This window comes from Bos taurus, chromosome 28 (assembly GCF_002263795.3).
Source record: "Bos taurus isolate L1 Dominette 01449 registration number 42190680 breed Hereford chromosome 28, ARS-UCD2.0, whole genome shotgun sequence".
Taxonomy (NCBI): domain Eukaryota; kingdom Metazoa; phylum Chordata; class Mammalia; order Artiodactyla; family Bovidae; genus Bos; species Bos taurus.
In genome coordinates, this window is record NC_037355.1 from 24,571,665 (window position 1) to 24,850,907 (window position 279,243).

At 39.3% G+C, this 279,243-nt stretch overlaps 6 protein-coding genes and 1 long non-coding RNA gene across 26 annotated transcripts; 2 read left to right on the forward strand and 5 right to left on the reverse strand.

Moving 5' to 3' along the window:
• Positions 1-2,233: 2,233 nt before the first annotated feature.
• On the forward strand, positions 2,234-116,346 carry MYPN (myopalladin). Of its 3 annotated transcripts, XM_002698857.7 has the most exons (20): positions 21,870-22,105; positions 30,736-31,638; positions 50,642-50,817; positions 53,958-54,009; positions 57,704-57,818; positions 59,015-59,086; positions 67,547-67,688; positions 69,532-69,555; positions 72,419-72,535; positions 73,310-73,679; positions 83,726-84,319; positions 85,102-85,240; positions 94,769-94,990; positions 96,136-96,285; positions 97,297-97,379; positions 98,554-98,680; positions 99,860-100,067; positions 101,748-101,913; positions 104,728-104,861; positions 107,778-116,346. In XM_002698857.7, the coding sequence occupies exons 2-20, from the start codon at positions 30,737-30,739 to the stop codon at positions 107,945-107,947; spliced, it is 3,963 nt and encodes a 1,320-aa protein (XP_002698903.1). In that variant the 5' UTR covers positions 21,870-22,105; position 30,736; the 3' UTR covers positions 107,948-116,346. The 3 variants fall into 3 exon arrangements, with proteins under 3 accessions (XP_024842613.1, XP_024842614.1, XP_002698903.1); XM_024986845.2 differs by lacking the exons at positions 21,870-22,105; positions 30,736-31,638 and adding an exon at positions 2,234-2,329; XM_024986846.2 differs by lacking the exons at positions 21,870-22,105; positions 30,736-31,638 and adding an exon at positions 18,784-18,850.
• A 3,097-nt stretch (positions 116,347-119,443) lies between these two features.
• Positions 119,444-121,602, reverse strand: ATOH7 (atonal bHLH transcription factor 7). Its single transcript, XM_010820651.4, has one exon. It carries the CDS (start codon positions 120,956-120,958, stop codon positions 120,500-120,502), a length of 459 nt encoding a protein of 152 aa, XP_010818953.1. The 5' UTR covers positions 120,959-121,602; the 3' UTR covers positions 119,444-120,499.
• Positions 121,603-144,513: 22,911 nt separating this feature from the next.
• On the reverse strand, positions 144,514-167,526 carry PBLD (phenazine biosynthesis like protein domain containing). Of its 2 annotated transcripts, NM_001045886.2 has the most exon segments (9): positions 144,514-145,327; positions 147,030-147,092; positions 148,757-148,935; positions 149,199-149,287; positions 151,608-151,637; positions 151,718-151,827; positions 156,862-156,960; positions 157,604-157,703; positions 167,413-167,526. In NM_001045886.2, coding segments are annotated over 9 exon segments (867 nt in total). In that variant the 5' UTR covers positions 167,497-167,526; the 3' UTR covers positions 144,514-145,214.
• Positions 167,527-173,505: 5,979 nt separating this feature from the next.
• Positions 173,506-179,527, reverse strand: LOC132344137 (uncharacterized). Of its 2 annotated transcripts, none has more exons than XR_009493256.1 (2): positions 179,353-179,527; positions 173,506-176,871 (listed from the first exon to the last, which is right to left on the reverse strand). It is a non-coding gene; the product is annotated as an uncharacterized lncRNA (long non-coding RNA). The 2 variants fall into 2 exon arrangements; XR_009493257.1 differs by having other exon boundaries at positions 178,599-179,527.
• Positions 179,528-179,666: 139 nt separating this feature from the next.
• Positions 179,667-190,620, forward strand: HNRNPH3 (heterogeneous nuclear ribonucleoprotein H3). Of its 9 annotated transcripts, XM_024986730.2 has the most exons (12): positions 179,705-179,850; positions 179,999-180,122; positions 180,374-180,703; positions 184,682-184,816; positions 185,338-185,476; positions 185,989-186,173; positions 186,635-186,721; positions 186,991-187,106; positions 187,847-187,982; positions 188,963-189,058; positions 189,137-189,229; positions 189,407-189,709. In XM_024986730.2, exons 4-12 carry the CDS (start codon positions 184,705-184,707, stop codon positions 189,481-189,483), a joined length of 1,041 nt encoding a protein of 346 aa, XP_024842498.1. In that variant the 5' UTR covers positions 179,705-179,850; positions 179,999-180,122; positions 180,374-180,703; positions 184,682-184,704; the 3' UTR covers positions 189,484-189,709.
• A 235-nt stretch (positions 190,621-190,855) lies between these two features.
• On the reverse strand, positions 190,856-235,718 carry RUFY2 (RUN and FYVE domain containing 2). 6 transcript variants are annotated; one of them, XM_024986722.2, is made up of 18 exons: positions 235,480-235,718; positions 233,428-233,601; positions 230,755-230,872; positions 223,832-223,933; positions 222,648-222,771; positions 222,415-222,476; positions 221,504-221,569; positions 220,954-221,020; positions 218,576-218,677; positions 218,190-218,306; positions 217,250-217,417; positions 215,760-215,857; positions 213,234-213,353; positions 205,199-205,328; positions 204,825-204,919; positions 198,033-198,081; positions 193,444-193,521; positions 190,856-193,352 (listed from the first exon to the last, which is right to left on the reverse strand). In XM_024986722.2, the coding sequence occupies exons 1-18, from the start codon at positions 235,481-235,483 to the stop codon at positions 193,209-193,211; spliced, it is 1,818 nt and encodes a 605-aa protein (XP_024842490.2). In that variant the 5' UTR covers positions 235,484-235,718; the 3' UTR covers positions 190,856-193,208. The 6 variants fall into 6 exon arrangements, with proteins under 6 accessions (XP_024842490.2, XP_059738549.1, XP_024842491.1 ...); XM_059882566.1 differs by having other exon boundaries at positions 220,954-221,023; positions 235,140-235,522; XM_024986723.2 differs by having other exon boundaries at positions 220,954-221,023; positions 235,046-235,522.
• Positions 235,719-239,105: 3,387 nt separating this feature from the next.
• On the reverse strand, positions 239,106-277,845 carry DNA2 (DNA replication helicase/nuclease 2). 3 transcript variants are annotated; one of them, NM_001192802.2, is given in 21 exon segments: positions 240,196-240,264; positions 240,871-241,017; positions 243,043-243,225; positions 243,852-243,941; positions 245,477-245,681; positions 245,764-245,853; positions 245,955-246,148; positions 247,316-247,540; positions 248,519-248,628; positions 248,919-249,028; positions 249,110-249,226; positions 252,546-252,776; positions 254,276-254,470; positions 255,874-256,033; positions 257,269-257,386; positions 260,465-260,684; positions 267,693-267,824; positions 272,771-272,916; positions 274,675-274,858; positions 275,590-275,775; positions 277,362-277,496. In NM_001192802.2, coding segments are annotated over 21 exon segments (3,186 nt in total). In that variant the 5' UTR covers positions 277,436-277,496.
• Between the last annotated feature and the right edge of the window lie 1,398 nt (positions 277,846-279,243).

The window sequence follows — 279,243 nt, forward strand, 5'->3', positions numbered from 1 at the left end:
AGGATGTGGATAAATAGGTACCCTCTTGTACTGTTGTTGAGAATGTCAATTGACACGGTCACTATGGAGAATAGTATGGAGATTTCTTAAAAAACTAGAAATAAATCTACCATATGACCCAGCAGTCCCACTACTGGGCATATACCTTTGAGGAAACCATAACTGAAAAAGACACGTGTACCCCAGTGTTCTTTGTAGCACTATTTAAAATAGCTAGGACATGGAAATAACCTAGATGTTGATCAACAGATAGATAAAGAAGTTGTGGTACATACATACAATGGAGTATTACTCAGCCATAAAAAGGAACACATTTGAGTCAGTTCTAATGAGGTGGATGAATTTAGAGTCTATTATACAGAGTGAAGTAAGTCAGAAAGAGAAAAATAAATATCGTATATTAACACATATATATGGAATGTAGAAAGATGGTACTGATGAATCTATTTGCAGGGAGCAATGGAGATGCAGACACAGAGAACAGACTTGTGGACCAGGGGTTGGGGAAGGAGAGGATGAGATGAATGGAGAGAGTAGCATGGAAACATATACACTACCATATGGAAAATGTATGACTCAGGGAGCTCAAACAGGTCCTCTGTGACAACCTAGAGGGGTGGGATGGGGTAGAAGGTGTGAGGGTGGTTCAAGAGGGAAGGGACATATGTATACCTATGGCTGATTCATGTTGATGTATGGCAGATACCAACACAATACTATAAAGCAATTATCTTTCAATTAAAAATAAAATTTTTTAAATAAGAAAAAATTAAAATAGATTTTAAAATATTAATGATTATTGTTAATAATTTAAACAATTTGGTAAAATATAAAGAAGAAAATATCAGAAATACCACCTCAGGAGATAGACACTGATAATTTTTATTGAACATCACTGTGATATTTTTTCATCCTCTTAAGTATGTTGCACAGACATAGAAGTTGGTATGTAACCCCAGAGGATCTTGGACCTTTGTAAACTATTTTTACCCAACAACGTGCTAAGGACCTCTTTCCAAATATGGGGAGCTTAGTTATGTTCATATAGATAACATGTAAAGACCATGAACTTCTACAGGGCCAATTATCTACATATATAAATAAATGATGGATATGTTCATTCTCATTCTGTTCAAATAGAATAAAATCTTAAGTTGCATGTATTTAGGTGTGTCTTATTATATTGATAAGCATCATCTATGCCTTGATTGCCTAAAATGGTTTCTCCAGGTTCTTCAATCTCTCTGGCTCCGCAAAGTAGCCAGATGCTCAGACTTGACTTGTGACTTGATAGTCACTCAGCAGTGTCCAACTCTTTCCAATCCCATGGGCTATAGTCCACCAGGCTCCTATGTTCATGGAATTCTCCAGGCAAGAATACTGGAGTGGGTTGCCATTCCCTTCTCCAGGGAAACTTTCCAACCCAGGGATTGAACCGAGTTCTCCCACGTTGCAGGCCGATTCTTTACCGTCGGCCACCAGGAAAGTTACTCAGAGGGATATAGAAAATGCTAGTGATATAGAAAGGAGAAACTTGAGATAATGTTTAGCATATCCATTTTGTCCACTGCATTTGTATATTTATTCTTAGTTAATGAACAATTTGTTCGATTATACCTATAATATATATGAAGACATAATTTTTATTCATTATATAAAAACTAAGGAATTTATAAGCCCTCCTCTTTGAATCTGTCTATATATTGAAACATCTTATTAGCTCTTGAGGACAGGGACTCTGCTTTATTAAGTTTTTATTCTCACATCTTAACAGAGATCATGGAATACAGTGGAAGTTTGATAGATCTGTTATCAAAATTACATAAATGAAATACAGACGTGCTTTGCTCATCACTGTATCCCTGTGACTTAATACCTTATTCACAGTAGAAACTTAGTGAATGTTTGTTAGATAAACATGATGTGGAAATCTGGCTACTAGGAAGTACCACTAAAATCTAACATAAGAAGTTTTCCTTAGTCCCTAGAATTCAGGTAAATTCAGATTAGAGTAAGTATAATTCTGGAAGATATTTTACTGACTGCTAAAAAATAGCTCAGTTATACAGAGTTGGGTTGGGGAGGAGAAGAGAGAGAAGTTGTAACAAACAAATGAGACTTGGAGGAGAAAATAGCTCCTCTGAGGGGAGCCACATGCTCTGATACCCAAGGCAGCCGCATGAGGAAGCAGCCTAAAATTAGCAGGATGGGCAAGCCCACGGAGGGAAAGCCACAGCAGATTTCCCTGCACTCAACAAGTGAGGTGAAGGACCAGGAGCCCCAGTGGAACCCTCTTTAGCCTGTAGAGATCCACGACAGTTTGTGCCAGGTAAGGTGCTTCTTCAGAACTCACTTTGGGAGGTAAAGCAAGTGATTTCTTAAGGGAATGGGCAGAAATTGAATGATTTAATATCACCTAGTAAAGAGATACCTCCAGGAATCTAACGATTAAGAGAGCGATAAACCTATTCTTGTATCCATCCTCATCCAAGCTGTTCATCTGAACCACCCCTTTTTACCTTGTTGAATTAGGGCTTTCTGGGGTATGTAGGTGCTGTTTTTTTTCTAACCTTGTTGCTGTTTTTTTTTTTTCTCCTTACCTCCTACCTTGTTGGAATAAAGGGAGGAGCCTGTCCTAGGAAATTTGTAAAACCAGGTGGAAGAACAATAAGGAAAGAGTATTCCCAAGTGACATTTAAAGACTGGATAAGAGCAGAGCCAAAAAGGAAAGATTAGAGATACCAAAATAGGACTCGGTGGGCAACAGTGTTCTTTGATCATAGGTGAAGTACAGAGTTGTTGAACTGGTCAAAGACAGACAACAGAATCCTGGAGGAGGCCAAGATTTTCTGTGTTGTTGTTTCACAGAGAACTAGATCAGTGATTTACTTTATGTCATGTGAATTATTCCCAATTATAGTATTTATCTATCACTCATCATATTTTCTGTAAGTTCCCATTTTCTGTGCTGGAATTCATTTTTACATTATCTATTTTTTTGAAGTTCAGTTCAGTCAGTTCAGTCGCTCAGTCGTGTCTGACTCTTTGCAACCCCATGAACCGCAGCACGCCAGCCCTCCCTGTCCATCACCAACTCCTGGAGTCCACCCAAACCCATGTCCATCGAGTTGGTGATGCCATCCAACGATCTCATCCTCTGTCGTCCCCTTCTCTTCCTTCCCTCAATCTTTCCCAGCATCAGGGTCTTTTCAAATGAGTCAGCTCTTTGCATCAGGTGGCCAAAGTATTGGAGTTTCAGCTTCAACATCAGTCCTTCCAATGAACGACCAGGACTGATCTGCTTTAGAATGGACTGGTTGGATCACCTTGCAGTCCAAGGGACTCTTACTACTCATTAATTGTAAAACCCTCCATTCTCTTAAGAGGGTATCTCAGGATTGATCTGAAGGGACAGCAGAAATGCAGAACTTTAAAAATAATTACAGCTATCTTGAGATATAATTCACATACCATACAATTCATCTATTTAAAGTATACAATTCAGTGGTTTTTACCATATCTACAGACTTGTACAACCATTTCCACAATCAATTTAGGATACTTTATCGTCTTCTCCAACAAAACCCATACTCAACAGCTGTCACCTCCTCTTTTCTTCCAACACTCCCCTTACCCACAACCCTAGGCAACCACAAATTTACTGTTTCTGCAGATTTGCCTATTCTGGATATTTCATATAAATGGGATCAGGCATAGTGGTCTTTTGTGAGCTATTTTGGGGGCAGCTGGGGAGCTCGGTGTATAGCAAGAGAGAAAAGAACCTCTTCTGTTTTAGTTCTCTAGTGATACCCTAAATGAATGTACTTCACTGTATCAGGCCGTATCCAAGATTATTATTAAATAAAAATTGTCATTATTGAAAATAATTTAATCATATAATAAATGAAAATAAGATGTCAGGTGAACGGTGCCTGGCAGATATTAGATTCTTGGTAAACAATCATATTTTTTCCTCTATCCTACTCCCAGTGTTAAACATTTACTCATATTATAAAACATATAGAGCAGATTTGAAGAAAACTTAGCAGACTACTTTGAACATACTAGTTACTCAATAAATACCTTTTAAAATAGGAAAGGCAGGTATAGTCAGGTATGTGTGCATTTTACAGCTGTGATATTATTTCATAAAGGCTATGGAAAATAGCTTTATTTGCTGGACTAGGAGGCACCAATTATAATTTCAAGTCTGAGCTGATATCAACTGCAATCTTAAATAACTGACTTACTTTCTTTGGTCCTCAATTTATCTACAACTCCAGCCCAAGAAAGATAGGCTGGATCATAGCTAAAATGCCGTCCCCATCGTTCATATTGTGGAAATATCTTATGGCAGGATCTCCAAGATACACCTGCCTTTTGTATATTTCATACTGAAGGTCACACATTGGATTATAGGACTCCTTCTTAGGGAGGTTCAGTTGGTTGACTATCATTAGATCTTGCTGCTTGTAATTACCTTGATGAAATCACCAGGTTCCATTGTCTGGTCCTCAGGTATCCAAGATCAGAAACTTAATTTGTTTTTCAGAAATTCTTATAGTGAGCCAGTCCTTTTGCAAGGTTATTTACATTAACCAAACTCCCAAGTAATGCAGCATCCAAAATTCCAATTTGTTAATTTACAGTGAGAAAAATGACTTGAGAGCAAACTAAATGTCATATTTTCCTATTAACTTATTATTTAAAAGAAGTCTATTAAAAAAAAAAAAACGCAATTGAAATTAGAATGCTGTGGCATCCAAAATTCCAATTTGTTAATTTACAATGAGAAGATGACTTCAGAGCAAACTAAATGTCATATTCTTCTATCAACTTATTTAAAAGAAGTCTATTTAAAAAAATTCAATTGAAATTAGAATGCTGTTGCATGAGAATGCTGTTGCACCAAGGTAAGTAATTGATCATGGCACCTGGCAGTATTGTTTTGAGTTGCCAACACCACCATCAGGAGCAGAAAAGGCTCTCTTGGATGAACATTGCTGATTCTTTCCTCTTTGACTTCCCTTTCCTACTTGTCATTCCAATTATCTCTTCAGATATAGATGCAGATATAGATATGTGCTAGTCCTTTCAGCTGTGTCCAACTCTCTGGGATGCTATGGACTGTAGCCCACCAGGCTCCTCTGTCCATGGGATTCTCCAAGCAAGAATATTGGAGTGGGTTGCCTTGCCCTCTTCCAGGGCATCTTCTGAGATATAGATATAAATATTTATATACACACATACATTTGATAGATAGGTAGGTAGGTAGATACTATCAGTTAGGCTACAGTCAAATTATACTTCTTTTTTCTACTGATGGCCTTGATGCTTTTGTGTGTGTGTGTGCCTTGTGGGCAATTTTTACGGTTTTTTTTCTTTTTGTAAATATCATACACCCTTATTAGAAGTTTTTTTTTTTTTAAGTACAGCTAAGAAAAATATGAGAAAAAAATCTTCCACAGTTCTACCACCTAGTTATAACCAATTGACATTTTAGAATACTGTACTCCAGAATAAAAAAAAAAACAAACAGGGTCATATTACAAATACTATTTTGAAGACTATTTTGGGTTTTTTAAATCTTATACAAATGTTATTGCTCTTTAAAAATGAGTATTTTAAAGAGGTATATACAAGTATGGGCTTCAAAGTCTCAGAACTGAACCAATTCTCTCTCATTGAACTAATTTTTTTTAAACTAGTTAAAATTTTACTCTTTAATTAAAAACCTCAAAGGGGAAAAAAGTCACAGTAGGACTTGGAAACCAATGCTTTCATCTTTGCTTGGGTTCACTGTATTTGCTCTTAAGTATTATTTTTGTTGTTCAGTAACTAAGGCATGTGTAACTCTTTGCAACTCCGTGGACTACAGCACGCCAGGCTTCCTGTCCTTCACTATCTCCCACAGTTGGCTCAAACTCATGACCATTAAGTTGGTGATGCTACCCAATCGTCTCATCCTCTGTTGCCCCCTTCTCCTCCTGCCCTCAATCTTTCCCAGCATCTGGGTCTTTTCCAATGAGTCGGCTCTTCACATCAGATGGCCAAAGTATTGGAGTTTCAGCAGTATTATAAAATGACTTAAACATCTTTATAAAACTACGCTATAGAAATATAGCCAGCAGTATTTTATCACAAATAAAATTTCCTTTGTGATATGTAAATTATGCTGCCCTAAAATAATCTTACTAAGTCCTGTTCATTAGAACTTACAAAGAAAACAAATGAAAGAAAAAAAAATAGGTGGTTGTAACTGTGTAAATATGTAAGACATGAGACATGAAACTCAGTACATGCAAATAACTCTTTCTTGCCATAGTGTGCAGAAGTATCTTGGGCACTGGCGTGGTTGGAGAACCAACCATAAGTCAGATTGCAGAATGGAGGCCCCCGCCTCACTTCTGACACACCAGCCATTTCACAACTCTACAAACTCAGAGTACCTAGAACAAGCTTAACATAGACCCTCAAGGCAGGAACCTTCTCAAATCTTACTTCCAAGACTAATCAGAAATGAACAATTTAAGGAATTTCCCACCAAGCTTCCTTTAAGAACACAAAACAAGTTTGAATATTCATAATAGGTTTCCCTATTAAGTAGTTTCCCTATTGAACTGTTAAATAATCAACTTCATAGGGACAGGAAGTAGAATGGTGGTTGCCAGGGTCTGGAGGTAAAGGGGGATGGGGAGTTATTATTTAATTAGTGCAAATTTTCAGTTTTGCAAAATGAAAAAAGTTCTGGAGATGATTCTGGAGATGGTGGTGATGGTTGCACAACATGAATGAACTTAATGCTACAGAACTGTGTCACGTGAGTGTATGTTCCTGGGTTCTTTGTCTCGTCACAACAAAGATTTGGAGCGACGGACATTAAAGCCCTTGGCGCGTCACAGCTCTCGGGTCTTGGACAAACCGTGCTACAGCTCTTAGGCAAATCAGTGTTACAGCTCCATTTTATTTAGAAGATAGCAGGAGAGAGAGAGTGAGAGAGAGAGAGAGAGAAAGAAAAGAGCACACGCACGCGGGAGAGCGAGTCCATGAGATAGCGCTTTGGCTCCTCCTTTTATATGTTTTTTCCTCCACCTGGGCCTGCCCTATGCAAATTGGGCTTAGCCAGGAGTGCTGTTTGTTCTGCCTGAAGTCTTCACTCTGGTCTTCGGACCTTCCTTTGACCTTCCTTGTCTTTTAGCCACTGCCATTTTGGACTCCTTTTCCCTATTCTACCTACCTAACATTCCCCCCTCAAGAGATGGGAGGCCCAATTCTTTGGGAATAGGGGCGTCAAGGTCTTTCTGGCTACTTCCTGCTGAACTGAGACGGCGAGGGGTATTGGGCCTCCCCCTCTTGCTAGTCTCAATCCTCAGAGTCCTTATAGCGGTGTCCATGGGTGTGTGATATTTTCCGTGGTCAGCTGTAGTTTTGTATCTTTGTTGAACTGGCACTGCATGTTGTAGCTGGTTGACCCAGCTCTTCTTTTTCCATCCAAGACAAAGCTGCTTCCATCAGTGTACCAGATTTCCTCAGGATTGGTCAGAAGATCTTCTGACAATCCCTCTTGGGGTTTTGTCCAGTGGTCCAAGATTTCTAGACAAGAGTAAAAGGGGAGAGAGCCCTTGGGGGTAGGGAGGAGGGTGGCTGGGTTAAGAACCTCACAAGGGGATATAGTGAGGCCTGGATTTCCCATCAGCATTACTTGATATCTGAGGATTCTTTGATCAGACATCCATAAATGGTCTCTCCCATTTAGGAGTTGTTTTACTTGGCGGCTGGTAAAAAATAGTTAGTTTGCCCCCAAAGGAGAGTTTTAAAGCATCTTCTATCACGATTGCAATAGCTGCAAGATTTCGAAGGCAGGGGGGCCAACCTCGGGTAGTTGGATCGAGCCTCTTGGATAATTAAGCTACAGGCTGGGGCTCAGATCCCAACCTTTGAGTTAACACTTCCAAGGCTATTCCCTCCCTTTCATGGACATAAAGTTGGAATGCTTTTTCTGGGTCTGGCAACCTCAAGGCAGGTGCCTGAGTTAAGGCCTGTTTTAGTGTAGCCTCTGCCTTCTTTTGAGGAGCTCCCCACATCAGTGGGATTGAATCATTTCGTTCCTTTAAGCTTTCATATAAGGGCTGGGCAATTAGACCGTAGTTGGGTATCCAGATTCTACAATAACCAGTTAGCCCCAGGAAAGCTCACAATTGTTTTCGAGTAGTGGGGGAGGGCAACTGGAGGATTCCTTGTACCCGATCAGAGGACAGCCTCCTGGACCCGTGTGTAATCTGAACTCTCAGGTAAGTGACCTTTGTCTCGACCATCTGTGCCTTAGCACGGGAGACTTTATATCCCCTTTCTGCCAAGAAGTTTAGAACCTGAATTGCATGTTGTTGGGCACTTTTCTCATCTGGAGAGCAGATTAGTAGGTCATCTACATATTGTAATATTTTCCCATTAGGTCCCAGGTCCAGATCTAGGAGGTCCTGGCTAAGGGCCTGTCCAAACAGGTGGGGGCTATCTCTGAACCCCTGAGGTAATACTGTCCAAGTCATCTGTTGGTGTTTTTCTCCTGGGGCTTCCCACTCAAAGGCAAAAAGGTATTGGGATTCTTTAGCCAGTGGTATGCAAAAAAATGCATCTTTGAGATCCAAGACTAAACCGCTTGACATTGGGTGGGATTTCTCCCAAGATTACATAGGGATTGGGTACTGTGGGATGGAGGGGGACTACAGCTTCATTTATGATCTAGAGATGTTGAACCAGTCGCCAGGTTCCGTCTTTTTTCTTTACTGAAAAGATTGGGGTGTTACATGGCGAACTGGTGGGGATCAATAGCCCACAAGCAAGGAATTTATTTATTAAAGGCTGTAGTCCCTCCCGAGCCTCTCTTTTGAGAGGATATTGTTTCCGATTAGGAAACCGAGTGGGATCTTGGAGAACAATGATGACTGGTTCAGCTTGGTGGGCTCGTCCAGGAATCCCCTGGTCCCACACCTCAGGGTTAATTTTGTCTTCCCATAGTTTTTGGTCCCTCTCTATTGAAGGTGTAATGGGTTCTTCAGTAGTAACCAGGAGCTGTAGAGCTCTAGGGGCTGAAAAACTTCCCATCACAAGGGTGGTCCCCAGTTTAGTGAGTATATATCTTCCCAATAAGGGGGTAGGACACTCAGGGACCACCAGAAACTGGTGGGAAAATATTTGTCCATCCCAGCAACAAAGAAGTGCTTGGGTGAATCTTTTAGTAATTGCTTTTCCTGTAGCACCCAAAATGGTACAGGTTTGGGAGGAGAAGACTCCGGAGTAGGAGGTCAAGACAGAGTAGGTAGCCCCTGTGTCAACCAAGAAATTCTCGGACCTACCTGCCACATCCAGTTGCACCCTTGGCTCCAGCCCTGTGGATGGTCATCTGTGACAGGCGGGCTGGCTGGAGCGGGACGCTTCAGTCCTCTTGAACCATCAAGAGGGTAGGCTTGGCGCTTGACCTTGAGGCTCTTGGGTCCCTAGGGCAGAGTGCTGCCCAACGTCCCAGTTGATGGCATTCGTGGCAAGGAATTCTAGGAGACTTGTCACGGTTTGGACACTCTTTGGACCAATGCCCCACCTGTTCCCCGCCTCACTTCTGACACACCAGCCATTTCACAACTCTACAAACTCAGAATACCTAGAACAAGCTTAACATAGACCCTCAAGGCAGGAACCTTCTCAAATCTTACTTCCAAGACTAATCAGAAATGAACAATTTAAGGAATTTCCCGCCAAGCTTCCTTTAAGAACACAAAACAAGTTTGAATGTTCATAATAGGCTTCCCTATTAAATAGTTTCCCTATTGAACTGTTAAATAATCAACTTCATAAGGACAGGAAGTAGAATGGTGGTTGCCAGGGTCTGGAGGTAAAGGGGGATGGGGAGTTATTATTTAATTAGTGCAAAGTTTCAGTTTTGCAAAATGAAAAAAAGTTCTGGAGATGGTTCTGGAGATGGTGGTGATGGTTGCACAACATGAATGAAATTAATGCTACAGAACTGTATGGTCATTGCAATTAAAAATAAATAGTGTTTTTGAAAAAGAATAGGAACCTGGAGATCAAAGTTCAAAATAAATTTTTGATTAAGACCTTTTCTCACAATGTCAAAATAGAATAGAATTATGCTAAGACAGGTCATTTATTGGTATGAAGTTGATCCACAGATGGGTAAAAGATGATATATACAAATCAACTAATATTTCTAATAATTCTTAAATCATATTATCCTATGTATGTGGACACAGTTCACTAAAACTTAAAGATAAATACAATAAATAGTGATCTATTCAAATAAAAACACAATATTCAGGTTGTTTTTTGGTTTGTTTTTTTTTTTTATTTATTGACATGCTATGTAACTCTAGCTAGTTAATTATTCTTTATGTCAGCTTCCTCACATATAAAATGTGAGTATTAAAGCAGATCTACTGACAGGACTCTGATGAGAAATAGCTAATAAAAATAATAAAACACTTTTCAAATGTAGTGTTAGTAGAAAAGATCATTTAAATAAAAGTATTAAAAACATCATTGCTCTTTGTATTTGACATCTACCCCAGTTCATCATCCTTATCATTAGCAGCATTATGGAGAAGGAAATGGCAACCCACTCCAGTGTTCTTGCCTGGGAATCCCAGGGACGGGGGAGCCTGGTGGGCTGCCACCTATGGGATCGCACAGAGTCGGACACGACTGAAGCGACTTAAAAAAAAAAGTCTTCTTTATTTTATTTCATGTGGTGTTTATATACATTCAAAATTAGTCTATTAGACTATTCAGGATCATGGGAATACTAAAATGTCCCTCACTTCCCTAGATTTCTCCTCTCTAAATCACTTGACCTTAACAATAGTTTTGTCAACTTAAAGTTTTATACTAATCTTATGCTAATATCCTTTCCTAGATCTGATAAAAAATAAAATATTTACCAATAAATTCAATTATTTCCTGTCATAAAGCACATACCACAGAGTGGATATACTGCTCTGATATTTGTCACCACTCTACTTATCTGGCTAAAGAAGGCTTGTTTGATACCTGGGTTGTCAGATCAAATTATAATTTAAACCCTTTAGCTATGTTTAGCCCCTTGGCAGTAGCTGAGTTGAGAATTTAGAATTCAGAAGCAAATGGTTCAGGAGCACAGTAACTAGATGGAAAGCATTTACCTCCATGTCATCGGTTTAAACCTGAACTTGGTTGATCACTATTGGTGTCCTATACAAGATGTAAGTGATCTGATTTGAATCTCTAAATGAATAACACCCATGTTTAAAAAAAAGCTCATCACTCTTGGCACTAATTGGCATTCTTGTTGTCAGCGTCAGGACAGAAGCCAAGGACTGAATCAGTCTGGAAACCTGAACTGTGGCTGTGTCTGAGTCATCAGTCTCGGTGGCCCATTCAGCCTTTGGCCTTTCCTTAGAGTTTACAGCTCAGCCCAATTGTGTACACTTCACTCCCTGTGACTTCACAAGCCAGATTAAAAGATGTTTACTTAAAATACATCTTTTTATGATAAGAATGGTAATAATGATAGCTGACATTTACTGGCCACTTGCTAGAAGCCAGGTATTCTTCTAAGAGTCTTTACCTAACTCTCACAGCAATCCCATGAGATTGGTACTATTATTTCCCTCATTTTTAGAGATAAGGAAACTGAGGCACAAAGAACTTAAATAACTTGCCTACGGCTTCTCAGATAATAAGTGGAGGTAGAATCTAGCTCTAAATACAATCTCTCTGCCTAATTATAGCATTTATTTGACTTCTTTTAACATCTTACCATACCACTGATCAAAGTTTAAACATTCTATGTTCAAATCAAACAGGGCACATATCAATGTATCAGTTTAAAAACTGCTCACTTTTCTGTGCTAGTTATTTTTATTCTTTGTTTCTGAAAAGAGGCAATGGATCGCTCTTAAATTTGATTCACATGCATTCCTTATTCTGATTTTAAGATACTTGAAGACCTTGATCTGGACTTTCCTGGCAGTCCAGTAGTTAAGATTCCTCACTTCCAAGGCAGGGGGCACGGATTGGATCCCTGGTTGGGGAATTAATATATCCCACATGTTGTGAGATGCAACCAAGAAAAAAATAAAAAGGACCTTGATTTTACAATGTTTTAATGTTCACCTATTTTTTGTTGTTATTGTTTGAGCGAAACATTACCTGAACTTGGAAGCATCCTCTGACCTTAATGTTTCTAAATTAATAGAGAGAATTAAGTCAAATAAAAGCCTATCTACTACTCCATCCCAATATAAACATAGTGAATGATCACCAAATAGGCAATCCAGCTGCCTCTTTTTGTTAACATAGTAACTGAGTTCTTCCACCTACTCTTCATGCAAAATTAAAAAGCAGATAAGAATTTTTTTTTTTAATCTGAGGCTCCATTTCATGAGACTTCGCATAGTAGCTAGGAAGGAACATTTAAGTATACTGAGATAAATGAACTTAAAAATAAAGTTCATGAGCAATTTGATTATTTTAATGAATAAAAGAAATTAATCTGGTTCTCACAGAAAGTTTTAAGACAGTAAAATATTGTTTGCCATAATCACCAGCTAAAAATAGAAAAGAATCACTTTTTATGCTTCTTTCAGTCACCATCCATACTCAGTTATTACAAGCATGTTCGAAGACTCATTTAACACATATTTATTGCTCTCAGTTTTGCTAAAAGATAAACTTTGGGGTATTTCCCCCCCAAAAGCTCTTGTTAAACTAAATTAATAATGTAAACTTAGCGATCTGGGTTTTACTGCAGATTTACATCTACATGCCCATTCTAATTGGAGAAGGCAATGGCACCACACTCCAGTGTTCTTGCCTGGAGAATCCCAGGGACGGGGGAGCCTGGTGGGCTGCTGTCTATGGGGTCGCACAGAGTCCGGACACGACTGAAGCAACTTAGCAGCAGCAGCAGCAGCAGCCCATTCTAGTGTTTCATTTTCCAATTCTAGTGTTTCATTTTCCAATATACAAAATAATCATAATAAAGACGAACTTCACGAAAAGTGGTGTTGTTTTATGTAGTTATTAGAACATAATAACCAAAGCATGATTGTAAATAACTTCAAAAAGATAAAATGGTAGCTAAACATCTCCTTAAGATACAGTCTCTTGTGCCTAATTTCACTATGTCTAGTAATTTGCAGATAGAGATGTACCAAGAGAATTGTTTATTTATGGTTACTTCGATTTCCTTTCTTTTTGTAAAATTTTTGGTTGCACTGGGTCTTCATTGCTATGTGCAAGCTTTCTCTAGTTGCAGAGAGTAGGGGTTTCTCATTGTGGCGGCTTCTCTTGTTGCGGAGCACAGGCTCTAGGCACTCAGGCTCAGTAGTTGTGGCTCACAGGCACGTGGGATCTTCCTAGACCAGGAATCAAAACCAAGTCATCTGCGTTGGCAGGTGGATTCTTATCCACTGTACCATCAAGGAAGTGCTCAATGTATTTCTCTGACCAGGGTGGCACTAGTGGTAAAGAACCCGCCTGCCAATGCAGGAGACTTAAGAGACACTAGTTCGATCCCTAGTTGGGGAAGATCCCCTGGAGAAGGAAATGGCAACCCACTCCAGTATCCTTGCCTGGAGAATCCCATGGACAGAAGAGCCTGGCAGGCTACAGTCCATAGGGTCACAAAGAGCTGGACATGACTGAAGGACTTAGCACACAGAGACTTAGGTGTGAATCACAGCTCTGAGGGGCCTTGAGCAAATTTTTACTCCGATCTTCAGCTTGCTGCTGCTGCTAAGTCGCTTCAGTCGTGTCCGACTCTGTGCGACCCCATAGACGGCAGCCCACCAGGCTCCCCTGTCCCTGGGATTCTCCAGGCAAGAACACTGGAGTGGGTTGTCATTGCCTTCTCCAATGCATGAAACTGAAAAGGGAAAGTGAAGTCGCTCAGTCGTGTCTGACTCAGCGACCCCATGGACTGCAGCCTACCAGGTTCCTCTGCCCATGGGATTTTCCAGGCAAGAGTACTGGAGTGGGGTGCCATTGCCTTCTCCAGATCTTCGTTTTCCTCCTCTATAAAAAGAGGATGATGATATATAACACCTTGGACAATCTCAAAGTATACCTCTTGAGACTTTTTCAGATCCTTGAATTTGCAAAACCCACAGTAGTGTACAATTTTTTCAGTTTCATTCTCCATAAAATGGAGATAATGATTCATACTTCCTGGGTTGTTGCATTCAGTTCAGTCACTCAGTCGCGTCCAACTCTTTGCGACCCCATAAATTGCAGCACGCCAGGCCTCCCTGTCCATCACCATCTCCCGAAGTTCATTCAAACTCACGTACATCGAGTTGGTGATGCCATCCAGCCATCTCATCCTCTGTCATCCCCTTCTCCTCCTGCCCCCAATCCCTCCCAGCATCAGAGTCTTTTCCAATGAGTCAACTCTCGCATGAGGTGGCCAAAGGACTGGAGTTTCAGCTTTAGCATCATTCCTTCCAAAGAAATCCCAGGGCTGATCTCCTTTAGAATGGGTTGTTGCATTAAATTATGTATTAAATATGAATGATTAAGCTTTTGTGTGGTCACTGGGCTGGGTCAGCTAGAATCACTCAGAAAGCTGAGTAATCCATTCTGGTTTATCTGCATTTTAATAAGTCTAATTTGCAGTCAGTCACAAATAGTTGAAATCTTGATCTATGTTAGAGAATAAATGTGTGTTTTAAATGTGTTGTACTCTATATCACAGGCAACTCAGTCTGTGACTTGAGCTGGAATCTCAAAAAACAGGGCATAAGAATGGACAAAATTGCCTCTTATCTATGAGTAGTAGGGTTTTAAAGTTCAAAACAGAAAGGAGAAGTCTACAGAAGCAGAAAAGAGTTTGATTCTAAAGGACTGGACAGAAAGTAAAGACCTGATGTAAAACAAAGGTTGTTCCAAGGTGGGCAGGAAAAATAGTGGTAAGCCAGTTCAGAAGGATGCAAAAGTATGACAGTGCCTCTTATGGCGCACCTATAGAAGAACTCTAGGGCAAGGTGGGAGTTGTCAACAGCCCCAATCCTTTTCCAAAAGCAAAAGTCGCCGGTATCAATTAGCTCAGGAATGTGAGCATCCACTAAGCCAAATCACATATAGTTCCTTACTCAATGACTGGTACACAAAGAGCATCCAAATATTTTTAGCTCCTTTTCTCATTTGAATTGATGCTTAATAATATTTCTGTGTTAAACTAATGTAATTGTTTTTGACAACCAAATCAGTTAATGTTGCTGAGAGTTTGGTCATTCAATCTTTTCTGGCATACAATAAACATTCATTAAATATTTATTGAATTGTGTAAATAATTTAGGACAACTCAACAATTAATACATTATTTTTATAGCATGCTATAGACAAATATTTTTTAAGTGACTATTTTGTGCCATGCCTTGAGATTGAAATTGTGTGGCCTACATAAAAATTTTTTATGGCTTCAATTCTCAAGGGCTGGTCTAGTTAAATAAATAAAGCATAAATGCATAAATGAAAACTCAGTGTAATTCAGCAATATAAGAAATGTTATAATCACTAGTTGTTTAATTACATAATATTTGGAAAGAAAGATAAGAAAGAAGGAAAGAAGAAAAGATAAAGGCAAGAAGGAAAGATAAACCAAGGAAATATTCCTGAAATTTTTGGAGACAAGGATTTGTGTAGAAGAGTGGCAGATCAGACCAGAAAGACTATTAATATTTTACAGGATCAAGATGATCACATTTCTGATTATACTAAGATATTTCTTATTCCAAGTTGAAATTTACAGAATACTGTCTGGCCAGTGGGCTGACTACAAAAAGATTTACTCCCAGCTCAGTTTACTCTGGGGTAAATTTTTGTGTTTAATTCCCCTTTGACATTATATATTTGTTTATTCCTTTTATTGACATTATCACCCACATTTTTTTTTTTTTTTTTTACTGTACCATGTGGCTTACAGGATCTTAGTTACTTGACCAGGGATCAAATCCAGGCCCATGGCTATGAAAGTGCCAAGTCCTAACCACCAGATCACCAGGGACTTCCCTCACCCATATTTTTAATTAAAGTTTATTGTCTGGGTTAGAAGATGAAAGAAGAGGATTTCAAGGATATTAATGGGAGACCTCTTGATTAGACTAGGTTTTAACTAATCCATTCTCAGCTTGGAATGAAAAACAATTGGGTGAAGAGGCAAAATAAAAAAGGTTTTCCAGGTCTTCCTCTATTAAAGTACACTGCCTTTATTTGATAGGAAGTTTGTTAACACAAGACACACCAAATGAGTAAGTCCATTTATGCAAATAAAAACGTGAACTTGAATAGGGATATAAAATACAAATTCATTTTGATAGACTTCATGTAATCAGATAACTTCTCAGAAATGTGTATTAGTCCTTGCTATTTTAGTCAACCAATTTTATTGAGTCGTCTTTGTGAACAGTCCAAGTCTTAGTCATATGCTATTTTTCTGTTCTCTTCTAGATTCTGTTAAATAAACACCAAGTCCCTAAAATCAAAGTGATAACTTTAATAATCCTTTTCCATCGATACATATGAAAACAATAGCAAGTTTCCTTCTTTGGGTGATTTCTGATTTTTTAACTAGCCTGTATAATTACTCTTCATTAGAAGGCAATGGAGGCCAATGAAAAAAGAATACATTTAAAACTAAGAGGCCTAGGTTTGAGTTCAACCAGCTGTGTAGCTCACCGGTTGGGTAACTTTGGTAAAGCTAAACTCCTTTAAGTATTAGTTTCCTCATGGGTGTCCCTGGTGGCTCAGACAGTAAAGAATCTGCCTGCAATGTGGGAGGATTAGATCCCTGGGTCAGGAAGATCCCCTGGAGAAGGGAATGGCTACACACTCCAGTACTCCTGCCTGGAGAATTCCATGGACAGAGGAGCCCGGCGGACTATAGTCCATGGGGTCACAAAGAGTCAGACACGACTGAGCTTGACTACCGACACACTTCCTTCTTATAACATGCAAATAACAATACCTTTTCAGGGTTGCTGTGAATGTTGAATTAAGAGATAAAGGCTGCTCCTGTCAGAGTACACTAGGATGAAAAGTTCATTCCCATTTCCTTTCCTTCAGGTAACTAGTGTTAGTGCAATTATTCAGGTCATGCATAAGAACAGTGAACTCTGGTTTCAGCTTTCTGAGATGTCCAAACTGCCCAAAAATAGAATCTTGAGTGGAATCCCCCAGAGCCTAGCACACTGGCATTTAAGATATTCTATGATACTGTTACAAAGAGAAAATATTTCAACTGTTATTTTTCTACCCTTAATTTGTAAAAAAAAAATTACTGACCCATGTTGATGTGCTGAGAAACAACACAAAGCATTTAAACTTACCTTCAAAAGAACAAAGCTTTTAAATTGTCTGAGCAAAATGATTATCGTAAATAGAAAAAAATTAGGTCTGTCAAAGCATTCAGACTGACTTCCAATGTCCTATCTTTCAGCATTAATGCCTCATGTTTTGGTCTATGTATCAATTCATGTTCTCAGCTAAAATATTGCAGACAGAATGTTTCTGAAAGCATTTGCTCTTTTTTCTTTCTGTTTTTTTCTCTTTTTGCTTGTTTGTTTAGTCATACAAAAGAATTTAGCATTGGTTTCTGTTAGAAAAATTATAAACAAAACTCTATGTGTTTCCTTAAGGAAGAGTAGGTCTTATGCTCACTTTTACCCTTTAAAAAAATGTTTGCAAGTACCACAGAAATGTGAACTTTTACATATGTGCAGTAGTTAAGAGCACAGTTAGTCTTAGGTTGAATCCTGGCTCAGTCACTCACCCCTTGTGTGACCCTAAGCAAGTTTTTAACTTCTTTCTAAGCCCCAGGTTCTTAAACATAAAATGAGAATTCTAACAGTACCTACTTCAGAGATTGTTGAAGGAATATGTAAAATAAAGCACAATATCCAAAAGCAACTATACTTTAATAAAAATTAATTTTTAAAAAGCACAGTGTCCATAAAGAGCATAGTGCCTAGCAAACAGTTAAGGAATGTTAACTTAATTCTACTGAAATGATAAGCTTCTATGTGCATTGATATAAGCATTACATCAATGTAGGGACCAGTAGGAATCAATTGTAGACCTCAGGATTACATGCCTGATACTAATTGTCTTGGATTTCTTAAATAACTTAATGTTAGTCATAGATCCTCTTTTTAAAATAAAAAAAACCCTAGGAACAGATTTTCTTCATGGAAATAATACTTCCTTAAAAGTATAAATGTTGATAAGTTCTCCATATCAAAAGCATGAGTAAAGGAAGACTTACTGTGCTTTCATGGAAACCATATAGTAAGGCTTTAATCTACCCCCACATTGGGCACACATTTAAGTATTACAACAATTGATTATTTCCCCATATTTACTTTAATTAAACTGTCAACCGTACTTTCAGTTTTGAATCAAGTAAAGATGTTTACACATGTCACATGCATCCTGCTCATGGATATTTTGTGCATTCCTTACATTCTGTTCTTTTAAATGTTATCATTATTATCCTATTCATCTAAGAAGAAATCAAGAAAGTGTATTTCCTTAGTCATCTTAGTCATTATCCACCCCCACCCTCAATCCAGGCTAAGAACACCGTGCAGACTGAGTTATTAAAGTCGATCCGAAAGAGCAATCTGTTCTAAATGACTGTCCCAAGATCTGCCACGGAACCCTGTAAATACTCTTCATTACTCTGGCAGGGCAGTATCACATTTCCTTCATGCTACTTTTCTGGCTGACTCAAGTTAGGCAGTGAGATTTGGGCTTTGGATGATCCTGGTTGGTTGATATAGGAATGGTCCTTCTCCTGGGACAGGTAATCAAATTTACTTTTCAGGATAGTAAGTATTCTGTTTATAGTTTTTTAAAATGCTTTTAGTTTGTAAAACTAGAAAGGTTTTGAACTTACAGCTTTTTAAATTCTTATTTTAGTTTTAGTTTTAAGCAAATGTTTTCAGTACCATTGAGACGAAAAAGACATTTCTTAGGATTTAACTGTAGCTCTCAATTACATTGTATCATGTTTGTATAAGACCCTCTATAATCTACCATACATACATTGTTTTGGATGGTCAAGAACTTATCTCTATTGTGTTTTTCTCATTAGCAAAGATTAGAAAGTAATGTATGTCTCTGTTCTTTAAAAATAAGATATAGACGGTTGTTGTCATTTCATCTGATACACACCTCAATATAAGTCCATGAACTTTAAGCAAAACTCATTGAAAGTTTGGAATATGTGAGAAATTTCTTTTAAAGGATAAAAATCTATAGCAATTTGGAAAAATAGCAAACACAAAAATTTTATATGAATCTGCTAGCACAGATTCTTACACACTTATTCTCCAAGTGAAGACTTCCTCTATCATAGATCTTCCAGATTCTTGGACATTCCTGTGGATCACCCCAATGTGAGTAAATTGTTTCTATAACTGAGTGACTGAATTCAGAAAACAGCTGAAGGCAAGCACAGGATCATGTTCAAACCACAATAAACACATGTGTTAGATGGGCCACTCAACTTTGTGGGTAAGGCTTAAGACATGTAACCTTGTATTTACCTGACACTTATGAATTTTGTTTTTAACTGTATTGGATTTAGATATATTTTTTTAAGCTTTAAGAATTATTCTTTGTCCCAATAAACTCTGTTAAAATCTCAACTAGTAGGTTTGTGGTGTAATGTAAGATGATATGCAAGTTATATTATATTACTTGCGAGCAGAAACCAATTTTTAAAAACTAGAATCTAGAATACAAGGTTCATGTATTGTATGCAAGGTATAATATAAAGTATTTATATGCATCTTTTTCCCCCAAAGAGCTCAAAAAATTTTTACAGTATCTGTATTCGAAATGTTACAGTAAAAATGAGAGGAGAAACATCAGTGTTATTCAGAAATTCTTTGTCTCTTTTTTTTGTAACTTTTTTTAAAAATGGATTTTACTTCTTCCTATTAATTCCTAATTTCACTGCCCAACCAACTCTATTTTATCTTTCAGTATGGGTCTCCTCCCACCTCAGTGTTCCATATACCTGGGTAAAAGGTAGGATATCAGGCTTATAATGGAACAGTTTGCAAGGAAGTCGAAATGTATTCACTTGCAGTGTGTGTGAACATTTCCCTTTGGAAGATCAAACTGTAGCACATCTATGTGCTAAATGAAACAGAGGTTCTAGTTTTCCCTGTCCCTACTCAAGACTTAGTAGTCCTTATACTGATTATGCCTCAAGATCTGAATGGGATAAATGGGGAGAAAATCCTCTTTAAATAAAAAGAAATATTTGGGGCATCTACATAAATAGAAAATGCAGAAATACAATTAAGTAAGTTAATTTCAGAACAGGACTAGGTAAGAGAGCAAACAACCCTGTATATTGACGATTTAGATTAATGCAGTAATGAAAATAATCTATCCACATAACTCAGTTCTTCTTGTGCCTTCTTCCCTCCTCAGTAACTGTTCTTTTGACCTGGATTATTTTAAAGTTTTCCTCAATACTCTTTTTTATTCTGTCCATGTAATTTCAAGGTTCTTTAACAAAAGGTGTAGTGAAGCTTCTGATTTGATCATAGTAAACAAATTTTAAGTCTATTCAATATATTATAGAGTCTCAAGGTGACTGAAAAAGGTAAAAAAAGAAAAACCAAAATCTCTTAGTAAATACCATGAGGTCAAGAATCGGTATATTTTCCATGGACAGAGGAGCCTGGGAGGCTAGAGTCCATGGGGTCGCAAAGAGTCGGACACAACTGAGCACTGCTTTATACCCAGTACCTGGTACCTAGTAGGTAGTAGGTACCAGGTACTAGGTATATCATTAATTAGATAAATATTTGCTGAATGAATGAACAGGAAGAAATTCTGCAAGTAGTTGGTGATTTAAGAAAAGTAGGTTTAAACCAATGTATTTTATGCTACCCAAATCTAAGAATGACCTTTTTAAGAAACAGTTAATTGCATTTATCTGAATTTTCAAGACCCAGGCTTCCACAGAGATTGAAATAATGGGGCTAAATTTTTTTTCCAAATTCATATTCTGAACAAGTACGAAATCCTATCAAAGAGCCTATCCTTGACAAAGTGGGTTTTTCAGCAGATGTTGGTTTGGTTAAGGATTCTTTTTCTCGTTCAGTAATACTTGTGAAAGAAGAAATCGGGCATAGACCTTTTCAAAATAATATACAAAAAAAATGATTCCAGGATAGTAACAAATGAACAGAAGTTGTAATATATTACATTATACAGTAATTTAGACTTTTAAACAGTACCTGATTATCTTTTTTTTCTGAAAAAGTTTGTTCAAACTAATTTGTTACCAGGTTTATTCTCAGACTGATGGCTTTTTCCTCTCCATTTTTTCTGTGATCTCTAGTTACCAACTTTTAATGTTAGTTATCGTCTGCTTTTGCTAAGCTTTTGGACAAACAACAAAAAAAGATCTCTCAGCTTTAAGATGTTAGAGCTCACCTTCATGTTGGCTTTTCACAGCCAAATTTCCTAAAATGGATCAGTGATTAAATGAGAGTAAATTTCCCATGAATTAAGATTAATTCTCATAAAAATTAAGAATTTTGAAATATTTCAAAAATAATGCCGTTTTCTTTGAATGTGCTATCATGAATCCAGTATTAATTCTAAACATAAATCAATAAACAACTTGGGCCTCTAAGCTGTAAGTGAAATTCTATAGGTGGGAAAACTGACTGACCCCCACCGCCCATAGGTGCTGTCCTGCCGTGGAATCCCTTTGCTCAGTGTTCTCCTATCCAATCAGGTGGAATGTTTCACAGGCACATGGTTTATACAGCTCAAAATAACTTGGGACCTGTGAGCTGACAAATGCTCTGGCTCCGGTGGTGACAGGTTGTCCAGCTTCTAACAGCCATCTTCACTGAAACTAAGGTTAACTCCTCACTCTCTATGGACGGCTACTCTCTATTTCCAAGGGCGTGAAGAATTTTCTTTTTCTCCTGGGCTTTCATCTAAGCATTCTCCTTGGATAATTATCATCACAGTGGAGTGCCTGGGTTGGACATCCTCATCTGGGTCAACTGAAAAAAGAAAGGTAATATCCAGATTTAAGTTCTCGAGTGTGTTTTGATAACAAGAAACTGACAATGGGAAAGGGGGGATTTCGGAGACCTAATTTCTGTTGTGTGGAATGAAACCGAGGCTAACTTCCTAATTATGTATGATGGGACACAAAATTACATGAAAAATAAAGTTTTCTACATGGTCAGATTTTACAGGGGGGTTGATGAGACCCTCAGAGATCACAGCCTACTCAGGTCCTAAGGGAAAATATCTCAACAGAGGAAGTCATGACCTGTGTGTATCATTGGCATTTTCCATACATTCTTTTATTAAAATAATGGTGTTTATATGGAGAATATGTGTGCAATGCCTATTTCCTTTTTAATGGAAATCAAACCTAAAATAATATGACTCCATAGTTAAAGACTTTCATTTAACATTTTTTTATCATGTAAAAGGATATGCTTGCTATATTTAGTGCTGGGAGATCTGCTCCCTGGATTAATGTACACAACAGCTGCAGAAAGTCTTGCTCAAAGGACATTGCTCTTTCTTTCTCTCCTTTCTCTCCCTCTCTCTCTCTCCCTCCCTCCCTCCCTTTTCAGCTGCAGCAGAAAGACGCTTGACAGTCAGTGGCAAGTGTTTGGCCTGGTACATTGCACTATTAGCAGTAATTAGATGCACAACTTGAATTATTTTTTTAATGATCATATAAGCAAAGAAAAAGAGAACATGAGTAAATCTGTATTTCCATTTCCCAAAAGTGAACATTACAGTAAGAGTGCTAAGAAATTTTACTATCTTATCAACAGATTTTTTCTTTTTACTCATACTTGTTAAAGATACTAGCATCAATCTATTTGATAGAAATAAAACAGATAACCAGTTTCCTTTCTCAAAAAATTATGATTCAACTACTTTCATACTGGTAATGATAAAATGAATTCTACAAGGTCTAAATTAAAAATATGTTATAACTTTTTAGCCTCTCCTTAATAATAACTCTTAACTTCACATAAAATACATATAATCCTTTTCTACAAAACTAGAATATCCAGACTTAAAGCTATAATAAACATATTTTTAAACAAAAATTAATATAAGCTATCTGATACACAATTTGACAATATGTAAACTATTTCAAATCAAGACCATCTCATGAAATCTGAAATATATGCACACTAACTTTGTCAGGAGACAAAATTATAAACATTACAGAATCTTATAATAATGGACTATGAAACAAACAGTTGGACATTATCCAAATTCTGGAGGTTTGTCTCTATTCCCACTTATAGAATATGGCTAATGCTATTGGAACTTGAGACAATGTATCAAAGCCCTAGTGTTCTATATGTCTATAATTTTGAATAAGACTCTATTCCAGACTCTAATACATCTATTGTATAACAGAATACACTTTCCAGCTCAAGGTGCTTACAAAGGCACATATTCAGCAGAACAGACTCAGAACCACAATTCACAGACACAAGAAATTGAATGAGTTTGTACCCTGACTAGATTTGGGAATTTATAGAGCTGAATTTTCAAATTTACTTTTGAAGAAATGAGACTGCAGGTAAATTGGGTTTCACTGTGAAAGATCTTTAATGGACTAAAGTTAATATATGAAAAGGTGACAGCTAGATTTTTTTAACAGTTAACTCATATACGCAATAGGAGTAATGAACTCAGCTCATTAACCTGAAAATATAAAATGAATGAGACTGCCAACCCCAGAATAATTAGTTTCCTTCATTGACATTGAGATTTGACAAAGGCATTGCTTATTGGATGGTGTTATTGCCTATAACAAGACAAAAAATGAAAAGATTTTTTTTAACTTTTTCCCTCTCTTAAGAGATACAGAAGGATCAAACACCACAGAGATATTTTCTTAAATTTCTATGGTGCTTTACAGCTAACAGAGAGCTTTAGAACTGCTATGGCACTGTGCTTTTGCTTAAAGGGAGCAACCCAGGCACCGACAAAATGGTCTGTTGAGTAATTTAGGAACATGTGTTTAGCAGCTACATTTTTGGTGGGCACAAAAGTTGGTGTGACTGTTTACCTGCAATTACTGAAGAGCTCTTAGAGCTCATGTATAATTAGAGTCACCTTGACAAGCTCTGTACAGACTCTGTGTTACATAGACCTCTACTTAGAGTCACAGTGCACCCCACAGTCTGGGATGGGCCCAGCAGAGCCTTCCCACCAAGGGCTTGAATTCCAACTAGATCTTGAGATCACAAACCTATTTGGGGTACTTGTTCCTTTCCCAATCTAGCGAATATGTCAGTTAAGGAAGTTATCACTTTTCAAATCCTTAACCACCTAAGGGAAATTGACACGAGTATTAGGAGAATGAAGAAAGTTGAAAATGTTTAAATTTTTTTCTTATTTTTCTTACTTAAAATGAATCTTTGAGTTAATGAGAATTGACAAAGTTTTCTTATTTGGGACTTCCTGTATAAGAACTAAGTTCATCATGAATGGTGAATTGAGAGTGAAATAAAACTTCATTTTTGTGAAGGGTTTGGTAGTCACCCTAGAATCCTGAAGGCTTCTTACTTGGCTTCCATTAACCTTTTCATGGGTCATAGACTTTACTTCTACACTGCTTTTTTTCAATATTTCAGATTAAATACTAACTTTGGGCTCTGGTTCCAGCATCCTTTATACTAGTGCAAAGGATTACCTTAATTTTGTATAGTGTTCTACATGTCTAAAGTTCTTTCACAGAGAATTCCCTGGTAGTCCAGTGGTTAAGATTTCACCTTCCAACACAGTGAGTGTGGGTTCAGTTCCTGGTCAGGGAGCTCAGATCCCACATGCCTTGTGGCCAAAAAAACACAAAACATAAAACAGAAGCAATATTGTAACAAAGTCAATACAGACTTTTAAAATAAAAATTAAAAATAACTTAAAAAAAAAATAAAGTTCTTTCACAAACCCTATGAAGTAAGTGGGGTAATTCTGTTCATCCTCCATTTAGAGGTGAGTTATGAGTTACTTAAAGACATCTATCTTTTCCTGTTCTAGGCAAAGTTAACTATTACATATTAGGTTGTCTTTGTGTTGATCTAGAGGGTAAAGCGTCTGCCTGCAATGTGGGAGACCTGGGTTCGATCTATGGGTTGGGAAGATCCCCTGGAGAAGGAAATGGCAACCCACTCCAGTACTCTTGCCTGGAGAATCCCATGGACGGAGGAGCCTGGTAGGCTACAGTCCACGGGGTCGCAAAGAGTCGGACACGACTGAGCGACTTCACTTTCTTTCTTTCTTTTAGCACCAGATTTGCTTTTTCACTTAATACCTAAGAATACTTCATAGCCAGAAAACTTCAGTAATCATGTTTGAATTTAAATTACTTCATATAACATTTTGTAAAACATCCATATTACAACCAAAAGATGAGTTAATAACTCATGATATTTCTAATGATAAGGTAGTCTTAGAACCTACAGAAGAATATTGTTGTGTTAATAAGACTTGAGAAATATGTCCAAAGGTATCAGCATTAAGTTTTGTTTTTATAAACCAGACTCTTAAATTTTAAGCAAGTCCTGAGGTGAGATCTCTTTTTCAGGAAAATTCATAGGGGAAAAAAAATAGAGATATTTAGCAAAATAAAGTGAAGAACATTCAGTAAGCATTCTATGTGGCTAAATTAATTTACATGATTTACTGAAGTTGGTCTTGATGCCACATTAATTGCCTCATTTCAAACCTAAGACCATTTCATCAAAACCATAATCTGTTTCCAAGGATATTTACTGATTCTTATTTTGAAAATGGCAGAATATCTGTTTCAATTTTATAAGCAGCAGAAAGAAGGAAGCAATGTCCAATGTTTAGCACTGTGAACACACCACTTGAAATGTCTAAGAGAACTTTGACATCTGTCAAATGAAATGTCTAAGAGAACACTTCTTAAAACCTGCTTCTGCCTCATCCCAGTAAATAATTCCACCATTCACCTAGTTGTTTAGGTTACAAATACTAGAATCACTCTTGACTCTGCTCTTTCTCTTGTATTCCACTTTCAATCCATCAGCAGATCATACTAGCTCTATTTTCAAAAGATACCTCAAATCTGGCCATTTCTCGCTACCTTCCACTGATACCACTCATTGATCCCAACTAGCATCATTTCTTGCATTCTTTGCATAGCAGCCACAGTTGAACTTTTTCAAAACCATGTTATCTGCTTCAAAAAACTTTAGATGGTTTCCCATTCACATGTTTAATAAAATTCAAAGTCTTTCCTATGGTCTGAAAGCCTTCACATGCCCTAGCCCTCTACTCTTCTTTTTCACTCACCTCCTGGAACACTGGGCTTGACTCAAACACACCAAACATTCACCTTCCCTGGCCTTGACACTTACTGCTTCCTCAGTCAGGAATATTCTTCCTCCCAGATGGTCACATGGCTAACGTCTCCACTGCATGAGAAGCTTTGCCTGATATCCCTAGCCTAAATAGCACGTCTTCTTCTCTACCCCATCATTCTCTATTCCCTTGCCCTACTTTATTTTTCTTCTTAACATTTATATATTCTCCACTAGAATGTCAGCTCCATGAGGGCAAGGACTTTGTCTTTTGTTCACTGATGAATCCTCGGGGCCTAGAACAGTGCCTGGCACATAGTAAATGCTCAATTAATATTTATTGGATGAATAAATGCAAGCGGGGTTATCCATAATAGCTCTTAGTTTTTTAAAAGTATAAATTTTATACAGATAGTTTTTAAATTAATGCTTGAAACAGAAAGTAATATATGTTCATATTTCCTATTTTAGGTAGTATCTATCAGTTTAGCAATTTATATATGCATTTCCACCTAAGAACTAACTGAGATGAAATTGTTATTACCCCATTTGATAGATGAGGATAATTGAGATTCAGATGCATTAAATGACTTGCTCAAGAAGCAAAATTATTTAGTGTTGGACTTGAGATTCAAACCCAGTTTTTTTAATTACAATCAGGTGTTCTTTGATACTTCTGGTATGAAAAAAACACATAATTCTAGTTATTTTATCCACCATAAATACATTTTTATTTGAAAGTTACTTTGAATTTCCTACTACTTTTACCAGTTTATATTTTTTCTTTGTGTCTATAAATTTCCTCTGTAAATATTTCTATGTATCTGTCTTACTTTAGCCTGCAACTTAAAAACAATAGATTTAGTAGGAAGTTCTAATGAACAAAATAATTCAACAGATACTTTTTGATTACCTTCTATATGCTGTGCTTGCACAGAGATGATGGTATACAAAACAAAGTGAGGTAATAGTAAATAGGCAAATACATACTGAAATAAGGGCTGCATTTGAGGGTTAAGACAGTGAATTTGGGGAGCATATTGGACAGGGACCCAATTCAGGAAAAAGAAGAAATTCCAGGGCCAAGTGTCAGCTAAGAGCTAAAGACTGTACAGGACTTGGGCCAATAAGATAGCAAAAATACATGAAGAGAGGGAGCAGCCTGAGCAAAGATATGTACAAAGATCTGCAGGGAGCATAGTTTGTTCACAAGACTATTTCAATGGAGTATAGATATGCTAAAATTAGAGTTCGATTTCTCTTCAAAATGTGTCCTTGCATCAAGTCATGTCACTAGTTCTACTTCCATTTCTTATCATGGTATGTGGCCACAGTTGTTAAATAATAATAAATAATAGTACCTACCCTATATTGACTGTTTACTAAATGCCAAGCACATTTAATAACCCTTCAGCCTATGAGATGGCTACATTATTATCCCTGTTTTACAAACAAGCAAACTGAGGCTTATAGAGGTTAAGTAATTTTCTTAAGTTTATACAGCTAGGAACTGTCAGGATTAGGCTTTGAACCAAAGTGTTAACAAATGCTACATTCAAACATTAAAGAAATCCTTAATTTTGAACACCTGGAATTTTTGTTAAAATAATTTCTCATGACTAAGCATCAGAACAGGTACACATTTATACCTCAATTGGCTCCTTTTCTTTAAAAAAAGAAAAAAAATATTTGTAGAGAGCAGTAATTACTTATATGAGTATTTTATTCTGTATTTGCACCATAAATATAAACTTTCTGGAAGTTCTTCAACACTAACATCACCTTTTACCTAAATATTATCTTTTTACTAACATCAGTTGAGCTCTCACTATAGTGGTTGGCCCTGTTAAGAGATTTGCATTCATAATGTTATTAATCCTCACTCCCCTGGGAAATAGATATTATCCATGTTTCACAGATGAGAAGTTAGGTAATTTTCTCAAAGTCACACAACTCCTAAGAGATGAAGCCAGAATATGAAAACAGATTTATCTGATTCCAAACCCAATGCTCACTCCATGTTGCCCCAAGATAAAAGCCATCTTAAATTAAAGACAAAGTCACATTAAAACACAATACACAAGGTACTCTTTCTGCCCCCTTCTGATGCCTATGTCAGAAGCTTTTTCTATCTCCTTTATACTTTAATAAAACTTTATTACACAAAAAAAATAATAAATAAGTAAAACACAATATACAGTAATGTCCAACTAATAGAGGGGACATCCTGATTTATAAATCACTTAATTTTTCTTCTCACATTTAAATATATACATAAACTCAAACTAGGTTAATGGGACAGTTGATTTACAAATGGAAAGGATTTTCAATCAGTATATTAATCACATTTTTCAAAGAGCATTTTGCACCTTATTTTAATATCTTTAACTGTTCCTCTACAAAGTAAATGTACAAAGTGACAAATTTTCTGCTGGGCTCTCAATTACATTATTATGTACTATTTTGTATATCCTTCAGTGTTCTTCAAAATTTAATACAGTCATATAGTTCTATTTAATGAGTATATCATAATTTAACTAATTTTTATTGGACATGGTTCCACTCTTTTAATATTATCATCCATACTATGATGAATATCTTTGTAGATAAATCTTCACACCCATCCAACCCCTCTGCATTTTCAGTTAATCTTTTTTAAAGTACATATTCATTTATTTGACTGTGCCGGCTCTTGGCTGCAGCATGTGGGATCTAGTTCCTTGACCAGGGATCAAACCCGGGTCCCCTGCATTGGGAGCATGGAATCTTAGCTGCTGGACCACCAGGGAAGTCCCTCAATCAATCTTTTTTTGAGGCACAATAAACTTTACCCAAACAAGTGGCTCCAGTGGTGTCAATCTCAGCCTGTGGTTAGCAGACGGAAAAATATTTTGCTGTAGGTCATCCTTTCAGCCATCTCTAATTGTCCTCTCAAGGTGATTGCCTACCTTGTCAATTTAGAAGTTAGTTTTAAGTAGCATTCTAAAAGTATGAGAAGTAGGGCAGTCCCTAGGAAGCCCTACTTGTGATACATTGTGGTATTACAAATATTTTTACTTATAAGTGAGGCTGTCATACAAAAGAAGGAAGAGAAATTAACTGAAATAAAATTTGTCATAGAATGTTAAAGCCCGAAAATATTCAGGATATTACTTTCCTCTCCACCTTTCCAGCACAAGGCACACAGTAGCCAAGAATGGCAAACAGCCTTCATCTCCATTACCAGCTCTGATTGGCTGGTGGTGGCTGAGGGAATGGAGACTTAAAAAAGTGAAGGTCAGTGGGAAGAATACTGTAATTAGTTGGCTACATCTCTAAAGGGGGAAAGAGAGGAGTAACAGCCTAAGGGTCACAAGCTTGCTAGCCCTCTAGTAAATGTCTGAGTGAATAAAATGGATGTGACAATAATACGACAGTGGTTTGCATTACCCAAACTTCTAGTCCAGGGGACTGAGCTAAAGTTACTATACTGAATGAAAGTTACCATACTATTTTTATAAGACTTTACAAATTATTTATTTTTTGAATAAATATATTCATATAACTTATGTGACTATATAATTGATTATAAGATATTCATATAATTATGATTTAAAAGTGAGAAAATGGTATACAGTAAAAAGTGTCCTGTATTGAACCCCACTTCCCTGTCTTCCATATCTCCTCTTCACCAATGTTAATTTAAGAGATTTTTTTTTTAAACCTAGGTGTACTCACACTTTTATAGAAATTAATTAATTATACCTTATTTGAAAAAGCTAAATCACTACAGTTTTCAAGAGCAGATTGAGCCTACAAACAATATTGAATTTAAACAATTAGTTTCTAGTCATAAAAGCATTATTTATTTTCATGAGCTAGATCAAGTTTTTATTTTTCAGTAACAAGATTATTTTATCAAAATCTCTTAATTTCTGTTATTTTATTACATTCAGGGGGAAGGGGAAAGAATGGAGAGAAAATCTCTGTATATGAGAAACTCCTCTAAAACTAAAAGCCCTTTATAGATATTATCAAAATTGTGCTTAGAAACTATATTTAATGTCTCCATAGTTATAGCATAGCTTTCAACATTGAACTCATATTTAAAGATTAATTTAATAAAGTGATAATCACCCATGCTTTTATTTCCAGTTTCAGGGAAACCTCATTCAGTTCCTCTCCATTTTACAATTTGAGAAGTCTTTAAACTTTGTGAAAGTTATCAAAATTAGGTAACTTTAATTTTAAGGTTTAAGTTCTTAAGTATCTATCATGCTATAATCAACACAGACCTATTATTCTGTAGAAATAATCTAAACATTTTGTCATTATTGCTATTTTGTGACAGCATGCAAGACGACAGCCTAGAAGCTTCTACTTCCATATCTCAACTTCTGAGAGAAAGCTATTTGGCTGAAACTAGGCATCGGGGAAATAATGAGAGGAGTCGAGCAGAGCCTTCCTCCAACCCTTTCCATTTTGGGGGTTCTTCTGGAGCTGCTGAAGGTGGAGGAGGCCAAGATGACCTTCCAGATCTTTCAGCCTTTCTGAGCCAAGAAGAATTAGATGAAAGTGTCAATCTGGCAAGATTGGCAATCAATTATGACCCTCTGGAGAAAGCAGATGAAGCTCAAGCTAGAAAACGTTTTTCTTCTGATCAGACGAAACACTCATCTATATCAAGTTTTGACCCTAACTTCTGCCAGGATAACTCTCAAAGCCCTACCAACTCTAAAGAGAGCCTCCAGGAGACAAAAAGGCCACAGTACAGTTCTGAAGCCCAGTCCAAAAAAGTATTCTTAAATAAGGCTGCCGATTTCATCGAAGAGCTCTCATCCCTTTTCAAAGCCCATAGCTCCAAAAGGATTAGACCTCGTGCCTGCAAAAACCACAAGAGTAAACTGGAATCGCAAAACCAAGTTATGCAGGAAAACAGCTCCAGTTTCCCTGATTTATCAGAAAGAAGAGAAAGATCTTCAGTTCCCATACCTATCCCTGCAGATACCAGGGATAATGAAGTGAACCATGCGCTGGAACAGCAGGAAGCTAAGAGGCGTGAAGCTGAGCAGGCTGCTGGTGAGGCGGCCAGTGGAGACACCACCCCAGGGTCCTCTCCTTCTTCTTTGTACTATGAAGAACCTCTGGGGCAACCTCCCCGGTTCACACAAAAGTTACGGAGCAGAGAAGTTCCAGAAGGAACCAGAGTACAGTTGGATTGCATAGTGGTAGGAATTCCACCACCTCAAGTAAGGTAAAAATGTCCCATTAGTAATGCTTGGTAATTACTTTCCATCTATTGTGATCCTTCTAATTTTATCTTTCAAGTATGTGGTTTCAAAGATTATATGCTCCCTTTGAGAAAAACAGAGTTTAAAGCAAACTGTCCAACGGAAGTATAATATTAGACACATGTGCAATGTAAAATTTTCTAATAGTCACATTTTTAAAAAATAAAATAACGGGGTGAAATTGACTTTTAAAACTATATTATTCAACCAATATATTAAAAAAAACTACCATTTCAACATGTAATCAATATGAAAATTATTAATAAGACATTTTATATTCCTTTTGTCACACTAGGGCTTCAAAATCTAATGTGAATTTTGCACTGACAGCACATCTCAGTATGGATGCTAAATTTTTCTAGGAAATACTTAATGTGCATTTAGAGTTCATAAAATATACAGTTGAAAAACTACACTGTAAGATCCAAGTTGTTCCAAACATATTTGAAAGGTCTATCAGAACTGAATTGAGTATCAGCTTTTACATTTAAATTAATTAAGGTTAAATAAAATTAAGAATTCAGTTCCTCAGTTGCACTGGCCACATTCCAAGTGTCCACATGTGGCTAATGACCATGGTATTAGCACAGGCCTACAGCCTATAGCTTAAAAAAAAGTCTTTATGATCTATACTCAACAAATACCTATGGTAGTTTTTAATTTAAAAAAAAGCCGAATAATAGAAAAAGTGTGATAAGATAAAGATACAATAAAATTGGTAAAGATCAATTTAAAGTTTATTTTACACGTATTTATTATATACTTTTTGATTTATTCTAGGTATGTAAGCAGGGCGTCATCTTTTTTGCAAAATAATATTATAGGGCAGTAATAGCACTTGTATTAATAATAATATTTTAAATTATGTACGCTTATTGATTAAAGGAATTCTAGTCTAAAAGCAAATTTATATATTGAATTCTGCTTTTCAGAGTCAACATAAGGCAATACTCAATACTATTTCTACAATGGCATATACATGTTACTATCTAGTTAAACAACTGAGCTCCTTGAGGAAAGGAGTGTCTCGAGCACCAGGCATAGCTCCTAGCCTATAGTAGTCATGCATAATACATTAGTCGCTAGATTATGAGTATACTAATGGATAAAGAAACAGGAAAACAAGAAACTTAGATTTCAATCAGGAGTGAGACAATTGGCCTAAGACGTGGCAAAGGGTTGGAACAGCATAACAAAGGGAAGTGTCTACCCTTCTCTACGCATACCTGATGACACTCCCTGGGACTCTGGTCAGTGATGCTGGCAAGATGTCATCATAGCACCATGATGGATACTACTCAGTGGCATCTGGTCAGTCTAAGTAAGCTGGTGAGCACTCAAGTTATGGCACAGATACGGCTTACTTAGACTAGTTCTATCCATTCCACTAGTTTCTGGACATAGATTGGACCCTTTCAAAAAAATTAGACCAGGTCACTCAAGACTCATCCTCCCCATTCTTAATCATGACAATCTCAAACACAAAAAAGACTTGGGGCTCTTGTGAGAAAAATCACTCAGGAGAATTACAAAATACTCATTCCCCCCAAAAACAAAGTAATATGGTGGTTACTCAGAAACAACTTAGTCAACTAATTAAATATTTACAAATTTAAGAGTGAAAGAAATATACACAACTACCATGCAGCAATACTCATTTTTACCTGGAAAGAATTTCTTTAGTGATAGCATTCATGCCTATATCCCAGCCACTGGTTTGATGGCAGGAAATTAATATGTATTCACTAAGTATTTTCTGAATTCATCACAGTAATCATATTAATATTAAGAAAAAACTTAGGATTGTCTAAATAGATTGTTTTTGATGTTGTTGTTCAGTCGCTAAGTTGTGTCCAACTCTTTGCAACCCCATGGACTGCAGCATGCCAGGCTTCCCTGTCCTTCACTGTTCAAACTCATGTCCATTGAGTCAGTGATGCTATCTAACCATCTCATCCTCTGCCATCCCCTCCTCATTTTGACTTCAATTTTTCTCAGCATGAAGGTCTTTTCCAATGAGTCAGCTCTTTGCATCAGGTGGCCAAAGTATTGGAGCTTCAGCATCAGTCCTTCCAATGAATATTCAAGGAATATTACTTTGAATATTCAATGAAAATTATTTTCCTACATATAAATGTATATAACTCTAATCAGAAACCAAGTATACATACCTAGCTTTTACTTTAAACTCAGCACTGTGACCAATACAATGACAGAGGCAATATAAACATGTGTCCCTGCTCTCAAGGAACTTGCAACCTCAATTAAAGAAATCATCCTAACTCTACTCAATACTCTGTAACGGCTTATATGGAAAGAGAATCTAAAAAAAAGAGTGGAGATATAGATAGATATAGATATAGATAAACTGATTCACTTTGCTGTACACCTGAAACTAACATTACATGTAAATATACTATATTACAATAAAAATGATAATAAAGAATTCACCCTAATTTTTATAGGACAATGAAGGGCTGGAGGACTAGATAGGTCAAAGAAGACTTCAGAGACATAAGGGAATTTTAGCTGAACCTTGAAGAAAGAAGAGAGTTAAGTAGAAATGTAAATCATTTATTCATTCAACAAATACCTACTGAGTTACTAAAGTGACTCATTGAGAGTACAAAACAATTGGGAGCTACTGGAGGTCAGGGACCTTGTTTTGAAACCAAGGGTAAAACTATTCTAAGAGGGTAGCTCACAGTCTAATAGAGCAGTCAGACAGACATATGATCAAAACATTGCAATACTGTGTAATAAGGGCTGTAACAGAAGTATGCATGGAATGCAATGGCAGCTCAAAGGAAGATTGATATTTGGCCTGAAGGGCAGGATGAAGGAAGTGTTAATGCTGGAGGTGCCACTTCAGTTGAGAAAACTTAAGGTGGAAGAGGAAAGCAGGTGGAAAGGCCCAGAGACAAATGTTTTCAGGGAACTGCAGATACTTGGCTATGTGAGGAACATGGGATAACAGGTGAGGAAAGATAAGAGAAAAGACAGAAGAAGTAGGCAGAGGGACGGGTCCTTTTAGGCCAGGTCAACTCAATATGTTTATATAAAAGTACAGATGCTGGCGGAGTAATATTTTTAGATGACAGTGAAGAGACTGACCTAACTGGACAAGAGTGGAGCCAGATGATTTCGAAAAGCCTTGAAAGCAAAGTAGAAGAGTTCCGACTTGGTTTCAAAATCAAGTGGAAAGCATTTAAGGTTGTGTATAAGGACATACTAAGATAAAAGGGAGAATTTAAGTAGAATAGGTCTGGATGAATGAGTTAGACCCCAAACAAATAGAGCCCCAAGGGCACTTTGGAGGCTGTGAAAGGTATTCCAGGCATCAGACACTCTGATATCAGACTGGGATAGGGGCTGTGGGAAAGCACAGAAAAGCTGTGAGGGAGCAATATTTAGAAGAAATGAAACCAAGCTGAACTTGGTGACTGACTAGATAGGAAGGACATGAGTAAAAGACTGATTCCACAAATTTGAAGCTGGGCACCTCAGAGAACCCTGGGGTCACTGTCAAGGTCTGAGAAACTGGAGGAGGTGGATGATTTGAGTCTGAGGAGATGGAGGGACCATATCAAATAGATAGCCAGAAACGTAGGACTGAAGGGCAAACGAGGGGGTAGTGGAACTGGAGACATTCCAAGGAATGCCCTGGACACTGGGAGATTTGGATGCAGTATCTCTGGCATTACAAAGGGACTATAAATACAGGTAACGTGTGGAACTAACATCCAGTTATGCTAGGCTGGGGCACGGTTTTTTCCAACCTTCTTTTGGCAGTAATTCCTCCTCCCATTTTTCTCCTCACAATGAATATGTTACGTTACCCCAATACATACTTTACACACACACACACACACACACACACACACACACACAGATTTCTTAAAGATGAGATTAGTGTTTCTGGGATTGAAGAGGATTGGGGTGGAGGAAGCATGCAGTCCTGCCTGCTTGCTCACCGCTGAAACTCCTAAAGCATCTCCATAGAACCCAAGAGCACAGATTTTGATTGAAAGAATGCCTTTAAAAATGCATTACAAGAATGAGGTGCTTTGGTTTGCCATAAAGGAAAACAGTACAGCCCAAAGGAAAAGTATCCTTTTTTCTATTTTTGCAAGAAAATATAACGCATATACCTGGCAACTGAGGTCTAACCTTGTATGTATGTGCCTCGGTGTGTTCTCCATATTTTACCCATGTTTCTATAATTCTAGTTTAGCAAACTGAAAAATGCTTTTGGCCTATATTTGTTGATTTCCAAGTTGACTGGGAAGAAATTGTTTTGTAAGGGTAGGATCCTGTATCATTAAAGCTAGCTGTTTTTGATAGCTTGTTAATTTTGGACATAGCTTCATTGGAGGAGCTGAAATACACTCATGCGTTACCCACAGATGAAAGAGTCTGCAGGAATTCACAGCAAATGGCCATGATCCCTTTTTGTATCCTGACTCGAAATTCTTTTCCCAGGAATGTACAGCTGGGTCACACTAAGTATGTTTGCTTGTACATAGCCCTCTGAAGCAGTAAAAACTTACCTTTTATAGATGCTGATGTCTGATTTGGCTGTTAAGTTTTGCTATTGCTACTTCTGGACGTTTGCCTATGAGTGCCATGCTGAGGAATAAAAAGGAAATAAATTAGTTATAAAAACAAAGGATATTTTAAATTATATAAAATAGTATAAATAATTATATATGATATGTAATGTAAAATATTATATAAGTATTTTTAAATGCTACATTATTTAGGGGCTTTTTCTTCTACCTTTTGGGACAATCTAGATACCTTCATTTACTCATTCACGCAACAAATGTGAAGTGTCTGTTATGTGCCATGTACTCCTAGAGCCAATAAGATTATAGCAGTGAACAAGGAAAATCCCTTGCCTTCATGTATCTTGAAAGAAAAGTGAAGTCGCTCAATTGTGTCCAACTCTTTGCGACCCCATGGACTGCAGCCTACCAGGCTCCTCTGTCCTTGGGATTTTCCACGCAATAGTACTGGAGTGGATTGCCATTTCCTTCTCCAGGGGATCTTCCCAACCCAGGGATTGAACCCAGGTCTCCCACATTATAGACAGACGCTTTACCGTCTGAGCCACCAGGGGAGTCCTGTATCTTAGGGTCTAGTAAAGATCACAGGCAAAAATCCCACAGTATTACATTATCATAATTGTGGTAAATATTATAAAGGAGGGCGCATATAGCAAAGGGACTAAACCTTGTGAATGGACTAGGGAAGGTTTTCCTAAAAGTATTAGAGCTGAGACAGAAAAGATGATGAGAGGTTAGCCTAGCAAAGCGGGGTTTACAGAAAACTGTTGCCGGGTGAAGAAATAACGTACATGAGGCAGTGAGACAATGATTGACTTTACGGAACTGAAGGAACTAATGCCACCAGAATATGAAGAGTAAGGAGGAAATGGTTTGGGGTAAGTTCAGAGAACAGGGATAGAGACTAGATTTCAAAAGCCTCCCAGAACAAGCTACTCAAAGTGGGTCCCTGGACCAACAGGTCAGCATCACTTGGAATCTTGGTGGATGTGCAAATTTGCAGCTTCTATGTCAGACCTACTGAATTAAGCTCTCTAAAGGGCAGGCCCGGACATTTGTGTTTTAACCAAACTGCTATTTGTTTCTGTGCTAAGAACTTTTGCAGTCTCTTTGGAGACCTCCTCACCCAGGGGGACCGGCCCTTGATTCTATTCCTTAACCCAGATGTTGCAATCTCTACTTAAGGTTGTAACACCTGATTCTCAGTCCCACTCCTCAGTACACTCCTCACAGCCTCTTTCTGTTGATGTCACCTCACCCGAGCTGGTCATTCTTTGAGGTAGGATCCGTCGTCAGACAGAAAACCAAGCTACCTTGTGTGGTATCCATTTGGCCCCTGGGAAAACCGCACCTCTGCCCTCGCAAACTTCGGCAATGTAGGCTGCTTCCAGGGCAACCCTCTCCTCTTGCTCTTCCCTCTTGTGCTGTGCTTACTTTCTCAGTTGTGTCTGGCTCTTTGTGACCCCATAGACTGTAGCCCGCCAGGTTCCTCTGTCCTTAGGGATTCTCCAGGCAAGAATACTGGAGTGGGTTGCCACGCCTTTCTCCAGGGGATCTTCCTGACCCAGGGATCGAACCCACGTCTCCCACATTGTGGGCAGATTCTTTACTATCTGAGCCACCAGAGAAGCCCTCTTCCCTCTTGGGCAATGCTAAATATCATTTCACTTTGAAAGTTTCCAAGGCAAGAGTTGGGTGAAGCCTCTGTGCTGCCACCAACTCCAGGGGCTACAATAGAAGATCTCCAAGGAATTCCGTAGAAGGCCCTGTCATGTGGCCACTGACCTTCTCTAATCAATCTCCCAACCTCCTCATCTCTACTCCCAAAATGGACAAGGATCACCAGACTGAACTTTCTGAATTGCTTTAGAAGTGCATTTTTAAATAAATACTGAAGGATATCTAGAAGTACAGATACGGTATAAGAGTAATGGCACATCTATCTATATGCCCACATTAGTATTATTTTTAGGTTGAGTGTCTTCCTGATCCTGTCCCTTCCTCCTCCCCTTAGAGGTAACCAATAGCCCAAATCTTGTGTTTTCTCTTTAAATTTTCCTTAACAGTTTTTCTTCAGTTTAACAACATATCCTTATGTTCCTAACCAATACCGGAACAGAAGTATTTACTGGTGGAATGACAGAAAATCCTACATTGTTATTGTTGTTGTTCAGTCACCCAGTCATGTCCAACTCTTTGCAACCCCAAGGACTGCAGCACGCCAGGCCTCCCTGCCTCTCACCATCTCCCAAAGTTTGCCCAAGTTCACATCCATTGCATCAGTGATGCCATCCAGCCATCTCATCTTCTGAGGCCTTTTCTTCTGCCCTCAATCTTTCCCAGCATCAGGGACCGAAAAGCCTATATTTACATTAAAATAAGTCAAGGTGGGACACAGTAGAATATATAAAAAACACATTTGCTATCTGTTGATAATTTGTTGAAGCTAAGTGATATGCACGTAGGGGTTCATTATATAGTCTTTCTACTTTGTGGAAGTTTTTAAGTTCCCATAATAAAGTTTTGGGTTCTACCTGCCAATGCAGGAGAACTAAGAGATGCAAGTTCAATCCCTGGGTTGGGAAGACCCGCTGGAGGAGGGCATGGCAATCCACTCCAGTATTCTTGCCTGGAGAATCCCATGGACAGAGGAGCCTGACAGGGTCCATAGGATCACAGAGTCAGACACAGCTGAAGTGACTTAGCATGCATGCATGCATAATAAAGTTTTTAAAAAATAGTAAATTTTACATGTTGTAACGTGTTTATGTGAGTAGAATCATAATGTATGTATTATTCTGGTACTTGAATTTTTTTCTAAAAAGTATATCCATGATGTTGTGTGTAACTCTAGTTCATTCATTTTCATTACTATACAATATTTTACTGTAAGGCTAGAGAACAGTATTATTAATGTACATTTGGGTGGCTATCAGCTTTTTCCCTAATATGAACAATGTTATTATAAATGGTCTAGTATATTCTCCTGGTGCATGAGTATGTTTAGGTATGGAACTGCTGGCAGAGTGTATACAATTTCACTTTATAATTACACCAAATTATTTTCCAAAGGAATTGTTTCAATTTACATTCCCACCAATGTTATATAAGAGTTCTGGTAGTTCTACATCATTGCCAACATGGATTTATCAGACCTTTTAATTTTGCAGATCTGATGGGTATGGTATCTGATGAGTATGAAGGTTTTTTGTTGTGATTTAAATTTTCATTTCCACAGTTACTAATGAGGTTGAAAATTTCAAAAATATGTTTATTGAACATTTAGGGTTCATTTTCTATGAAGGGCCTGTTTACATCTGTCACTCGCTTTTTCTATCAGTTTGTTATTTTCTTATTGATCTGTAAGAATTTTAAAAATAAGATTAGGAGACTAACTAGATGACATTATGTGTTATGAAAATATTCTCTCTCAGTTTGATTTGTCTTTTTATTTAAGGTATCATTTGATAATTAGATATTTTTAACTTTAGTATCAAAGTCTCCTTCATGGTTTTTAGTTTTTATAGCTTGTGCCTAGTTTACCAAGAATTTTCCACCTCGAGTTCAGTTCAGTTCAGTTCAGTCACTCAGTCATGTCCAGCTCTTTGCGACCCCATGAATCACAGCACGTCAGGCCTCCCTGTCCATCACCAACTCCCGGAGTTCACCCAGACTCACGTCCATCGAGTCAGTGATGCCATCCAGCCATCTCATCCTCTGTCGTCCCCTTCTCTTCCTGCCCCCAATCCCTCCCAGCATCAGAGTCTTTTCCAATGAGTCAACTTTTCGCATGAGGTAGCCAAAGTACTGGAGTTTCAGCTTTAGCATCATTCCTTCCAAAGAAATCCCAGGGCTGATCTCCTTCAGAATGGAATGGTTGGATCTCCTTGCAGTCCAAGGGACTCTCAAGAGTCTTCTCCAACACCACAGTTCAAAAGCATCAATTCTTCGGCGCTCAGCCTTCTTCACAGTCCAACTCTCACATCCATACATGACCACAGGAAAAACCATAGTCTTGACTAGGCGGACCTTTGTTGGCAAAGTAATGTCTCTGCTTTTGAATATGCTATCTAGGTTGGTCATAACTTTCCTTCCAAGGAGTAAGCGTCTTTTAATTTCATGGCTGCAGTCACCATCTGTAGTGATTTTGGAGCCCAGAAAAATAAAGTCTGACACTGTTTCCCCATCTATTTCCCATGAAGTGATGGGACGGATGCCATGATCTTCGTTTTCTGAATGTTGAGCTTTAAGCCAACTTTTTCACTCTCCACTTTCACTTTCATCAAGAAGCTTTTGAGTTCTTCTTCACTTTCTGCCACAAGGGTGGTGTCATCTGCATATCTGAGGTTATTGATATTTCTCCTGGCAATCTGGATTCCAGCTTGTGTTTCTTCCAGTCCAGCGTTTCTCATGATATACTCTGCATATAAGTTAAATAAGCAGGGTGACAATATACAGCCTTGACGTACTCCTTTTCCCATTTGGAACCAGTCTGTTGTTCCATGTCCAGTTCTAACTGTTGCTTCCTGACCTGCATACAAATTTCTCAAGAGGCAGATCAGGTGGTCTGGTATTCCCATCTCTTTCAGAATTTCCCACAGTTTCTTGTGATCCACACAGTCAAAGGCTTTGGCATAGTCAATAAAGCAGAAATAGATGTTCCACCTCGAAGAACTCAATAAATGTTAATAAAATTTAAAGCATAGACATACCCTCCCAACTTGTACCTCCATACTGCCATGTGTGAAACATAGCCAATGGACATGAAGACTTAAGTTTGTTACCTCGGTAGTGGTCAAACAGGACATACAAAACATTTAATTGTTTTACAAAATCTGACATAACTTTGAGTCCTGGTAAAAAGTATCTACTGTTATTTTACTGTCCAATGTACTCCAGTTGCACTTTCTATATGAAGTGATGCATGGAGAGAGTGAAGATGTCATTAAGAATTGGCTTGGCCAAAAAATGGAATCCAGTTTTTCTATAACATCTTATGGAAAAACTTAAATGAACTTTTTGGCCAACCCCAAAAGTAAACTACCATTTAGCTGTTTGAGACCTTACACTCTTTACCCAAGAGATCAGGCATCCTTAGTGAAGACCCGAGCACAGCCATAAATAAGTAGATAAAAATAGATCAGGCATCTAGTCCCCAAGCCTTCTTGAAAAATGAAAATAAAAGAGACTTAAAGCTATAATAATCCTAATTTGAATTCATTCATTTAACATCTATACAACAAACATTTTTGGGAACAGCTCTGATGTGTCATACCCTGGGCAAGGAACCAGATAAACAAGTGGTAAACCAAACATGTGTGATAATCTCTGCCCTGTGGTGTTTATTGTCCAGTAAGGGGGAGAGATATTAAACAAATAAACCAATAAGTAAGCTTATAATTATAAGTGATATGTAGGTTCTGTGAAGTAAACAAACAGGGTATTAGAAGAGGGAGTAAAAAGAGGTATGACAGGGACACTGGAAAGGCTAGGGCAGGGTTAAAGGAAGAGTCTGAGTAATCATTCTTTTAAAGAGCATTATTACTGGTAAGTCAGAAAAACACATTCAAATTATGTTTAGGAGTTGATAATGTGTTAAAACAATGAGTCATGATATTGAGCCACACCATATTTTAGACAAAACAGTACCCTAAGAGCCGAATGGTGATCTGCAGCTTAAAAGGCCAGATAAATCCGAAACATGTGTCTCTTCAGTGTCTTCATTTCCAGGCTTGGTAACTACCCAAATGACCAGGTCTGGCAAGCTGTCCTTAGTGCATTAAAGATGGATCCTTCTTTATCATTTGGATTTGTCCCATTTCCCCAGATCACTGACTCAGTTCCGCTGAGCCATGAATCACGCCTGGCACCCACTGCTACTCTCTAAGTGTCATGAAGATTTGGAGTTCTAAAAACATGCAGCCGGGCAGGGTACTTATATGAAAGCATTCCCTAACATAGATAGACGTTGGAGGAGAGCATGTTTCCTCCTGACCCTCAAACGTCTTCAGCATCGCTGGGTACATTTTAATATGTTTCTCAGAAGGTAGCCTGACCAGTGCATTATTTCTGAGTGGGTCATGGTGTTAAAGTAGGGGTGACGACGGTTACTGGCTGTCCTTTGGGGCTGGCTGAAGCCATCCTGGGCATCTGAGTAAAGACAAAAATGCTTCTGACGGAGAGTTTGGGCATTTGAATCACTCCACTTATCACCTTCAGGCTGTCCAATTGCTCACAGATGTTTCCACTCTCATTTTGGTAAAGAAGAGAAACGTTATCTAAAGAAACAACACAACCTTGTAACGTTTATATAAGGGAAGGTATTTGTATATCTGTTTGAAATAGTTATTCATATTTGCCTTCTCAAATGAATAAAGGTACATTGCTTAAAAAGTCAAATAATATTTTTTTGAAAAAAGACCACTTTCGACTCCTTTGGCAGTTTCCTATTTATTCGTCTATGAATTTCTAAACAATATGCCAGTGGTTCTCAAACTTTTTGTTCTCAGGACCCCTTTACGATCTGAAAGTTATTGAGACCCAAAAGAGGTTTTATCTATGTGAATTATATCCATGATTATCATAAGTTAAAATTGAGAAATATTTTAAACTGTTATTTTGAAATGAATAAGAAAAAACTATGATAAACATGCTCACATAAATAATTTTATGAAAAAATAACCGTATTTCCCCTCAGATTTTGAGTTACAAGAGTGGCATTGTTTTATGTTTTTTGCAAATCTCTTTTAAAGTCAGGCTTAATAGAGAACAATTGGATTCTCGTATTTGCTTCTGCATTTGGTTTGTTGTGATATGTTTGGGTTGAAGTTAATTTTTTAAATATGGCATTGTACACGTATGTAGTTAGAAACAGGAGGGATATTTTAATAGACTTTTCAGATAATGTGGCTATTCTAACTTGATATTACATGAAAATTCAACTAGGAGTAGTTTCTTAAAGGTTAGTTGCAGTATGAAATCTGAAACCATACCAATGAACTTTTGTACCCTGCTATAATAAAACCCTTTGTCTGTCTTGAACTTCGAATGGATAACATCATGCATTGGTCATTTGGAAAACAAAGTCTTCCAAATTTTGACACATTTTATTATATATTTTTAAATCATATTTGTTAATATCATCACTGATTTCACCAAAAATCTCTTTGTGTATTGGGAAGTCCTAAACTCACTGTGGGAGATACAAGCTTTCCAAAACTCTAATTTTTCCTTAAAAGTTCCAGTTTTTTTCCTTGACAACAAATGTTATCAGTTATTTTTGCTTGAAAGAACAGGCTTACCTCCTTCATTTTTTGAGAAAATGTCTGCCAAATACCCAAATCTAAATAACCATAATTTGTCAGCTGTTCTTTCAAGATATCGTTTCATGCATTAGGTGCCTGCTGCTGCTACTGCTAAGTCACTTCAGTCGTGTCCGACCCCATAGAAGGCAGCCCACTAGGCTCCTCTCAGATCAGATCAGTCGCTCAGTCGTGTCCGACTCTTTGTGACCCCATGAATCACAGCACACCAGGCCTCCCTGTCCATCACCAACTCCCGGAGTTCACCCAGACTCACGTCCATCAAGTCAGTGATGCCATCCAGCCATCTCATCCTCTGGCGTCCCCTTCTCCTCCTGCCCCCAATCCCTCCCAGCATCAGAGTCTTTTCCAATGAGTCAACTCTTCGCATGAGGTAGCCAAAGTACTGGAGTTTCAGCTTCAGCATCATTCCTTCCAAAGAAATCCCAGGGCTGATCTCCTTCAGAATGGACTGGTTGGATCTCCTTGCAGTCCAAGGGACTCTCAAGAGTCTTCTCCAACACCACAGTTCAAAAGCATCAATTCTTCGGCGCTCAGCCTTCTTCACAGTCCAACTCTCACATCCATACATGACCATAGGAAAAACCATAGTCTTGACTAGACGAACCTTTGTTGGCAAAGTAATGTCTCTGCTTTTGAATATGCTATCTAGGTTGGTCATAACTTTCCTTCCAAGGAGTAAGCGTCTTTTAATTTCATGGCTGCAGTCACCATCTGTAGTGATTTTGGAGCCCAGAAAAATAAAGTCTGACACTGTTTCCACTGTTTCCCCATCTATTTCCCATGAAGTGATGGGACCGGATGCCATGATCTTCGTTTTCTGAATGTTGAGCTTTAAGCCAACTTTTTCACTCTCCACTTTCACTTTCATCAAGAGGCTTTTGAGTTCTTCTTCACTTTCTGCCACAAGGGTGGTGTCATCTGCATATCTGAGGTTATTGATATTTCTCCCGGCAATCTGGATTCCAGCTTGTGTTTCTTCCAGTCGAGGATTTCTCATGATGTACTCTGCATATAAGTTAAATAAACAGGGTGACAATATACAGCCTTGACATACTCCTTTTCCTATTTGGAACCAGTCTGTTGTTCCATGTCCAGTTCTAACTGTTGCTTCCTGACCTGCATACAAATTTCTCAAGAGGCAGATCAGGTGGTCTGGTATTCCCATCTCTTTCAGAATTTCCCACAGTTTCTTGTGATCCACACAGTCAAAGGCTTTGGCATAGTCAATAAAGCAGAAATAGATGTTTTTCTGGAACTCTCTTGCTTTTTCCATGATCCAGCGGATGTTGGCAATTTGATCTCTGGTTCCTCTGCCTTTTCTAAAACCAGCTTGAACATGAGGAAGCTCACGGTTGCTCTTCCATATTCAGTAGAAATGCTGTGTGATACCTCCCATTTCACCACTCAGAATGCTAAAAAGATGTGGACTCAAGGTTGAGATGACTTTTACTGCTTAATCAATGACATTTTTAAGTGAACCTGGATTTTTTTTTTTAAACTGCAAGTGTGACAATGGAAAACACAGTGACCACTCATCAGCTTTATGCTGCTAAAGCACCAACAATTTTACCCATTGTGGCTTTTGCACCATCAGTGTAAATATCAACACAGTGAAAAGGCAAATAGTATCTTAGTATTATATGAAAATAGTTTTGTCTTCATAGAAAGTGAAAAGAACCACTGTAATATGCTTATAAACCACAATTGCTTGGTATGTTAATGCTATTTTTTCTTGACTTCCTGTTCCAGAAGATGGTGGGTTAGCACCCCTTCACCAAACCAGAACTTCCGTTGTTCCTTCCTTCATTGCCTCATATCACACTGTTGTTTTAAAAATGTTTAATGTATAACTTCTTGTCACTATGAAAGTATCATTTTCTGCCAAATCCAATAGGGAGAAGTGACTGTTTTCTTGCCTGTACAACTTTTTTCACCTGGAGTTGATGACTATTGTTTTTATGTGCTTGGCTCTCTGGTCTTGTCACAATTTGTCTCAGTTTTCCAATACCTTTGTAAAACATGTCCTATTAATAAATAGTCTGTCCCATGCAGTTAAGCCACCAAGCCCATTTGTTTTTTCCCTGGAGAAACTCTGCCTGAAGCCCCTTTTCCTCTTGCTCCAATATGGAGCAGCTGCTCATGCAGCCAACAACTCAGCCTTCATCCTAGGGCATCTCTTAACTGCTCAGAGGAAAGGATGCGGCCTGCTGTGGGAATATAAATACTCATTTTTTCAACCTGAAATCAGTGACCCTATTTTAAGCTCTGTATCTCCTCCCCTATTCTTAGTGTTTCCACCAAACTTGCATCTTCAAATCCTGTAACTTTCTGGGGTTCTACTGCACAAATCGCCTTCTTCTCAGTGACATCCCCAAGCAGGCACCTGGTATTCAGATTTTTCACCTCTCCTGGCTTCTCATTCTGCTTTCCACCTTTCAAAAGTGATTGAGGCCTCAGGTCTGCTCTTGTCTCCCTCCTCATTCTTTTGGTCCTTGTGATTTTTTTAAATCCCTTTAAAAATCTCCTTTATTCTCATGTTAGGGTCATTGTCAGTGGAAATGTTTGTCTGGATGCTCACTATTTGTATTTACAACTACACATACTCTGAGGGTGTGCTCCTACGAGTTCCATGGGGTCTTGCTGAGACTGATGCTCTGGGAGACTTAGGGACCCATTTCAGCAGCTGCATGCACCTCTGCTGCCACAACAGAGCAAACACTGGCATAGGATTTAATGAAAGCAAATAAAGTACTCACAAAATATTAATGATCAATTATTTCCATCATTTGTTCTTTCAACTAATCCAACACGTATTTTCTGCATACCTACTACTATATGCTAAGATGTTGTCATAGGTGTGGGATTATATTCATAAGACTGATAAGATCCTCTAATGGACTTTACAGCTTAGTAGGAGAAGCAAACGATAACAAAATAAGCAAGTATGTAAGATAATTTCAGATGATAATAAGTGCTGTGAGGATAACACAAGAGAATAATGTGATGGTGTCTGAGGATAAAGAAGCTACATTAGGAAGAGAAGATGACATTTGAACTGAGGCCTGACTGATGAGAAGGGCCTGTTTTTATAAAGACTGGGGGATAAGGATTTTAGGAAGTACAAATATCCTAATATGGAGAGTAGTTTAATATGTTCAGAGAATAGGAAAAAGACCAGTGTGGTTGCAACATAGTGAAGGGAGAATGATGGGAGAGGAGATCCAGAAGTAAAAGAAGGCAGGTTTGGATATTATCCCAAGTAGAAGTGTTAATTGAAACTAAGGGATGAGACAATGGCCAAAAGAGAGAATGTATAGAAAACTGTCCGAGCTTGTCAGGTACCATCTCTACACACAAAGGAGCTTAAAATTTAGTGAAACTGGTGAGACAAATTCTCCCAAATCAAGAATAATCAAGATCAGATCAGATCAGATCAGTCGCTCAGTCGTGTCTGACTCTTTGCGACCCCATGAATCACAGCACATCAGGCCTCCCTGTCCATCACCAACTCCCAGAGTTCACCCAGACTCACATCCATCAAGTCAGTGATGCCATCCAGCCATCTCATCCTCTGGCGTCCCCTTCTCCTCCTGCCCCCAATCCCTCCCAGCATCAGAGTCTTTTCCAATGAGTCAACTCTTCACATGAGGTGGCCAAAGTACTGGAGTTTCAGCTTCAGCATCATTCCTTCCAAAGAAATCCCAGGGCTGATCTCCTTCAGAATGGACTGGTTGGATCTCCTTGCAGTCCAAGGGACTCTCAAGAGTCTTCTCCAACACCAAAGTTCAAAAGCATCAATTCTTCGGTGCTCAGCCTTCTTCACAGTCCAACTCTCACATCCATACATGACCACAGGAAAAACCATAGTCTTGACTAGACGAACCTTTGTTGGCAAAGTAATGTCTCTGCTTTTGAATATACTATCTAGGTTGGTCATAACTTTCCTTCCAAGGAGTAAGTGTCTTTTAATTTCATGGCTAAGAATAATCAAAGACAGTGTATAATCAAGACTTGCATGACATAATATAGGTTTTTTAAAAAAGTAAAGTGACAAAAAAAAAAAAAAAAGGTAAGGTAACAATCACTGAGAATTGATGGTAAAAGGTGCTTTGCATAGGAGGTGATATCTGAGCCAAACTAATGGATGAGTTATATTTACAGTAGCTGAAAGGTGAGGAAGAGAATCTCAGAAAGAGACAAACATGAATAGAGGCTTGAATGTAGAGGTGAATATGATGTATTTATTGAACAGCAGAGGAAAGTTTATCTCTTGAGAAGTCATTGAATAGGTGAGTTTTCTTAAACGTGCTTTAGAATCTTGCTTTACAAACAGTGGGAGGGAAAGGTTCAGGCATTGAATGGTTAGATCTGAAATTACAAGAAAGATTAGCAATTGCCAGGACTCCTTCATTCTTGCCATTGAATAATGGTAATGCCTCCTCCCCAATTACTTCTTATGATGATGCTGATTAATAATTATTACTTAAATATGGAAACAATTATAAAAGGGGTACACTGAGACATCTCACATTTGTCTTCATTCATCTTGTTTCCCCTCACCCCAATAGGAAGCCACTTTGATTTTCACTTTATTCTTTTAGTTTTCTTTATGTATATGCAAACAACATGGCTATATCTGATTTTTTGCCCCTGGGTTGACATCCTTGTGCTACTGTAACAGAGCACCACAAACTGGATGGCTTTCACAGCAGAAATGTACTGTCTCACAGTTCTAGAGGCTAGGCGTCTGGAATCAAAACATCAGCAGGGCCGTGCTCCATATGAGATTCCAAGTGGACTCCTTCCTAGTCTTTTCTAGCTTCTGGTGGCGGCGTTCCTTGGCATTCCTTGGCGTTCCTTGGCATTCCTTGACTTGCAGCTGCATCACTCCAGTTTCTACCTGTGTTATCATGTCATTCTCCCTATATGTCACTGTCCTCACTTGAAGTTGTTCTCTTCTTGAAGAACTCCACTCATATTGGATTAGGGCCATGCTAATAACTTCTTCATAACTTGATTTTATCTGCAAAGACCTTATTTCCAAATAAGGCCATATTCCCAAGTACTTAGGACTTCAACATATCTTTCGGTGGGGGAATAATTCAATGCATAACAACCCACAATTCTTATACAAAAGCTAACCCTCTCCATGTACTATTTCATACCTTACTGTTAAATTCTTAACTATGTATCTTCAGGTTCTTTCCATATGAGTACATAGTGATCTTTTCCATTCTCTTTCTAGAGCTGCATAGAGCTCTATTACGAGGCTGTTCCAGAGTTTCATCAGTCCCCTAGTGATAGACACTTGGGTCGTTTCCAACCTTATGCTATTTAAATAAGTAACCTACACATGTGTCATTTTGTATGTATGCAAGTGTATCTGTAGGCTTTTTTGGTGGCTCAGTGGTAAAGAATCGGCCTGCCAATACAGAAGACACAGGTTTGAACCCTGGGTCAGGAAGAGGCCCTGGAGAAGGAAATGGAAACCCACTTCAGTATTCTTGCCCAGGAAATGCCATGGACAGGGGAGCCTGACAGGCTACAGTCCATGGGGTCACAAAAGAGTTGGATACGACTTTGCGAATAAACAACAAGTGTAACTGTATGATAGATTCCACAAGTGGGACTGTTGAGTCAAAGGATAAATGTAATCTGTAAATTTGGTAGACACTGCCATATTTTCATAGGGGTTGTATACAACCCATTTTGCATTCCTACTAGCAGTGTATGGGGAGTGGTTAAACTTTCAGGCTTTTGCCAATCAATATCATGAACAATGATATTTCCATGTAGTTTATTTATTATTTGACTGTGCTGCATCTTCATTGCTATGGAGGCTTTTCTCTAGTTGTGGTGAGTGGAGGCTACTCATTTTGGTGGCTTCTTTTGCTGCAGAGCACAGGCTTTAGAGCATTCAGACTTCAGCAGCTGCGGCATGTGGGCTCAAAATAGTTGGGGCTCCTGGGTTCTAGAACACAGGCTCAGTAGTTGTGGCACCCAGACTTTAATAACCCAATGGCATGTGGGATCTTCCTGGACCAGGGATGGAACCCCTGTCTCCTGCATTGGCTGGTGGGTTCATTATCACTGAGCCACCAGTGAAACCCCTATCTCCATGTGATTTTAATGTCTTTTCCTCTTATTATGTACCTTCACATCTTAAACATTATTTTATGCATTACTTAGCAATGGCACCTCACTCCAGTACTGTTGCCCAGAAAATCCCATGGATGGAGGAGCCTGGTAGGCTGCAGTCCATGGGGTCGCTAAGAGTCGGACACGACTGAGCAACTTCACTTTCATTTTCGACTTTCATGCATTGGAGAAGGAAATGGCAACCCACTCCAGTGTTCTTGCCTGGAGAGTCCCATGGACGGAGAAGCCTGGTGGGCTGCAGTCCATGGGGTCGCACAGAGTCGGACACGACTGACTCGACTTGTAATAGTAGTAGTGCAAACTTCTGGTGAAAAACTTTCATAATAAAAATTTCTAACCTCAAGTATATACATCACAATAAAATACCTTAACATATAGAAATACATTTAACTTAGGTTATTTGCCAGAGTTGGGTCACTCCTAGGAAAATACGAGCCAGCCCCCTTATCTGATGATTCAAGTAACCAATCAAAATAACTTTCATTTAGCTAGGTCTGATGCAATTTTGTAGTAGGGAATGAGTGTTCAACTTTAACTTCACAAACCTTTAATATTCCTTAGATTCCTTCCAAATAAGCTAAAGTAGCACTTACTGAATGCATACTATAGAATGCTGTAGGTGAAGTTCCACATCAAAGACCCTGCTCTCCGTGGTTGGCAGTGTTCGAAATCTCTTCATCTTCTTTTGGTTGTATCATTCTTAATAGGAGCTGCTTTCTAATTTCCTGAATATAATGTCACCGTGACTTGAATCCTGCCAGCTCTTCTCATTGTTACAACCAAATTATACCATAATACTGGGTCGTTTAATGTTTTGACTCCAAGTTTGCCGCAATTTTCTTCTTAGGGAACATCTGGAGCCATTTATGTTATTACTTCTCACATTTCAATCATGCCGATATTCTTCCTTGCAGGTGGTACTGTGAAGGCAAGGAGCTTGAAAATTCCCCAGACATTCACATCATCCAGGCAGGAAATCTGCACTCACTGACCATTGCTGAAGCCTTTGAAGAGGACACTGGACGTTATTCCTGCTTTGCTTCTAACATCTATGGGACAGATTCAACTTCTGCTGAGATTTACATAGAAGGTAAAGCAAAATACTCTTGGAGCATGGTACTTACTAATAAGATATATAGTTATAATAAATAAGTTAAATACATACATAATAAATATTTATTAAGGGCTTTCTCTACCACACACTCTTCAGTGAGGAAAACAGCAGTGAGACAAATAGACAAAAATCCCCAGGTTCATGGACAGATGGCAATAACACTGTCATAGGAGAGAAAATAAATGAGATAAACAAAATATATACTTATGTGAGATACATGAAATAGTTCTAATACAAATTCAATGTGTGTGTGTGTGTGTGTGTGTGTGTGTGTGTGTGTATGATAAGGGAGATGGTTCTCACACCAACAAACAATTTTTCATGGCACCAATTTGGTTTCCTACAATTTAACTCAGTTCTGACCCAGCTACCTGGAGATAGGGTCAGATCCAACAAGTTAAGAGCTCAGTCCCACAGGACTGCTCCTACCCCACTTCAGATGCCAATCACAGGGAGTAGGTGCCCAGGTCACCCACAACATCTGTCTGACTTGGCTACAAATCGGAGGTTCTCACAACCCCCTTTTCAGGTTCAATTAATTTGTTAGAGTTGCTCACAGAAATCAGGGAAACACTTATTTATGTTTGCCAGTTTACTATAGGGTGTGATAAAGGATACACGTGATCAGCCAGGTGAAGTGATACACAGGGAGAGGTGTGGGAGGCTCCTGAGCACAGGGGTTCTGCCACTGGGAAGTCGCCGTGTGCGGTCCTCCTAGTGTGCTTGTGTTCATCAACCTGGAAGTTCTCCAAACCCCACACTACTGGGACTTTAAGGAGGTGTTCTCACACAGGCATGATCAACTCTTAACTCCATTTCTGGCCCTCCTCCCTTCTCTGGAGTACGATGTGGTAGAATTGAAAATTCCAAGCTTCTAATCACCGTAGGGATTTCCAGGTGGTGCCAATGGTAGAGAACCCGTCTGCCAGTGCAGAAGATAAAAGAGACATTGGTTCAATCCCTGGGTTGGAAAGATCTCCTGGAAGAGGGCATGGCAACCCACTCTGGTATTCTTGCCTGGAGAATCCTTTGGACAGACGAACCTGCTGGGTTACAGTCCACAGGATCACAGAGAGGCGGACATAACACAGCTTAGCACACACACATACAATCACAGCTTGGTCTTCTGGGTGACCAGCCCCCATCCAGAAGCCACCCAAAGTCACCTCATTGGAACGAAGATGCTCCCAGTGCTCTCATCACTTAGGAATTTATTAGAGTTTTAGAAGCCCTGAGTCAGAGACAGGGTTAAAGACAAATATTAGAGCAAGAGATGCTCTTAAGTGCTCATCACTTAGGGGATTATACGGGTTTTAGGAGCTCTGTGCCAGGAATCAGGGGCAGAGAGAAAAATTTATGTTTTCTGTTATCTTACAGTATATATGAGCACTATGACAGGAAGTAGAAGGGATAGGAAGTATGTGAATGCACACATGCCTGTCCTGTGTGTGTGTGCGTGTGTGTACAGAGTGCAGTACAAGACCGAACTTACCCTATGACATATAAATGAAGACCTGAAGGAAGTGAGGGAGTGAGTCACAGGGATATTCAAAGGAAGAGTACTCTAGGGAGTGAAATCAGCCAGCGTAGTGGCTCAGAAGAGGGAGTGTGCATGTCTTAGGTACAGAGATGAGCAGGTCAGAAGTTCAGGATGGGGTGGAGGTGGGAGGAGGCAGTGAGAAGATCACGTAGGTCCTCACGGGTCACTGCAAGGACCTGGCTTTTCCTCTGAGATAGGAGGCTCTGAAGGATTCCAGGCAGAGTTGTAACATGATCTGACTTAGTTTTTAACAGGGTCACTCTGGCTCCCAGCTGAAAATATACCAAAAGGAGTCAAACATAGAAGCAGGAAGACCATCTCGGAGCCTTGGAAAGGCATTAATATCAGTACCAAACTTATATGACTAATTTTAGGGAGGAATCAATTTATGTACCTTATATATCAACCTAAGTTTTTGATCCTGTTTCCTCTCATCTTCTGTGTTTTTCCTGGGAGCCACTCTTCAGTACTTTTATCATCTATTATACCTTATGCATGCCTTGCTTTTAGCACTTAAATATTGTATTCTTATGATATTAAGGTTAGAACTGTCTCATTCTTCTTTATATCTCTAATATCTTATGTAGTACCAGGTACATAGTGGTTATTTAATAAACTTTTATTGAATAGATTGGAGAAGGAAATGGCAACCCATTCCAGTATTCTTGCCTGGAAAATCTCATGGATGGAGCCTGGTAGGCTACAGTCCATGGGGTCACAAAGAGTCAGACACGACTGAGCGACTTCACTTCACCTCACTTCACTTATTGAATAGATATATGAATAATGATACTAAAAATGAATAATACATAAATAGATGTTATATTTTTTCATCCTCAAATTTTTGGAGTACATAAATACCTCCAGATTTAGTTTTGTGATATCTTCCTAGAATTCACTATATTAAGAAACAAATCAGGGATCAAAGCTCTGCTAGCAGTGCTGAGATTCGATTGCTGATTTTTAAAAATTTTTGGCAGCAGAGCTTCAAATACTCCCATCTCCCAAGATGAAGAGTGACTTGTTAATATTAGTACTGGACGGAAGGGCATCCACCTACACCTACAATGTTTGGAATCTAATGTAATCCCTTCTTTTATTTAATCTGTGTAGGCCAAGAGCAAGAGGATTTATGGACAATACAGAATGTCTGCAAACACTGCTCTGTTAAGCTAAAGGTGTCAGCAGGTGTTTTATATAAAAGAACCCACAGAATTTGGGCCAGTTAATTTGTTTTTCTTTTATTTTTTGGCCACACCTCATGGCATGTGGGATCTTAGTTCCCTGACCAGGGATTGAACTGGTGCCTAACTGCAATGGAATCACAGCATCTTAACCACTAGATTGCCAGGGAAATCCCTGGACCAGTTAATTTGAATTCTGTCACTAACTAGGCATGTGACCTGAGCAAGCACTTCAACTACTTAGGGTATAGTTTCTTATCTGTAAAATGGGTGTTAGTTCAGGGAATCACTGAGTTTATTTCTAGGTCTAAACTTCCATAAATCTTCAAATGCCTAGAAGCTGGTTTAAGAAATTATCTTTACAATTACATGACTTGTTTTTATTTTTCCAGGGGTTTCTTCTTCAGACTCAGAAGGGGACCCTAACAAGGACGAAATGAATCGGTAATTCCAATTTTCTATCTTATTTAGCATCCTCAGGTCCTGAGAAAACTGCTAATTGTTTAGTAGAACTTGAAGAGTGGGGCTGCAGGGTATGACATCAGAAAAAAAAAATGAGTGACTTTGGGTAAAAAGCTATTTCTTTGCTTGTTGTTGCTTAAAAGATTAGTGTTCCCAATGTTTTAAAAATGAAATATCACCTATAAAACACCATCATACTTATATCTAAAGAATAAGAACAAATAACTCAGTGGTCCAAAAAAAATCATGTTTTCTGACTAAAGAATAGTACTCAAAATAACACACAATCTGGTGAACCAAAAATATATGTATAAGTTATCTGGGCAAGTCATAACCTTTTTGCTAAAGTATTGGGTACTGAACAAAGTTACATTACTTTCCACAACCGTTGGCTAAGCACCTACTCTGTACCTATAGAGGAGCACTGTATCAAGTGCTTCACTAGATACACTGGGTACTAAGAAAAATCAGATGCTTCCTGCCTTCAAGAAGCTCACAGCCTAGTAGAAAGAAATATACATATAGCAAATATAGCAAAAAATGTACACCATGTATATAGACATTAAGAGCAATAAAGTATAATAGACTATGACAGACCCATGTGCAGGGTTTAAGGATTTGACACAAAGGACCCCTTATTGCTTGGGGAGGGAAGGAGATCAGGAAAGGTGTCACAGAGCTGGGGACCCTAAGCTGGCTCTTAAAAGAACAGTAGGTGGAGATTCCCAAACAAGAGAGGAAAGGGTGTTTCAGGCAGAGGAAATTGTGGACAGAAAGCATAGGAACTAGAAACAGCCGTCTCTTGAGACTTTCTGAAACATAGGCAATGTCTGAAAGAGTAAGGAGTTATTAACTGAATTTGCATATTCTATCCTCTTCCACAGAGGGCAAGCTCCTTAAGGGTAGAAATCATGACTTATTCTTCAAACTGGGGAGTGGCGGTGGGGGTAGGGAGTATGCCTATCTTAGGCTTCCCTCGTGACTCAGATGCTAAAGAATCTGCCTGCAAAGTAGGAGATCCAGGTTCAGTCCCTGGGTCGGGAAGATCCTCTGGAGAAGGAAATGGCTATCCACTCCAGTATTCTTGCATGGAGAATCCCGTGGACAGAGGAGCCTGGTGGGCTACCGTCCATGGGGTCACAGAGTCGGACATGACTAAGCAACTAACACACACATGTCTACTTTGGAATGGCAAACTGCTTTTAGCTTTTGTTCACATATGAAAACTTATAACCAGAGTAAATTATTTCTCCCTTTAACCTTCTTCCTTGTCATTCCCATGGCTTCAGTTCAGTTTTTTCTTCATTCCTCTCCCTTTATGCCAATCACCTCTTTATAGGTGCTCCAATCTTTTTCTCTCTTTTATAGTTTCCAAACTACCCAGTTAAAAGATCATTCTGAGCTTATCATTTTCTTGACTTAAAAAAGTATTGTCTATTGGAAAATAAAAATCAAACAAAACAAGCAAAAACATTAAAAAAAAATCTCAACACGGGCATACAAAACTTTATTCACTAGAGTATCAGTCAGGCTTTCCTGCCCCTCCTCAACCATTCTCCCACCTCAGGCTCTCTACACAGCTGCCATTTCATTCTGTTCACTTTGCTAAGATTGCCCTATCACTTCTGCCTGGCAAACTCTTATTTATCCTCCAAAACCCAGTCAAGTCACATAATAAGCTCCTTCTCCACTGCACATCACTCGTTCCTCAAGGCTCTCATAACACGGCTTGCAAGCCTAATGGGTATGAATTTGACATACAAACTTAAATAAGAAATATCTCATTTGTTCATTTTCTTTAAATCTACTTGTGGTAGTTAGGATTTAGCTCCAGTTGGGTATAAATAGAGACCCCAAATAACAGTAACTTAAATAAGACAAATATTTTTCTCCTTTACATAAAAAATATGAATTTGGCTGGTAAAACAGCTCCACCTTGCACTGGACTCCAGTCTGCTTCCAGCTTTCTGCCTCCTTCCAAGATGCAGCCTCATCTTCTCAGTCTAAGATTGAAAGGAATAAAGGACATACCCAACCTCCTTTTTAAGGTCATCTCTCTTAAATTACATATAGCACTATCCTTCATTTCCCATGACCAGAGTGTGGCCACAGTTAGCATCAAGGAGGGTTGGGAAATGCAATCTTTTTTTGGAGTAGCCATGGAAAGAAATCAGGGATTCTGTTATTGTAGAAGAAGAAAATGGATGCTTCAGGAAAACTAATAGCCTCTACACCATAAAATGATTCTGCTTCTGAGACCCCACTCTACCTGGCTCTGGGAAAATATTCAGTCATTATTGGGTGTCCCTTTTGCTGCCAAAGCTTCTCTTGTGGCTCAGCTGGTAAAGAATGCACCTGCAATGCGGGAGACCTGGATTCAATCCCTGGGTTGGGAAGATCCCCTGGAGAAGGGAAAGGCTACCCACTCCAGGATCCTGGCCTGGAGAATTCCATGGACTGTACAGTCTACAGGGTCACAAAGAGTCGGACACGACTTGCAGTTTCACTTTCAGTTTTGCCTCCAACATTGAGCAAAGATTCCTGAGATATAGACAGACACAGACACAGACATAGATACAGATATATAGTGTGGTATTAAACATTGCTCTAAGCATCTTCTCTGGTGACTCAGATGGTAAAGAATCTGCCTGCAATGCAGAAGACCCAGGTTCAATCCCTGGGTCGGGAAGATACCATGGAGAAGGGAACAGCAGCCCACTCTAGTGTTCTTGCCTGGGAAATCCCATAGACAGAGGAGCCTGGCAGGCTATACAGTCCATGGGGTCACAAAGGGTCAGACACAACTGAGCAACTAACACACACACTAAGCATCTTACATGAATTACCTTATTTTACCCTGTGAGGTAAGAATTATTATTTCCTCATTTTATATATGTGGAAGCTAAGGCAAAGAGAGGTAACATACAGACAAAAGAGGAGCCTATCCTGACATCGGTCATCTACCCCCACAGATTAGGGTGAGAAGCCTATGTCCCAGATCTCAAGGTCCCTTCAAGTCCTGACATGCTTAGGGACTGATATGGTTAGCAAGACTGGGAGCCTTTAATCAAAGGATTGCCATTCTGTCTGGACTCAGGTTCTCTCTCTTGTTAGGTTCTCTGGCAAGATACCCAGACCTCTCTCTTTCCCACAACAAAACTGAAATAATCTCCCCTCTGCAGACTTCTCAAGAATACTTTCTGGCTCCCCTGCCCTTCAAACAATCTCTTTAATTTAATTTGTGTAAACATGAAGAGCTCATTGTCTTGGGCGATTTCTGCCGTTTGCCACATCAAAATCCCAGAAGCAAAAATGTACAAAGCCTGGCCTCCTCCTTGGAATGAGAGGGGGAAGACAAACACAGAGAGCAACAACAAAACAAACCTCAAAAAAGTTTTTGCACGTGCACTGTCATAGCCCTTGTCTTGAATCTCAGCAATGAACACGTTTGAGTCCCCAGCTCTGCGAACGGCAGTGAACTCAAGGACAGAACTGGCGTCTTATCATCTTCCTGTTTACATTGCCTAACAGAGTGTACAGCAGAGAAGCCCTCAATAAACGTTTGTGCGATAATGTTGAACAAAAAGTTTTGTAAGCAGTGCTGAAAGCTTTGCTGAAAGAATTTTCACAAGAATGATAGGTCTGTTTTATAATCTGTATTTTAATCGTTTCTCAGAATCCAGAAGCCAAATGAGGTGTCATCGCCTCCCACTACTTCTGCAGGCATTCCTTCAGCAGTACCCCAAACCCAGCATGTGGTGGTCCAGCCCAGGGTGTCAACCATCCAGCAGGTACAAGAGTCTAAGTGAAACACAAGTGCCATGAACTGTGTCAAGCAGGCACTGTGACCATGACCCTCTTGTATGGCACGATCATGTTCTCCTCTGGTGCCACTTCATAATGACCTTGGGTTACACACTTCTATAGTCATGGTAATCACTTTGTACTGCCGGTATATGATATCAGTAGTTCCCTTGGCTTTGGGAACATATTCTGTAACTTCATAGGCAAGTTTCATAGGAAAAGAAACTCTACAAATTAGTCTCTGATATCCCAGCTTTTGAAGGGCATGGATTACATATACAATGAGCTGCCAGCTCTCCCACTGGCCCAGGACTCTCTTGAACCTCAGTTTTTCTAAGATAGAGTAACCATTAAAATAACTTTCAGAAAACTTAAAGTCTCTCATCCTTCAGGTTGATTATGATGATGATGATAGTACATGCTTATTGTAAAAACATTTAAAAAATACAAAAAGCATACTAAGTAAAAACTTAATCAACATTCTACTTCTCTGCTCCCACTCTTCAGAGGTACCTCCTGTTAATACTTTCTATCAGTTTCAGGCATTTTCTTTGCATATCTATATGCATATCTTTGCAAACTCCAGGAGATAGTGAAGGACAGGGAAGCCTGGTGTGCTGCAGTCCATGGAGTCACAAAGAGTCAGACACAACTTAGTGACTGAACAGCAATGCATATACATTAAAATATGAAATCATATTAATATAAAATACTTGTAATGTGTTGTTGTATATTTAAATATAAATAGTGATGTATATAAAGATCTAAAACCTTAAAAAAATTTTTTTAATTTTCTTCAGCATACTTCTCTGACCCAGTTAGTAATGCAGAGGGGTCATATTTTAGTTCTAATCCAGTAGTTTTCAAACTGTGATCTGTGAAGCCTCAAGAGTCTATGGAACCTCTACAAGGAGTTAAGGTTCATTACTTAGCTCTTACGTAAGGGGCTGGTGATGGGTGGCATGTATTTACAGCCACTGTGATGTAGGAAGAAATAGTAATACAACCAGTTCAGCATAAAACTTGGTGTCTGTGAATCATGACATAGAAAATGTCAGTCTTTGGTTTTAGATTAATTTCATACACCAAATTCTTTAGCTTGTTATACGTATCTATCATCTATCTACCCACCTACCTGATAATTCTAGTGACGATGAATCTATTGTTGGTTCCCTTCTAACAGTGTCAGAGCCCTACAAATTATCTGCAAGGATTGGATGGAAAACCTATCATTGCAGCTCCTGTGTTTACAAAGGTAATCAAAATGTTACTTCTTTCTGCCATGGCTTTAAACACAACACAATACCCAAAGCTGCAGGATCCAAGATTCACTGATTTTATCTCAGAATTTTGTTCTCTTATAAATACACTATAGGGTTTGGGTTTTTGTGGTAGTTGTTACCATGCCTCCCGAAGTCGGAGATGTCTAATAACAGTTTGTGTAATAAAGTAGAGGTCATCCCCATCCCCATTCACCACACTGATCTCTATGGCCGTCCTATTGCTTTAAACACGGTAGCCACACCGACGGGTCAGGTGTTAAGGTTTCTAAGCACTCCACAGTTTTCTCTGGATGTCTTTGGTGCTCAAGGAGATGCAGTTACATGCTCTCAGAAGGCTTAATGTAGACTTTGTCACTCAAGGACAAAGAGCATCCTTTTTCTAATCCATAGTGTCAACTATTGTAGCGGCATCAAATTCTGAGTCTCATAATCTTTGTCTTTAGAACTGGAAATTTTACTCAGGAACTTTCTTTACAAATGAAAAAAAAAAAAAAGAAACAAGGGTAGGCAGAGAGATTAAACAATGTATCCAATGTCACAGACCTTGGTAGAATCAGGACTAGAAACAAGTTCTCTCATTTCTGTCTGTTGTTCTTTCTATTATATAACATACTTTGTTTATATGTTGCCCAGGACAGTAAATTCAAAGGTGAAAAACTGAGTCACACTGAATTTGTTTTGGTATCATGAAGACTACATGAATGGAGTTTATAAATTATGGATTTATAATTTGTTCTTTATATGAATACCAAACTTAAACCCAAAGAGATCTTATCCTCTCAGAAGTATGTTTTAGAGCAATGGTTCTCGATCAGAGTTAATTTTGCTCCTCAAAGAACATTTAACAATGTCTGGAGACACTTTTTGATTTTCACAACAGGAGTTGGCATCCAGAGATACTGCTAAACTTTCTGTAATACACAAGATGACAGCCTTCTGCAACAAAGAATTATTCAGTCCAAAATGCCAGTTAATCCTGGGGTTGAAAAATCATGAATTAGAGAAAAATGTAAAAAAAAAAAAGGTGTCTTTTCCAATAAGTACTGATCCTAAAGGAGGAGCTAAATTCACAACTTCCACAGAAACATCAGTTTTAAGAGAAGTTCTACCGTATTAGCTCATCCAAGATGGTTTTCCAAAATTAAGCAGAGTCTGAGTGAGACATGTTTATCCATGACCGTATCAGGTGGGCAAACATTCTTATGTGAAACAAGATGCATCTTGATTTTTCAGATGTTTCCTGTAACCTGCTTTCAGAATTTAAGTTTTGCTATTTTCAAAGACTAGCAGTAGGAAAGCAATGTGTTCTGATTTGGTGACTACCAGACTTTAATGACAGAGAAGGCAATGGCACCCCACTCCAGTACTTTTGCCTGGAGGATCCCATAGATGGAGGAGCCTGATGGGCTGCAGTCCATGGGGTCACTAAGAGTCGGACACAACTGAGCGACTTCACTTTCACTTTTCACTTTCATGCATTAGAGAAGGAAATGGCAACCCACTCCAGTGTTCTTGCCTGGAGAATCCCAGGAACAGGGAAGCCTGGTGGGCTGCCGTCTATGGGGTCGCACAGAGTCGGACACGACTGAAGCGACTTAGCCGCAGCAGCAGCAGACTTTACTGAAGATTTTTAAGTGGACCTGTGTGTGTGTGTGTGTGTGTGTGTGTGTGTGTGTGTGTGTAATACAGCTAACACAGCTACCTCTATTTGTCTTGAAAGTGAAAGTGAAACTGAAGTCGCTCAGTCGTGTCCGACTCTCTGCGACCCCATGGACTGTAGCCTACCAGGCTATTTGTCTTAGTTCACTGCTAAGTCACCTAGCCTTAAAACAGACCTTTAAATGCTGAGAAATCTGAACACTTTGTCGTGCCGATTTGTCATAACACTACCTTTGTCAGGTAGGGCTGATTCTTCAAAGGTAACAAAATCACAGAATAATTTATTCTGTCCCAAACTGAAGTCTCCTCCCACTCTTCTCCTCACCACCATCTGCCCAACCAAACAGCAGAGATGTGTCCTTACCTCCCTCCACACTTTCAGATCCTTTGGGGGTGCTGTCTTCTCTGCATCTATATCATCTGGTACATATCTCTGATATAACATTTAGCACTATAATAAAAAGGTTTACTTTTCTGTCTCTCCCCAAGCACCTAGAAGCTTCTCTCTAATATCTAGATAGGAGTCCACCATGATTATAATAGGTCCAAAACTATCTTTGTTATTCCCAAAAGCCTAATAAGACTTTAAAAACTATTCTTTACATTTAATTTTCATGGACTGGTTAGTCACAAGTTAGCTGTTTTTGTGTGGTGACTGATTACCTCCCTCTAATTATATGCTCTGATTTGCAGATGATATATATGCTTTGATAAATAAAAATGAGAAAGTGAATTAGTCATCAGTGTATGCTGTTTATCAGATAAATCTCCAAAAATGTTAGCTCCATGGTGGAAAAGCAATCTCTAATACAGAGATTCAAACTTTGGTGAGGCTTTATCAGTCCTCGGAAAGTGTGCTTTTGTCTCCATAAATGGGATCAGGGTTGTTCAGATGTAGGGCTCTAGCATAGCCTGTGGCTCAGATTCCAGAGGGACTTATCAGCAACAGTGTGCTTGCGTTAGTTTCCATGAGTGAGGGCAGAACTGAGGTCATTGTCACTGCCAGTGTCATTAGAAAATTTCTGAATCAGAGCCACTGATGATGGTAACCACGTGGCGTGAGCCATGATAACCGATCATTGGCATATGTTTGCTTGGGTTTTTCCTTGTTCTATTTACTTCTTTAGGAACTTCTGGCATTCCAGTCCCTATGATTCACTTCTATACTGCCCAACAAAGCATTTCTCTGCCAATAATGGCAAGAAGCCATTTTTAAAAGGGGCTTCCCTGGTGGCTCAAACAGTAGAGCATCTGCCTGCAATTCAGAAGACTTGGGTTCAATCTCTGGGTTGGGAAGATCCCCTGAAGAAGGGAATGGCAAGCAATTTGAGGGCAAAGTTTTATTTAACCCCTTCTACCTCCTTTGGTGATGGGGAAGTACTGGTATTATCTTCTCTTTAGAGAAGGTTAAAATGAAAAGGAGGATTGCCCAGCAAAACAGTGGTAGAATTTGAAAGAAGTGTGGGGTCCCATATGCTAGTTCATTGCTCTACTTATAGAGGATAACTTTTTTTTTAACCTTTTTATTTTATATTGGAGTATAGCTGAATATAGTATGGGCTTCCCTTGTGGCTCAGTTGGTAAAGAAGCTGCCCGCAATGCAGAAGACCTGGGTTCGATCCCTGGATTGGGAAGACCCTTTGGAGAAGGGAAAGGCTACCCACTCCAGTATTTTGGCCTGGAGTCCATGGACTGTATAGTCTATGGGGTCACAAAGAGTCGGACACAACTGAGCGACTTTCACTTTCACTTTTCATAGCTGATTAGCAATGTTGTGATAGTTTCAGGTGGACAGCAAAGGGACTCAGCCACATATATACATGTATCCATTCTTCCCCAAACTCCCCTCCCATCCAGGCTGTCACATAACACTGAGTAGAGGTCCCTGTGCTGTACAATAGGTCCTTTTTGGTTACCCATTTTAAATACAGCAGCATGTACCTGTCAATCCCAAACTCCTTAACTATCCCTTTCCCTCATTCTTTCCCCCTGGTAACCATAACGTTCTTTCTCCAAGTCTGTGAGTCTGTCTCTGTTTTGTAAATAAGCTCTTATGAAGGATACCTATATTTTTAAATACTTTACGAAATAGACTATCCTCCATCCTCTATATTGTATCAAAAACGCTTTCACTCTGTTTATGGGGGGAAAACAGTGCTCACACTCCTTGAACATGAAGGGAGGTAGATGATCAAATTAGAATCTTACTCCTATCACTGCGCCCACTCCAACAGCAGCTGCTCAGGCGGGCTTTCAAGGCTGCAGCAGCACTGGCTCCAGCTGCTTCAGCAGTAATTTGAAGAGTGCAAGGGGGCAGGGGAAGTGAAAATTTGAAGAACGGCACTTCATTATATAATAGCAGAGGCAGGAAGCCCTGAAATAACTGGGCTGGTGGTTGGCTCTAGACTGCTGAAGACTACATGGGCCCCTCTCCCCAACCTGACAATTCCAGAGACTTCTCTGGCTCAACTGTTGCCCTGGACACTTGTGACTATCTTGGAGCAAAAAGGGTTCTTTATCAGTAAAAACTGCTCTGATCCAACTCCAGCCTAAGGCATGACAGCATTCATTTCCAGCATCTCCCAAAGTGCAAAAGCAGCCACTAGAATTAACAAAGAGAATAAAGTGATGATATGAACCTTGTAGCTGACATCTTTTCAACCAGTAAGGGAGACGCCTTTTCTCAAGGATGTCCTTGCACTATATCTGTGGGATCTACTGAGCAGGAACTGTGTCCTTTCAAGTCACATTTACAGCACCTGCACACAGCACTTGGTACAAAGCAGGCACCCAATAATATTTATTCTGTGGTGAATCACTTCCATTTCAGCTAAGAAGGAGTTGCTGCTTTCCTCACTTTGTGGCTTCGGAGTGTCTTTAGCAGGAACAGAGAAAAAAAAATCCAATAGCAAATGGCTGTGCAAGACATGCTTCTTAGGGTTGTGTTGTCAACTTACCACACAAAGAATGTCTTCCTGGATGATCAGTACGGTGATGACACACAGACAGATGTGCACTTTGGATACTGTTTACCTCAGCAGGTTGTAGACTTTTCATTATAGGGACTTTAATTCAAATCGGTAATTCCTAGTTAAGACTAACTTAATCTTTGCTTGTTGGGAAATGTTTCACGTCTTACTCATCTTCAGTGAAGTCAAGGTAAGTATGATCAAGTCTTATACAATGTGCCGTTAGTAACAGCCTAAGACCTACTGCTGTGTTGAACATGGCCCCATTTACAAAACGTGCAAACGGTGTAACTGATTTGGACAGTGATGTGAACCAATTTCTTGTCATGAGACTTTTGTAGAAAAGCACAGCTTTTAGCAGTAACAACTATCATTGTCCTTCAAATCATGACCTTCAACAACCTTTTCTAAGTGGCTTGTAAGATGACCCATGGCTACTCCTTTACTGAGTATTGATGATGTGTTACATCGGAACAAGCCTCCATCTCATATCACAGACACTTAACAGGCATGTTCTGTAACTGTAGTAATTCAAGTGTCTTGGCTATTGTCTCCAATAGAACACAGGTCTCGGCTTTCAATGTCAAGTGAGTACTTACAACAAGCTAACAGTGGTCTCAACTATGAGTAACATATTCTCTCAAGGAGGTCCTTCTGCAAACAGGACTGGGGCTTCCCAGGTGGCCCTAGTGGTAAAGAACCCTCCTGCCAGTTTAGGAGACGTAAGAAAGAAAGGTTCAATCCCTGGGTCAGGAAGATTCTCTGGAGCAGGAAATGGCAACCCACTTCAGTACTCTTGCCTGGAGAAGCCCAGGGACAGAAGAGCCTGGTGGGCTACAGTCCACAGCATCACAGAGTCTGACACGACTGAACCAACTTAGCACGTACACACAGCGCTGCCAGATTGAGACTTGGTTCGTATATCCGAACTGCAAGTCAGGTCAGAATGAACAGATCGACCTCATTCTGCTTACATTCATTCTTTAAATGTGCCACGCTTTTTTTATTCAATCCCTTCTGCAGCTGCCACTTTTTTTTTTTTTGGTTTGCTTTTTTTTTTTTTTAATTTATTTTGCCTCAAGAAGAAAGAGACTTCATTATGTATGAATCCCAGGGAGATGTCTGATTGCCATTAAAGTTTTCGATAGACTCCCAAACTATCATTTTCGCACAGAATTGGCTCAGATATCAAAGTGAAGGGCATATTCACCAGCCTACCAGGAGCACCCAAAACTCATTGATGTTCCCTACTTATTGAGAACATTCTTGTCACTAGAAGCCACTGTTTGCGAGTAGACAAGGAAAAACCAGGTTTTTAATCAAATGGTTCCTCATTACTTCAGAAACCACTCTGCAAATTCCATCCTGAACTCCTTCAGCAAACAAATTTGGGAATGCAAAAAAAAAAAAAAAAAAACACCACCAAACCCACTAACTTTTGTCTGTGGCGCCCCCTGGCAGTCACAATATCAACTTACACACCCTTCTCAGGTAAAAATCTCCTATGGTAGCTAAAGCCATGTGGTTCTCCTCACCCTGTTATTCCTTAGACAGATGTTGTGAATATGATGGGTCCATGCACAAAATACCATATATTGTTAAGACAAGAGCTGTAAACAATCATAAAATATTTATCAGAGTGAATGACAAAAGCGAAAAAGACTACTGGCCCATCCTTCTCCAAAGTGAAATGTAAGTGAAAGTTGCTCAGTGTAAAGTGAAAGTGTCCAGCCCTTTGCAATCCCAGGTACCGCAGCCCGCCAGGTTTCTCTGTCCATGGAATTCTCCAGGCAAGAATACTGGGGTGGGTTGCCATTTCCTACTCCAGGGGATCTTCCTGACCCAAGGATCAAATCCAAGTCTCCCACCCCCTTCTGAAGCAAGAGCCAATACCTAAATGCAGACCCCAAAATTGTAATAATAGGAAAGCCTGAATTATTTATTGCTAATAGAGCTTGTAGAGGAAGATAATCATAACCTTTCCCATGTTTGTAATCTTTTAGTCTATGGTAAAAATATGCCCACACACATGCCAACAGAGCTTTTCACAATCAAATGAAGTACCAATAACACAAATGAACGAGTGACTTTAAGCTCACAAAGCACGATGAGTGAAAGACAAGTTATGAAAGGAAAATGTGAGTTCTATTCTCCCATAGAGTCTGTTACAGAATAGACTGATATTTTACAGTTGAAAGTGATTTTTGTAAACTTATTTTTTTGTGGAAGTTTGGAAGAGCATTTAACGATGCCTTCACAAAATTATGACATATTTTACCATGACCCAAAACTTCACATGCAATTATGATTATATAGAGATTGCCATTCTATATATCCCTCAACAGACTCTGAGGCTATACTGTAAAGAACACATACAGAAAACAAAATAGCAAAACAAACATCAATTTCCAGGTCTACAGAAAGTTGACAAGCAAGCCAAGAAAATAGTCAGCGTTGAGCCACAAAGATTTCCCACCTCATGGAACATTCTTATGTGGAAAAATACATTACTTTCTTTTTTAAAAAGGTTTTATTTATTTATTTTTTGGCTGCCCTGGGTCTTTATTGCTGTTCAGGCTTTTCTCCAATTATGGCAAGTGACAGCTACTCTCTGGTTGCGGTGCAGGGGCTTCTTTTTGTAGTGGCTTCTCGTGTTTCGGAGCACAGACTCCAGAACACTGGGGCTTCAGTAGTTGTGGCTCCCGGGCTGTAGAGAGCAGGTCCTGCAGTTGTGGCTCCCGGGCTGTAGAGAGCAGGTCCTGCAGTTGTGGCTCCCGGGCTGTAGAGAGCAGGTCCTGCAGTTGTGGCTCCCGGGCTGTAGAGAGCAGGTCCTGCAGTTGTGGCTCCCGGGCTGTAGAGAGCAGGTCCTGCAGTTGTGGCTCCCGGGCTGTAGAGAGCAGGTCCTGCAGTTGTGGCTCCCGGGCTGTAGAGAGCAGGTCCTGCAGTTGTGGCTCCCGGGCTGTAGAGAGCAGGTCCTGCAGTTGTGGCTCCCGGGCTGTAGAGAGCAGGTCCTGCAGTTGTGGCTCCCGGGCTGTAGAGAGCAGGTCCTGCAGTTGTGGCTCCCGGGCTGTAGAGAGCAGGTCCTGCAGTTGTGGCTCCCGGGCTGTAGAGAGCAGGTCCTGCAGTTGTGGCTCCCGGGCTGTAGAGAGCAGGTCCTGCAGTTGTGGCTCCCGGGCTGTAGAGAGCAGGTCCTGCAGTTGTGGCTCCCGGGCTGTAGAGAGCAGGTTCTGCAGTTGTGGCTCCCGGGCTGTGGAGAACAGGCTCAATAGCTGCGGCGCTCGGGCTTAGTTGCTCTGCAGCATGTGGGATCGTCCCAGACCAGGGATTGAACCCAGGCCTTCTGCATTGCCAGGCAGATTCTTCTACCACTGAGCCACCAGGGAAGCCCCCCGAAATACATTACTTTCATGCTGAATACACCTAGTATATACTCACTGCAGATTTTTTAAATTGTTATTATTTCTGAAAACCAAACTCTACTTGGGCATTTTCTCAAAGGAAGCAGAATGACTTTACTGAAAATAGTATTTTTGCAAACCCTCAAAACATTTTGCCTAGTATATGTCTGGCACTACAACAGAGAAGGAAGAAGATAGTGAGGAAAAAGTATCCTATGGGCACAGATGCGTGTATCTTTAAAAATAGATTTGATGTAGATCCACCGAATTGAAGCTGCTGAAAATGTACAAGATTTGAAGAAAACCCAAACCTGGAAGCAATAGTGCCTTTTTGGAAAACTCAGCACTGGAAGTAGATTCCAAAAATAGATACTTTTTGGTTCTAACAATATTCTTCTCATTACAGATGTTACAAAATTTATCAGCCTCTGAGGGTCAGCTAGTTGTCTTTGAATGCAGAGTAAAAGGAGCCCCATCTCCTAAAGTTGAGTGGTATAGAGAAGGGACCTTGATAGAAGATTCTCCAGATTTTAGAATTTTACAGAAAAGTAAGTCAATGCTTTAAAATAATTTTTAAAATAATTTTTATAAATTTATTGTGTACATTATTTTTATAACAACAGCTAATTAAAATGTAATTAAAAAAAGAATAAAATAAAAATCACTTATAATCATAATCCATCAAACTAAGCCATGTTAATATTTTGGTGTACATTCTCCAAAACTTTTTCCATGCATTTTTTTAAATTTACTTATTTTTTAATTGAAGAAAAATTGCTTACAGAATTTTGTTCTTTTCTGTCAGACATCAAAATGAACCAGACATAAGTCCAGATATATGTCCCCTCCCTCTTGAACATGCATGTTTTTTAAGTAAAAATAAATCATTTTTTGTAAATTGATTTTTCATTCAACATTTCATATCTTTCCATATTAATACAGATCTTTTTTACCTTTAAAAATAAATCAATTCAATTTCATATTTACTTAATCACCTGTTGTTGAAAATGTAGAATGTCCAAAAATTTTTACTATCATAAACTATATCTCAAAGCATGTTAACAGAGAATATCTATGAATAAATTTGAGAACTAGAATTTTTACTGTAAATTCACAATTCTTAAGCCTTTAATATAAATTACCAAAGTACCCTCCAAAAAGGTTGAACTGAATTTACAATGATCATATAATTGATCATCTAATTTTGGAGAGTAAAAGAGGGTACTCTTAATCATTATACAGAGATCCCAGAATAAACCAGATAGATATCTGTCCCAGCCAAACTGGGACACATGCTGTTCTAGTTATATTCTACTTCAACCAGAAATACATGGGAAATTCCTTTGTCTTAATACCTTCACTAACAATGGATATTAAATATTTTTTAATCTTCACTAATTTTCTAGGTCCAAAATGAGAACACTTGTTTTGATCTGCACTTCACTAATTACATGTGGGAAGGAACTTCTTTTTCATATTTATTAGGTCTTTAAATTTATTTTTAAAATTACCTATTCATATCATTTGTTCGTTATTTATTTGGGTTTTATTTTTTATTGTAATAAACATATATGTATGTGTGTGTGTGTATCCAAGTGGTTAATTCTTCTTTTCTTGTCATGCAGTGCTTTCAGCTTGACACATTTCAGTCATAAATATGCTGAAATTTGTTCATTTTTTCCTGTCACAAAATAGATTAGATATATGAATCAAATTACTATCAGGTTTAACAGCAGCAGCAGGAACAATAATATTCTGAACACCATTTAAGCTGAGAAAAGAAAGAAAAATCCTCACTAGTTTTATCAGTGGTAAAGACTGTTCTGCATGACTGCAATTCCATAAACATTAGTTGAGCACCTGTTTTAAGTACCAATCAGGCACTTTCAGAAATGCCAAAGAATTTTAAAATAAAAACTGCTCTTGAGGAATCTGTCATCTATCCTGAGGCTCTTAACATTAGAAACCTTAGGGCAGGAGGTATATTCTACATTATATCAAGATGTGATAGCCCAAAGCCAAGAAGGATCTCTCAGTCTTCACAAAATTTTTCAGGTCAGGCTGAATGAAAACAATAAAAATAAATCATCCTGAGTACCAGCTAATTCAGTAACTTTTCCCAACCTAAGGTTTGCATGTCTCAGGTGGAACCCAGGTATGTCCCAAGATGCAGCCACATCATTTAAGCAGTAGTTCTCTCTTGCTGCTCTTCTATGATAAATATCCTATACCCATCAAGGTCATCGGTGCTTAACATTTACAGATTAGCTTTGTCAAATTGCTCATGAGTATGCAGAAAAAAATTGTGAAATTCAGTGGGAAGCTTCTGATGAAAATATCACCTCTCAGTAAAATGAATGCTCAGAATCTTTTAATTTTTTTTCCTTTTAGAACCTCGATCCATGGCAGAGCCAGGTAAAGATCATTTTAACTTTCATTTTTATGTGATCAGTGATTTGAAATATGTAATAAAACATATTGCAGTTATACTGGTGTCAAGAAAAAAAAAGTTTTAGAAAGAAGATCGAAGCCAATTCTAGCTATTACTGTAGGAGAAGGAAATGAGGAGCATGTACAAATTTGAAATATATATTCAATACCTATTGTGAATACAGTTAGTTCTGGGTTGTTGAGGAATGTTTCTTAGGAATATTTTCCCTCTTAGGAATATTCTTAGGAATATTTTCCTACTTATGATTTCCTTCAACTGGGCTGAGCAATTTCCATGATGCTAGAGCAATTCCAATTCTACAGCCTATGTTTCTCAAAAGTTATGCATCATATTTTGAAATTCACAGAATCAATTCAGAATCAATACAATGTTAGTGGTGTTATTAGATGAGGTTGGGAGGATATTAAGATGACATAGAAGCTCTTACCTCTAGAAAATACAAGTCATTCACAAACCACAGCGTAAACATCTGAATGTCCTCTCTGTGATCACCCTGAAACATAAGATTGTATTTGTGTCCATGGGTAAGAATCATGGTTTGGAATTTCATTATAATTCTTTCTCCCAAAAACTGAATGGAAAAGCATTCCCAATACAGACACTGAACAGAAGAGGGTGGCAGAGCATGAGATGGTTAGATAGCATCACCAACTCAATGGACATAAATCTGAGCAAACTCCAGGAGACAGTGAAGGACAGGGGAGCCTGGTGTGCTGCAGTCCACGTGGTCGCAAAGAATCAGACATGACTTAGCAACTGAACAACAATAATCCATGTTGCATAACCTTGGATTATGCAGTAAGTAGGCCCTTGGGGATACAGTAAAGACCACAGTGGTCTTACTCTAGCATTGCTTGCAGTGGAGAAACATTTTTCCCCTTGAATATATTTCAGTCTTTTGATACTTTCAACCAGAACAAGCTTTTTCACTAGGTAGTCTCATACACAAAATAATTTCAGAGTTACCCTAAAGAGGTCCATGCCCAAAACTAAGCTCAAGCTCCACAACCTAAAATTTCATGTCCAGAGAGTTCTTCCTTCCACCTTGTATAATGCAAATACCCTTTGGAGACAGAATATTTTATCAGGCAGGTATAGTGTAGTCTGAATAAATTTATCAGATCATTTTCTGAATGCAGGTTCCTGAAAGCTGAGAGAGCAAATGTTTGGGAAGGGGAACAGAGAGAAGGAAGCATAAGCCTCAGAAAAAGGACAGAGAGGTACCAAAAACCAAACTTCGCCTCTCCATCATTTAAGATTCTTTGGGCAGCAAGCAAAGAAAACCTAACCAAACGTGGCTTAAGCAACAAGAAAAATCTATCTTGTCACATTGTAAAATGCCCTAAGAAATGGCAGTCTTGAGACTGCTTAATTTTGCATCTCAGATCATCAAGGACCAAGCTTTTTTTCCTCCCTCATTCTGTCACCTTCAGAGTATCCTCTTAAGCTGGTTCTACTCATATACCTAAGACAGCAGCCACAGTTCTGGGTATTACATGCAGATGACAACGTCCAGAGGCAAAAATAGGGAATAATGCTCTCTGTTATTCCTTTTAAAGAGCAAAGAAAACTTTCCCAGAAACTCCTCAGGAGACTTCCCCTAATATCTTATTGATCAAAATTGTGTGTCACATGCCACCACCTAAGCAAGAACAGAGTTAGCATGACTGGTTAGCATGACCAATCATGATTCACCAACCAAGGCTGAGAGAGGCCAGTCTGCCTTGAAGCCTATGATCACTTCAAGGAGGGTGGACAAAGCCAGGATTCTATTAATAAGGAGTAAGGAAGATGAAGAGTTAACTGAGCAGGTACTCAACACTGTCTGCCATGGCCTCCTGTCCGGTTTTCCTAGAAGTCATCCAGCTAATTCAATCCAGTTATCATGAAACACTGAGATGCCAAGTTTCTAATACAACTCTGCTTTTGTTAATTTTGTTTTTAATGTCAGTTCCACTAAGTGATAACTGGAGGTTTATGTTACCATCTTATATCTCTCTTCATTAGTTACCAAGGAACATCTAACTATAATAACTTAAGGCTGTAATCATATGATTCTATCTGGGAATCGCTTCAGCAGTTACTCAAAGGGGGTTCATGCTCTGTATTGGAGTAATCTTATAAGAATTACCATAGTATCACAAAAGAAAAGGTGCTTTTCTTTCACCCAGAATTCTAAGTTGCTCTACCAGCTAATTACCAGTAGCTAAGCAAAATATTGCTGTCCAGTTTTAAATTATGGCCTTCATTTAAAATTACCTCATGACAAAAGTTCCCCACAGAATAGGTCACCAAAAAAGAAGAAAATAGTTCTCCATGGAAATAGTGAGATCTGGGCTTAAAAATCGTTTTTTCAGTCCTTTTAGTTCACACAGAACTCCTTTTGCTTTTTAAAAAAATTTATTTAATTTTAATTGAAGGATAATTGCTTTACAATATTGTGTTGGTTTCTGCTATACATCAGCATGAATCAGCCATAGCCTCCTTTTGCTTTAAATCCTTTGTTTTTGTGATTTTAAGCTTATTGTTTCTTGGTTCTACTTTTGTTTTCTGGACTGATGACATAAAAACATATTTATGAATTCATAATCTGATTATATTATTATTAAATTCTCTTGCTGAGTGTCTGCATGGAGTTATTCATTTTACATCCTTTGGCTCATTTGGTCTGCTAACCAGTCAATTCAATCAAATGGACTAATTATTTTCAAACGATATAATTATCTTCTTCTATTGATTTTTATAGAATCACTATCTAATATCAGAAAATTCCATAATTCCATTTCCATAAAAAGTCAGTAACCATCTCTGCTTTATTGACTTTAGAGGAGATCTGTACTTTGGTCATTGCTGAGGTATTTGCAGAAGACTCTGGGTGCTTCACATGTACTGCAAGCAACAAATACGGCACAGTGTCGAGCATTGCACAGCTAGATGTGAGAGGTAAGGATTCTTTCAATGCCATAACCGTCTAGACCAGGGATTCCCTAACCACCAGATCAGTACCAGTCCATGGCCTGTTAGGAACTAGGCCATGCAGCAGGAGGTGAGTGGCAGATGAGCAAGTGAAGCTTCCTCCGTATTTACAGCTGCTCCCCATCTCTCTTTACTGTTTGAGTTCCACCTCCTGTCAGATCAGCAGCGGCATAATAAATGTAATGCACTTGAATGAATCATCCTGAAACCAACCTCCCCAACCCCAGTCCATGGAAAAATTGTCTTCCACAAAACCAGTCGCTGGTGCCAAACAGGTTGGGGACCATTGGTTTAGACTAAGATTTTGAATATGAGTATGAGGAGTATACTTTACCCTTTCTTACTGCTTTTTATATGAAGCTAGTGTAGCTCTCCTAAAATTTTTTTGAATTATTGAGGAAAGTGTTTCTGAACAGAATTCAATTTCTAATTTCTTATCGCATTTATCACCACCATCTCATTTATCCTGCTGTTATTTTTGATATTCCCTAAAAAACATCTCCTTGGTCTTACACAGACTTCTAAAATTCTTTCCAAAATGCTACTTAGATTTTTTTGAGTTTTTCCCCCCCGGTATCCTTACCATTCATTAATGCCTCAGATTGTGTTTTCTGTTTTTGACAAGCATCTCTCATTAGCACATTCGCCTAAGTTGGATTCCGGCCCCAACTCAGGTGTACAGTCCTTTCTCAGTCTTGTTGAGTAAGGCTAATGGCTCACGTCCTGTTATCATCCTTTCAGGAAATGAAGATCTCAGAAACAATGGGTCTCTTCACTCAGCCAACTCCACCACCAACCTGGCTCTTACTGAGCAACAGCCATCCCCACCCAACCCAGAGCCTCCTGTGGAACAACCCCCTAAACCCAAACTGGAAGGGGTGCTGGTGAACCACAATGAGCCCCGGTCCAGCTCGAGGATCGGGCTCCGTGTGCACTTCAACCTGCCTGAAGATGACAAAGGAAGCGAAGAATCCTCCGAGGGTGGCGTGGTGACCACCCACCAGACCAGGCCAGATTCCTTCCAGGAGAGATTCAATGGACAGTCAGCAAAAATCTCTGAGCCTTCCTCACCCGTCAAAGAGCCCCCTCCAGTTCTGGCCAAACCCAAACTGTAAGTAAAAATGAGAATGGATAACCAAGAGTGCCTGTGACCTGCTCTGAGTCTGCCCTTCTTAAAAATGAAGAAGCTGAAAAGGAGGATTATGAAATGAGAGGACACACATTAAGTGCTTTGCAAGTCATATGTCCTCACATCAGTGCAAACGTGCTCTCACTACCACCCCTTACTATTCATATCCTACTTCCAAGAAATGCTGCATCTAAACTGGCTCCAAAAAATGTTTCTTCTATACTAGGCGGCTTCAGGTGAAGCACTTCTGCACTTTTCTGTTTTAATAAATTTTTTTTGACTCAGCTTCTTGAGCCATTTTACTTTTTGGCTGCACTGAGCAGCTTGCACAATCTTAATTCCCCAACCAAAGATCGAACTGTGTCCCCTAAAGTGGAAGCACAGTCTTAACCTCTGTAGTGTCAGGGAAGTCCCTCCACATCCTTCAGTATTTTTTGCACCTGAATTTTTTCCTTTTTTAAAAAAACGAGGATATAGTTGACTTACAATGTTGTGCTAGTTTCTGATGGACAGCAAAGTGATTTAGTTATACATATGTATTCCTTTTCAGATTCTTTTTTCTTGTAAGTTATTACAAAATATTGAATATAGTCCCCTGTACTAAAACTGGCTGGATTTTAAAACCCAAATTTGCCACTTCTGGGATGTTATAAATATCTTTGTGTCTATTGGTCTGTTTTTTCAATTAATTTTTTTTAATTGAAGGATAATTGCTTTATAATTTTTGTGTTGGTTTCTGCCATACATCAACATGAATCAGCCATAGATATACACAGATCCTAGGTGCCGCCCACCTGAACCTTCCTCCCACCTCTATACGCTTCTTACAAAGCCCTTTCTTAGGTCTAATAATCTTTACAGCCTATAATTTCATCTCTCTATTTCCTGTTTCTACTTCAGCTTAAGTTTTCATACTCATTATAGAAAAGATATCAACTGTTTTTCAGATAGTTCCTTGGTATGGCTAGATATGCTGTGGCAATCACAGTAGGCTTCATATAAATGTAATGGGATGAAAGAAGTCATAAAAATTCAGGCACCTCTGGATCTGATGCACTTGTGGCCCAAACCCTCTTCAGAGCTTCCATCAGCGTCCTGTTGCAATATTTAACGTGCATCCACAGTAAAGCAAACATTGAACGTGACAGTACTATTATGTTCTGTTTGATCCACACATCAAAGTCATAAAAGTTACATTGATAAGTACATAGACCTTTAAATATCAACAATGAAATCTACAGTAATAGGACTCCCATCATGTGTTCCTTGGTGCTGACCACAAGGTACTCACTGGAAGCAGCTCATGTTGCTTAGTTTTATATTTTTCTCCCTACCACACAAATTCTGGGCATAAAATTAAATGTTACAAAACATACAAGTCACACCCAGAAATACTTCAGTTTAGTCACTCCGTCTTGTCTGACTCTTTGTGACCCCATGGACTGCAGCACACCAGGCCTCCCTGTCCATCACAAACTCCTAGAATTTACTCAAACTCAAGTCCATTGAGTTGGTGATGCCATCCAACCATCTCATCCTCTATTGTCCCCTTCTCCTCCTGCCTTCAATCTTTCCCAGCATCAGGGTCTTTTCAAATGAGTCCGTTCTTCCCATCAGGTAGCCAAAGTATTGGAGTTTCAGCTTCAGCATCAGTCCCTCCAATGAACATTCAGGATTGATTTCCTTTAGGATGGACTGGTTGGATCTCCTTGCAGTCCAAGAGACCCTCAAGAGTCTTCTCCAACACCACAGTTCAAAAGCATCAATTCTTCGGTGCTCAGCTTTCTTTACAGTTCAACTCTCACATCCATACATGACTACTGGAGAAACCATAGCTTTGACTAGATGGACATTTGTTGGCAAAGTAATATCTCTGCTTTTTAATAGATTGTCTAGGTTGGTCATAGCTTTTCTTCCAAGGAGCAAGTGTCTTTTAATTTTATGGCTGCAGTCACCATCTTCAGTGATTTTGGGGCCCCCCAAAATAAAGTCTGTCACTGTTTCCACTGTTTCCCCATCTATTTGCCATGAAGTGATGGGACTAGATGCCATGATCTTAGTATTCTGAATGTTGAGCTTTAAGCCAACTTTTTGTACTCTCCTCTTTTGCTTTCATCAAGAGGTTCTTTAGTGGTTCTTCACTTTCTGTGTGAAAGGGTGGTGTCATCTGCATATCTGAGGTTATTGATATTTCTCCCTGTAATCTTGATTCCAGCTTGTGCTTCATCCAGCCCAGTGTTTCTCATGATGTACTCTGCATATAAATTAAACTTCTGTCCCCTCAAAGTTCTGCCAGTCACAGGAAAGAGGAATTACTTGAAGTAAAAAGAAGGGAAGAGGTTATTGTAGGGATATAAGGAGGAATGGGAAACAAAACACAGCCAGGCCCTGCACAGAGGAGGAGAGTAGGGAGTCAGTGATAGCTTACGGTGAACAATGTTGGATTTGTGATCTCCGAAGAAGATTTAGCTTTGGGACCAGGGACCAGGCTTGATCACTCAAGAGCTTTCGTGTAGCAGAGTTTTATTAAAGTGAAAAGGGACAGAGAAAGCTTCTGACATAGATATCAGAAGGGGGATGGAGAGTGCCCCCTTCGCTGGTGTTAGCAAGGGAGTTATATACTTTTTCAACTGGTCATTATAGTAAATCAAAAGAATTTCTCAAAGTTGTAAAGATCTTACTAGGCCCACTCCCACAATTTACTTTTGAAGATGACAGGATTAGAACTAACAATAGAAAGATCTTACCAGACCCACTCCCATAATAAACATTCTAAAATAACAGGATTAGTCAGAAGGTTTTCAAAGAGAAACTGTCCTCAAACAGGATACATTGTTGTTATATAATCCTTAGTACAGAGTTTTAACTGAGTTCTTTGTTGTGTAATCATCAATTCAGGGCTTAAAGAAACAAATATTTTATGAGACTAAAACTAAGGAATGTAGAGAAAAAAAAAAGACATTTGTCCTTTTTTCCTCCTTGAGAATTCCAGATATCTATCTCCTCCTCAAGAGCCCCAGATCCCTCTCTCTCTTCCTCAGGGACCCCAGACTTGTTATCAACCTGCCTAGGGACTGACTCTCTCAATAGGAGCTAGGATCACATATATGGTCAGTCCGGCTTCTATCTGCTGTTCATGCTCAGTCCTGAGCACCCCCTTGCTTCCTCTTTGCATATCCTCTCCACTCTTCTGTCTTGGAAGCCTCATCAACTCATATCCGGCCCATAATGACATGTCCTATCACAATTTGTGTCAAGTTCCACTGTTAACTGGGCTTCCCTGTGGCTCAGCTAGTAAAGAATCTGCCTGCAATGCAGGAGACCTGGGTTCGATCCTGGGGCGTTGGGAAGATCCCCTGGAGAACGGAAAGGCTACCCACTCCAGTATTCTGGCCTGGAGAATTCCATGGACTCTATAGTCCATGGGGTCGCAAAGAGTCGGACACCACTGAGGGACTTTCACTTTCACTTTGTTTTCACTGCTAACTACATCGTTCTCAGTAGCTCCATTCCAAATACCAATCAGCCCATCCTTGTCAGGTGCAGAGGATTTAGGTTTACAGGGAAGAAGAGCCAAACGGATCAAATCACAACTGTGTGTGAAGGCAATTCCCAGAGAAGCGAGTTGTGGGAACAGGTAACCCCAGACAATCCATTTGCCATTTTGTAGAGCCTCCACTTACTATTAGATTTACCTTCATGTTGCAGAAAGTCCAAAGTAACAGTGAGTTAAATACATGAGGGTTTATTTTTCTATGAAATAAAGGAATTAGAGGGGCTGCTGGGGCTGTTATCAGGGCTCTATAGTCATTAAGAACCCAGTCTTTTATCTTCTGCTCTGCCATTTTAGCACTGGCTTCTTCTCCAAGTACTCTCATGGTCCAAGAGGGTACTTGACTAGACAGTGGTCTAGTCATCACGTCTGCGTTTCAAGCAGCAGAAAGAACAAATGGGTAGAAGTCGTGATATTACTGTCTTTTAAAGGAGTCTTCTAAGGACTCACTCCAAATCACCTGCTTATATTTCACTGGCCAGAACGTAGTCACATGGCATACTAACAAAGGAAGCTGGGAAGTGTAGTCTTTAGCTGCACAGGTTGGCTCCATGGGTAAAATCAAGTCCCTTTACAAAGGGGAGAATTAAGTAGTCAGCCAGCAGTAGCTACCACATGAAATTTTCAATGAATATACAAATTCTACTAAGTTATGTAGTGACACCTTCTACAAATCCAGTCCTCAGCACTATATAATTCTTTAATATGTCTTGCCTTCCTTAAATTTTGTATTAGAGACAAGAATATGCATGCGGATGCTCCCTGCTTCCTCCGTTTTTCCTTCCTCCCTCTCTCTCTCTCATACACACACATACTCCCTTTGTGAATCCACATGCTTACACACTTTCTTACTGGTTTTAACCTTATTGATGTTAATCTTTTAGGTTTTTACATTAAAACATATTGACTCAGTAATCTTGAGGATACCATTTTCTGCTTGTTCTTCAATTTGCCATTCATATAGAAAATAGAATTCTTATAGATCTTAAAACTGCAAAGGGAAACTGTCATTTTTAAACACTATCATCAAAACCTAGATAATTTAGACTTTGAAATTTTCAACTTGAATATTAAGCTATCTAAAGAAGTGATTCTTCATCCTGGCTACACCCTAGAATAAAATGTAGAGCTTCTGAAAAATATTTATGCCTTGCACCCCAGCTGAATCATAATCTCTCCACAGATTATTCTTAGGTACAGCCAGTTGGAAACTACGAGTGTAAAAGTTGGTGAACCTGACTTACAACCCATTGTCACCCCACCCAGCCCCATACACACATTCCTCCATGGCCAGAAAAACAAGAATAAACATTTAAAGTGGATAAAATGTCAGAGACAAAATGAGAATGTACTGGGAAAACGTATGCTTTGGGGACAAGTGTTTCTCTAGAGCAGCGGTTCTCAGTCTTGGATGCAGGCAAGAATCACCTAGAGGCCTGCTGTTCAAAGCACTGGCATCCCCTTGGGGCCTGATAGAACTAATACAAGCTCTAGTATTCCACTAAGACCTACTGAACCAGAAGCCCTGGGCGTGGGACCCAGAAATCTATCTTTTTAACAAGCCCAACAGAGGATTCTGAAGCTCGCTGAAGTTTAAGAACAATTCACCTACACTTAAAAACTATGCCTGGATCCTTTCCCAGGCCAATTGACTCTCTAGCCAGTGGTGCCTAAATTAGTGAGGTTTCTTTGCCTTTTATGCTCCCTGCACAGCCAGCATGATTACCACTGCTAAAACCACAGCTAAATCTGATTGCAAGGACACATTTACCCAGAATTAGTTATCTTAATCAGTGGTGCACTGGCAAATGTTTTAATTACCAACAGAGGCAGGGAAGCCCTGACTTGCAGTACTTGCCAATTTCCTCCCACCAGGGATGATTTCAAGTTACTAAAGAAAGATCGTTGAACTGGGAATTGGGATGAGGTGTGCACAATCTCCTCTCCAGAGCCAATGAGAGCTGGCTCCAGAGCACACCGCCCCAACTGTTGTCGCCAAAACTGCTTTCAAAGGTACTTGATACAATAGCCCAAGTTTGTTCTACAGTGCTTATCATGAAGCCTTGACATTTTATCTCAACCACTTAAAATCCCTAAGAAATTCTTTCATATTCCAGAACCACAATAAGAAGCAACCTTAACATTTTTGAAACCCATGTTCATTCTTACAAGTCTTAAAATTGGCATCTGTAGTTCAGAAACTGAAAAATATAATAGCCACAATTTGTTGATCACTCAATTGATTTAGGTGATTCATCTACCAATTCTCACAACAATGTGAAGAGAAATTACTTACTCCTATTTTACTTATGAAGAAATCGGGGTCGAAAAAACCTAGAAACCACACCAAACCACACACATAATCAGTGGCAGAGCCAGGATTAGGATTAAATCTTTCTGCTGAGGCCATATTCTTGAGCATTATGCTTTAACTAAGTTGTGACAAGAGAAAAGATATTTTCAGATAACCCGAGAGTGTTGATAATCTACAGAAAGAAAGCTTGGGTATAACCCTGATTTCAGAAATCCTCACAGCAACAAGATGTGAACAGCTGAGCGTACAGCAATTTATGATAGGCTGTTATTTTGAATTAGAAAGGTTTAGGGTTTTGTATGCTTTGTAATTAACTTTTCCTTTCTTCTTTCACTGCAATGTGTATCATTATTAAATAGTAAATTCTATAACTGAATTGAATGACAACAAATATGTCGTATGTAAATAACCACTCGTTATTTGTGTTACATGCATATATAGAAAGATTTTTTTAAGCCCTGAATAGTTCATACTATCTGAGGCATATTTGTATATCCTATAGCACCTAGCAAAGTAAACATACAGAAGATTCAATAAAAGTTTGTTGACTACTAGAATTGACACCTTGCCCTGTTGTAATGAATAAGCAAATTGAAACAGGTGTTTTAAATCCCTTCTGAAACAAGACAGAGCTTAGTAACATTTGGAGAAAAAAAGTCACGTCCAACTCTTTGTGACACCATGGACTGTAGCCCGCCAGGCTCCACTGTCCATGGGATTCTCCAGGCGAAAATACTGGAGTGGGTTGCAATTCCCTTCTCCAGGGGACCTTCCTGACCCAGGGATCAAACCCAGGTCTCCTGCATTGCAGCAGATTCATCATCTGAGCCATCAGGGAAGCCTATCAATCAAAAAGACACATTATTCTCAAATGAATTCTTCCAGAATCTTAGATAATCAAAACAATTTGATGCTGTATCTCATATATCATTATGTTTAAGGTTTGTGACCCTCCAATATACTGCATTAAATTATAAGGGCCAAGATGCTATTTAAAGTCTGACTTAAAGTTAAAAGCTAGTTCTTGGTTTTCATTCAATGGGAACTAAAAGAAAATCAGAATCAATATCAAGTGACTTCCTGGCCCCTTTTTTTCATCCCCAGCTTTCTAAGATCACTTAGTTTTCATATACTACTTTTTCTACTTCCAAACCACAAGAAAATATTTCTGCATCATCATCAGATTAAAATTTACTCAAGAATACAATACAAACCTGTCCTAAAAATCACACAACATTGTCTTTATGCTATAGGATTCACAGAATGGGACCTGCCAAATATGAGATCCATTAACAGTGTAAAGGCCTTATATTTTCATGCCATTGGGAAAGTTAACACCAGCAGAAATGATGTTAATTGTGTACATTTTTCTAAGGAAATCTAAGAAAGATATTTCTACTTCTCTTGATTGCTAAATAAAATGAAAAGGTTTAATTACTTTTACTTTATTCTCTCAGCTTAAATACTAATTTCTAAAAGGGGGGAAGAAAGTTACTCTGCCAAGTGGGGCTAGTACTTCTAAATTCTTAGTTTAATCCAAGATGAGAGTTTTCATAGTTTAACAAAGGATCATACAGTATGTAGCATTTGACAGGAGAAAGTACTTTAATGAAAGCAGAGATTGGTCTCTACTTTGTGAAGTTACTCTTCCATATATTGTGTATCAAAAATGTCAACGAAGGGAAGGAAAACTGCCTTAAACTCCAATGATTTTTTTAAATCAAGGTTTGGAGAGCCTTCTGACTCAATCTTTTTTAAAAAATGTATAGTTTCACTTAGTATTTAGTTTTTATTGTACTGGGTCTTCGCTACTGTGCAGGCTTTTCTCTAGTTGCCCTGCGCAGGCTTCTCATTGCAGGAGCGGTGGGGGGTGGGGCTTTTGTTGTTGTTGCAGAGCACTGGCTCTAGGACACACAGGCTACAGCAGTTGTGGCTCCAGGGTCCAGAGCACAGGCTCAATAGTTGTCGCCCACGAGTGCAGTTGCTCCACAGCATATGGAATCCTCCCAGATCAGAGATCGAATCCATGTGTCCTGCATCAGCAGGATTCTTTATCACTGAGCCTCCCGAGAAGCCCCTGACTTGATATTGTTGGTGTTGACTTTCCCCATGGTATGAAAATGTAGAACCTTTCATTTTTAATAGATCTCATGTTCAGCAGATCATCTTCTATGTTCCAGGTATACTTTCAGAGAACATAAAACCATGGTGGTTGAAGCACTGTGGGCTCACTTGTGGCTCCTCCTATGGTTATTTTCTCAAGAGGAGAGTCTCCTACAGCAAAACTTGACAGCCCTGACAATTTGATGCATATATAGTATTTAGTGGAGAAGGCGATGGCACCCCACTCCAGTGCTCTTGGATGGATGGAAAATCCCATGGATGGAGGAGCCTGGTTGGCTGCAGTCCATGGGGTCGCTAAAAGTCAGACACAACTGAGCGACTTCACTCTCACTTTTCACTTTCCTGCATTGGAGAAGGAAATGGCAACCCACTCCAGTGTTCTTGCCTGGAGAATCCCAGGGACAGAGAAGCCTGGTAGGCTGCAGTCCATGGGGTCGCACAGAGTCGGACACGACTGAAGTGACTTAGCAGCAGCAGCAGCAGCATAGTATTTAGACATTTTCCATTTTATTTATTAAAAAATAATTAACTATTTTAAGAGAAAGTATTAGACTGTGGGACTTAAGGCAAATCATACGATTCTGTGAGTCAGATTTCTTTAAATAGAGAAAGTGCTCCCAGCTTGATCATCTTCCTTTTTTTAGGCACAAGCCAAGTCTAAGGCAACATTTATAATTATGGTGACCATATAATCTAGCATTGAAACCATGACATTTTTGAGAGCAAAAGAGCACCAGCAGTAATTATGGCAGGAAAACAGGCATAAAGGAGGATGGTCTAGAATGCATCAAAACATATGGTTACCTTATCTATAAAGCTTTGTTGTTAGAAGAGGATGAGAAACACCAAGACATATCCAGCTGCTTTGCTAAGGTTTGCTCTAAAATGAGGCAGAGTGATGAATCCAGCACATTTTGTGGGGAACTCAGCCCTCTTTAGTGTTAGTAACTAACATCAGTGTGTAGCTCAACACCTTCTGTCCAGGAGCCCAACCCTAAACCTAACCCTAACCCTAGTTCAGTTCAGTTCAGTCACTGAGTCATGTCTGAGTCTTTGCAACCCCATGGACTGCAGCACACTAGGCCTCCCTATCCATCACCAACTCCCAGAATTTACTCAAACTCATGCATCCATCGACTCAATGATGTCATCCAGCCATCTCATCCTCTGTCATCCCCTTCTCCTCCCGCCTTCAATCTTTCCCAGCATCAGGGTCTTTTCAAATGAGTCAGTTCTTCCCATCAGGTGGCCAAAGTATTGGAGTTTCAGCTTCAGCATCAGTCCCTCCAATGAACATTCAGGACTGATTTCCTTTAGGATGGACTGGTTGGATCTCCTTGCAGTCCAAGAGACTCTCAAGAGTCTTCTCCAGCATCACAGTTCAGAAGCATCAGTTCTTCGGTGCTCAGCTTTCTTTGTAGCCCAACTCTCACATCCATATGTGACTACCAGAAAAACCATAGCTTTGACTAGACGGACCTTTGTTGGTAAAGTAATGTCTCTGCTTTTTTTTTTTTTTTTCTGCTTTTTAATATGCTGTCTAGGTTGGTCATAACTTTCCTTCCAAGGAGTGTCTTTTAATTTCATGACCTACCCCTAACCCAGATACTATCCACTCATCTTGGAACTTTAAGCATTCCCAACAAGAGGGCCATTGTTTCTATTTCTTCTTCCTAATTTATAAACATTCTAAAATGGGGCTGCTGTGTTACCCAACACCAGGGTCACAACACAAAGCACAAAATGTCAATAAATGATGCCTCATGGAGTTGTGCATTGTGGTGGCCTTTCCCTTCTTCCTGGCAATCAAACAGATCTGGAAAGAAGGAGAGAGCTCACAAGAAACTGATTGGCTGATTGCTGGCCACTCTGGATGTGCGTTTTTAGCAGATACTGGGTTGACCAAAAAGTTCATTCTGATTTCTGAAAGAACTTTTTGACCAACCCAACAATAAAGAGCCTGTCTGGACACTTTATGACGGGTGAGGCGATGGTGACAGTTTCTCTTCTCTCCCCCGACTCTTGTTTTGTGTGCAGCGACTCCAGTCAGCTACAACAGCTTCACAACCAAGTTTTACTGGAACAACACCATTTGCAAAACCCATCTCCTTCATCTCCTAAGGAATTTCCTTTCAACATGAGTGTTTTGAACTCCACTACTGTTCCGGCAGTGACGGTGTCCAGCAAGCATGCGAAGGCCCCTCCATCACAGACATTCAGCTTGGCCCGGCCAAAGCACTTCTTCCCCTCTACAAGTACCACTGTGGCCTCCGTGTCCCCTTCCAGCTCTCCAGTGTTCACCCTGAGCAGCACTCCTCAAGCCATGCAGAGGACAATGAGCAAAGAAAGCCTCTTAGTTACTCACCCCTCAGCTCAAACCAAATCTCTAGGAGGGGCCTCCATCCAAAATGAGCCGCTCCCCACTCCAGCTCCAACGGAGCCAGCACAACTGCCACTCACGTTTTCCATCTCCAGCGGAAACCAGTTTCAGCCCCGCTGTGTGTCCCCAGCTCCTGTCTCTCCCACTGGCCGGATTCAGAACCCAGTGGCTTTCCTCAGCTCCGTTCTGCCTTCTCTCCCTGCCATCCCACCCACCAATGCCATGGGGCTGCCTAAAAGCGCACCATCCATGTAAGTATCTCTGAAATTTGAGTCTTTATTAAATTGGTTACAACACTGCTTCTGTTTTATGTTTTGGGTTTTTGGCCAAAAGGCATGTGGGACCTTAGCTCTGTGACCAGGGATTGAACCCCCACCTCCTGAATTGGAAGGTTATGTCTTAACAAGTGGACCACCAGGGAAGTCCCTCATTGAGGTTTCTTGATGTAAAAGATGTCATTTAAGAAGGGGTCTGCATAAGAATAGCTTAGTCTAGGATAGGCCTGTCACTTATCACTATTATTTATCCTATATTATCACTATCATTTATCCTTTATAATCCTATCTCATAGACAAAATGGATATTGAACACCTTAGGACAAAAGTACGTGATTATTTTAAATATGGGCTTCCCTGGTGGCTCAGATGGTAAAGAATCCACGTGAATGCAGGAGATCCAAGTTGGGAAGATCCCCTGGAAGAGGGCATGGCAACCCACTCCAGTATTCCTGCCTGGAGAATCCCATGGACAGAAGAGCCTGGGGGGCTACAGTCTATGGGGTCACAAAGAATCAGACATGAATGAAGTGACTTAGCATGCAGGCATTTTAAATATATTTTTATAATTTAAATACTGAAAACACCTCTATACGCAGATTCTTTGCTCAGCGCTCAACTTTTGCACACAAGATGCCCTACATAAGTGCTTGATGACTCCTGGTGTATGGTTGTCATTCCAATCACTCTGATTCCTAGGCCTTTGTACCCTGACCAGGGCTTTTCATGAGTGACTTAGGGGTGAATTAATTTTACAGGCCATCCCAGGGACTAATGAAGAAAAATACAAAGTCTTCCCACCCAGTGAGTGATGATTACATCCGTGAAACCAAGAATGCGGTGATTCTAGACTTGGGAAAAAAGATGAATTTCAGTGATGTCAGATCAAACCAGCAGGTAAGACTGTTGGGTTCAGATGATTTATTGGAATTTCATTGTAAGGAATGTAAGTTTGCTTAATTCAGTCCTTAGGTCACCTGACCTCAGTGAAACTGACACTGCAGCTTTGGAAGGCAGAGTCCAGACTGACCATGGTTTGTGCAGGAAACTTGTCCACATGGACCCACAGTTCTTGATTAGCCCAATAGCTAATTCAGTTTACTTGTTTACATGCGTTTACCTAGAATAGAGTCGGTTGAGAGGGACTAGATAGTCTGCTTTCCATTCCAGCAATCCTCTGCTCAGTATTGGCAAACACCATCACATCTTTGAGACATTTCAATATCTGAGCCTTGAGGTGATCTGGACTTGAAGGAACTCTGGAGTTCCAAGCTGTCTCTTATCTGATTCCTTCAACCCTAATGTGCCTGGGGATTGCTCACCAGTTCCTCTCAATCTTTACATTAGGTTAAAGTTTGTGTGAAACAGCCATTAGCCAATATCCTGTGGTTCAACCTGTACAACCCCCTGCTTTCTAGTTTACACTGAAGGAGAAAAAGGAAAGTCATATGCAAGCATTATAGGAAAGAAACACTATTTTATTTGAACTAGTTTTTCTTTTTCGTCTGTGCCACATAGCATGCAGGATCTTAGTTCCCTGATCGAGGATCAAACCCATGCCCCCTACAGTGGAAGCATGGAGTTTAAACCACTAGATCACCAGGGAAGTCCTGAGCCATTTACCTTTGCTTTCTGTACGGTGGTTATTTTTTAAATGCAGATATATATTTTAATAATTTAACTCTTGGTTTATTTCCTCAGGTAGGAACTGATTAAAATTGATTTTCAAATAGAACATAAAATTTTAGTGAAAACTGTATGTCAAATATTGTGCAGTCTGTGATATAAGTGACCCTGGAAACAAGATCTGACACTCCCCTGACCATATGCTGCTTTCCTTCATGTTTTTAAATCTTACTTCCAGTGGAGCCACTGATATACAGTATTTTACTAGTGTGTTATATGTTGGGAAATTCTTACTGAGTGGATTCTTTTGAATATAGTGTCTACAGTACTCAAAATTGGAACTTCCCTGGTGGTCCAATGGTTAAGACTTTGCCTTCCAATGCAGGGGGTGTGAGTTCAATCCCTGGTAGGGGAGATTCACATGCCTCAGGGCCAAGAAACCAAAACATGAAACAGGCAATATTGCAACAAATTCAATAAAGACTTTAAAAATGGTTCACATCAAGTAATACCTTTTTTAAAATGCTCAAAATAATGCTTTAAAATGTTTTTTAAAATTGACTTTAAATTATTGACTTGAAGCAATTGGAAATATTGAAGCTTGCCATAATCAAGTACACTTTTCATATATCATTTCATCAAATTCATACATATCTGGGAGGCAAATACCAAGGCAACTATGCTTCTTTTCCATCTTCTAGATAGAGAAACTGAGGCACAGTTGTCAACCTGTCAGGTCAGTGGTAGAACAGGAACCAGAGGCCTGGTTTCCAAGACATTCACACATTTTCCCTGAACCTCTGCAGTCTTCTGCAGTTTACAACAATTACCTCCAAACCCCATAAACGTTGCTCTGTCTAGCACAGATTTGTTTTCCTATAATACTGTCATCACAGTTGTGGTTGTTAATCCTTCTAAGTATCACTGAAATCAGAGCTGTGTTCAGACTGTCTTTTACAACTCAGACAGGGAGCGATTAGAACCCTGTAAAAACGATACTAAGTCAGCACAGGGTCTGTCTGGTTTTACCTTTATGGTTACTCTGTAGGGAGATTCATGCTAATCCATTGCCCAACTAAAGGGAAAGTAGGGTTTTTCTCTAATATGAACTGTGAGTACATGTAAACATGAATTTCCATGAGTAGAGTGCTATAAATCCAGTAGAACTCTATTAAGCCTCCATCATGAATTAAATTCAAGGCTAACAGCAGGAACCTGGAGTCTCAAAAAGTATCTCAAGCCTTCCCATCTGAAAACTGTGACACATGTCAGTGTTCTTCTGACGATTATTATTCTTAGAGTTACTACAGTATGTTAATTACAGAATTGATCTTACACAGCATTCTGTGCCAATGAAATGAAATGAAAGCCAAGCTACATAATGCAGTTCAGGAAACTAAGGAGCTATCTGAGATGGAATGCTTGCATTAGGTTGGTAGATGTTGATCTGAGGAAGTTTTGAGGCCATATTACAATACTGTTTTGTTCACTGCTGTCTTGGGAAACAATAGGGGAAAAGTCATGAAGAACTGTTTAAATGTGCTGTGGCCCACTGATGAAGTTAAGAAGAAAATTTGTTTAGAAAAAGTGGAAAAGAATCATAAAGAAACATGAGTATTGACAGCTGTCTATACCTGCATTCTAGGTACATGAGAATATAGATGATCTATTTTTTTACTCCCACATTAGCTTTAGACATTTAATGTCTTATTTCAACTTTTATCCTTGACCTCATTTCTCTGGAAACCTCCCCATCTCTTTATTCTGATCCTCCCTCCCATTTTTCAAATGAAAACTTTTAAAAGTGTGGCTCCCAGATACTCTCCTGTATGACAAGGAGGAAAAAATATAAGTACCTAATTCTTGCTCTGCCTTTTTTCCCTCTAATCTCCTTCTTCTCTAAGCGCCTTAGTCATTTCTTCTATTTAAATCTTACCTCTTTCATCTCTTACCATGAATTCTTCATGAAAATTCTCCCTTGAGTGCAAATAAATAATCTTGCCATCTATTTCTTTTCTAATAAAAGTACCATGTGTCACTGGCCTTACATTTTTCACCGTGGGCATGGTAGGACCCTGAGTGATGGAACAATGAAGTGTCCCATGTCATCTGCTGTGGGTTCACCCAGGATGTACTAGTCACAAGCTCCCTGAGAGCTGGAGTCAGGGGAGGAGGGTCTTGCTCATTGCTGCACCCCTGCTGTGTCTGGCCCAGAGTAGGTGCCCAGGGAATATCTGTTGAATTAAGTCACAACTCTGGGATTTATATTAGTTTCAGATAGGATAATGAAACTTTTGACCAAGGAGAAAATTTTGGATTTGTTGCATCTCTATAGAAAATATCTCACTTGACTACAGGGATTCTGATTATACCTAATTATAGATACTATCACCATGATAATAATCTATTTTAATCAACTGACTGCTGCTGCTGCTCTAAGTCGCTTCAGTCGTATCCGACTCTGTGTGACCCCATAGACAGCAGCCCACTAGGCTCCCCCATCCCTGGGATTCTCCAGGCAAGAACACTGGAGTGGGTTGCCATTTCCTTCTCCAATGCATGAAAGTGAAAAGTGAAAGTGAAGTCACTCAGTCATGTCTGACTCTTAGCAACACCATGGACTGCAGCCTACCAGGCTCCTCCATCCATGGGATTTTCCAGGCAAGGGTACTGGAGTGGGGTGCCATTGCCTTCTCCAAATCAACTGACTAAAGAGATGAAAACTTTAAAAAATAGCAAAATTAAGCAAAGCTCTGGCATTAACTGAAGCTTTAAAGGTAAATCTGTGAATCATTTAATGATTATTTATTCTTAAAGACAAAATTTGGATTTAAAGTATTTTTAAATACTTTAAAAGGAGGTCTGCCTCCTCCACAGGAGAGTCTGTTTTATAGAATGCTGTACCACCAGTGCCTATTATAGTATTCTAAGAATCTGGCAGTAAGGATAGGGCGGGGGGCTATGAAGCCTGGTTATTTCTACTGAAGGTGGCATGTAGTATTAGATACATGGTAAAAGAAGACATCCTCTGTGTATGTTAAAGTTTATCTAGGAATCTTTGATCTGCTGCCCATACTGTGGGCTGTCCCAGGAACAAAGGAGAATGCCTTCTCTAACGCATACAACTTCCTTTAGCACACACTGTACCCAGAGTTGGTTGGGAGCCCTTTTATTTGCCCCGAAGCCCAGACTCAGAACCCAGCTCAGGGCACTGAGTGTCAGATCATGCCCCATGTTTTGGAAATCCGGAACCTTGGCAATGACATATCTGATTAGAGTATGTCATGACACTGTGGTTCTCAGCAGAAGGAAAGTACTCTCCACCACTCTGACAATTTGAAGGAAATTTCTGCAGATGTGTCCCAGAAACCAAATGCCTCAAGTTGTCAAACTATCAGCCTAAAGAGGATTATCTTTAAAGAAAAAAAAAAAAAGAAAGAACCTATATTTTCAAGTGGCATATTCTTCTGAAGTAATATTTTGGCTTTTCATTTTCTTTCATAGAGCAACTGAAATTCTGTGCAATTCATTTCCACTTAAGGTCTTTAACATAAGCCTGGAAAGGATGGGCCATATGTCATTGACTTGCTGGCCACACAGACCAGATTTACACAGAAAAATATTCTCTCCTTTGAGCACAGACATCACCTACGAGCAGCCTTCACAGAAACTCCTGCTTCTTCTCACAGAGGGGAAAGGGCAAGGGAAAATGGAGACCACAGCACAAATCCAGTCCTGGAAATTCAAAGTGCACAGCCACCCACAGTGCGTCAGTAGCACAACCTTTGTGCAGAACAGTGCAGAAAGCACATTCAAATTTAACTTAAACATATTGCTTATTTGCAAATGTCCTTAGAAAACCTGAATCTCATCGGTCACAATTTGGAATGACAACCTTGATTTATGTATAAGAGGAGTAGTTATTCCTGGGATAACCACCTCTCAGGAGCAAAGCACCCCTCCTCTCCTCAAAAAAAAAAAAAAAAAACACCCTACACCAATTCCTGCTTTGGACATGGTATGCATCTTTGTAAACATCCCAGTTGTAAAGATATGCTGCTGTAGAAACAGGCCACATACTCCTGCCACACAGTTGCATAGTTTTCTTTTCCCTAAGAATCAACTCCCCACATATTTTATGAAATCTTTCATAGAAATGCCTTGACCTACAGTATTCTTATTTGGTTGTGCATCTGTGACTCATACATCATATAACTGGCACCTTAAACAATTGTATCTTAAATGCAATTTTATTTTTTCTCCCTTTCTCCTTTTAAATTTATTCAGTGGGGCTAATCCTTCTCCTGCTCCTGGCCACCTCAAATATGAGGTAATGGCAAAACTATTTTGACCACTTTTAGTTCACATAAGGTTCTATGTTTTCTTTGTTGCAAAATACAATCTTGATCCAGAAACATGCAATGTCCAATTCCTGTAGTAACTAACACCCTAATCCTTATTCAAGAATAAGACCCCACACACAAACACCCCACAGCCAGGGACCCCCTACAAATGGGGACATCTAAAACTAGGAAGGAAGTATGGCCAATTTCTCTCTTTTTTGCTCCCTCCATCCCCCATTTCACTAACTGCTGTTCCTGACTTCTTCCTTTCCCAGCCACAGGGGGACAAAAGCTGAGCCCATGCTGGCTTTCTCTCATAGCGGTCCGCATGTGCATGACAGGAATCATCACAGTCCTCTGACCTGACACCATGCAGGAGTGCGGGCCACTGAAAGCAGCCATCACTTGCCCATCAACAATAACCCACCTTGTTTCTCACCCTAGATTCCTTAGGCAGGAGTCAGATACCACCCACTGGAGGAACAGTAAGTGCTACAGATGGGTCTATTTAATCTCCCTCAATAGCCTGGAGGTGAAACACAGGTACTCTGGGACTGGAGGTATGAGACAAACATTATTAGCTCTCTCCAAAGTCATCTCACTGGATCTTCTCCTTCCTGACTGTTTTGTATTTCTGATGAAGAATCTCAATTATCTAACCTGTCCTTGAACACCTGCTTTGAAACGTCTGTTACCTCAGGAGAAACTTACAGTTAAGATCTGGTTACAACTGTATCCTCAGTACAAAGTAACAAATAGTATATTTAGATAACTCACTGAGTGATCTGTTTTCATTACCTCCCAATTTGTAGCACTGGTAAAATAGTAAATATATAACCAATAAGTGTACTTTTATAGCAAAACAAAATGTGCATATTTTCATTATGTTGTTTCCATGGTTCCTTTGGTTAAATCAATTCAAACATTAAAAATTCCATAAAATCAGGTCCCAACTGGGTAAAATCAAGTTCCTAAAGATTGGAATGCATGGAGACAATGCAGTTTTTATATTCTCAGGCAAGTACTAAAAGCCTTATCTATCACCTATTTGTCCCTGAAGTATACACATAATCAACACTTACCACTATGCACAATAATACTTGTTTGGAAAAATTAGTTCATACTTTCAATATAGAAAGCCAGGAACTGACCAGCCCTCACTCATTATGCAGTAGGAGAAGCTGCAGAGAAGGTTCTTTAGCTTGGATCAAGGACTCCACTAAAATAGTGGCTACAGGTGGTATGGAATGGATTGGGCATCTGGGGACTTAAACAAAACAAGATGAGCTGCCATAGAACCTGAGACCTCTTGCCACCCTCACAAAAAGCCTGGGTTATCCTGAACTCCAGGATCTCATGTGAGGTTTGCAAACTATGAGAATCATTCATCTGACTATTATTTTTAAAATAATAAAGCAACTTAGTACCAACCTCACATAGTAAGGGAATAAAATAACTCACTGGTTTTATTCCTAAGCATCCAAAAAACAAACATATCTGTTAAAAGGAAAAATAATACCTATTTGGGAGCATGAATGCAATTCAACAAAGATGAAAAATGAACTCCTTGTGGGATTTTTAAATTGTGAAGAATAGGAAATATTTCAAATTTGTAAGATTAGTTAAGGTATTTATGGAAAATATGCTCATTGTATAGTATTAGGGAGAATAATTTGAAATTGCTGATATTCTACCACTTTTAATCCTCAAAAAATGGCAATTTCATATGGTTCAAACTAATAGGTAGATAGCTGGAAGTTTTAAGTATTAACTATAAAAGAAACTCCCCAAATGTAGAAAATAGTCATAATACTTTTAAACTAAATTAGGTTTCAAATTAGAAGTGAACAATCTTTTACTTTAATTGGTTTGAGTTATCTGATGAAAAATGAATACACTTAACTGGAGAGTCATAATTTTTTCCTACTCTGAAAGAGCTGCTGTAGATTTATTTTGTTTACCCAGTCTAAGATGAGGCTGAGAAGAAAGATTTAAAATTGGTTCTGAGAAATTAAAACCAAGAAATATTTGGTTTCTGTGTTTCCTAAGTGCCAATTCTACACAAATTCAGGCAGTGATATATATAAAACAATAACTAGAAGACATGAGTGATGTGATTTAATAGCTTGAGATTACATCTCATGAGTCCTGAACTCAATTATTCTGCCTATGAATAGGGGCAGATGCAAATCAGCCTGGTGCTCCCAAATTCACTTCAGGGGCATGCCAGTATCATCCGCAGGGAACCTACCTGAATCATAAAATTATGGTTAACTAGAGTCACAAGTGTAACCAAAGGTCTCACCCTCACCCCAGGCACCTGGCTCTGGATTCCTCAGAGATACAGTGGTGCAGGAACAAATGACAGCCTCCAGGTCACTCATGTATTCTTCCATCCTTTGGGTACTCAAGGAGCACCTGCCATGAGACACGCACTCACTATTATATGTACTGTTGACATTGTGGGAAGCAAGACAAACAAGAATTCTGCTCTTTTGATACTAACATGCTTAGAGAGAGTCAATCATTTAACCAATAAACAAACAAGCAAGAATAATACTGGAGGGACTTCCCTGGCGGTCCAGTGACTAAGACGCTGTGATCCCAATCAGGGGGCCCAGGTTCTGATCCCTGGTCAGGGAACTAGAACCCACGTGCCACAACTAAGACCTGGTACAGCCAAATCAATAAATAAAAATGAATCTTTCAAAAGTTTTTTAAAAAGAATAATACTGGATAGCAAGAAATGCTCTGTAGAGAATTACAATAGGGAGTTACTTTAGATGAAATGCCTGGGAAGGCTGTTTTACAGAGGTGACATTTAAGCTTGATAGAACAGGGCAGGAGAGGGAATGACAAGAATCCAGGATAAGTTCTAGATTTAAGTTAACTTGGTGCACTCAAAGCATGGTCTGAAACCTATGCCAATTTGCAAGCTGTTATCTCTCCACCTTGAGATAACTATGGAAATTGAAAGTAACCAATAAGAAATTTCTATAGCATTTGACAGAGAAATTTTATGTCTATCAAACATAATCTTGCATGCTTTTAATATTTCATTTTTCTAGTAATTCATTTTTATTTTACAAGAAGAACAGGTTGAAAAATACCCATTTTTAAAATTTGGTTTTCACCATAGCTAATGTGAGAAACACCAGTTTAACTACTTAACCAAGTGGATGAATACTGGTGCCGGTTCCTAAAATGGAAACGAGCAGGGTAGGAGTATATTCTCTGGGGAACAGAAACCAAGTGTGTATCGTTTGGACCCGGCTACGTTTCAAGTGTCCATGAGGTACCCAAGCCATGACACAGAATAAGTTGATGGGTTTATGACTTTCACGCTATAGAGTAGATGATTGGGTATATGAGTTCTGGAGAGAAACCAGACTGAGAGACATGGATGTGGAGTCATCAGCACACAGGAGGCAGGTAAAGCTGTGGGACTGGATGAGACAATCCAGGACAGAGAAGGAAGAGCTAGCAGAGGAAACTGATAAGGAACAGCTAGAGAAAGGGAAGGAAAACCAATACAGTGTCATGGAAATCAACAACAACAAAAAAATGTTTTACAAAGGAGAAAGTAAGGACTTCTTTGGTAGTCCAGAGGTTAGGACTTCCTTGGTAGTCCAGAGGTTAGGGGGCCGGGTTCGATCCCTGGTCAAGGAACTAGCTCCCACATACCACAACGAAGATTAAAGATCCTGCCTGCTGCAACTAAGACCTGGCACAGCCAAATAAATAAATTTTTTTTTTTTTTTTTTAATGGAGAAAGTAGTCATCTGTGTTAATGCTGCTCAGAAGTCAGGTAAGGCAAGAACAGATAAGTGACAACTGGATTTGGCAAATAAGAAGACCCTGAGAGCAGCAATGTCAGGAGAACTGTGAGAACACAAACTTAACTGGAGTGTGTTAGTGAAAGAAAAGGTGACAAGGGAATGAGGCTATAAGAGAGAAAATTATCTCAAATAGTTTTGTTGTGAGGGCTGCAGAGATACTGTGAAGGCAAGCATGGGGTCAAAGGAGAGTTATGAAGACAGGTTTTCTGATGGCAAAACCCAGTAGAGACAGGAAGTTGGTGATGCAGGCAAGTACTAGAATGCAGTTCAGAATAATTTTGCCAAAACACCATACAGATAGTTCTGTATATCAAGATGGACACTTTTAGTAGCTATGGAAATTACATTCCATCTTCATTCCATTCCCTACAAGATTCTACTGGGACTCCATGATGAAGGTGAGGAATCAGGACATTTTGGGATTGCAGTAGAGACCCAAATCTCCTTCAGTGCTCCATCGTGAGGAAGTGGAAATGGAACGTGCCTAGTTTATGGAGGTTCCATGATATGAACCTAACATTTGAATCTTAAAAAGTTTCATCCTCAAATTATACTGATGAACACGTTCTTCCTCACCCACAGAAACTGACATTAAAACATGTTTGCCATTTTGACAGGAGTACAAAATCTCAAGCTTTGAGCAGAGGCTGATGAATGAAATAGAGTTTCGCTTGGAACGCACCCCTGTTGATGAATCAGACGATGAAATCCAACATGATGAGATCCCCACGGGCAAGTGTATAGCTCCCATCTTTGACAAAAGACTCAAGCACTTCCGGGTCACCGAAGGCTCTCCGGTGACATTCACCTGCAAAATTGTTGGGATACCTGTCCCAAAGGTAGGGGAAGATGAACAGCCAGTCAACCAACAGTACAAATCTGTAGACTCAGTGCCCTCAAGAAAGCCTTATCTGACTCTAGTGAAATATCCATACAGAGAATACAAACCAATACCAGAAAATTAACAAAGGCCAGATAATCTGACTAAAAAGATACAGTCAGGAATAGAATCATTAAGTAGGCAGAAAACAAATCAGATTACTTATGGGCATGTTAAAATTTTTGCAAAAGTTAAAAATAAATTTTCTTAGTCACAATCCTCTCTTTGGGGTTATTGATCCTCTCAACCATCAAATTCACCAATCTGATACTTTTTTTTTCTATTTATTATCTACTGAATATCCACAGCCAACCTGTTAAACAAAGCGAGCTATATTTGTATCATTACTATTAGGTTGGTAAATGCAGAAAATGTCATATCGTTATCACTGGCTGGTGAAAAATCTTATGAGTCACCAGATTTTCTGGCAGTCAGCTGAGAGAGGATTTACACCCGGAATGTCTACAGCAGGGAATCTCTTCACTCTGCTTTCACAAACATTAACATGGCATTAGCGTGTATGGTTTGGTAACCAGGAAATGCAGAGAAGGTCAACTGCTACCGTACTTTAACTCACCTGTCTTTCAGAGATTCCCCTTGATACATGCAGAACTTAACATGAAAACCATGTAGACTTAAATTTTAGTCAGATGAGGAATTCAGCAAGTGAATCCTGGCCTCATTCCACTTGGTATAACACACCATACTATCCTTTCAAGTAAGGTCAGCTATTCTAGGCCCTGAGATCTGGGACTTCTAGCAGGAAAAGTTTCGAGCTATTCCAGTTTTCATTATTTTGCCTCTGAAGACCTGCCTGGCCCTTAGGGTGGCTTTTTAATTATACAGTACAATAAAAATAATCAAAAGCTTTCTCTCCATCCTAAATTATTTGTAGTTTTTTACTTAAATATTCTATATGTACAAGTGGAGGAGCATATTATACTGTCATTGTAATACATCTGATAATTTTTCTCTGTTTTGTAAAGGATGGGTTACTAGTTGTAGAGATGGCAATCCATCCAGGCCTTATCCTACTCCTTATATCAGGATCCTCTAAAGATGTACAGAAGTGTGCATAGTCTCCTTGTCTACTGTTCATTTCAGGTTTACTGGTTCAAAGACGGGAAGCAGATTTCAAAGAGAAATGAGCACTTCAAAATGAAGCGAGAAGGAGATGGGACATGCTCTCTGCACATTAACTCCACCTCCAGTGACGACGACGGCAACTATACCATCATGGCAGCCAACCCCCAGGTGGAGACTCAGGGTTCCACGCTGTGCTGCATTCTGAGGAAGGAGCAGTTGATATCATTGTGAATAAACCTTGAGAAGTGCAAGTTACTAAGGATTGCTGAGGAAAATGAATGAGGAGCGCTGAGACTGTGTGTAACTGGAGCACAGGATCACAATTTACACGACTAGTCAGCCATTGATGGGTCATTCCACTCTTCAGCCTTTGAAGAGGACATTAGTACCATCTATTCACTAACTATATGCCTCAGCCTCTAGAGTACATCTTGTGTTTATCAACTCATTGACTCTCTTGAAGAGTCAATAAATCAATCTATCAAAGAATGATTTGCTATTTTTAGTTCTTTAGAGAATAAGCAAATTACTTGTGAATAGCCCTCACTCATAAAATTTTTTCTTCTTTTTTTGGTAAAAGTTGGAAAGTCATAATATTTCACTTTCCTTTTCTGAAGAGATCAGGACTTAAAATCCCCCTTAGCAGAATATGTATACATATAGCTGATTCACATTGTTGTATAGCAGAAACTAATACAACATTGTAAAGTGATTATACTCCAATAAATAAATAAATAAGTATAAAACTGAAAAAAAATATGGCAGAATAAATATTTCCAACTACTATGAGACTAGGAGGTACAGAACTATGATTTCTATTCTCACCAACTCCTATTAAAATGTTAGTTTTGAAGATAATCTCTATTGAGGAAAGCATAAAAACACTTGGCCATGATCTCTGCATGTGCCTGCAAATAATATTAAGTGCATAAGAACTCAATTTTTTTACATTTGTGTCTGTTCATTTTCAGCTTAAAAATGAAAGGCATCACAATATGCTTAAAAATCCTTTCCCCTGAAATGTTAACAGCAATTTAAAGAGTTCTATTGTTTTTATCCCCCCTCCAAAAAACTCGTAATAGCCAAAAGCTAATAAAATTTTGGTCCAGAGAAACGTATGTATATTGAAAAAGTAGGGAGTTCTTTTTATTTTAATCTCCTTCATGTTCTGTTTCTCAGGGGAGAATCAGTTGTTCTGGCCACTTGATGGTACAAGGTTTGCCCATCCGAAGTCGACTAACAGCTGCTGGTCAGTCTCACAGGTAAAGACAGTGAGAACCTCACTTCTCCAGCCCCTCCCAAGCATGTACCTGCTGCAATGAGCACTGAAGTATGGGGCCTATAAACTGAAATATTGGCATCACTTGGGAGCTTGTTGCAAGTGCATAATTCCAAGCCCCACCCAGACCTACTGATCAGAATGTACATTTTACTAAGATCCCCAGGTGATTCACAAGTGTATTAAATTGGAGAAGTATTGGTTCACAGCACATTTTTAATGTTCAAAATTTGTAACCATCCCTAGCACCTGTGCATATAATATATAAATCAGACTGAACTAAGTTACCTTTTCCTTAAAAAACAGAAACTGTTAATGAGTATATATATACTAATAAAAGATTTTTGTTGTTGTCATTATCTCCAACATAACAATTGTCTCCAACATAGCAACTAACTTTCCTCCTCTCTGACTTTATTAATGTTAAGAAGAGAGAGCCTGGCTTTCTCTTGAGTCGTATGGTGCCACAAAGTCTTAGCAAAGCATTTCATAGTTGCTGACATGGATGAATTAAATTAGACTTACAAAGAAACAAAAATAGTGACCTACGTTTCAGATGCAGTATTTCACTACCGTTACAACTATACCTTCTTCTTCAGTTTTTTTTTCCCTTCTTCAAGAACAGCTGTTACTGTTGGTCAGTCTTAATCAATTTAGGTTCATGATCATCTTTAATGGTCTGGCAGAATTTATAAGCCAGGTTACATTTTATTACTCAGAGACACAGGGACCGCAGCTGCCTTGCTCTGAGTAATAAAACAGGACTTCTCTTTTGGCTCTCATTTGAGGTTCAGATTGAATACTGATTTATTTGTTTATTTTGAAACTTTTGAACAACTGGCCAAACCCAAGGCAAGGGGAGCTGAGTCACTTAACCCAGAAACCCAGAATGACTTCACAGAGAAAAAAGCTAAAGCCTGCTTATTTAATTACAGATCTCACAAGATAATCCTACAGTGGTGAGATACTTAATACTTTCTTTTTTCACATCAGCTCCACGCTATTACTTATTATTTCTTTATGGTTCAGCAACCCTTACCCCCACCCCCCAAAGAAATCTTTCTCCAAGCCCTATAGCCATGTCTAAATACCTATACGTTATATGTTTATGAATTGGTTTCTACTGTTTAAATGCCTGAACGTGCTTGCTGTTTTAGAGGAAGGTCCCGAGTGCAAGAAAGAGACAAAGAGCCCCTACAGGAACGCTTCTTCCGACCACATTTCCTGCAGGCTCCTGGGGATATGGTGGCTCACGAGGGGCGCCTCTGCCGCCTGGACTGTAAGGTAGCCTCTAGCACCATCTTTGGCGCCAGACCTGTTCATATTTTGTATTTATTTGTTTGTATGCACCTATTTTCGTTTGTATTTGTTTTATAGTTGGTTTGGGGGGCTTTTTTTTTTTTTGGTGAAAGGGGACTGAGGAACACAGAGAGAAAGAGACCACTTTTTTCCACTCATAAGGTTCTTTTGGAGCATTTAATACCAGATGAAAGTATCGTATCAAGTTAACTCTATGTTTGTAAAAGACAACCAAAGAGGTGATGTAGTTCAGACATCTTCTGTATGGTACCTGAAAAGTCTTTATTACCATAAAGACATAAGGATGATTTTTACATCCTTGAAATGAACTGCTATGAGGTACAGCCTTTGAAAAAATTCTAGTCACTGGCTCCAAAGCAGTTTATGAAAACAGAAGCTGGTTTCTAATACTAGCTAACATCCATCACCTTTAACTAGTCTATAATATATTCTAACTTTTCCACTTGAAAATAGGTTCAGTTGAACAGCATGGATAGTTCTCAGTATGAACAGAAACTTAAGTTCTCCTTCTGCCCTGACGCTGCAGAATGCTATGGAGATTAAGATGCAAATTAGTAAAGGTTTAAGGTTAAATATTTATAGAATCCACTCCTCTAGGTGGATCTTGCCCTCAAATTAGTTACCTAAATAATATTTGGGATGGACTGTTAATTTCTTCCACCCTAAATCCTAAAAGAAACCCATCCTGGGTCCACTCCCTAAAGATTCTGATTTAATATAGTAAATGGGCATCAGGATTTTCAAATATTCCCATGTGATGATGACACACAGCCAGCTTTGAGAACACTGGTTTAATGTCTGCCCCTTTCTTGGCTACCTCTTGGTCGTTAGGTATGTAAGCAATATATTATCTCTGAAACTGACACTACAGGCCTATTTTATCTATTTAGCTTTTTAATTCTTATTCATTTTAATCTAGTATATAATCATTACCCGAACTGGGGTCCAAATACTATACAGTTTAAATTCACACGCCCATCCATCCAGATCCCTCTTGTCCTGATGACGTTATGGAGAGGTTTCTCACCACTGACATTCCCTCGCTATCTATGTGGTGCCAGATCAGGATGAAGAAGTCAGCCACCAAATAAATCTGCCTGTCATCAGTCTGTCATTTGCCTCAGCTGTCCTTTTGTTTATTAGGTGAGTGGCTTACCGCCCCCGGAGCTGACGTGGCTGCTCAATGGCCAGCCTGTCCTCCCCGACACCTCCCACAAGATGCTGGTCAGGGAGACCGGAGTCCACTCTCTGCTCATTGACCCGCTCACTCAACGCGACGCGGGGACCTACACCTGCATTGCTACCAACAAAACTGGGCAGAATTCCTTTAGCTTGGAGCTCACTGTAGTAGGTAAGGCTTGCTGCTGGAACCCCTAAACATGACTCCCTCCAAAGCTACTGCCCAAATATGCAGAGCCTCTGACGTAATTCCTTTGTCCTTTGCCACACCGAGCCTCATCTCAGTTTCCCCTTCTTTGTAGTAAGGGCCATGTTCCATACATTGCTCTTGAAAACATATCAGTAAGCCAAAAACAAAATGCGGTACCTTGTGTATATCATGCTTGCAATAAATGATAGTCATTGTAATAATTAATCAATCAATTAATTACTAATTATTTGACTATCACTCCAGGAGTTGGTGATGGACAGGGAGGCCTGGCGTGCTGCAATTCATGGGGTCGCAAAGAATAGGACACGACCGAGTGACTGAACTGAACTGAACTGAAATTCAGGTCACTTGCCCTACAGTTCATCACTCCAGGGTCTCCCCCTACCCCAAGCTTCTATGCCTTTGCATTAATGGTCCCTTTACATGGAATGCCCTTCTTTGCCTAGCAACCTCCTACTCATTCTCTAAGACTTATTTCATATGCTACCACAAAGGCACAGCAGACCCACCAGGCACATCCTCCTCTATGTCCACAGCACTCAGGAAAGGAGACACTCTTACAGCACTCATGGCTTCTGTATAACTATTTTCTCTTTGCCTCCCTGAAGAGACTATGAGCCTCTGAGGCCACAGAAGCTTGTTCTTCTGTGCATTTCTGATGTCTGACTCAGTGCCTGGAACACGGAAGGCATTCAATCAATAACTAAACAAATGAATCCTTACAAGATGATGTCAGCAAACACTAATGCCTACAGTCATCATCCCCTGGGAGGTGTCAGCCCCTTGGGGTGTTAGTCCAGCTAGAATTAGCTTTCAGAATGAATGAATTCTTCCATTGAACTTTCTCCTGCTACCTCCCTTGCATGGCCCCTGAAATAAATCAGGACAGCATCAGAATGTTAACCTTCTCTCTAGGCTAGTAGCTGTTTCCTCTGTATTATCTTCTTTTTTTCCACTCTCAATCCCCTCTCCCAACAGAGTAGGAAAAGCTCATTCTGCAAGGATACACTGGTTGCAGCTTTTACTTTTTTTCCCACTGTTTTGCTAAAGTATGGCCTCTGGAACCCTGAGATAGGAGGTGTTTTTGTCTTAACTGATTCTGCTGGGGAAAATAAAAATGCCTCCTTATGAAACATAATTTTTTTTTTAAATAGTATACTTCTTTCAATTTTTATGGAGCAATAAAATTTCTCAAGGTAAAATATTGAGGGAAAATCAATATACCTTCTACAAAATAACCTCCTCTAAAAAAGAAAACAAAATATATTTAGTACATAAAATATATCATTTCTCAGCGTTTACTGCTGAGCAATAAAAGAAACTCCCTTAATTCCACACCTACCATTTGCATCCCACGTGTGTTACCCAAATCCTTGAGCGTTCTCTCTCAAAAGATAGGCAGAAAAAATAAAATTTAAAAAAATTTTTTTAAGATAAGCAGAGGCAATTTTCTTATTTCTTTTTAAAATCATTTTTGGAGCTTTTATCAAGGCAGTGATCTTCACTAAGAAGCTTGAAAAGTGTTCTAAAGAAGAGAAAAGGTGGGTGGGTGCTCCCTCAGATTCCAGAACTGTCCTGAATTTGAGGCATGGAGCCCAAGGCACTTACTATTCAAACTAGCATGGCTCTTCTCTCATTCAGCCAAAGAAGTAAAGAAGGCACCTGTAATCCTGGAGAAACTGCAGAACAGCGGTGTTCCAGAAGGCCACCCCGTGAGACTGGAGTGCCGGGTGATAGGCATGCCTCCGCCCGTGTTCTACTGGAAGAAAGACAACGAGACCATCCCTTTCACCAGAGAGAGGATCAGGTACAGCCTCCACACTTGGTCAAGTTCAGCAAAGCTCATCAGGCCGCCCAAATAAGTCTTCAGCCTTTTGAATCTGGCTCCTTCCACTTGCATAATGCATTTGCTTTATCCATGTAACTGTGCTTATCAAGAATTTATTCCTTTTTATTGCTGAGGGTTCGTCCATTGTACAATGTCCCACCATTTTAAAACCTTATTATTATTATTATTATTATTATTATTGCACTGCATGGCATGCAGGATCTTAGTTCTCTGACCAGGGATTAAACCCACACCCCCTGCAGTCAACATGCAGAGTTTTAATCACTGGACCACCAGGAAAGTCTCTAAAACCTTAATTTTTAAGCTTGAAAAGGTTTGAGGGATTTATAAAGATCTTGCATGTTTTGGTCATTTGTCTTTTTGTCATGTGTCATGTCATGAGTCATATTAGTACCCAGACAAAAACTTTTGACTGTAAAAAGTGAAAATAAAATAAGGCAAAAAAAAAAAAAGGCAAAACAAAACATTATGGCAATACTCCTTTTCCATCTGTCACTACATGCCTATGCATGTTGAGAACTACAGATATAGAGAAAACAGAAGGAAAGGACATGCAGATTTCCTCCTGAACTGAACTAAGTCAAATGCTGCCATGCCTAGTTGGTTATATTAAGAAACACTCCCTCCACCCTAAGGACTACACAGAAAACTATTAGAACTAATGAATCATATATTTTAAATGTATAACCAACAAGGTCCTACTATATAGCACAAGAAACTCTGCTCAGTGTTACGTGGCAGCTTGGACAGGAGGCAAGTTTGGAGGGGCTGAGTCCCTTTGTTGTTCACCTGAAATTATCACAGTGTTGTCTGTTAACTGGCTCTGGTGGTGATTTAGTCACTAAGTCGTGTCTGACTCTTGCAACCCCACAGACTGTAGCCTGCCAGGCTCCTCTGTCCATGGGATTTTCCAGGCAAGAATACTGGAGTGGGTTGCCATTTTCTTCTCCAGGGGATCTTCCCAACTCAGGTATCAAGCCTGAGCCAACTGAGCCACCAGGGAAGCCCCAATACAAAATATAAACCTTAAAAAAAAAATCCTCCCCCTGCAAAAGAACTGATGAATAAATTCAGCAAAGCAGCAAGATACAAAACTAACACACAGAAATATGTTGCATTTCTTTACACTAACAAAGAAATATCAGAAAGTTTTTAAAAATCCCTTTTAAAATCACATCAAAATAAAATACTGAGGAATAAACCTGACCAAGGAAGTCAAGGACTTATATGCTCAGAACATTGATAAAGGAAGATGCTTCAAAGAAATAGAAAGATATCCCATGCTTTTGGATATCCTTGAGTGGTTCTGGCACAAAAACAGACAGACGTGGATCAATGGAACAGAATAGAGAACCCAGAAACCCACACACCTAGAGTAAATTAATCTTTGATCAAGGAGGCAAGAATATACAGTGCAGAAAAGACAGTCTCTTCAGCAAGTGTTGGGAAAGCTGGACAGCTGCATGTAAACCAATGAAGTTAGAACACTCCCTCACACCATACACAAAAATCAATTTAAAATGAATTAAAGACTTAAATATAAAACAGGACACCATAAAACTCCCATAAGAGAACATAGGCTAAGCATTCCCTGACATAAATCATAGCAATGTTTTCTTAGGTCAGTCTCCCAAGGCAACAAATAAAAGCAAATATAAACAAATAGGACCTAATCAAACTTATAAGCTTTTGCACAGCAAAGAAAGCTACCACAAAACGAAAAGACAATCCACAGAATGAGAGAAAATATTTGCAAACAACATAACCAATAAAGGCCTAATTTCCAAAATATGCAAGCAGCTCATACAGCTCAATATCAAAACAAACAAACAACTGAACCAAAACCCAGGCAGAAGACCTACATGAACATTTCTCCAAAAAACATATCCAAATAGCCATCAGTCACACGAAAAGATGTTCAACATTGCTAAGTATGAAAGAAATGCAGATCAAAACTACAATGAGGTACTTATACCTATCATCTCTCACCAGTCAGAATGGCCATCATCAAAAAGTCTACAAATAATAGGGACTTTCTGGTGGTCTAGTGGTTAAGACTTTGTGTTTCCACTGCACGGAGCACACATTTGATTCCAGGTCAGGGAAGTCCTGCATGCCACAAGGTACCCAGCCAAAAAGAGTCTACAAATTATAAATGCTAGAGAGGATGTGGAGAAAAGGGAACCCTCCTACACTGTTGGTGGCGATGTAAATTGGTGCAACCACCATGGAGGAACCACTAGGGAGAACAGCAGGGAGGTGCCTTTAAACATCAAAAGCAGAGTTACCATATGATCCAGAAATCCCACTCCTGGGCATATATCCAGAAAAGATGAAAACTCATTTGAAACACTGCAGCACTACCTACAAAAGCCAAGATGTGGCAGCAACCTAAGTGTCCATATATAGATATAGATACATACATACATCTACATACAGTGGGATATTACTCAGACATAAAAAGAATGAAATAATGCCATCTGTAGTAACATGGATGGGCCTAGAGATTACCATACTAGATGAAGTAAGTCAAACAAAGAAATGTTATATGATATTATTTACATGTGGAATCTAAAAAAAATTATATGTGAACTTATGTACAAAATAGAAAAAGATCCACAGACATAGGAAAAACTTATGGTTACTGAAGGGAAAAGGGTAAGGGGAGGGATAAACTAGGATCTTAGGATTAACTACTATATATAAAAATGAGTTTCTGGGAACCCTAAACTCTCTCCAGATACAATGCAATATACTCTTTCTTTTCTCCAGCATGCACCAGGACACAACTGGGTATGTCTGCCTCCTCATTCAGCCAGCCAAGAAATCAGATGCTGGATGGTACACACTGTCAGCCAAGAACGAAGCGGGCATCGTGTCCTGCACTGCCAGGCTGGATATATACGGTAGGTATAAGGCATCGGTTGACCTATGTGATAGGCAGCTTAAAAATCTTTTTTTTTTTCTTTTAGGATCAGTGTAATATGTTTTCATAAATGAATTAATTGGTTTTTATTTTAGTGCTTAAGATATGGATTTTTTTTAAGTCATTTTATTCTACTCACCTCAGGGCTTTTGTACACTTTTCCATTTCACTATAAGGTTAACCTTCTTCCAGACGAAGTTTTTTTCTGTACTTCTAATACAGCTACTTCAGAGCATACATGGGCTTGTACTTATGATCACCCAGCATCTTCATGCCATCCCCTTGCTGCCATGGGCACCCACAGGAAGCCCTCCCCATGCCTGTAATTCCCCAGTCATAACTCCACATGGCAGAATTTTCCAGACCCTATTCATTTGTTAATTCTTCCACAAATATTTATTAACTCTCATCTCACAACCAGATTAATAACAGAGAGCTGTCCTGAAAGTGATAATCGCTCAACAGGTCCAAGTCTTTGCAAGCCCGTGGACTATACAGCCCATGGAATTCTCCAGGCCAGAATACTGGAGTGGGTAGCCTTTCCCTTCTCCAGGGTATCTTCCCAATCCAGGGATGGAACCCAGGTCTCCCACATTGCAGGTAGATTCCTTACCAGCTGAGCCACAAGGGAAACTTTCACCCTTGCTAAGTCGCTTCAGTCGTGTCCGACTCTGTGCGACCCCAGAGACGGCAGCCCACCAGGCTCCCCCGTCCCTGGGATTCTCCAGGCAAGAACACTGGAGTGGGTTGCCATTTCCTTCTCCAATGCATGAAAGTGAAAAGTGAAGGGGAAGTCGCTCAGTCATGTCCGACTCTTAGCAACCCCATGGACTGCAGCCTACCAGGCTCCTCCATCCATGGGATTTTCCAGGCAAGAGTACTGGAGTGGGGTGCCACTGCCTTCTCCGACTTTCACCCTTAGATAGTCCCAAACCCATGAGATTACTGTAATTGTTGTTACCCTCCTTTAAATGCCAAAGAAACACAGAGACTCAGAGAGGTTAAGTGACCACAGCTGGAAAGTAAATTCAGATTTTTTACATCATTCCTTCGAGTCATGTTTCTAAATATTTAACAAATTAATCTTTACTAATGTATTTGTGTACTCTACTATTCTCCTCTATAATTTTGACATTAACTGGCATTTTAAAGAAATATTTCTTAATCCAAAAGAGTAATCCTTTTTTTTAAAAAAAAAAACTAATTGGTTGGGTTAATATTCCTTACTGATTTAACATGATGAACCAGAATAAGAAAGAAGAAAAAGTAACTATGCATAGAACCTGAGGCCCCTGCTACTTACAGGTACACACCAGATGCATTCCCCTTTTTTTGACAGCACATAGGAGTCCTGGCCTGCCATTTTCCCTCAATCTAATATTTAGAGAAAATACATAGCTTTCTGGTTATTCTCTCTAATCTGTCGACTTGAAATTCAATTGTGAAGGAAGTTGACTCTAATGTACTTTCCCCTGGAAGGGTCCGGAGAAAGAGAAGCCACTGATATGTTTCTTAATCTAAGCTAATGCCTTAACCATTTTACCTACTTCACCATGTCGGAAGGAAACAAGTCTCCAACCAAGAAACTGCTACCAATAAGCCCTGAAACTGATGACACTTGTCCGGATCCTGCTCTTCCGTGGCGGAGCCCCCACTCCAGTTCATCCCGGCTCACATCTCCCAGACTCTGGTCCTGATTCCACAGCTCTGGGAGTGGGCGAAGGGATAGAAGACTAAGGCTGAGATCAATCCACTTCGCCCCCCACAACCACTTCCTACCTGCCCGAGGAACCGGGACAGTAGGCATCCCTCCTCTCCCACAAAGGAGGGCTTCTAAGAGTAGCTCCTGTCAGGTTAAGATGCCGAGAGAGCTGAGGAAAAGCTAAGAGGCAGAGGGGCCGCGGCGAGGGACTTGACTAGTTCACAGTTGCTTCACTTACCTGCTCTCTTGTGGAATCGCTATTAAGTTTTGTCCTGTTTTGTAGCTTTCCAAATTTGATTTTAATCAGTTCACTTAGAGGCATTTAGACCCTGAAAAACTAATTGGAAATAATGAAATCAACAAAGAGCCCATTTATAACTGGGAATGCTACACGCATCCATGATTCCCCAGGACCCGGAGCATCAATGTTTCCCACCTAGTGCTCCTTGTTCGCCACCACCAGGTTCTTGGAAACCTGATGAGAGGGCTGCTTGGTAATTTCTCAGTCAGAGGCAACGCCCAGGACTAAGCAACCAGGATCCCCCTTGGACAGTGTTTAGTGAACATGGAAATTCTAACACATTCTCTTTCGTCCCCCAACCCTGGTTGATTGCATATGTTACTCTTCAGTCTTCTGGCTATAACTAACTAGAACATGATTAGGGCAGTAGGTAGGTAACTAAGGGTGATTAGGATTAGCAGTAAGTACTCGTCAGAGGTCTGGATTCATCTTTTGTCTTCCGTTTCCACAGATATCTCATCTCCTCCTTCTGAGGAGCCCTCCCTTGAGAGCCTACAACTCTCTCTACACCCACACCAGACCCCAGCCCCTCTAGACTCCATGCTAGGTCAGTGATGTTAGGTCAGGAGATAATTTTGAGATATCACACTCATCACCCACTCTTCCTTCTTATAGTCCCAGATTTTGCTGGATTAGAATCATGGGGGTTGGTATTACAGAATCAAAAGATCACGAGCCCAATTTCCCTATTCCTAGCAGGACAGGAGAGATTTTATTGATTTTTTTTTTCCTTTTTTTACAAATGAGGCATTTCAGACCCCGCTATTCATATATTTCAATGATTTACCAAGATCCCACACAAAGTGTTGGCATGAGGACAGAGCGCACCCCTGCTGTGTACCTGCTAGACTGTATTCTTTTGATTGTAACACATGATTTGGTCCATTTTCCAGCTCAGTGGCATCACCAGATCCCACCACCCATGACCGTCCGGCCCAGTGGCAGTCGCTATGGATCCCTCACCAGTAAAGGACTTGACATTTTCTCTGCTTTCTCCTCCATGGAAAGCACGATGGTGTATTCCTGCTCTTCTCGGAGTGTAGTGGAGAGTGATGAACTTTAAGAATGTCTGGGTGCCTGCTGTGTAAGGGGGCAGACTGTGGAGGGGGAAGGAGGACAAACCAGATAAGGTGGTTTCCAATCAACTGGATTTGAGTAAGTTTCCATGCTGCCGGACCTGTGGCAAGGAGAGCTTTGAGTAAGTCAGCTGGGGACTCCTGCATCTCTCCTGGGAGAGATGGAGGGCTGTACCTTTTAAGATTCCAACAAAATGAGAAGATAATATGGATGAACCAAAGATATAACGCGGATGCTGTCCACTGCTTTGGGAAAAAGTTAGCATGCTCCTCTGCCCTCTGCTGTGTTAGGGGTGTTCAGGCCCTCCTAAGAGCAATGAGGGGCCAGATGCTTGGGCTGAAAGGAGTTAGACAGTAGTGACCTTAGGTATCCTAACTCACCAAACAATGCAAAGGGAAAAGGCAAGGGGGTCGGGGGGAGGTGGTGTCCATCACCTTTCACTGATTGCATTCATAGCAGAAGTTTTGGATTCATTAAATCAGCTTCTACGTAGCACTAGGAGACTGTGCTATACAACTCACATACGTAGAGAAGCACTTTTGATGTGCTTATCCTGGGTATATTGAGCCACATGATAAAGTGCCAAAATGTGCCTGAGATACCAAAAAAAAAAAAAATCACTGAATGCTCAATATTGCACAGTGCACTTATTCTATAGCCAAAATAGGGACCCACCAGCCTGCCTGCACCATTTTCTTTTGAATATGATGGTGAGTGGTTTTTCTCTCTGAATATATACATAGATTCTATAACTAAAGTGTTGTTAATAAACCAACCAGAAGGAAATCTTCTGCAGGGTCACTTTTAAAACTACTAGCTTCAGTTGCCACTTGCAAAACTATACAGGCATCACCATCATCTGCCCATAGAATAATGACTCTCCTGTTTCTCCCCTCGCCCCCCAAAGTCTGCACATCTATGAAGCAATGAGAAAAGAAAAAATGCAAACAAGGAGAGGAGGTGATGAGAGAATGGTTTTTGTTGTTTCATTTCCCCGAGCAAAGCAGTGGTTGTGGAAGGAGAGGTCTTTAATAGTTGTGAACTGCTTTGAAATCATTAGTCAAATTGCATTTTCTATTCAGAAAATACTATGCTAACTGAAGAAGTGGGAAGGAAAAGGAATGTGCCTCTTTATTCTAACTCACCAATTCAGAATTTGCCTCTCCACTTAAGGAATATTTAGACTTACATTCACTGTGATAGCCCAGTGCCTAGAAGATTGCTTAGCACAAAATAGATCTTTGATAAATATTCATTGAATGAATGAATTTTACATTAGAGAAATCTACAATGCATGAACCAGTCAAAACATTGCCCTAGGGATGGTCGTCATGGCACAGTCTGCTCCAGATTCACTAGGGAAATGAATTGGAGTATCTGTTACCAACTCCCTGTGCCCAAGTCTTTGGTGTTCTCTGAGCCAGACACCCTCAGCTGGCATCTTACTCAAGTGAACAAATAGTAATTGCTTAGAAAGGCTTGAAATTTCCTTCACTTTAAGGCAAAGATTTCCAGTATAAAAATAAATTCATTCACTCAAAAAATATTTTGTGTGTCTACTCTGTATAAAATGCTATGCTAGAGATTGTGGGCCATACACAAATATGATAAGACACAGTACCTGCCTGCAGAAAGCTTAGAATCTAGCGGGAAAGGTAAGATAAAAGGCATGTCAAGTTCTGCTCTTTGAAGCAAAAATCCTTTTGTCAAACGGAATTTTCTAGTGCTCTTCATCCTACATTTTTCATGACTCTAAAAATCATCTAATTATTTTCAATCTTAATTTCTAAATAAATACCATAAGTTAATTCTTAAGAAATAAATATTTCAGCCAGTTATTTAGCAGAATTATTAGATTTTTCTTCCTTTCTTATGTATGTGGGAACAATAGTAAAGGTATAGGCAACTGCAATGATATAGAATGCATTTCATACAGAATGCATCTTAGAATACATTGTTTCCATATTGGCTTCTATTATCAAATTTCTTTATGACCAAAGAGAACTTTATAAGTTCAGGATTGCTTCTCCACAATTGGACACCCAACCTCCTCATCACGTCTATTAATGTAAACTCTAGACAGTTCTCCCATAAGAGGATATATTCTTCATTTCTGGGTATATGTCTTAGCTTTTTCAAGATTTTAGGATAAATATTCTATTTAACCACTAGATGGCACTGTTGAGCCTAAACTATAACAAGCTTTAAAATTCCTCGAATTTTAACTTTTGGATTATGTTACAGCAAAGTTTCTCAACCTCGACACTGTTGACACTTGGGGCCAGATAATTAGTTGTTGTTGGGGAATCCTCTGCTCACTGTAGGATGTTTAGCAGCATCCGTGGCCTCTACCCACTGGATGTCAGTAGTAGAGCAGCCACTCCCCAAGTTGTGGCCACCTAAAATGTCCTCAGATATTGCCTTGTTATCTAGGAGGCAGGATCCCCTTTGTTAAGAACTACTGTGTTGAACAAATCCAAATTCTACTGGAATTCAGTTACAATAAGGAATACTTATATAAGAAATTTCAGTTCTGCTGAGTAAATTTGGACTCAACATATCCAAAATCAGATTCATGGTCTTCCCTTTTATAAACCATTCATCATCCTAGTTTAATTATTTCCATTAGGGGCACCATCACAGTCCTAGTAATCCAAATGGAGTATTTAAATCATTTTTTGTTTCTTCTATCTGATCAATTGACAAATCATATTAACTCTAACTCTTATTTCTTTTATATTCAGGCCTTCCTTTCATCCCCCTTGTGGTTCCCAGCTCAGGCTTTCATTACTTTCTTAATTTCCCTCAATACTTCTGACTTTAACCATAATAAGAGACTTCTAACTGGTCTTCCTGCCTCTAGTCCTGCTTTTTATCCCCACTCAAGTCTAGCCCTGATCTCAGCATCAGACCATTCTTCCTGAAGTACTGTTTTATCTGGGCTTCCCAGGTGGCTCAGCGGTAAAGAATCTAACAGCCAATGCAGGAGACACAGGTTCGATCCCTGAGTCAGGAAGATCCCCTGGAGAAGGGAATGGCAACCCCTGCCAGTATTCTTGCCTGGGAAATCCCATGGACAGAGGAGTCTGGTAGGCCGCATCCCATGGGGTCACAAGAGTTGGACACAACTTAGCATGCACTGCTTCATTCATAACATTCCTCTAATTTTTGGACCCCAAGAGATTCCCTGGAGCCAACCCAGGCCAGCTGTTCTGCCCATGCAATTCAAGCCTTGCTCCAATATGATCCCAAAGCTTTTCATCCATTACTCAGAAAACACACCCAGTGCACCAGTAAAATTAACACAGGCCCCTGCTTTCCACCCATATGGCTCTTTTCTGCCTCCACCTGGAACGCTTTCTCCCCAATCCCGATGAAAATCTTACCTATTGCTTAAAGGCCATCTCAAAGGCTACTTTACTGCCTCTATGAAATATTTTCCTGGTGTCCCCCCAACCACCCCAGAAAAATACAGTTGACTTTATTTGAAATCTTATAGCAAATTTCTTGAGTCTGGAAAAAGAGATTAGTTTGTATAGAACTTTGTGTAAAACACAGCTTCTATATACCTGCCTGTCAGTCTTGCCTGCACTAGATTTTAGCTACTTGTTGGTATGGACTGTGTCAAAAGTTTGCCATGGCAAAATGTTGCCTTATACAGAGTAGGCACTTAATAAATATTTATTGATCTAAATTGAACTTTAAATTTCTATGCAAGTCAGTATGTTTCTATATAAAATGAAGTCAGTCTACAGCAGTGGTTCTTAACTTTGACTGCATATTAGAATCTCCTGGGGAGCTTTTAAAAATCCCAAAATGTCCTTCCCTGGAGATCCAGTGGCTAAGACTCCAAGCTCCCAATGCAAGCAGCAGGGGTTTGATCCCTGGTCAGGGAACTAGATCCCACAAGCCTCAACTAATACCCAGTGCAGTCAAATAAATAAATATTTGAAAAAATAAATCCCAATATCTAAGCCACAACCCCAATCAGTAAGTCATAAGTTCTGGGGTTCTGGCATAGGAATCAGTATGTTTAAAGCTTCCCAGGTGATTCCAGTGAGCAAGTCAGATTGAGAAGAGTCATTTTATTATCATGGCTTGATCACAGAACTTACCCTAGAAGGTCGGAAGGGATGCAAATAGCATAGGCTATGGTGTTGGTGTCAGTGAAGAATGCACTTCCTCCCTTTTGCACGTGCAATGCCTGCCTGGAAAGCAGAAATAAACATGCACTTTGGCCTCATTAGACCCTACTGTCTTGCACTACACTCGTTGGACATGTAGCATTCATGAAGCCCTAAATCTGCAAAAATGGACCAGGGAAAGAGGGAAAGTTGGGACAATTCTTCTGGCCCTTTCTTCAAAAAGCTATGCAGATCCCATAAGCTCCCTTCTAACCAAACAAGTGAAGGACTTTTCCTAACTTGGTGAGTCATGGAAATGGGGATGAGAAGGATAATGGAGAAGAAAACACACCATTAAACCTGAACTGCCAAGCAACTAACAAAAAAAGATGACTTCCTCCTCCATTTTTGTGTTCATGATACGTCCAAGCTACACTGTCTATGGTCCCTTCTACATCTATCCCCCATTCTGTGTTTTTCTCCAAGACGCCCTGTGTCCCCTGTTCTGTAATACCCTAGGCTGTAACCCACCCCTCCTTTCCCCTTTCCCAGCATGCTTCGTGCTCCGCAATGACCTAATTGCTGCCCCCTTGTATCTTGGCTTGGTGTTCAAAAGAAACCAGTCCAAACTGAACAAATCTTGAATGCCTGAGGGCCTTTTAAATTCATGGCGGTGCTGCACCTTTAAAAGCAGTTGCTTTCTTACTCCCATCAACTTCTGATATTAATAGAAATGCAGGCAAAAGGGAAAAAATCAGGTTGGGAGGGGAGGTCTTAAAAACTGAATCCGACACCCAAATTATTCTGGTTGATCAGACTCCTCCTGTCCTCTTCCTCCCCACAAAACTCCCAAAAAACCTTTGAAACTGAGATCCTGGCCTGAGTCTGTGAGTATGTGGGCTATGTATAATTTGGTGGTAAACTCAAAGGCAAATTTACTCATAATGACCTTTATTCAAGGTCTCTTCCCAGGTAACCTGGACTCAAAGCATTTCCAATGATGGTCGAGTTGAAAATCACTGTGCCTCACGAGGAAGATGAACAGTTACTTAGATTGCAATAGAGCTTGTCGAAGTCCTTTTCACCACTAATTGCCTTGCCTTGTTTTAAGTGGATCAATATTTCAGAAAGTTAATTACTGAAGCATTGCTGGAAGAATGCCTAGCATCTTCTAAACTTTGACAATGCAGTGGTCATCAGTATGCTAAAAAAAAAAAAGTTGCTACTACCATGTTTTTAAAAAATCTGTGCGATGCAAAAAAAATGCATATTTGTTAAAAATATGTTTGCCTCTTTTTTCTGTCTAATTATATTAGTTAGCATACTTGGTGTTGTAAAACCATAAACATGATGTTTTTTTGTTAATATGTAAATAATGGCCACTTCAAACACAATAGCCTTGAAATTGCAAGAAATAGAGAAAGAACTCACTTTTCAATCCTCTGAGAATTGTGCCATAAATGCTGAGAGTAAGCATAAAGAAAATGGCTGTACTGTAGAGGCATATTCGCTAATTTGCTAGAAGATTTAACATACAAGTGAGTAGAAAATGTTCCCCTACTAATAAAAATTAAAATATTTCAACATTATTTGACAATATGTATTTGAAGGTTGAAATACATAAACATTTTTCTTTAAAATGCAGAAAACAGTGCTAGTTTCCAGGTTTATCAATTGTTTTTTAATGATTAAGCTGATTTTTTAATATACAAATATTCAATACTTAAAAGTGATTTTTAAAAGTTATTCAATTGTATAAATTATTCAAATTCTTTGCGACCCCATGGACTATAGCCTATCAGGATCCTCTGTCCATGGGATTTTCCAGGCAAGAGTGCTGGAGTGGATTGCCATTTCCTTCTCCAGGGGATCTTCTCAACCCAGGAATTGAACACCAGTCTCCCACATTGCAGGCAGATGCTTTACTGTCTGAGCCACCAGGGAAGTCATAAATTATTCAAATTGAAAAAATTACCACATATGCTATAACCTGGTCAGATATCCCTAGAGGAACAGAAAGGTAACTGGGTTTTAATCTTCCTAAAACATCCAGCAAACCCAATAAATCTCTCATAGAATGTTTTTTACTTTCTAAGATAAAAATTCATTCTACCTCCTAACTGAAAATAGAGACACATTAAAATGAGACTTAAAGATGTGAAAGATGGGGTGGGGCGGGGGGTTGACCAGTTTCAACTGGAAATTAATGGAGTTATAAGTATAGTTTTCTTACAATAAGAAGTACTTTAGTACCCACTAAGAAACATGAATGATTTTCACATAGTATTGTAAGAAAGAATTGTTTGATGTTCCAAAATTCCAAAGAACTTGGTATTTCTACACAGATTCATTGAGTTACCTGCAAACTGGAGGCTGATTCTTGTAATTTCTCCACCATTAGTGGTGCAAGAATCCAGTGAAATATGTTCTAGTACTGCCCATAGCAGTCACTACCAAAAGATTACTAAATGTATGTACACACAGTATAAACGATTTTACTGTGTATTTTAAGGAGAGTTAAAGTCCTGAAATAATTCCAATGAAATAATTTGAGTGCAACTGTGTTTTTTTTTTAATGCAGACTGGTAAATTAACTTTTACTTAGTATTGTTTTTAGAGATACTGTATCTTTTCTGATTAAATTTCACTTATTTTTTCCAAGCTTTAGCATTTTTCATGACCTACTCTTCTCTCTCATTACCTTCTTGTCAAGATAAAAATCTGTAAAATATTTAATAGCATCCAGAGAGCTCCTTATTTCTAGGAATTCTCAGGGGAATTCCAAGGGCTTTTTAAGCATTCAGGTAAATTTCAGACATGTTTTCTAACTTTTCTATAACTCTGGATTTTGTTTCTTTATTTGTAAAATAAAACATTTGAGGCTTTCCCAGGATGAAGGGTAGGATAAATAAATAAATATTTATGAAGAGTTTACTGCACAGACCCTTTTAAAAAGTGATAGCAGGGGTTTCTTCATTCCAAATAAAATGGTAAGAATATTTTTCTCCAAAGTAAGTAGTTGATTTGTTTTAAAAGTTCACATTTCTTCCCTATCCCACCATGTCGTTTCCTTAGAAGGGTACTACATACACTATGGGGGAATTTCCTCTTCCAAGATTCTATGCAGTTGAAAAAAAATCTGGAGAAAAATCAAATAAATTCAAGAAATATCCTAGCTGCTTTCTATAGGCAGATTCAAGGGAAATTAATTTCAACACAACCTAAGGAACTCTGACTCCTGCATCTATGACTGAAGCTAGTGGAAATAATGGCTCCGCAGTGCACGGAGAAATAGCAAGCGAGTTCCTGTATTCCTTTCTGGTTCAAGTAGTTCAGGAAAACTCTGTTATACTGTTCTAGGCTCTAATGAAGAAACGTTCCATACTGGCACGTCATTGGCCTTATGTTAAATGAATCAACCTGAGGATAACAGATAGACAAGGACCCTCAAAAATGAGCATAACCTTTGGTCTCTGTTTTCAAATTCTTAGCTCCATCAAGCCCCAAACAACCCTCATGAGTCATTGTAACCATGAGGACTGACAAAGGATGTACTCTATGGGAGTGTGCGTGCGTACTCACACACACACACACACGCACACACACAGCTAACAATTCAATCCTGGTCAAGTGACACACATCTTATCTTTTCCTTTCTCTTCCTGTATGATGACTTCTTCTAACCTAAAAATACACCAGGCCCCAGAAGGCTCACAAACATGCTATGCTTCCATCTCAGGAAGCTTGAGTCAACTTAATTTCTAAAGTACTTTTTTGGTTATTGAAATCCTAATGGAAAAACTATTATAGTAAACATTTTGAAACGTGTGAACTATATAAACTGTATATTTTGCCTCTATCACTAGAAAGCAATGAATGGATCTTGGCTTTTATTCCTTTCCTCTGCATCATGCATGTTGGGTATTCTTTGGAACTGAAAACCAGTGTTCACTTAAGCCAAAATGTTTGTGAGCATTCACTGTCTTTGTCCAGAAGTATACGGTACTCTATCTGGGTAGGCCACATCGTCTCCATGCCACCCATTGCTGTTTTCTAGTTGTGCTTTCTTGAAGATTTGAGGGGATTGTGTTTTGCTTGGAAACTTTGCAATTAGAAAACAAAGAAAAATTAAAAACCAGTATTTCATTCAACCTGGATGGTACCAGTATTTAATTCAAACTGGATGTTTTAAAAACCAATTTAGAGAATGTGATGGACTGTTTCTTTATTCATTAAATAAAATTTTATTTATTCTCAGTTAGTTACGGGGTTTGTTTTGGGTTGTGTTTTGGTTCCAGTCTTCGTATGTGAGATGGGTAAGTTCTTCCTCTCAGTAGTTTTTTTTCAGCTTGGGTATTTTGGGGGACTCGCTGCCAGTTTGAAATAGCAATCCAAAAGTCCTGTGTTCATTCAATAAAACACTCATTAAGCCTGCACCATCTAGTATATTCATGACCAGAGAAGGGAATGGGTATACATGTGAAAAGGTTGGTCACGTAATTATGTGCTTTGAAATTTCTTTTATCCACAGGTAGCAAAAAGGGATATCTTTAGTGAAACCTAACCAGAGAGCAGAGCCAAAATGAGTCCAAAACAACACTTTGCTTTTACTATAAGACCAAAATTAAGTGAGCTGAGCTTTAACTGTTGAATCCTGCAGCCACAACCCAAATACATCCCATCTGGCTCATATCCAGCGGAAATTTTAGACCTTCATTAATATAAAGGTCACCTCATTAGGAAATTGGCTGTAGCTAGATGTTAAGAAAGCCTAATCCTTCTTAAGATCTATAAATACAAAGAATGCTACATCAATATAATCAGTTTTGAGTAATGAGTTTAATGGTGTCATAGTACATATTGTTTAATTAAGCAATTCTCAACCCCATTAGCCAGTTAGACTCACTGGGAGAATACTGAAAAAAAATATCTAGGCCTCACCTCAGAACAGTTAAATCAGTTCTTGAACTGGGGGCCCGAGAATTGGTATATTTTTCAAGATTCCCCACGTGTTTCTAATGAGCAGGCTGGGATGAGAACCACTAGCTTGGATGGCCCTCCCCATCTTGAGAGCCCTGTTCATTTGTATATGGTTCTTCAAGACTTCTGACCCTGGTGTCTGGCCTCAACTTGTAGCTAGCTCCTAGGGAAAGCCCACATAAAATAACTAATGGAACTCAAACGATGCCTGGGAGTGGGTCTTCTTTTATTATTTAATGTCTCTCTTAGGAGCTCTTATGGCACATATCATTGATACTTCATATCATTGAAGCATTCAGCTAAACCCTGTTTAGGGCTACTTACTGATTAGTACATGTATGTTCTTGACTGCCTACTCAAGGACAAAGATGATGCTCGGTAAGCCAGGGTATAAATAGATGCTTGATAATGTATGGTGATTTATTGAGGAAAGGGGTCATGGATTAAAGAATATTTTTAAATTTCAATATGTTCTGTTATCAAACTACAAAGAACATAGATTTTCAAAGGTGAGACAATATAGTATATTGCAGCAACTAGGACATCCCTGGTGGCTCAGTGGTAAAGAATCCGCCTGTCAGTTCTGCTGCTGCTGCTGCTAAGTCACTTCAGTCGTGTCCGACTCTGTGCGACCCCATGGCAGCCCACCAGGCTCCTCTGTCCATGGGGTTTTCCAGGCAAGAGTACTGGAGTGGGGTGCCATCGCCTTCTCTGGCCTGTCAGTTCAGGAGACATAGATTCAGTCCCTGGGTTGAGAAGATCCCCTGGAAGAGGAAATGGCAACCCACTCCAGAATTCTTGCCTGGGAAATTCCATGGACAGAGGAGCCTGGTGGGCTACAGTCCATGAGATCACAAAAAAGTCAGACACAACTTAGCGACTAAACAACAAAAGCAACTTTTAGGTTGCTTGGTAATTTAAATTCTATTATGTATAATAATATATGAACTTTAAGTTCAAAAATATTTTAATTTGTTTTATTCAAGCTCCTAATCCATAAGCCACAACAGCTTCCTCAACATACAGTTTGAAGAGTTTTACCAAAGATTGCATTTGATCACTGAGACCCATTTACTCTTCCTTCAACTGTCTTTTCAGGAAAAAAAAAAAAAGTACATCAAGTACTAGGAAATCTTAGGAATTTGCTAAGATCTAAGTTGCTTCCAGAGATTTCCAACAGAAATGAGCCACTAAAGCATAATAGTTAACAGATTCCTACTCTTTTCGGGGAATGGGGATGGGGAAAAGAGGCATAGGATTAAAATCACATTTTAATTAAATCATTTGATTTCATTTCCTGTTAACAACCAAAAAAGAAATACTTATTGCATGTTTATCTCTGTGCTAGAAGCCACGGAGATAAAATGAAAAGTACAGTTCTCTTTTGCAAGGTATTTATAGTCCAGAGAGAGGAACGTGCACCCTACTTAACAAAAGGACTAACAATCTTAATACATCTGTGAGACTTTCTCTGATTAACCTATTTTATTTTAGCGCTGATTTTATTCATTCTACAAACTCCACAAACTCCCTGGGGCTCCTAATGAAGCAATGTAAGTCTAAATAAGTAGACTACTGTGCTCAAATAGGATGGGAGATGCTCTGAATCTTGCCAGAGCCCAAGTACTCACTGCAGAGCGGAGTATGACCAGAAAGAGGTCTGAACATAATCCCTTCTAGATCTGTTGTCTTCTGGGACTACTGTGTCTTCTAAGAGCTGTTGAAGTCAAGAGGTTAAACATTTTATTCTCTAATTTGCACTGAGGAAGCAAAATCCTGAGCACTCCTTAGTTTCTTATTTACAGGTATCAGAAGGTAGGGGAAAAACTTCTCTGGTGTCCAGTGGCTTAGACTCTCAGCTTCCACTGCAGGGGGCACAGGGTCCATCCCTGTTCAGGGGATTAAAGTCCCACAAGGAAGCACACAGCCAAAAAAAAATTAGATAAGAAGGAAAGGGAAATGCAGCATTAGACTGTCAGAATTTCTAGCAATACACTTGTGATTTTGTCAATTTTAGATGATGGCCTGGGAAAGATACTGCCACTCATTATAAACCAAAAGGAATCTGATACTCAGGGATAACTAACAAAATTTTAAAGAAGACTCTATAAAAATTGCAAATGGTGGCTATGCCTGATATTAGGTGTTGGAATCCATAATATTATAAAAAGGGTTTGGGAAATGTCATTGTTTTGTTAACTTGCGACAAGTTCCAAAGGCACAGATGGCTTAAGAGTCTTGCTTTTTCCAATATTAGTAAGACAGTCACCGAAAAACATGCGATCTGTTGACCAAGTCATTCTTTACATTAAAGGCTTGGCTTATTCATCCAATGCTTAAGCAAACTTATAAAAGTAATTCAAACCAATACCACTGCTTTTTATTACATTACTGTATTATTATTACTGCTTTTTTGATTAGCCTTGGTGGTAGTGAAGCCCTTATTGCCCAACTGGTACTGATTAAAAGCAAATCACTTCCAAAAGCCAAATATACATATATTCAATACATATATGAGCAAATATATATATTTGAGTACTTGTAAGGAATTAGTAGTTAGCAACTGGCTTAATAAGGAAAACAAAAGATTAAGGAACTGTGTAGCTGTTTAAAAGTTGAATATTATTTCAATTAATTCAATCGTTTTAAAAACCATGAAAAATATATTTCCAAATTGATAGAGAAAACTTTCAAATTAATTACTTGCACACTCATCAGCTTGTCTTTTTTTTGATGATTACAAATCAGCACTTTGCCAATTGCTGGGGTTAGATTTAAATACATCTTTACTCAGATAAGCACTCAATGTCACCACCCCCCAAACAAATAGGCCTTTAGCACCATCAGAAAACTAGCAGGGCACCTGGCATGAAAAGCAAACCCAAGTTTTTAATTCTATTTTACAAAATGTATATTACAATAATGTATACACAATTTTTAAAAATACAGAGCACTCACACCCATGTATTCTACCAAAGAAAAAAAGAAAGTCTACTTCATGCATGCACACAGTACACTAAGCATAAACGCATTTACAAGACAGGAAGGCAGCTCTGTATTAAGCATACACAGGTAAGAGATACTGTAACTTCATCCTAACAGGACAGACTTACTAAGGTTAAGGAAGTGAGGACTAAACCTAAAGTATAACCCAATTCTATTTTTTCTTACATTGTTTTCCCTCAAAGTCGCCCAGAAAGGGGGGAATCAATCAAAACTATTCCAAGATGCATTAATGAAATCTACAACATAATAGGGAGGAAAAAAGTAAAGCAATAAAAGCATTGCGTCCCTAGGACTAGAGATGCGAAAAGTAACCTGGAAATTTCCTAATTTTATTCTAAGAATGTGTCCATCCTATGCCGCCGAGTGGGGAAGGCTACGGCTCCACAGCGCAGATCACTGGGCGTCTCATTCCGACCGGGCCGCGCGACCTAACTGGCCATCTGGAAGGGCTCAGGCTGGAAGCCGAAGAGCCTTTGGCCGTAGGGCTCGGTCTCTGCCGGCAGCTTCGCGCCCGCAAACGGAAGGTAGTGGTCTCGGCCGAAGTGCTCACAGTGGAGATTGACCCAGTCCCGCTCCGAGCCGAATCGTTCAGCCTCGGCCAGGATGCGGGTCAGAGCCATGATGTAGCTTAGCGCCATCTGCAGGGTCTCGTACTTGGACAACTTTTTATCCTGGCCCCACTGGGGCACCACCCTGCGCAAGCGGTCGAAGGCCGTGTTGAGCCCCTGCATGCGGCGGCGCTCGCGCGCGTTTGCCGCTAGGCGCCTGCGCGCCGCGCTCTCCAGTCGCCCGGCCCCGGCGCACGTGCCCGCGCACTCGGCTCCACCCGCGCAAGGGGGCGCGGCACGCGCTCCCGCCGCCGTGTTGCAGGGCTTGCAGGACTTCATTCCCCGCCGGCAGGAGGGAGGCGCCGAGCTCTCGGGTCCTTTCAAGAGTTGTGCGTGGCTGCTGTATGAACCCGCTCTGCAATTTGGCTCTTCCTAGCAAATAAGTCATACACAAAGCAACTACGTGGAATGGAAGTTTGCAGTGGGGAGTGCGGGGTTCCGCCTTGTGTCCTATTGGATAACCAGATAGATGTCTCTTCACTTGCCAAAATTTAGAGGAAATTGAGAGGTAAAAGAGAAAGTCATTTTCCCAGTGTTAAGTTGCAAAAGAGAAGGGAACTTTCCTGCAGCAGAATTGGTGTGGCTGGTTCGAGAAAGGTCTCTGGGAAAACCGGAGACTTCTGGAAGACAAAATCTTTTCCGAAGCTCAGATAGGAAAGGAGCGCTTCTTCCGCAGTAGCTGTGGGAGAGTGCTGGATCAATCTTTGAAGGAGGAGAATTTATAGCAGAAGGCTGAAGGAGGGAACAGGTGGTGGCAGGTGGGCGGGCGTCCCTCGGCTTCCATCTCAGCACCTTCCTACCCTGGGAACCGCAGGGGGGAAGGGGGACGACGCACAGCAAAATCCTGACATCACCGGCTTCGTCTGTTGGAAGTTTCTCCAAAGCTATGTCCAGCATTAACTAACACACCATCTGGAGTGGCCGGTCTGTGCCCAAAAGAATAACAGGGTGGGGGTGGGGGAGAATTTGGTTCATCTTTTTCCATATCAGTGTGCAGCTTACAGATCAAAAATTGAACCATAGTTTTTAAATGATTAGAAATCACTTTGGTGATTATGTTGGTTTTGTGTGAATATGTTGGTCTTGGAATTGTAAGATATATAGACGTTCAGTGATAGAAATATTTGCTTTGTCAAGATGTGTGGCAATTTCTCACAATGCTGACTGAATATATTCTCATTTTATTTTAGTTATTAACTAAGTTGGGACAGACAGCAGGTCATAACATTATTTCAGACATGGAATTTTACTGTGCAAATAATTTGGCTGTTTTCTGAAGAATAATTTAGTATAGCATATCAAAAGATATTGGTGTGCTCACAGACACAGAAAACAAACTTGTGGTTACCAAAGGGGATGTGGAGGGTGATAAATTAGGAGTTTGGAATTAACATATACACACTATTATATATAAAACAGACAAATAACAAGGACCTACTGTATAGCACAGGGAACTTAGAATAATCTAAGTGGAAAAGAATCTGAAAAAGAATGTATATATACAAATATATATGAACTGAATTACTTTGCAGCACACGTAAAATTAACACATTATAAATTAACTATACTTCAATCAAAAATGGTTTAAAAAACAGATTAACATATATGTAAAAATGTATATTATTTTACTATATAATTGGATTGCATGAGTTTGGATACTTAGGCAAATTCAGAATTTATAGCACATTCCCCCAACACAGGTTTATAAACATTTGGGGGATGTATATTGAGATGATAATTATTTCATTTGACTTTTAAATCTAATAAAACTAATCATGATGCACATATATATGCAAAATGAAAACATCTAAGTAGTTTGTGAAGTGTTTTTTGTTTTTTTTTTGCCCATGCCGTGTGGCATGTGGGATCTTAGTTCCCCAACCAGGGATGGACCAGGGATCAAACCCATGCCCCCTGCAGTGGAAGCGCAGAGTCTTAACCGTTGGAACACCAGGGAATCTGATTTGTGAAGTTTTAAAAAATAATTCCTAATGGAAGACTTTTTCCCCCACCTCAAAAGTTGTAAGTATCTCATACTACTTCCCTGTTTCAGTTGTATCAATTGTCCTCAGAAACAATAATGAAACATGATTTCCACTCTTGCTAATGAGGAGCTGATTTGTAGAGAAATTGCTAACTTGATTCTCTTATCTCAGCTTCTTTCTAGCTCTTAAGGAAGAGTCAAGTGGCAAATAAACCAGTTTCAAATAGATTCAAGCCAGAATCATTTCTGAATTCTTTAGGAAGACCAAGTATGTTCTTTCTCCTTTTGAGATATGGATTATGTTGGCATTATTCTCATTTATTTTTGTTTAATCAAATTATTAACAAGTTCCCACAAATCAGGAGTCTTTTAACTGTGTCTTCTCTTACCATTGCTTGAGACTAAAACCCCTTTGTGACTGCCCTGACTCCAAGTCCTGTCTTCCCATAAATAGTTGATTAATCCCCAGCTGAAGCAATGACAATGAAATGAAGCTGAGTAACATGAAGACAATAGAATTCAATTGAACATTAATGATCTGCAACATGACAGATGTTGAACACAGACTTTTGCATGGAGCCACTCAGCTCTATTACTCTGATTCTTAACAGTCTTGGTCAGGAATAGCACTCCTATGACAGGAAAGACTGTGTTTAGTCATCAAAATGTCGAATACAATAATTGGAGTTTTCATGGAAATCAGCCCGACTAATGCTATTATTTCTCATGTTCATTTATCTCATCCTTCCCCCAAGGAGCCTCCTCTATGCTACTCTTAGGAACTTTTCCCTTAAAAAACACTGTTTTGGACACTACTGACCAAAATGTTAATGAGATGTATGATTTTGCAGGCCATGTATTCAGGGTTGGTGATATAATTGCCTGTGCACCAAGAGAATTGTAAACACAGTTTGAAGAGAAAAAGGAAGTCTGGCAGCATGCACACAGCTCAGCTATGCTGGAATATAAACTAACAGATACGTGACGTGAAATTGATCCAATAACAGCATTGCTGCAACAAAGGGCAGTAGGAAGTATACAGTCATTTATTTCTCAAATGTATTTTGAAGGACAATTTATTAGTACTACAAAGATGCTTCTGGGGAAAAAATTCTGCTGTCAGTAAATTTGGGAAACACATTTGCCATAACCTACTTAGAGAGTCATAAAGCAAAATTGCTATACTAAAATTTCTGAGCAGCGCTGGAGCAAAGAAACTTTCTGACTCCAGAGTTTCCTAAACCTTCTTGAACACAGAACTCTTTTTTCTACAAAGTTCTGTTAACAAAGTTCCTCGGAATACACGTTTTCAAACCTCCTCTAATACCTTCCATTTATTTTATAGAGGACTGAAATCCAGAGACTAAACAATAGGTGCAAAGATGCTGAGCAACTTAACGACTGAATTAAAACAAGAAGTCACATCTCCTGTAGCCACTGATTTCAGAGGTTTTAAAACTAGAATCACTTAGTACAAGCTCCTCAGCTTATATTGGGGCAGTTGAAATCCACTAATGCTTTCCCAAAGTCAGCAGTCACTAGTAAAAGTTTCAGGAATAGAATTAGAAATTTTGTGCTTAAAGGATGGTGTCATTTATTTCATAACACTGGTATCTAGCACAGTGCCTAGAAAATAGCAAGTAATAAGCAACCCAGGCTGAGTGGCTGAACAAAAGTTACTTAAATGATAGTTAGATAGATGCTAATCAGAATGAGTGCATTCCTGGTGAAAATGACTCTGACAAATAATTTACATTTCCTTACTTTGTAAAGATCACACACTAGATCCACATTTTAAATCCACAATTGATTCTTTCTTATCAAAAAACACATCTTAGCCATTTAAGCCAAAAGAACATGCCTGTCAGACTAATATCTATTGTGTTTCTATACTGAGGGCATGATCTTACCAAGTGAATTGGCAGTTACTATATGTCTAGAGTTGGCCAGAAATCAAAACTGGCAGATGGAGATGAGACAGAGGGGATGATAGGAAGAGCTTATACCAGTAGGAGTAGAAAGCTAGGAGAAACATTGTTTTAAAAGTAAAAGATCAATGATTAGAAATTATTGTATAAAATGGATAGAATAGGTTAAAGGATAAACATTCTTTTATTACCCAAAATTATGTGTTAATTTTTTAAATAAACACTCTCCAAAGAGACATGCAATTAAAAGGAAGAGAGAAGAACACTTTTTCATTCTGAATTTGCAAACAAAATAAGGAAAATGAGGAATAGGGCTTCCTTCTGGAGAGAGTAGCAACTGGGGGACTTTGAGGCCCTGAAAAACTTCAGAGATGAGCCAGCAAAGGCTTAAACGGATGGTGAAGTTGAGGTCCACTTATATTTCAAAAAAAGATCAGAAGTGCAAGGTCTTCAAAATTCTTGTTATTTTATAAAGTGCTATGTAATTACCAAGGGCGGGGTGGGGGAAGCCTGCAAAAGGATTTATATGTTTAGAGAAAGGAAAGGAGAGGCAACGATTTACATCTCTGTCCTTTGTCTCTGAAAGATCCAGGGATGAGAAAACCCAGGTTTCTCATGGAGGGCAGAAACTAAGAAGGGGCAGAGACAAATCATGCGGCCAAAAGAGAGATTGAAAAAAAAAAAAAAATGGGATGCTCTGTCCTAGACTCCAGAAATGATCATTTACCTTCAGAAAATACAGGTTCACTAAATCACCAGCTGATTCTCCAACCCTCAGTTACTTTACACACTGTTTGAGAATTCTGGCTTGGGACCCTGACTTAGTTTCTAGTCGCCAGGAGCTGAATGACTTCTAGGGTTTGGACTCTGAATGATGGATCTTAGCCTCCTCTTAGCTTCTTTGAAGTCAATTTAGAATCCTGGATCTCCTTTCAACTATGTGCTCTCACACAAATCACTTCTCTGATTTCTCCAAGTACAAAGTAGAATCATAATACGTACCTTACAGGGCAGCAGTGAGTATTAAATCAAGTTTTATGAAATAAAGAACTCTGCCTGGTCCCTAAGAAAGTCACTCTTTTGGGAGGCAGAGTGGGAGGGAGACTCAAGAGGGAGAGGATATGTGTATACACATAGCTGATTCACATTGTGTACAGCAGAAACTAACACAACACTGTAAAGCAATTATGCTCCAATAAGTAAATTTTTTATTTTAAAAAGGTCACTCTTTAAATGACAGCTAATACTACATATTCTGGATAGTTTTTACAAGTGATAACAAAAATGAACTAATCACTTTCTACAGCTTTTGATTTCAGTGAATAATTTTTTAACCCTTTACACATAAAGCTACAATTAAGCATGACGTGAATTCCAACTGTGTGATCTTGAACAATTTACCTAACCTCTCTAAGCCTTTTACCTTATCTGTGTTGTTGCTGTTGTTTAGTCACTAAATTGTGTCTGACTCTTTTGTGGCCCCATGGATTGTAGCCCACCAGGCTTCAACAACAACCTTGTCTGTAAGGAAGGTTAATAATAGAAAGATCTTACAGAATTGATATGACAATTGATTTAGTTACCCTTTGTAATGCGCTTAGACCTATGCCTGGCATACAATTTAATGCGATATAGATGCTTGTTTAGATAAATAAAATCACTTCTTGCAGTTATCCAGGATGCAGACCAGCTACCTCTCCTTCTCTCATCTTTGCTTTATTTCCCTGATCTTCAGTGCTTGACCCACAGAGTGATCAGGGACAAGGAGAAGAAGGTAAATTCAAAGGAGTTCCTTCTGCCTTTCACATTGGAGCCAGCTAAGTTTGAATATCACAGACAGAAGCCAAAAAAATGCTCCCCAGGCCTTACTAGGTAGCAGATTTTGTGGTTTCATTGTAGTTTGAGGCTCAGTCTCTCACTGACAGACACATATTTTAAAGTGTTAACTTTCAGGAGATGCTCCACCTTTCCAGTGACTGAAATATTTGCATTCAGCCTTCCCAGGTGGCGGCACAGTGATAAAGAATCCACCACCTGCCAATGTAGGAGATGCAGGAGATTCAGATTCCATTGCTGGGTTGGGAAGATGCCCTGGAGAAGGAAATGGCAACGCAGTATTCTTGCCCGAGAAATTCCATGGACGGAGGAACCTGGCAGGCTACAGTCCATGTGGTCACAAAGAGTCCGATACGACTGATATGACAAACACAAAATATTTGCATTCACTTCCCCAGGTCCTTCCCTTCCTCGCACTGAGGTATTTGAGAAGACAAATCAATAATCATGATGCTTCTTTTCATGGATGCAGATGCAGAACCCAGAGAATCAGTTTCAGGGATGTGCTGGACTGTTCTGTGTTAAACTTGGCCAGGAAGCTATGTTTCTCATAATGCCTTTCCCTGTGTGATTCTGGGTTTGAGTTAGGCAAAAGTGAATCTGTATGAGCTTTGGGAGGCAGAAGTGAAGCCACCATGCTCTGAAGATCACTGTAGGTCAAAGGCTGTGAGAGATAGACACAAAGGTACCGGTAGATTCCAGCACCTCGCTCTTGTCTTTGCTCTTCCTCATTGTGTATCAAGTGCTCCCTCCTGATCGCCAGCAAGATCTCCTGATCTGCTGACCAAGAGCAGCCTCAGGCCTACAATCAGATGCTTCACGTGAACTCAGAGACGGTGGCCACAGAGAAGCTGACTTCTGCATCAGTGCTCCCACCTGGTCTTACTCCAGCAGCTAGAGGCACTTGGCTTCCAGACTCCCTTGCAAGCTCTGACTCATTCAGCCCAGCCAGGCTGCTTAACGACTGTTCTCTCATCCTCCAACAATCCTTTTTGGACTTTTACATCCCTAGCTCCTTCCCCAGTTGTGTAAGGCCTCATCCTTACAATAAATTTCTTCTTCCCTAATACAGTGGCTCTACTTTCCTAGGTGAATCTTGACTAATACAAGAAATCTTTCCTCTGACCACAGAGAGGCCATGGGACCTATCCCTCCTTCCCGTTGGAGACCCTCCAGGCCGGTGCCCCACTGTGTGTCCACCAGAATTAGAGCTTTTGACTCTTGGACAGTAATTACTATTTTCATCTGTTCAGCCCTGTACCACGCAACATTAAGAAAAAGGAATGTACATCTACTTGTGGAGATCCAATGCACATCAAGAAACTATCCTGAGGGACTTCTCTGTTAAGTGGTTAAGAATTCATCTTGCAGAGCAGGGGACACAAGTTCCGTCCCTGGTCGGGGAATTAAGATCCCATATGCTAAGGGGCAGCTAAGCCTGCCAGCTGCAACTGTTAAGCCTGCGGCTCAAGAGCCTTCGAGCCATAACTAGAGAGAAGCCTGCTCGCCACAAGCAAGAACCTGTGCAGCACAACTAAGACCTGTTGCAGCCAAATAAACAAACAAATATTAAAAAGAAATGAAAAGAGGGACTTCCCTGGTGGTTCAGTTGTTAAGACTCTGTGCTTCCACTGCAGGGGGCACAGGTTTGATCCCTGGTCTGGGAACTAAAATCCCACATTGCTGTGTGGTGCAACCTAAATAAATAAAAATATTTAAAAAAAAAAAAGAAAGAAATGAAACTACACTGAGTAGTAAACCAGAGTCCTGCTCCCCAAGAAGGGCACAGGATAGTCCATTAGAGTTAGAGGAAATGATTAGAAATTTTGTTGACCCTCATTTTATGTCATTCTTTTCATTTCTATCTCCAGGTATGTTTTATAGAGTACAAAATATAAATACATATATTTATACATGAGTATGTACCGATTTTTTTAATTACTTTATTTATTTTTAGCTGTGCTGGGTCTTCACTGCTGCTCAGGCTCTTCTCTAGTTGTGGCAGGCAGGGGTCACTCTCCAGTTGCTGTGCACAGGCTTCTCACGTTGCAGAGCATGGGCTCTAGAGCACAGGCTCAGTAGTTGTGGGACACAGGCTTAGTTGCTCAGAGGCAGGCAGGATCTTTCCAGATCAGGGATCAAACCCTTCTCTCCTGCATTGTCGGGCAGATTCTTTACCACTGAGCCACCAGGGAAGCCCGTGTGTATGTGCATGCTCAGTCACTCAGTCATGTCTGACTCTGCAACCCCGTGGACTGTAGCCCACCAGGCTCCTCTGTCCATGGAATTTTCCAGGCAAGAATACTGGAGTGGGTTGCCATTTCCAGGGGCTCTTCCTGACCCAGAAATTGAACCTTTGTCTCCTGCATTGGCAGACGGATTCTTTACCACTGAGTCACTTGGAAAGACCACACCAATGGTTTTATTTTTACTGATAGGAACATGAGAGTGGGAAAATTGGGCTCATCCTTTTAGGCATGGGGTAGTACACAATTAGTACCATTAGGAGCTCAGAGCAGGGAGATGCCACTGTGCTCTGGAGATAAGGATTTCAGCTGGTGGCCACACCTCTCTGACATCACTGACATCACTGCTGCCCCTCAAAAGGCTGCTCCTCCTCCACTGCCCACTCACCCACACCTTGGGGCTTCTTCACGGGTTGCTCCCGCATTCACAAATGCCACTGCCCCAGACCTTCCCTGGCTGGCTCCATTGGATCATCCAGCTCCTGTTCTATCCATGTTGTATGTCCTTAGTTGTTTGTTTGGAAATTCCTGGAATTCAGGGGCTTCCTCTCTTCTGTTCCTAGTTGTATCTCAGTATTTAATGAATTGTGTCTAGCATATTATAGATGCTCAATAAATACTGGTTGAAGGAAACAAGGAGAAAAAGGGAGGAGGAAAAGGTGTATGGAAGGACCCCACACACAAAGGGAGAATAGACACTTTCCCCCTCGCATCACAGCCCTTTTTCCTCCTGCTAATAGGACTCTTTTGGGGGAAACTGTGCCGTCCAATCCCATGGACGGAGGAGCCTGGTGGGCTGCTGTCTATGGGGTCGCTAGGAGTCGGACACGACTGAAGCGACTTAGCAGCAGCAGCAGCAGTGCCGTCCAAAGGCAGGGACCACAGGCCTGCTGCTTTTGTTTCTGCTCTGAAATCGTGGTATCTGCTGTTTCACAGTGAGCAGGTGGCTTACTCCCCCAAAGGGTGGCTCTCACTGCAACCCAGGTTTCAGGCAGTACCTGAGTCAGCACAGAGTTAGAGCTCAGAAGCCCTTCTGGCCCAGACCAGCCGCTGATGCTGGCTCCCTGCCCCAGGGGGAAGCGAATTTCTGTTGATTCCAGTTGGTGCCGATTTTTTGTTTCCTTGTGCAATTTCAGGACCTTGGCTGCACAAGTTATTCTAAATGTTCAGACCCCTGGGTCCTTGAATTTTGGCAGTATTTTCCTGTCTCTCCTCACCATCATGTTCGAGTCCTGCTTCCCTGCCTGCTTCTGACATCCCAAGTCGGGAGCAAAATGATATCATGCCTCGCTGACCAGACATCTGTACCCTAGATCCCTAGGCTTTAAGTGGAGTCCAACATTGGTAGCCATAATGATACATACTTTTTTCTATTCATTTGGCAACCATATACCAACTTATTCCATCGTTTCAAACTAATTTTCATTCATTTATTCAACATGTATTTATTGTACTTACTATGTGCAAGGTACTGTTGTAGGCCCTAGAAAGAACTGACGACATTAAAAAAATCTCTACATTCATGAATATTTAAAACTGGTTTTATTGCTATCTTTTTATAAAAAGAAAAAAGAGAAAGAAGTGGGGACATAATTCATAACAGTAGCAGTGTGTGTCTTCAGATGATCGTGGGTAGCATCACTGCTCTGGAGTCAAGGAGGTGACCCAGTTCAATCAAACTACCATGTCTGCTGCTGAGTTCCCATAAGCTAATTCCATCCTTTTCTGGTTTTATCCAAGACCTGCCTAGAGACAGACCTAGCTGCTTCCCCATGGTCTGATCCCAGGCCCTTTATCTACTGTGTGGGGAGGAGAGGAAGAGTGGGAGACAGACAAATGCAAGGCATTGGAGTCCTCAACCAGGAAGCTCCATGAGAGAAGGCTGTGAGTGCTAACTTATGACAAGGAAACATGAAAACTGCAAAAAGTTGGTGGAGGTTTTGGTAAATTATGTGACGTCTAATAAGCTAAAGTAAGACCACTGATGATCTGAGAGGCTCCTGCAGAAGTGAGGATGGGTTGTGCCAAGGGAAGCTCTTTGGGAGGAGGCTGGTCATGCACTCTATGGCCAGAAAAGAAGAGAAATTGAACTGGTCCTAACAAGGTCTCATATCTTTAGCTCTGTTACAAAATTACCCACCCCTTGGTGACATCCTATGGAAACCTCCCTATTTGAGGAGGCTAGAAAAGGGGCTCTGATCTCATGCTCAGGGATTTTGGCCAGCTTCAAAGTTGTCACTGATAAATGGACCCAAACTGACATGTGGATCCTCAGAGGAAGCCTTTTTCAGAAGATGAGACCAGAGCCTTCCTAGTCTGAGTGTATGTGTGTGTATGTGTGTGTGTGTGTGTGTGTGTGTGTGCTCAGTTGTGTCCAACTCTTTGCCACCCCATGGACTATAGCTTGCTAAGCTCCTCTGTCCATGGGATTTTCCACACAAGAATACTGGAGTGGGTTGCTATTTTCTACTCCAGGGGATCTTCCTGACACAGGGATTGAACGCATGTCCCTTGTGTCTCCTGCATTGGCAGGCCTGTTCTTTACCAACTGTGCCGCCTGGAAAGCCCCTCCTAGTTTGAATTAGTGTCCAAATGTGGATCAGAGGCATGCAACCCATGGAAGAAGCCATTTCTAGTAATAACTGTAAGAAACCCATGGCTTGCTTCACTAGATGAATCACACAGCTGAGGTTATTTCAATTAATCATTGAAGGTAATGTTATAGTTCATTTTTTTTTAATGTACTTAGCACAAATGTACAAGTTTGTGCAGCTTAGATGAGCCAGGGACCTTTTTTCAGAGACATTTTAGCACTTGAAAAATTAACACTCCAGTGTCACCTATTCTTAAGAAAGTGCACTTAGTCATTTTGTGTAGGCACAAATTTAAATCCCAAGTTACTAGACGTAGATGTAAATCACTTAGCCAAAGAGTAGGTCCAGCTGGCTGCCCACCTGGCATGCACATCTTCATGCAACCTTATAGCTCTTGTGGCTGAAAATGCCTTTCATGGGGGATATTTTATGTTATGATGATATTCTCAAGGTTGAAGAACCCAAAGATTTTGGATTAAACCATTTGCAAACATCACAGCCTTACTGTACAAAACTCATCCCTCTCTCTTTTTTTTTTTTTTTCAAGTTTTCAGTAGGAAAGACCACTTGAGGTTCTTGCAGCAGAAAAAAAAAAAATGGAACCAGTCTTTAAGCAAAAAGGATGTATGAGCTGATATGAGGAGCAGCTCACTAAATCAAACGAAGCAGGACTTCTCTGGCCATCCAGTGGTTAAGATTCTGAGCTTCCACTGCCGGCTCAGGTTTGATCCCAGGTCGGGGACCTAAGATTCCACATGCCCACGAGGCACAGCCAAAACAAAACAAAAAGCCTGCTTAAATCAAAGAAAGCTTAGACAACCCTTTCTCTGGCAGGATGCAAATGAAAGTGACCTGGGACCTTAGCTGCCGCTGCTTTTGGCCCTGGAGCATTATCATGAGATGACTCTGCTCCAACTCACTTGTCCATTACAGTCAAGTTTTCAAATACCCGGGAGAGAGAATTGAACTGACCAACTCGTCTGGCATGTCTAGCTATGGTTAGGAAAACAGTGACATGGTCCCTTGGAGACTGGTTGTGAGCTAGAAGCCACTGCAGTTTGTGTCTGTTAGATAAACAGCGACCCTTTCATCCTGCCCCCAATAATGCAGACCCAGAGGAAACTGTAGATGAAGGAAAAAAGGAATCAGGCGTCTCATGGAAATTTTGATTCTGGCCGTTACACGGTTCTCTGCCAACCACTGCTCTCTATTCATCAGGGAGAACTGGCTCTTCCTCCCCTGTTCTCCTCACCCAGCCTCACTCAGAAGCAGGGCTTCTCGCCCTTGTGCCCTTTTTGTCTATTGTAATAAAACTGGCTCTGATGCGGGAGAGCAGAGCTTAGGGTTCATATGGCCAGGCAGGCTCTTACACCACCAGAGTGTCCAGCCCTGAAGAAAGTAACTGCATCCTCAGCTACACAAACGTTTTTCTCCCACATGAGTCAGCATCTGATCTTGATTATCCAAATCTCTCCTGAGGATGATCCACATGAGAAACACAACAGAAGTCGTCGCCATGGCTGTTGCTGGGTTCCCTGGAGTGCTGGTTCTAGCAGGAGTGAGGATTGGCATAAAATGTTTCTAAAGCAACAACCCATACATTTCAGGGTGAACCAAAATATAGCATTGTGCTTGGATCTTTATCTCTCTTTTTGAAAAAATAAGGACTAATGAGTCAGAACAAGAGAGAAATGAGCAAGTTAAAGAATTTACATATAACTTTAAGACGGTGGAGTTCAATGGTAAAATGTTAAAATTCAAGATTTTAAAACCAGCACTGCTCACTCAAGTCTTCTGTTCCTGACTATTTTAACATGTCTATTTTGTTTATGGGCTTCCCGGGTGGCACTAGTGGTAAAGAATCTGTGTGTAACACCGGAGACTCGGGTTTGATCCCTGGGTTGGGAAGATCTCGAGGAGGACATGGCAACCCACTCTAGTATTCTTGTCTGGAGAATCCCACGGACAGAGGAGCTTGGTGAGCTACAGCCCTCAGGGTCATAAAGAGTCAGACACTACTGAAGTGACTTAGCATGCACACATGCATGCTGTTCATATCTGGCCAGAATTGTCATTATTATCCTTATTGTCATTTTTAATACCCAAGATGGAGTAAAATTACATCCATGTGCCAGACACTATACTAAAAACTTTTAACATACTATCTGTTTCCTTAATAATTATTTATTTTTGGCTGTGCTGGGTCTTCATTGAGCACATGGGCTTTCTCAAATTGCAGTGAAACCAAGCACCTTGGCCCAGCCCACTTGCCTGAGTTGTGTCCTAACAGGAGGTCCCAATAAGGAACGTGGTGCTGCTTAGCAAACTAACCAGGAGAATTTAGGAGGGACGAAAAGACAGAGGAGACGATCAACCTCCCAGAGTCTTTCTCACTGGAATCGATCTTGGCTGAGAGATGCACGTGCAAGAAGGAAGGATCCCGAGTCAGACTATGGGCCAAGAAAGAGGATTGGCCAAAGACAACTTGTAAGCTAATCGAATTCCCATAAAACCTGAGACTGTGAGCCACATACTGAATTAGTTCTCCTGTATTCCCTTAACCTGCTGCTCTCTGCCCAGTGCCCTTTCCAATAAAGTCTCTTGCTTTGTCAGCACATGTATCTCCTCTGACAATTCATTTCAGAGTGTTAGACAAGAGCCCACTCTTGAGTCCTGAAAGGGGTCCATCCCCCTTCCTGTCACAGGAACCTCCAGGCCTTGGAATAAATAGTGGCCTGATAGCCAGGCTCCAAACTAGCCTCTAGTAAACAGACTTTAATTTAGCTTATCGATGGGCAGTGAAGACATCAGACTCCATCGGAACAACCCTGGGAGGATACTCTGAGCTCTGCCCTACCTATTAGGAGCTGTAAGTTTGTGCAAACAGCCATAAAATTAAACCCGCCCAGGGAGGGACATTGATTTCCAATTGGCACAGTTTGCCAGATGCTGTTTGGTCTAAGAATTGCTTGAACTCTACTAGTGACGCCACCTGCCCTTGGCTTTGCAGGGTGTGTTCCCAGCAGGGAAGGCCCCCCTACTCCTACTTGCTGCTGGAACTTGGGCTGAAGGCATGGTGGGCTCCCCATATGTTGCAGGGGAGAGGCCAGCCACGCCCTGGGATGGATTCACCCTCTTATCCAACTCTGGGGCTAAAGCTGCCCCCAAGAGATTACAGACGCTCCCACCCCCAACTAATTAAATAGGTGGCCTCCTGCTGCTAAAAGAGAATGAGGGCGGAAAAATAGCCAGGACCTAGAAACCACTGATGCGTGCCTAAGCAGTCTCTAATGGGTCAGGGTGGTTCTATGCCTGAGACCTGGCATTCTGTAGTCTCCGCTGACTTTGTAGTTTTCAAATTTTATAGCTCATAAGGTGTATCATAGAAGCTTTATACAGTATTTAAAATAATATTGCCTATTAATAAGCACATCTTGCAATCATTATTATTATATACCAACCCTTGTGTTAAAACATTGGAATAAAAGTAACTATTCAAACATAATATTTTTTCTCATGGGACAACCTGAAGAAGATTCTACCACCTTACACACACACACACACACACAAGGTCTGCCTAAATTACCTAAATCTAAATGTTTATGCAATTATAAGTTTAGATGAAAACTAAAATCATGGTTTGGATTAAGGAAAGAAACCATTTAGAGTTTTTCAGGAGTTCAGCCCTCAAGCAAGTTATTATTAGTTGTTCTGTTTTCCATTCTGTTTTTGCCAAAAATCGTTTAGAAGGAAAGAGGACCTGAGATGCAAAGAGGAAGACAGTTGTAATCATAGGAAATTGGACTAAATTAAAATGATACTAAGTCACAGCACAACTTGGCCTCTTTGCCACCAACTTTTGACATTCTAATTAGGGTAAATGGTTATGCAAATCTAGTCAGTTACTCATTTCTCCCCCAGCCTGAGTGCCTTGTGATTGTTTAAGTGAGGACTGTTGATGGCATAATTAAAGCTCTCCTAAAAATTAATTGGGAATTGGCGAACAGCCTCCAAAGATGCCCTAATTTGTGGGCAGCCCAGCACAGCTGTCCTTTTGTCCAGCCCACCACCAGGACGCCTCGAATTTCCCCATCATGTATAATAGAATGTGACACTTGAGATGTTCTCAAGCCTCAGTCCACAGGACAGAGTGGAAGATGCAGACTGGCAGGAGTCTGCCACATCCAGGGTTGCCTCCTAGGCATGTTCAGCTGAGGAAACACGGTTTCAGGTGACCCCAAATATGGAGCACAGAACTCCTGGGTTTGGGGAACATTTATGAAACAGAATTGGTCGTGATAAACGTTGAAGCTGCATAGTGGGTGCAAAGGGTGGGGAGCAGCAGGGAAGAAGGCCAAGGCAGTAACTATTGTCTGTGCTTTTGTGCATGCTTGAAATTGTCTATAATAATAAAAAAATTAATGTCTATATTACTGTTAAATTAATTAAAGATTAATTAATTAATTATTTTATTAATTATTTAATTAATTAATAAAAGCCCTTAGACTCAGGTGGTTTTCATGTCTTAGCTACATAAGCAAACCAAAAGCTAAGTCCATGGACGCTGCCAGGGTAGGAAATCAAAACCTAAGGACAACCAATCCCAAACAGCCAACTAGACTTTCCCATACAATGCCTGAGCTGTAGCCAATTAAATAATTTCCTTGCTCTGCTTTAGCGTCTTCTTGACAATAAAGCCTTGGCCCTAGTCCCTGTCAGGGAAATGCTCCTAACCTCTTCTGGTTTGGCACTGTCAGATTGGAAGAGATTTTTGCTCAAATGGGACTTCCCTGGTGGTTCAGATAGTAAAGAATCTGCCTGCAATGCAGGAGACCCTGGTTTGAGCCCTGGGTCAAGAAAATTCCTTGGGGAAGGGAATGGCTACCCACTCTAGTATTCTTGCCTGGGGAATGCCATGGACAGAGGAGCCTGATGGGCTATAGTCCATGGAGTCAGAAAGAGTCGGACACAACTGAGTAACTGATACTTTCACTTTCTTTCACTTTGCTCAGATAAACTCTTAAATTTTAAAGATACGCCCCAGTGTATCTTTTAATGCTACGAAGAAATAACATCTATCATGAGGAGGAAGTTCTTAGTAGCAAAAGTCAACTTATGGTTATTCTCTGAAAGGAGAACAGTCATAGAGTACCTAATCCTTTAACACGACTCTTAACATTACTTCTTCTCACATTAAACACGTTGCCACAACCCACTTTTACCCTCCCCAGTTAGGCATTCATGGGCTTAGGTTTTGGTTTCCGTATGTAGCTAAGTTATGGAAGGATGAACAAAGACTGAGAAGAGACCAGGAGAGAAATAGATCCAATTGAGAGACAGAAGAGGGGAAACTGGCTGAGAGGGTGAGAAGAGTGAGACCTCCAGATGTCCATCTAGATGATAACTGAGAGTTGATTATGAATTAATTCTACATCATTGTTGGGCTGCACCCTGCAGGCTTGCAAGCCCTGTACTGGCCCAGCTTCAAGAAAGCCTGGAGTCAGCAGCAGAGACATCAATGGTTTGGTAGATGGGGGGATCTTACATGTCTGAATTAAGGTCCTGGAGTGAAACCCCACTCTGTGCGACTGGTGTTGGACAAGATGGCAGCAGTCTTGGCTCCTGGGGAGAGGGCCAGGGAATTGAGGTCAGGTTGGTTCATTGGTTACTGGGGAAACTAGCAGAAGAGCACAGCCCTCATGGCCCTCTTGAGAAGCTAGCAGGTGGAAAAGTTCTGATCTAAAGGTTAGAACAATCACTAGCTGGGATCTGGGTCAAGTATGTAGGAAGGTCAATCATGAGAGCAGATGCAGGTGAAGGGGGCGCTGGTCGAGCAGGGGGTGTACAGAGAGCAAGAGATGAGCCATCATAAGTGGTCTGGGTGACCTGACTATACCCTCATAAAAGAAAAAAAATACAATCGCATTGACTTTAAAATAACTCAAGTAAATACTCTTAAATTTAAAGAATAAAAAGTGCCTGATAGTCAAGGGACAAATTCTCTCATGTTTGACAAACTCCCCGGGTCAGCAATGGGATGGACCTATGGTTAAGAATTCACCCACTGATGCAGGGGACACGGGTTCGACGCTTGGTCCAGGAAGATTCCACATGCCACCACAGAGCAACTAAGCTTGTGCACCATGACTATTGAAGCCCAAGTGCCCTAGAGCCCATGCTCTGCAACAAGAGAAGCCACTGCAGTGAGAAGCCCATGCCCTGCAACTAGAGAATAGCCCCCACTTGCCGCAATTAGAGAAAGCCTGCACACAGCAACGAAGACCCAGTGCAGCCGTAAATAAATAATAAATATTTTTTTAAAAAATTCGATGGGAGCAGCAGTTTGTAGTTTCATTTCTACGCGTGGAGGTTTTTTAAAAAAGGGAGCCCCTTGGAAACCGGAATCACAATGCAAGATATTAATAGCTGCAGGCCTAGGAAATCACCAGTCTTCTTCCCCAGGGCAAAATGATGCTTTTTTCTTTTAGGAATATCCATGTCTAGAGTGACAATAATTAATGAGCAATTAAAAAGCCTCCCCAGCCAGGCTGTGTCAGGATTTCCTAGTTTTGTTAGGAAAACTAGAGAGAACCAGTGTGGCCTAATTAATTGGTCTTCAGGTAGTAACTACAGCAAAGGTGTCTTGGGTACCCTGGGAAACCAGAGTCTCCTCTTTCTTGAGAATCAATCAGCTCAAGATTGATGAAGGGCTGCTAAGGTCAGGCTTAGAAACACAAAACCATCTGCCAACTCTCTAGGGCTAGTACCTGCAATAGAGCAATTTTAGAAGAACAGGTGTTCACTTTTAACTTACCTCTTCTTTTCTTTTTTGCTGAAATTGTGGTTTTAGCTAGGAAGAGCCTCCAGTTGGTTGATGAACTTCACATACTGTCTATTGTAACTTAAAATAACCTGGCTCAAAGGTATTGTGATCACCTCGACTGGCTCTTGCACAAAGTCATAAACCACTCATCCCTAACAATACCCACTCTGGCCTTTCCAGAAGCATTGGGCAGCATCAGGGAAGAGTAACTACAAGGCTTTGACCCAAAAGGGCTGCCACAGACTGAAAGTGTGTCCCAAAATTCATATGTTGAAACTGAGTCCCCTGTGTGATGGTACTTAGAGGTGGGGCCTTTAGTCAGTGTTTAGGTCATGAGGGTGGAGCCCTCACTAATGAGATTAGGGTCCTTATTAAGAGACCCCCAGAGAGATCCCTTGCCCCTTCCACCATGTGAGGACACAAGAAGAAGAATGCCATCTATGAACCAGGAAGCAGGCTCTCACCAGACATCAAATCTGCCAGCATCTTGATCATGGACTCCCACCTTCCAGAACTATAAGAAATAAATGTTTGTTGTTTATAAGCCACCTGCTGCTGCTGCTGCTAAGTCGCTTCAGTCGTGTTCGACTCTGTGCGACCCCATAGACGGCAGCCCACCAGGCTTCCCTGTCCCTAGGATTCTCCAAGCAAATACACTGAAGTGGGTTACCATTTCCTTCTCCAATGCATGAAAGTAAAAAGTGAAAGTGAAGTCGCTCAGTCGTGTCCGACTCAGCGACCCCATGGACTGCAGCAGCAGTCACCTAGTCTATGGTATTTTTGTTATAGCAGCTCAGACAGCTGAAGATAAAGAACTAAGCCAAAGAACACTGTTTCACTCTTAAGTGTGGAGCAGATCCAGTCCGGTCCATGTCCTTTTCAGAGCAGGCTTGGGAGCCTAGAAAGTCCTTAAAAGCTGATGCTCAAATGTTTCTGGTTCCTTGAAAATATCTTCTGCTTCAGTAAGCTAAGAACATTTTCGAAAGTCTTTGATGATGATCTATAAACACAACACATCCATATATTTGTCGATGATGGTTCAATGACTGTAGTTGTTGTTCCTCTATTTATGAAGGTATTTCTTATTCCTGCTGCTGCTGCTAAGTCGCTTCAGTTGTGTCCGACTCTGTGCAACCCCATAGACAGCAGCCCACCAGGCTCCCCCGTCCCTGGGATCCTCCAGGCAAGAACACTGGAGTGGGTTGCCATTTCCTTCTCCAATGCATGAAAGTGAAAAGTGAAAATCAAGTCGCTCAGTCGTGTCCAACTCTTAGTGACCCCATGGACTACAGCCCACCAGGCTCCTCCATCCATGGGATTTTCCAGGCAAGAGTACTGGAGTGGGGTGCCATTGCCTTCTTATTCCTGCTAACCCTTTTTGTTCCCAGTTTCCCAAGGATGTGGGAAATTCCTCAAAACACTCTTGCGATAGATATTTTTCTAAAGACAACTATAGTCAAATATATCCCTTCTCATGTGCTCTTATTTCAATGTGGCATGAATAATCTTCCATCAAGAGATAGGATTTGTGTTCCTGCCCTGTGAGCCTGGACAGACCTTTGTAAATGCCTCAACCAATAGAACGTGGCAAAAGTAAATCCATGTGACTTCCTGGTAGAGTCACAATAGGTGACACAGCTTCCCCGGGCTCTCTCTGGGCCTTGGGAGCCAAGCCTATACAGAGCAAGTCCAGCTACCCTAAACTTGCCATGCCGGAAACATCATGTGGAGAGACTATATATAGATTAAGGTGTTCAAGACTTCCCTGGTGGTCCAGTGGTTAAGACTCTGCGCTTGCAATGCAGGAGGTGCAGGTTCAATCTGCTGTTGGGGAACTAAGATCCCACGTGCCATGTGGCCAATAAAATAAAAAATAAATTTTAAAAAAGTAGTTAATTTTGAGGGACTTCCCTGGCAGTCCAGTGATTAGAATTCCATGCTTACACTGCAAGGAGCCCAGGTTCAGTTTCTGGTCATGGAATTGAAATCCTGGAAGCAGCGTGGCCAAAAAAAAAAAAAAAAAGTGTTTAAGGAAGCCTAACTGTTCCAGTTCTCAGTTGTTTTGGCGTTCCCAACTAAAGCTCCCAATGTATGTAAACAAACCTCCGCTGATCTCAGCCCTGCCTCTGAACCACTCTGACAGCACGTGGAGTAGAAACAAAGCTTCCTCATGATGTCCTGTGCAAATTCCTGACAGAATCTCTAAGCATAACCAGTGACTGTTCCATACCTCTAAATTTGGGGGTAACTTATTCTACAGGATAGTAACCAGAGGAACCCTCTAGGATATTCTTTGAAGTACAGTGAGGGCACTTGGTTTGTAATCACATCCTGGTTTTAAATCCAGATCTAATCATTATACTAGCTGAGTACACTTAAGCAAGTCAGTTTCTTTTCTGAGCATTTATTTTCTCATCTACAAAATATGGAAAATAATGACTGCCTTAATATATATCAAAACATCAGGGAAAATATTTCCATACCTGTGACAGATCATAATGAAGAAAGTGTTTTTGCAAACTGGTAACAAAATGCAATTGAAAGTGGGAAAAATATATGAATAGAGAATTCAGAGGAGAGAAAATACAAATGGCAAGTTAATGTCAAAAAGTAAATGCAAATTAAGTAATAATAAGCTATCACTTACCCGGTTAGCAAAATTCTGCTAGTGGGTTGCAGTGAAAAGGACACAGTGCCCTGGCAACATGAACAGCTACAGACTCTTTTGGAAAGCTATCTGACAATAGCTACTGAAATAAAAAATACACATATTTTTTAAATCAGAAATCCCTCTCTCTCAAACCTATTGTAAAGAAATAAAAGTACCAGGACACAGAAAATTAAATAAAGCTGCTCTCTGCAGGACAGCTTCTAATGGTAAAAAATCTGGAAATAAAGGTCTTCAGCAGGAGACTGAGGGGACTGAGTAAACGGTAAAACAGCTACACTTTGGAATAATGTTAGAAAGAATAAGCTAGAGGGGCTCCCTGGGGTCCAGTGGCTAAGACTCTGCATTCCCAATGCAGGGGGCCCAGGTTCAATCCCTGGTCAGGGAACTAAGATCCACAGGCCGCAACCAAGACCCACCACTGAAAAAAAAAAAAGGTAAGAAAAGAAAAGAAAGAACTTGCTTGAGAATGAGCTATAGTGTGGACCTTTATGGTATAGGCCTCTAGCCACTGCCTCTACAGTACTGCTTCCCTTGTTCAGGATCCAAACTCCCAGGAGATAGTTTCTGATTTGACTGAGCCCCAGTAGCATGCCTGCCCTCTGTGTACAGGGAGAGGTCACACCTGACCTCTTTGGCTTCCTTGGAGGAAGTTGGCCACCACCTCCTTGGCTACTCACAATGAGAATTTTCCAACTATGGCGCTAAGACAACGTTGAAGGTTGGTGTTTGGATGCTACATGGCAGTAGCAGTGTGTGCTCAGTCATGTCTGACTCTTTACATCCCTATAGAATGTAGCCTGCCAGGCTCCTCTGTCCATGAAATTCTCCAGGCAAGAATACTAGAGTGGGGTTGCCATTTCCTACTCCAGTGGATCTTCCTGACCTAGTGATTGAACCCACATCTCTTGCATCCTCCTCCACTGGCAGGCAGGTCCTTTACCAACTGTGCCACCTGGGAAGTCCTGGATGCTGCATAACTCCAATTAATCATAATAAAAAAAAGTCAGGAAGTGGCTTTCATTCATCTTGAGCCAAAAATTGAAAATGCTTTTCCCATTATTCATCTACCCTTCAGTTTACCTTGTGGATCAGCTGGTAAAGAATCCACCTGCAATGTGGGAGACCTGGGTTTGATCCCTGGGTTGGGAAGATCCCCTGGAGAAGGGAAAGGCTAGCCACTCCAGTATTCTGGCCTAGAGAATTCCATGGACTGTATAGTCCACGGGGTCACAAAGAATCGAACAGGACTGAGGGACTTTCACTTTCAGTTTACCACATGCCCTTTCAACTGGACAGTCTCATTCCTTTCTCTGCTCCAATAGTACAAGGCTGTGAATCCTCTTATTGTGATTGAATACACAGGTGTTCTTGATCTCCAAGAGGTCACAGTCTTGAACTCACCTGATGCTCTCTGATACAAAGGGCTGGTTTGTGGTTTTGACTTTCTCTGCTGTGAGTCACAGCCCATCAATCAAAGGCTTCTATTCAGCAAAGACCATCCTGCATATGTATAAAACAGAATATAGGGGCTTCCCTGGTGGCCCAGGGGTTAAGAATATGCCCTGCAATGCAGGGGACATCAGTTCGACCTCTGGTCCAGGGAGATCTCACACGCTGCAGAGCAACTAAGCCCAAGCACTTCAACTACTGAACCTGTGTGCCTAGAGCCTGTGCTCCACAAGAGAAGCCACCACAGTAAGAACCCCACACACTGCAATGAAATGTAGCCCCCACTCACCGCAACTAGAGAAAGCCAACAAAGATCCACCACAGTCAAAAAATAAAACAAATAAATAAAAAGAATATAGGATTGAACAACCTTTCCCTTTATTAGAATCTCACTAGAGTGCTATATGAGAAGGGCATGACAAGCCATTCCAGTATTCTTGCTTGGAGAATCCCACGGACAGAGGAGTCTAGCAGGCTATAGTCCATAGGATCAGACACAGCTGAAGTGACTTAGCACACATGCATGCAGAGTGCTTTATATTTTTTGATATAAGGATCAATTCCTGCTGAGAAAAATTACAATATTAATTTGCAGTGAATGATTAACATTGCCAAGCCAAATCCCTAATATTGCATAAAATAAAATTTGTTTTGTCTCCCCTAAAAGTCAGGGTTTCTTATTATTGCAGGTCTCAGCAGCTCAACTTGTTCTGCACATGGTTGCATGTTTAATTAGTGATACTTCTGTAAGTGTCTGCAATTAGCACCATGATGATTAATAAAATAACTCTTTTAAAGCTCCATTTAGCTAGCAGAACTGCATAATCAGGTATAATTAATTCATCATTAATAAATCATGGCTGATTAACTAATCTCTATATTACCAACACATTACTGAACAGCTCCCACCTGAGCACAGCTAATTTTTCTAGCTGAACAGAACTGGAAGCTATGAGGGAAAAAAACAACAACAACAACAGCCCCTCCAAAACTACACTAAGCAGCAAGTATATTGGTGTGGTCAGGGAGATTTTGAGATAATGCACATTTAGAAGTTATTGGGACTTTTCTGGCAGCCCAGTGGTTAGGATTCTGCACTTTTCACTGCCAAAGGCCTGGGTTAAATCCCTGGCTGGGGAGCTAAGACCCCAGTAAGCCACTAGGTGCAGCCAAAAAAAAAAAAAAAAAACCAATAGAGAATAAAAGTTATTGAGCTACAGAGGCAATTGTCACTTGAGAGGGAAGAAGACAATGGCTGAATACTAGGATATTGCAGAATACATGGGAGCAACAGCAAGGGGAATTCCCACCCCAAAAAGAACTTGGAAAGAGGCAGGATATTACCTTACTTTCTGTGTTTAATTTTATTACCACTCTATCACTCATTACCATGAATATTAGAGGTTCTCAAATGTAAATGTACACCTGGATTGCCCGGAGAGCTTGTTAAAAAATAGATTTCTGGTCTCCATCTCCAGAGCTTCTGATTCAGTGGGTCTGAGATAGGGCCTGAGAATTTGCTTTTCTAACAAGCTCCCAAGTAATGCAAATGCTACTTGTCTGGGAAACCATACCTGAAGAACCATAGTTCTCCCTTTCTCATACACTGGGGATGACTCACAATTGCTGTGATTCCTGTCTTTTCTATAGAAAAAGAAAAAAAAATTAAGACTAGTTTTCAAAAAAGAAAAAGAATAGTTTTCAATATTATTTATCTGTCCTTGTGTTTCTCTGTCCTTATGTCTTGTCTCTTCAACTAGATTGTTAGTTTAATAACTACTTTCCTTTGTATCTCCGCACCTATAGAATGTAACTACTTTCAAGATATAGAAACTCTAGACAAAACCTAGAGGCCATGTACATTCATTCATCTCTGAAGCTTTGCTCATGCCCATCTTTCAAAACCCTGTTTTTTAACACTCCCCTGACTACGCCATAGCACTCAGGGTCTGCATATGGCAGACCCTAATCACAGACCAGTACAAGTGCTCATTATCTTTTCATGAAAGGATGAGCCTGGTCTCCCCAGTTAGAGTCGCTTGAGAGTCCTACAAGCTCCCCGTCTAATCTCCTTTGCATCCTGTCCCCCAGCTCTCTACCCTGCCAATTTCTAGTCCAGTGTCTTACACACAGGAGACAGCAAATTGTTTTTTACCAACCACATCAGATTGCTAAGCAGCAAATCTGACCCACAGGGTGAGAATTCAGATACCAGCTGGGCACCTAATTTGCAGAATACATGGGAGTGACAGTAAGGGGGATTCCCACCCTGAAAAGAACTTGGAAAGAGGCAGGATATCACATTACTTTCCATGTTTAATTTTATTATCACTCTATCACTCATTATCACTCATTTAAAAAATTTCTGGGCGTTTTAGTTATTTAGCTACACGTCCTGATTTTTAGGTATTAAACGTAAGCATGTTCCAATAAAGGAAATAATTTTTTAGGTACATTAAAATTACTCCACCCTTAACATTCACACATAAACTGTTTTTACTTTTCTATCTTCATGATCCATTCTTGTCCATATAAATTCCTACTCTCCACAGACATAGCATAACATTGCTAACATTTAATAGTCCACTATAATTTTCTTTCTTAGTATTATACTATGAACTATTTTTCTATATTTCCACATAGCTATTGGGTCTTTTCGATGGCTGCAAAACAATCTATCAGGTATTCACATCTGAGTTTAAATGATTTAATCTTACTCTTCATAAATGTGTTCCTCATTCTGTGATTGGTGGTCATAATTAAAGGTGACAACATTATTCTTTGATATGGGTTACTTCGAATATGTTCACAGGTAGAACCAAAACTCCTTTAGTTAATTCATCAGGAAGCATTATTAAATCCCTTAATTTGTCTTCCTTGTTCTATTTCTCAGGTGAGGATTAAGTGGACTACAATGCAATCTTATTCAAAGCAGTCTCTTACATTTCTTTTTATGCAGAAAATACTCAGTAATTCAAGATTGCATCACTGCAGTGCAAGCAGTCTAGGCTGTCAGCGTGCCCTCTAAAACAAGAGCCGCGCCTCCCTTGATGTCAACTCGTCCATCAGAACGCAGGGAAATTGTCAGTTCTCCTCCCCGGTTGGAACACTGAAAGGCTGAAGAAAACATAAAACAAGTCACAAATCAAGATAATTTTCACCCCTTTAATTAATAAGACATAGTGAAAGACTGATTATTATAAGCTCTAGAATCCTCCCAGGTCAGTTTAAAGAATACATTCTTTCAAACAAATGAAAACAAAATAAATGAACAAACCAAACACATAGACACAGAGAACAGAGAGTGGTTACCAGAAGGGGAGGGGCAGGCTGATATGTGCGGGATCAAAACGCCTAAAGGAGATCAACTGCATGATGAAGGATGCTGCTGCTGCTGCTGCTAAGTCGCTTCAGTAGTGTCCAACTCTGTGCGACCCCATAGACGGCAGCCCACCAGGCTCCACCGCCCCTGGGATTCTCCAGGCAAGAACACTGGAGTGGGTTGCCATTTCCTTCTCCAATGCATGAAAGTGAAAAGTGAACGGGAAGTCGCTCAGTCGTGTCTGACTCTTAGTGACCCCATGGACTGAAGCCTACCAGGCTCCTCCATCCATGGGATTTTCCAGGCAAGAGTACTGGAGTGGGGTGCCATTGCCTTCTCCGTGGTAAAGGATAGAAAATAAAATTTTGATAGTGAGCACACTGTAGGATGTATAGAAGCAGAAATACAATATACATGAGAAACTTATTTAATGTAATAAATCAACACTGTCAATAAAAACCTATTAACTAATTTTTTAAACAATGTGTTCCTTCATCTGTTCATAATATTGCCTAGCCCACACCGTTCTCCTGAGGACTGAGGCCACAAACGCAATTTGATACACAAAGCACACAGCTCTACATCTTCCCTTCCTGAGCCACTTCCTCTATTACTTCCTGTAACGCCCCAGACACACCCTAACCGTAGCTTCCTCCCTGGCTCCATCTAGGTCTAGGAGTAAGCAAGCACAAGTGAAAAGATAGAGCCTAGGACTAAAAGGCTAAAAAGATAAAGAGGGGGTGCTCTTGGGCCCTTTAGAGAAGGCCCCGTCTTTCTCGAGGTCTGAAAAGGACAAAAGGAGTTCCCTACTCATTGTGGATAGCAATCAACCACACTTGTCAAGCAAACGTGAGGTACAGCCTCAGGCTTCTTGAGCTTAGGGAAGTAATTAGGCTCACAATGGAAAGAGAACAGCCACCCTGCTATCCCCAAATCAGGGTCACAGATGCTTAACCATCCCACTAAGTAAGAACTTCTGTCCACTAAGGTCAAAATTCTACTTCGATTGTGTAGCCTGTTCTGCATGTGGTACTAGCTGTGTAACCTCCACTGGCTACCATCTATTTTCTCTGTCCTGAGCAATGTATTAATCACTAGGAGACTTGGTTCCAAAGCAATTTGTTTTATTTAATCCCATAATGGGACCCTGGTAATCATCCAGTCTCAACTCATCACATTATAAAGAACCTTTCTGGGCCAAAATTACACACCTAGTTAACTTTATTCAGCAAATACTTACTTGGCACTTAACTGTATTAGAAGTGTGTCTATGCTTTGGGAGAAACAGAGGTGGAAAATGTTTGGGGTGGCGGATATTGAGCAGAAGATTCAGGGTGAAGGAATTCAAAACCTTTAGTTTTCATGTGGGTAATAGTTAACATTTTTGTTTGATAGTTAACAGTTTTATTACATCTTCAAGTGGATAGCATATATGAAAAGGAATACTAGCTTAAAGTTTAGCAATTTTTTTTAAAATTTGAAAAAGAACTGTCCTACCGTGCAAGTCTTTCTTCCCCAGTTGCTCAGACCAGTAGCTACTGAGCACAGTATGTGCAGACCCTTAAAAGAAGTGAAAAGTTATGTTACAACAATCCCAAAGAAAACAGGAGCAACTCTGCTACATTCATAAAGGATCAACTATCCAGTTCGAACCTTAGACAACTTACTCATTATGTTGGCCATGACTTCTGCAAAGTGGAATTATGAATGGGAATAGAAAGGAAGACATAGAATTTATGGATAAGCTCCTTCAAAAGACATATCTGCTGCATCTTACACTTTCTGAAGGCTGAATTAAACTGCAGGCTTTAATTCTTGTCTATCAATTCCTTGTCAGTCCCTGGTAGGAGAATTAAGGCTTTCACGTACATCTGTCTACATCTATCAAGGAAAAACATATCCTTCCTCCTAAGACGCACACGCAAAGAAGGGTGAGAACTCTGACAAAAGACCAAAATTTCCATGAAGACAACATTCCCAGTTTTTGGTGCCAAAAGAGCTTTGTTTTAGTGAGATATTTTTTCACAGGATTGTGCCCTAGGTGTAGATCAGAGAATAAATACTAAAATGAAGGAACAAACTGCTAAGTAATAACTGACAGGCAAGTATTTGGGAGAGGAAAGGATGGTTTGAAAAAGGTTTCTCCTTCAGAAAAATGTACTAAATACTATGGGACAGGGTGCCCAGGCATCCCAGTATGCCTGAGGCTGCCCTGGTTTCATCACTGAAGATCCCTACTCTGAGAAGTCCTTCAGTCTCAAGCAAACCAAGACTGTTGGCCATCACTGTCCAAAAATCTTTCCCACTCTAGAAAAGCATAATTCCAGGGGGGAAAAACATTCCCTCTGTGATAATTAAAATCTTTGGGAAGCAGCCATGCATGTGTAAATCCACTCATAACTTCTTATCCATCAGCTTCCTCCAAAAAGCATTCCCCGCCTTTTGCTGCTCAGCCCACTTTTATCAAGAAGGATGAAAGTAGGAAGCATCACATTCTTGCCAACTTTTTATTTCAACTCTCTGCTTCTGGCTTGTGGAAGATCCTGAATTCCTATGTTGCTGAACCCATTCCACTCACTTAGTGAGCAGGTGCGGCAAAGGAGGAGGGGAGGAAGAAAAACGCTATTCCTGTCCCTGTTTCCCACCTGCAGTCCAGGACTTGGTCCTTCAAAGACCAAATCTTGGTCAATGATCACACAGGCTGGCCACTGAAAAGCACAAAGGACTTTGGGAATATAGTGGACATTGGCCACTGGATTTTGCAACAGGTAGCTCTAGAAGTGTTGGCTCAAGGAGCCAGTTTTATCGTTAGTTGTTAAAATACCCAACAGCTATTGGCCACTTACCATGTGCCAGGCACTGTGCTCATTATGTTTTGTGTTTAACATGCATTGTGTTTACATAACCTATGAGGTATTATCCATATTTCATAGACAGGGAACAAAAGCTGTGAAAAGTTAAATCATTTACCCAAGGTCAACAGCTAGGAAGCTAGGACGCAAACCCAGCCTGTCTGATGCTAAAATTTAACCTTGCTATATATTGCCTCATTAACACTGTGTTTTTCACAAGAGACTTCAGTGAAGGGATGGGGAGGGGAGATAGGGAAACAAAGGCAGCTCAAAACCCAAACAACCCGAAAGCTCACTGTGGAGGGCACTTAAACAGCGGTTCTCCTCCTCCTCCACTGTTTAGCTTTCCTCAGGATTCAAGGCAAAAAGTACCTGTTACGGGGTCTTCAGCCACACCGTACCACGGAGCAAAATATCTGGAGTAAAAGTCAAATGCTTGAGTCTGCCCACCAGGCTCCCCCTTGAGGGTGAGAATGAGTCCTTTCACCTTCCCTGTGGTTTCCACTTGCAGCAAATTCTCTGTATTCACTGTCAGGCTCTCCAGAAATGACCTTGTTCATAAACAGGATGGATTAGGACAAACCCATTCCACAGACTACCCATTCCCCAGACTCCATAAAGCAGGCCAGGCTGCAGCTTGTCCAGTGGCTCAGCAGTAAGCGAGGAAGAGCAACTACAACCTTCCTGCCCAGGAACAGAACACTCTGGCAGTGTAGATCATGGTTCGACTGAACATGGCACAGCCAGATCAAGCCAGAGCTATGAATCTGGTGCCCTCCCCCACAGTACTGACAAAGTCAAAAACCTCATTTACCTGTTGTAAGTATCACTGAGCCGGACCAGGAGCTTTTTGGTATCTGGGGAATAGCGAACATCTTGAACCAATGTGTCACCAATGGCAGTCTATGGAGACAGACCAAAACTTCCTCAGAAGTGTGTCTTGGGTCAAGTCCTTGGAGAACAATCTCTCACAAACATCTGCTTTGTGCCAGGCACACCCAACATCTCCAGTCTCAAGAGTTTCAGGTCAGTTTTAGGATTCAAGGTATTTCTCAAAGAAGGCCAATTTCATGGTGTTCAGGAGCACTTGGACCTTAATAGGGGTTAAGTTTAGCCTCTGAGAGCCAAAGACAGGCCTTGTTCATATATGTTACTATGAGACTCGACACACAACTCCTTCAATTGGGTATTTTCCCCACAGATAAAAAGATTCAGGGAGGCCCAGAATCTCTCTCTCACATACACACACTTTGACCCAGGACTGAGGAGCCCTGGAGTCAAAGCTCTGAATCACTACTGTCTACTATCTGTAGAGGTGGGGCTTTATGCCTGCTTCTTAGAGGAATGGGATTCCCTGGTGGCTCAGACAGTAAAAGCATCTGCCTGTAACGCGGGAGACCCAGGTTCGATCCCCGGGTTGAGAAGATCCCTTGGAGAAGGAAATGGCAACCCACTCCAGTACTCTTGCCTGGAGAATCCCATGGATGGAGGAGCCTGGTGGGCTACAGTCCATGCGGTCGCTAAGAGTCAGACACGACTGAACGACCTCACTTTCACTTTTCACTTCCATGCATTGGAGAAGGAAATGGCAACCCACTCCAGTGTTCTTGCCTGGAGAATCCCAGGGACAGGGGAGCCTGGTGGGCTGCCGTCTATGGGGTCGCACAGAGTTGAACATGACTGAAGTGACTTAGCAGCAGCAGCAGCAGCAATCTTCTTTAGGGGCTTAGAAGCTCTAGGTTCCATGGCCAAGACTACTGAGGATAGTGCCTGGAAGGTCTGCCTCTGTGACCACTGCTGACCAATGTCCCCCCTCTAGATATGGTGACTCCTACAACCCAATCCCATCTGCTCTCCAGGCCTCCAAATCTCTCTGAAGGGTCATCCAACCCTTCTCTGCATGGATTCTTATGTCAATTTGAAAGTTTAATTCTCAACTGAGAATCTTATTGACAGTTTCTAGGAACAAAAATGACAATGCATGCCTGCTCAGTTGTATCCAACTCTGCGACCCCAAAGAATGTAGCCCGTCAGGCTCCTCTGTCCAGGGATTTCCCAGTCAAGAATATTGGAGTGGGTTGCCATTTCCTACTCCAGGGGGATCTTCCCAGCCCAGGAATTGAACCCTTATCTTCTGTGTCTCCTGCATTGGCAGGCAGATTCTTTACCACTGAGTCGCCTGGGAAGCCCAAAATGACAATACTCACGATAAATACTTTTCATCATTCCCATTTTACAAATGCTGACCCTGAGGCTTAGAGAGAGCAGGTTAAGTTCTTTCTATCATGAACAAGGTCTACCACTGTAAAGATTTTCTGTTTTTTTGCCAATATGCTTAAAGCAATTCATTTATGAATTTGGCTTGTCTCCCAAAACCGAAGCCATAGGTGAAGCTGAGTGTAAAAGTAGAATCCATGATACTTGCTTATATTCTTTGAAAACTTAAAGCAAAACACTAAAGAGATAACAAATGCTGTATTTGAAAATTCACTAAGAAATACCCATTACTACCTGTAACGGGCCATTTCCCAGAATAATTTTTTCTCATGGCACCCTTGGCCTGGTCCTGACCTGGGCCCTTCCTGCTCTAAAACCTAAGCACCTGGCTATCCAGGGCTGCTCTGGCCTTCTAGAATCTCCACAAGACAACTGTAGTGCCTACTGCCCTGGGTGACAGAATTAAATGAAATAATGCATTAAAATGCATGGTACTGCACAGAACAGACTCTCAAAAATATTCTTTATCATCATCATCATCCTTATCATAAAGCCCCATCCCCACACAGACCCTTTGAGGAGGCTGCTATATATATCTTGTCTTCTCTATTGCAGTACCCTTGCTTTTCTGCTCTCTTGCATCAAAGCACAGCCCCGTCATCTCAGCCTTATTCTCCACTGAAGAGATCAGGACACAGACTGCTGCCAGGCTGTTTCCATTCTTTTCTTTCACTCTCAGCCTGCCACATGGCACTCTCCCCTCCCCCATCTTTCCATGGGGGCTAATCAGATAATGAAGAGTTAGGGAAAACTGGTCAATCTTTTCACCAAATAGATTCAATATTAAAATTCAAACCTAAAAGGCACCATGCAGTATTCACCCAAGCTTAAACTAGAACACTTACATTGGTAGAAGGTCTATATTTGAGATCAAATACAACAAATCTTTGTTCAAACAATTACAGATGATCAAATCCCACGGCTCAAGTTTGACTCTTTCACGAACCTTTATCAGGTCCTCCACTTCGTGCAATTTCTAGATCAGGAAAAAAGACAAAATCATTGTAAAACAGGCACATTGTATACAGTGTGTGGCAATAATTTTAAAAAGCTGACCTGGGGATGGGCTGGATAAAGAGGCAGGTCCAGGACGATACCATCCTCTTCTTTTCTGGCCTTCAGTTCCCCACTCATAGTGACAAAGGTTAGAGTGCTATGCACATTTTCTGGCCGAAAAAAGAATTTTATTTTGTTAAATGTTTGAAAGGAATCAAGAAATAGAAAAATAAACTCTGTTATATGGTTGCATGTCTCTTTTGATCACTTTTAAAAGATTCTCAGGCAGTGTCATTCATTCCAGTAAAGCGGTCCCAGGTTTGGGTTACTGGGGTCTTAGTGGAGAAAACTCTCACTGGATTCTAACTTGAGAACCAAGAACATAACTGATTGGTCTTGACATCATGCTGTGCTCTTGAAAAAATTATTTAATCTCCTTAAACCTCAATTTCCTCATCAATAAAACAGGGTAGTAACTAAACTTATACTAATTTCATTTTACCAATAAAATGGTAAATAATTAAACACAGCTTATAGGGTTGCTATAATGTTTTTTAATGTAGATTTTTATATTTTATATACTCCTACAATAGAGTTTATAGAGTTATAAACTACTAGTTTAACTTATGCCAAAGGGATGACAAATAGAACATACAGGTTTTATACAACAGTCTGATATGAACAAATCAATTTTACCATAAACAAGCCAAACTATATATAAAATATTGATTTAAAGATTAGATCACAAACCCTGATACAATATCCCTTCATATTACTGATACAACTTGGGCCACTTATCTCAGAGGGGATAACATTTTTAGTGAAAACAAAGATTTATGACTTAACTCTTTTCCCTAGTATTTCTGTGAACATATCTCAAAGGTGAGGAAATGTCACATTGCTGATTAGCTTTCACAGAATAAAATTTATATTCTGAAATTCAAAGTTTTAGTCTTCTCATTACAACTGGTGTAAGACATAATTATTTACAAAGCATTTTCTCATCTAACCTCAGGCCTACCCTGTGCAAGACTATCAGGACTTTCTTTGTTGCTACTACTCTGCGGTTCAACTTCACATGGTGTTCAGTTCTGCTTTCTTGGACTTCCCTGGTGGTCCAGAGGTTAAGAGTCTGCCTGCCAGTGCAGGTGACGTGGGTTCAACCCCTGGTCCAGGAAGAACCCACATGTCACTGTAGGGCAACTAAGCCTGAGAGCGGCAACTACTGAAGCCCATGTGCTCTAGAGCCCGTGCTCCACAACAAGAAAAGCCCCCAAATGAGAAGCCTGTGCACTGCAACTAGAGAGGAGGTCCCGCTTACCACAGCTAGAGAAAGCCCACACACAGCAACGAAGACCCAGCACAGTCAAAAATAAGCTAAGTCATTCAAAAAAATTTTTAATTCTAAAAAATAATTAATTAATTAATTTAAAAAATTAAAAACTTAAAAAAAAATTTTTAATTCTGCTTTCTGGTACAAGGGACATGGTGGGTTGGGGAGCAGAAAAAATTCTTCTTTCTTTACTCCACTAACAATGCTAATCCTAAGAATACTGCCCCTAGTCCTCCCAGCATGCCAATGAGACTGCTTCCAGGGCAAACGTGGCCTATAAGACCTTCACTTATTACCCCCATCTAAGTAACTCCCAGTTACAGGAAACTAATCAAACTAATCACATGGACCACAGCCCTGTCTAACTCAATGAAATTATGAGCCATACCATGTAGGACCACCCAAGACAGATGGGTCACGGTGGAGAGTTCTGACAAAACATGGTCCTAGAGAAGGCAAAGGCAAACCACTTCAGTATTCTTGCCTTGAGAACCCCATGAACAGTATGAAAAGCCAAAAAGATAGGACACTGAAAGATGAACTCTCCAGGTTGGTAGGTGCCCAATATGCTACTGGAGAAGAGTGGAGAAATAACTCCAGAAAGAATGAAGAGACAGAGTCAAAGCGAAAACAATGACCAGTTGTGGATGTGACTGGTGATGGAAGTAAAGTCCAATGCTGCAAAGAACAAATACTGCATAGGAACCTGGAATGTTAGGTCCATGAATCAAGGTAAATTGGAAGTGGTCAAATAGGAGACAGCAAGCGTGAACATCAACATTTTAGGAATCGGTGAACTAAAAGGGACTGGATGAGGGAATTTAATTCAGATGACCATTATATCTACTACTGTGGACAAGAATCCCTTAGAAGAAAAGGAGTAGTCCTCACAGTCAACAAAAGAGTCTGAAATGCAGTACTTGGGTGCAATCTCAAAAATGACAGAATGATCTCTGTTCATTTCCAATGCAAACCATTCAATATCACAGTAATCCAAGTCTATGCTCCGACCAGTAATGCTAAAGAAGCTGAAGCTGAACAGTTCTATGAAGACCAACAAGACCTCCAGAACTAACACCCAAAAAAGATGTCCTTTTCATCATAGGGAACTGGAATGCAAAAGTAGGAAGTCAAGAGATACCTGGAGTAATAGGCAAATTTGGCTTTGGAGTACAAAATGAAACAGGGCAAAGACTAACAGAGCTTTGCCGAGAACACACTAGTCATAGCAAGCACCTCTTCAACAACACAAGAGAAGACTCTACATATGAAAGAAAGAAGTCGCTCAGTCGTGTCCAACTCTTTGTGACCCCATGGACTGTAGCCTATCAGGCTCCTCCGTTCATGGGATTTTCCAAGCAAGGGTGCTGGAGTGGGTTGCCATTTCCTTCTCCAGGGGATCTTCCTGACTGGGGGATCAAACCCGGGTCTCCGCATTGCAGGCAGACAATTTACCGTCTGAGCCACCAGGGAAGGCTTCCAAATCCTAAAAGATGATGCTGTGGAAGTGCTGCACTCAATATGCCAACAAATTTGGAAAACTCAGTGGTAGCCACAGGACTGGAAAAGGTCAGTTTTCATTCCAATCCCAAAGGATGGCAATGCCAAACAATGTTCAAATGACCACACAACTGCACACATCTCACACGCTAGCAAAGTAATGCTCAAACTTCTTCAAGCCAGGCTTCACCAGTACATGAACCATGAACTTCCAGATGTTTAAGCTGGATTTAGAAAAGTCAGAGGAACCAGAGATCAAATTGCCAACATCCACTGGATCATCAAAAAAGCAAGAGAGTTCCAGAAAAACATGTGCTTCTGCTTTATTGACTATGCCAAAGCTTTTGACTGTGTGGATCACAACAAAATGTGGAAAATTCTTTAAGAGATGGGAATACCAGACCACCTGACCTGCCTCCTGAGAAATCTGTATGCAGGTCAAGAAGCATCAGTTAGAACCAAACAAGGAACAACAGACTGGTTCCAAATTGGGAAGTCAAGGCTGTATATTGTCACCCTGCTTATTGAACTTATATGCAGAGTATATCAGGAGAAATGCCAGGCTGGATGAAGCACAAGCTGGAATCAAGATTGCTGGGAGAAATATCAATAACCTCAGATACACATATGACACCACTCTTATGGCAGAAAGCGAAGAAGGACTAAAGAGCTTCTTGATGAAAGTGAAAGAGGAGAGTGAAAAATTTGGCTTAAAACTCAACATTCAGAAAACGAAGATCATGGCATCCGGTCCCATCACTTCATTTCAAATAGATGGGGAAACAGTAGAAACAGTGACAAACTTTATTTTTTTTGGACTCCCAAATCACTGCAGATGGTGACTGCAGCTATGAAATTAAAAGACACTTGCTCCTTGGAAGAAAAGCTATGACCAACCTAGACAGCCTATTGAAAAGCAGAGAGATTACTTTGGCGACAAAGTCCATCTAGTCAAGGCTATGGTTTTTCCAGTAGTCATGTATGGCTGTGAGAGTAGGACTACAAAGAAAGCTGAGCACCGAAGAATTGATGCTTTTGAACTATGATGTTGGGGAAGACTCTTGAGAGTCCCTTGGGCAGCAAGGAGATCCAACCAGTCCATCCTAAAGGAAGTCAGTCCTGATTATTCATTGGAAGGACTGATGCTGAAGCCAAAGCTCCATTACTTTGGCCACCTGATGCAAAGAACTGACTCACTGGAAAAGACCCTGATGCTGGAAAAGATTGCAGGCGGGAGGAGAAGGGGACGACAGAGGATAAGATGGTTGGATGGCATCACCAACTCAATGGACTTGAGTTTGAGTATGCTCCAGGAGTTGGTGATGGACAGGGAAGCCTGGTGTGCTGCAGTCCATGGGGTCACAAATAGTCGGACACGACTAAGCGACTGAACTGAACTGAAGTAACTCCAAAAAGAACTTCTTTTTCAAATCCCCCACTCCCCCAGTTACCCCTCTGTCATATCATCCTGGTTACTTCCTTGTTTGACTTTCTGTTGTCTACACTTTTTCATGGCTGCTTCTGTCTCTACTTTGAGGACATTTCCAGGCATCTCCCCTCTGCCCTGTTCCCACAAAGCCCTGATCTTTATTACACCAAGTGTAGATGAGATGGGAACTGGTAGGATTAAAGTACTGCATCCTTTCTTCACAGGGTAAATGTATATAGTTTACCTCATGAATATTTAAAATTCAGGATAAAGAAGCTTCTATTGTGAAATGAATTTCAGTGTGCATGGGGACACATTTGGGGAAAAGTATGTCTTTTAGTTCCCCAGTATTATGTCATGTTAAATACCTATTCTGCCTTACAAGCCGTCCTCCTGTGTTGGTCACAGAGACCAGAGAGCTCCTATTTAAAAGAAAATGGTAGGACTTCCCTAGTGATACAGTGGATAAAAATCCACTTGCCAATGCAGGGGACATGCGTCCAATCCTTGGTCTGGGAGGGAGGATGTCATAGAGGAATTAAGACCGCATCCCACAACTGCTGGAGCCTGTGCTCCGAAACAAGAGAAGCTGCCACCAGGAGAAGCCCATGCACCACAACCAGAGTAGCCCCCGCGGGCCGCAACTAGAGAAAGCCCATGCACAGCAACAGAGACCCAGCGCAACCAAAAGTAAATAAATAAAATAAACTATAAACAAAAGAAAATGGCATTTCAGAGAACAGCAACTATGGCTATTCAACATGCCTGAAAAATCAAAGTGTTCTTGAAGGTTGCTGTTTTTGTTTCTACATAATAAATCACGTGAAATAAACTTTGAAGTCTTTATACCAGTCACTTTGGTTCACAGGAAAAAATGTACGAGAGTTTTTAAAAATATTTCTATTTACTAACTGATAAGTTCATAAAAGAAAATCATATTACTTATTTTGTGAAACAGCACAGCTGCAGAAGCCAGGGTAGCGTGGCCACAGAGAGGAACCTCATTCTGTGGTGTAAACCATCTTAATCCAAAGCAGGAACCTTCAGAGGGGAAAAACCAAAGAGAGACAAGATCATTTCCATACAAGGGGGTTGAAAGTTTTCATTTTCTAAACATTGCATTAGCGTAATTAATCACTGAAACGTGTTGTGAAAAGGAGGAGCAAAGTCTAGGCAAGACCTCTGTTGCTGCTGCTGCTGCTGCTAAGTCGTTTCAGTCGTGTCCGACTCTGTGTGACCCCATAGACGGCAGCCCACCAGGCTCCCCCATCCCTGGGATTCTCCAGGCAAGAACACTGGAGTGGGTTGTCATTTCCTTCTCCAATGCGTGAAAGTGAAGTCGTTCAGTCATGTCTGACTCTTAGCGACCGCATGGACTGCAGCCCACCAGGCTCCTCCATCCATGGGATTTTCCAGGCAAGAGTACTGGAGTGGGGTGCCATTGCCTTCTCCGAAGCAAGACTTCTAGGGCTCTGCAATGCTAGATCTGGATCTGAAACATTCAAATTCATCAGCATCTGCTCCCTTAGATGAACTGAAAATCAAATTAGAAGCTCCCCCACCTTCCTTATCTGCATGCAAAGAATAAATGGACATTTTTCTTAAATATTATTCCCCCACTGGAAAACCAGTTTCTGGTACCATTCAGGAATTGTTTTAAAAGAAAAGAAAAAAGTGTATTTACTTTGTGTAAAGTTGTCATTTGGGTGTAGCTTTCGGATAAAAGCCGTTTCAGAGAGGTTCATCTCCTTTGCAATTTTTTGATGCAAGTCTTCATCCAGTTTCTAAATTAGAAGCAAAAGGTTAGTGAGATTCCAGAAACACAAATCAGACTTCCTTGAACAGCAACTACCACTAGTAAGAAAAAAAAGTTTATTAATATCAAAAGTTATATACTTTAAAATTTTTTAATGTAAAAAAGAATTTTAAAAAGTCATATACTTTTATTTATTTATTTTTAAAGTCATATACTTTTAAAGTAAATAATCACGAAGAAATTTAAGGCACTTTTATAAAGATTGTTTTTCAGAAATCCATGCATGTAGCACCATGTGAAGAGCTGTGGAAGCTAGAGCAGATTCTGAAAAACCTACCGGCCTGGGCTATCCTTTGTCAGATTACTATCTAGTCTATCAGAGAGATCGTGCTCTCTTCTAAAAACAATTGTTACAAACAGAAACTCCACAGTCTGTCATTCTGTTGGATGAAGAGATGTTAGGTGCCCACTCTGAGCAGACTGGACCACCCTGACCTCATTTATGCATGTTACACTCCCTTTAATGAGTCAGGCTCAAGTCAGAGATCACCTCCTCCAGGAAGCCTTCCAGACTGCTGTCTCCTTCCCAGTCCTTACACCACCTGAAATTATCTACTATGCCCCTTTACTGGCTGTACCCCCAACCTCTGACTCAGAGTTCTATGAGAGCACCACTGTGCTACTTTGCTTTGTCCTGGTTTAGAGCAATGCTTGTATTTATCCTGGTATGGTAGGAGCTCAATAAACATTTGCTGAGAGAATTCAGTATTCATTTAATTTGCATTTTTAAAACACTCAACATAGATACTTTTATCCACTTACAGATAAAAAAAATTAAACACAAAAAGTTTGTGTAATATCCTAACAAATATACATGCATATACACATACACACATTCCTCTTAACTCAAGGAAAAAAATGGGTTGAAGCATATATTTTCTTTTTGAGAATGAAAATCAATTTTTTTAATCAACAAGATGCTCACTACTTATATTCTGAATTCTAAAGAAATCTCAAGATATTAATTATATTCCAATGAAAACTAATTATAAAAAGAGAAATCTCAAGATAAGATAAATGCATTTTTGCCTTTGCCAAACTTATTGTTCTTGAGCTTCTGAAACCCAGAAATAAGAATTGAAACTTTATTCTAATAAGTTCAGAATTTACTTATCTGAGTTACGTCAAGTTAAACATCCTTGTCTTTTAGTTGACTCGAACTCTTTTTCCGTGTACTCATACAACATTACAAAGATGTTTACCTATTGAAGTTTGTGTATTGAGAAAAGGCATATAAGACACAAAACAGCAGTTACGAAAAATTAGTCATAACTTCTTAACTATCAGCTGATGTAAAAATCCTCACAGGAGACTTACTAAGCTTTTCTTCTTCTTCTTCTTTTTTTAATCATAATACAGCCTTTTGCTTTTATTTTGTATATTTACACAGTATGTTCCATCTCTACAGTGTCAGTTCAGTTCATTCACTCATTTGTGTCCGACTCTTTGCAACCCCATGGACTGCAGCACGACAGGCTTCCCTGTGCATCACCAACTCCCAGAACATACTGAAACTCATGTCCATTATGTCAGTGATGCCTTCCAACCATCTCATCCTCTGTCTTCCCCTTCTTCTCCTGCCTTCAATCTTTCCCAGAAGCAGGGTCTTTTCCAAAGAGTCAGTTCTTTGCATCAGGTGGCCAAAGTATTGGAGTTTCAGCTTCAACATCGGTCCTTGCAATGAATATTCAGGACTGATTTCCTTTATGATTGACTGGTTGGTCTTCTTGTTGTCCAAGGGACTCTCAAGAGTCTTTTCCAACACCAAAGCTCAAAACATCAATTGTTCGGCGACCATCTTTCTTTATAGTCCAACTTTCACATCTATACATGACTACTGGGAAAACCATAGCTTTGACTAGATGGACCTTTGTTGGCAAAGTAATGTCTCTGCTTTTTAATATGCTATCTAGGTTGGTCATAGCTTTTATTCCAGGGCTGCTGCTGCTGCTGCTAAGTTGCTTCAGTCGTGTCCGACTCCGTGCGACCCCATAGACGGAAGCCTACCAGGCTTCTCCATCCATGGGATTCTCCAGGCAAGAACACTGGAGTGGGTTGCCATTTCCTTCTCCATAAGCTTTTCTTAAAAGAGCACTGTATTCAGAATCTGTAGAAACTCTGTAGCTCTACAGAAAGAGAAATCACTTAAGAAATTGATACTTATTTTCTGAAAACCCAAACAGAACACAATGAGTTTTTGTTTGTTTTTTACTTACCATTTTTCTTTCAAAAGATTTAATCCAATAATGCATATAAAGCACTCATCAGAGTGCCCAACACATAATTAAGTACTTGAAAATGTTACCTTTTTACTTTGAGTGGCTCAAAGTCAGTGCTTTAACTTGACATACTGTACTACCTCCCCATAACAAAGAAACTATTATTATCCCTTCAACATGCTACAGGCAGAAAAACCAATTTCTATCAGATAAAATGGACTCCTGCAACATTTCTGAGGAAAAGGAGCCATCAATCAATTACCCATGCTGCGCTGAGCCAGCAGCATCAGCACCACTTTCAAGGGAATTTGTCAGAAATGTAGAGTCTCAAGCCCCACCCCAGACCTTCTGAATCAGAATCTCCACCTTAAACAGAAACCAGATGATCTGTGTGCACATTAACGATTGGGGAGCCCTGATGTATAAGAGCTGGCCCTGGGTTCAAGAGCCTTAACCTGTCAGCTGAGGAGTCAAGACAGATACAGAAAGCAGCAGTAGGCCACACCAAAGAGTATGTAACTGAGATATATGGATTTTAACATTAAGTTCCCTAGGACTTTAAAGGTGAGGACTTGAGCCGGACCTAGCAAAAGGTAGGATTTGGGTGAGCTGGACAGGAAAAACTGGGCAAAAGTTTTGAATTAGAGATGCTTCTTGGGCAAGTCACTTGACTGCACTTTGCTCTCCTCCCGTTATATCTTTGATTCTCTAGGATTCTGCAAGTTGAAGTAAGGAGAATTAGGATGGTAGGAATGAAGTGGAATGAGCACATGTCACACCTGTGGACACCTGTGGGGCTAGGGAGTGAGAAGTCCTACCTGAGTAGAGGAGATTGAGTGCTGCTGGGGCCAACAAGACAATGTTCAGAAGTGAGCTCAAGTTGCTTTTCCATGGTTTGTAGAATGTTCTCCATGGAAACTGGCCTACCTGCCCATGCATATAACACCTTAATGAAACTGGGAGCCATTTAATTTCCTAGGGCTGAGTCTGCAATCATCAGCTTCAAAGGTAACTGAAGGGCTGATGAAGAAAAACATGGATTTGTCTCCTTGACTGCAGGAACCTGAGTGCTTGCCAGTCCTTCCTCTATCTGATTTGGCCAAACTTCCTATCCTTGTCCTTCCTTTCTTTGCCTATTGCTTCCCTCGACCTTTAGGACCAGAGTTTCTAAAAGTATTAAAGAGTTTCACCTTTTAGCTAAGATTACCATCTTTTGGTAGTAGATTCCTTTGCAAATGGGCTTTTTTGCACACCAGTTAAAACACACACTCCACTGACCATCAGCTCTCTAATCCTCTCTGGTTTGGTATATTTCACCAGCTACAATTTGAATTTCTGTCCCAGGACACTGAAAATACATCTGCTATTTGCCAGAGGTGCCAGAGACAATAAAAAGTTTGATAGTCGCAGCCCTCAGTATGCACCACCAAGTGGCTGAATTTCTACACTGGAACCAAAGAGCAAAATAATGGTGAATCATGAGAAGATTAACATTGCTTCAACTTAGAGAGCTTTAGGGGAAAAAAAAAGAATGAGACTACATTCATTAACAATACTGAAGTTTTGTATTGGAACCAAAAATATAAAATGTTTCCATTTTACACTATAAGCTTATTTTCAAATGTAACACACAATAGTTACAAGCTGAACCAATAACTGTTAATTCTCTTGCTTTAATATCCATTTCTCTTTGCCAATCTCACAAGAGTCAAGTTTCCAGCAGTAAAAAGAGAGCCATGTTTGTTTTTCTGAGTTGCAATGCACTGTGTTGGGACACTGATGTTCTATCAACCATACAGCTCGCAAAAGATTAATAATTAGAAAATCACAGTAAAGTTTTAAAATACTCCCACCTTGTGGCAGTTTAGAAATATGACAGCCTAAACAGGACAGTCTCGCTCTCTGTCTGTTCATTTGTCCCTCTGCTTTCTTTCTAGCAAAGGAAAAGCACTTGGATGTAGAAAGTTCTAAATCATTCAGGAAGAAACAGGAGATTCCTTCTGAGACACTGGGTTTCTGATTGCAAAGTTATATCCACACAATGCAGCACTCAAGCTGCAAGTCATCTTCAGTTGTTCCTAAATACTTTGGTCACCTGATGTGAAGAGCTAGACTTGTTGGAAAAGACCCTGACGCTGGGAAAGACTGAGGGCAGGAGGAGAAGGAGATGACAGAGGACGAGATGGTTAGATAGCATCATCGACTCAATGGAGATGAGTTTGAGCAAGCTCTGGGAGAGACTGAAGGACAGAGAAGCCTGGCATGCTGCAGTTCATGGGGATGCAGAGTCAGATATAACTTAGCGACTGAACAACAATGGATCTTATATGCCTTGTCTCTCCAGCTCCATCATAGAACCTAAAGCACATACTTGCATTGCATGCCCTGCCCATTCCACACCATGAGTGAAAACAAAAGATCCATGATCGTTGGCCAAGACTTCCCCAGTGGCGCAGTGGACAAGAATTCACCTGCCAATGCCCGGAACACAGGTTCGATCTCTGGTCCAGAAAGATTCTACACGCCACAGAGCAAGTAAACGACAACAACTGAAGCCCTTGTACCTAGAGCCTGTGCTCTGCAACAAGAGAAGCCACCTCAATGAAAAGCCCAGGTTCCATAACTAGAGAGTAGCCAGCCCCAGCTCGCTACGACTAGAGAAAGTCTGCTTACAGCAATAAAGGCACAAATAATAAAATAAACTAAGAAAATCAATAAATAAATACCTGTTGGCTTCTTCTACTAGAACCCCTAGAAGAAGATTCTGCATAATACAATTGATTATACTATCTCCACTTTCACTCAACAGATATTTAGTGTCTCCCGTGTGCCAGGCCCTGGATGTTGGAACAAGTCAGAATAGATTAAGATCTCATAGAATGTCCGGAAGTGAGGAAGACAGGCGTTGAGTGAATTATAAGGCTGATGCATGTTACCAACTGGGAAGGGGCACTGTGGGAGAGTATCTAGTAGTGAATATTCCAGTAGTGAGTGCGTGTGCAAGCTCAGTCGTGTCTCACTCTTTGTGACCCCATGGACTGTAGCCTGCCAGGTTCTTCTGACCATAGAATTTTCCAGGCGAGAACACTAGAGTGGGTTGCCATTTCCTCCTCCAGAAGATCTTCCTGACCCAGGGATCAAACCTGCGTCTCTTGCGTCTTCTGCATTGGCAGGCAGATTCTTTACCACTGTGCCACCTGGGAAGCACCAGTAGTGAATATAGTGGGTTAAAGGCATGGACCCTGCAGTCAGGCAGACGTGGGGTGGGATTCTGAAGTCAGCCACTTAGATAAACTGCTTAACCTTTCTCTGCCTCTGTCTTCTCATCTGTAAAACGGGGATTAATAATAAAACCTACTCATAAAGTGGTTGTGAGGGTGAAATGAAATATGAAAACCAATATGAAAACCAATTAACACAGTATGTGTCTGGCTGAACGTGCCTGAAATCACTGCCCCCAGCTAAGAGTTTTGTTCCAAAAGTCAGTTAGGGTACTTGGGAAGCAGAGATTACCACACTAGCATTTCCTCTTCCTTTGCATTGCTCTCTTCCTTCAAATATTTGGCAAAGAAAAATGCTTCAGTGTCCTGGAAGAATCTTCTCTGCACTCTGCATCCTTCTTCTGAGCAAGGTTGCAACTCTCTAGAAACCCCAGGAGTCTCTGACCTAGACTGGTCACACTGAGTCAGTAATCCTCTCTAAGAAAGGATGCCAAGTGTGGAAATGGCCACTGCATGTGAGTTAAAGCATGGATTGAACTCAGGATTGCTTACACCTTTTTTCATTTAAATACATAACCTACCAAGCTATAAAAGTGGCTTTTGGTTATACCTAACTTTACCCAGGAAAACCAGAAAAGCAAGTAATTTAGGAACTAAAACTAAGCTTTCCTACTTAAAAGTGTGAAGCCAATCCTCCTTGCTGTCATTGGAAATGATTATTAGTGTTTAAAAGAATAAAAATGCACACATCTATGAGCATCCCATTTGATCCTAGCAGTGTCCCTCTCATGGTAGATAGCCAGGAAATGCCAGCTGAAATGGAATAAATGTATACACTGGGCCTTGAAGTTGTTTTTATGGATAATTTAAACAGGAAAACTCCAGAATAAACCTTCTTTAGACAAGGTATCTTTTGAAACAATGGTTCTCAACTGGGGGCAATTTTTGATTGTCATGGCTCAGGGAGTAGGGGAAGACTACTGTCATTTAGTGGGTCAAAGCCCAGGACCTGAAAAACATTTTATAACAGGCATGACACCTCACACAATAAAGAACTTCCCAGTCCAAAAGGTTAATTACACATTTGAGAAGCTCTGCCCTAACAGCGCACACACACACACACACACACACACACACACACACACACAATCTTAAGGTTTTGTTAGAATATGAGGGAGAATAAATATGGGCTCCTTACTTTTGTTGGTATGTTATTTTCACTAACTAGTAAAGCAGGTTTACAGGACAATAAACCACCTCTTATCACTACCACAGCCCGATAACCTATTCGAATAGCTGATCAGGAATTCCTATAGCTTTTAACACAGCTGTCATTATAATGTATCTATTTCATTTTTAAAAATATTGTTTTTATACACTTTCTATGTCTAAGTGAAAACTCACTCCAGTATTCTTGCCTGTAGAATCCCATGGACAGAGGAGCCTGGAAGGCTATAGTTCATGGGGTCGCAAAGAGTCAGACATGACTGAGCCACTAACACTTTCACTTCACTTTCACAGTGTTCCTCAAGTGAAGATTTGAAAAATAGACTTATCTAGAAGGGCCATGACAAAACACTTGAGAATATTGTAGAAGTTCTGGGAATGTTGTTACCCAGAAAGTTTTCCTTTTCTTCCAGCAGTCTCTTATCAAGTATTTTAAAAGTTCAAAGTACAATTATCTAGTCTTTAGTCTGTCTACCAAGTTTTTCATAGTATCATCTCAGTCAAATTTTAAGTAATTTTAAACAAAACAAAATGAAAAAGAATGTTCCTTTGAAACCCTGAACTTAAAATCTGAAGTATTTTCTCACCCATAAAAATGCAAGTTGCTCCATGCTCTGGTCCCCAGGGAACCTAGTACCTGGTCTTTCGGCCTCTGTGGTGACTATGGGAAAATGATCAGGTTTATGCGTCTATTTCCCCTGCTAGAATCTAAGCACCTCAAGGACAGGCAAACTTATTGGTCTCGGTACCTCCCGTCCCTACCCTAGAGCCTGGCCCACAGCAGGTGTCAACAAACATTTGTAGAATACATAACGACAGGCTACATGCCTACTGAGTTGTGGTCAGCATTATAAGGCTTAGTCCTTATCTGTCTCTGATATTTCCTGAGTTCACTTGTGTTCTTTCTAGGTGCTTCAAGTGCCCGCTGTCTCTAGCTGTGGGTAAAAAAATTCAAAGGGCGGAACAACACTTTCTCCTTTCATTTCATTTTAATGTTTATTGATTATGCACTAGAGAAAGTGCTAAGTTAACCTTCAGGAAAGGAGATCCTCAAGTCTACAGAATAGAAAACTAGCAAACCAATCTTTAAATACCTATTCAGTTGTCCTGGACCAGGTATTAAACCAGCCTCATCTCACAGGTCTAAGGCACAGAAATGAACTGAGAGACGCTAGAGAGCATCCCTGATCGCAGACTTCCTTTTCTTCCTTTCATACTGAAGCATATTGCTTTGAACTATGCTAAGCTTTTTGTTTAAATTTATATTTCCTAGTTTTTCCAAATATATAAATAACATGCAAAATATATTTTAATAGTGAAAGAGAGAGAGAAATCCTAAGTCTGGAGTTTAGTGAATGTACTAGAGGTGAGAAGGAATACATTGAGGAATAATATTAATTCCTGGTAAAAATTGAGTGCATAAATCACTTAAAACTTTTTTCAAAACTCTTCTAGAATATTACATGGGAATATGGGATAAATACACTAAGGCTTTTTTTTTTTTACACTAAGACTTTTGACAAGTAGATTTAGTCAATTCCACAAGCCCTTGATGTGAAGCTGTGTGTGTCATATTGCTTCTAAAGGAAGTTCAGGATTTAGAATCCGGCTGTTAGCCCTTCTCTCACTATTACTCCGAAGTTCTTATGTTACTTGATAAAGTCTATTAATGTTATTACTTTCTGCACTGTGTGGTTGGAAAATGCCAGCCACAGGGCTGCATAATGAATGCATTGTTAAGGTAAGATGGGGACTTTGATTACCATATTGCTGCTTTATTTGAGGGAGAAAATAAAATATGTCAGGACTCTATTAACAACATTCACCGGTCTCAGTAAAACCGCAGCTATTCTCCATGTTGATTTACACTAGAGTCACCTGGGAAGCTTTAAAAACCAGTGCTGCTTGGGTCTCACCCTCCAGAGATTCTGTTGTGACTGGTCAGGCACAGGAATTTTTAAACCACCTCAGGTGATTTTAATCTGCAACCAGCTTGATGTTTACTGCCCTGGAAGGCCCCAACTTAATAAGACTTACTCAAGATCATCAACTGCTCACTGCATAGTTGACATAATTCTCAGACACTCTACTCTAACACTAACTGCTCTGAGTGGAAGGGTACATTGACTTGTTTCCTACTACCCAGGTAACAACACAAAGCAGCTAAGGTCAAGGAATATTTAACTATTCTGTTAATACTTATCTAACCAGAGAGCCTTTTTCCCCCCCTCATTGCACCATGTAGCATGTGGAACTCCCCCAACTAGTGACTGAACCCATGTCCCCTACAGTGAAAGCTGGAGTCTTAATCACTGGACCACCAGGGAAGTCCTCAAAGAGCCATTTTTAAATTGAGATTTTCAGTAAACTGAGTTCTCACTATGTTAGAGCTTAATTCCTTTCTATCTTCCTACTAAATTACTTAATTCCTTGCAAAATGTCTCATCTTTTTGGTCCAGAAAAGAATTTCTAATTGTCTGAACTATAGGTAAGGTTAAAAATACACAACTAGAATCTTTTATGCTAAATGTAGTATCAGCCATATTCAGTCACATAAAACTCATCTAATTTCATTGTCTTCCACATTTGGTGCTAACTAAATGAAAATCCAGTGGCTACAATGGATGAGCTTTCTTTTTTTTTTTTGGTCTAGGGATAGAATCTGTGCCCCCTGCGGTGGAAGTCTTAACCAGTAAACCACCAGGGAAGTGCCACCTACTCCTGTTTTTGGTATTTTTTTTTAATTGGCTCTAGTTCTTCTTTACATAAATCTTAATTTTCTAGACATGCCCATCCATCTAGATATAAGCAGTCTTATCATATAATTTGGTTAAAATCAACTTGCAGACATGAACATTGTTGATACCATTTGACAGAGAACACAACCCAGGAAGGTAAGCGAACAAGTGGGTCTGATTTTTTTCTTTTCTTTTTTTTTTTTTAAGAAAAACTTGGTTCTACAAGCATCTAGGATTTCAGGCACTGTACTTCAAAGCAAAATACTACTTACATTTTCTAGGAGGCAAACAGCAGCCGGATTCCCACGAAATGCTTTTGTTGTGAATGCATCTGCTATGAAAATAGGGAGCTTCATTTTCTTTGTAAGCTGTTTCTGCAAACTCTCAAAACTGTTTGTAGACTGCTTTCCCTTTTATTGCTGCAAAAAAATCAAAAAGTTAATGTTTTACTTGATGCAAAGAAACAACTAACATTTCCAAGTACAAAGTCAATTCTAATACACCTGCATTTAAAGATAAGTAATCCTTTGATTTATTTTAAGCCTCTAGATTGAATTTGCTTTAAAATACTGGATAAATAGAATATTTTCTTTTCATAGTGTACATATACTTAACATAGTTATATTCTTAGAGTAGTCAAAACTAGCATAAACTATGTTGTTAGTGAAGTATGCAAAACTTCCAAAGAGCATATATGTTGCTGATAGTTTACCAATGAATATTAGTGCCCTTTTAAAATGATGCATTTTTTCTAACTATATAAAAAATGCCCATCATAAAAAACTTGGAAAATCAAAAAATGAATCATAACCATGCAAATCAGCAATAATTTTTTTTGGACTTAACATAGTCAAAGGAACCTCATGTTTTAATTTTGTGTTATTTTATAAATCTGCAATTGGAGACTTTTTGAGCTCATGATATAGAGGTTAAAATTAAGCTTTTTATTATAAGAATAATACTTTCTCTTTACTGAAAACCTATAAAATACAGAAAAATGGTGTGGGGGGTGTGAAGAATCTTCTGTATCTTCATGCTGTGGAGATAAACTGTTCACATTCTGGGTATTTCCTTTGCTTTTACTAGAAAGCATGTATTTTGTCATAGGTAGGGAAGAATTCCTCTCTCTCAAAGTTATAGAATTTTTTTAAAACTCAGCAAACTATGGGGTGTTTTGCTTAAATATAAAAGAAATTAACCCATCCTAACACCTATCTCTTGTTCTCAAGGAGATGAAGATAAACAATGGCTAGGCAGCTCCCAGATCTACAGAGTTGTTTTCTTTTTCTTTTCTTTTTGTTTATTATACAAGGGTTTTGCTTAACTTTCTTGCCAAATTGCCTACTTTTTTCTGCCTTTTTTTAAGGTATAACTGATATATTACTTTCAGGTTTACAATATAATGATCCAATATTCGTATATATTAGGAAATGACCTACCACAAAAAGTCTAGTTAATCTATCACCAAACATAGTTACAAAAAAAGGGGTTTTTTTTTTTTCTCCATGTGGTGGAAGTTTGAAGATCTAGTCTCTTAGCAACTTTCAAATATTCAGTACATTATTATTAACTATGGTCACAATGCTGCACATGACATTCCAAGAACTAATTTATTTTATAGCTACAAGTTTGTGCCTTTGGAGCCCTTTCAAGAAACTTGGGTAAGTCTGCACTTTTTGACCTCCTAGAAATAATAGTATTAATATTTAAGATACAGTTTTTAATCATAATTTTTAGCAAGGAATTCTAGCCAGTGAGGAGACCAATGTAGAAATTATAAAATATAAAATACAAAAGGAAAAGATATATATAAAATGCTTAGGAACACAAGGAGAGAGCAATAACTCTTCCCAGGAGACAGTCAGAGGGAGCTCCAGAAATGAGCTCCCAGAGCTGTCATCCAGAGATGACATTTGAGTGAGTCCAAAAATACACACACACACACACACACACAAATATCCAGCGGTTCCGTAAGGTGGGAAAGGCATCTTGGGTAGAGTGCATAGATTAATCCCAGGCCAAGCAATTTGATATAGAAATAGATATGCAAGAGGAAAGGAGATTGCAGAGATGAGGCTATCGAGATCTGCTGGAGTCAATGTTCATGAAGGAGCAGATATATGTAGACTTATAGCTGATTAATATGGTTGTATAGCAGAAACCAACACAAGATTGTAAAGCAGTTATCCTCCAATTAAACTTAAAAAAAATTTTTTTTAAATAGATAACCTACAAGGACCTACTGTACAGCACAGAGAACACTGCTCAATATTCCATAATACAGGCTTTCCTGGTGGGCCAGTGGTTAGGAATCTGCCTTGCAAAGCAGAGGATGCCGATTTGATCCCTGGTCTGGGAAGATCCCACACGCCAAGATGCAACTAATAAGCTCATGGGCTACAACTACTGAGTCAACACACACTGCCGCTACTGAAGCCTGCACACTCTAGAGCCTGGGCTCCACAAGAGAAGCCACCGCAACGAGAAGCCATCACACTGCAGCTAGAGAGTAGCCCCCACTCTCCGTAACTAGAGAAAGCCCTTGTACAGCAAGGAAGACTCAGCTCAGCCATAAATAAATAAATAGATAAAAGTATTCTATAATAACCTAAATGGGAAAACAATCTGAAAAAGAATAAATATATGTCTATGTATAACTGAATCACTTTGCCATACACTTGAAACTAACACAACATTGTTAATCAACTATGCTCCAATATAAAATTTTTTAAATGTTAAAAAAAAAAAGAAAGAAATTCAAAATTCAGTTCAACAGCTACTATGTGGCAGGCCAACTCCAAAGCTAGGTACCAGGGAGAGGAGAGAGTCTCATGAATGAGCCATATGCCTCTACTCTGAGAGTCTAATCTAGTTTGTTTTTGAAGATGTCTCTCTTTTTTCTCTCTCTCTCCTTAAAATTAATTTCGGTTTCATTTCTATAAGAAAAATGCAGACTTATTTGATGGGAATTGTGTTGGATCTGTGGACTACCTTGAGTTGTAAAACCATTTTGAAGATCTTCTTTTAATCCAAGAACATGAGTATATGACTGCTAAGCTGCTTCAGTCATGCCCAACTCTGCAATCCCATGGACTGTAGCCCACCAGGCTCTGCTTCTCCAGGCAAGGATACTGGAATGGATTGCCATGCCCTCCTCCAAGGGATATTTCCCACTCGGGATCAAACCTGAGTCTCTCATGTCTTCTGCATTGGCAGGCAGGTTCTTTACCACTAGTGCCATGTGGGAAGCCCCAAGAAGATGGGTATATCTTTCCAAAAGAAGAAAAGAAAAGGGCAGGCTTAACTTCCTCCTGAATTGCTGAGAGAAAATTTGAGGCAGGTAAAGTTTAAGCAACTTGCCTTTCTTTACCCAGTAAATGAGCTTGCACAAATTTTGGCATCCTGGTCAATCCAATGGCTGGTCCTGAGCTGCAGCTTTCAGGCAGAGCTCTGTGCACTATCCAGCAGGGTGTTTTTCAAATGATCCAAAGAATTTAATTTATCCTTCTCTAATTTCACTTACATTCCATTAGGATCCCTAGTATGGCTTTATATGCCCCTTAATAATGGCAAGCAAATAAGCTGTTTAAATAGAAGTCAATTACTCCCAGAGGGTACCTCATAAATCTAAATTCATATGATTTCTAAACTATTCACATATGTTTTAAAACTTTTTTAGTTTTTAATCATCAATTTAGTGTATGAATAGAACCTTTTAATAAACAACAGTGGCACCCCACTCCAGTACTCTTGCCTGGAAAATCCCATGGACGGAGGAGCCTGGTGGGCTGCAGTCCATGCGGTCGCTAAGAGTCAGACATGACTGAGTGACTTCACTTTCACTTTTCACGTTCATGCATTGGAGAAGGAAATGGCAACCCACTCCAGTGTTCTTGCCTGGAGAATCCCAGGGATGGGGGAGCCTGGTGGGCTGCCGTCTGTGGGGTCACACAGAGTCGGACAAGACTGAAGTGACTTAGCAATACAGAAAAAAAAATCCCATTTGACAATCCCCTGTCTCACTATATTCCCTGCAGTTCCATCAAGTTAGTTTCTGAGGACACAGTAGACATCTTTCTGAATTCTAAGTTCCATTCTTGGTTCCATTTATCATGTGAATGTAGGGAAATCATAAACCTCCCTTGTTCAAATAGTTTTGTCATTAAACCTGCCCATGGGTGTGCCTGGGAACATTGATGTTTATTTGTCCCTCTATAACAGTCTTAGCTTGTTTACAGTCTCCTGTGCTACAGACAACATAAAGTTGACTTCTGTATTCTGTAGCTGTTAATATAAAAAAACCCACTTGGCTTTTGCTTATGACTGCTGCCTCAAAACAATGCTACTGCTGCTGCTAAGTCACTTCAGTCATGTCCAACTCTGTGCGACCCCATAGACAGCAGCCCACCAGGCTCCCCCGTCCCTGGGATTCTCCAGGCAAGAACACTGGAGTGGGTTGCCATTTCCTTCTCCAATGCATGAAAGTGAAAAGTGAAAGTAAAGTCGCTCAGTCGTGTCTGACTCTTCACGATCCCATGGACTGCAGCCTACCAGTCTCCTCCATCCATGGGATTTTCCAGGCAAGAGTACTGGAGTGGGGTGCCATTGCCTTCTCCGCAAAACAATGCTACTCACTAATAAATGCCAACTTAGTTCTTTAAAAATGTAAATACTTTGTAACAGAACACTGACTGGCATTCAAAGTGTACATGAATACTACACACCTTACTTGTTGGAAAAAAAGAAAATAACTATAGAAAGGAAGTCAAATTATAAAATAAGTTTTAAATAAAAATTTGGAGGAAATTCTATTTTTAAATTAGTTTCATGGCACTCAACTACTTTGTGTTTAGTTTTACTCATGTTTCCTGGACTTAATAGAAGCTCTGCAACACTGCCTTTGTTAAAAATATTTTTAGACTAATTCTGATTTCCTCAACTACATTTATGTTCAAACATAGTTTTGGAAACTTCACTTTTCTGTTGAAGCTTACAGTTCTTATCGTCATGACCTACCATTTATCAACCAAATTATTGGCCCTCCCCACTTCCTTTACCCACTGGTAATCACCTCTAATTTGTTTTCTAGATCTAGGAGTCCAATAGCAGTAAACAGCATGTCCTTTTCAAGTGCACATGGAGCATTTTCCAGAATAGATCATATGTTAGGCCATAAAACAAGTCTCAATAAATATAAAGGCTTGGAATCATACAAAGTGTGTCTTTCAATCACAATGGAATAAGATTACAATAACAAGAGGAAATGGAAATTTGAGGAATGTGGAAATTAAATAACATTCCCCAATAATAAAAGGAACTGGGTTCCCTGGAGAAATGGTCACTTCTAGGGCAAAGGTAAAGAAAATACCAGATAAGCCTTCAGCATCTTCTAATAGAAGAAAGTAAGACAGTCTCAAAAAAATAAAAAGAATAAGGGGGCTTCCCTGGCAGTCCAGTGGGGGTTGGGACACTGTACTTTCACTGCAGGGAGAATGGGTTTGATCCCAGGTCAAAGAACTAGGATCCCACAAGTCAGCAAATAAATAAATAGACTAGGGGTATGTCAAAGGGATACAGAAGCCAACCTGAAAGTGCTCCCAGTGGCCTAAGAAAGAACAATTTGAACAACAAAATAAGTTATGTAGATTATAACCAAAAGTATAAAATTAGTATCTGTGGGTCTATACTGACATATATATAAAGATGAAAGAATGAATGAAAGGAAAAGCTCATAGAATTATTTTTAACTTAAGTTCTTATTTATTTTTGGCTACAATGGGTCTTTGTTGCTGGTCTTGGGCTTTGTCTAGTTGTGACAAGTAGGGGCTCTTCTTCATTGCAGTGTGTGGGCCTCTCATGACGCCAGCCTCTCATCTTGGAGCGTGGACTGTTAAGCCTGCACATTCAGCACATTCAGTGGTTGCAGCTCGCAGACTTAGTCGCCCTGTGGCATTTGGGATCTTAGTTCCCTGACCAGGGATTGAACCCATGTCCCCTGTACTGCAAGGCGGATTTTTAACCACTGGGCCACCAGGGAAGTCCCTAGAATAATTTCAAATAATTTATCTAGCTACTCTCCCTTCCAGGAGATGGAGCTTAAATACCCCTTGAGTGTAAGCTGTACTCAGTGACTTTTTTCCAAAAGAGTAGAGCATCAGTTCAGTCCAGTTCAGTCGCTCAGTCGTGTCCGACTCTTTGAGACCCAATGAATGGCAGCGCCAGGCCTCCCTGTCCATCACCAACTCCTGGAGTTCACTCAAACTCACGTCCATTGAGTCAGTGATGCCATCCAGCCATCTCGTCCTCTGTTGTCCCCTTCTCCTCCTGCCCCCAATCCCTCCCAGCATCAGAGTCTTTTCCAAAGAGTAGAGCATAAGAGGATAAAAAGTAACTTCACAGTGGAGAAATCTGGCAAGTACTGCCTCAGGCAGGTTTGATTAAGGGTAACACCATCAGTGATAAGCCAGGTTGACAGCATCTACCTTGGATATGATGTGATGAAAATGGCACTTTACTTCGGTGGTCTTCCTCCTGAGAACCCATTACTCCTATTTAATCATGGCAAAAACATGAGAGATATCCCAATTGAAGAGTATTCCTCAAAGGAACAGAGAATGCTAAGGAGAATGATGACTAATTAATGTAGTATCCAGGATGGGATCCTGGAACAGAAGGATGTTAGGGAAAAACTAGTGAACCCCATATAAAGTGTGTTCAGTTCAGTTCAGTTCAGTCATTCAGTCGTGTCTGACTCTTTGCGACCGCATGAATCGCAGCATGCCAGGCCTCCCTGTCCATCACCAACTCCCGGAGTTCACTCAGACTCAGGTCCATTGAGTCAGTGATGCCATCCAGCCATCTCATCCTCTGTCATCCCCTTCTCCTCCTGCTCCCAATCCCTCCCAGCATCAGAGTCTTTTCCAATGAGTCAACTCTTCGCATGAGGTGGCCAAAGTACTGGAGTTTCAGCTTCAGCATCATTCATTCCAAAGAAATCCCATATATCTGAGCAAACTCCTGGAGATATTGTTTTTAAAAAAAAAAAAAAAAGAAATCCCATATAAAGTGTGTAGTTAATAATAATGAACCAAGCTAGGTTCATTAGTTGTAACAAACACATCATAGTAAATGCAAGATGTTAATAATAGAGGCAACTCAGCAAGGGATACACAGGAACTCTCCATACTATCTGCTTTAAATTAATTAGGTTGTGCTTAGTTGGGCGTGCAGGGCCTTTTTCCTTTTTAGTTGCAGCATGCAGGATCTTTAGTTACAGCATGTGAACTCTTATTGCAGCATGTAGGATCTAGTACCCTGACCAGGGATTGAACCTGGACCCCCTGCATTAGGAGCAGAGTCGGCCATTTTCTGTAGACTGAAACATATGCTGAAATGCTAGATTTTACTAATGCCCTCAAATCAATTTCTACTTTATTAATAGCAATCACATCTGCCTGTGTTGGAAAACAGCAGTATTTACATGTGAGTGAGTGAAAGTCACTCAGTCATGTCCGACCCTTTGTGACACCATGAACTATACAGTCCATGGACCTCTCTAGGCCAGAATAGTGGAGTGGGTAGCCTTTCCCTTCTCCAGGGGATCTTCCCAACCCAGGAATTGAACCCAGGTCTCCCACACTGCAGGTGGATTCTTTACCAGCTGAGCCACCAGGGAAGCCCATTTACATGTGAAATATCACTCAGTCTGTCTACAGATGATTCTTGGTACTCATCTGATTTTACAGATTGCCCTGGAATAATTTTTGCCCCTCCCTCCCACGCAACACAGTGCTTAGGACATTGTACTTTCCAAAATCTTTCTACTAAATTCACTATTGAAGTAAGTTTTACAGGAAGGACCACATTAATGACATAACAGACAAGAAACAGGACAGAAGTGGAATTATCTCAACTACTAATCTCTATATAACAACTCATTTTAGACACTAAGAAACTAAGATTTAGGGGACTTCTTTGGCAGCCCAGTGATTAAGACTCAAAACTCCCAATGTAGGGTGCATTGTGTCTGACTCTTTGTGACTCCATGAACGGTAGCCCACCAGGCTCCTCTCTTCATGGGATTCTCTAGGCAAGAATACTGGAGTGGGTTGCCATTTCCTTCTCATGGATAGGTTCAATCCCTGGTCAAGAAACTGCGATCCCGCAGGTCATATCTTGATGTGGCCACAAACAAACAGCAACAAAAACTGAGTTTCAGGAAAGTTAATTGCCTCAGAATCAAACAGCTGTAGGTAAGTGTGAAATCTTAGGGTTAGAACCTAGGCCTATCTGACTCCCTGGTCATGAAGACAATTCTGTCATTGAATTTCTTTGTAAAGTTTGGAGCATTACTTTATCTTCTGATTCTTCTATTTATTGGTTCAACAAATAATAACTTTGCTGCTGCTGCTAAGTTGCTTCGGTTGTGTCCAACTCTGTGCGACCCCATAGACAGCAGCCCACCAGGCTCCCCTGTCCCTGGGATTCTCCAGGCAAGAACACTGGAGTGGGTTGCCACTTCCTCCTCCAATGCATGAAAGTGAAAAGTGAGTGAAGTCCCTCAGTCGTGTCCGACTCTAGGGACCCCATGGACTGCAGCCTACCAGGCTCCTCCGTCCATGGGATTTTCTAGGCAAAAGTACTGGGGTGGGGTGCCATTGCCTTCTCCGAATAACTTTGCTAGACTGTGGTGAAAATTAGTTAAAGTGCCTTCACCCCCAATATAACCAGTTATTTGTACACTAAGAGGCATATGTATTGATATGTATATAATGAAAACATGTACTTTTAACTACTACTCAGAAGTTTAAAATCATGTGTGGGGAAAGGGAGGGAATGGTCTGATATCTGTACTATGTTCTCTAAGTTATCAATGTGCTTATGGAATAGTAAAAGCAGTATGCTGCTGCTGTTGCTGCTGCTAAGTCACTTCAGTCGTGTCCGACTCTGTATAACAATTTGATTTAAATTCCTTAAGTAGCTATCTTTTGTGGCTGTTTTCCCTGTTCTTCCCAGCAATCCACTGGAACAGAAATAATATTCAACATTTTTAATCATTTTCAAAAAGTAGAGACAGTGTGCTAGACGCCTTTTCCCAATTTGTTTACTTAGTGTATGATTACCCAAATTGGGTGAGACCTCTTGGTTTCCCTCATCCCAGAATAAACACTAACGTGATTTGAAGAAACAAACAAACAAAATATCAAGAATGTCAACTGTGTAATTAAGCTTTGTCTTGAGAAATAATTTTGAATTATTATGGAGAAGATCACTGCTTTCTAAAGACAGTAGATATATTAATATGATATAAATCAAAGAAGAAGCATTTCACAAAACCTTAGTACGACAGATTTAGTGCTCAGAAAGCATTTAGAAACACTCCTAGAAACTTATTTGTGGGTTTGTTGTTTTTAGTTTATTTGCTTTTCCTATAGACAAAGATTATAATCCTGTTTTTATGTTATTTCACAACACGGTAGGGGTATGTGAACAACTATTTTAGACAATTTTTAGTTAATGTGTCTTCCCTCCCCCAGAAGAGTGCAATCTCTTCAATTTCTTTCTTTTTTCAAGCTCTGCATGGAATTTTCCTGTTCTCTTCCTGGTGGTGTAGTCATGATCACATGTCTGTGTCTTGTTTTCCTCTGGGAGTTGTGGGTACTTCTATTTCCTTCTCCTTTTTCATCTTTTCTCTCATTTTGGCCTCTAACAAGATCCTCTCCAGGGTCCCTCTGATAATAGGAAAGCACTGAAATGATGGAAAGGAAGACAAAGAGGAAAAAAACAAAAAACAAACACACCCCAATGCAGCTGGGAGTTCTTAGTTCTAACCATCTCTATGGAAACAATTCCACAGAGACTGCTCTGGAACCAATTCTGTAGGGACCACTGAAGCAGTGGTGAGCCAATTTCACCCAGCCTTAAAGGACTCAACTTGCAGATGGGAATAGTTGATAGACACTTTTTCTTTTGCGAAAAGCATTGAGTTTTAAAGAATCCACCTGCCAACACAGGAGATGTAAGAACTCAGGTTCAATCTCTGGGTCAGGAAAATCCTCTGGAGTAGGAAATGGCAATCCACTCCAGTCTTCTTGCCTGGAAAATTCCATGGACAGAGAAGCCTGGCAGGCTACAGTCCATGGAATCCCAAAGAGTTGGACACGACTGAGCAACTGAGTATGCACAAAATAGGAAGCCAAATAAAAATTGTTTATCCCTATATAATGTATTTTTTAAAAAACTCAAAACATCCTACTTGCTGTAATATAAAAAGGCACAAAGGAATGTATCTGCTAATTTCAAGTCCTTCCTAAGCATTCACGTTGGCAAACAGGAGAGTGCCCAATACAAACAAATTGTAGCCAAAAAAAAACCCCCAAAAAACACTGCAGTTTGGTGATGAAAAGTCATTAGAACGATTTTAGGATTTTGACCCATAGCCATAAAAAATATGTGGAGAAAATGCCAAACTCAGTCAGGCGGTAAACAAATTGAATTCAGGCAAGGGGTAAAAGGGATTACAGAATTCCATTTACCAAATCAGGTTGAAAGTCAGAAAGGATAATGATGTAATTTGAATCCAGAGAAGAATTCCATCTGAAGTAGGACCTTGGAGTCTTTACTAATACAGCAATCATTAGGACAAAAGAGAAAAGAAACCTCCCCCACCCCCAGTGATACCAAGTTTCAGGCCAGTTCAAGTCTCCAGCCAATAAACGGTTAACTGAAGGTCTCCAGAGATGATGGTAACTGCAGAGTTATTTAGGGGAACTAACCTCAATTTGCCTAAATCTATTTTGTTCCCTTAATACATCCCCAGGTAGGTCCATAGTGCTTTTAAGACCCTAGTCCCTGGGGTAAAACCATTTGGGTTTCAATCCTAGCTTCTGTCACTAGGCGTGTGATCTTGGGTATCTTTTTAAATTTCTTTAGAACTTAGGCGTATCATCTGTAAAATGGGGATATTATTTTTAGGGTTATAAAGAGTCAGTGAATTGAGCACAGCACCTAGCTCAAGCAAGCTCTCAATAATCGTGAGCTATCGTTATTACACTATCCGTTTTGCTTTTCTCTCTCTTGTAATGAAGACTACATTTTCCCTTCTCCATTTCTCTGAGGGTTATTTTGAGGGAGTCTCACAAAAGGCAGTAGGACATTATGACCCAGCCAATTCTTACTTCCCTCCACTTGTCTTAAGCAGGTTTGCGGATGTATTGGAGCCACGAAATGGAAGTTTCCATTGTATGACGGTAACTGGCCTTCTTTCTCCACACTACAGACTGCATACTCAGGGAGGAAAAATTATTCTAGCTTGTCTACTGCTAATACTCTTTGCGCCCGATCACCCCACCCTCGACGGGCTTCCCAGTGTCTGTACAAAGTCTCTGACTGAATATTTAAAGCCTAAAACCTAGTTTTGTCCACATTTCCAACCTACAGGAACATCTGCTTTACTCACACTCATTTCCGTCTCTCCCCCGCATTTGATATACGTTCCTTGTTTGCAAGTTAACTTTCACTGATCTCGTTCTTTCGTTTGGTCTTTAACTTGCGCTGATCTCGGTACTAGAACTGCCCTCCACTCTTCTTACAGAAATTCGGCTTTATTTCTTCCCCAAAAAAAGCTGTCACTAGGAACCTTAGTGGTATGAGACCCAGCACAACCAAAAATTATTAGCTGTCACTTGTACAGGCATTTTTGAAGAATGCAAAGCACTATTTGGAAAACAACTCAAAGTCGGGCGACGCAAGCGGTATATGGGTAACTGAAATTACAAAGTGGGAGAGAATAAAACCAAGAGAAAATGCAAAGGAGAAGAGGAAGCGAGGAGAGATTTGCAGGGAAACTTCAGGAACTAACACACCCCGCCCCTAAAGAGGCACACTTTAGGGTGGCTGCGCCGTCAGCGCCAAGGCCAGGGGAAGAGGCCCAGCGCAAATCAGGGCCTGGGTGGTCACTTTCGTATTTTTCCAGCGGAGAAGCCCTACTCTTTTTACTGCATAACGCAAACATGGTGGACAAGAAAAGCCCTCCCCACTTTTGGCAGCCGAACCACGTGAGGCCCCTTCCACCCAGGTGACGCTGGGTAAGGGCGGAGCCTCTACAGAACTTGTTCTCTAATGCTCTGCCGCATCAGGAACTTGTTCGTGATGCGGTAGAGCATCAGAGAACTTTTCCACACCCGGGCACCACGGGTTCCTACAATACGCACGGATAGGCCTATTACTGCCACTTCACATCCTCCTCGAGAGAGCAGAAGGGTTTGCTCCGAGAACTTGATGGGTATATAGTAAGCAGGAAAGGTGGAGTTTGCGACCTTTTTCTCTAAGTTGACTAACCCCGTCTTCTATCCGCCTCTCACCCAACTATTTATCCGACCAACGCGCAAGCGCACTTCTTGCCGCCGGCCCCAAGGAGAGACCGACTCTCCTGTCTCGCGAGAACAACTCTTTTGTCTCGCGAGAGCGGGGCCGGCCGGACTCCCTAGCTCTCGCTCCACCCACTTCTCCTCGCTCGCTCTCTCCCATCCCCCCAAGCCAGTAGCTCTGCTGCGCAGCTCCCTTAGCGGTTGCCACCGCTGGAGACGGTTGGAAGAACCGTTGTGGGAGCTCTACCCGAGGCGGGCGACTTCTACTTCCTCACAGCCAGACCCCGCGAGCACCGGAGTCGGCGCTACTGTCGCCCGACAGGGTATCTGAAGTAAAAGGGGGTAGGTTGGGCTGGTAGTTTCGAGAGCGGAGTCGGGAGAAGGACGGAAGAGCCACTGGGAGGGGGTGGGGCGGCGGAGTGGGGGAAGTGTAGAGGTCGCCACTTGGAGGCAGCCAGGCTGCGCCTCCCAGGCGATCTCCCACTTCCAGGAAGGCGGCCTGTCGGAAGGAGGATTAACTCAGGTGGAATTCAGTGGATGAAGCCGAGCCCCGAAGTGGGGGTCATCCAGCATTTCCCCTCCATTCCCTGCTGGTTTGGCCTCCGCCATTTTGGGTACGGCAGCGCGGCGCCCTCGGCTTCCCGCCCTTCTCCTCTTTCTGCTTTTTGCACCTCAGCTTCAGAAAACTGATTTAGGAGGCCGGTGGGTGGTTAAAGCTTCGCGGAAGGGATGAGGGTGGGAAGGAAGCGAGCAGGGAAAGGCTGGGCACTTGGGTGTGGGGAGGATCTGGGCCGTCGGGCGCGCTCCCGATGGAAATGGCGCCGGATGGGCCTGGCCTTCCACCGAGGCCTCCCTTCCTCCGCAGTCTCTGCTGGGCTACCTGGGCCGGCGGGACTGCGAGCGACTTCTGACGCAGATTCCCAAGATGAGAGAGGCTGGAGCTGGGGGAGGAAAGCCAATGGCGACGAAGGCGCTCAACTCCTAAATCCAGGACAAAGGAGGCAGACGGCCTCCTTTGTAATTCCGCCGCCCGGTGGCGAAGGTTTTTAAGCCAAGCTTGGCTGCCAGGCTAGGAAGTGGCGTACTCTCCCTAGCTCTCCGGTCTCTAGAGCAGCTAGATAAACGAAAAGTCTCCGGGGCGGAATAAAGGACGCTTAGCCGGCCCTTATATTCCACATTTGGAACTTCGAAAAGAGTACGTACTCATTTTCCAAAGGGTTCCCCCCCTCCCCGCCTTCCCATGCTTATCTTAAACTTATTGAAAGACTGTGGGTAATTGTTTTGTAAGCAGAAAAGCGAGTGATTTATCAAACAGGAATTTGAAATGGGCTTATTTCAAATAGATGAACTATGAAAATAGGCATTCTGAACCTTTGAGCGGGGGTGGGATGGGGTAATGGTTTTGTGTAGTTTGGCAAATACTGGGTTAGAATTAAATAGGAGCTTTATTTGGGGGAAACAGTTGTTAAAACACCACCAGTGATGGCAAAACTGTGTATAGGAATTAAGTCTCCAAGGATTGTATTTTGTGCAAAGATTGTAAGGCCATGGAAACAAAACACTTAAAAACACAGTTAGGGTTTATTTTGTTTTGGTAGCTAAGCCTGTTTTCTATTTGGTGTGTAGCATTGTAGTAACATTTTGACCAAGAAAATAAGCCTGCTCAACAGAAAGACAAACAGCAAGTTCAGTCATGTGATGTTGCGATGGTTTTAGTCCTTAGAACATTGGAGAATTGTGTCTGTAATTTTCATTGAAGCCGTACAAAAGGTGTAGGCATGGCTATTTTTACAGCTTTTGAAAAAATACAGTTCGTATTGCTGAAGATTTTCTGTGCTTCTCGTGGACTTTGAAAAGACAGCCCAGTTTCCTATAAATTATCAATAGTATGTGATGTAACAGCTTCCCTGATTGAATTACCCTAGAAACTTTTTTTCTTGCCCTCTTTTTCATCTGCATGGTAATTTGGAAATCCACCTAATTGCCCTAATATTTTTAATAACTGTTCTTACGGTGTTCTTATTTTGGTAAACAAGTGACTGAACTGCAGTGGCTGGTAACATTGTTCTAGAAAAGAAGCCAATCATTTTAGAGGCTTCACTTTAGGTAGTAGTGGTGTCTCTTATTTGTTTTTAAAATTAAGGAGCAAGCACAATGAAAGCGGAATGATGAAAAATTTCCGTGTTAAGTATTTTATCATTTCTTGACCAAATTTTGAGGTTCCTTGTCATTATTTAGCAGCAGTTGGGCTACCGTTTAGAAAGTTACTAATGCATCAAATCCTTATTTTGTGTATTATATTTATGAAGATGGTATATGCCTCTGTGTTACAAAGGAATTTTGTCTCTTGCCTTTGTTGGTCGCCTTTTCTTAACAGCTTTGGGATACAGTTCATATACCATAAGTTTCACCCACTTAAAATCATACAATATGTGGTCTTGTGACTGGCATCCTTCATGTAGCATAATGTTTAGGAAATTATATTTTAAATCTCATATAGAACTGACCAAGATTATCCTAGTATTCCAGCAGCTGGTATTCTAACACTAGGAATTCTTTAAAAAAAATTAGCCCCTGGACATTAGCCATTAGACCCTGTTGCAAAGAAAGGTTGAGATGGATTATCCTGAATAAGTAGTAAATGCTTATTTAGGTAGTTTCTGAGACAGCTTTATTAATGTATAAGAACAAATACTCTATTTTAATGAGTTAGGAATCCATCTTGGTTTTGTTTTCTAAATAGAATTCTAGGTTCAAAACTTTTGAGGAGATAATAGTGAGGCTTTATTGGGTACTCTTCATACACGTGGGATGGAGAGTTGGCTTATAAAATAGTTCGTCTTCCGAATCTGTTTAACTTAGCCCAATTTAAATTGTATTAACAGTCTGGTTTTTTTTTTTTTTAATAGACTATTTGTTTTATATAGATCTCATTGGTACAGGCTGATCCAAACATCAAAACTAGTTTCCTTGCTAGTGTTTCTTGCAAAGTGCTAATAATATTTATAGTAAAGATAAGTCAGTTTCCCTCTTTGGGAGGGAAGGAATTTGTTCATGAAACAGTACCTTTACACTGGGGGGAAAAATGTTCTAAATGATATAAAGCCACCACTTCTAAGATCTTTTCACAACAAATTAGATTGACTTTGCAAAGGTCTTAAGTTTTTCATTGGGAGGTTAACAAATGGGGGTTAGATCCTTTGCATTTTTTCCACTTCTGTTGCTAAATTCCCCTTTATAGAAAACGGTTATGTCTTGGGTTGCTGCGTTCTTTTTTGTTTTTGTTTTCCCCTTAAGAAAATTATCAAGATCTCCAAAATGTCTCCTTTTCCCAAAGCCTACTTTCAGGGGGACTAGCTGATTAAATTGTCTAGCTGTTTATGTATCCAAGTAAACCTTTCCAGAGACCCTCCTTTTTTTCCCCCTCTCTCTGCTTTAGACAATTCCTAAAGGTGCTTGAAAATTTAAGCCTCTGTTGACTTTGAAAAAAACTTGTAACAGTCCTTATTTCCTTTCAGGATTCAGGATAGGTTCCAATCCTTTAAGGTTTAGTTATTTTGTTTGTAGCTTATCTCATTAGTTTTACAAGGCCCCTTAGAATCCAGTAACAGTTGCCACCACTAAATGATTACTGTGTTGCAGACTAAGCATGGATTCTTCTGAGTCCAGTGAAGTATAAGTATGACTGCTACATTTTACAGTTGAATGCAGAGGTTAAGTAGTTTGCTTATTAATAAATTAAGTAGCAGTGAGTGACAGACTAGGGATTCAAGCCAAGAGTTTCCTTTGTCTTAAAAGTTCTTCCCAGTTACTTTCGTGCATAAGAGTTAGTTGTAATGTCAGATAAAATCTTGAACATCTGTGTCTAGACTGGCACTTAAGATAGCGAAAAAAGGCAGAGTCGGACTAAGCACACATGTGCAAAGCAAACAAGTACAAAGGTGATTCATATACAGAGGAATTTGCTGAATAGCCACATTTGGATAATTTCTGCATTAGCTTATTTTAAATGCATGGGTTCTAGGGGGAAATTTTTCCTCTTCGCAGATGCTACCCCAAACAGTTGGGTTAATAATTAGATCGTGTGAAATTAAGTATTAATGAATACTGCTTATATGAAATATCCTCAAGCTTAAAGGAATCAAGTGAACAAATTGTTTTGTTTACAGGGGAGGAGGTGGTGAGGGAAAGGTTTGAAATATTCAGGTGAGTAGGATTCCTACAGCTGCATAGAGAAATTTATAAGATCTGGTAAGTTTCTGCAGCTGAAGGACTTCTGCATTAACCTCTTGAAAATGTTTGGGAATTGTAAAAAGAAAGGGTGATTGTCTCAGGATGGGAATTTGGTGGATGAGTTCTTTTGAGGGGGGAAGGAGGGCTGCTTGTACCCTAACTTTTTGAATGTGATTGCATTAATTTAAAAAAAAACACAAAAAACTCAAGTAGTGAGTGAAGTGGTTTTTAATACACTATCTTCAATAATTGCCAAACAGATGGCTTTAAAAAGCTGTTTTTGGGTGCCCTTTTATCTTAGTTTTAAAACTCGGCCTAATTAAGTCAGTAATTTTAAAACTTGCTTTTGGGGAGTGTTTAAATCAGTTTTATAGTTAACAGGACTTTTTTCCCCCTTCGAAAACAATTTGGTATGTTCAGAATTACAGTGCATCTGTTAAGGTTAGACTTTAGTACCATTTTTCCAACATCAATAGGAGTATTCATTGTACTTCTGACTTAGGCTCTTACTGTGAATGGATGGTGGTACTATATACAACTTCGCAGGTTTTGTGTTTTTTTGTTTTTTGAAGAATTTGTGTAACTATTTCACGTGAATAATAAAACTTGGAAAATGTTAAGGAACATTTGAGACATGAAAAGATTAGAGTTGACATTAAGATGGACAGGGTCAAAAAAGTAGAGTTTGAACACTGATGGTAGAATTATGAAGTTTTCTTAAAATTACAACATTTTAATACTTAGAAATTCAGGATTGGGGGATGGGTTAGGTTTCACTGCCTTTACCCAGTCTTGTCTGCCCTGTAAGAGAAAGGTATTGTACCATTGTATAACCATATGTTACATTTGCTGTTGTGCACCACTGAGAGTTGGTTCTTCAGTACCTCTGGCAAGAGTGTATTTTGATTGACTGCTTTGTGTGCTTGTTTATTTTTTATAGCATTTAAATCAAACGGTATTGAGATGGATTGGGTTATGAAACATAATGGTCCAAATGACGCTAGTGATGGGACAGTACGACTTCGTGGACTGCCATTTGGTTGCAGCAAAGAGGAAATAGTTCAGTTCTTTCAAGGTACCTCTAGTATTAGTCAAAGTTTAGTAGTAGTTTAATTTTATATTTCTATTACTCAGTTTTTAATTTGTAAAACCCATTTGTTTGGGGGACTTTTTGAGTGTATCTGGGTTAATGTATTAAGTTATGAAATGTGCTCCAGTTAATATTCAATACAGAATGTGTAAATATGTAAAACCTAACTAATGTGCAATGAACATAATTGAAAGTAATTATGTATGATGAAATGAATCATGAATTAGCATATGGAGCATAGTTAAATTTTATTTTTTTCCATGTAATATTAGGTGGCCTTTTGTGAGTGTGTATGTAATTTTAAACGACATTGGTCGCAAAAAAACAAATTATATGATCCAGTAATATTTGAAAAGATCTTCCTTTGTATTATGGGGTGATGGGGAAACTAAGCTTTTTTTTTGTTTTGTTTTGTTTAGACTTGTTTTAAATATTTGATTCAGATGGGAATGTTTCAGCCTTTAACACTGTTCCCCTTGATGGGGTTATTTGTCCTTGGGTTAAAGGGTTGGAAATCGTGCCAAATGGGATAACATTGACGATGGACTACCAGGGGAGAAGCACAGGGGAGGCCTTCGTGCAGTTTGCTTCAAAGGAGATAGCAGAAAATGCTCTGGGGAAACACAAGGAAAGAATAGGGCACAGGTGGGGATGGAGAGTTTGGGATGGTGTTAAATTTTTATTTTTGGGGGTTGTGGGTCACTATTGCTTTAATGGGGGGGTAACAGTAACATTTTTCTGGGGTAGTTTAAAAGAATTGATAATTATCTAAATTTAACTTGGAAACTACAGATTTGGGTGGGGAATTAATGCTAATAGTTTGCTTAAATTAAAATTAGATTGTTTCCATTTTTCTGTAGGATGATGTTGATAAATGTTTTTGTATAATCAACTATTTTCTCTAAACATCTATTATATACTAAACAAAAAGAACTTGTATTTTGTGAATTGTTTTCAAATGACTTAATTTGTCTTTTAAAACTTAAATATTAATTATTTAAGTTTGTAGGTATAAAAGAATGTTAACTTTTGGTGTATTTAGGCAATTTTAATTGGGTTATATCTAGATGTAGAAAAACTTACTGCATTTTGCCCAGTATTTTATTTACTCTAATACATTTATGCTGAAACCTGTACCTTAAACCATTTTCAAATAGGTATATTGAGATCTTCAGAAGTAGCAGGAGTGAAATCAAAGGATTTTATGATCCACCAAGAAGATTGCTGGGCCAGCGACCAGGACCATATGATAGACCAATAGGAGGAAGAGGGGGTTATTATGGAGCTGGGCGTGGAAGTATGTATGACAGAATGCGACGAGGAGGTGATGGATATGATGGTGGTATGTGTATCTAATGAACAAAGGTTCTGTTGTCATTTTCTTAATGTTCCTGACACTTTGTCAAGAAATACAGAAATGGCAGTAATTTCAGTACCTACTAGGTTTAATAAATCTGTTCATACAAATGTGGATTCCCATGGGCAGCTATGGGACTTGATTGATGCATGTATTGGCACCTAGTTTACCTACACAAAAATTTTTAAGAGATTGCCATGTTTTGACCTTTTCTGTTTGGCATCAGGATAAAAATTTTTATGTCTAAATGTGTGCTTTTCATACAAGTGTTAACTGCTTTTTTAATATACACTAAAATGGGTGTTGAAAACTTGGTTGGAGGGGTTGCAAACTTGTAACAATATAAGTTAACCATAGTGCTTGTCAGAAGATACATTTTTATAAACTAGATAATAAAAGTTTATCTCTTGAAAGCTTATTCATGTATTTCTCCTTAAATTACACAGGTTATGGAGGTTTTGATGACTATGGTGGCTATAATAATTATGGCTATGGAAATGATGGCTTTGATGACAGAATGAGAGATGGAAGAGGTAAGTATTAAAGATGGTGATTTTAGGTGAAATTTAGTATTTGCTTTACATGCACTTAGTATAGGTGACTTGTATACAAAAATCAACTCAGGCATATTTCAGTGTATTCCTACATAGGGCTTTATATAGATAGATACTTACAGAAAAATTTCCATATGATACTTAGAAAAACTTAAGTGTTAGGATTACTTGGGATGCCGGTGAAAAGTGTGTAAACAGGGAAAGGTGTGTATAGGAAAGAAATAATCTTTGGAAATTTTATTTTTTAGGTATGGGAGGACATGGTTATGGTGGAGCTGGTGATGCAAGTTCGGGTTTTCATGGTGGTCATTTTGTACATATGAGAGGACTGCCTTTTCGTGCAACTGAAAATGATATTGCTAATGTGAGTAATTTTAGTAAGTGGTTTTATATATAATCATAGTGTCTAATTTGAGTATTCTATGTAACAAGTCAGTTCTAGTGGTTTGGTTTGGCTTTCCCAGACTGTGATTAGAAATGAGGAACTAAAAATAATGGTAGTAGATGGCTGCTATTACTGATTTGAAACTGCTTCATTACAAATTGGTTAGAAAATAAGCAAATTTCAGCCCTTGGGGCCAAGTCAATCACTCATTATTTGTTGAGACCCCAATGGCCTACAAAGCTGAGGGTATTTATCATCTAGCCCTTAAAGAAAAATTTTGCCATTGATCTTACTGGGAGCCAACTGGACTAATTTTCAGGTGCTTTGGGGGGTGACTTAAATCTGATTAACTTGCAGTTAGAATTAAATGATATATTTTGGGACCTATGCATATACAGTTGGTAGGTTTATCAGACTCTGTTCTGATTCATAATACCCAATTTCTCTGCATGTCAGTCTCTCGGGTCACTTAATTCAAACAATTTTGAAATACCTTTCTTGGGAGTGGGCCGAGGAAGCTTGCTTTTCTCTCTGAGTGTAGTCAGGAAAATGAGACTTCTTTCCTTAGAGTGTAAACTCTTCTCTAGCTTAAAATACTGTTTAATATCACCTGGGTTATTTTTAAAGATCACTTTGCATTTGTTTTAATAGACTTAAAACCAGTGTGCATGGTAATTGTCTTTCAGTAATCTAAAAAGTAAAATAAGTGTTTTCTTTAGTTCTTCTCACCACTAAATCCAATCCGAGTACATATTGATATTGGAGCTGATGGCAGAGCAACAGGAGAAGCAGATGTAGAGTTTGTGACACATGAAGATGCAGTAGCTGCCATGTCTAAAGATAAAAATAACATGCGTAAGTAGTATAACCCTCTCATTTGTGATTCCTCAAATGTAAGAGGTTCTAGGAGCTTAGTGGTCTGGGACCTGAAACCATGTGGCTGCTAATAAGCTCAGACTTGGCTTTCTGATGGGGCTCTCTATTGAAGAGTTTAACTCAGGCTCTTTATACTTCACCGATTATTAGAGCTTAAGTTACTAAACAGGGAAAATGTTTGTTGCACTTAAGTTTTTATGCCATTTGGAAACATTGATAACTTGGGTGAGTTATTTCTCCATGTCATCAAATTTGTTTTTAAGCCATTAATCTCCACTAGTGATTCCCAAATTTGAGCACACATCAGTCACTTGATACTTAATAAAAATAAGTTGCCCTGTATGCTACCCTCAAGGTGCTAATTCAGTTCTATGAAGGGCCGTGGAATACATATATATCAAGGGAAATTTTTTTTTTTTAATGGGCACACTGGGTCTTTGTTGCTGTGCAAGGGCTCTTAGCTGTGGCAAGCAGGGGCTACTCTCTAGCTGCAGTGTGTGGGCTTCTTATGGTGGCTTCTCTTGTTGCAGAGCACAGGCGCGCGGGTGCTTGGGCCTCAGTAGTTGTAGCTCTTGAGTGCAGGCTTAGTAGCTGTGGCACATGGGCTTAGTTCTGCAGCATGTGGAATCTTCCCAAACCAGGGATTGAAACTGTGTCCCCTGCATTGGCAGGCAGATTCTTAACCACTGAACCACCAGGGAAGTTCTGGAATTATTTTTAAGATGTATACCAGCAGGTTCTAAAATAATGAGTCAGCCCTTTTATAGATAAGGAAACTGAAGCGTAAAACACTTGTAACTAGTTCAAGCTTGAACAGTTTAAACGAACGTTAGATTTTAGTTGTATCGTCACTCCACTAGGAATTTGCAAGCATTCTTTTTCACATTAATGTTAGTCAATCTTTCTGCACTTATTTATAAATTTTATTCAACATTCTTTTTTCACCTGTTACTCAAAAGAACATCGATACATCGAACTTTTCTTGAATTCAACTCCTGGAGGCGGCTCTGGAATGGGAGGTTCTGGAATGGGAGGCTACGGCAGAGATGGAATGGGTATGTAAAGCTTTTTAAATATTAAGCCGAGTTAGACACTTAGCAAATCAATCTCAAACTTTTTTTTTTTTTTTAAAGATAATCAGGGAGGCTATGGATCTGTTGGAAGAATGGGAATGGGGAACAATTACAGTGGAGGATATGGTACTCCTGATGGCTTGGGTGGTTACGGTGAGTGTCTTTTACTCTGGTTCAGTTTGAGTCCCCATATGCGGTGCAGTTTAAAGTTCATATATTGTTCCTTTTTTTTAATTGAAGTATAGTTGATTTACAGTATTGTTTATATTTTTTAATAACTTATGCATTTGTATCCTCTACTAAACGGTTCTTAATGTCTTTTTTCCTAAGGCCGTGGTGGTGGAGGCAGTGGCGGTTATTATGGGCAAGGTGGCATGAGTGGAGGTGGATGGCGTGGGATGTACTAAAAGCATAACCACACATACAAAAGTCCTGACAACAGCATCTGGTCTACTAGACTTTCTTACAGAATTACTTTCTTTTGTATTTTAAGAACTTTATAATGACTGAAGGAATGTGTTTTCAAAATATTATTTGGTAAAGCAACAGATTGTGATGGGAAAATCTGTTTTCTGTAGGTTTTATTTGTTGCATACTTTGACTTAAAAAAAATAAATTTTTATATTCAAACCACTGATGTTGATACTTTTTATATAGTTACTCCTGAGGATGTGCTGCTTTCATAAGATTTGGGTTGGTGTATTTTACTATTAGCTCTACACGAAGTAGTTTAATCTTAAGAGGACAATGGTTCACCTCTGCATAAACTACAAATCTTAATAAGCAGACATCTGGAATAGAGCTTGGAGAATAATTAGTGTTACTTTTTAATTTCTCCTGGACAACACTGTAAATATAAAACCTAAAGATGAGTTTAGGTAACTTCAGGAGTATAAATTGGCTAATTCTATATTTTCAGACATTTATCTGGCATAGCTCTGAAATGTTAAAAATCCAGGAGGTATCTGGACTTAATGTATATTCATAATTGTGTTACCTGCAGATGGAAGTGTTGGAAGTTTAGATTCTAGCTCTAGACTTTAGAAGAAATCCCCTCAGCACTTGACTGAAGTACCAAAAAAATGTTTCCCAAAAGTGATAGTTGTAAGTTCTCAAAATGTCTTAGATTAGGTTAAGGTTCTCGGTGACAAGAGATTCACTACAAGTACAAAGGTATTTACCGTGGAGTATAATTCTCACAGGTGTATTCCGTTTCCAGCCAAATAGTTAAAGCATATGGCTTTTAAACTAACTGTATAGATAACTACTTTTTAAAAATGTAAGACACAAGTCTGTGTCTTGAGAGTGTTGAGATTGGATTCTGCATCTAATTTGTTTCGAGTTTTAGAGCCATTGTATTTAATAATTTTATGTAGCAAGGAAAAAAGGTGCTTTATTTTTAATCCCTTTGATCAATATGGCTTTTCTTCCAAATTGGCTAATGGATCAAAATGAAACCTGTCAATGTGAATTTAGTTATTGAACTTGTTACTTGTTTTTGCTAGAAATGTTATTAATGTAATAAATATCAGTATGGGAGATGAGTATGGCGTCTGTCCTAGAATGCTTTGTTGTCAGTTAATGATTAGAAACCAAATTGGTAGAAGGTACTATATCTAATTGAATATTAGACAAAGTGACAAAGGAATAATTGCTGCTGCTGTTAAAGAAGGCAGCTTGGTAGCATAAGTGGAACCTATCAACTGGAGCAATGATTCATCTTACTGCCTGTACTCACTCCCTTAATTACTAGGCTCACACCACTTTTCTAAAACAGGCTTAATTTTTCAGGTGTTTTATTTGTCATATAAAATTCACATTTTAGAGAAGTGTGAATATGAGAATTAACAATCACAATTCCTTGGCACCATGATAGCATTAGGTTACTACTAGATGAGGGTGTAACAGTACACAAAGTGCACAAAATACACAGTTCTATTACATGAAATCCAAAATTAGATTATGGTTTTTAGATACAAGTCAAAACAAAATGGAGCAAGTTTCAGTATTTTCTTAGAAAAAGCCTGCCTGCAAAAGACCCAAATCAATGGCAATAACATGAGTGGTGAAGAATTTAAATTGGGACTAAAAATCATGGTTTATTTGTTGAATGAAACCAGGGTTGGTATTTAAGAGAATCACATTTTAAAGTTTAAGCACAATAATAAAAAACAGCACTTGAAATTTTTCATTTTTGCTTATTCTCGTCATAAAAATGTTAACCCATCCCATCAGTACAAAACAGTTCAAAGAATATAATTCATGTTTCAAATACTCCTATCAGAGCATTAAAGACCACCTATAAATCTGTATGTCCATTCTGATTGAAGACTAAAAACTGGATTATGGAAAAGAAATCTGAAAGTAAAACAGTGGTTTCATACTTGGGCAACTTAGAAAATTAATTTTAAACCTCAACAGAAGTATGTACTCAGGATAACGATCCTGTAGAATAAGCAGTGCTATCTTAGTGGGGAGGGAGTAGCCATGCTTTATTTAGTAGTGCTCTTAGGAGTAATGTGGATACCAATAATGGCATGTTTAAAAGGTACAAACTCAAAAGTGCATGACTTAAGACTTAAAAAAGTAGAACCCCAAGTGGTGATGCTGTTGAAACGGTTAATTATACAAGGGTAGTTTTAAAGATTAATTAAATTCTTGGTATGCTATAAACTATTAACAGGGATTAGTGTTTACTGACTTTATGCTTGAAATAGTTCAAGTATATATGTAATGGCAGGGCTCTAGGTCCTGGCTTGGAGGTGCTAATAAATGGTATTTTACTCTACTGTAGTAGACTGCCACAGTGTAATGCTTCCTAAAAGTTACTGGGCTGGAAAGGTAATACAGAACTTTTTTTACTCAAACCTGTCATAATCAAAGGCAAAGTTTAACTGTATTTTAGATTTGTCCTTAAATGCTAAGGGAAAATCAGGAGCCTATAATCCTGGCTATTACATTTTTTTCTAGGAAAATTTATGTTTTGACATTTTTTTGGCCATGCCCATGTGGTATGCAGGATCTTAATCCAGGGATCCATCCTGTGCCCCCTTGCAGTGCAAGTGTGGAGTCTTTACTAGACTGCCAGAGCAGTTCCTATGTTTTGACTTTTAAAGGTGTGAGTCCCCCCTAAGAAATGGATATAACTTTTCAAAGTATTTGGAGACAAAGTAATACCTCTTTAAACCACTATATCTGAAAGTTCAGCAAAATACCACATTGACTATAGAGAAGGAAGGCATTTTCTAATGCAAAATGGGCAGAGGAGGGGAAGCAGATAAATACAGTTGACACTTTACCAAGGTAATGAAAAACCTGTTGAAATAGTAATACTAAAATGTGCATTTCCAGTCGTTCTTGGAACTGTGAGTCTTTAAAGTGCATTAAGAAAAAATTACAGGCACCATCAAATATCAATTTGACAATCTGGAGAAGAATAATCTGAAACTATTTTTCAGAAGGCCTTTGCAAAATAAGGCAAACATGTAGGCTATGCTCTCTGGCCTCTCCATGGCACTAAGAAAAGAGTTACATAATAACTACTCAGACAGCATCTGTACCAGTTTTACTTTCACATATTCAACTCACAGGGATTCTTAATGTATAATTTGAGATTTTCTTTGCCATTTTTATTCAAAAATAACAGGGCATGCTTTAAAGTAACCGTAGCCTAATTCCTGACTGTAGTTATCATGTAACTCTTTTCTTAATGCCATGGAGAGGCCAGAGAGCATAGCCTACATGTTTGCCTTATTTTGTAAAGTGAAGTCGCTCAGTTGTGTCTGAGGGTTGCAAAGCGTCGGACACGACTGAGCGACTTCAGTTTACAAAATAAGGCAAACATGTAGGCTATGCTCTCTGGCCTCTCCATGGCATTAAGAAAAGAGTTACATGATAACTACAGTCAGGAATTAGGCTGAGGTTACTTTTAAAGCATGCCCTGTTATTTGAATAAAAATGGCAAAGGAAATCTCATACATTAAGAGTTCCTGTGAGTTGAATATGTGAAAGTAAAACTGGTACAGATGCTGTCTGAAAGCTGCTTAAGGGCTGTCTGAATACATTGTACACACGTTCATATGTAACATTCATCATTCATTGTAGGTACTTTTCATACATTAGTTCTGGAATATTATGGCAAGTTAGATGAGCATCTTTGAATTAGCAATGCGTGACAGGAATCACAAACCCGTACTGGCTTCGGTGAAGAAGGCAAAGGCAGTTCGTTGTCAGAACAGGCATTACAGAAAATTTCCCCACAATTTCTACAGTGGTGCTATTAAATGGAAAAATCAGAGGAAAAAAAATGAGTAAAATTAGCCATATTTGCACCAAAACTTTTGGACTCACTTCCTGTTCTCCCTTACCTTTCTCTTAGACAGTGAGAATTCCTTTTCACAAAGTTTACAATGTGTTGCTTCTTTGTCTTTCAACCAAACCAGTCCCTGATAGAGGAAAAATATAATTATTAATGCTCAAATTAGTACTAAAAGATACATGAAAACATTTCTGACCAAGAGCATTTTATAGGAATATGCATATAGATAAACCAAAAATCAGTCCTCCTTTTTTTTTGACAGATTTTCAGACCAAGAGCATTTTATAGGAATATGCATATAGATAAACCAAAAATCAGTCCTCCTTTTTTTTTTGACAGATTTATTGAAACAGTTGTAGATGAAACAAATGTGGAATTTCCTTCAAAATAATCTGGGTGAGGAAAAAGGGACATGCTTATATAAATAAGCAAGATTGACCATGTATTGATAAATAGTGAAACTGGATGATGGTTCATTTTACTCTTTACAACTGAATACTAGAACATTTCATGACAAATGTTTTTAACAAAAATCCACTATGGATAGTAACTAAAGAAAGAATCTTAATGTCTAGTCCAAAAACACTTAAAGATAAGTTTTCACTGTGAAATACATGAGTTTGGCATTATGTATGTATTATACACAACTAATCCACAAAATTTGAAGAGAATTTGTAAATCAAATGATTGAGTTCTTTAGGTAAGACTTCACCTTAAATTCAGTTCTACAGTGCTATAAATTTCCCTTCTGTAACTCACAAATTTAACAGATACTCTGTAAACTTTTATAGCAAATGTAAGTAGTCTTAATTAAACAGGTAGAAATTAACTTGATACCTAAAATTTCTAACTAACTAGACTCATTCTTAACCAACCAAGATCTTGGCTAGGAAAAGCATTTTTCCCCCTATGAAAGCAACTTTGTTAGGTGGTTCCCATTTTATAATGAGAAGACGTAAGTTTGAAAGAAGTCCTGTATTTCTGATTAATCTCATCACATGTCCCTTTTGGAAACAGCCCAGACTAAGCTACACTGCTGCTGCTGCTTCCACAGAACCAAGTATATCTGACTCTTAAGTATATCTGATTCTAACTTGGAAGAGGGAGCGAGCAAAATAGGACCTACACCAGCTAACGAGAGAACAATCTTACAAGCGGAAAAACCCACAGACATTCTCAAAAGCCTGAGTTTTCTTGAAAGCGTCTTCTACCTGACAGCATAATTCTTGGAAGAAACTAAGATGAAAAGAGAGTAAGCATTCAGGGATCAAGACTGCAAGGTTAATTTCACAGTCTTATAGCAGAGGTAAGACAAATGGTATTGGGTTACTGCACTTCAGGCACTCTTAAGGCTTCTTAGAACACAGGATTGTAAGAAGTGAAGATATAAAAACAAAAAAAACCCTAGACAGCTCCCATCAGATACAGAGACTGACCAGCAGAATCACATGATTTGAATCATGGAATTATTTTTTTTAAAGCAAGATGAGGCCTTGAAGATAATTCAGTCTAACTTGGAACACCATAAAAAGCAAAGTGATTTGCCAAATGTCCCAAAGTCACATAGTGCAAGCAACTTTGCTGCCCAGCTATGTTTGTAAGGACGAGAGCCTGACATGAAGCAGATTTCCAAACACCATCATTTGGTTCAAAAGTAAGTAACGTTCTGACATCAGGGTTGAGCTTCCAACTTTATTTCCAGACTTATGAACTTACCTTGCACCTCTCAAGGAGAAAAGCTGTACAATGTAGGGTAACCCTAGTGCATTAGCTAGAAGGGACCTCAGAACAGCACCCTCAAGCTTTCATTTTACAGATTAAAAAAAACTTGAGATCCAGGGAGCTGAATTGCTTCCTCAACAAAACAAAGCTGTTTACAAGCAGAGCCAAAACTAAAGGGGGCAAGCTACTGCTCTGCAAACAAATGGCTATTTTTCTCTGCCCTTGGCATTCCAGAATGTCAGCTACTCAGGTTAAATCCTCCAAACGGTATTAAGGATCCTTCTCTGAACAAAGTCAACTGCTCCAGAGAGAAGTAGATACCAACACTGGGAGAAGATACCCAACAGACTGGAAGTTGACAGATTTCTCTTTGGTCAAGGCCTCCCTGTCTATTACAACACATCCCCACCCACCGAACCAACAAACACCAGGCTTCCAAGATTTTTTGTGCCTTTCATCAAAACTGGGAGATTTTCTAACATTTGAGGAATGATTTGGGCATGAAGTACTCCAGCCAAATAAACAGAAGAAAATATTCAGAGGAAACAGAATGGCAGCAATAAAAGAAAACATTAAAGAAATTATAATGGAATATCCTCAGAGATAAAACAAGATGTTATTTTAAAAAGGAAAAATGAGCAAATAGGAGCCTGCTGAATATTAAAAATATAGTAACAGAAATAAGTCTCACAGAAGGTGGAAACTTTAGGTTTAATTTCCAGTTTATAGGCTTAAATAAGGGGATAGAGGAAAAAATACTATTTAGAAGAAATCAGATAAAATCCAAAACATAAGAAACTGCAATAGCTGGTTTACAATAGACCCATTGTAAGAAATAGACCCATTGTAAGACAACAGACCCATCAACTGGACAATAGTAAGCACCAAAAAAAAAGTCATATATAAATCCATTTTCATACACATAAAAATGGAAATCTAGATAATGTAGGCTAGATATGAACAATAAAACTGTTAGAAAAACATAATGATTAACAAAAACAGTAGACTGTTACTGTAGGGAAGGGAATGCAATCAGGGAGCACACATGTTCTACCACAAGCTAAAACAGTATGCTAGCATTTTTAACTTGTACTGTACGTGTCCTCTTGTATATATGATATATATTTCACAGTGAAAAATTTTTACAAAAGAGCTTAAAAAATGACAGTTGGGCAAACATCCCTACGTATCTCCTAAAAAAGTGTGAGAGCAGAATAAAGGCATACAGATTCATAAAATCTTTTATTATTCATTCACCATTTTCTAGGAGGCTATTGAAGGAAGCATTGCCCAGTAGGAATTCCATGTTGATCAAGTGGTTAGGATTCCATGCTCTCACTGCCAAAGACCCAGGTTTGATGCCTAGCTGGCTAACTATTTATAAAAAAGTCCCACAAGCTGTGTGGCACGGCGAAAAAAAAAGCATTGAAAGAATGAATGACAACAAAGGGAAATGCCAGGACAAGAGTGACCAGACCAGACAGGAGCAATAAAGCAGAGAACTTCAATAAGTATGACTCTGATAGAAAAAGAAAGAACTGATTCCTTAATTCATTTTTACCATGTGAAAAACTTCTATTAAAAAGCATTTAATAGAAGTGTTTGTGGAGAAGGCAATGGTACCCCATTCCACTAGTACTCTTGCCTGGAAAATCCCATGGACGGAGGACCCTGGTGGGCCACAGTCCATGGGGTCGCTAAGAGTCGGACACGACTGAGCGACTTCAATTTCACTTTTCACTTTCATGCATTGGAGAAGGAAATGGCAACCCATTCCAGTGTTCTTGCCTGGAGAATCCCAGGGACGGGGGAGCCTGGTGGGCTGCCGTCTGTGGGGTCGCACAGAGTCGGACACGACTGAAGCGACTTAGCAGCAGCAGAAGTGTTTGAAGGTATAAGAAAACTCTGATTCTCAAATACAACTAAAAAAGGCAGGGGGGGTAAATATTAGCTCTAGAGGAAATGAAAAGTTGTTCAAGAAAAAAAATACAACTGCAATATATAATACTACCTGCCCCAGCAAGGAACAGTATTTAAATACTCATAATAAAGAATATACAGTAATATTATTTCACAAAAACTTTTACTTAACTACAGGAGAAGAACAGTGAAGAGTAGACAGACCAGGGGGAGAGTTAGCAAAACTCCTCATCCATCATGTTAATGAGGCAATACACAGGTCTGCATAATACTTAAGAAATAGGGAAATGCTAGAAGAAACAACTAAAAAGAATTAAAAGTAGCTCCCTAATGGTGGCAAAAGCTGGAATGGATAAGGGACAAGAAGGGGAAAAACAAAAGACTGCTTCCCTTTTTTTCTTTTTTTTAAGTCTTCGTAGTATGTAGTACAATTTGACTTTTTAAATGACTTTCATGTAACACTTTGGTAAAGGAAATGGGGAGCTTGTGCGGTTAAGAAGCCATCTGTCACTGAAGTACTCACACAGAGACTATATTTTCTCCTCTGTTGTAAGAACCATGTATTCAGTTGTACCAAATCGCTTTCACTCAATTAACATACTCAATATTCAAAGCAACCTTAGGCAAAATCATAAGCCAAAATCAGAAGAGGAAACAGACTCCATGGTGATATGTGACTTGAAGATCAAAAACTAGTAACAGACTGGCTCAGGCATTTAAGGATTATCAAATCCAAAGGCAGTTTCACTCTAACCATGCCACAACTTCAGGAAAGTAGACAAAACTATTTCCAAGGTCATTTCCAACATGAGGAATTTTAATAATGTGTTCTAGAGGTATAGTGAAGAGGTGGACCCCATCTTACAAGCTCCCCATTCAGTGCTTCTGCCTCTACATATCCTAAGATTCAACAACAGAACACAGAGCCTTACCTTCTACTGGAGACTTTCACAGATATCCATACCTTCCTACTTGAGGAAAATACTTCAAACTCACCTGCAATGCTTTGTTGGCTTCTTTCATGTATTCAATTTTAAGTTTTGATCTAAAAAGATTATAAATTGGTTCAAATTTCACTACACATTTTAAAATACAGAACATCTAATAATTCCTTAGAAGAGTACTGAATTTTCATAGGATATAAAACTGTATATATTATTCTAATGATCTTCTTTGGCTAGTGGGATTATATTTAACAGTTTCCTGTATTTCTTAAATGACCTAAAGCAAAAATAGTCTTGAGATTTAAAATTTGCTTTTTTTAAAGAAAGAACGTTGGAATTTTCATGTGGTTATGACTATTAATGATAGATATCATTTATTGTAGCTGTCAATAAACAGCTGAGGTACCAGACACTATGCTATGAACTTTGCATGTGTAGTCTCATTTAGTCTTCAGAAACACTTATACAGATGAAAACAGTGAGGTCTTAAGAGGTTTAGTCACTTGTAACAAGTCACAAGATGGTAACTGAGGAAGCCGGGATTTAAATCCTCACCTCTGAGACCCAAAAGCTGATAGGTTAACCATTATGAATACTCTTTCTGTAGCAGATGCTACAGAGTGGTAAGTAACAGTGTCTATATTAAGGAAGATATAATACTTTTTTAACCTTTTAAAAATACGTGTTAGTTAACATGCAATATTTATCTGTGATCCCAATACCCGGACATGATCATCTCTACATGTCAATGAGTATGTGTATTTCAAATGGAAAAATTATTTACATAGTTCCCCATATGACTTAACAATATATTCTGAAAGGCTTAGAGCTACTAACTTATTATTAAGTATCTGCCACATCATTATATTAAATGGTTACATGGTATACCACAAAAAAAAATGTAAAGTATGCAGTTTACATAATTACCTACTGATGAATTTTCAACATGTTTCAAATCTTTTTGCCATAAAACTATTCATTAAAATTGAAATGACCAAAACATTTGTATTATTTTTCTTAAGATAACTTAAAAATGAAATAGTTGGATTAAAACATACATAAAATACTACAGTCTGAAGCAGAACATTAGGAACTTGCTTTGCCCTACAAGTGTTCTTTGTTCCAAAACTTAAAAACAGTGTTAGTCTTTTATCTGGCTCATAACAACTCTTACAGTGGGAATAATAAATGTAAAATTACACTGGGTAAAAATACTAACAGAGTAATCAAATTTTCTTAGCTGAACTCACATCTACAAAAAGCACCCAAGGAAAACTGACGCTGATGGGAATTTTGGCCACAATAGTATATACAGAAAAACTGAATATGGAATAAAAATAGCTTACTTAATGGTGTTCACTACAGAAATACTTTCTATATGAAAACTTACTGGTGTTGATTTATTTCTGGTTAAAATGCCTCTATTCACAAATACGGACCCTAAAAAAGCATACTGCCCCTTCTACCCTGATACAAATTGCCGAACTATCCTAAAGAAAGAGAGTATCAGTTACAGTTCCAATAAACACACCGTAAAAGAACACCTTTTCCTTGTCCGAGGCAGGGAACACATGTCTGTATTATTCATTTTAATTAAATTCCATTTAGGAATATGTATTTAAGTTTCTGAAAATATTTGACCACAGCATGAAAAAAAGCATAGAAAAAGGTCAAAATAAAACACGAGAATGTGATAAATGTGATACAATCAATTATGACACTATAGGAAAACATCCATAAATTACATAAGCCTCAGACAATCCTGAAATCCCTCTATGAAGGAAAAAAAATCTGTAAATTTCTTTATATGGAAAGAATAGCATTACAGAATACTACATTGGAAGAATCCTGGTAATTCTTTAAACTAAAAGTTTTTCTTCTTGGAATTTAAGCCTCAGTTGAGGATAAGGGAGAAGCTGGTTTTTTCCTCTTTCAGTCATTTTAAACTGACAGTAATTATGACATAACAGATTAGATTTTTCTTTTTCTAATATTTCATCCTAAATTTTCACATTCCAAGTTTTCTCCAAATATTAATATTTCAGGTTTATTGCTTTAATCTTCATACTAGACAGTTTATCTACAATTATAACTTATTCAGAATAATTAACTTTTTTTTTTCCCCTGCACCATGCTCATGCAAGATCTTAGTTCCCCAAGCAGGGATCAAACCCAATCTACTTGCATTAGAAGTAAGAAGTCTTACCCACTGGGCTGCCAGGCAAGTCCTGAATAATTAACATTTAAAGCTTTTCAAAATCTATCAAAATTTCTCTTTATAAGAATCCTTCAATAAGAAATCAATTAAGAGTAAATATGCCATTATCAAAAGTACTTTTCAAATTAATCATTTATATTTTAGATTGCTGGTTTAGAATGTAAGCACTGGCAAGTAACTTTCATATCTATCCTGTTCATCTTACAGACAAGAAAACTGATATTCTGCTTGAGATGAGGAAAGGTACTGTGTTAGATGCTTTCAGATACTTATTCTTTTAATCAGAAAAAGAACCCTAGAGGTATTTTATAACTCTCCAATTTACAAATGGAGAAAGGGATATTATAACTCTACAATTTACAAATGGAAAAATGAGCTTAAACAGCTTAAATAAATGGCCCTAAGTCACATGGTTGGTAAACTCTAAAAGGGATACTTACTCCTGTCAGTGACATTCAGTTCAGTTCAGTCACTCACTCATGTCCAACTCTTTGTGACCCCATGGACTGCAGCACACCAGGCCTCCCTGTCCATCACCAACTCCCAGAGCTTACTCAAACTCATGTCCATTGAGTCGGTGATGCCATCCAACCATCTCATCCTCTGTTGTCCCCTTCTCCTCCTGCCTTCAATCTTTCCCAGCATCAGGATCTTTTCAAATGAGTCAGTTCTTTGCATCAGGTGGACAAAGTATTGGAGTTTCAGCTTCAGCATCAGTCCTTCCAGTGAATATTCAGGACTGATTTCTTTTAGGATTGAATAGTTGGATCTCCTTGCAGCCCAAGGGACTCTCAAGAGTCTTCTCCAACACCACACTTCAAAAGCATCAATTCTTCGGTGCTCAGCTTTCTTTATAGTCCTACTCTCATATCCATACATGACTACTGGAAAAACCATAGCTTTGACTAGATGGACTTTGTTGCCAAAGTAATGTCTCTGCTTTTCAATAGGCTATCTAGGTTGGTCATAGCTTTTCTTCCAAAGAGTGAGTGTCTTTTAATTTCATGGCTGCAGTCACCATCTGCAGTGATTTTGAAGCCCCCCCCTCCCCCAAAAATAAAGTCTATCACTGTTTGCATTGTTTCCCCATCTATTTGCCATGAAGTGATGGGGACCAGATGCCATGGTCTTAGTTTTCTGAATGTTGAATTTTAAGCCAACTTCTTCACTCTCCTCTTTCACTTTCATCAAGGGGCTCTTTAGTTCTTCGCTTTCTGCCATACGGGTGGTGTCATCTGCATATCTGAGGTTATTATTTCTCCCAGCAATCTTGATTCCAGCTTGTGCTTCATCCAGCCCAGCATTTCACATGATGTACTCTGCATATAAGTTAAATAAGCAGGGTGACAATACACAGCCTTGACATACTCCTTTTCCTATTTGGAACCAGTCTGTTGTTCCATGTTCAGTTCTAACTGTTGCTTCTTGATCTGAATACAGATTTTTCAGGAGGCAGGTAAGGTGGTCTGGTATTCCTATCTCTTGAAGAATTTTCCACAGTTTGTTGTGATCCACACAGTCAAAGGCTTTGGCATAGTCAACAAAGCAGAAGTAGATGTTTTTCTGGAACCCTCTTGCTTTTTCAATGATCCAACTGATGTTGGCAATTTGATCTCTGGTTCCTCTGCCTTTTCTAAATCCAGCTTGAATATCTAGAAGTTCATGGTTCACGTACTATTGAAGTCTGGCTTGGAGAATTTTGAGCATTACTTTACTGGCATGTGAGATGATTGCAATTGTATAGTAGTTTGAGAATTCTTTGGCATTGCCTTTCTTAGGAATTGGAATGAAAACTGACCTTTTCCAGTCCTGTGGCCACTGTTGAGTTTTCCAAATTTGCTGGCATGTTGAGTGCAGCACTTGCACAGCATCATCTTTTACGATTTGAAATAGCTCCACTGGAATTCCATCACCTCCACTAGCTTTGTTCGTAGTGTTGCTTCCTAAGGCCCATTTGACTTTGCATTCCAGGCTGTCTGGCTTTAGATGAGTGATCACATCATCATGGTTATCTGGGTCATGAAGATCTTTTTTGTATAGTTCTGTGTATTCTTGCCACCTCTTCTTAATATCTTCTGCTTCTGTTAGGTCCATAGCATTTCTGTCCTTTATTGTGCCCATATTTGCATGAAATGTTCCCTTGGTATCTCTAATTTTCTTGAAGAGATCTCTAGTCTTTCCCATTCTATTGTTTTCCTTTATTTCTTTGATTACTGAGGATGGCTTTCTTATCTCTCCTTGCTATTCTTTGAAACTCTGCATTCAAATGGGTATATCTTTCCTTTTCTCCTTTGCCTTTTGCTTATCTTCTTTTCTCAGTTATTTGTAAGGCCTCCTCAGACAACCATTTTGCCTTTTTGCATTTCTTTTTCTTGGGGATGGTCTTGATCACTGCCTCCTGTACAATGTCACAAACCTCTGTACATAGTTCAGGCACTTTGTCTATTAGATCTAATCCCTTGAATCTATTTGTCACTTCCACTGTATAATCGTAAGGGATTTGATTTAGGTCATACCTGAATGGTCTAGTGGTTTTCCCTACTTTCTTCAGTTTAAGTCTGAATTTGGCAATAAAGAGTTAATGATCTGATCCACAGTCAGCTCCCGGTCTTGTTTTTGCTGACTGTATAGAGCTTCTCTATCTTTGGCTGCAAAGAATATAATCAACCTGATTTGGCTGTAAAGAATATAATCAATCTGATTTTGGTATTGACCATCTGGTGATGTCCATGTGTAGACTATTCTCTTGTGTTGTTGGAAGAGGGTGTTTGCTATGACCTGTGCATTCTCTTGGCAAAGCTCTGTTAGCCCTTGCCCTGCTTCATTCTGTACTCCAAGGCCAAATTTGCCTGTTACTCCAGGTATCTAGACTTCCTACTTTTGCATTCCAGTCCCCTATGATGAAAAGGACATCATTTTGGGGTGTTAGTTCTAGAAGGTCTTGTAGGTCTCCATAGAACTGTTCAACTTCAGCTTCTTCAACATTACTGGTCGGGGCATGGACTTGGATTAGTGTGATACTGAATGGTTTGCCTTGGAAACAAACAGAGATCATTCTGTCGTTTTTGAGACTGCACCCAAGTAGTGCATTTCAGACTCTTGTTGACTATGATGGCTACTCCATTTCTTCAAAGGTATTCTTGTCCACAGTAATTGATATAATGGTCATCTGAGTTAAATTCACCCATTCCAATGAATGACATTCAGTTCAGTTCAGTCACTCAGTCGTGTCCAACTCTCTGCAACCCCATGAACCATAGCACGCCAGGCCTCCCTGTCCATCACCAACTCCTGGAGTCCACCCAAACCCATGTCCATTGTATTGGTGATGCCATCCAACCATCTCATCCTCTGTCATCCCCTTCTCCTCCTGCCCTAAATCTTTCCCAGCATCAGGGTCTTTTCAAATGAGTCAGCTCTCCGCATGAGGTGGCCCAAGTATTGGAGTTTCAGCTTCAACATCAGTCTCTCCAATGAACACCGAGGACTGATCTCCTTTAGGATGGACTGGTTGGATCTCCTTGCAGTCCAAGGGACTCTCAGGACATATAATGAGCATCTGAGTTAAATTCACCCATTCCAATGAATGACATTAATGAATGCTAATTTTAAAATTCAGTCATAACTTGAAAATGCAGATCCTGAATGGTAAGTTTAAATACGATTTCTGAACTATTTCCCTTTCAACAAAATTAAATGTCTCATATTATTCTGCATGACCTTCCCCCTCCCAACCTCACCTCATTTTACCTTTTTCTTTTTTTGGCTGCGTCACTTACAGGATCTTAGTTTCCTGACCAGGGATCAAAACCACACCTCTGATATGGAAATGCAGAGTCTTGACCACTGGATGACTAGGGAAGTTCCCTTTTGATGCTCTTTGAATTTTCTAACCATATAAAACATCAAAGGGATTTATTTAGGTGATAGAATTATGGGTCACTGTAGCTTTCTTTAACTTTTTTGTATTATAAAAAAAATGACACTTCTTATTTTCTAATGTGACAGTGATACATTCAATACTAAATTCAATACTAAATCAAACCTTCCAGCGTTTACCCTGGGTATTTAACAATATGTTCAATCAGGGCACAAAGATGAAGCTAATCCCAAACAAAGACAATGTGGAACAAGGAGGAAAATTCAGAAATCCATTTCTGAAAGATAGAAATCCATTTCTCCTTGTCCTCATAGGAACCCAGTAACACTTGAATGTGATAGAACCAACCATACTGTATGAAGTTAAGCCCCAACTAGCATCAAACAACATCAACTTTTCACAATGGTGGCTCCTTCTCAGAACAGTCTGAAAAAGATCTCTCCAACTATTCTGAAAATTTGACTTCTGAGAAAAATATGATTTGGAGACATTAAACAACAGTCTTAGAGTTCATCTACTGGAAAATATCTAGAGCTAAGATCTATGTTCATTTTAGAACATAATTTTTAACACAATCTCTCCCCAGTCCACACCCTTATCTGTTAATTTTGAAGTTTTTGTTTGGCTTTGTTTCCAAGTTGATATCTTTCTTTTTTATATTAAACTTTTATGCCTATTTGGTTTGGCACACTCATAACTTTATAAAAGTCAATGACTACTTAGTAAAAGGAAAAAAGAGAAATTACTCGCTAAGTTTGTTGCCAAGTTCTTGAAGAGCTTGCTCCTGTTTGTGATATATTTTTTTCAACCGCTGATTTTCATCCTGGAGGTTAAGGAACTCCTTCAAAATAATAAAAGACAGAAAATGCAATTTAAAAGAAACAAACTCCACATCGTATACATACCATTAAAGGATAGGAGTGTATCCTTCAGCTTTTTATAAAAAATAGCTGGTCTATTTCCTATCAACTATTTTCTATTCATTTAATCCCCTTAATGATATTTTTAAAGAAGACCAGTATACTTTGTTTCCTCCGTATACATGCAAATTATGACTTGATTGTCTTTTCAAGTAACTTTCATCACGACAGGATTTTTGAAGTTTACCACCATTACTTACTTTTTTAAGAGTAATGATCTGTTGGGTCTCATTTCTGAGATGAGATACGGTGTCTTTCTCCTTTTGAAGATCTTCCCGCAAAGTCTGTCTCCATTCCTTCTCAATCTTCAGATCGGTTTCCAGTTGCGCCCTTGAATGACAAATTATACACAGACAGCTTAGTGCTCTTTCTCACATGACAGTTGTATGTATTCTTTTTAAGAGTAACTTATTGGTTGATTACTTTCACCTTTGTAATTAAATTCTTAAGATTTTCTTTCACAAATACCTTTTAGAAAACAAGTTCAGTAGCACAAGGTTTTCAGATCTCAAATCTCAGTTAATTTGTCAATCACAAAAACCTCTTGGGATCTGTCATTTACTAATTCTACATACGTAAATACTGGACAAGCATGAAAAATGCCTGGAAAGGCACACCATACTATTAAGGCTTGTTGTATCTTAGAAATGGAACCACGTTCTGTGCCAAGAGAAAATTTTTACAAAAAACTAATGAAAAGTATTGCTCTGATTTAAGAATTACAGCAACCATTAAGTCAATTTAACATCAGTAACAGAGAACTCAATCCTGGTGTCAAGTGCTACTTGACAAGATTACAGTAACAAGATTACTGTTAGAAGCTGACCCATTACAGAACAGATCTAAGACCGAGGAGACACCAGAGGAAAATCCACACTGTCTGAAAAATGCCAGTTCACATCTGAAAGCACCATTTCATCAATCAGACAACAGGTGCTAGCTGGAAAAACAAAAGTAGTCAAATTCTCACGTTTTAGGAAGGCCTCCAAAATATTTCAATAATTATTTCTCATAAGCAGTTGTTATCAGGTAAGGTGTACACTAATAATGCTGTAGTTCCTAGTACTTTACATTTTAATTATTATATTATATCATATATTGAGAATATCACAGTATTACATTATTTTAATTTTTTGCGTTAAAATTACTTTTGTTTCCTCATATGGTTAGCATTTCCATCTATAGCCAAATTATTTTCGGGGAAGCAAATTTGAGATTCTATAATTCAAGTTGAAGAGACAGGATACTTCAAAATGGAATTTACAAAGTGTTGATAAATACTGTTTCACCACAGATTTAAAAGGAATATGGAGGGACAGGTATATATTGCTAACACTGAGTAAGCAAAGTACAGTGCATTGAGTGGCCTCATCATCCAGAGTCAGAAAAAACTGAGTGAGAAAGCAAAAGAAAAATTTTGATTTTAAGTTATTTTACAAATATTGTCAAAACACATGTTGATCACCAAAGGCAGAAACCATAAAGGAAAAAAAGGGAAAATATAACTATACAATGTCTAAAAAATAAGTAATAAAAAATCTACTGTAAAATGCCTAAATGAATAAAAAACACTATGAACAAAGTTTAAAAATAAACTATAACTTAGAAAACATTTTCACTGTATGTGAAAGACCCCAGAATAAATACATAAAGAGTTCTTACAAATAAATATTAAAAAACTGAACACCACAGAGGAAAAAAATAGAGGATAGGAACTGACAGTTCACAACAGAAATACAAAAGGCTCTCAAGAGTAATCAAAGATATGCAAATTTAAACAATAAAGCACACTTTTTTCAGGCTAAATGATTCCTTGAGGTTAACTGAGATACGATGGTATAGACCTACAGTAATTGATATGATAAAATGTCCATGATGTATCAATAATAGATATAATAAGCAAGATACTAGAGAGTATGTAGCATGTTTCCTCTTTCTAAAAAGCAAAAATATCTATGCATACCAAAAAATAATGTTCATCAAAATGTTATAAAGAGGAAATGTATGTCCAGGGAATTCCCTGGAGGTCTAGTGGTTAACACTCCACTGCATGGGGTGCGGTGAGTTCAATTCCTGGTTGGGGAGTTAAGAAACCAAAAGTTTTTTCCATTTTAGGTGAAAAAAGGGAATATGTTTAAAAAAAAAAAAAAAAAAGGAACTTGTTTTTCTGGGACAAAGTCCCAATTGCCTATTTCTATAGAAACAGTTCCAATTTTTCTCAGCCATCAGGGATTCCTACAATCTCTAAATTGTTAACATGTTTATGCTCTACCAAAATGGCACCAAATGAGAAACAAAATTACTTTCATGGTCTCAGCAGGGACAAATATCTATCCCCAGCTCTGCTGCTGCCTACTGCTAAGTCACTTCAGTCGTGTCCGACTCTGTGCAACCCCATAGACAGCAGCCCACCAAGCTCCTCCGTCCCTGGGATTCTCCAGGCAAGAACACTGTAGTGGGTTGCCTTTTCCTTCTCCAATGCATGAAAGTGGAAAGTGGAAGGGAAGTCGCTCAGTTGTGTCCGACTCTTAGCGACCCCATGGACTGCAGCCTACCAGGCTCTTCCATCCATGGGAGTTTCCAGGCAAGAAATTTCCAGCTTCCTATTGTGTAGGTTAGTCCTATTGGGAAGGGCCAGGTCCCTGGAGCATTATTTGGGTCGTCCTTTGGGCAGTGATCAAATAAAGGCAGCACTGAAGAATAAATATCAGACTTGTCTTACCTATACTTCTGTCAAACTCTAGAAAACCAATTCAGTAACACAGATTACTAAAGTTTCAAGACTGTCTTTTATTGACTGGCGAAGTATCCCAGTCTTGATTTTCACATTTTTCCATTTTGGCAGGGCACAAGGAATTAAACAAGAAAACCCTTGGCACCATTAATAAACTTGACAACTTAAATGTTCCTTTTGATTTCTGTGGCCAAGAAAGTCCTGAAAGTGCTTTTGTGAAACTTTAAAGATTAAAAGAAAATGTTTGTTTGCTAAGTGGTTTCTTTTTTTGTGTCGGGGGGGGGAGGCAGGTAGAAAAACAGGTAGGTTTTAGTTTCACAATGTACAAATGGTGCAAGTTTCCAATCAAGGTAATATTTATTCCCTGGCCTAAAGCCTTATTCTATATACCAGCTTCTCAAAATGTTATTTTCATGGTAGATTTAAAAGAAACTTAATTTGGTTCTGGACAAGGTGGAGTAAACACATTTCTACCTATCTGTCCAACTAAGCACAATTAAAAACCCTAGACATTATATATAAACAAATATAAGAATATTCTGAAAGGGGGAAGAGAAGAAAGTAGACCAGCTAGGAACCTCAGGATTCAAGTAATAACACTGGTAATGAGTGCCCTGAGGCTTCTTCTTGCTTCCTTAAAAGCCCAGACTGGGTGCTGAAAAATCCCACACGCACAAACAGCAATGGGCACAGATAAAAAAGTCCCTAGGAAAGCCTACTCTCTCCTGCCAAACAGCCAGGAATACGCAGCCTAGCATGATAGAAACTTTATTTCAAAAATAAACGCCCTAATCCAAAAAACACCAGAGGAAGAAACCATGCTCACCCCAACCACTGTCAGCAAAAGCCAAGTGGGGAGCATAATTTCTACCCTCACCTGGCAATAATGAGGTACCCCTTCCAATCCACCTGTGGTAGTATCAGAGAAAGCCAAGTGGGGAGCCTGAACTTTAACCACCACCCACAGTAATGAGCTATCCCTCCGCATCCACCTCTGTGACGCTAGCGGAAGCCATATGGAGAGCCTGGACTTCTATATGCATCAGTAACAAGGCATCTCTTACCCTCCACACAAACAATTGGCAAAGGCCGAGTGGAGAGCCCAGATTTCTACCTGTGCTTACTGTCAATGAGGTACCTTTTTCACTCTCCTCCAGGATGGTGTCAACAGAGACCAAAAGGGCAGCCTGGATTTCCATTCCCCTTCATGGTGACAAGGTCCACTTTCTTGCTCCACAGTGTCAAAGTGTGGAAAGCACAGATTTCAACCCCTGCCCACTAGTTAGGCACCCTTCTCCATCCCATCCAGGAACAGTCCTGGGCTTCTACCCCTGCTTGGGATGAAGGGTCAGTGGTCAGTGTCTACATTCCCCTGCTGCTGTGGTTTCAGTGAAGGACGCTAAAACATAAAATTTAAGGAAGATCCAGGCTCGTAACATAGCTCCCAAAATGTGCAGAATGCAACTGGAAAACACTTGTTAGACCAAGACCCAGGAAAAATTTCAACTGGATAAGAAAAAACAATCAACAGATGACAACATGTCAGGTAATTTCAGATGCTGGAATTAACTGACAAGAATTTTAAAGCAACCATCATAAAAAATGTTCCCATAACCAATTAAAAATATGCTTAAGGAACCCTCCTACCCTGTTGGAGGAAATCTAAATTGGTGACACCAATATGGAGAGCAGTACGGAGATTCCTTAAAAAAAATAAAGACAGGGTTAGAAAAAACCCCACCTGATCCTGCAATTCCACTCATAGGCATATATCTGGAGAAAATCATAATTCAAAAAGATACATGCACCCCAGTGTTCACTGCAGCATTATTTAACAATAGCCAAGACATAAAAGAAACCTAAATGTCCATCCACAGATAAATGGATAAAGAAAATGTAGTATATTTATACAGTGGAATATTACTCAGCCATAAAAAAGAATGAAATAATGCCATTTGCAGCAATATGAATGGACCTAGAGATTATCATACTAAGTGAGGTAAGCCAGACAAAGACAAAATATCATATGGTATCAGTTACGTGTGGAATCTTGGGGGGGGGGTGGGGGGAATAACTTACATACAAAACAAACAGACCCACAGACACAGAGAACAAGCTTATGATTACTGAAGGGGAAAGATGGGAAGGGGGTGGTAAATTAAAATTTGGGGATTAACATACACACTACTATATATAAAACAGATAACCGACAAAGCCTCACTGTACAGCACAGTGAACTATACTCATTATTTTGTAATAACCTGTAAAGGAAAATAATCCCCAAAATATATATATACATGAATATCTGAATCACTTTGCTCTACGCATAAAACACAACATTTTAAGTCTACTGTAGTTTGATAAAATACAAAACAAATAAAAAATTCCCAAAATGTAATTTCCTCCACTTGAAAATTTCCTCTCCTGCCCAGATTGTGACCTAGACTTCTGACTATCATTTAAAATAAAGTTTATATTTTCTCTCTTCTGGGAAAAAAAGAATATGCTTGAAACAAATTAATGAGTAAGAAGTTTTGGAAGGAAAGAAGGCAATTTTGGAAGAAAGAAAGAATCAAATGGAAATCTTAGAACTGAAAAATACAATAATCTCAATGAATGGGATTCATTCATACATACATACATGCAATGAATCTCAGTGAATGACAGGAAAAGATGAGGAAAGAATGAACTTCCCAACAGAACAACAGGGGCTCCCTGGTAGCCCAGTGGAAAAGAACGTGCCTGCCAATGCAGGAGACAGGGGTTTGATCCCTGATCTGGGGAGATCCCGCAAGTAACTGCGCCTTGTGCGCCACCAGCTGCTGAGCCTGAGCCTGAGCTCCAGAACCCGGGAGCTGCACCTGTGGAGCCCATATGCCACAGCTCCTGAAGCCTGCACACCCCAGGGCCTGTGCCCTGCAACAAGGGAAGCCACGGCAACGAGAAGCCCAAGCATGGCAACGAGAGAAGAGCTTGCACAGCAACGAAGACCCAGCAGAGCCAAAAATAAATAAATAAATAAAATAAAATAGAAAGAAAGAAACAGAACAACAGAGACTACCCAATCTGAACAACAGAAAGAAAACAGACTAAAAACAACAACAACAACAACAAAGAATAGTGTCAGGGTCCTGTAGGACCATTAACAAAAAATCTAACATTTACAATATCAGAGTCCCAGAAGGGAAAGGAGAAAGCAGATGGAACTGAAAAAAATATGTGAAGAAATAATGGCTGAAGTTTTTTCCAAATCTGACAAACATAAGCCTAAGAATTGAAGAAGCTGACCAAAGGTGAAATAGCATAAATCCAAAGACAGAATCTTCAGAGTAATTAGAAGAACAATGATTCATTCTACTTTTCAACAGAAATTATGAAGACCAGAAGAAAGCAGTACAACATTTTCAAGTCCTGAAAGAAAATAACTGTCAACTCAGAATTCTGAAACTACCCTTCAAAATCAAAAAGTTGAAATCAAGACCTCAGATGAAAGAAAACTAAGGAAGTTTGCTGCCAACAGACCTACCCTAGAAGAATGGCTAAATGAACTTCTTCAGACACAAAGAAGGAAAACTTGGAGCATCGTGAAGGAAGAAAGAACAATAGAAAGTTTTCTAAATTATGTTTAATGGTTGAAGCACAAATTATATCATTGTCTGATGTGATTCTCAATATTATATAGGGGAAATATTTAAGCAAATTATATTGTAAAAAGGAGAGTGCAAAAAGGTCTAAGTGGAAGTAAGGCTTCCACATTTCCCTCAAAGTAGTAAAATGTTGGTATCAGTAGTGAAAAGTTGCAAATACATAATACAATGTCCAGAATAACCACTTTTAAAAATCTATACAAAGAGATACAATTAAAAATACTATAGATAAATCAAAAAGGAATTCTAAATAATGTTCAAGTAACCCATGAGAAGGCAAGAAAAATTAAATACAGGAATGAAAACGGAAAAAATAAAACAATAGATTTAAGCTCTAATATATCAACAATTACACTAAATGCAAATAGGCTAAATATATCATTAAGAGAGAGATTGGCAGAATGGATAAAAAACATGCACTGTAGGAAACTTACTTCAAATATAATGAAACAGATTAGGCTGAAAGTAAAAAGACAGAAGATGTACATAACATTGATCTTTTGTCTACTACATGAAAACATTAGTCAGAAGAAAGCAGGAGTGGCTACGTTAATATGAGATATAGTAGATTGCAGAGCAAATAAAATTTCCAGAGACAAAAAAGGAACATTATAAAATGATAAAAAGGTCAATTCACCAAGAAGACAAAGAAATGCTATATGTGTAGGCACCAAACAGATTTCTAGAATACAAAAGGCCAAAATTGATAGAACTGAAGGTAGAGATACACAAATCCACAATAATAGTTGGGATATTTCAACAAATCCTCTCTTGATAATTGACAGAACCACTAGACAGAATCATCAAGAATAGAAAAGAACACCTCAACCAATGGATTTTTTAAATTAATTTTTATTGGAATATAGTTGTTTTTTAAGCAATGGATTTAAAGGTAGCTTAACAAGTAATAGACCATACCTGGTAAGTGATATTGCTTAATGATATTACACATGGACTGCATAGTCCATGGGGTCACAAAGAGCTGGACACGACTGAGCGACCTGCACTTTTTCAAACATAATGTATAACAATTTTCTATTGCTGTTTTGCTGTTTTAATAATAAAAGTGATACATATTTCTTGGGGTAAAAAAGTACTGATCTAAAAAAGTAAAAAGTTATTTTACTTTTACTCAATTTGCCATTACTGTCAATTTGCCATTATTCCCTTGAGATAATCATTTTCCATCATCTGTATTCTTTTTTTTTTTTTTTTTTGCTGTGTGGCATAGTTCCTCGACTGGGATAAAATCCAAGCTCACTGCAGTGGAAGCATGGAGTCTTAATCATTGGACTGCCAGGGAAGTCCCCAGAATCTATATTCTTAAAACTTTTCTTCACGTAAATACACACCTATGCAGTTTTAATTTTATAAAAAATGGGATAAAACTTCACCTACAGCTTGTTTTTTTGGCATCTTTCCTAGCTGGTAATATGTAGATCTATCATATGAAGTACTAATAAAAATATTCTCAGAAAACATCATGTTCTTTGATAATATAAACTCCATGGAGTTACAAAGGTCTATTATACTCAGTATTTAGAAACATAATGGCCATCAGATTAATGCTGAACAACCATAAAGAATAAAACTCTCCGTGAGCAAGAAGATAGCAAGACGGTTGAAAGTAACTCTATAAACAATAAAGGGAGCAAAAACATAAGTCTTATCACAACTGTGCTTTCTAGTTTTGTTTTGGTTTTTTTTTTTTTTTGAAGGAAAACTCTACAATCTAGCCAGCATCGTTAAATAAATGAAAACACAGGTTTTCTTCCATTGCATGCAAAAAAAGGTGGAGGAAAAGAGGGGGAAATTATATTAACACGAGTATTTATTTCCAAGTAAAATACTCACAGCTGTTTCTCCTTTTGGGAGATTTGTTTCTGCAGACTGTCGAATTTACTCTGATACTCTTGTAGATATTTCTTGTCCTCATCTTCAATTTCCATTTGCGCCTTCTCTGCTTGCTGCAATCTGGTGTAATTCAAATCAACTTTGGGTAAAACTGAGGCTAGAACTAGGGTGTAAAAGGGTGAAGAAGACAAATAAAAGAAAAACGGGGAAATAGAAACATTTCTAAATGAAAACAAAGTTTGGGGAAAAACTCACAAACTCAAACGTGAAAGAGCCACACAATGTCTAGAAATTGTTTTGTGATTTTTTTCAATATAATACATAATATGCCCAGAATACTATCTTCAAATTTGCTTTATTTCTTGTTCGTAATTAACAATGCAAAGCGATATAGCCTTTACCACTTATGTAAAGCATAAGGAGTTAATTTTCAAAGTATAATACGTGCATTACTGCCTTTTTACAAAACCATGAAAAGTACAGTACTTATGTCTACACTAGGTGAAGAAGCCACATTGTTATATATTATGTTAGGATGTGTATGCCAGGAATCAAGTGTGCTACAAGGCCAAGAGCAAAGACCTGCGATTGCTTCAAATTACAGCCAAGTCCTCCCTATAGAATCTTTATGCACTTCCTAGAGTATGCCAATGCTGTGTGTGTGTATATGTATGTGTTTTAGGATGCAAAAGAATTTAGTACTAGTTGGCAACATTTGCTAGAGATCATTGTTGCTTCCTCATCACTGAATTTTTAAAATTAGCTTAAAATGTAGATTTTTTTTTCCTCCTTTTATTTATGTCATTGCTTCTCCTTGTGCTCAGCTCCACTCCCTGTCTCCTACGGCCATCTAGGATTTCTTAGATTTAACATCACTAATTGCATAAGAAAACATCTCCCAAGAATTCAAGGGACATTAAGTCCTTGAAGGGAATATCTAAGAGAAATTTCTGTTCAACTAGCCAAAAAAGTTACCTCTTTTCTTCTTTAAAATCCATGCCCATGGGGCAACCCTCACACAATCCAAACGTATAAAGGCCACTTTCAAAGAAAAGAGGGTAACATTCAAGTTATCTCTAAATCTAAAATATTAAAACGGGGAGACGGGATACCCAAGCTTTTCTCAAAGGGTACAGAAATGAAAAAAAAGTCAGAGTGAGGTAGGCCGTGAAGTTGTGCTATTATAGAAGAGGGCTAAGAGGAACTGGAAAGTCAAGGAGCTAAAGCGTAAGATGACGGCCAATCTGAGTTATAAACTACTTTAAAACGTACTCAAAAATCAGTAAAGGGGCTAGTAAATAAAGAGTGGGCCAATGGGGGAAAAAACTGTGCCAACACATTGTGAAACCAAAGGATAACTTATTAAACAATTTTTATATTTTTCATCAAAAAGTAGCTAAAAAGATAAAACTGCATTTGAAAATTCTGACCTCCAAAGGGTCAATACTCAAATAAGCCCTTGTGCACAAGGTTTGAGGAATGTGTTTTTGGAAATCCAAGTGCACCCACTCTGCTTTATGGCAATGTACTACCACAGCAGCTGATCAAAAAGTGTACAGGGTTCCTTTCAGAATACATAATAGCGTAAATTATTTTTCGATTTAATATATTATAAAAATGTTGATTCTCTTTCAGTCTGTTTAAATATAAGTGGTTTTCAGAAAGATATATCTTTGACCAGCTTATACTGGTCCTGAGTGTCACTGCTGGCACATTTCACCAATGACATTGCAATTGTTCTAGTTTGAGTTAACAAATCATTGTCACTTCATAATGGAATGGACAGAAATCAAAGACAGAAAAAGGTAATAAAGATGTCCAAAATGTAAAAATGGGGATAAAGAAAACAAAAAAGAAAAAAGAAGAAAGAGGATGTCAATAAAAGAATATTCATGTCAATAAAGCATTAATAGTTATGTTTTTCATAAGTAGATTCAAAGAAAGCAATGATAAGACATATGTTGACACCAACATGACAGGTCAATGGAAATACATTACATTTTCCAACAATAAAAGTGAAAAATGCCAATATAAAACAATTCAATTTAAACAAAATTATTTCTTGGGTGGGGTTGAGGGGCCTAGCTCAAAGAAACACAACTAAACTGCCAACTCAGAAAGCTTGCTTTCAGATAAGAGATGGTGAATGACAAGGGATATGACGATCTATACGCATGGAAATCAATCAGGGATAATTCAATCATGGATTTTGTTCGTTTTTCACTTTTTCGAGGTTTTGTTTGTGTATTTGTCCTATGTAATACAATTAAACCATATAAAATTGCCAATATTAGGCCTTTCTAAAAAGTCTGCAAAATGGCAAAGACAAATGAATCAGGCTAATATAAAGCAACTTGATTCCATGCAACAACCAAAACAAAAAAAGGCAAAATTCTGCTGGGCTTTTAAAAAAAAAAAGTCCTAATCTAAATTTTCCTAATGGTCTTTGTGGCAGGTGTCAGAGTTGAATAAAGAAAAGGGGGGACAGAGAAAGTAAAAAAGAAACTAAGATTGGAAATGCTGTACCTTTGTTCCAGCTGCTTCATGGCTGCAGTAATTTTACTGGTTTTTTCTTCTAGTCGGGCAATTATTTCATTTTTTTCCTTCAAACCATCTTCAGAACCCTATTTAGAAAAAACTTAAAAGCTACAGTGGCTTTGAATTTTTTAAACCCAAATATGTATAAGCTTTGTATACCATTTTGCAATGGGATTGTTATTTTGAAACGACCAGCCTTTATTTACAGATTAAAATATTCCTAGATGTACCCCTAAGTTCACAGTAGCACTATTCACAATAGCCAAAACATAGAAATAACCCAAATGTCCACTGAAAGATGAATGGATAAAGATGTGGTATATTTATACAGTGGAATATGGCTCGGCCATCAAAAAAAGAATGAAACAATGCCATTTGCAACAACGTGGATACAACTAGAGACTATCATACTAAGTAAAGTCAGTCAGAAAGAGAAAGACAAATACCATGTTCTCTCTTACATGTAGAATATAAAATATGGCACAAATGAACATATCTATGGAACAGACTCACAGACACAGAGGACATACTTTTCACTGCCATGTGTGTGGGTGGAGGAGACGGACAGGGTGTCTGGGGTTAGTAAATGCAAACTATTACACATCGAATGGATAAACAACAAAGCCCTCTGCATAGCACAGGGGACTATATTCAATATCCTGGGATAAATTATAATGGAAAAGAATATAAAAAACAATGTATATGTGTAAATGAGTCACTTTGCTATAGAGCAGAAATTAACACAACATAGTAGATCAACTATACTTCAGTTAAAAAACAATAAATTAAAAATAAAATACTTCTAGATCTAAAGCAGTACTACCATTAGTCTTCATTTAAAGTGTAATAAAGGGGGAATTCCCTGGCAGTCCAGCGGTTAAGACTCCGAGCTTTCACTGCTGAGAACATGGGTTCAGTTCCTGGTTGGGGAACTAAGATCCCATAAATCATGCAGTGCAGTCAAGAAAAAGATACATTAATAATAAAGGGAATAAAAACCCTCAACCTTCAATGTTTTCAGAGATGCCAGAATAAACTCTTGGAAAATACACTGATTTTTTCAAATTAAATTGTAAAAGGCTTTTGGCAACATGTCTACTTAACAGCAACATCACTTTATCAGAAAACTCATAACAATTACAGTGAAGCATTTCAATCAAAATTAAATCTTTCTCAGGACTATATTGTGCAAAGAAATTTTTTAAAATGTCTTGCATATTTTGATTAAATTTTCCCAAAAGATTTAATCTTCATCTGTTAACCTGTCTACTATGAAGAAACAAATTCAGGTGATTTTTGTCTGTTCTTTGGCATTATTACATTTCTTCAGCTTCCATTTAGGAAAAAAGCCACTGATTTTTACTAATAAAATGGCACGATTACAATGAATTCATCTCTTCAAAATCAAACCCTTCATACAAATATTCGTTCTTAATTCATATAACAAGAAATTCCAAGATTTTAAGAATATTCCTTACCTGCAACTTCTGATACGTTTCTATGTTAATTGCTTTAACTTCCTCCAGTTGTTGTCGAAGGCCTATCAGAGTATCTTGTTTCTCATGGATATCTTTCTCCAACAACTTCATGGCAAGTTCAATCTCATGTTTCATACTAACTTGTACTGCCAGCTCATTCTCCACATCCTGCAATTCAACACAGCCTCAACTCACACACTGTTTCAGGATGTCAAAGTCAGATACACAACAGTTTAATTAGACCAAGAATCACTATGCAGACTACTGCTTTTGAGTTATAAGCCCCATTAAACGAAATCAGCTAGGCCCTATAACAACGTTCTATATTTTCAAAGGCACATTTTGTTAAATGAAAGCATTTTACAAATCTATTAATTATCACTATTCTACTGGCTCAAGAATTATAGACTTTTAAGCCTCATAAACTCAGTATTAATTTTCCCTAAAGAAACGACATAGTCCACATAAGGCCAGAGGTAAGTCAAAAACACCATTTCACAAAGTTTTATTTCTTTTCTTAAAGAATTTTATATCAGAGGATCTTAAGACAAATGTTTCTCGACTCTCTTTTTGACCGGGGTTGGTTACACAGGTATTTATAATCCATCAAGCTACAAACCTGTATTTTTCTGCTGATATTTCATAACCTAAAAGGTTAAAAAATAAGTTAACTTTAAATAAGATTTTACTGTTTTGATATTGATATCTGAATACATCACTATTTTCTGTAATGCTGGTCACAATGCACTATTTCACAAACTGACTATAACACTGTTTAAAAACACTGCTTATAAAAGACACAGTGGGAGTTTAAAAAGTTAGAAGGAATTAAGGGAATGAGATTGTTATCTCACGCCAAGGAAGGTCTGATAGAGATTTTAACCAGTGCTTATGGGTAAATTATTATCATTTTTGCTAATGTAACTGTAACGCAACCTACTTGTCTTAACTGAGATTCATCTCGAAGCTGCCTTCTGGCTTCATTATACATTTCATCTAGCCCTTGCCTGGAATGCTTATATGTTTGAAGCTCAGTTTCCACATCTACTTTGGTAACCTAGGACAAAAACATAAAATGTTTTACTCTATATGGAGTGTGTTGCCATGCCTTCCCCAGGGGATCTTCCCAACCCAGGGATCGAACCCAAGTCTCTTATGACTCCTTCACTGGCAGGCGGGTTCTTTACCACTAGTGCCATCTGATAAATCCATTCTATAATCACTTCTATTAGTTAATATAGTACAGAAATATCCAGTCTATGCAAAAGCCCCCAAAGTGGCTATTTCTGATGCAAGTCAATCTGTTTGTAATCAGTCTATACTTACTTCTAGGTGCTGCTGTGTTTTCATTAAAATCAATTTATTTTCACTTCGTAATTGATGATTTTCTTCTTGGAGTTTAATGATATTATTCTTTGCTATCGCTAACTAAAAATAAAATGAGGAATAAAAAAAAGATTTTAAACATCTTTATTTATACTCGCTTTACAGTTTATGTTCATGGCTATTCACAACAGAAGATAAAATTCTAAAACTTGTAAAATGTCTCTCACATCTACAGAAATTTTCATAAGAAAAATGCTATTATCCCAAGATACCAACTAAAGAAACTCTATTTCTATTTCCTTTTGTTAGCCAAATCATATGTCAGCTGAAACATATTGTTTATATGACTTACAATATGTCCTGAATACAAAGCGCATGAGTAAGCATATGAAGAATTATATGCTGAACAATAAGACAACTGTTTATATGTTAAACAATAAGACTGTAAAGACTTGTGCAAAGACAACAACATCTATAAGGAAAGTTGTGCTATAATTGAAAATGTAATACAGACATTCATGATAACCAAACAGGGCACCCTTGTGAAATATGGGCACACTGAGTGACCATCACAAATATAAGACAGCTCTCACCACCAGAGTTAAATATGAATGAAATTAAATACGAATGACTAAGTAAGTGACTTGGCTCTGAAGCCTAAAAGGAAAAAAGGGATTCTAGGAGAGGAAAACAGAAACCAGTCCCCAATGTTGGCTTGCAAATAAATTTCTAAAAACTTTGTCAGAAATGCAATTTGAACTTCACAGTGCCCCTATGGTCAAGAGGAGGCAAAAACTAGTGAGCAGCTCTCTCCAATGGTCCCAATCTGTCACACTATCAAATGGTCCTAAACTACCACAATGAAAACTCATGCAAACAATCATGTGCTTCCTGGTTTGGGACAAGTGGGTCAGTTCTAAAAGAATGTGGATTCTAATTAACATGGAAAACAGATTTCATAGTTCTAATACGTATTTATTCCCGGAGCCTAAGTAATTCTGAAAATGGAAACCAATCCTATGGTTATGTGAAAGTCACTCAGTCATGTCCGACTCTTTGTGACCCCATGGACATAGCCCACCAGGCTCCTCTGTCTGTAGAATTTTCCAGGCAAGAGTAGGTAGCCATTTCCTTCTCCAGGGGAATCCCAACCAAGGGATCAAACCTGTGTCTCCCATATTGCAGGCCGATTCTCTACTGTCTGAGCTACTAGGGAAGCCCCTGTGGTAATTCTGTGGCTAGGCGGTTTTTGGTTTTTTTTTTAAATCTCAGAAGCAACGTGGCGTGTGTGCTCAGCTGTATCCAACTCTTTGCGACCCCATGGACTGCAGCCCACCAGGCTCCTCTGTCCAAGGGATTTCCCAGGCAAGAATAATGGAGTGGGTTGCCATTTCCTTCTTCAAGGGATCTTCCTGACCCAGGAATCAAACCCACGTCTGTCTTGCATCTCCTGCATTGAGCTACCTGCGAAGCCCATAGATAGCCAATGGGAATTTACTCTTTGGCTCAGGAAACTCAAACAGGGACTCTGTATTGACCTAGAGGGGTGGGATGGGGAGGGAGGTTCTTAAGGGAGGGGATATATGTATACCAATGACTGATTCATGTTGAGGTTTGACAGAAAACAACAAAATTCTGTAAAGCAAATATCCTTCAATTAAAAGATAAATTAAAAAAAAAAGAGAGAGAGAGATGTGAGGGAGTTCCTTGGTGGCCTAGTGGTTAGGACTCTGCACTGTCACTGCGTGGCACTGGCTCGAACCCTGAGCGGGGAACTGAGATCCTGCAAGATATATGGCATGACCAGAACATTTTTTTAAAAGTTAAAACAAAAAAGCTGAGATACATTTCTGATTTGTGACCACTAAACAGCTACTTTGACAATGCAGAGAACCAGAGTACATCAGATGAGTTTCACACATGGGAGGCTAGAGAAAGGGTGGACATGATCATGGAGTGATGCTTGTAAGGAAAAGTAATCTGAATATGGGAACAAGGGGGACAGGATCATTTTAATGGCAATTTCTAACTATAGGTGATTCCACTATTTAAATATAGGTCATCCAAGTCGAGAAATGAGATTTACAGTTTATTTATAGAAGAGTTTGTATGCATTGCATTGGGGGGCTCATTTCTAGAAGTTGGGTATCTCAAATAATTCACAGATTCACCTGAGGACTTGCCCAAGAATAATATGTGGTTTCTCTAGAACTTATGATGATCAATTACAACTACAAATATTTCATCATAATGATGAAAATGTGTTTGTGTGTGTGCTCACACGTCTGCACGTGCTTAGCGCATTCATACTTAAAATGGAAAAGGATCGCCAATACTAGGTCCTTGGAAGACAATCATCCATGGCTGGGTTACAATACCTCTTCAATCAGCTTAGTATTTGACTTTTCTAATGAGTCAACTCTTGAATGGAGACTGCTGACCGTGCTGCTGAAATTGATAAAGAAAAACTCATTCAGAATCACACAGACTCACAAAGGCAAGAAAAAATTTGTTATCTTGGACTCCTCATGTTGACTGACATGCACCAACTGCCTTGTCTGAATTTTTTATTGCCACACTTACACATGAAGTCCTCTAAAGTAGGAAAAATGAATTTTTGAATCACCAAAATGACATAAACTTTCACCCTACCTAGCCTTTTTGCTCGAAGGTAGAGTGATAAGTCTGAAATTCTATTTTCAAATGTCTCTGAAGATTCTATTTAAAAATATAACTCTCATTTTCTGCTGAAAATCAATTATTTCAAATAATTTTCTGTATTCTTAATTTCCATTCACTCTCTATCCCCTCAACCCCTTTTCAAATGCTTATAAAAAAGGAATAGGGTTAAGATGACCTAAAAGGGGAAAAAAAAACTTAAGACAATATCCAAAATGTATTAAATATCTATGTGTCCATAATACTTACTTCAGTTGTCTATTTAATTCTTCAACATAATTCTTCTGGTCTAATATTGCAGCAATTTGAACATTCCTAGAGGAGGGGGGAAAGCAGCTTTTAGTTAATTGGAAAAGAATCTACTGGGTGGCCAAAAAAACAAACAAACAAGAAATACACAAAAGGTCTAAATCATCTAAAACTGTTGTGAAACCATAACGGAAAACAACATTTCAGTTCAGTTAAGTTGTTCAATTATGTCCAATTCTTTGCGATCCCATGGACTGCAGCATACCAGGCTTCCCTGTCCAACATTATCTTGCCTTTCAAATAAAATTCAACAATCTTTATAATCAAATAGCAGTAAGCTATAAACTAAAAAACTATTAACCTTTGTTCAATAAATTACATGCTAATATTAAACAATACCATTAGTATATTTTTAAATTTTTTGCATTTATTTTTTAAGAAATATATTTGACATATGAAGTGTAAATTTAAAGTATACAACATGTTAATCTAATACATTTATATACTGTGATGGACTGCCATTGTAGCAATAATTAGCACCTCTCATATTACATAATTATCTTTTCTCTTTAGTAGACCAAATAAGTTTATTTTAAACACAAGTCTTAAACTAGTATTTGTAAGTTTATGAATAATAAACTTATATCTCTTTTATCACATAAATGAGAGTTGACAATTAAAATGGGTCTCTGGGGAATTCCCTGGCAGTTCAGTGGTTAGGATTCTACATTCCCACTGCCAAGAGCCTGGGTTTGATACCTGGTTGGGGAACTAAAATCCCATAAGCCTTGAAGCACAACCAAAAAATAAATAAAATAAATAAATAAAATGAGTCTCTGAACTAATGGTACGACCAAAAGTCATACTTCAGACTAAAATACGGTATGTGAAATAACTTAAGAAAATCATACCTTTCTTTATTTCCAATATCTTCTTCATTCTTTAAATACATTGAAAAATCAATCACTCCAACCTGAAATAAAGTTATTTCTTAGAGCAGAAATACTAGAAGTACCTCCAAAATGCAACTGATTTTCCCCCTTAATTTTTCTTTAGTGTTTAATAGCACTGTTTACACCTGGATCAAAGAGGAAGAGTACAATATGAAAATACTGTGCCTTTGGCACCAGTCATTTTCACTTACTTGTGAATCTAAATCCTCTCCCTTTACACACAGATTAGCATCTATCACATTCAGGCCAACCAGCAGCCCAACAATTACTGCTCCTTCTTCTTCCATCATTAGTGCATGATACTCATAGAATTCACTGTGAAAATTAAAATAATAAAAATTGTAAATTTATTTCAAAAACTAACTTGTAAAATCTCAATACCTTATAACAAGCATGGAACCAATATTAAGTGAGGTATCTTAAAATTAGCCTTTCTATACACAAACGGTCCGTCTAGTCAAGGCTATGGTTTTTCCAGTGGTCATGTATGGATGTGAGAGTTGGACTGTGAAGAAAGCTGAGCGCTGAAGAATTGATGCTTTTGAACTGTGGTGTTGGAGAAGACTCTTGAGAGCCCCTTGGACTGCAAGGAGATCCAACCAGTCCGTTCTGAAGGAGATCAGCCCTGGGATTTCTTTGGAAGGAATGATACTAAAGCTGAAACTCCAGTACTTTGGCCACCTCATGTGAAGAGTTGCTGGGAGGGATTAGGGGCAGGAGGAGAAGGGGACGACAAAGGATGAGATGGCTGGATGGCATCACTGACTCGATGGACGTGAGTCTGAGTGAACTCTGGGAGTTGGTAATGGACGGGGAGGCCTGGAGTCAAGAGTAAAATAAAAAATGACCAGATTCTCCAGAACATCACAGAGGCACTCTGAGAGAATAAGGCCGAATGGAGGGGCTGCCATAGGCCCACTCCTTCTGAAAACTAGTCTCCTTGCTTTGAAAGTCTGTCTTAAACATTTGTCCTTCCATTTAAATAGACAGTTTAAAAATACCCACAATACAGCCAAAGCAGTGGTTCGCATATTCAAGATCTAAAAAGAAACCTCTTCAATTAAAGCCCCAAATTTCAATACAAATTTCCATTCATAGAATTAACTGTAACTTAAAAAATTAAAAATTAAAAATATGACATACAAATTTCCACCTTATTGGCCAATAAAAATCTTACAGTATTCATTTTTCAGGCTAGTTCTTGATCTATGTTATGTCCCCACCGTGGTTTTCTATCTCATTTTTCTCCTTCTTTTATTTTATGCCATCACGATGTGTTTTGTGTGTCTTTTCATACTACATCTTCTATCCTTTTTGGAAGACAGGATATAAATGAAATAAAAAATGAAAATGAACATGATTTAATGGTAATTACCTCAAGAGATCCCTTTGTATAATTAAGCAACGCAGGTAATCAGCCATTTTTTTCTGCATGAGGGCTAATCGAAGCCACGCTCTTGCACGACCCAGGGGGGTCCTGAAAAGCAAAACCAAATGGTCAGAAAACAGTCTCTGCCCAAAGATTATAGACTGCATCTCCTACCTTTGTTGAGACATACATTAATAATGAGAAAAGGCAATTAATCATGGTTTTACCTTTGTTTCTAGAGCTTTAAGTCAGTTCTTTGATCATGCAAACCAATCCCTAAGAGCTATTTAAGTCTCTAAGGTAAACCTGAACCTACAGGACATCTAGGTACCACTTCATGCCTTTAAAGAAATGACTCTCTAAACAGGGAGGATATTTCTACAAGATATATTTTGTCAGAATAGGCTTACCCCTCTAAACATGATTATGCAAAATCCATCAGTAAAGGCAGTATGATGCCCTCAAAAAATAACTAGCCTTGTATCTGAATTTTAAAAAGCATAACAATGCTAAGAAGGTATCTAGCTGCTAATTAGAATCATTAGGCTGCTTGCTGTTTTTCAAATGTTTCTTTAACCCAGTTGTCCTTTAGAACATTAAATCTCTCTAACATGGAGGCCTGCTGGGAACAAAACTAATACAACAAATATGTCTGAAAGGTTGTGGCCCAGGGCCATTTTTGCTGGCTATAAGCAGGGTCTCAGACCAGAGGGAGCGCACAGCTCTTCTTAAAACTGAAGGTGTTTGTGCTCAAGATGAAAGTTAATTCTATCTAGGCAAGAGATGTACTGATGTGTACCAGGTAAAAAAAAAAAAAAAAACACAAGCCACAGTATCTCCTCATGGCAAACTGAACAAAACCAGCTGGAGAAGATAATCCATGCTCATGGAACAGCGGCATGACCTATGCCAAATTCTGAAGCCACCGTCCTGCTAAGGTCACTGTAACAGGGACAGAATACTAGGGGACTGTAAATAGAAAAAATATGGTAGACCGCAGTAAGTTAATGATTACTCAGGAAAGCAGGTTTGCTTAACCACAAAACTATGCAGCAGAAGCAAGAGATGTGCCCCTAAACAATAAAACAACGGTGGCGTGAGACTCACATACTTGCCCGGTGAGCTCAGTATGTTAATGATCCCCAGGACATGCTCTCTGCACACATTTAAAAAAAAAAAAAGGTAATTTGTGGACCTAGCTTGACGACATAGACATAAGAAAACTCCCCTGCTTAACCTGGAGGAGGAACTAATGATGGAAGCATGATGTCTCCTGAAGAAAGACAAAGGTCTTCACCCCCCTGCCCCCTTTTCCTTTGATTATAAAACTGTAACCTAATAAGTTCTCGGGCACAGTATTTCTCATTCACTTGTAAGACTCACAAGTGTCCTATTCTAATAAATCACTCTGCCTCTTGAATTCCTTTTCTGTGCTGAGACATGAAGGACTATGGTACTGGAGCTCTTCAGAGCCTGTGAAAGGACACCAGACGGTTTTAATTGAAGACAAAATTCATGTGATGTTATACCTCTCAAGGACTTAAACTCATTGAAAATAAAAGTGTGGATGTATTCTCCTGCTAAAAAAAAAATAAATCTCATATCTCTTTTATCCAAGTTATCATTTAGTAAATTAAAACCAAGACTTACAGAGTATGAATGACTTTTTAAAGAGAAATACATCACTCACACTTTTATATTTTCTTATGCAGAAAACTTTTTGTCAGGTAATGTAGGAAAAAACTTAATTGTCACTTCTAACAGCTAACATATTTCTTCTGCTTAGCATTTTAATGAACACTATTCTCCAGAAAATACTTTTTACTTTTGCAGAGTCTGGCTTTTTAAAAACAACATGAACATGTATTTTCATATTAAAATAAAAAGCAATTCTTCCATTTCTGGAGTTTAAATTCCCTTTTCCTCTTTAAAAACTGTGCCTGTGCTCAACCACTCAGGGGTGTCAGACTCTGAGATCTCATGGACTATAGCCCACCAAGCTCCTCTGTCCATGGAATTTTCCATAGATGAATACTAGAGTGCGGGCTCTTTCCAAACCAGGGGTCAAACCCACATCTCTTGCACTGGCAGGCTTTTTTTTTTTTTTTTTTTTTACCATTGGGCCACCTGGGAAGCCCTGTTAAAAACTGTGATACCTTATACACCACTGAGAGGAATATGAAGTGTGAACATCACTTGCTATTTAATTCTAAAACCTGGGTTTAAATCCTGGCTCTGCCATTTTTTAAAAAATAACTTGACTGATTGACTTAGGCTGTGCTGGGTCTTCATTGCTTCGGGCGGGTTTTCTCTCATTTTGGTGAGCAGGGGCTACTCTTGGTTGTGGTACGCAGGCTTCTCCATGCGGTGGCTTCTCTTACTGTGGAGCACAGGCTCCAGTAGCTGCAGCTCCCAGGCTCTAGAAGTGGGTTCTAGAGCACAGGCTCAGTAGTTGTGGCACTCAGGCTTAGCTGTTCTATGGCATGTGGAATCTTCCCAGACTAGGGAAAGAACCTGAGTCCCCTGTACTGGCAGATGGATTCTTATCCACTGCACCACAGGGAAATCTGTGGCTCTGCCACTTATAATTTCTTTGATCTTTACTTTTTACATCTATATAATTATTAATAAACTCTACTCTAAGAATGATTTAAGCACTAAATGAGATAATTCATGTAAAACAGTTATCGTATTACCCTGATACACTGCCATTTATTTTGAGCACTCAAGTATAACTTGCAAACATTTGGATGATGTAACAACAGAAAACATTACCATATTCCCAAAACCCTAAATCGTAAAGCTAAGAGAAAGCAGACTTAAAGAAAGTAGGGAAAACCACTAGACCATTCAGATCAGATCAGATCAGTTGCTCAGTCGTGTCCGACTCTTTGCAACCCCATGAATTGCAGCACAGCAGGCCTCCCTGTCCATCACCAACTCCCAGAGTTCACTCAGACTCACGTCCATCAAGTCAGTGATTCGATACAACCACCTCATCCTCTTTCATCCCCTTCTCCTCCTGCCCCCAATCCCTCCCAGCATCAGAGTCTTTTCCAATGAGTCAATTCTTCGCATGAGGTGGCCAAAGTACTGGAGTTTCAGCTTTAGCATCATTCCTTCCAAAGAAATCCCACGGCTGATCTCCTTCAGAATGGACTGGGTGGATCTCCTTGCAGTCCAAGGGACTCTCAAGAGTCTTCTCCAACACCACAGTTCAAAAGCATCAATTCTTTGGTGCTCAGCCTTCTTCACAGTCCAACTCTCACATCCATACATGACCACAGGAAAAACCATAGCCTTGACTAGACGAACCTTTGTTGGCAAAGTAATGTCTCTGCTTTTGAATATGCAATCTAGGTTGGTCATAACTTTCCTTCCAAGGAGTAAGCGTCTTTTAATTTCATGGCTGCAGTCATCATCTGCAGTGATTTTGGAGCCCAGAAAAATAAAGTCTGACACTGTTTCCACTGTTTCCCCATCTATTTCCCATGAAGTGATGGGACCAGATGCCATGATCTTAGTTTTCTGAGTGTTGAGCTTCAAGCCAACTTTTTCACTCTCCACTATCACTTACATCAAGAGGCTTTTTAGTTCCTCTTCAGACCATTCAGATATGACCTAAATCAAATCCCTTACGATTATACAGTGGAAGTGACAAATAGATTCATAGGATTAGATCTGATAGACAGAGTGCCTGAAGAATATGGACAGAGGTTGGTGACACTGTATAGGAGACAGGGATCAAGACTATCCCCAAGAAAAAGAAATGCAAAAAAGCAAAATGGCTGTCTGAGGGGACCTTACAAATACCCGTGAAAAGAAGAGAAGTGAAAAGCAAAGGAGAAAAGGAAAGATATACCCATTTGAATGCAGAGTTCCAAAGAATAGCAAGGAGAGATAAGAAAGCCTTCCTCAGTGATCAGTGCAAGAAAATAGGAGGAAAACAATAGAATGGGAAAGACTAGAGATCTCTTCAAGAAAATCGGAAATACCAAGGGAACACTGCATGCAAAGATGGCACAATAATGGACAGAAATGGTACGGATATACAAAAGCAGAAGATATTAAGAAGAGGTGCAAAAACACACAGAACTATACGAAAAAGATCTTCACGACCCACATAATCAGTATGGTATGATCACTCACCTAGAACCAGACATCCTAGAATGAGAAGTCAAGTGGACCTTAGGAAGCATCACTACAAACAAAGCTAGTGGAGGTGATGGAATTCCAATGGAGCTATTTCAAATCCTGAAAGACGATGCTGTGAAAGTGCTGCACTCAACATGCCAGCAAATTTGGAAAACTCAGCAGTGGCCACAGGACTGGAAAAGGTCAGTTTTCATTCCAATCCTAAAGAAAGGCAATGCCAAAGAATGCTCAAACTACCGCACAATTGCTCTCATCTCACATGCTAGTAAAGTAATGCTCAAAATTCTCCAAGCCAGGCTTCAGCAATATGTGAACCATGAACTTCCAGATGTTCAATCTGGTTTTAGAAAAGGCAGAGGAACCAGAGATCAAATTGCCAACATCCGCTGGATCATTGAAAAAGGAAGAGAGTTCCAGAAAAACATCTATTTCTGCTTTATTGACTATGCCAAAGCCTTTGACTGTGGATCACATCAAACTGTGGAAAATTCTTAAAAAGATGGGAATACCAGACCACCTGACCTGCCTCTTGAGAAACTTGTATGCAGGTCAGGAAGCAACAGTTAGAACTGGACATGAAACAACAGACTGGTTCCAAATAGGAAAAGGAGTACGTCAAGGCTGTATACTGTCACCCTGGTTATTTAATTTATATGCAGAGTACATCATGAGAAACGCTGGGCTGGAGGAAGCACAAGTGGAATCAAGATTGCTGGGAGAAATAACAATAACCTCAGATATGCAGATGACACCACCCTTATGGCAGAAAGCGAAGAACTAAAGAGCCTCTTGATGAAAGTGAAAGAGCAGAGTGAAAAAGTTGGCTTAAAGCTCAACATTCAGAAAACTAAGATCATGGCATCCAGTCCCATCACTTCATGGGAAATAGATGGGGAAACAGCGGAAACAGTGGCTGACTTGATTTTTTGGGGCTCCAAAACCACTGCAGATGCTGACTGCAGCCATGAAATTAAAAGAAGCTTGCTCCTTGGAAGAAAAGTTATGACCAACCTGAAAGTGAAACTGAAAGTGAAGTCGCTCAGTCGTGTCCAACTCTGAGACCTTATGGACTGTAGCCTATGAGGCTCCTCCGTCCATGGGATTTTCCAGGCAAGAATGCTGGAGTGGACTGCCATTTCCTTCTCCAGGGGATCTTCCCAACCCAGGAATCGAACCTGGGTCTCCCGCATTGCGGGCAGACACTTTACCGTCTGAGCCACCAGGGAAGCCCACCTATTAAAAAGTAGAGACATTACTTTGACAACAAAGGTCTGTCTAATCAAGGCTATGGTTTTTCCAGTAGTCATGTATGGACATGAGAGTTGGACTATAAGAAAGCTGAGCACCGAAGAATTGACGGTTTTGAACTGTGGTGTTGGAGAAGATTCTTGAGAGTCCCTTGGACTGCAAGGAGATCCAACCAGTCCATCCTAAAGGAAGTCAGTCCTGAATATTCATTGGAAGGACTGATGCTGAAGCTGAAACTCCAATACTTTGGCCACCTGATGCAAAGAGCTGACTCATTTGAAAAGACCCAGATGCTGGGAAAGATGGAAGGCGGGAGGAGAAGGAGACGACAGAGGATGAGATGGTTGGATGGCATCACCGACTCAATGGACATGAGTTTGAGTAAGCTCCGAGAGTTGGTGATGGACAGGGAGGCCTGGTGTGCTGCAGTCCATGGGGTTGCAAAGAGTCAGACACGACTGAGCGACTGAACTGAACTGAAATGAAGAGAAAGCAAACTGATAAATCTGACAAAAAATGGTAAGCATTTTTTCTAAAAAAGTTATCTCTTTCACAAGAATTAAGATAATTAAAGGAAGCTCTTATATCTTAATCATACCCTGAAGAACATAAGAACCCAGGCTTAACAACAAAAAACCTGCAAAAACTTTTCAACATTCATGAGTTACTAGCTATAACATTCAGCTTTTAAGACATTTCATATACCGTTTCTCCTCAGTATTGGGACCCCCTCGGATACCAAAATCCATGGATACTCAAGTCCCTCTTATAAAATAGCATAGTATTTGTGTATTACCTATGCACATTCTCCCATACATTCTAAATCATCTCTAGATTATTTATAATACTTAATACAATGTAAATACTATGTAAAGAATTGCCCACATGTGACAAATTCAAGTTTTGCTTTTTGGAACTTTCTAGAAAATCTCTTTTTCAAACAGTTTTGATCCAAAGTTGGTCGAATCCACAGATGCAGAACCTACAGATATTAAGGGCCCACTCTACCTTCATCTGGTCAATCAGGCAGGTGATATTATAGATCCCAATTTTCCCAACAAGGGAAGTAATTTGCCCAAGTCTTGTGGTATATAAATGGCTTACTGGTGAATTCACATCTCCTGAGCCTCTGTCCTGGATTTAACCTAAATAGTACTGATGGCCTACTGCTGCAAACTGGCTTTAGACTCAGGAAACAGAACTGCGTAATTGATACACCCTATCTTCAAAGAACTTCCCTATTTCCTGCAATGCAATGCAGAATTTAGGTAAGTGGTACAACACAGGAGTGAATACAGTGATAAGAATATAAAAGAAAGAGCACTTAATTCTTATTGAAGGGGCTAAGAAAAGTTTCATAAAGGAAATAAAATTTGAACTGATTAATAGTAAACAGAATTGTATTAGAGAATGCAAGAAGGCTACACAAGGCAGAGAGAATATAATAGAGTAGAGTGTGAGGTGCTTTTAAGGAACAGTAAACACAGGTCTACGGTTAGGGATGAACAAGTCATAGGGCTACTTACTTAAGACCAGGTAAGTCCCGGACACTGGCTCCTATTTCCTCCGCTTCCGGGTACAGCTTCTCCACCAGTTCCAAAGGGCCCCAGATGGTTTTGTTGTGACTTAGAAATGATTTTCTCACTTTAAAAAGGAAACATAATAAACGCATGCAACTTACACATGCAAAACTGTACTAACTTCTTGTTCAATATTTAGTTTCAACATTTCTAACGTAACGTGGTTTTTCAGACAGCCTTTCCTCTCTTGTCACTATATAGCCCGACTGAACAGAAGCCTGTTTCTCAGGATTCCGATATTTCCCTTATCAGAAACATGCATCTTGGCCATTCTTCCACATCAGAAATATGCAAGTAGGCAGTTAAAGTAAAAAACAACGAGGCTCATTCTTTACCAGTACCGAAATAAGACTGGTGGCCCTAGTTGGTTGATCTTTACCAATTTATTAAATAAACCAAAGACAAATAGTTATTTTACTTTTAAACACAAAAAAAATTGCAACTTTACTTTTCCTTTTATTTGTTTCTAAGATTTGGGTAATATAAAACCATGAAATCACTATGTTTCTTTCTTAATACTGACCAAATCTCCTGTAAATTCAGTACTCTTATGATACGCACCACCCAACAAGATAGGTAATTTTTCTTTGGGAAGAAAAATCAATCAGCACAAAGTCGCTTTACAATGATTCATAAAAATACGCATTTGACTATTAGAATATGCCTCATGATATTTTGTGAGGTAAAGGAAAATAAATTCGGAAAAGAGTTTAAAATGTAACTACTTGGGCCATCATTTGGCAAATTCAATTTTAGCAAGTTGGAGGAAAATAAAGATCTACGTCACTATTTTTTTTTAATAGAAAGGAAGTTTTTCAAAACACAAATTTAAACTCAAGGCCTAAGATAAGATTGTCAACTTCCTTATGTTTTAAAAGAAGTACTCAGAGAGTGGGACTATGAAGAGTTGGCAAAAATGTGGGGAAAGAAACACAGTCACTGTTGTTTGATCAGTGAAGTCTTTAAAGACAGAAGTTGCCTCTATCCTTTGACCCAGATATTCGACTCCAAGGAGTCCTAATGAAACCATAGCATTTGTACACGTGTACAAATGTATAAATCCAAAGATGTCCTTACAGCACAATTTTAATAATAAAAACTGGAAGTAACCTAAGTGTACATTGAGGACAGTAGTAAAATAAGTCATGGTATGCATATATAATGAAATATTATACATTATGTATATTATACATACGCTATGAAGGCAATGGCACCCCACTCCAGTACTCTTGCCTGGAAAATCCATGGACAGGGGAGCCTGGTAGGCTGCAGTCCATGGGGTCCATAAGAGTCGGACATGATTGAGCGACTTCACTTTCACTTTTCTCTTTCATGCATTGGAGAAGGAAATGGCAACCCACTCCAGTATTCTTGCCTGGAGAATCCCAGGGATGGTGGAGCCTGGTGGGCTGCCGTCTATGGGGTCACACAGAGTTGGACACGACTGAAATGACTTAGCATTAGCATTAGCATGAAATATTCTACATATACTATGAAATACTATACATATACTATGAAATATTATACATATACTATGAAATATTATTCACTATTATCATCATTTTCAGGGAGTACTCACATTTCTACAACAACCCAATCCAGAGGACAATTTTTCTAGACATGTTTTCCACGCACTGCTGCTGCTGCTGCTAAGTCGCGTCAGTCGTGTCCGACTCTGTGCGACCGCATAGACGGCAGCCCAACAGGCTCCTCTGTCCCTGGGATTCTCCAGGCAAGAACAGTGGAGTGGGTTGCCATTTCCTTCTCCAATGCATGAAAGTGTAAAGTGAAAGTGAAGTCGCTCAGTTGTGTCCGACTCTTAGCGACCCCATGGACTGTAGCCCACCAGGCTCCTCCATCCATGGGATTCTCCAGGCAAGAGTACTGGAGTGGGGTGCCGTTGCCTTCTCCGATGCACTAAGGAGGTTTATATTTCAACAATCAAGTGTTTTAATGTATTTGTTGAAGAGAGCACTGCTGCTGCTGCTGCTAAGTTGCTTCAGTCGTGTCGGACTCTGTGCGACCCCATAGACGGCAGCCCACCAGGCTCCCCCGTCCCTGGGATTCTCCAGGCAAGAATACTGGAGTGGGTTGCCATTTCCTTCTCCAATGCATGAAAGTGAAAAGTGAAAGTGAAGTCACTCACTCGTGCCTGACTCTTAGCAATCCCATGGACTGGAGCCTACCAGGCTCCTCCGTCCATAGGATTTTCCAGGCAAGAGTACTGGAGTGGGGTGCCATTGCCTTCTCCGGAAGAGAGCACAAACTAGTAATAATAGTTCATACCAGCATTATCAAGCTTAAATTTTTCTAAATAACTCTATAGTTGTCCTAAAATGGAAAAAAATAAAAATAAAAATAAATAAAATGGAAAAAAGTTCGGAGTATGCTGAGAAAATAATTTAAATCAAATACACGTTTTACAAAACACTAAGGATTTTCTGAAGACCACCCATGAGGAAACATAAAGCAGTAGGGTATTTTCTCCAAAAACCAACCCACCCAGCATTTTTAAAGTGACAGTAATTATGGCCTCAAAAAAAAAAATTACATTTTTAAGGATGTTTAAGATGGGAGGGGGGCCGCTCCAAAGTTGATTTTTTAAAAATTTTCCAGTACCTTTAAGACCATGTTTCAGACAATGTTCCATAACAACGAAGAACTGCTGCAAGGGGGGATAATCAGAATCCAAAGTGCGGCCAAAACTTAGAGCAGATTCAATGAGTCCTTTGATACTGAGTTTAGCCATGTTTAACAAGTTTGCTCTCTCTACAGCTGTGGGGTCTTTTGTAGCTGAAAGCACAAGAAAGGAGTCCAACATCACTTGCAAGACCTGATATCAAAAAATATCCAAACCATTTTCTTCCCCTACAAAACCAAGACTGGTCTGCTTCTCCTTGGTGGACAAGTCTTCCTAACTAACCTACACCCCTAGTTAACTTTCTTTCTATGTCTCTCATGCATACCATAGGACAATGCTCACTCCAGTTAAAGTTTATGAATTATTCTCAAAATCCTGCTAATTGGCTATTCTCAAGTATTCATTTTACAATTTTTCTGTGGAGTTTAAGTGTGGAGTAATGTTTAAGGGTCTGGTACAAAGGCGGACAGCAGGAACTGTCAAGGATGAATTCAAAGGCAAAAAAGTACTCTGAATAAACTGGCAATAAAATAAAAAGTAGTTAAAATTCTAAGATTCCAGTTTCACCCACAACAAACATGACAGGTAAATAATAAAACAGGGAGATACAAGAAAAGCCATTCAACTCTAACTCATTTTAACCCTCTACCTTGCTTTTTTCATTGCAATTGTAGTTTTGTATTCCGGGACTCATTTCCCCAGAGGAAATAAAAGCAGGATCCAGTTTCACGTGAAAGTTCCCTGACCTTCCATACAGCTGATCCAGTTAAATACCAAGTTAATGGATGCATTTTTAAAAATTGATTTTAACTGATATTTTCAATTCACAGAAGATTTTCTTCCACACAAATTTTATCCTCAGTTTCTTATAAATTCAGATGCTCCCCATACTCTCATTACTGTTGTGCTGGCAGAAATATTTTCAGCAAACACAGATGACAAAATGAAGTGCAAAAAATAAAGCACTTTCGTATACCGTCTCATAGTCTTTTGACAAATTTCCTAGTTCAAGTAAACCAAGTGTCAGTTTTTTCTTCACTGGATAAATAGTCCAGGATTCCTAATGATCTAGTATTCTAGTTCTGATCACAGACAGCTAGGCGTGAAGCCTGACACTGAATCCTAAGCAACGTAAAAATGCAGTCACAAATACTATAGCCAAGCTAGCTTTTGGAGAATCTCCTCACAAGACATCATTTCTTCCAATCTGCATCGTGATGTGACTCCTTTTTCGGAGACGAAACCAGTCGATATTTCATAGTCTGCAGCAATTCTCATTTTTCTTAACAGTGCCCATCACAATATGTAATGTATAATGAGACAATCAAGACAAACGGCTCCTTTATAACTAAATGCTCGGAGGAAGGTCCTGGTGGGCGCCGTCAGCTTCCTAAGAGCGTTTACACCTGAGCCGCGCCACGCCCGGGCTCGGGGATGCGTCTGACCGCGTTGCGGCCCCCACACTCGGCCAATGGCGGGTTCCAGCATCTTGCCTGGGCCTAGAACCCCTTCCCTGCCTCCCTGCCTCCCTTCCTCCTAAACAGCAAGACTGCCCAAGGGCTCCGGACACCGCCAGCACCCTCACAGAGGGCTCACCCGGGGTCCTGTGCCGCATCGCTGTCCCTCTCCCGCCCTCGGCGTCCGGAACCCAGGCCAAATCATGAGACGCTTCCCTCCGCCTCCCCCAAACCTGAAAAGTCATCGCCCTTCCCCGATTGTTCCCCCGACCCTGGAGCGGCACCCCGGCTGGCCCTGTGCTGGCTCCCTGTAAGCCGTCGAGCCGCGAAACCTTGGCCATTAGGCCCCCGAACTGGGGCGGAGGCTGGAGGGAACGAGGGGCGGCCGCGCGTTGCCATGGCGACCCCGGGCGCCCCTGCGTCCCCGGCTGCCCCCGCCCAGCCCCAAGCCCAGGTTCGGACCCCAGTCTGGACTCGCAGGCCTCGATGCCCACACCGCCAGTCCGCCTCCCCTGGCCGCGGCCTCAGCCAGCACGGAGGGCCGGGCGTCCACTCGCGGCCCGCTCCCCTTACCCATGGCGGCGGTGTCGATACAGTCTCGGGCGGGGACTCCCTGGGCCCCGCCAGCAGCTCCCTTCGGGCGCGCGGCGGCCGCCACGGCGTCTGCAACCAGGCCCGCTGCGGCCCACAGCGCTCCCGGCGGCGGGAGGACGCCCAGGTGGTTCTGCGGCGCCCGCGTCGGGCGGGGGACTCTAGAGCCTGCAGCCGGCCTCGGAGAAATCCGCCCTCGCTGAGCCTCTCCGCGTCCAGCCGGACCGGAAGAAGGAGCGTGAGGGAGACCTCGGGTTGTGGAGCCAGAAGGCGGACTCTGATCTCTCATTTGCGGGCTTCGCCGGAGCACTAGGGTTCCATTTCCAAGGGGAGGCGAGCAAGCCACGTGCAAAGGTTTTCATCTGCAAGGTCCAGCTGGGTTTAATCTAACACACCTGACCACGCCCCTGCTTCAGTAACTCGTAGGGGACCAAAAGAATTTAGAAAATCTGAAGCAATTAACAGTAGGCAGAAATCTATTTAGCCCAAATTTTAACCAGTAAGTCCACTGGTTTATAAAAAGCAAGGAGGAACAGTCTCAGAAATCAAAGGTGCAGAGATAAAACCTGCGTTTTCTCATTTCAGAGAGGAAAAATCCCTCATGGACACTAGGTTTTAAGTTGTATCAATTTGCGGAAAGTAAGCTGTTACCTAGTTAGATCAGCAATTGTTAAGATGGTGGCCGAGTTAGAAATAGACTGGTGTTTTGTGGAAATGGTGAGATGTTTATCTCATCACATTGGCCAGCGTACAGTTCTCATGCTTCTTGACTTCTTTTGGTTTTTAATTTTTTATTGTGAAACAACCCTACATAGATAAAAATGTATAAAGCATACCTATACGTTTAAAGAATCATAAACAGATGGATAAAGAGCACCAGATCAAGCAAGCATAGGAGTCATCTTGAGGGTAGGGGGAAGCCTTTAGCCACAATGTCCCTAGAAGTAAATGTGATCCTGAATTCCGAGTCGTTTCCTTGCTTTTCTGCATGCTACTACCACATAAGTATGTGCCCCTAATCAACGTAGTTTATTTTTCCTGTTCACAAACTTTTTGGGATAACATTACGAACATTACTTGTTTCTGGTGTTCAACATCATCTATGTCCATGAGGAGTTTCCAGTTTATACGTACATCCTGGTTCCTACGTGCAGGAGTCTCTTGGCCATGTAAAAAGAATAGACTTACTGAAAATCAAGTATGCCTTTCTTTAAGTTTACCAACTCATGCCAAAGTGTTTTCAAAATTTCTCATAATTTACACTATCAGCAGTGTTGTTTTTCTATTGCTGTGTCCATTGTAATGCCTAGAATTGTGAGGATTTCTTCATTTTTTTGGCCAGTCTTGTGGGTAGATTGCATGGCAGATTTTTTATTTCTCTCATTACTGATGACATTGAGAACTCTATGTTTACTACTTGGAATTTCATTTTTACAAAGAAATGGTGCCTGTTTTACTATTGACTTACCTTTTTATTGACTTGTTCAAGTTACTTAATGTTCTACATACTAATTTCATGTCAGTTGTGTGTTGCCAATAACTTTGGGCTAATTTTTTTTCTCTCCTTATGGCAACTTTTGACTAAATATAAATTCTTAATTTTCCTGTAGTGAATTTATAGTTTATGCCTTAGTATCTTAAGGAGCCTCCTTATTCCAAAGTTATGAAGATTTTTTTCTTTTACTAATTACAAGAACTTCCCTGGTGGGCCAGCAACTAAGACTCCAAGCTCACAAATGCAGAGGGTCTGGGTTCAATCCCCAGTCAGGGAACTAGATTCTGCATGCCACAACTAAAGATCCCAGGGTGCTGCCACTAAGACCCCGTGCAAACAAATAAATATTTTAAAAAAGAATGATAGTTTTGCCTTTCATATTTAGGCCTGTTATTGCACCCAGAATTTTAGTGATTAAAGATAATGTCAAGTTTCATTTCTTTGGCTGTCAGTTCCTAGGCCAACGCCTCGTTTGATTTTCAGAACCACCCCATGAGAAAGGAATTACTTCTGTTTTACAGATAAAACTAACCTCAGAAAAGATTAAATAACTTGCCCAAAGTCACAGTACTACTGACACAACCATAAGCTGAACTAATAAAAAAGTAGCCTCTATTTTTATAATCTCAAAATACATCTGTGGGTATTTTTTTTTTAACTTTTTGGCCATATCCCGAGGGATGTGGGATCTTAGTGCCCCAACCAGGGATTTAACCCTCATGCCCTGCGTTGGAAGTATAGAGTCTTAACCGCTAGACAAAAAAAGTCCCTGTCTGTGATTTTTACAGTGCTTCAAGGAGTCTAAAACTCACATGTCTAACCCCTTCCATTATCTTGCTGTTAAACACTGAAATGAATGAATGTTCATTTTTCTCCTCTCCAAATGATGAGTACAAAAGGAGGGACTTGTATTCTAAGTGCATTTAGAAAAGCAAGTAAAATTAAGATTATATATTTATTTTAGAAAACCATGAGAACAAAGGAAAAGTTTTATTTCCTAGATTGCTTTCCCCCCATTGTAACAAGTAGTAAACAAATCTTGTTCAGTAATAGACTCACTTTTTTAAAGCTAAGAAATATCTCTTCGAGGGAGATGTTAAGCTCCAAAATACACATTTGCCAGATACTCTAGTCACCTTGTATTGAACAGAATTTGGAATTAGGGTGTATGTTTAAACCTTATTACACTGAACAATTTTAAACTAGAATATTAGTCTGTTCTGAGTATACAGATTTGGTTAACAGCCACAAAGGCGATGGTTGAAGCCAATGACTGTCCAAGGAGGGAGAACAGGACCAGACCAAACACAGAGCTCTGGGAAAGACCAGTCTTTAGAAAGTGAGAGATGAAGAAGAAAAGAAGAGAACCAGAAGAGGCAGCAAGAGAACTCAGGAGACAGGAACTCGGAGCTGATTCAGGAATGGGGACACTGGAATGGCTACCCTTTCCTCACAACCTGGCTTGCCACCATAAGGAAGACCTTGTCTAGGCTAATGGTGCTCTTGACGTGGACCTGCACAAAGTGAGTATCCGATAACATCAGTGACTGGTAGCCATTGCCGCCTTAGTCCTTGGCATGGATGGCATAAACTGCATTATTAACAATTTGAGGGCCCAGTCTGGGTTTAACTTCCAGCTCACTCAATCCCGCCAACTCACAGCATCTTATGTATAAAAGATGAGTCCTATTTCTTTGAAATAAGTGCTTAGAATCTTGTAATCAATACAGATTCCCAAATGACAAGAAACATGGAACTCCTCCCTAGGTTCTTCTTCCATTGGGCTTTACTGTGCAGGCCATACAAATCTGTAAAGCAGCCATTAGTGAAGCCAAAGAATTTTCTTATTCTAGGAACTGAAATTATCTTAGATTCATTCCTGTTATGTAAATTAATGATAACCAACCAATATTTAAGCCTTATCTCTGCAACTTCCTTGTTTTTCCTGTCGAATCCATAGTCTCTCCGTGATTAGCTCCATCCTATGCATGTCAGCACGCCTTGGTTTCAGCTTTAGAACATTGTCAATATTTCACTTCTCAATACTGGAAAAAATGGTGGACAACCCTGAACTTAATTATTATTTAGTATTAATCATTGACACAGTGTGATCTTAGAGTAAAAAAAAATTTATTTAATAAAAACATCAAGTTATAATTTTTTAAAAAACAGGTGTGGTAGAGGCAACAATTTCTAATGTACTTCTCATTAAAAAAAAAAAAACAAACAAACAAAACAACTTGGAAAGAAATGAGAGATCCTCCCCCAAAGGTGGATACACTAAAATTGGTCACCATATAAGTAACTAAGCACCTTGAGATAATTCTGTTTTGTAAAACATCTTCATACAAAAAAGGAAAATTGAGTAATGCCCCAAAACAAAGGGGCATATGAACATAAATAGGTGAAAATAGGGATACACCTTTTTTGTCATCAATTCAGCAAAATTTTTTCCCAAAAGAATAATAATTGTTATTTTCTTTAATATCAAAATCTACTCTAAAACACTAAAAACTGAAAATAAAAAGTGGGAGAGGAAGGGGAAATAACTAGGAGAGTAAGGGAAATTAGTTGGAAATAATAAATTTATAAGTAATAATTTAAAACACTAAGTATAAAGTTTTGTAAAACATCTCTGATAACAGAAAGCAAAAGTCAGGAAAAAATTGGATCAGGACCTCAAAATACAGAAGAGAATCATACTTTTCATTATCACAAGATTGTGCTTAAATGACAAAAACAAATCCATTTTCTTACCTAGTTTTTCAAATAAAACAGGATAAAAATCTACAAGATCAAATTAATCTTAAAAATCTAAACTTAAAAGTTTAAACCTCAGATTGAAAAGTTAATCCATCTTTAAAAGCTGGTAGAAGTGTATCAAACTCTGCGTCTTACAGAGACACATGTATAATGCCTATAAATTTAGACTTTTTAGTTTTGGGTACACCTGTACTGAAAAAATTAATTCTATGTTAAATGTTGTAGAGTTATGTTTAACAAGGTTATACCAAAAAAATAAATAAAACCAAAAACTGGAACTCTGAATGAGTATATATATTTACATCATTTCTTACCCTTGGGATAAAAGTTATCATCACAGTGTAACCAGTCACTGATTTTATAGCATATCCAAATTATAAATAATAAGCAATAGTTAAAGGAGATCATCATGGTATGAAAAAAGCAAGGAAAACAGGGCTTTATTTTCTTTGGAAATCACCCAATAGATGAAAAAGGCTTTCATGTTCTCCTGATGGAAGATCAATGATATAAAATAAATTAAGGAAGATATATTTAACACAATGTGGAACTACATTAAAACATATGACATTATTAACATTCTGTAATTTTAACAAGGCTACTAGAAAACTTGTATTTTTGTGACACTCTATGGATAATAATGTACTTAAGCAATATGATTTACCTGTCTTAGTGTGAGACCTTTATATAATTTTTTAAAGAGATGATCTATTTTTAAAATTATCTACGACATGACAAGAAATAATCTCCATTTTTAAATATAATACTTTGTCCCAGATGTATATTTTTTAAGGTTATCGAGGTGAGAGGAACCTGAAGGGATACCAGTTTTCCTAGATGTGTTCTAGGAAACATGCACTCTGTTTCCGGGGCGAGAAATCAAGTCCCTTTGTTCCTCTTTCTCATTTCACAAACTATTCTTCTCCATCACCTTCATTATTTCACTTGTTGCATTGACCTAGTTCCTGTGAATTGTTTTCTCTCTCCTTTGTAGAATCAGGTCTTTTGAAATATGCCCATGGAAAACACAAGACACTTAGTTTTAATTGCTACAAATACATAAAGTACTCACATAGCACAATCAAATGTGACCGTATATAAAACGAAAAGGATATTAATTTTTCTGAGTTGAGATGATTAAGTAGCTTCCTCAAAGGAGGGTAACGGCTTAGTGAGGGCACACATCCCAGGAGAATCAGCTTATGTTTGGCTCTGGTTATAGCGACATTAAGACGTCGCCAATCTTTCAACAATTCACCAAGCTGAAAGAAAGATAATTTTCATTCTTTGAGTTTTCTTATTTGAGGTTTTTCTGAAAAAGAACAGTTTTTATTGAGCCATCTTCCTACTTTCAAAAACATATTCCAAAAAAGATTCATCAACACATTCAAAGTGCAGACAGTTGCGGAAAAAAAAAACACAAAAAAACTTGCCCATGATGCCAACCTCAAGTATTTTATTGTGGGTGTGATATCCATGGGGCTTCCCTAGTGGGTCAATGGTAAAGAATCTGCCTGCCAGTGCAGGAGATATGGGTTTGATCCCTAGGTTGGGAAGATACCCTGGAGAAGGAAATGGCAACCCACTCCGGTATTCTTGCCTGGGAAATCCCATGGACAGAAGAGCCTGGTGGGCTACAGTCCAGAGGGTCGAAAAAGAGTTAAAGACGACTTAGTGACTAAGCAACGACAACAATGATATATTTGCCATAATTTTAAATGATTAAATATGTATAATGAAAATGTATTTTAAAATTTTAAATATATTAAAAAATAAATTTTAGGGACTTCCTTGGCAATCCAGTGGTTAAGACTCTGCACTTCTGATGCAGGGGGCACAGGTTCAATCCCTGGTCAGGGAACTAAGATCCCACATGCCCTGCTGCTGCTGCTGCTGCTAAGTCGCTTCAGTCATGTCCGACTCTGTGCGACCCCATAGACGGCAGCCCACCAGGCTCCCCTGTCCCTGGGATTCTCCAGGCAAAAACACTGGAGTGGGTTGCCATTTCCTTCTCCAATGCATGAAAGTGAAAAGTGAAAGGGAAGTCGCTCAGTCGTGTCTGACTCTAGCGACCCCATGGACTGCAGCCTACCAGGCTCCTCCATCCATGGGATTTTCTAGGCAAAAGTACTGGAGTGGGGTGCCATTGCCTTCTCTGCCACATGCCCTACAGTGCAGCAAAAAAATAAAAACAAATAAAATTTTCAAACATTAAATACGTATCATAAAGAACTGAAGTTGTCTCCACTTATTGTAGTATTGTTTTTAAATGTAATAAAAACTCATAGAGGACTCAAAGGAGTGGTTAAATATACCACGATTCATATATACAGTGGAAAACTTTGCACCTTTAAGAGAAGAATGAAATCTCTTTCTGTGTAATGACATGTAAAGATCTCCAAGCTCTATTATTAAGTGGAAAAGGCAAAGTCCAGAATAGTGTATATATTACCTTTTGTGCCCAAAGGAGGGAAACATGAATACTGATTCATGTGCTTACATATGCTTAAAGAAATTCTAGAAGGTTAGCAAAAACAAACAATCCAAAAAACCAAACATGTGAGGGTAAGAACTGAGTAGAAGAGTAACAGGGAAGAAGGGAGACTTTTTACTCTGTGTATTTTAAAAACTATATGCAGGTATCACATAGTCAAGAAAAATAAGTCAAGGAGAGATAAAAGCACAAAAAAAAATCAGCCTGGAATTATCTACAAATTTGAAAGTAAGCTAGGAAAGTTTATATGTTTAAAATGCGCCAAACATAATAACCAAAAGGTGGAAGCAACCCAAATGTCCACTAATGGATGAACTGATAAACAAAATGTGGTATATACATGCAATGGAATAACCATCAGACTTTAAAAGAAAATTCTGTTACATGCTACAATATGGATGAACCTTGAGACATTATGACAAGTGAAATAAGCCACTTACAAAAGGACAAATACTGTATGATACCACTTACGTGGAAAATTAATGAATTCATAAAGTTCTGTCAAATTCACAGAGATAGAAAGTGGTTGACAGGAAATGAACAGAGAGGGAATTAAGGAGTGGTTATTCATGGATATAGAATTTGTTTTGCAAAATGAAAAGGTTCTGGAGGTCAGCTGCACACACTGTCAATATACTTCATACCTGTGAATTGTACACTTAAAGACAGTTATGATGGCAAATTTTATGCTATGTGGTTTTTTAACATAATTTTAAAGAAGAGAGGTAAATAATGTCCCAAACAAATAGAAATTAAAAATCAGAAAGCAAAGCAGAAAATACAATCAACTCACAGTTCCATCTTCATTGCTTCTAACAAAAGATACTACAACGATACTTTTGTCTCTTCCTTGGTACCTGTCAACTGTATTAACTTCGACCATCCCAACAGAAGACTGTGCCAATAAGTCACTGATGACCTTTAACTGCTGCCTGTATGGTGCAATGATACCAATATCAGAGGGTTTACAACCAGCCTGTTTTAAACAGAAAAGAACACAATTTAAAATGAAAAAAATCCTGACTTTTGCTATTTAAACTTTACTAAATTTATTAAATGTTTACATAATGTGACAACTGATGTTTATAATACATGTTCCTATGTATAACACATGTTCCTACAAGGAGGAAATAAATATTGAATTACTCTAAGGCTACATCTACATTTCCTGAGAGGAAATAATTTCCGCAAACGCTGCTCCCTGAATTTTAAGAAGTTCGTGGCAATATAAATGGTTTGTATGCCACCAGAGCAGTGATGCCATACCAAAAAAGTACAAAGAAATAAATTTTACTTTCTGCTTTCCCTTTTCACTGAAGTTTCCAATCTCCAATCATACTGACTTCTGCACTAAATTGACACAATCAGAATTATCTGATGTTACAGAAACTTATCCTCAGTGGAAACCCAAAATGCCATTACTGTATTAGATACAGTAATTACTGTCTTAGATAAATGTTGTCAAAATAAAAACATTCAGGCTTCAGTCCTCTTATCTTAATCAACAGAAGTTAATGCTAGATCTAAAGTTCCATGAATTCTAACATTCTATTACTCTGAACCTTAATATTAATTTGCCCTCAAAATTCAATTTTAAGTTACCTTAATAAAAACTGACGTCAGGAAAACAACGAGTTTGGCTTCCATTATATTACTGACACCTCCCTTTTCAACTTGTTCTGGTGCTGGAACCTAAACAGAAAAATATGCATCCTGCTTGTGAAACAATTTCTGAAGTAAAGAGTACTGTCAGTATACAAGTGGCCACAGAGACAGTACTACCAGATACGGGCACAGATGAAAAATATCTTCCTCTTAAAGTTGAATGCAAAAGAATTGACAAAAATGAATGATATTAGTCACTTTTAGAAGGAAACCCATCTTAAACATGCTACATAAAGTTCATACTAAAATCTCTACGAAAGTCGACCATACACTGAGCTTCACATACATTACTGTGTTATCCCCCATTTTATAGGCATCAAAGGCCAGAAGAGATAAGTAACCTGCCCAAGCCTTACAATACACCGTGGCACTAAGATTCAACTTAGATCTGGCTCCAATATCTGTGTTCTTTCCATTTTCTTGTTACTTTTTATACAAATAATAGAGCCATAAAGTTCCCCAGTTTCCACCACCCCTAGTAAAAATTTTAAAGGATTATTTTGCTCCTACATCACCCCTACATCACCTTGATTAATTTTAATATAACTTATTTGGAATCCTGATGCCAAGAGATAGGAAATGTGAGTAGCAAAAATAAAGAATCTAAAAATCACTGGTGAGGTTAATAATTATAACTTCTAACTAACAGATTAGAGTTGTGGTTTATAAAAGCAGTCATATCAACTATACCTCAATAAAAAATAAAATAAAAATTTTAATTACATAAAAATATAAAAGCAGTCATTTATGAGAATGATTCTTCATTCTGAAACACTAGAGCAACGTCCAAGACAATGAAAATTCCAGCATGGTACATGAATGGTAAGGCCCTATTTTTAATAACCGTTGACTCCACCCATCTTAATAACAAAATATATAATTATATTAAGAATGATATACATAGATCAAATTGATGCCTATATTTTGAACTTATGTTGAACTTATGTAAAGATTTCCAAATCAATAATGAGAAGCAGTATAGAAAACAAACTGTAGGAACACAGAGTCAAAACTTTATTCTTAGTTCCTAGAAATAAGAACCAAGTCATTTAAAGTCCTTGTGCAGATTTTTTAATGATAAATTCATAAAGAGGTCTTTAGGTGCATATGTGGGATCTGGAGACACGTGGGAAATCTCTGTTACTTTTAGCTCAGTTTTGCTGTGGGCCTAAAACTGCTCTGGAACATAAAGTCTCTTTTTTTTTTTAAAGGTCCTGAAAAGAACATCAGTTTATCTTACCTTCTGTCCATTTGTAAACCCAAACTTTTGACAGTATCAATGCCAATTACTTTTCTAGGAAATGTAATTATACACTTGCGTTCACTTTCTAGCTTTCCTACTTCAAAACAATTTGACATCTATATCAATCACCAGAATAAACCTCCTCCCAAAGATAGTGAATCTGTAGAAAAAAAGATTCTTTTGTGTGAAAGCACAAGAAGCAGACTAGCTTTAACTCATAAGCTGTAATGAAGCAATCGCTATTGAAACGGAGGAATTTAAATGATAGGGCAAACGGAGAAAAACGAAGGAAATGTTAGTTTGTGTGTGTGTGTTTTACCTTGTGTGTATTAAGAAAACAGACAGGATTGTTTGGCTCGAATGCTGCAATCAGCCAAGGATTTTCTGAATAATCAGCATAAAACTCCAGTTCCAGCTTTACATCTTTAAAGTTAGGCAGGTTTATCACTGCATTGGCCACTTTATCTGATCCACACTCCAGCTTTCCTTCGTACGTCAGTTTATTACTTAAGGACATAATTTTACTAAGGGAATTACAAAAATAATTTTAGTTTGGTGATGAACACAAATATGAAAATCACTCATAGCTGACACTGTTACAAATACCTGTTCATTCTGTATTGCACAGTTAACTGTACAACTGCATTCTTATTCTGCTCCAGCCTCTTGAATAAGCTTTCACTCATGCCAAGAGCTCTGTCAACGAATCAAATTCAGGATTATCAGTCTACTGAACTTATTATCAGTCTACTTAAACAAGTATCTAGTTTAAAACTGAAACCTTAATGTCTACTTACCTTGCTTCACGGTTTAACACCAGGGGAGGAAGCTGCTGATGGTCCCCCACCAACACAAATCTCCGTGAAAAAAAAAGTGGCCCTAGGCAAACAGGCTGGCTAATTTGAGAGGCTTCATCCACTATACAAAAATCAAAAGTTTTACGAGAAAATATGGGATGGTTTATTCCCATACATGTTGTTGCAACTATAAGCTAAACACAAAGAAAAAAAAATAGATCAGGTATTTAATATGTCCAAGAAATAAACCTTGTTTTTCCCATGTTTGAAATTAAAAGATCAAAAAAGAGCTCTTTGTGCTCCCAAACAGAAATCCCCAATGTTTTTTAATTTAGAAACACTTACAACATACAAACTTTTTTTTTCTATAAATTTTTAAAAATCAAGTTAATTTTCCAGACACAATAACAATGCTCAAGTTTAGATCTATCAAAATGGAAATCTGAACATTTCAAGAGGCAGTAAGTTAAGGATTTTTTTTTTTTTTTTTTAATGTGAACTAGGACTTCACTTCTGGTAAGATGGAGTACTTTTCCCTCCCACAAAGTACAACTAAAAACCCCAGACATTATATATAAAACTATAAAGCCTCTGAAAGGTAGAGAAAAGGTAAATCAGCTGGAGAGCTTGGGACATGAGGAACAGCATAGTAGTTTGTTCCCTGGGTTTTCTTTTTGCCTCACATATCCCAGATTTCAGACATTTGGAACATTCTAAGTGAAAAATTCCAATCCCAAAAGATCACATATGATATATGAAACCAAGCAGGACTTTACGGGGCCCTCCTGGGCAAAAAAGCCTTTCTAGGTCCCTCATTTCTTATTTGTAGGATAAAAGCTTCAGCCTCCTAGATCTCCTCAGAGTTCCAAAGGGCAGACTGATAAGCCCCTTTTAACCATGCCTGAGTTCATGCTAATAAGGTGACTTTCTTGCATTCTGTGAGTCATTCAAGCAAATTATGGAACCCAAGGAGGAAGACATAGGAATTCCCAAAATGGGCACAGGAGATCTGAACTTGCAATTCAGAACTGAAGTAGGGGACAGTCTTGTGGGACTGCCCTTAACTTGTGGAGCCTCCACTAACTCTACATAGTTAGTGTCAGAAGTGTGAGTAGAGAGAAACAGTTTTCCTTTACCAGGATATTTTAAACTAGAAGATGGGAGCCCTGAAAAATAGACCAGAAACCTTGTTTCAGTTCAGAATCAAAGAGCAAACTATAAACTCATAAACTGGTCTTATGGTTTATATAAATGAATCTGCAAATTCAGTCAATGCAACTGGATTTCTCAAAGTGCCATTTCTCCCCTCATTCTGACAGCAAAAATTACTGTCAGTATGATTATACAATAATTGTACTTACTTGACTGTTGTAGAGTTCTTCTAGAAGAGCTAAAGATTTAATGGACTTTGATCTGCAAATTTCCTCCTCTGTAAATTTTTGGATATCTGGATGTACCTTCTGAATCTGGCCCAAGCGCAAAAATCCAATTTTAAACTTTGCTAACTTCAAAAGAATATTGTCAACAGCAGAGTGTGTATAGCTGGTCAACAAAACACTAAAACCACAGGCATAGAGAATTCTTACCTATTAATAAACAAAAGAATGGAAAAGATCATTACTTTTAGCTCCTGATAATTTTTAACATTTATATTTTTCAAAAAGAATTAGAAAACAACAGGAAGCATATCTAAGAGCCAAGCCAAGTAACTTTTCATTGCCTTTTTTTTTTTTCTGACTGCACAGCTCGAGGAATCTTAGTTCCCCCACCAGGGATCGAACCTGGGACCTTGGCAGTGAAAGCATAGAGTCCTAAACAATGGACTGCCAAGGAATTCCCCAAAGTAACTTTTTAAAAAATTATAAAGCCAAAATGTCTTATGAAAGTAACATGGCATTATTATCATGTTATCAATGATATGTTACCAATATATTAATTATATCATGACAAAATTGAGTACATATAAACTTTAACTAGTGCCTGGCACAAAGTATCAATCAGTAAATATGTGGTGCCATCATCATCATTATTCTAAGACTGCTCAGAAATTTACTGACATGAAAAAAAAAATTCAATAAGAATCTGTATCAGGGACTTCCCTAGCGGTCCAGTGGCTAAGATTCTGTGCTCCCAATGCAGGCGGCCCGAGTTCGGTCCCTGGTCAGAGAACCAGATCCCACGTGCCACAACTAATGATCCTGAAGGCTGCAACTAACCTCTGGTGCAGCCAAACATATAAATAATTTTTTTTTTTAAAAAGAATCTATTTCAACCTCCTCGTACAACTTGTCATTTTTTAAAGTGAAGAAAAACACAGAGATTTTAGACAATCTTAAATGCAAGGTATATACATGATGATTACAACTACTGGTTGTAATGGTATGGTAATGTATGGTAATAGTTATAATAGTTTAGTTTTTCTATTTCTCATGTCATTCTTAGTTTGAAACAAAGACATTTTGATTTGAAATTCAGCCCTTTTGACATCCGGTATTACGTTCTCTGAACTGAAGAGAAATGGATTTAAATACCCAGTTTCTAAGCAAAAGAGTAGTAATTCTTACAAGAGTACATATTGTAGTTGTTTTTCCTGTTCCCGGCATGCCCACGATGAGGGTGTAGTCTTTTGAAAGAAGTACCTTTTTCATGGCTTGCCTCTGAGGCTTATTCAAACCTACATTTAAATTTAAAAATAATAGGAATAAGAGTGTTGAATTTTCAATGAGCAACTTAACTATAAGAAAAGCAGCCTGTGTTCTAGTCTGTTCTTCAATAGTCTTCTCAAAGTAAGGAAATATCATGGTGATATTAAAAGTCACATGTAAACTACTTCTAAAGCGATGCTGTCTAAAAACCATAATTAGAAGCTTAATAAATTATTAAGATACTGGACTATAATATAGATTACATTATAAATAGAACCAAGAAAAATTAATGGACACAGGCATGTTGATTATAACATACCTTTCAGAATGCAGGCAACTGTGTCCTTTGCCTCATGTGGAAGAACAGAACTGAGGTAGGATATAAACTGTGGTTCACGAAAGTCAATAATTAAATCTCGAAGTTTTTGGCTGAAAAGCAAAAAAAAAGTGCTTTTTATAATATTCCTCAGGAAAATGGAGTGATATTCAGATTCATTTATTGTTACAAACCTGGCACGAGTATTTTCCATCAGTTTAGAAAGATTTCCTAATGGGGTATCTATATCACAATTTTTTTCTTCCTGGTCCAATCTGAACAAAGTTGATTCTGGGAGTCCTGACAAGTTCCTGAAACAGCAAAACATATGTATGTGAATATTTTTCATTTAACATAGTCAGTGGGTCGGTATAAGAAATGCGTTGCTGTCTGATGATACAGAAGATAAGAATTTTCCTGCCACTGCAAGGGACATGGGTTTGATCCCTGGTCTGGGAAGATTCCACATATTGCAGAACAAATAAGCCCATGCGCCACAACTACTGAGACTGTGCTCTCGAGTTCACTTGTAGAGCCCGGGAGCTCCAACTACTGAGCCCGAATGCCGCAACTACTGAAGCCTTTGCACCTAGAACCCGTGCCCCGAAACAAGAGAAGCCACCACAGTGAGAAGCCCACACAGTGCAACTAGGGAGTAGCCCCACTCTCCACAACCAGACAAAGTCCACGCACAGCAATGAAGACCCCAGTGCAACCAAAAATAAAAAGAAGTAAAAAGTAAATGGGCCAGAATAACTATGAAAATGGCTACCAGCCCCTAATACATACTTGCCAACCAAAGGCAGGCTAAGGCCCTGGACTGGTGAGCAAACAGAATAGGGGAAGGCAAAAGGCAGTGGCTGGGACTCTGAGCTCCCACCGTAGGGGGCTCAGGTTCAATCCCTGGTTGGAGAACTAGATCCTACATGCCACAACTAGGACTTCATATGCCACAAGTAAAACTTTCGCTTGCTGCATCTAAGACCTGGAGCAGCCAAATAAATAAATAATAATAATAAAAAAGGCAGTTAATAATCCAAAACCTGCAACATCTGCTGACAACTCACTTGGCCTTCCTTGAACTTCAACCTGGGCTCACCACCCCCAGCAGGATCCTGAGCATATGGCCCCTGCCTCCTCAGGCCTGGAGTACATGTCTCTTTCCCAAAGGCTTCTCCCACTCCTCTGTCAGGCTAACCTGTGATGTTCCCGAGGTCCCTTCCATGGTCCTCTGTACCGTTCTTTCTTGTCATTTCCCCACTGGTCCCATGCCTCCATCTGAATCCCAAATCTACATCACCAGGCCTGACCTAACATTCCTCTCCTACCCCATTTCTCATCCAAGCTTCAGCTTTGAATGTCCAGCAAGCAGCAAGATTTTTCCACTGAGCTAAAACTCAGGCAGTCAAAGTTTGCAAAACTGAACAACTCTTTATCCCTGCTGAAGCCTTATCCTCTTCTTGTGGACCTGACCTTAGGTAATGGCTCTTGTATCTACATGACTGTCTTGATCCTTCCCTCTCCCACCCTGCAGATCCAATCAGGATCTCAGTGTCAGACAATTTTACTTTCCAAATACTTCTCAAAGGCATTCGACCTTCTCCATCAAAACTACCTTGCCCTCAATCACCTCAAGCCTCGGCCACTATAGCAGGCACCTGGTTCCTCTGCTTTCAGTGTTGCCGCCTCTGATTAACTCTATTCTCCACAGTGCATTCACAGAGAAAATGCAAATCTGATTATCATTCTTTTGTTCACTTAACAGGGTATATAAACCCTTCTATGACCTGACCTCTCCAATAACTCCTTTATCTTTTACATTCCAGAAAGTAATTACTACCTACACTTTGCAGAACCCCCCACCTCACACCATCAGGCCTTCCCACACCCCGTCCCCTGTGTCTGGTATACTCGTCCCACACTGCTTCACAGGGCTAACATTCCCCCACAGGATGAACATCTAGAACCCCTTTTCACTCGCCTTCCCCGAGCCTCCTAAAACTGGGTTAAATGCCTCTCCTGTTTCCCATTAATTCAAACACTTTTCCTATTAGACTGAAATATATATTTATTTGTTATCCACAAGACTATAAATTCTTCAAGAGTTTGCAAAGTATCTAACACATATTAGGTACTAAATAAATACCTCACAGGACTGACTGAAGGGACTCCTAAGAAACAGCAGAAATATCACGGCTTATACTCCAATATCATGAAACCCGGGCTAGGGCTGGTTACTGCTTAACCAGGATTACTCATTACTGGAGAGCAAGCCTGGATATTTCCACTGCAGTTACTCTCTGGATCCCAATTACTGATCTCCATCCACTGAGAAATGTGACGCATGCCTGCACTTAAATGCAAGGAAGGCTGGGGGTCCAGGAAGAGGAGAATATGGATATTAACGAACATAGATATTAGCTTCTATCACAAATTTTCATACCAACTATTCTACTATTTACTTAATACTTTTCTTTAAATTAATTTACTTTGTTTTAATTTATACTTTATATCACAACTATAAATGGAAAAAAGCAATTTGAACAAAATGGTGAGCACCCAGAGGGCTGAGGAGGAGAAATAAGCGTTACAGCCAACACAGGACATCTGTCCCGCCTGCTACACATGTGGTTGTGAGAATTATTTAGATAAGATTACATCCCATATGGGGCTCCCCAGGTGGCTCAGTGGTAAAGAATCCACCTGCCAATGCAGGAGATGCAGGAGATGTGAGTTCAGTCCCTGGGCTGAGAAGCTACCCTGGAGAAGGAAATGGCAACCTACTTCAGAATTCTTACATGGAAAATCCCATGGACAGAGAAGCCTGGCGGGCTATAGTCCCTGGGGTCACAAAGAGTCGGACACAACTTAGCAACTGAGCACACACCCACACACACATGTCCACATTACTACTAGGGAACATAATGTACTAAACAAAACTTCAGCAGTTGGATAACTGCTAAATGCCAATGAACTATATAGGCTTCCCAGGTGGCACTAGTGGTAAAAAACCTGCCTGCCAAAGTAGGAGACATAAGAGACTCAGGTTCAATCGATGGGTTAGGAAGATCCCCTGGAGGAGGGCATGGCAACCCACCCCAGTATTCTTGCCTGAAGAATCATCATGATTAGAGGGGCCTGGCATGCTACATCTAGAGGGTTGCAAAGAGTCGGACACGACTGAAGTGACTAAGCACGCACACACTGAACTGCATGTTTAAAATGGTTAATGGTTAATTTTATGATATGTGAATTTTATCTAAATTTTTTTTTAAAGGCATGAAGCACTGGTACAAGCTACTATATGAAGATGAACCTCAGAAATAGTATGTTAAGTAAAAAAAGCCAGTCACAAAAGACCACTTAAGTGTATGAATCAGAAAAGGCAAATCTATAAATATAGAAAGGGAACTGGTGGTTGCCAGGGGTTGGGGGAGTGACTACAGGGTACAGGGAGTCTTCCAGGGGCAATGAAAATGCTCTAAAATGGATTTTGGTGCTAACTGCATAGCTGGGTGAATATACTAAGCACCATTGAATTGTATACTTTAAATGTATGAACTGTATGGTATATGTTTACTTATCAATAAAGCTTTACCCTCCCCACCCAAAAAGGGAACATTTCATCACCTGTCTAATGAACAGGTTACTGTTGTTGAGTTAATCTCCTTCACGTATCCCCTAGACAAGGCAAACAATGTTCTCTCTTCTCCACTTAAAATAATTCTGTCACCTGCCATTAGATTTGTGATAGGTATGGCTCCATTTTTACGCTGGAAATTATGTAAATACTGTCCATCACAAACTGTTTTTACATGTTCTATTCTAATCAGGCTCCCAATGCAGCTGCCACTCTCTTCCCTATGAAAGAGAAAGAAAAAGAGAAATTAATTTTAAAATACACTCGCAGAGGACTTCCCTGGTGGTGCAATGGCAAAGACTTCAAGCTCCCAATGCAGGGGACCTGGGTTTGATCCCTGGTCAGGGCACTAGACTCCACATGCCGCAACGAAAGATTCCTCATGCCACAATGAAGTCGGAAGGTCTCATGTGCTGCCAAATAAATAAATAAATACTATTTAAAAAATAATAATCTCTCGGGACTCCCCTGGTGGTCCAGTGGTTAATACTCACACTCCCGCTGCGATGAGTATGGGTTTGATCCTTGGTTAGGGAACTAAGACCTCACAAGCCGCGTGGCAAGGCAAAAAACAAAACAAAAACCTCTCATCACCAGATCTCTAAGCAGGTGCTAGAGAGCTCCCCTCTTTTTTTGAGGGGGGAAGAATCCCCCTCACTGTACCCACAGGGAGGATTTCTGAACAACATGCTTATCAGCACTTTGATTCTTGACTGACACCCCCACCTCCTGTTCTGACACATGTTAACACTACAGAAGACAAATCATAATAATCTAACTCTGAACCTGAAGTGAAGGAAGCAGTAACATCAGTTCAGTTCAGTCGCTCAATCGTGTCTGACTCTTTGCAACCCCATGAATCGCAGCATGCCAGGCCTCCCTGTCCATCACCAAGTATTTACTAGAGAATTTATAATTATTCTTACTAAAACAATGGCAAGCACACTGACAATTCCACTGTGTCTCAGAAGTCAGCATTAAGCGTTTACAGTCTCTCGGGCACTGCTATAATACTACACTGCAGAAGTCTGCTGGCGCACACATTTGACATATTTACTATACTTATGTAGTCTATTGAAAATGACTTCAACTTTCTTCACTTGTGATGGCACGTTGTGTTAAAGTCTAGTATTAAAGAAATAACGTTCTTAGGTCTCAAGCCACATTATTATCAAGATTCACTCTGAAAAGAAAAGAATGGGTCAAAAACAACTAAGTATTACTGAAGAAAAATACTATGCAAAATGCACAAAATTATAACTTTATAACTAACTTGTAAAAAAAAAAAAAGACCTCACAAAATACAATATTGACATGCTTTAGAGAATTTGAATCTCTATGAAAACTTACTAAAAAACTTTTAAAATACTGTAGTATTTAAAATATTCAGTAAAACTTCATTAATTTCTACTGTGTCAATATGCTAAAATTCACCTTATGATATACTCAAGTTTTTCACTCTTTTCATTGATGAAAAAGGATGTAACTTTACTAATAATTTTTAAAATAAGATTTCTTGAGGTATATTTAATCTACTAAAAATAACAATGGTTTTCTTCTTAGAAAAAAATTCATTGACAGCCATCTGGAGTTGGCATGAATATATGAAACTTCATGCCTTTAACATGGTCCTTAACCTGTATTTGTTATGAATCACAAATCTCATCCCACTGGCTAATCCACATTACTTAAGTTTTACTGTATTAAATGGACCACTTACATTTCTGAAGCAGGCATTAACCATATATGTTGGTAATTTCTTTTATTATCCTTTGATTGAGACTCCAGGGTTAACATTAGACACCAAAGGCTAAAATACTCTAAGTGTATAGGCTTGAGATGCTGGGTTTCTTCTTTTATTTTGGGCCACATGCTGGTCGGGACTGAACTGTCTTCCATCTGTTGTTCAACCGCCCTAAAGATAAAGCTCCAAGTCAGAGATGCATATAAAACATTTCACTGGCTATGAAATGAGATATTTCTAAAATAAGTACACATATGTGACAATCATCATACTTTACAACCACAGCACCCAGTTTTTTAAAAAAAGTCATTTCAGGGGCAAATATGCTATAGGATAGCATAGAAAACATGGAGAGTAAAACAAGGTGTCAAAAAAATGTGCCTGTATTATAGTCCCAAATTTCCCAAGTTCGTGGTTTTTGCCATTAAGAGATCTTTTGATCCAATACAGTTGACTCTTGAACAACATGAATTGAACTCTATGGATCCACTTACACATGGATTTTTTTCAATAGTAAATAGCACTACACGATCCAAGATTGGCTGAATACAAGAATGTGGACAAACCTTGTATTCAATCCTGGCTCACCACGCAGTTGTATGTGGAGAGCCAGCTATGAGATATACTCAGATTTTCGACTGCAGAGAGGACTGGCGCCCCCAACTCCAGCATTGTTTAAGGGTCAACCGTACTTTTAAAAGTCCTTTATATGAATTTTCAGGCTGAATTAGAAGTTTGGTTCTGATTTGATCTTGTTTCCTAGTCTGAATTTGCATCTAACCACTTTCTTGCGTCCTCCAAGACTCTCACTGGCCTATGATAGTATGTACGTGTGTTAGTCACTTAATTGTGTCCAACTGTTTGTGACCTCATGGACTTGCAGCCCGCCAGGTTCCTCTGTCTCTGGGATTCTCCAGGTAAGAACACTGGAGTGGGTAGCCATTCCCTTCTCCAGGGGATCTTCCTGACCCAGGGTTCAAACCTGGGTCTCCTGCACTGCAGACAGATTCTTTACCATCTGAGCCACCAGGGAAGCTCAATGAAGGTATAAATACATATAACTGCTCATAAGACAGCTAATAAACTTGCCATATGTAGAAAAATATACAAGTATAAACAAGACAATCTACTGGATTATATCAAGACAGATCTACTGGATTATATTGTCTAAAAAAATCAATTTCCCAGTTTTGAACTACAAAAGGTTTGAAATTAAAATATCAACTAAAAAATGGAAGATTTCTTGAAATAACATTTAAGAAAAGTTACAATGCCTATACTACATCTTTAACTATATCCTATAAGTTCTACAATTATTTCATTTCCTCAGAAACTGTATGCCGCAAGATTAAAATATCCACTTTTGGAAAAAGTTTTAAAAGCATTCTATTTTTCTCCAAAGAAATAGGCTTGTTATGTAATATGAACTAACTATGCTTTTTTCTCTTTCCTATTCCCTTCGTTTTAAATAACCAAAATGAAGTCATCAATGCCAGACCAGCCAAAAATGTTAAATCATTCTGAGTTGAGTGCTTACTTAACTGGAATTAATACTTTCAGAAGACAGTGTTTACCTGCTATAGAGAGCACAGTTGCCCATCTGTGAACAGTATTTACAGGTTTGCTGTTCCTCAATTATTTGTGGCAAAGGAGCAAGCTCTGTCTTCTCTCCAGTAGATTTGTTAATACGGTGAAACAAGGAGAATGCCATCTGATTTCTCAGCCTTAATAATTCTGTGGGGGGAAAAAATGGATGGGTGTTTTCTAAGAATTAATTAAAATTTATTATATATCTTTTCCATTACATGTAAGCAAAACTTTCAGATTCAAAAACATAAAAAGGAAGGAGCAACATTCATGTATCCCACTACACCAGAATAATAACCACTGTTAACATTTTAGTATATTTCTTTCAATTCTGGTTCACTTGATTAAGTTTTTAACGTTTTTAAACAACCTAGGGAAAATACAGCTATCTAGAGTATCTCATTAGGTGCCTTTGGTGCATTAGGTATCTTTGGCCACCTAATGGGAAGAGCTGACTCATTTGAAAAGACCCTGATGCTGGGAAAGATTGAGGGCAGGAGGAGAAGGGGACGACAGAGGATAAGATGGTTGGATGGCATCACCGACTCAATGGACATGGGTTTGGGTGGACTCCAGGAGGAGTTGGTGATGGACAGGGAGGCCTGGTGTGCTGCGGTTCACGGGGTCGCAAAGAGTGAGACACGACTGAATGACTGAACTGAACTGAGTGTCTCAAATATAAGATAGGAAGTTTAAAATAAAGTTTTGTATAGGAAGGTTTTTTAAATTTTATTTTATTAAGGGATAATTGATTCATACTGTTGGGATAATTGATTCATAATGTTGTGCTAATTTCCACTGTACAGCAAAATGATTCAGTTATACATATATATTTTTTTTCATACTCTTTTCCATTATGGTTTATCACAGGATATCAAATATAGTTCCCTGTGCTATTCAATAGGACCTTATTGTTTATCCATCGTATACATAACAGTTTGCATCTGCTAATCCCAAACTAAATGTCCATTGACAGAGGAATGGATAAAGATGTGGTACATATAAACAACAAAATACTACTCAGCCATAAAAAAGAATTAAATAATGCCATTTGCAGCAACATGGACCCAGAGATTATCATACTAAGTGAAGTAAGTCAGAAAGACAAATACCATATGATATCACTTATATGTGGAATCTAAAATATGACACAAAAAAAACTTATATAATAAAAAAGTTAATAATGTTTTCAATTATATAGTACACTGTCAAAATTCTTTTTTTTTTGAAAAGTACCACAACTTATAAATTACAAAATGTTTTAGGCCTAGCAAGCACAGTGATTGATTGTCAGGTATAAATGTGTGTCAGCAAAAGTTAAAGGGAAAAAACAATGAAAAAACAAAACCCTGAGAAATAAAATTGAAAGAAAACAGCTTAACCTCTTTTATCAAGATGTTTGGCAGGCACAGGGTACATCTGGCCAGTCTTTAGGTAGAGGAGCAGGCCGGCCTCTGGGTCAGCCCTCCTCTCTTGGCTTAGCAGTGTATACAGAACAAGCTGTGAAAACAAAGTACATTTTGTCAAGTAAAACTTTAATATTTTTCTATATTTCCATATATGTTTTACAGTCAATATATATTAAAAATTTTTTTTTGGCCCTACCTCATGACCGTAGGATCCTAGTTCCCCCATCAGGGATCAAACTCAGGCCCTGGGCAGTGAAACCACAGAGTCCCACCCACTGGACCACCAGGGAATTCTGAATACATATTATAATTTCAAAATCAAAAGGTCAATTAAATTATTTCCATTTTGAAAATAACACGATCTGAATTCAGTACAGGTAATACAATAAATTCAATGCCAACTATTTAATTTCCACAAAACAAACGTAGTATATATTTCTCACTTTACAGACAAAAATAAATATTTAGAATTTTTCTTAGATAGTAAATGTTTAGGTTTCCAATAAACGTATGAGAGAAATTAAGAGATGTTTTACATTTTGAAGTTAACAGTCATTAGACACTATTTTCCCTGTTTAAAATAAGTAAGTGAATTAAACACTATAAAATGCATATTATTTATGTCATAGTAACTGTGATAACCAAACGAGACTAACTCTACAGAGTTTACTGCTTTTTCCAGAACAGAAGGTGGCATTAAGTGCATTAGGTTTATGTGGCGCTCTTCAGAGAAACCATCTAAGACAAGTTAGATGTAGTTCTTTAGTTCATGAAAACACATTAGCAGTAACATTTAAACCTATGTAACATGCTTTGGGAGGCCTTCTTACAGGCACTCTGCTTGTGTTGCCTGTTACAGCACGTGCTGTGCTTAGGTGCTCAGTTGTATCCCCATGGACTATAGCCCACCATGGACTTTGTGACCACATGGACTATAGCCCATCAGGCTCCTCTTTTCAGGGGATTCTCCAGGCAAGAATACTGGAGTGGCTTGCCATGCCCTCTTCCAGGGGATCCTCCCAACCCACGGATTGAACGCAGGTTTCCAGTAGATGAATTCTTTACCATCCGAGTCACTAGGGAAGCCCAAGAATATGGTATAGGTATCCAAAGATACAGCATAGGTAACCAAATAAAATTTTTAAAAATTAAAATGAACTCATAAATGACAAGGTTTATGAGTCTTGGGGCTGTGGACCAAGAGAGTCAATCCAAATTAATGGTCCTTCCATGTTAATTTTTCCCTACACAGGAACCGAGGCAGAAGGAAGAGGACTCTGCTTCTGGGATTTATTAAAAGGGAAAAATATCTGAATGACATTCCCTTCATATAATGATAAAAGGAAGCGGGAATGAAATTTTACAACATTATTATAGTTCAATTATATCACAGGTTTAATTCAACTATTTCACAAGTTAAATAGGTTTTTGTGAGCTGGTTTAGACATCACAGCTCCATATAATATTTTTCCTTTAGAAAATACGTTTCAAATGCCAAATTTCTAACTTAGAAATGAATTTTTAGAATATAATCCCACTTAAAAAATAAAAATCCTCCTTAAATGAAGTTAGTCTATAACATAAGCTTTTTCTGCATTACCAAAGTGGAGAAAGTCAAACCCCATAAGATGAGAAATCTATCTTTCCTCACCCACAATACCTATATATATATCAATGATTTACAATAATTCTCTGTCTGCTTGCTTCTTACACCCTGAATATGCAATATACACACCAGTATATTTATTTGAGCCTTGTTCAAATCAATTTTCTCATTTTAAAAATACAACAAATACAACTATATTCTTAGAAGTTCTTCCTGCAACTTCTCATCTTGCAAAGATAAAAGTTCCAACTAAACAGAATTAAATACAATAATATTGTTTGTCTTGAAGGCACTTTAATTTAGAGCAGTGGCCTTAGAAAAAAGGTCTTTGAATCTAGACCACTTTAGACACTGAAATGCCTTTATATTTCTCTTCTGTTAGCATTCAAAAGTGAGTTCAATCAAACATGTCCTTAAACAAGTGAAAACTTTCAGCCTCTATTATATATAGAACACATTTCTTCAAATCTTTGACTTCCAAAACAACTTTTCTTGTATCATGACATGATTTTCCTTTCTCAAGAGGGCTTTAATCTAACCAAGTCTTTGTTCATAATTTCAGCTATATCTGTTTTACTAAAGTGAAATATTTGAGTCTTCTAATAGGGGAAATTTAATTTTTCTACCTTTGGTATTTGTTACATAAGTAAGAATGACAAGAAAGACTTAATAAGAGAAAAATCTCTTTAATCCCTGATTATACAATTCAGTAGGCTCTTAGTTCCCCAACCATGTATTGAACTCAAGGCCCCAGCATTGAAGTGTGGGTCTTAACACTGGATCACCAGGGAAGCTTCTATCTGCTTATTTAAAAGTGTCTGCTGCTGCTGCTGCTAAGTCGCTTCAGTCATGTTCGACTCTGTGCGACCCCATAAACAGCAGCCCACCAGGCTCCCCCGTCCCTGGGATTCTCCAGGCAAGAACACTGGAGTGGGTTGCCATTTCCTCTCCAATGCATGAAAGTGAAAAGTGAAAGTGAAGTCGCTCAGTCGTGTCCAACTCTTAGCAACCCCATGGACTGCAGGCTACCAGGCTCTTCCGTCCATGAGATTTTCTAGGCAAGAGTACTGAAGGCAGGTGCCATCTAGGACATACCATAGACTGCTAATGTGGAGGTTGGCAGAGGGATCAGAAATAATTAGAAAAAAACACATAACTTTATGTTAATTATTTTGATTTGTTAACTCACTATAATTAATACAATATTTCAGGCAATTGTGAAGGCCAACAGAAGATTGTTATATTTACCAAAGAGAAGATGATTTTTAAAAAACGTGAATTTAACATAATGGTAAGATTCAGTTAGTTCTATATTTCATTTAAATAAAAATCAGTTTAATCAGATTAAAAGTCAAAAATGAAAGAATTTACACTGCTGTTTCCTAAAGAGTATCCTATGTAGATGTTACATGAAAATAATAACTCTGTGGTAAATTACATTTAGGAAACACTGGGTTAAATTAAAAATTACCTGAACTAAATCAAAATATATAAAGCAGACTACTTTTTAAACATTTAAAAAATTTAAACATATTACATATTCAGACAATTTTCTTATTATACCTGACTACGGTGTTCAATAGAATTTGATTCTTTGCCAGTTTTAAGTTCCAATGGCATTATCTTATATTTCGTTTTACATCCTCGATGTATTTTCACACCAACTGTAACATCGATTTTGCCCTTCAATCCAAACCTAGGGGACCAAATGCTTTCTTCAATATCCAGCGAGTTTGTAACTTCAATATTACATGTTGAATTACTGTTACTACCATCACTTGGCCTTAAAAAAAAAAAAAAAAAACAGAAAAAAATTTAAATAGAAACATTTAATTAAAATATTTTATTTAAAAAATAATAATAAAATATTTTATTTAATTTAATTAGAACACTTTGCTCATTTCTTTTATGCTAGCATTGACTCTCTACTGCACACAGGGAATGTGAGGATGGGAACGAGTCTATAGAGCTTTATGGCAGTGATTCCCAAAGCATGCTTCCTGAATGAGTAGCATCGGCATCACCCAGGGAATCTGTCATAAATGCAAATTTTCAGGCTCCATTCCAGACCAACTTGTTCAGAAATTGTATAGGTGAGACCCAGCAATTTAACAAACTCCAAGTGATTCTGATGCACAGTCAAGTTTGAATCCTACAGTGTCTAACTCATATAATTTATATATTCTTAATATTTATCATCTGTCCATTCAGTTCATTCCTATGACAATCTTCCTAATTCAGGGCTTTATTTCCTCAGGTCAATATTATTGCAAAAAGCTCACTACTTAGATTGCTGGAGCCACTATGACAATTTGTATATTTTGATATACAATTATTACACAGATTAATATATAATGGCTTGCATGCGGTTGTACCCTAGGTAACAACAGACCTATGTCTTCATGTAATACTCCATTAAACTGAATAAGGATGAGCTGTTTTTCCTATTATCTATGCAATCTGGGGCTTGATCATCCAACACATCATCCCTACCCCACTATCCCCATGACAATCCTTGGAGAAGCTTGGGTGCTCCTATACTCATTATATCCTTTACTTAATCATTAAATGAATACACCTCTGCCACTATCAATATTTAAAACTAATATCCAATTTTTTTTAGTATTACAAAAGAGGTTCTGATTTTAATATCTTAACTGTTAAATAAGGCAAGAGCACAGGAAGGAGGGAAAAAATGAATTTATGAATGTCAAAGGAATCAGAAGAGATGAAAATAACTTTTAATGCCTCCTGTACTCTTATCTAACATTTATTCATTTTCAGAGCAGGAAATGATTCTGCAGAAATAAAGCCAGATAAGAGCAATCTTTTATTAATCCTATTTTATACTCAAAGCTGTATAAAATACTAAGTCTAATGGAATTAGATTTAGTAAAAAGGACATGAGTTTGAATAAACTCTGGGAATTGGTGATGGACAGGGAGGCCTGGCATGCTGCTGTCCACGGGGTCACAAAGAGTCGGACACGACTGAGCTATTGAACTGAACTGAATACTAAACCTAATGGAAATGAAATGGATAAATGAAAAGGATAAAGTTTCTAGTAATAAAACATTTTATATCATATAAAAATCAAGATTTAAAAAGTATAAGAATTCTGCTCTCAAAATACATGATTTAGTTGACTTGTTTTACTAATTTCATAGGTGTTTTTTTATTTGCTTGCTTTTTGGTCGTCCCATGCTGCATGTGGGATCTTAGTTCCGCGTGCCAGGGGTCAAACCCATGCTGCCTGCGGTGGGAGTAAAGACTCTTAACCACTGAATCACCAGGGAAGTCCCAAGCAACTATTTCTTAATAAATCAGAAAATATTCCAAGAAAAAGAGTTCTATCTTCAATAATTTTTTACAAGCTGTTTCAGAATGCTTCAAATATAATCTCCAAGAAAACTTGTATAGTTGTGCAATCTCAGAAGAGGACAATCAACGAATTCGGGGAAGCCACAACTTTTCAGAAATTCCTTAAATATTAATCTGCTTTTTTCTCACTAGAAGTTATCTGATCATGACACACTTAAATATATGTCTCTAAAATAAAACAAACTTTATTAAATATCAAATGTCATATGCAACCCTATGGACTATAACCCACCAGGTTCCTCTGTCCATGGGATGTCCCAGGCAAGAATATTGGAGTGGGTTGTCATTTTCTTCTCCAGGAGGTCTTCCTCACCCAGGGATTGCACCCACATCTCCTGCACTGGCAGGTGGTTTCTTTACCACCTAGCCTCCTGAGAAGCCCATATATTTAATAGAAGACAGATAATGAAACTTTTAATGTTGCTATACTAAAATTTACTCCTCTAGAAAAAGAAGCAATATGGTTTTAGACTTAGATCTGTAGAACAAATGACAGTACTTTATATGTAACTACTCTCCTTTTCATCAACATAATGTTGTAAAACTCCTTTGAGAACCACCTGGCAGAGAATATAATGTCATGAAGATAAAGAAGAAAGGTTATCTCTTTAAATAGCTTTTAAGGGTCTCGTTCTCTGCTCTAAAGCCTAAAGACTTTTTTTTTTTTTAAAGACTAGCTATAAACTGCTGGGGAAATGATGCAAATTAAAGTACAGAGAAGTGCCTGCTTCATAGACAGACACATGAAACCCTATCAGAAATAACTGAAACAAAGAAGAGTCTCATACCAAGACACAGAGATCAGAATACCAAGCTGGGAATCAAGAAATTCCTTATTCTGGACTTTGCTCTACCACCGTTTTTCCCCAGAAAACCATGTCACACCACCTCACTTTCCTTACTGGAAATCTAAGGCTTAATCACAAAATCCCTTTCAGATCAAAGATGATTCGGAATCCCAAACTTTCCTAACCTTCCATGACACACTGTTTCTAAGCTACCAAATCCCTCGAGGGTCCACCCTAAGCCTCCTTTGATGAATTCTACTCTTTCCTTGTGTCCTTTTTTTTTATTACTATTATTTTTATCTGGCTTCACCGGGTCTTAGTCGTAGCACGTGGGATCTAGTTCCCTGAGGAGGGATCGAACCCAGGCCCCCTGCATTAGGAGCTCAGAGTCTTAGTCACTGGACCACCAGGGAAGTCCTCTCCCTGTGTCCTCTTACATGGTTACCTCCCACAGTTCTATGCCTCTTCTGCTGCCTTCTGCAGATTGCTGTTCTCTCTCAGAAACCCCCCTCCACTTCTACGTTTTCAACTACCACCAATACACTGAGTTCTTGGAGGGCTTTAGTCTCCCTGTAACATCTAGAATGATCTGGGGCACAGATAGAGCATGTAATACATGTTTGCTGAATGAATAAGTCAATAAGACTATAAGGAAAACGGCAGCTTATTGACACTGCAAAAATGATTAGCCAAAAGAAAAAACGTGTGAACAAAATGCTAAAATAACAGTGACAGAAAAGCTAATACCTAAAGCAACCATAAAATGGATATCCACCACAATTCTAAATCTCAAGCAAATTCAAATGCCTCAAAAACAAAGGAATGACTCTAATATGGAAGGAAAGAAAGGTAGGGAGGGAAGGTAAAACAACTAGGAAGAAATAGTGAGGAACGATGAAAAGCAAAATTAAGTTTGTAATTATTACAGAAAATCAAGAGACCAAAATGACAGAAACACTACAAAACAAAGCCACGGAACCAGGAAAAGAATGACTGTTTAATAAACTGCTGCTGCTGCTAAGTCACTTCAGTCGTGTCCGACTCTGTGCGACCCCATAGACGGCAGCCCACCAGGCTCCCCCGTCCCTGGGATTCTCCAGGCAAGAACACTGGAGTGGGTTGCCATTTCCTTCTCCAATGCATGAAAGTGAAAAGTGAAAGGGAAGTCGCTCAGTCGTGTCCAACCCTTAGCAACCCCATGGACTGCAGCCTACCAAGCTCCTCCATCCATGGGATTCTCCAGGCAAGAGTACTGGCATGGGGTGCCAGTGCCTTCTCCGTGTTTGATAAACACTTAGCAGATTATCACAATGAAGACTGATGCACCAAGAGTCACCCCCTGTGCAAGACAGGAGCAATCTGCTCCAAAGAAACAAAGAACAAAGCATTTATCAATTCATTTTTAAGAACTACAAGAGGGGCATCCCTGGTGGTTCAGTGGTAAACAATTTGCCTTGCAGTGCAAGAGACACATATTCGATCCCTGATACAGCAAGATCCCACATGCCCCGGAGTAACTAAGCCCATGTACCACAACTATTGAGCCTGTGCTCCAGTGGTTGTACTCAGCCATAAGAGAAGCCATCGCAATTTAAGGAGCCCACGCTCCACAACCAGTGAGTTGCACATGCTCTCCGCAGCAACAAAGACCCAGCACAGCCAAAAATTAAATAATAAATAAATGCTTTAAGAAAATAAAAACAAGAAACATTAACCAATTTACTCTAGCTGTTTTTTCTTTTTTTTTCAGATAAGTACCTGGTTTGTAAATTTGTGACCACATAAAAGTAAAAAATGTGATAAATACACCCAATTCAGCAAGATAAGCCTTAGTTTTTTTTTAACCACCAAGTGTTTAATTGACGTATAGTTGATTTAAAATGTGTTAGTCTCAGATATACAAACAAAGTGATATGCATTCTTTATAAAAATATGGAATGGTTTATGTGTCATCCTTGTATAAAGTAAAGTAAAGTGAAAGTCGTTCAGTCATGTCGGACTCTTTGTGACCCCATGGACTATACAGTCCATGGAATTTTCCAGGTCAGAAGAGTGGATTTGGTAGCCTTTCCCTTCTCCAGGGGATCTTCCCAACCCAGGGATCAAACCCAGGTCTCCCACATTGCTGGTGGATTCTTTACCAGCTGAGCCACAAGGGAAGCCCCATCCTTGTATAGGGGCCATGATAATCTTCTCTGTATCATTCATATTTTCCTGTATGGTACTGCCAAAATGAACACAACAACTAAGTACTTTTTAAACACATATCAAAGTTCCTATTGACAAATTGATTGTGGTGATGGTTGCACAACTCTATGAATATACTGAAAGTCACTCAACTATAAATAATTATAATTAAATATAAATAAATAAAATCCTACTAGCAGACACTGAACATTGAAACACTGCTGGTAACCTTCTAAAATGACTTAAAAAATTCTCAAAGGATTCTAGCCATATGTAAAAGGTTGTACATTTTCCAAGTACCTTGGATAAAGCAGTCCAGTTCTGAGGTTTTAATATACAGAAATAACTGTCTCCATAAGGTTCATGCCTCAACTTGTGTACTCTTATTCCCTCTCTTCTACTCAATGACACAGCTCTAAGAATAATGTTGCCCTCTATGGAATTCCTCTCATTGGCATATAATGTGCTGTATCTCCCATCTTTAAAACAAAAACAAAACTCTCTTAACCCCACATAAGCCTCTGGCTAACGTTCCATTTCTACATACCCATTTATATGACAACCTGTCAATACAGTCATCTACACTCCTTGATTCCAAATTCTCTTCTACCATTCTCTCTTGACCCCACTCTCATCATGTTTTCTCCTCTAGAATCACCATTGACTTGTCTTCCCCGCATATTCTGCACTCAGTCTATCACCTTGCACCAAAATCTATCACCTCTACCTTGAAAATCTGACTATACTCCAAGTGATACTCATCACTTCCACAAGTCTCACTCTGGTCTAAGCCACCATCATCTCTATTTTGGATTCCTTCAAGAACCTCCAAATTGGTCTCACAACCTCTGCCCTATCTTACAACACAGTCTTAAAAGAGCAACCAGACTGATCCTTTCAAAAGTAAATCAGATCAATATAGAAACTAGCAAAGCGAGGTAAAGGAACTTGCCTGAAGTTATACAGCAAAACTGTGGCAAAACTGGGATTCACAACCAGGCTCAGTCTGTCCTTTGAACCACAGAAAACTTGAGAAAACATGTTGGTCCAGAGAACTCACTGTCCCCAAGATTTCTGACTCAAAAGACAAGTTCAGATCACAAAATGTCACGATATAAAATATCCAGAATATTGAGAAAAGATGAAGAATATTGATGTAAAAGGAAGTTATGACTATTTAAAGAAAAGTAAAACAGTGCCTATTAAAAAAAAAAAAGAGAAAGAAAGAAATGATATCAAAACCCTCTGTGCAAACCCTGCAACGGCTTCCCATGGGAGCCAAATCACATCTGGCCCTGGAATCAGAATGGCAGCCAATGTCCCGCAAGGCTGCAGAGGCTCTCGGACAGCTGCTTGTCCTCTTCCACCTCACTCTGTTCCAGCCACACGGGCAGGGGTGCGTTAGCCACAGGGCTTTTGCCTGGAGGGCTCTTCATAGAAATAGCTGCACAGCTCCCTCCTTCATTTTCTCCAGGTTCCTGCTCAATATTACCTTATTAGAGGCCTTTCATGATCATTCTACGGAAATACGTTCCTTCAACTCCTTTTTCTTACCCTCCCCATTATTCTACATTATACTTATCATGATCTGGCACCTTGCTGTTCACTTGTTCAGCAATACAGAAGCACCATGAAGTCAGTAGCTTTTTTTCTATCCACTACTGCGATCCCAGTGCCTAGATCACTACTTGGCACCCATTAGGCATTTAATAAATATTTGCCAAACGGGCAAACAGTGGTAGGAAAAAAGGACTACCTATAAATTTATACCAATGCTACTTTAAATGGGAAAAGAAACCAACCAAAAGCCAAACAGTATTGAATGGCTAAACACAGTATTTAAACATAAAGTACAAATCCACGGCAATCAACATGAGACAGTCCATACATGATAGTAACACAGAGAAATACATGTGATATTAAGAAACACCCCCAAATATTTACAAACTGAAAATTTTATTTAAGAAAAAAACATACCTACATCCAAAAATTATAAATTTTATTAAAACAAAAATAGAATTTTCTATTCATTAGATTATTTTTTTTGGTCCGAGAAAGATACTCAGCACTGTAATTTATAAAGCAAGCAAACAAAAAGGCTAGTTTTCAGGACTTGATCTCTGTGTGTGTGCTCAGTCGATCAGTGGTGTATGACTCTTTGCAACCCCATGGGCTACAGCCCACCAGACTCCTCTGTCCATGGAATTTTCCAGGCAAGAATTCTGGAGTGGGTTGCCATTTCCTACTCCAGGGGATCTTCCCAACCCAGGGATCAAACCCACATCTCTTGCGTCTCCTGCATTGGCAGGCAGATTCTTTACCACTGCGCCACCTGGTAAGTTCAACTTGACCTCTAAAAAGCTTTAATTCAACATCTTGAATAAAATCCTGGACTAAACACATAAACACCATATACAGAAAAATGGGTTTCTTACAGAGAGAGCTGCATCTGAGGGAAGTCAGTTGAAGTATGTTTATGCATGAAATCTCCAGCCCATTTAGAAAATGAAGGAAGATACTCCTCTACTTCTTGTTTTATTTCATCTTGATTCAATTTCAGGCGGTACCTATCAAAATAAGAAATATTAAATATGAAAGTTTAAATATGAAAAAAGTAAACAAGGACAAAAACGTTCATATAAGCAACCCAAGCACCCATCAACGACTGAAAAAATTAATTAAATGTGATACAGTGGAATGTTATTTAGCCTTGGAAAGGAAGGAAATTCTGATACATGTTACAACATACATGAAACTTGCCATTATCCTGAATAAGCCAATAACAAAAAATACTGCATGACCACTTAACGTGAGGTACCTATACTAGTCAAATTCATAGAGACAGAAAGGATGGTGACTGCCAGGGACTGGGGGAAGTGAGGAGTTGTTCCATAGATATAAGGTTTCAGTTTGGAAAGACAAAAAAGTTCTGGATGTGGATGATGGTAACGTTTACACAACGTCAATGTACTAATAACACTGAACTCTACCCTTAAAAGTGGTTAAGACTGTGATTTGGGGGATTTCCCTGGTGGTCCAGCGGTAAGACTCTGTGCTTCCACTGCAGGGGAACTAAGATCCTGCATGCCACATGGCCAAAAGTAAAAAATAAAAGATTATGATTTTTTAATGCTACGTGTATTTTACCACATACACAAAAAGAATCCAAGTAACAGTGACATGACATCGAGTTTTATATTTGCTCCAACTCCTACCATCTCAGGTCTAATAGGGCCCAGTTACACTTCAAGGGTAAAAAAATAAACCATAATTGTTGGTCCTGAAGCCCAGCAATGGAAAGTAGAAATGTAAAAGAGGAAAAAAGGCCATAGGAACAGAAATGGAACATCAGCCTTACTAGGTCAAAGGACAATCTGTAGGACTATTAACTTCTTGGGTCAAAAGTCAGGAAAGACTAACAGAATCTAGTCTCAGTTTTTCAGGGTGCCTGCAAGGTCAAAACTGTGTCATAATAATTCTACAACATTATTTGCCTTTTTGCTCTTGTTCTCTCCTGAGTACACAGTGGAGATTTCTGAGTCCACATACACACACACAATATAGCAATATAGAGAATGCAGAAACAGATATAAGAAACCAGGTGTCTAGTATTAAGTTATAAAATTAAAACATTTGCCAAAATGTAAAACAATGTCACTTGTCTCATTACATTTTTTTCAAAAATAGTTATTTTTCATTAAACTTATTTATGTTAATGTGGAATGGGCTGTTATTATTTTAAATTAATCAATAAATATTTAAAAACTGCATCAGCTTTCATTTCTAATACAGTAATTATCTACAGATATAACCCTAGTAAACAAAAGCTCTTAGGGTCCTCAATAATATTTTAGCGTTAACAAGGTCCTGAGAGCAAAAAGTTCTGAGAATTGCTATCACCTTCCCTGATGGTTCTCCCAGCTCCATCTTTATATTTAAGCATCACAACCTTAATAACTACTCTAGAATATCAACAGCACACGTGTTTCTGTGTCAGATCACACTTAGGTTTGAATCCTAATTCTTTATTTACACTTCTTTACTAAATGTATAACTTTGAGCCAGTCACTGTTTCTCTCTTTTTTAAAATAATTTATTGATTTTTGGCTGTGCTGGATCTCTGCTGCTGTGCCAGCTTTTCTCTAGCTGCAGCAAGCAGGGGCTGCTATCCAGCTGCAGTGTGCAGGCTTCTCTTTGTGGTGGCTTCTCATGCTGCAGAGCACGGGCTCCAGGGCGCACAGGCTTCAGCAGCTGCGGCACAAGGGCTCAGGAGTTGAGCATCCCAGACTCTAGAGTGCAAGCTCAATAGCTGTGGTACACAGGCTCAGCTGCACTGCAGCACGTCTGCCCAGACCAGGGATCAAACCTGCGTCTCCTGCGCTGGCAAGTGGATTCTTTACCAATGAGCCACCAGGGAAGCCCTGAGCCACTCATTGTTAACCAAGCCTCAGTTTCTTCATCTATAAGGTGAGATGATAACTACCACACAAATTGGTTTGAGGATCAAGTAAAACAGCCTATGTAAAGTACTTGGCATATGACAAGAATTCAACAAGATATGAAAATGATAACAGTGAATACTCACATAGCACTGACTCTAGGCCAGGCACTATTCTAGGTGCTTTACATGAACACTTTCAACCCTCGTTCTCTCTCTATGAGATACTACTATCGTCATCCCTTTTTAGAACTGAGGAAACTGAAGCTCAGCAGTTACTTCCAAAGGACACACAGCTCCAGCTTGGGAATTTAAGTTCTTAACCCTCATGGTCCCTCTACACTGTGTTTCGGGACTTCCCTCATAGCTCAGTTGGTAAAGAATCCACCTGCAGTGCAGAAGACCCCGGTTCGATTCCTGGGTCAGGAAGACCCGCTGGAGAAGGGATAGGCTACCCACTCCAGTATTCTTGGGCTTCCCTTGCAGCTCAGCTGGTAAAGAATCTGCCCACAATGCGGGAGACCTAGTTCGATCCCTGGGTTGGGAAGATCCTCTGGAGAAGGGAAAGGCTACCCACTCCAGTATTCTGGCCTGAAGAATTCCATGGACCATACAGTCCATGGGGTCCCAAAGAGTCGGACACAACTGAGCGACTTTCATTTTCACACTGTGTTTTAATAATTTATTGGCATTATTTTCTCCCTGCAGCCCTGAGTTCACCTGGGTACTAGCATAACCACCGATACTCTGCAAATTCCTTTCAAACGACAAACCTTACCATTTTCTCACCTTCTAAAGAAAGCACCATAACATATCCATCAAACTCTGAGACTCCAGAACACTGCAAATTTACCATATAACTCTGCAACATTTCTGCTATCAAATTTAATAAGCTCCCTCTTTCCTAGGTTTCTGCTAACTCTGGCTTATCAGAACTAACAGAGCAGAGCCCTATCAGTCCTCTAGGAGAGCCAGTTCAGCAGGAAAGACAGAATTAGCAACCCTAGCTCTGCCAAGATAGCTTGGCCTAAGCACAAAACCAACTTCAGGTTGAAGGCAAAACTGAAATATCTCAAACCAGGGAGCAATTGCTAACACCAAGGTGCCCGCAAAGTGCCCCAAATGACCTAGAGAAACACAATCAGCCCACACAAGGCAAAAGCTATTTGTTTGAAAATGGCTGCTTAAAATCTGGCACCTTCCAGTGGATAAAAGATGATATAGGTGAGGATGTGGGGGAAACAAGGACCAATAGATTGTCTACAGAAATGCAAAATGAATTTTGAAATATACAGACATATTAAACCTTTATGTTTCATACCTTAAATTAATACAATATTATATGTCAATGACATCCCAATGGGCTTCCCTGGTGGCTCAGATGGTAAAGAATCTGTCCGCAATGAAGGCGACCCAGGTTCAATCCCTGAAGCTGGAAAGATCCCCTGGAGAAAGAAATGGCAATCCACTCCAGTATTCTTGCCTGGAGAATTCCATGGACAGAGGAGCCTGGCAGGTTACAGTCCATGGGGTCACAAAGAGTCAGACCCGACTGAGCAACTAACACACACTTTCTGACATCTCGATAAAACAGGAAAAAATGAAAGAAAGAAACAGGACAAGGTCTATGTAGACCAATCTGACAGTATATATAAAAACTTTAAATGTACCCAGACCAGGGGACTTCCCTAGCGGTCCAACAGCTAAGACACCCCATGTAAGGGGTCCAGATTTATTCCCTGGTGAGGGAACTAGATCCCACATGCCACAGTTAAAGATCCTGCATGATACTACTAAGACCTGGCACAGCCAAATAAATTAATAGACAAATATTTTCTTAAAAAATGTTCTCAAAAAAAAAAAAAATGTTCTCAGACTGGATCCTGTCCTAGAGAGGAAAAAAACACTTCAAAGAACATTATTGGACAAAACTGATTGAACCCACCGCATCCACTGCAGCGGAAGGTGAATTCTAAACCACTGGACCATCAGGGAAGTCCTCTTTAAAACATTTTTAAGACAATAGGTTGGGGCTTCCCTGGTGGTCCACTGGCTGAGAATCTGCCTTGCAGTGCAATGGTTTGACCCCTGATCGGGGAAGATCCCACATGCTACAGAGCGACAAAGCCTGTGCACCACTACTGAGCGCAAGCTCCGGAGCCCATGAGCTGCAACAACTGAGCCCAAGCACTGCAACTACTGAAGCCTGCACGCCAACAGCCTGTGCTCCACAAGAGAAAAGCCACCGCGATGAGAAGCCCCGTGAACCGCAATGAAGAGCAGCCCCTAGTCACTGCAACTAGAGAAAGCCCAAGTGCAGCAACGAAGAGCCACGCCACCACAGCCAAAATATAAAGAAATCTTTTTAAAAGAGACAATAGGTTGTACGTATTAGTAAATTGGTATGGAATTACGGAACACGTTTTTCCTATTTAAACAATGAAATAAATAGAAATACAATCAGGAGAAGTAGGTTTATGTCAACTAGTCTGGAAAGCAAAATCAGCACTAATAAAAACACTTCTGTGAAAAAAAGATGAACTGCAATAAAAGTGAAGGAGAAAACAAAGACAGAATATGCCAGTCCCTCTGCAGGTAGTCACTCATAAGATGCCAATGATTAGCCATTTGTGGGTTTCCATACATTATCTCCACTGTCACAGAAAGTCTGCAAAACAGGTATTATCACCCTTTTCAGAATCTTTCAGTAACTTGTTCAGTCATAAACCTGGCAAAGCTAGAATCTGAAAGGAGGTCCATCTGATATTCAACCCCAGACAATTTTCAGGCTGTCACAATGTTTCTAGAAGTAAAACAAAAAGTTCCCATTCTCTGAGTGCAGCTATGGGGCCTATTGTGCATACAGAGAAAATTTAGATATTTTTAGCCAAAGAATTCCTGTTCTGCAATTTCAGAAGCTCTTCACAGAATTGTGGCGGGATACGACAACCCTAAAATCTGCATTCTAGTATTATACTGACATATTTAATAGTCTAAGAGCCAAATATCTTACAGATGCCAGGGAAGAAGTTATATAACAAAACTGTATCTAGAGTTCCTCTCCTAACTACTTACATTTCCTTCAGATGCCTTATTTCTTGAATAGTTTGAGAAGCAAGTTCTTGTAGCTTTTCTGGGGCAAAACTATCACTTACTGCTTTTTGAAATACTTCATGAAGAACAGTACCAATCAGCATTTGGCGTGTGGCTGGATCAGAGCTCTATCAAAAAAAAAGTCATACAAACATTTTATTTCACAACATATCAATGGACATGATCCTATATTTATTACCTAACGTATTGAACTAGCATAGCCAAAGCGCACTGGTGAGACAAATGCCAAAATATTAAATAATTCTTTTCTGGTGAGTGAAATTATAGGTGGCTTTCACTTTCTTCAATTTAGAATTACCTGAATTATTTTATGAGTAAGATATTTTTCAAATCACTGTATTTCCATTTTGAAAGAATTAAAAATAACCTATATGGAAAAAGTTCAATATATTCTAATATTAATATTTAACATAATTTGTCTCTAATTTCACTTTATAATAAACCCACATAGAATAGTTAATAAAGACATAGCTTATAAACTCATGTGAGTAAAATACTCAAACACAAAATAAACTCAGAGCAGAGATTTTTTTTTTGGTGGCACTGCCCAGCTGTGGGATCCTAGTTCCCCAATCCGGGGCTGAACCCAGGCCCCAGCAGTGTCCTAACCATTGGACCACCAGGGAATTCCCTACAGCAGAGATTTTGACAAGCTCTTGACACTCAAAAACTATTTTTCAATGAACTCTTTTATTAGCCTGGATCTTCCCCTTGAAACTATCAAAAAACAAGATTAAGTTCACCAAAACACCCATCAGTAATTTTAAAATTAACTTACAGAGGAATTCCCTGTCCTAATTTTTTAAGTTCTATGTGAGTCTAAAATTATTTCAAAATAAAGTTTTAAAAGATTAAGGTATTCAGGTCTGCTTTGTAATATGCAGTTAAAACAGAAATTAATAGTAACCACCCCCCCAACAGCTGAAGAAAACAACCAATTAAAAAAAAAAAAACTACAAATAAGTGATAACTAAGACTATTAGAAAATCTACTTAGGTATTTTTCCTTCTTTTTCTCTTTTTGTTTAGCTGTATTTTATTTTCTATATACATACAAACTGTATAAAGAATACCCTAAGAGAAAGAAAAAACTTAACAATTAAAAACCCAAGTTCTTCAAAAAATAATGGCATTGAAAGGGAGTGGGTGACAAGCAGAATATAGATTAAATAAACTATGAGATACATCAACCAAATACAATACAAAGATCTCATTTGCATACTGATGCTAACAAACTGAATAAAAACATTTTTGACAAAAGACATTAAGAGATAAACTGAGAATTAGATTAACTTAAGGAATTACTGGTAATTTTATCAGGTATGATAAAGATATTGTACTTATATGTTTTTTAAATCCTCAGCTTTAATTTGCAAAGTAGTTTTAAGTTGCAAAATACAGTCTTTAAGAACAACAAAATGGGTACATGGGAGTTTATAATAACCATCTCTTTTTGTATGTTTGAAAATTTCCATTATAATATCTTTAAAAGAGACTGTCATATTTACTTTCACTGAGAATCACATGAAGCCAAGTTTGGAAATACCCAGATGTATTAAATTAAAAATTTTATCACTTAAATTATTTATCTTATATTAGAATTGCTTATTTTATTAAATGTTAAATAAGATTCAAAGGATTCTTAGGGTACTGGCCTTGACTCCTAGCCTCGCCATCTACTAGCTACAGTAACTCTGGACAAGTCACTTAACTTCTCTGAGCCTGATGTTCCTTGTCTGTAAAATGTAAAATGCAGCTGATTAATACCATCTACTCACAAGATTTTAGGAGGATTAAGTAAGAGTGTAAAAGTGCTCTGTAAACTCTTAAGACCCTGTAGAAACATTGGCTGTTAATATTATTCACCCTGAATGTTTCACTCAGAACAGCTCTTCTCATGCATCGAATACTACTGGCTATGCTTGTGCCAGAAATCAGCATGTCGGGATATAGAATCAAATATCCAAAATCTTCATCTATTATCCAAGTATTGGATATGCAGTCTCCTTCCAAATGAATGATGTCCCCTGGCTCTACTGGTACAGAGCACCTAAAAATAAGGTACACAAAATTTAGATTCCTACATTTAAACATGTTAAGGGGCTTTAAAAATAAACGAGTATTTTATGTAAAGAAATAATTTCTAAATTTTGGGGTCTTGCATCACCTACTGCAAAAACTATCAAATCATTAATAGTGTAACATATAGCTCCAAGTATCAATGAGGTTGTTATAATAATAATTCTCTCATTCTTAATGATTCTCTCATTCTGTAAAACTTATGTCTACAGCTTCTGTAAGTCCTGAGGCATGATGCCAAACCCAATATACCAAGAACAAAATCATATTTATCTAGTTCAAACCATCAAAGTTGCAACCTAGACAAAGTCAGACCTTCATCTCTGCATCTCCCCCTCACCCCTCACATACCATACATTGCTCGAGTAGCGAAATTCAGAGTCTAAGGATGTTCTTATGACTAATTTTGCCCTTAGTGAGAACTAAATGAGTTTTTAAGCTGCAATCCCAGAAAGTACTGGGAAATAGGAAGTAGTAATGTAGTAAGTCCCCTTGTACTTGATTTTCAAATGACAATGAAAATCAAGTTTTGGAATAAGGGACCTGAGATGCACAATTTTTGCAGATTTAATCTGAGTTCATATCTATTCTCTTTATTAACAATTAAATTATTGCAACATCCACACAAGCCCACATGTTAGTTTTTAAGACAGTACCATTAAGCTTCTGCCACATCATTGCTCAAAGTCACACAAAAATTACCAGTCATTCCTAAGGATACACAGTTCTTTATATTCTAGCGACTGGGAAGCAGTGATGATTAGGTGCTTTTCATGGTTTCCTTCTTCACTCTGTACAATATCGACTGCTAATACCAGGTACCGGTTATCCATTCCTCTGCTCAGAACTATCTTAGAAAAGGAAGCTTCCACCTTCTTCTTCTGAAATCTAAAGCATAACACATACAAAACCACTGTAGCACAAGCATGAAATTAGAAGCCATCCAATCTCCTTTATCCACAAACCTTCTAGGTTTCTTCTGGAAAGCTTATCACAATGATCACTGGCGAAAAGAGGTAAAAATTAAGAGAGCAAGGGCATAGCAGAATTCCTATTACAGAAAAAAAACAAACAAAAAAACAACTTCCCAGAAAGTGAAGTCGCTCAGTTGTGTCGGACTCTCTGAGACCCTATGGACTGTAGCCTACCAGGCTCCTCCATCCACGGGATCTTCCAGGCAAGAATACTACAGTAGGTTGCCATTTCCTTTTCCAGGGGATTTTCCCGACCCAGGGATGGAACCCAGGTCTCCAGCATTACAGGCAGATGCTTTACCTTCTGAGCCACCGGGGAAGCCCCACTTCCCAGAAGGAATGCCATTTAAAACGTTCATGATACGAGTTTTTCAAAATATAAGCTCTATGAGGAGTTCTTTGGGACATCTATGATTATGAGGGCTAATGATAAATTGAAAAATTTTAAACAACAAATTCCTACCACTGGTGCAAGCCTTCCCAAAGTACAAGTAAAAGGAAATGTCTACGACACTATCCTTTTGAACATAAAAGATGTCTGTTATGGGAAAATGTAGTATGGGCGGTTTGTTGCAAGTCCTACAGTGAATTTCATTATTATATTAACATTTCAATTAGGCGAGTACTTAGACATTTAGTCCAACCTACTATTTAATGCAGGAAATCCTATAAAATTCCACTGGGGATCAACTAGCTCATGCTTTGTAGAGAAAGCAAGCTTAATACCTGTCACATTAACCATTCTTCATAGAATAACTCAGAAATTTCTTATTTCTAATGGGAAAGTCAATTTCACAATTATCTTGTAACCGCTTCATTCACCTACCCCACGTACCCACGGGCCATGAATTTCCCAAAATCAGCTGGGACGCTTTAAGGATCTCCCAAAAGGTATTGCTGATCAAAACCCAAAGCGCAAAGATCCGTCAACAATAATTAGCCTCATTATCATTACTACGATGGACGTGAGTCTCAGTGAACTCAGGGAGTTGGTATTGGACAGGGAGGCCTGGCATGCTGCGATTCATGGGGTCGCAAAGAGTCGGACACGACTGAGCTTCTGATCTGATCTGATCATTACTACTGACAGAAATTCTACACTATGCTTGCGGGTCAAGTTTCCCCAATCATTTAAGCCGACTTGAGAGTACAGACTTCTCCCTGGATAACTTTCTTCACCTAAACTTCAAGAAAAGGACCTAGCAGTTGCAATTTCCTTTCCTGAAGACATGTAAGGTGGCTGAGACTCCCCAAATTCAGGAAAGAGGTTAAGAATGAACCTCTGGAGGAAGAAAAGTATTCAAGCTCTGGCTCGGGCTTGGCCCCAGAGAGAAGCTGCGAAGCGGACCCCAGCTCCGGAAGTTCGTCGGGAACTCCGGGACGTGAGCTTGGTCACTGTGCTCGGAGCCCGGGTCCGCGGAGGCGTGGATGCAGCCTCTTCCGCTCCTTTCTTTTCAAATCTCCCGCTATACTCCCAGGCCCACCCCCAGCTCCGCTCACAGCTCCGCTGACGGCTCAGCCTCCTGCCAGAAACTCTTCTCCATTAGCAGCTCCAGTTCGTCCACTCGCTCCATTCTGGCCGCCGAGATCGCAAACCACCGCCGGGTAAAATCAGGGGAACCCCGGGGCAACAACAGTGGCGGGGAAAAGGAGCGCGAGTCCACGAGGTGCCGTGCGCATGCGCTGACCAGCAGCGGTCCGAAGAGACATGCGCAGGCAGCTCCTCCAGCGCCAGGTGAGCCTCTCGTGGAGAGTGGCACCTGGGGAACCAAGAACTGGAAGGCGCCTTTGCTCCTTTGCCTTAGGGTTTGGAAAACTGGGAGTCTTCGTAATCTGGCCCATTCTAAATACTTCCGCCCTTTCTCTAGACTCGCAGACCCGTGTGTCCAACACAGGCACTTAGAATGAATGAACTATTTGCTGTTGTCCAAACTCAGGCTTCCCTTATTTGAATCTGGAAATTTTCACTCTTTGGAAAAAAAAAAAAAAACACCTCTCCTCCTTTTTTTTTTTTCTGAAAAACTCAGTTGAGAAAATTCAAACTGTCAGATGAGAACTTCCTCATCGTGCCATGGCTATATCTATCTGTTCCCTGTTTTATAACCTTTTTCCATTTTTTTCAGTAATGCCTCCTATTCGTGGACAGTCCCTCCACTTGTACAGTGGGATCCCAAGCACTCTTACATTGTGTGTATGTGTGTGTGTGTGTATGTGATCCTAAGCACTTTTACATTGTGTGTGTGTAGCAGATCCCAAGCACACTTACATTGTGTGTGTGTGTGTGTGTGTATGTGATCCTAAGCACTCTTACGTTGTGTGTGTGTAGGAGATCCCAAGCACTCTTACATTGTGTGTGTGTGTGTGTGTGTGTGTTCAGTCATGTCCAACTCGTTGTGACACTGTGGACTGTAGCCTACCAGGTTCCTCTTGTCCGTGGAATTCAGGCAAAAATACTAGAGTGGATTGCCATTTTCCTCCTCCAGGGTATCTTCCAGCCTAGGTATCAAACCCCTGTCTCTTGAGTCTACTGCATTGGTATGCAGGTTCTTTACCACTAGAGCCACCTTACATTCTCTAGGGCATTCTCTTCTGTTATCAGTTTGGCCCTCATTATCAGATAGCTCCCAGGCTTGTAATGTGACCCAGCACCTCCCATCCTGAAAATGTTACCTTGATGGAACTTACTCTCTTAGCCACCTTCCTGAGGAAACCTGCTTTAAAGAATTTTTTATCAAGCCTATATCTAATTTCAACTCCTATTCACTTTTCTTTTACTTTTATTTTTTAATTTTTGAATTAAAAATCCATTTCTTTGCATACACAATTAAAAACCACCTTTAGCAGATGAATGGATAGGAAAGCTGTGGTACATATACACAATAGAGTATTACTCAGCCATTAAAAAGAATACATTTGAATTAGTTCTAATGAGGTGGATGAAACTGGAGCCTATTATACAGAGTGAAGTAAGCCAGAAAGAAAAACACCAATACAGTATACTAAGGCATATATATGGAATTTAGAAAGACGGTAATGATAACTCTGTATGCGAGAGAGCAAAAGAGACACAGATGCATAGAACAATCTTTTGGACTCTGTGGGAGAGGAAGAGGGTGGGATGATTTGGGAGAATGGCATTGAAACATGTATAATATCATATGAGAAACTAATCACCACTCCAGGTTTGATGCATGATACAGGATGCTTGGGGCTGGTGCACTGGGATGACCCAGAGGGATGGTACAAGGAGGAAGGTGGGAGGGGGGTTCAGGATGAAGAACACGTGTACACCCATGGTGGATTCATGTTTGGCCTCCAATTAAAATAAATAATTTTAAATTGAAAAAAAAATAATATGCAATAGAATATTTAAAATATACAG

Coding starts and splice junctions, on each gene's coding strand:
- HNRNPH3 (XM_024986730.2), top strand. CDS start 184,705: ATGGATTGGGTTATGAAACATAATGGTCCAAATGACGCTAGTGATGGG. Junction 187,107..187,846: donor CTGAAAATGATATTGCTAAT/GTGAGTAATTTT, acceptor TGTTTTCTTTAG/TTCTTCTCACCACTAAATCC. Junction 187,983..188,962: donor TAAAGATAAAAATAACATGC/GTAAGTAGTATA, acceptor GTTACTCAAAAG/AACATCGATACATCGAACTT.
- ATOH7 (XM_010820651.4), bottom strand. CDS start 120,958: ATGAAGTCCTGCAAGCCCTGCAACACGGCGGCGGGAGCGCGTGCCGCG.
- PBLD (XM_059882454.1), bottom strand. CDS start 167,496: ATGAAGCTCCCTATTTTCATAGCAGATGCATTCACAACAAAAGCATTT. Junction 151,638..151,717: donor TTTATCCAGCCCATCCCCAG/GTCAGCTTTTTA, acceptor TTCCTGATCTAG/AAATTGCACGAAGTGGAGGA. Junction 149,288..151,607: donor AAGTGGAGGACCTGATAAAG/GTTCGTGAAAGA, acceptor CTGTCTCCATAG/ACTGCCATTGGTGACACATT.
- MYPN (XM_002698857.7), top strand. CDS start 30,737: ATGCAAGACGACAGCCTAGAAGCTTCTACTTCCATATCTCAACTTCTG. Junction 98,681..99,859: donor TCTGCCGCCTGGACTGTAAG/GTAGCCTCTAGC, acceptor TTTGTTTATTAG/GTGAGTGGCTTACCGCCCCC. Junction 101,914..104,727: donor TTCACCAGAGAGAGGATCAG/GTACAGCCTCCA, acceptor TCTTTTCTCCAG/CATGCACCAGGACACAACTG.
- RUFY2 (XM_024986723.2), bottom strand. CDS start 235,247: ATGGCCAAGGTTTCGCGGCTCGACGGCTTACAGGGAGCCAGCACAGGG. Junction 223,934..230,754: donor CGGGACTTACCTGGTCTTAA/GTAAGTAGCCCT, acceptor TTTGCTTTTCAG/GACCCCCCTGGGTCGTGCAA. Junction 218,678..220,953: donor ATACTAAGCTGATTGAAGAG/GTATTGTAACCC, acceptor TTTTATTTTTAG/TTAGCGATAGCAAAGAATAA.
- DNA2 (XM_059882589.1), bottom strand. CDS start 277,435: ATGGAGCGAGTGGACGAACTGGAGCTGCTAATGGAGAAGAGTTTCTGG. Junction 254,471..255,873: donor AACTGTGCTCTCTATAGCAG/GTAAACACTGTC, acceptor CTTTATCTTTAG/GGCGGTTGAACAACAGATGG. Junction 247,541..248,518: donor CAACTACAATATGTACTCTT/GTAAGAATTACT, acceptor GTTTATTAATAG/GTAAGAATTCTCTATGCCTG.